Here is a 276,574-nt window from a genome sequence, read left to right as displayed (position 1 = left end):
GTAACTTTCTACCCCTCATTCTAGCTCTTTTCTCTGGGTCATGGAAGAGAAAAAAGACTGGACTAGATGTCTTCTAAATGTCTTACATCTCAGGCCTCAAAGCATGGAGGGTACCTCTGTTGTCTCACCCAAAGCCTCTGTGGGGCAGTTATCTGTGTTGTCTCTCATCCGGGATCTCCCACTGACCATTTTGTGCATGCCTATGTCCCTTTAAAATGAACACTTCTCCATGCAGTAGTCCAATGATCAGTGCCTTCTGAAATTCTGTTATTTTTTTAAATACTCTTAATTTTATCTACCAATAATGTACCTTGAATAACAAGATAGATAGATAAAGAAATAATATTTTAGCATAAATATTTCCTGATGAACATTTGGTGATTCCTAATGATCACAAATTAACAAACGGCAGAGATCATGATTTGACTCAACTTGAATTCCCCTATTTTCTTGAATTCCCCTATTCCTCCTTTTTAAAAAGAGATCATTTCCAATATTTTTTGTGCCTATTCCAGTCTGCATGAGTTTTTAATATCAAAGACACAATTCAATTATATCTTTAAGCTAATTTGGTCCACAGGGCCTAAATGCCTGAACTTTTGAAATGTCTGAATTCTCTGTCTTTTCTTCATCTGGGTTCTAATTCCTTCTTAATTAATTTTTCTAGCCCCTCCTGTTTTGAAGATAATATGAGAAGGGACTCTAATGTAAGGTGGATGGTAACATGCACTTGAGCCTCTTTCACTAACACCTGTCATCAAGCCCAGTGTCCTCATTAATCGCAACTTGTGACATCATACCCTAACACTCCTGCTCATCACACTTAAAGCTTGCCTGTTCACTCTTGGCTCGTATGTTGCTTACAGAATTGGAGGCAGGCAGATGAGGGATTTCTCTTTTCAATTCTACAAATCCACCTTCATCAGTAACCATTTCCTCCCTTCCTCCTGTTGTGTTAGAGGGCACGTCCCTCTGAGGGTGTTCTGTATCTCATTACCATCTACCCTTGCTAGGGCCTGATTGAACGAATTTTCTCCTCTGTCTTCTGAATACTAAACCTGTCTCTTTCTCTGGGGTTTTCCAGTTCCCATTCAAACATGCCTATCTTTTAAATTTCTTCCATTTCATATCCCCTTCCAGCTACAGCTGTATCTCTCTCCTCCCATTACACCTGAACGTCATAGAAGAACTAATTATTTCCACATCTTCACCTCCCACTTTCCCCTCAAACCACTTCAATTTCAATTTCTTAGGCATCCTCCCTCTCCCTGACTTTTGCATTGGTTCCTAATCCATTCATAACCCTCACATCCATTTCCTGCAGCCAGAATTTATTCATTGCATGCCCCAGGTTAAACCCATCAATGTCTTGCCATCGCTGTACAGGACAAACCGAGAATCATTAACTCGGACCCCAAAAGCCTGCCCACCCACCTAGCCACGCTTTATTCCTGCTTCTGCCCCTGCCATACCTGCATACCACAATTTCCTTCCCTTGTCCATGTTTTCCCTGGTTTCTGACTTTACTGTCTGCCCAGGGTTAGTCACTGAACTCCATGTCCTTCATTTGGGCTCCCAAATCATTCCTCCTCAATCATGACACTCAATACACATTTCTTTTTTGTTGCCTATTCCTTTTTTAAAAAGAGATTTATTAAGATCTAATTCATACACCATACAGTTCACTCAAATTATAGAGTTCAGTGGTTTTTAGTATAGTCACAGAGTCATGTGACCATCACCACAATATGATGGTGGGGAAATTTTGTCGCCATGAACAGAATCCCTAGGCTCATTCAGCTGTCACTCCCCAGCTGCGTCCCAGTCTCTCATCCTAGGCAACCACTGATCTCCTTTCTGCATCTATGGATCATAGATTATAGGATTATAAATATCCTATTCTGGATATTTCAGATAAACCAAATTATGAAATGTGTGATCCTTAGTGATTGGTGTTTTTATGTTTTCAGGTCCATCCATGGTCTAGCATGTATTAATATTTTATTTCTCTTTAGTACCAAATAATAATTCATTGTCACTCTACCATATTTTATTCACCTATCATTTGGTGGTCATTTAGGTTGTTTCTACTTTTTCACTATTGTTAATAATCCTATTATAAATGTTTGGGTACAAATTTTGGGGTTGACGTATGTGTTCAATTCATTTGGTTGTATGCTCAGGAATGGAATTGTGGGATTGTGTGGTAATTCCATGCATAACATTTTGAGGAACTGCTTTGCGAAGCAGCCGCACCATATTACATTGCCACCAGCAGGGTAGGAGTGTTCCAATTTTTCCACATCCTCCCCACACTTGTTATTTTTCATCTCTATATTATAACCATCCTGGAGGATGTGAAGTGATATCTCATGGTGGTTTTGATTTGCATTTTCCTAATGGAAAATGCTTATTGGTAAATGCTTATTCAGTGCTGGTTGGCCATTTGTGTATCTTCTTGATGGGAATGTGTACTCAAACCCTTTGTCCATTTTTAAATAGAGTTATTAATCTTTTTGCTATTGAGTTGTAAAGTTATTTTTATATCCTATTTACTTGTCCCTCATTGCATATGTCATTTGCAAAACTTGTCTCCCATTCTACAGGTTGTCTATATTAGTCAGGGTTCTCTAGAGGAACAGAATCACAGGAAATATAATTATGAAAATGTAATTTATTAGGTTGGCTTACTTGATCAGAAGCTGGATAGTCCACAATGGCTGTCTGCAAGCTAGAGAGCTGGAAGAACCAGCAGCTGCACAGTCCAAGAGGCCGAAGCCCCAGAACAAGAGGGGTCAATGGTGCTACCTTAGTCTGAGACCAAAGGCCTCTGGAAATTCCCTGGAGAATCACCAGCAGAGTCTGTTCTGGAAGAGTGAAGAAGCTAGAATCCGATATCCTCAGACAATCGCAGCAGCAATCAAGAACCCATTCAAGAAGAATTGAGCTTGCATCTACTGCTACTTCCTTGTTCTTTGTTTTATCCAAGCCATCATCCTATTGGATAGTGCTGCGCATTCTTAGAGAGAGTCTCCATTTCAGTTGGCTGTCCCACATGCCAATCATTCTTAGACATACCTTCACTGACACACCCAGAAACCTCTTAATCATCCACGTATCTTAATCCAATCAAGATGACAATTCAAATTAGCCATTACATTGTCTTTTCAGTTTTTTGATAATATCATTTGCAATAAGTGGGTTTTGGACTGATAAAATCTGACTTATTTTTTTTCTTTTCTCTTTTATACCATTGATGATATATCTAAGGAATCATTACCTAATGATTTTACACAAAGAATCTTATCATAAATATTTGCTTTTGGGCTGGGCTATATATAGCTCAGTGGTAAAGTGCTTACCTAATGCATGTGGTGCACTGGGTTTGATCCTCAGCACCACATAAAAATAAATAAATAAAATAAAGGTATTGTGTCCATCTACAAATAAAGAAAAAAATTAAAATAATCTGCTTCTGTTTTTCTTCCAAAAGTTTTACAGGTTAGGTCTTATCATTTAGGTCTTTGAACTATATTGAAGTATTTTTTTTAGTGTGTGAAGTAGGAGTCTATCTTCATTCTTTTGCATGTGGATATCCAGTTCTCCCAGTGCCACTTGTTGAACAGACTATTCTTCCTCCATTTTATTGTCTTGGCATCCTTTTCAAAACTAGCTTATTATCGTGTAAAGATTTATTTCTAGACTTCCAATTCTATTCCAGTGTCTGAGAGGTCTAGCCTTATGCTGCTGCCACACTGTGTTGATTACTATAGTTTTTGCAATAAGTTTGAAATAAAGAAAGGTGAGTTCTCAGGTTTATTTTGGCTATTTTCAGTGCCTTGCATTTACTAATAGATTTTAGGACAAGCTTGTCCATTTCTGCAAAAAAGAGACGGGAAGAGAAGGCAGCTGAGATTTTTATAGGGATCACTTTAAATGTATAGATTAATTTGGGAAATATGGTCATCTTCACAATATAATTGTTGATCCATGAATATGAATATGAGATGTCTCCATTTTTAAAAAAATCTTTAATTTCTCTTAAAAACATTTCACCATTTTCAGTGCAGAAATCCTACACTTTTGTTAAATTTATTCCTAAGCATTGTATTCTTTTTGATGCTACTGCAAATAGAACTATTTTCTTAATTTCATTTTCATATTGTTTATTGCTGGTGCATAGAAATAAATTTGATTTTTGTGTACTGATTTTATATTCTTTAACCTTACTAAACTCGTTTGTCGGTTCTAATAGTTTTTTTATGGGATTCTTTAAGATTTTACGTGTACAAAAATCATGTCATCTGCAAGTTGGAGGTAATTTTATTTCTTTCCTTTCCAATTTTGCATGACTTTTATTTCTTTTTCTTGCTTAATTGCCCTGGCTAGAACCTCTAGTATAATGCCAAGTAGAAGTAGAAAAACAGGCATCCTCTGCTCCTGATCTTGATAGAAGACACTCAGGATTTCACCACTCTGCGTGAGGTTAACTTGGGGTTTTAATAGCTATCATTTGTTCAGGGTTTTTATCGATGCCATTTGTCAGGTTGAGGAAGTCCCCTTGTGTTTGTAGCTGGCTGAGTTAATAGACTTTTAATTACCTGCTTGATCTCTGTGTTCCCTCCTGGATTGTGAACCTAGGTGTCTTGTTTTGTGAACCTCTCCTTAGCAAGAAGCAGGGAAATCACTCAGGAACCATTTCCCAAATGACTCAAGAAATCATTTGATCAGGTTTGTCTTCCTCTGTCTTATTCTCACCCTGACTTTTGTAAATATTATCTTACACCCAAGTTTCCTGCTATTTCAGACATTTCTCTATTTTCTTCTCCATAGGGGTCCTGGGGAGCACATAGTTTATATCATCTTGTTATCATCTCCAATACATCATGATCCTCATTCTCTTATAAAAGCTACTATCTGACCTATTTATCCCTCATCATTTGAAATCTGCCTTCCTGTGCCCAGGCCACCTTTGAACTCTGCACAACATTCCTCTGCTTTTCTACCTCCATGCCAAAGCTACTTTCTTCCAGGATTTCCATCACTCCCAGGATGGCAAAGAGATTTTCACTGTTGATGAGCATTTGGTCCAAAAAAGAATTCTATCTCTCTGCTTATTTGGTCCTCTGTGGAAAAAAAAAAAAAAGCATCAGAGGAATAAACCAAAGCTTGGTCATATTTACTAAATGAGCTCTTCCCAGAGATGGGGAAGAGCTCATTTAGTAAATATTATTTGGAACCCCATCACCAGTTTTTCTGGCTGGGTTATTTTCTACAAACTGTGTACGAGAAGCCTTTCACACACCCTAAGATTTACAGGGCAAGTTGGGTTGTGCTGCCATTGCAAGGATACTTGCTTTGCTCTCTTCCTGTCTCATCTTCAACCCATCTGCTCTCCTCTGAATTAATACCAACCAGGCTGAACTCTTCCTCCCTGCCCATAATATGTATTTCTTCTGAACAAAGTATAAGCCTCCATTGCCACATTGCAGGTAATACTTAGGTTTGAAAATATCAAGTTCATAATTTTAAAAATGCTAATTGTACATTGGTATGTACCCTTGGACATTTGAGACTATGCTGATCTTAATTGATTTCAAAGTCTAGAGGCTTAATGCATTGCAAATCACATCCTGCTGAGGTCTGTCTAGCGAATGTCATTTACATCCATGTTGATCTGTTGTCAATATGGCAGTAGAGTGCCTTATTCTAACAAAATTAGTGTTTGTAAGAATTTCCCACTGCCCAGAAGCAGTATCTAGAGGAAAGGGCCCCCATTCCTCCTAATGTGTATGAAAGTAGAAAATGGACAGCCGTGGCCTTGACCCTGCTGATTACCATCCACAGTCTTCTCCAGAGTGGGCCTGCTTCCATTCCAATAAATCCATCTCTCCCATCCTTCAGACCAAAGAAATTCCTTTTTTGGTACCAGCTAGACTTTGAGCTCAAGATTGGCATCATGGAGCAGATGAGACTGCCAGAGGTTGGGGTCACTCTCCTATGCAGGTTGTGTTGAGAGGAGTCTGGATTTGCCACTGTCAAGTCTAGAACCTGCTGGTTACTGGGCACCTACAAGGCCAGAGTGTTCAGGCTTCTGGAACTGCCTTTGAAGAGAAGTGGAACCAAGCACAAAAATCACACGTGCACTCCTGGGGCATTAGGAAGAGTTGGGATCCAGAAAATGGGGGATCCAACAGTAGAGAGAGGCAGGAAAGTCACAGACCTGAGCAAGAAAGCCGAGAGCGCCAAGGGCAGGAGGAGGGTGCGCTTGGGGAACAGCTGAACCAGTAGTTCATCAGGTTGCTTAATCATGGGATGAAGAGTGTTCAGCAGGGTTTTGAAATTCTGCTGGAGAGCCTTGGAAGAATTATTAGAATAATGACACACTACATAAAAAAAATGAGATAATTATTATCTCCTGGAAGAACAAAGAGTCACAGAGGAAAGGAAATGTGATCCAAGAGTATTTCTTCACTCAGCAGTGAACAGTACATACATAACTGTAATAAAATAAAAATTGAATATTGATTGGACAAAAAGTGAAATAAATATATTAGAAGAATGGAGGAAGAGAAGATTCAGACATGGAAGTGAGTTAGGAGCTCCCCAGCCCCATCTTTCATCATAAGAAGTCAATAGGCATTTAAAATTGACAAATCATGGAGTAACTGTGTGAGGGTGGTATTTAGAAATACAGAGGGAAGGATCAAAGAAGAGAGTTTGGGGAGAAGAATCTAGAGTAGGAATGGGACAGGAAATCAGTGGTTTTCCTTCTTGATCTGGAGTGCTATTTGAATTTTCAAATTATGGGCACTGAAATAAATTTTGATTACAAAGCAAGCAGACTAGCAAATAGGATGAGGGACAAGAGTTTCGGACTCAAGAGGAAGAAGAGGGAGACAGGGAAGAAGAGCTGAGGCTTTTTTACCCTATGGGCAGGGAAGTTGGTCAGTTATAGGCTCAGAAGAAATATCTATGCAAGAATGGCACTTTACTCTAAGCCACATGATCTGGAGAAAAGCCACTCCTTGGCCAAAGTCCACAGCCAGCAGACAGGAGCTCAGCCTGGACAGAGGGCTCTTGTTATAGCTGTCCCAGCCTCAGCCTTTCCAATTTACCCACAGGTGGGAGGAACATCTGTCCGAGACTCTGTCCAGGCTGCTGTAGGCCAGGTGGGCCATGACTTGCTTGGACTTAAGCTATAGGCAGGGCAAAGCAGGTGGAGAGTGCTCTGTAAGGGATTTTGAGAACTCGGGGATTTTCCCATCCATTGGGGGCACCTGGTGCGATGGAGCTCATCAGCCCTACAGCCCATGATACTTGTACTCCTCCTGCTGTCAGAGGGTTCAGAACAGCACCTATAGGCCTGGCCTCTGTGGTCACTCCAAGGAAGGAAAAATTTTTTTTACTTTCCCAGGGTCTTCTACTGGTAAGTATCCATGTCTTTCTCTTAGGACAAGCTCCTGGTGGTCACTCAAGAACCTGGCTCATTCCAAGGGGCTATGTCCCCATGGTGGTGATACATCTAAACCTGCCCCATGTGGGGAGTCACCTTCCAGGAGCCTGGGCTGGTTTTTGGTTGAATCAGGTCCCAGTAAGCCCAGGGTCACTTGGAAGTTCATTCCATCACTTTGAACCATCAGCCTGGACTCCATGGAGAATGAAACAGGATGTTTCCCACTGTGAGAAAGGAAGGCAGAAGTTGGCTCTTGGTCCCCTCCCATTATCAGGAACCATTTCTTGGAAGAGCCAGAGTAATCCAGTTTTCCCACTATGAGGGTGCTGTGGGTACCTGGGAGTGGTCCACCTGGTGGTGTTGAATAATCGCACTGGACACTGAGTCTCACAGCTAAAGAGCAAAATAAAACCCATGTTCCATAAAGTTCTCTCACTGGGCTAAAAGAAGAATCTTAGTTCTGTTTCAAAAGTACACTTGGGGAAGAGATGATCCAGGCTATGAGGAAGGTGCCTCACTCCTCATCCATGAAGTAATTCTTAGGTAATCCCCAAAAGATCGTGGCCCACAAACGAATAGAAGAAATTCAGAGAACAGCCAGGCCAGATCTCACTCAGGAGAATCTGCAGCTTGAAAGCTTTTTTCTGGAAGCATCTTCCTAGTGAGGAATCCTTCCAAAACAGTGTGTCACAAGTACAAGAAGGTGGAAAAACTCCTGAGCCTGGGTCTCTAACCAGACACCATCAGAGGTGGGGAGGGGTGGGAATGACGGCTCCATCATGCACACTCACTGCCAGGAACACGGTCAGGGTCATTGTTTGGAAGTGAATGCTTCCTGTGTACAAGTAACAAACATGGCCAGCTCACCTGCACCTGCAGGGACTGTTGCAGAATAGTCATGATTGTTTCAGATGGTTTGGCCACCTGCTTAAAGAGTCAACTCCTTCCTGCTTAGATTTCTAAATGGTCAGAAGGTCAGAACACATCAATGCATTTTGCATCCTGGTCCCAGCTTGGTGAGCTAGGACAGATGGTCATGGTTAAGAGCATGGAATTTGGAATAAGACAGGGCTAGAGTCTGAAGGTCCTACACCCTGGGCAACCAGAATGCTCTGTTACACAAGTTCTTCTTCAGGCAAAAAACCTCAGACCGCTGGGTCATTACAGGCTTTCCTACAAGAAAAGTCCAGAAAAATGAATGAGCCATTTCCTGCTGACTTGGAGATGACCCTTCCTTGGACATCCATGTAGAAAGTCCAGCACCCCTGCACACTTTTCTGCCCTAACCACATGTCACCCCAAACCCCTTCTAGCTGCTTGGGTCCTGGGAGTTAAGAAAGGACAGGCCAATTTTACAGGTCTCTTTCTATGCCCCTCTGCATTGGCTGGATTGGTGTCCACAGATGTGGGGCAGTTTCCTCCTTCACAGGACTTTGTTCAGGATCAGGATGTAATTTTCTCCCAATGGGATGTAAGGACAGAGGTTGCTGGACCAAATGGCTGAAAAGCTGACTATCAGAGTCTTGCTAGGGCTCCAGAGGGGTCAGAGAGGCTCCCAGGGCCATGGCTGAGGGAATCCAGAGCTTTATTCCAGTCTTCCAGGGAAAGGAAGCACCTTGGGCCTTAGGTCCAGCACAGGGCAGACCTTTGGCATGTCCCCAGGCTGCACCTTCCAAGGACTCCTCACATCCTTCAGCCAAGGTGGGCACAACAGACAGAGGACCTCAGATACCCCTGGTCTTGCCAGATTCTTACCTATAGATTTTGGAGCAGATTCCTTTGCCCCTTAAGATGAGGAGGTGGGCAAGTAGCACACTGACACCTGGACAGAGAATCAAATCGGCAGGCAGCCCTCCAGAAGCAAATAACAAGGCCTGGGAAGCAAACCTCACCAGTGGCTTGGACTCCCCAGAGCTTCTGCAGCTACAGCCACCCAGGGGGGAAAGTAAGATGCAGGGCTGTCCTTGCCCATTTCACAGATGAGATCCCTGACACCCTGTAAGGAAGTGACCACATCATTAGAAATGGCAGATACAAGATGGAAATTCAAGTTCCTGACTCAGTAACTATACCCTTTGAAGCAACTGGGCCTTAGGCTGACCCTGGGTGGAGGAGGAAAGAACCAGCCCATTTCCCAGGAGCTGATGATTACCCATGAGGATGGCATGCACCTGTGTGCACACACACAAAGACACACACACAGAGAGACACACACACACTGGGGAAGCTGAGTCCCAGAAAGCAGCTCCATGTGCATACCCAGTAGTTATGGAAAGGGCTGACTGACTTCAGCTTTGCTTCTCCCTAGATCAGAAATGGGCCCCTTTGTTCCCGCTTTGTTCTCAGCACCTCCAGGCCCAAAGGAGACACAGGCAGGATTCACAGTTGGAAATCCCAGGGGCTTGCACAAATGTGCTCCAACTCTTCCCTCCTCCTAACCCTCTCTATGAAGAGAGAATCCATGGAAGGCTTCAGATTGAGGCAACTAAATGTATTGGGGCAGTTTCCAACTTAAAGTGTTCAACTTTCCTATGTTTTTCAATTAAGAACCAAGACAATATAACTTATCCAAAAGTAAGCATTTAAAACTTTTAGTTCCATCTAATAATCCATTAGGAGCATGGGTGGGAATAAGAAAGAGGGAGAGAATACAGAATAAAGGAAGATAATGGGAGAGAGAACACAGAGTTTATCAGGCAGAGTCTAGTCAAGAAACTAGGAACCATTCAAAGTATTTCAAGAAGAAAGGGATTTAATACAGGGAATGAAATGTTTGCAAGCTCTTGGTTGGATAGAGAAGCAAAGGCCAGAAGGGTCACTACCAAATCCCAGGTTCATCATTAGCTTTCAGACAATTAAAAAGATTGTGCCACTACCATCCAAGCTAGGTAATACAGGGGACTGCCCAGCTACCAGTACCTTGCCAAAAAAAAAATAATTCTGCTGGAGCCCACATGTCTGCCCACCCTATGGGAGGCAGGATCATAAGGATTCTATCTTTTCATCTTCCAAATGCCACACTGAGATACTGATGTGACTCCATTTTTGAAAACAGCTTCTACCTCAAGGCCTGTCCAGAGGGAGGGGGCGTGACCCTAGTCATTGGAAAAACCCACAGAGCACTCCTAGGCACATACCCACCCTGTTGAGTTGTTTGTCTGCAAATAACAGGAGAGGTCTGTGGCCCCAGGTGACCCTGAGCCAGTTAGGCTAGGTGAGGACCCATAGCAACCCCTTAGCAACCACCAATCAGCATGAGACAGAGAAAATTCCTGGGATGCCAGATGACCCCCTAGTAGCCTGGGTGGTTGATAACGTGTTGGGAAACCATGTAGTTTAGCACATACACCCCTCACGGATTAAAACAATCAGTTCAAAGGAATCCCCCTTTTGTACTAACCAATCACCCCTACCCAACTTGTTCCCGCCAGTGAATGTGCTAATCAATGTTAAGAGTTGTTGTTTGGTTTTTCCACGGTGTGAAATGATTTGCTGTGTGATGTTGCGGCACATAGAGTATCCCCCCAAAACCTAAAAAATCTCACTGAACAAAGGACCGGGACTCATTCTTCGGGACCCCTGCATCGGAAACAGTTGCGGGTCCAGGCTGGAGCTTGCAATAAAGACTCTTGTGTGATTGCATCGGATTCGGCTCCTGGAGGTCTATTGGGGTTCCATGTATCTGGCATTACAACACAAGTGGATCTGGAATTCTCCTGGCAAGCTTAGTTCTCAGGCTTTCAGACCCTACAAGATAGGAGAGAAGGTAGAAGGGGGTATAAAGGTATATCGTTTCTTGTCACCAAGTCCAGTGACAAGAGACAATAAACAGCCAGCACAGAGAAAAAATAAAAGTGGAGAGGGAGAAGAAAAGACCCAGATGGAAAGAGCTGGAAGGAAGGTGGAATCTACACAGATAACAGGGAGACAGAGGAGGCATGGCAGGGAGCAATGTAGACAAGGATGGGAGAGACAGAGGGCAAGACAGAAAGCAAGGATTGAGAGGGAAGAAGAAGACTGACATCTGTGGGTGCTGGTGGGAGTCCTGGGGATAAAGCCCTGTCGTGTGCAATCCATGCCCAGTGGAAATGCAGACTTACCCAGTGTCGATCACGGTTAGCTCTTCCACTCTCAAACCTCTGATACTAGCATTCTCCTATCATATCAGGCTCAAGAATCACCTGAAATAACTGGTTACAAAATCTTCAGAGACTCTGATCCAGGAAGCAGGCCTGGGAATCTGTATTGGTGAAGCTCCCCAGGTTGAAGGCGGTCCTGAGTGACCTTTCAGGAATCACTGCTCTTGGTCTCCACTGATTTGACAATCCTCAGGGCCGCACAACCAGGGTAGCTAGAAATACATGGTTAATTCCAGCATGAGGCCCCATCGGAGGCCCCTGCCCCCACCCCAGCCAAGCTCTGCCACCTGGGAGAGCTTCAAATCCCCTCACACTACCCTCTGCTCACTCCTCCCCTTCCTTCTGGGTCTCAGAGAACCAGTATCCTGGCTGATTTTTTTCCCCTCTAAACAAGCTAATTAAGCAATAATCCTAGAAGAATCCATCACTCTGACAAGGTTGTTGATTAACCGTCCCCTGGCCAAGCCCAAAGTGCTTAATATCCCAGAAGAATGGTCAATAATGAGTGCAGCAGTGGCCTGGGGCTGTGCAAAGCAGGTATTGGCTGCATCTGAGAAGACAAGATCAGAATGGGTAATTGAGCCTGATTTTTGCCACCTGGTAGACAAAAGAAAGGAAGGTAGAGGGGCTTGAGGGGGCACCGACTGGGGCTTCTTCATCCAGAGTCTAGATCATTCTGTGTGAGACCACCAAATTCCCCCAAGAGGGCTTCTAAAGCTCTGAAAAACTCTGGACTAAGGAAGAAAGGCCGTGTGTAAAGCTGTTGGACGCACAAATGCTTCTCCAATTTTGCAGCAGTGTCATCTACATAGATGCTGAAATTTAAAAAGGGACAGACAGACAATAAGATGACTAACTTTGAGAGGTGAATTTCAAGTCCAGACTGACATATGTGTCTCTTTTCTATACTTAGAATATTATTCCAAACACCCCTCTATTCCCTAAAAAGACTTTTCTGCAGTGCTCCCAGAATCGCCTTGGGCCGAGCAGAATGTGGTGGAACACTGCCCCCTGGTGCTCACAGTTGTTGCAGCATCCAATCATCAGCTTTCCACAGGTTCCTGTTCACCCAGGTGTCCAGTGTGGGCAGTAACAGGAGGATCCTCAGCCAGCCTAGCCCAAGCATGCTCCATCTGAGCTGCCATGCCCATGGATTGGCCTTGTCATCGTTGTCTAAACTTATCTTACTTCTGCCATTTTGACCTTGGCAAACACTCTAGACCAAGAGGAGGAAAATGTCCCCAGCTATGATCCTCTGTCACCATGATGTTGTCCCTGATATGCCATGTCATCGTAGGTCTCTAAGAGTTTCCAATTCTGTTCAGCTACAAGGAAACAAAAACAGCATACAGTAAGTGCTCCATCAATGTTAAGAGCAGGAATGACTAAGCATACATAATGTGAAACCCAAGGCGGAGCAGACAGAGCCCTGGGCAAGGATTCCTGGCTGAAGGAAGGTCGGGTCCTGGTTCCTTCTCCACCCCAGTTGTGTGTCCTTGAGGAAATGGCCTTCTGGACCTCCTTCTCCAAAAATTAAGGGTCTGGACTCAAAGGTCCCCTCCATGTCACAAACCTGATGAGCCAGGTCTAAACAGATTCTAGTGGGTAATCATCATTGAGGGCAGCAGTCAATAGCCAAAAACAAAACAAAAAAAACCTCTAGTAATGTAGTAACTGCAGTTCTGCCTGAGGCCTACCCCTCTGGGCCAGTTAAGTCAAACGACCCTCACTTTCCTCAACCTGGGAAATGCTGCTCTGCCTGGGATGCTCATCACAATGGAACTAAAAACTTCCTCCACCTACCTGGAGTTGACCCTTAGCCAGCATTGGCACTGCCCTAGGTAGATCACGGTGAGACAGTGACACCTAGTGGCCATTCCCACTAATCACTGCCCAATCCAAGGGCTCAGCAGGTCTATACCCAGAAGCCCAGCACTTGCTATGTTCAATTGGCAACAATAACCCCCAGTTCGAGTAAGGCAGACCTAGCCTTGCAAGTACTTCTTTATCTGATCTTAGTCAGTTTCTTCGATTGGGGGTTTTGACCTGACTTAAATCCTTCCCTTTCAACTTCCTTGTTATCTGATCCCCTGCCAAGCTTATAATCAATAGCCGGGTCCCTCCCAGATAGGAAGGAGCAGCCCAGAACTGAGCACAGGGACTGGATTCCACTCATGCAGTCATGCACATATGTCTGTCCCACACCCACCTCCATGCAGCTGTGAGGCAGGACTACACAGCTAAGCCACTGGTTGCAGACGTTTGGAGCCAAAGCCTGCAACCAGCTGCCAGCTGTTGAGGTGGGGAAAGTAACAAGCCCACCAGGATAAGGTTGGTGGCCCTAACATTCTGTGGAGGGCAGGGAGCAGCATACTTGGCTTCGTCACCTGGGTGGCAGATTGCTGGGGTGCACATGGTTCATGTAGCACTAAAGAACAATGCAGATGGGTTCTTTTAAGCATACTTTAATGCTTCATTTATACCCCATAAATGCAAAGGGTGGAGAATGGACTTTGAGGTGAGGCTTCAGAACCTCCCCCTGGGCATGGACCCACCCCAATTGAACTGAGGCAAAGGTAGCTGAGCTTTTTTTCTCCTAGAATAATAGGAGAACAAGGGCTCCCTGCTACTTGATCATGTTCCTCATCAGCAATTTTTTGGCCCGAGTTTATTAGTCTTTCTCCAAGTATAATCTTTCAGTCCTGCATGATTTCTCTGGAAGATTTTGGTGCCCTTCAACCAGCAAACTGCAGAGATGCTGGATGAGGCCGGTGACTTCCTCACCCTTACCCTCCTGGCCTTCCTCTAGGCCACCACCAAGGGTACCGTGGTAACACTCAGGAACCCCCTGAAGAAGCAAGTCCTTTGCACAGCTTGGGAATGCCAATTCAGGAGTTTCCAGAGCTACCGGTGGCTTGTGGTAATTTTCCCCACCATTAATGATACATATTTTAAATCATTATGTAATCCTACTTTTTTGGAAGTGAGAGCAAGTGCAGCACCATTTTCAAACATCTACTAATATTAGAGTCCAGCCAGGAGACAAAGATCACACTTGAATAAGAATGTAAAAAGTTAAGAATTAGTAAAAGACAGTTAACTTCTAAAAAAAAAAAAAAAGACAAAAGAGTCCTCTGCGGAATACAGGATAGCCAAAGCAGTGCCGGCTGCCACCCCTAGGGACAAGGGAGATTACCCAGAGAAGTGGGTAATCTTACCACGGAGAACCTGGACAAGAGGCAGAACTGGTTACAGAGTGTAGCTACAGACTGTGGGACAGTAGCGCAGTTTACAGGACTCCAGTGGATTGGAGCTGGACCCCAGGAGGTCCCCTACTGGGTGCTGGAAACTGAAGAGAGCCCCCGTCCCCTCCCAGACCTACCAGGTACTGCCGGCAATCGCACTAAAGGCGGGAAAAGGCACCCTGGAGCCAGAGGGAGGAGCTCTTCCTCTGCGAGGCCTTGCAGTGTCTGTCTAGCGCCCTCTCCTGACGAATCTGAGCATTGCACCAGTTGTCCAAGGAGAAATGTTTACAGGCTCCAAACCCAGTTTTTTACAAAGTAAGGCAGAGAAGGACAGATGTGGAACTGAGAGGCAATAAATTGATAATAGGCACACCTACTCTATTCCAGGTCCTGTGTTATGAGTTTTGCATGCTTTCATCTTCTTTGAATTAGATATTAGCATTCCCATTTGCAAGTTGGGGAGACACTAGAAGCTAAGAGAAGCTAGAGTGTGCGACTAGTAAGTGGCTGAGCGGGAGTTTAATGTGACTCTGGCCTGTGTGTTTCTGCACCAAACCAACAGTGTCTCCCTCTCTCTAAAGGATTAAGGGCAGTAAGATTCCTTCAATCTTGAAGGATTAAAGACAGCAAGATATTTTTCTCCTCTCTTTAACCCCTTCCTTTACTGTTAAGTCACCTAATCTTTCCCAGCTCTGTTCTTGGACTGTCCTCCTTGGGGAGACAGACCGTGAGGCCCATGTCCTGTGCTGCTCTAGGGTGGTGACTCCCAAACCAGAGTCACTGGAGACTTGGTGAAAAGCATGTCCTGGACCCACCTCTGGAGATTCCCAGGTGGTGGATTTGGAGTTGGGGAAGGGGACCTGGAACCCGCATTTAATACACTCTCCAGAAGCCTTCAGTAGAGTCCAGGAGGAGTCCAGAGCACCCGCTCTGGGCTGGGTGTGGGCAGTGAGGGGCTGCCTGGCCATGGGTGGGAGGGGAAGAGGCCTGGCTAACAAACTCGCCACGGCCAGCACCCCGTGGACAGGTCAGTATTGATAGCTGGTTCCTAAAAGGAAAATCAAACAGGGCACATGGATTTGCTGTGTGGTTGATGAAGTCATAATGGCTCTAACAGACACAAAATTGATTTCTGTTTGTCAGACTGGGAAATTGGAGAACTGGGCCCCCTCACACACACCTCCTGACATTTTATCTGGCATGATTTCTGGACAGGAGGAATTTCAGAGGTAGAGCATGCCAGGGACCACCCCACCTGGCTCAGGAATCAGGGCTTCCAGCTCCTGAGCACCTATCCTGTGACAGGAAGTAGGCTTTATTCTCCAACCTCGAGCCTCTTCAAGGGTTAATACCACAAACATCAGAGGAGGACACTGAGGGTCTTGGCCAAGGTCGTGTGGATACACCCAGAGCCGGTCTCTTTTCACTGGCCCATGTGGCTATGAGACAAAAACCCAGCTTTTGGACGTGGCTATCTACCCAGGGGGGGGGGGCGCAGGCCAGTCCTGAAAGGGGCAGAGCATGTGTTGCCCTGGGACCTGGCAGGCCAGGGAGAGCTGGTGCGTCACAGTCCAGGAGGCCAGAGCTTGGCCAGTAGAGCCCAGAAGTATCCCAAGGATGAGGAGGAGATGCCCAGACCTTCCCAGACACCTGGGGATAGCCTGAGGGGGTCCACCCAGATGGTGCATTCATAAGGTCCAGTGATCCATTCCAACAGAAATTGTCATCCACCCATGTCACAAAGTCTGATGGATTTTCCTGCATCACTCTAGGAATGTCTCAAGTGCCAGCCTGTTCAGTCCTATGAACGCTTCTGTGTCATGCTGCCAATGAGTGCTGGGGAAAGCTGGAGAAAGCTCCGTGAGTGCCAGCCTCACTGAGGCTGTGGGAATGCAGTGGGAATGGAGCATCTGTGCCCTGCTGTGGGTCCCTCCAAGGTGGCAGCTCTGCCCAGCTTAGGCCCACTGCAGTGGCCAACTTGTGCCTGCCACAAGGTGGGTCCTCAGTAGGAAGCCATGTGGCAGGTCCCTCCACTCCCTGCTTTGTGAACTTGGCCTAACCCTCTGGGCCTTGCTGATCACCTCTGTTAAATGTGCACTAAAATGTGTCAAATCCTGTAAAGTGTCTAACACCCAGAGGGAACCACCGTGTAACTATGGACTTTGGGAGAAAATGAGGTATCAATGTCGTTCATTGATGATGTCAAAGGGGCCTCTCTGGTGGAGGATGCTGAGGGCAGGGGAGACTGGGGAGTCCATAGGAACTCTGCGCTTCCTGCTTATATTTGCTGTGAACCTAAAACTACTCTGAAAAATAGTCTGTTTTGAAGTGGGTGGGGTGGGGGGAGCTACTGCCTCTTAAGGTTGTTGTGAGAATTAAATGAGACAATATTATCAAAGGGTCAAGCACAGTCTTTGGCACCCCATGGGGCCCATGGCAGATAAATGAGGTTGTGTCACCCTGTTAAGAGCCAGGAGTCCTGACAGCAATGGGTGATGCTCACCTGCATCACGCTTCATCTCCCGCAGGTGGGGACAGGTACAAGAATCCAGCACCAGCCTGGGTCAAATGCCCCTGTGACTACTCAGGAGATGAGACAACAAATGCGGCCCTGGCTGAGTGGAGTACCAGAGCTAACAGAAGAAACAGAAAGGACCTGGCTATAGGGCAAAAGCACCAATCTGGCGGGGCCACTCTCCTGCTCAGAAGTCCTGCTTGGTCCCTGGTGACTTCATAGGGCACAAAGCCTTCCCTCCCTGGCTGGACCCTGCGCCATTCTGGGTAGCACTCAGCAGAGCCGACAGAGAACGACAGCCAGGTGTCTGGAGACCTGAGTTTCAGGTCTAATTCTGAGTGACATTGGAAGCATCTCTCAGCCCTGTGCCTCAGTTCCCCCAGACCCACCTCCTCCTGCCTCCCATCCCTGAAGATGTGGCCAAGTGCTGACCAGGACCCAGGCAATCTCTGAGGACCCTTCCTACTGTGGTATTGTTTGTTAAACAATGCAGTTCCAGTGCACGTCAAGAAATACAAAACACACAGAGCAGGAAGATGAAAGTGTCAGTGGTCCCTTAATCCTGGTTCCCACACTGGGTGCACTTCCCCCTCAACTTATCTTTTGAACTGCGTTTCTGTAGACTCTGTGTTCGGGAAGTGCTTGATACCTTCGGTGACAGCAGAGCTGGGCCCTCGTCCTCGGTGTGTGCTCACTGCAGGTCAGCCTCAAGTCTCTTTGTGGAAGGAAGTCAACGCGACGCTGGGCACATATGGATTCTTGTTGGACACTGCTTTTCATTTCCCTTCAGTCTCTCTCCACCACCACATGTGTTTCCCCTGCCAGGTGCTGCCCTAGTCCAGACCCTGCCCTGGTCCAGACCCTGCAAGAGAAACAGAACTTCCCTGGGGTGGCGCATGATGTGGAAGAGCAAGCAGAGCTTGGGTTCCAATTTAGCTTCATTATTTACTTTCTGTGTGACCTTGGGAAGTTACTCAGCATCTCTGAACCGTGTTAGGCTTTATCTATTTAGTGGAGACAATAAATCTCTACCTAATAGAGATGGTAAAGATTAAGCAAAATGACGCAAGCCATGTCTCTGTCCACATGAATAGCAGTCCTGCTTTATTTAATGAGCTACTAGGAATCTCCCCCTCAAGTGAGATAAGCCAGGTCAAGTGCTGGGCCAGTGCCCAGGTAAGAACTCCTCCTGTCTATTGTCATCCTGGTCTTTAGTGGTGTTCGCTCCCTTCCCTGTGACCTCCAGGTGGCAGCATGGGGCTGTGGAACCAGAGCCTTCTCAGGCTGTCACCTCGAATGGGCAAGCTGGCAGGGTCCGTGGGTGGCAAACCCACATGGCTATTCCCTGGACTCCTGCCGTGCTGGGAGAGTGGGGAGCATGTAACACAACCTGACTTTGGGTCTTTGGTCCTGCTGAGGGAGGGGCCTGGGAGGTGCACCCCAGTGGGGGAACTGCTGAGGAGAAGGAGAATCGAACTGAGGCTTCCAGGCTGCCAGCCAGGCACTTGCCACCGTGCTGGGGTCTCCTGGCAGGTTGCAGCACCCTCCCCTGGCTGGTGAGGAAATGAGACCCCAGGACGGAGGGAACGACCCCTAGAGCCCAGGCTCCTGGGAGCAGCCCATCAGCCAAGGCCTTGGCACTGTCTGGAAGGCAAGTGCCCCATGTCACCTTGTCCCTCTGCCTCACCCAGCAGGACTTCTTCCAATCCCCAGGTAATCCTGGCCAAGAGACAAAGGGATTTGTGGGAAACTTCCCCCAGATCCTCTGCTAATCCTCCCCTTTGACAATTCCTTCTGCAATTACATTTGCAGCTTGGTGGCCTTGAGTCATCTCACCCTAAGTGTTCCTGGGAAACTTCTGGGGCCATCACAGGGACAGACCTGTGGTGCCAATATGTCCTACTTCTGTCTTCTTTCCTTCCTCCAGTGAGTCCTGCTTTAAAGCAAGCCAGGGAGAAGTCTCCGGTCCCTGCCTTGTGGTCTCTGGACAGGGCACACTGGCCACTGGCTAAGCCCTCGTCCCCTCCACACACTGGCTCTCAGAGGGATGCTTGAGGTTAGGGCTTCAGCTTCCTTTCCTCTGAAATGGGGTCAAGATCGTCATTCCTGGAAGGGACGTTCTGAGGGTAAGAGACCTGCTGAGCTTAACTCAGCACTGCTGTGTGACAAGCAACGAGAGCAAGTCAGCTGCGAACAGCACCCGCCACCTGACCCCAAGAACCGCTGTGGCCCACCTCCCTCTCTTACCTCTGAAGCTGCACAGGGCCCGCAGCTCCTCAAGGCTGGGAGACACAGTGGTGGGGAAGCTCCTGGGCAGGGCCAGCGCTCGGTGAGCTGTGCAGGGTCTGGGCGCTCCCTGCATGCCGACAGTTCTGGCCAGGGAGCTGTGACCAGGCACTGAAGAGACCTGAGACTCAAGGTGCAGCTGCCTCTGGTGTGGGCCCAACCTCTTGAGAGACATGGGAGAACAGGGCCCAGGAGGCAGCTCTGGGGAGGTGCCATCCTGCATCCCGGGCAGGAACAGGCTCCCCAGCCTCAGCAGAACAGAGAGGAGGGCCCCAGGCAGTTCTCAGGCAGCTGGAAGGGGAGAGGCAGGGACTGGGCCAGCAGCTCCAGCAACTACAGAGAATTCTTCCATCTTTGAGGCACAGTTAGAGTGTTATTTTGTAACTCACAAGTCAAGGAGTTCCCACTGCCCCTAAGGGTTAGATCAAGTTGGCTCAAAACCCCTGTGGCAGGGAGTTCAGTTGCTCTCTGAGATTTATGCTGGACCCTGGCCTCCCGCCCCTGAGCTCTCCATCTCTGCTGGGGTTCTGCAGCTGTTCCCTCATCATTCCCAGATGTTGGCCCAATCACAGACTCCTGTCTCCGTTCTGGGTGCCTAAGCTACACCAAAAACCAAACCAAACTCACCCTCTTTGGGATAGACAGTCCCAGGCCTTCTCTGGGGTCATGCCCTGCTTAACTCAAAGACCAGAAACATGCCCCTAGTTAGCCAGAAGCAGTCTTCTTACAGAAAACATGAGTCTATCCTACCTGGCCACATGCAGGAGGCCAGTTCTACCACGCATCGGAGATGCCACCCGAGGGGACCTTTCCATGTTGGATGCCAAAGGCCAGGCTTCAAACTTTTCAGAAAAGTATCTTAATGAGTTACTGAAACCTTTCTCCTCTCAGCCCAGAACTCCTTCCCATTCTATTCACTGGATTTCTTCTATGGAGACTGACATCTAAGGAGCACAAGATACAGTAGGGGTCTTTATTCCTAATTAGCCATCAAAGTGATTCAAAACCATCTGGCATTTGATCAATAATTTTATAGATTTTTAAATGTAAAAGAAACATTTTGATTACAATCAAACATCATGCAGGAGCCGTAATAGATACAAAATAGTAAAAACAGAACTTCTGTTCTGAATCTGGAAGAGACAGAGGGATTGAGAACACCTAATCCTGGGCTGGTCTCCACTCCACACCCCACAGACACTCTAAGGCCCCTCTGAGCACTAGAGTCAGGGAAATAAAAATGTCTCTTTGCCCAATGTAAGGACATTCAGCTTAACTCCTACTAAGATAAATGCAAATTAAAACTGCACTGAGATACTATTTTTCCTTCTATCAGATTGGCAAAGATCCAAAAGTTGGGGAACATTCTGTTTTGGCAAAGGTATAGGAAACAGACAAACTTTTATGCATTTTAGGGGAGAATCTAAACTGGTGCAGCATCTGCAGAGGGAAATTTGGCAATGACTATAATGCAAATGTACATACCCTTAGGTCCAGGAGTTCCATGAGCAGGAACTTGTGCTTCAGATAATCTCTGCATGTGAGGGAAATGACATAGAGCTCTGTTGGTAAACAATGCCAGAGGAAGCAAACCAATGTAAATGTCCTTCGGGGAAGTGGTTAAGTAAATGGCATGTGGTTAAATAAACAGTTTGCCTACACAATGGACTACACAACCACCATTGATTGAAACTTCCTAATATTGATCAGGAAAGATCTTCAAAACATATATTACTTAGTTAAAGAAGTGGGGGAAGGGACAATCTGGGCATGGTGGCACATGCTTATAATCCCAGCTTCTTGGGAGGCTGAGGCAGGAAGATTGCAAGTTTGAAACCAGCCTGAGAAGGCCCTGTTTAAAAATAATAATAATAATGGGGCTGAGATTGTGGCTAAGTGGTAGAGCATTCGCCTAGCACGTGCGGAACCCGGATTTGATCCTCAGCACCACATAAAAATAAAGGCATTGTGTTATGTCCATCTACACCTAAAAAATAAATATTTTTTTAAAAAAATCAGGAAAGACTATGACAGTCAGTGGTAGAGTGCTTTGGAGGATTTGAGCATTTGAGAAGCCTTGGGTTCAATCCCCATTGTTTTTTAAAAAAAGCAATAGTACAACTTATACTACCATTTATGTTAAAAATTAGTGAGGAAAGAATATAGAGATATTTTGTTGAAGTTGCATAAAATATTCTGAAAAGGCTAACAAGAAACTAAGAACACTGGCTTCCTATGTAGATAACCAAGCGGTAGGGTAGTAGGGATGGAAGGAATATTCTTGACTGTTCACATGTTTGAATTTTGAGTCAGCCTATTCAAGCTTAAATTTAAAAATTTAAAAGTGTATAACAACAAAGAATAAAAAGTTATAGCATGAAATTAAAACTTAGATGCATGGGACTAGGGTTTTAGCTCAGCAGTAAAGTGCTTGCCTTGCACAGGTGAGGCCCTGGGTTCAATCCTCAGCACCACATTAAATAAATAAATAAATAGATAGATAGATAAATAAATAAACAAACAAATAAATAAATAAAATGAAGGTTGAATCTTAAAAAAAGTAAGAGATATATTAGTTTCCTACTTTAATGATACAGAGTGATTTGTTCTCTAAAATAATTCAAAAAATTAAATTGTAAGTTCTATTTTTAATGATTGCCTAATATTGCTCAAAAAAGTAAATTACTAGACTTTTTAACTCAAAAGGTTCTAGGATTTCTGCCTCCTGCTTAGGATATAGAAAAACCAGAGTATTGTTCCCGCTCTTTAAAAAGTCAAATTACCTTCAAAATGACATTTTTCTTCAACTCATAAGAGAACTGAGGTTACACGCAATAAGCTAATTCAAAATCTAAAAAGGGAAAAAAAGAAGGCTCCTCTGAGGAGAGACAGGACCTGGGTACCTGCTTACATGTTGGACTCTGCACACAATGGAAAGCATCAGCCTATTTAACAAATTGCTAAGAGCCACAGGTGGGGCCTGCATGATTATGTAAACCTGTGGGGGCTACACCCATAAGGGAAATCCACTCCCACTTGCAATCTCTTTTCCATGGACCACACTAAATGCTCACAGAAATAAGAGGAAGAGGCTGAGGGCCACACACAAACCTCTCTCCTAATTTGGGTTTGGGAGAGAGGAACACTGGTATAGGAAAAGCTAAAAATTCGGCAAAGACACTTCTCCCTAAATCCCTTTGGTTAGGGTGAGGGGACACTGGGAGAGAGACAGAAAACCCTGTTGTCTTTAAGACATAGAGAAAGACTCTTTGCAGCTGCAATAAAAGAAAAGTAAAAGCCCTCTTCCCCTAGGTAAGGAGCAAAAGTCCAAATAGACCAGTAGAGCCTCCTACAGACAAGGGAAGGACAGAATCACGGAAATACCCCACCCCAAGACACTGGGACACAGTGGTGCTTAAGATGGAAGCTGAAGTAGACCAGTGAGAATGTCCCTCATTCCTTCCCCAGTCCCAGTGTCCAGCTAAAATGTGTTGATTAACAAGGAATAAAAACACAAAAACCAAAAGCATGAGGAGTAATTTTCTTGAAGACATAGGCATGACCAGAATTCCTAAAGTTTCAAGTGCAACAACATTAAGAAAACCCCTCTGGAAAGTCAGCTACCACACAAAACACAAGATAAATTTAATGTCTATGGTGCACTAGGGGTAAAAATAGCAAGAAACCTCAAATGCAGCTCAACTCCTGACAAGATTGTTCAACCCTCCATGAAGACCCAGTAAAAGACAAGGCATGGCCATTTCCAGCCATAAATACCATTTACCTATATCTCTACTGTTCTACATAATACTTCCACCTTTCAACAACAACACAAGTATAAAACATCCAAAGAATCAAGAAAAAGCAACACACTATCAAAAGACAAGGCCATCAATGGAACTATATTTAAACATTATACAGATACTGAAATTGTCAGACAAGGGATTTAAAATAATTATAACTAATATGATTTTTATTTGTTCTTTTTAGATATACATGATAGTAGACTGTATATGGTATATTATACATACCTGGAGTATCACTTATTCTAATTAGGATCTCATTCTGGCAGTTATATATGATGTGGAGTTTCTCGGGGCATGTATTCATGTATGAACATAGAAAAGTTATTTATGGTTTATTCTACTATCTTTCCTTTTCCCATACCACCTCCCTTCCTTTTATTCTCCTTTTATTATCCTAATCCAATGAACTTCTATTCTTCCCTACTCACCCTTATTATGTGTTAACATCCACACACATATCAGAGAGAATGTTCAACCTTTGTTTTTTGGCATGACTAATATGTTAAAAGTTTTAATAAAAAAGTAGACAATATGTATGATCTAGAAGCTAATCCTGACAAGAAATAGAGAAGAAAAAAGTAGAAATGAAAAACAAAAAAGAAATGGAGAGTGCCATTGAAGAATTCACCAGTAGACTTGACAGCTGAGAAAAAGAAACAGTGAACATGAAAACATGAAGAAATGGCTCAAACCAAAACACAAAGTGAAAAATAGGACAAATTAAAAAAACTGTGGGAAATGTTAAACAGTCTAACATAGATGAAACTGAAATCCCTGAAGGTGAAAAGTTAGAACAAGCCAGGAGCAATATTCAAAACTATATTGGCTAGAATTTTAAAAATAATGATAACAGACCCCAAAACACAAATCCATTGATCTTAGAAAAGCAAGATAGCAAGGAATGAGAAGAGGAAGAGGAGGAAACTTAAACATGTCCTATTTAAGCAGCCAAAGTCCAAGAACAAAAAGAAAAGTTTGAAGGAGGCCACAAAAAAATAAAATTGAAACTGCAATGTACAGCAGACTTATTTTCAACAACTATGCAAGCCAGGAGATGATGGAAGATGTCTTTAAAGTGCTGAAAGGAATGTGGGAGACTCTTCACCAGAATTCTACTCTCTTTCAACATAAAGGACAAATAAAAAATGTTTTCAGAAAAAATAAAAACAGACAATCTATAGCCAGCAGACTAGCCCTCCAAGAAATGATAAAAGGTCTTCAGAAGAAAGAGTATAATAATAAACAGAAACTGGGATCTGCAAAAAGAAATAAAGAACACAGAATGGAGTACATGAAGGTAAAGTTTAAATTGCTGTAAAAACTATTGATTGAAACAGTAGCAATGTCTTATGTGATCAGAGCACAAATAAAATGGAAATAATTATATGAAATATAAATTTCCCAAATACATTGTACAAACTGAATTGTGACATCCCAAAATTGACATGTTGAAATCCCAAATACCCAGTACCTTAGAATGACACTATTTGGAGATAGGTTCTTTAAAGAGGTAATTAAATTTAAATGAGGCTATAAACATAGTGCCCTATTCCAGTGTGACTGGTGTCCTTTTAAGAAAAGAAGACACAACAAGGATGCACATACACAGTAAAAAGGCCATTGAGGACCCAGCATGGAGGCAGCCACATGAAAGCCCTTCTCAACCAAGGAGAGAGGCCTCAGGAAAAAAAAATGCCTGAAGATACCTTGACCTTGGACTTCTATCCTCTAGAGCAGCAAGAAAATGAATTACTGTTGGCTAAGCCACCCGGCCTGTGGTAATTTGTCATGGCAGACCTAGCACACCAACACACATGCCAGTTAAAAGACGCAATGGTCAGACTGGATATATTTAAAAGCTTTTATTATGTATCTTAATGTAAAGGCCTAGATAGGATGAAACTAAAATAATGGGGAAAGATGGATCATGCAGAAAATTGCATTGAAGTGACCACATTAATATCAGGCAAAATAAACTTAGATCAAGAAACTGCCAGTGACAGAGGAGGGCAAGGTACAGCAACGACAAGGTGATACACCCCAAAATACTATAATCTAAACATGGGTCCACCCCAAACGGGGGCTTCAAAATACATGAAGCCAAAACTGATAGAATGGAAAGTAAACATAGAAAACTGCAGCAGTCTGGCTGGGCACAATTCAAGAGCCACTTGTCAAAAGAAATTAACTTTATTTTTAGAACTACAAAAGCCAAACAAAACAGCTCCTCAGGAAAAAACCCTCAGAGCCCAACTGCCACCACCGGCTTCCCACAAGCCTCTCACCAACACAAGCCTCTCCACCTCCCAATATCCTCCTGCTCTTGAGGCCGATTGGCTGGGTCGCGTGGGCAGAGCCAAAGAAGTCCCCCAATGAGCAGCTCTGTGGAGGAGCCAATCAGCTAGATGTTGCTGGGGCCGCTGTGAGCCAATCATCAGCTGGCAGCTGGAAATTTGCTGGGGCCCCTTTGGCTGTGGCTCTCAACAGAAAACCCCACACTGTGCCAAGCAGCTGCAGTGGCCCCACGTAGAAAAGGATGCAGAAAATATCTAAGGACATGGAAGAACTGAAGACTAACTTCACCTAATTGTTGTTTATAGAACATTCCACCCAACAGCAGCAGGACGCTCATTCTTTTAAAGAGCACATGGAAAATCCACTAAAATAGACCCCATTCGTGGCTATTTAAAAACTCACAGGCTTAAAGGAATTTAATAGAAAGAATGTTCTCTGACCACAGCAAAATTGAACTAGAAATCAAAACCAGAAAGGTAGCTGGAAAATCTCCAAATATTTGGCAAATTTAAAATAACACTTCTAAATAACCCATGGGTTAAAGAGGAAGTAACAGGAAATTGAAAAATAATTTAAACTGAATGAAAATAAAAGCACAGTGTATCAAGCTTTATGGGATGCATTCATGTTGGTGCTTAGAGGGGGTGAATAGCATTAAATATTTATATTAGAAAAGAAGAAGAAAGGTGTAAAATAAATGACTGATCTTTTACCTTAGGAAACTAGAGTAGAAAATCAAATTAAACTCAAGGCATTCTCAAGGAAGGAAATAATAAAGGAAAGAGAAGAAAACAATGGAAATGGGGATAGAAACACAATAGAAAAAACTCAATGAGATGAAAAACTGGTTCTTTAAAAAAAATGAATAAAATCGATAAATACCCAAGCCAGACTGGAAAAGACCAAATGCTTGAAACAGTTATAAATTTTGCACAATGTTCAATACTGATATGGTGAAAATTACCAAATACTAATGAAAGACATCAAATAAATGGAGAGTTGGAAGTCCGAATGTTAAGATGTCAATTCACCCAAGATTGATCTGTAGGTTTGATTCAATTCCAATAAAACTATACATTTTTATAAACATTGACAAGGTGATGCAAAATTTATGTGGAAAAGTAAAGGATCTTGACAGCCAAAAGAATCCTTAAAAAAAAAAGTGAAGGAACCCATTCAGGTGTGGCGGCACATACCAATAATCTCAGCAGCACAGGAGGCTGAGGCAGGAGAATCTCAGGTTCAAAGCCAGCCTCAGTAACTTAACAAGGACCTAAGCAACTTAGCAAGACCCTGTCTCAAAATTAAAAAAAAAAAAAAAAACAGGCCTGGGATGTAGCTCAGCAGTTAAGTGTCTCTGGGCCAATCCTCTGCTGAAAGAAGAAGAAAGAGAAGAAGGAGAAGGAGAAGGAGAATCCATATCACCCGATTTGAAGACTTACTAGATTTGAAGACTTGTATAAGAACTGAACCTAATTGACATTTATACAATATTCCACCCAACAACAGCAGAATACTGTAATAATGTTAAAAAAACTATAGTAATAAGGTGAGTGGTTTTGGAGAAAAAAAAATATATGTGTGTGTGTGTGTGTGTGTGTGTGTGTGTGTATGTGTGTGTGTGTGTGTGTGTGTGTGTGTGTGTGTATCAGAATAGAGTTCAGAATAAATCCACACATACACAGTAAACTGAAGTTTTTAAAAAAAAAATACAAAAGTGATTCAACGTAATTTTGACAGTGATTTTATTCATAATCACCCCAAACTGGAAACAGCCCAAGTGTCCCTCACCTGTGGAACTGACAGAGTGCTGTGTTCATGAAAGACAAGCTCACCGTTGACATTGCAACATGGATGCCACTCAACAGCAGCACACTAAGTGACAAAAGCCACACTCCAAGGGGAAAACCAGCATGACTCCATTTACCCACCATTTGGGGGCTGGGTTTAGGGGACACGTGCAAAGGACACAGGAAAATTTTGGAGTCCTGGGTCCACGTCTGTCCCTTGATTGTGGCAATGGTCACCCAACTCTATTTATTCCTCAAATCTTGTATTCACTAAAAAGTGTGAAATACCCTGTATGTAAATTATACTTTATTTCCCATGAAACTGGGTTGGGGGGTCGGTGGTAGACCCATTCACTTATGTTCCAGAACCTTCTATGGCCATCACAGTACATAAGGAGCATAACCATGATTTCGATCTGTCTCTTAGATTTCAAGGCCCATGTTTTTTTCACAGTATCCCTCAGCTTTTTGTTGAAGGAAAATAAAGCGATGCTTGTGTTGTGCGTTACAGATTAGAAAGTACTTTCCAAAAGTGCTTTGGGATTTCTTGGCTCATTTGATCCTACAAAGCCCTGTGCGGTATTATTATAACCACCATAGAACAGATGAAGAAACTGAGGTTCAGAGAGGTTAAGTGAGCTGCCCATGGTCCCTTGGTTAGTCCATGACAGATGTGGATCTTATGCCTCTAGTGCTTGTTCCTGTGTCTCATAGCTATAAACCTTGGTATGCGCAGCATTGTCTTTGGGGACCCCCACACCTTCAGGACCTCCTCTCTTCACTGCCAGCATCTCCCGCCCTCAGGGCACGCTCCAGTATACCAGGCAGTCCTTCTCAAATTGAAACAAGCAGGTGAGCATTTGCACACTTACAACATACGCTACGTCATGTTCTCTTCTCTCTTCTCTGAGAGCTCTTGGAACTGTTCCCTGGAGAGCACAGCTTGGGTTCCCCTCTGAGACACCTCCTGCTAAGTTCTTTAGGTCCAGCTTCCCCTGCTTCTACCCAGGCCCACCCACCTTCCCTTATCAAGGCCAGTTCCCGGGTGTAGAGGACATCTCCGGCAGATGTCCTCTGGGTGTGTTTATCACTGCTCATCACCTTGGCTAAAACAGCTGATGGGAACAACTTCAAGGAAGAAAGGTGCATTTGGACTCCTGGTCTCAGTCCGTGGTCAGCTGGCTCCATCACTTTGGCCTGAAGTGAGAAGGAACATCATGGAGGAGGCAGGAGTGGCAAAGGAAAGCTGCTCAGCCTGTAGCCTCCAGGAAGTAGAGAGCAATGGTGGGTATCCAGGGACAGGCACTGTCCCCAAGGGCATGCCCCAGTGACCTACTTCCTTCCACCATGGCCTGATCTGCCTACAGTCAGGGCCCAATCACTTCCCCAAAGCCCCACCCCAGACACGGCTGCATGGGGGGCCTAGGCTTCAACACAGGAACTTTGGGGGGAAATTTCAGATGCAAACTATAACACAGGATCTCAAGTCTAGGCCCTTCCTTAGGAACATACACTCCTCCCTCTATTTTTCTCTCTCCCTCCAATTCTTGGATATCAGAACCTCGAATCTTTCCATGATTCCGCCAAAGAAGCCCAAGCAAAGTGTTCCCTTCCCTGATTCACCTCCTCGGGACTTGTGCAGCTCTGACAGTTCTGATATCCAGCCTGCAGTTAAAGTGCCTGTCACCCTTGAGGTGTTGGTGGTTGGTTACATATCTTCAAGGCAGAATCAAAGGTGTTCATCCTTGTCTCGGTTGGCCCTACTGTGTTTCCCAAGCTCGCCGTCTCCATCCATCCTAAATCTTGTTTTGGATCTCCCTTACCCCAGATCCCAGCTTTGGGTCACCTGCAAAGGAATCACCTCTTCTCTCTGAAATGTTACTGGAGCCAAAAAGGAAATTTCTCATTCTAATCTGATTCCCCTGGCCCCAGGCCTGGCAGATGGATCTCAAGATTCATCTTCCAAACTCCTTCACAGTGAGTGCGAGCTCAGTGAATTGGAAGCAAAAATTAAAGGCCCAATCCCACAGCTTCCTCTGTGACTCTTTTACCCTCCATTCCTCCTGACTATCTGCTTGTGTATCGTCTATCTCTTCATCTATCATCTGTCACCTACCATCTATCTATATTTATTCTTCCTATCTATCTTTCTATCCATCATGCAAGATAGGGGGGAACCAACCATAGAGAGTCACGGGATAGTAGATTTGGAAGCAAGTGCCCATCTTTATGTGTCCCTGTGGTTGTGTTTACACAGAAGAATAGTGTGAGAGACCAAAGAAGAGGCAGGAAGAAATGAATAAAAATGATATTTTTTTCCCTTGGTGGGAAAGAGCCAGAAATTACATCTGTTCAAAAATGTCCTGCCTCTCAGATAGATAACATCATCATGAGCACATGTGTCACTGGAGGATACTTTCAAAACAAATCCAGGAAGGGCCCCTTGAAGAAGCTGCTGGTGCTGGCGCCCTCCCCTTGCTCGGAAGCCCCGGGGCCCCACTCCCAGAGATGGTCAGGAAGAAGTGGAAAAAGGAGGCGGCCTAAGGCCCCTCCCTGGGCCTCCAGAGAGGGGAGAGGAGCAGGGCCAAGGGTGCTCCCCAGACAGGGCTGTGGCCAGAGGGTCTGGGTTGCAGATGTCTGCCCCACAGAGAAGAGCTGCAGAGGCCATCCCTCCTGGGATGGAGCAGTGCAGGCTCAGAACAAGGGGCTTCCCCACAGAGGTGCACTTACCTGGTGTGCTGGCTGGAAGCAGGCAAATGAGCTGAGATCAGATGACTCAATTCCAAGGGTTAACCTACAGTGCAGCACAGGCACCTGCCAGCCGGAATGCACTCCAGCCATTAACAGTGGGGAGGCACGTGGTCTTAGGGCTATGCACCAACTCAGCTCTGCCTAGACCAATACGCAGTTGGCCCTGCCACAGCCCAAAGGTATCGTCATGCCATTTTATGGATAGAGAGACTGAGGACAGGGGTGATTCAGTGACTCATCCAGGATCTCATGGTTGCTCATGGCAGAACTGGACTTTGTCTCTTCCAAATGCCCTGCTACTTCCCACCTCCCCAGTTCCCCCAGCAAGGCTAAGAAGTCCTACTGATGCCCCAGTCCGGCCCTGCCTGCTAGAAGGAGCCTCAGTCAGCTGTAGTCACAGGAGGGCAGCTCCTGGGCCCTAATCTCAGTGGGAACCAATAGCTGCCAGACAGACAGTCATACATCCTCCAGGAGGGAGCACATGCGGACTTTTCACAGCTGTGAGCTTCTCAGCTCCAGACCCAGGTAGAGCACCCTTCCAGGGCCTCAAGGTGAGGTTCAGCCCCTGTGCCTCCCACTCGGCTGCAGGGCTAGAACACTTCTCTTACCTGGCCAGGTAATGATGTCATCTTTTGGCGTGGGTGCTGAGCTCTGTTGAACAGCTATTAACATCTGTATTCATCTGCGCAAGCTGACACAGCAAAATACCATAAACTAGGTGGCTTAAACAACGGGAGTTGACTTCTTACTGTTCTGGAGGCTGGAGGTCCAAGATCAGGGGCTGGCCTCGTCAGTTTCCAGCCAGGTCCTTTTCCTGGCTCACAGTTAGTGGCCTTCTTGCTGTGTCTTCACATGGTCGAGAAACAGGAAGAAAGTTCTTTGGTGCCTCTTCTTAAAAGGATCAGGGCCCCACCCTTAGGGCCTCATGTAACCTGAATTACTCCCCTAGAGGCCCCATCTCCAGATACAGCCAGCTGAGAGTTAGGGTTTGGGCATCTGAATTTTATGGGAACACAAACCTTCAGTCTATATCTTTCGGAGTCAGATAGTCCTTGTTTCAGCCTCTTTCCCTGCCAGCCCTGTGATCTTGGGGAGATTCATGCCTCATTTATTAGTTTCCTGTTGGTGCTGAAATAAATTGCAACAAACAATGACTTATAACAACTTTATTATCTTGCAGTTCTGAGGTCTGTCACCCAAGCCAGTCTCACTATGGCAAAATTGAGGAGTCGGTAGGGCTATGCTCCAGGCCACCAGGGAGAATCCATTTCCTTGCCTTCTCCCACTTCTGGAAGCTGCCCACATTCCTTGGCCTGTGGCCCCACATGACTTCTGTGGCTGCATCTCCCTGACTCCCATCTCTGGCCACCCTCTTTTCAGGACCTTGTGATTCCACGGGGCCCACCTAGCTGATCCAGGGGAGTGTCCCCATCTCAAGATCCTAATGTGATCACCTCTGAGCTATTTCCTTTGTCATGAAAAGAAAGCCATCCACAGGTGCTGGAGAAGGGGAGATGGACCCCTTCTTTTGGGGGGTGACACTGTCCTGCCACCATGTCTCCATGTCCTCATTTATGAAATGGGGTTGATTGCTTTAGCCACAGCTCTGATGTTGCTAAAGGCACAGCACCAAACCTGGCAGAGGTGAAAATAAGCCATGGGAAGGTGGTTCCTGCCCTTCCCCCCTTCTGTGTTGAGTTCATCTGGGGTCACCAAGGCCCAGCTCTGGGCCTGGCTCTAAATGGGAACTCAAAGAATCCCTGCAGAAACACAGCACCTGCCGAGGACAGACGACCGACCTCCCAAATGCCAAGATGGGCTGTTTGCAAGTCTTCAGGCTTCTAGGCCGCAGAGGGGGGACTCTGAGTAGAAACGTGGCCCCGTATGTGCAGGGACATAGATGACAAGTTATTTTTGTTGGAAAAGCGGAACAAAAATCATTCCATCCACATTCCCAGCGTGGGAGCTGCTCTCCCAGGTCGCCTTTGGCAGAGACCCAAATCAACCATCAAGCCCCCCTGGAGAGAGCGGTGAGGCCCTCTGCCAGGGAGCAGGGCAGCCTGAGATCCAAGTCCCCAGAGAAGCTGTGCCTGCCTCACTGCCCGGACTCGGGAGGGTGATGTCACTGGGTGGCAGGGATACACCAGCAGCTGGTGAGTCCAGGAGCAGCGTTTGGGAGGCCCTGTTCTCTGGCCTTCTCCCTGCAGGCTCACAAAGTTGCCAAAGACCAATAACACCTTTACTATGGACCATGCAGAGTGCATGGTAGTACACAGCTGGTGCCTAATAAAGTCAGTAAACATTTTTTTTGGACACCCACTTTGAGCCTAGCTTTGGGGCAGGCACTGGGAGCGCAAAGAACAAGGCCAAGTCCCCATCTTCTTGGAGATCATGGTCCAGGGAGCGAGCCAGGCACACTCATACCACGTTTCTACCCAGAGCCATGCATGTCAGTGCAGAGAGGGACTGGGGACACAGAGCAAAGAGTAACAATCACTCTTAGGATACACAGCTGAGCTCCACAGAGAAGCAGGTGTTTGAGTTGGGCTTGAGAGTTGGGTAGGCCATCCTAGAGGAGCACAGGAAGAGCATGGGAGGAGGGGGGCAGCATGTGTAAAAGCCCCGGGACAGGAAGAATCTTGGTGTGTTAGGTGTGCTCACTGGGCGATGATGGCGGGAGCTCATGGGAAATGGAAGGGAGTCGTGAGAGAGGACTGGGAAGCTGGACAGTAGGAGGTGTGAAGATTCTAGGTAGGAAAAGTGTGTGGCCTGTCCTGCCTCTGTGGTCTCCCATGTTCAGGAGCCCATGGGGAATATTCCCTTCTCCCTGTAGCTTTGGCTCAAGGGGGAAAACAGGACCAGAGAGCTGGTGAGGGGCAACTTGAACTGTGGGAAGACAGAGGCTCTTTCAGCCCTCTTCCCTCTCTAGGGCTGCAGGAAGAACAGGCTCAGGCCACCCCCAGAGGGTCTGGGGATCTGGGTGAACAAGGGGCTTTATTTATAAAGAGCAACTGTGCAACACTCCAAAGGCCCCTCAGCTTCGTCACACCCCCTGGGGGCTCCAGCCTTGGCCAGTGGCTTTACTGGGCTCTGATGAGGCACCTCACCCGACTGAGCTCACCAGCTGCTTCAGGGCCTGCTGTCCTTCCTACCCTCCACTGGCCATGGCTCTCCAATTCCTCTCCTGCTCCCTGGGGCAGGAGGCTGTGTCTTTCAGTTTCAGGCTTATATCTGGGCAAGCTCAGAGCCTGGGTCAGCTCCAGGCTGAGCTGGCCACATCTGTTCTCAGAGGAAGTGAACCTTAGAAGCCATGGGAGAGAAGGTCTCAGAACTGGCCCTGATGGTGGGATGAGGGTGGGCCCCAGGGAAAAGAGCCATCAACAGGGAGGCAGGCCCCCAGCAGTCTTCTCTGCTACACCCCCCCACCCCCACTCCACCCCCAGCCTTGGGCCTGGAGAATTTACATTCTTAACCTCTGCCTTGGGCCCCAGACCCTCCTGATTTAGGTCTCAGTGTGGGGTGGGTGCAGATGGGAAGTGGACTTGGACTTCAGAGTTAGCCTCACTCCAGAGACTGGGTGGAGCCAGAGAACGTGGTCTACCACCGACTCCCAGAGGCAGTGAGCACCTGCCTGGTCTGGGGCAGGATTGAAGCCTGGGGTACCTGCTGAGGTTGGGTGGGAAGGAGCAGCAGGTCCCTGGAGATTGGTAAAGTGCAGAAAGAACATTCTGGAAGACGCCAGAAGGTGACTCCAAGCTGAGGCCAGGGGTGGGACTTCCTGTGTAGGAGACACGTGAAGCCAGGCTCAGATGGTAACACAGGAGCACAGGCTCACTCTGGTCGGGACACCTTGGGAGCGGCCCATTTCCGAGCATGGGCTTGGGTGGTGCTGAGGCAGGGATGGTATCAGGGTGAAAGTTCCCACAGGAGGAAGACTTGTCACTGTGCATGGGCAGGGGAAGGTGCAGCAGGGAGAGGTCGGGCAGGGTGACCATGTCTGCTTGTTGAGAGACACCAGACCAGAGCGGGAGCCACCACACTGGCTGGGGGGCTTGGCTGAGCTGTTAGGGGTGGGGTTGACAGGGACGAAGGAGCCCATCCAGCCTGACAGAGAAGACAAGGGGGGCTGGTGTTGGTTCAGCAAGATCCACAGGAACCTGGTGTTTTAGTCAGCTCTGCCCCTGCTGTGTCAAAAAGACACGACAAGAACAATTTTAGAGGAGGAAAAGTTTGTCTCTCACTGTTTCCGAGGTCTCAGTCCACAGAGGGCCAGTTCCATTGCTCTGGACCAAGGAGAGGCAGAGCATGGCAGAAGAGCATGGTGGAGGCAATCAGGTCTGGACATGACCACCAGGAAGCAGAGGGGGAGAAAGAGAGAGAGAGAGAGAGAGAGAGAGAGAGAGAGAGAGAGAGAGAGAGAGAGACTGAGACCCAGTTAATCACTATCTGAGGATTCATGCACTGATTAGGTTAAAACTCTCATAACCCAACCACTTCACATCTATACCTTCTTGCATTGTCTCTCACATGAGCTTTTGGGGGACACCTCATATCTAGACCATAACTCCTGGCTTTGGGCTCCTTCTTTAGGCAAGAAGGCAGTTGGCTGCTTGTCCTCTGAGGTCCCCTCCAGCTGGACCTTCTTGGTCCATCTGGGTTCATCCAGGCCCTGCATGTCTTCCAGCCTGAGCCAGGCGCTCACCAAACAGTCGGCACTTGAGAGGTGAGCGGGCCCCAGTGAGGGGTATCTGAGGAAGTGCCTAAGACTGCTGTTTCCTGAGAAGTAGGGGAGGCCCATGGAGCCTCCTTCTCCCCCAACCCCTCCACCGCGGGGGGCCAGAAGCACTGCCCCTCTCCTAGATTCTGTGGTGCTCTGTGAATGAGTCTGAAAACAAACATGGGAGGGGGAGAAAAAATAAGCTGCTTGTCCCCAAATAAGCTCTCCAAAGCCCCACCGGCCACTTCATCCGGTGCCGTTGTCACAGCAACCTTCTGTTATTTTGACAGGGAGACATGGCAGGCCTCTGCAGTCTCTCTTTTTCTCTCTCTTTTTATTAATATTTTTATTTGTTTTAATTAGTTATACATGACAGTAGAATGCATTTATGCACTTTGATGTATCACACGTAGACGGGATATAATTTCTCATTTTTCTGAGTGTACGTGTTGCAGAGTCAGATTGGTCATGCAGCAACATATATACATACAGTAATAATGTCTGTTTCATTCTACTATCTTTCCTATCCTCACATCCCCTCTCCTCCCCTCCCATCACTTCCCTCTACCTAATCTAAGGTAACGCTATTCTTCTCTAGTGCACCCTGCCATATTGCACATTAACATCCGCATATTAGAAAAAACATTCGGCCTTTGTTTTTTTGCGATTGGCTTATTTTGCTTAGCATGTTATTCTCCAACTCCATCCATTTACTGGCAAATGCCATAATCTCACTCTTCATTAAAGCTAAGTAATATTCCATTAAGTATATATATCACATTTTCTTTTTCCATTCATCTATTGAAGGACACCTGGGTTGGTTCCATAGTTTAGCTATTGTGAATTGAGCTGCTATAAACATTGATGTGGCTGAATTACTATAGTAAGCTGATTAAGTCCTTTGGGAATAAACCAAAGAGTGGGATAGCTGAATCAAATGGTGGTTCCATTCCAAGTTTTCTGAGGAATCTCCATACTGCTTTCCATAGTGGTTGCACCAATTTGCAGTCCCACCAACAATGAATGTATGTACTTTTTTCCACATATCCTTGCCAACATTTATTGTCACCTGTATTCTTGGTTTTTTTTTAAAAAAAAGAGAGAGAGAGAGAGAAAGAGAAATTTTAATATTTATTTATTTTTTTTTTAGTTTTCGGCAGACAACATCTTTGTTTGTATGTGGTGCTGAGGATCGAACCCGGGCAGCACGCATGCCAGGCGAGCGCGCTACTGCTTGAGCCACATCCCCAGCCCAATCACCTGTATTCTTGATGATTGCCATTCTGACAGGAGTGAGATGAAATCTTAGAGTAGTTTTGATTTTCATTTCCCTAATTATTAGAGATGTTGAACACTTTTTCATATATTTATTGATCAATTGTATTTCTTCTTCTGTGAAATGTCTTTTCAGTTCCTTAGCCCATTTAGTGATTGGGTTATTTGGGTTGTTAAGTTTTTTGAGTTCTTTATACATCCCCGAGATTAATGCTTTATTGGAGGTGCATGTGGTAAAGATTTTCTCCCAATCTATAGGCTCTCTCCTCATGTTATTGATTGTTTCCTTTGCTGAGAAGAAGCTTTTTAATTTGTGCAGTCTCTCTTGGAGGCTTAACTTGCAGCATGCAGGGAGGACAGGCAGGACCAGGAGTGCGCACTCTGATCTTGGGACAATGGGTGGACTTCCCTGGGCCTGGGATGGAAAAGCTGTAGAGTTGCTTTTGCTGGTAGAAGGACAGGCTCCAGAACAGAGACGTTTTGGTGAAAATTCAGTGAGAAAATATGTGGAGACCCATTCAACTTCTCTGATCACCAGGACTTAGAGCAGAGAATAAGAATTAAGGAGCCAGGCCACCAGGCTGCTGCTCCAGAAGAAAATGTTAACAAAGATCATGAGCAATAATAATTCAAGCAGCCAGCATGTTCTATGCTAATGGCTTTACATTTGGAACTGTGTGACCTGTGGATAGAATTTAAGGGCTCTATCAACTTGGAAGGGAAAATGTTTACATCCTTATCTTCACCTGCCTTCCACTGAAATTCAGTACTTCCTGCTCTTATAAATGCAGGCAACCAACCTCAGACACTCTGGCAGCACCTCTGATTTGTCACCAGTAGAAATGAAAGGTATTTTTCACAGCACAGCACACCCATAACAGGTCACTTACATCTGGTCTATCACTACTGCAGGATTGTTATGGTGGCTGCTAGACCTGTCACTAGATCTTGCTTCCTGGTTAACAAGCACCTGAGATTTGATACCACAAATTTGAAGTTTTACAAGATACTTTACAAGATACTTTTGATAGCTGTGTTTCAATGTAATGGTTTCCTTTATACTTCTCTACACTCTGCTTTATGCATTCTAAAATATTCCTTGAGGAGGGACTCACAAGTTTTATCTGAAAGAAGGACCTGCTTGCTTTACCTGTGTGATCCTGAACACTCCTCCCAACCAGCCAGTGTGGTGGGGCAGGGCTGGAAGGACCTAGGTAAGCCTGAAAACATTTGCAGGTACAAGTTCCTTTGTTCAAACAAAAAAGTGATTGGGCTGGGTGCCATCATGCACTCCTGTAATCCCAGCGGCCTGGGAGGCTGAGGCAGTAGGATTGTGAGTTCAAAGCCAGTATCAGCAAAAGTGAGGTGCTGGGTAACTCAGTGAGACCCTGTCTCTAAGTAAAATACAAAATAGGGCTGGGGATGTGGCTCAGTGATTGAGTGACCCTGAGTACAGTCCCCATTACCCCCTCCAAAAGTTATTGGTTAATCTCCACATGATATAAAGGTGAAGCTGCTCTAGTTGTGTTTGGGGGCAGGGGGTCTTTGGAGTTGCCTACGTCTCTACCCAGCCCTCCCAGTAAGATGCGGTCCCACCCAGCTTCCTCCTGGGAAGCTCCATGAACTTCCTAGGTTTCCACAGAGAACATTTGCAAACCATAGACCTACACCACCTCCTCAAAGACCAACATGTTGGTGGAGTGACTTCCCATACTGCCTTGGCCCCTGGGAAGTCCAAGATGCAAGGCCTTAGTCCTGACTCTGAGCAGATCTGAAGTGGGCACGTGGGGGGTGTCCTTTATGACCTCATAGTGAGGATTCCACGTCTTTGTCCAGGACAGAGAGGGCTTTCTCGCTCAGAGAGCTCTTCACCAGCAGCTCAGGAGCTAAAATCATGAGCCAGAGAGCTCTAGCTTCACATCTGACTCTACCACTTAGTGGCAGTGTGGCATGTAGCCTCTGTTTTCTTCTGTTAATGAGGAATAATAATCTTCTCCACCTTAAAAAAAAAAAGTTTTGTTTGAAGATTAAATTTTAAAAATTCATGGGAAGGGTTCAGCATGACTCCAAAGCTGCCACGGCCTGAGCCCTTTCTCTGGGAAACAGGTTTGTGCCAGGGGTCGCCTCCTCCCTCCACACACGACCTCTGCATCTTCCCCTGGGAGGTGACCCCACTGAAATCCTTTTCTTCTTCCCCTCCTTTTCAAACTTGTCCCTTGGCATTCTCCGAGTGTTTTGGTAGCAGCAGCATGGCTCACCCAGATGGCACACACTGTGGCTATATCTCATCACCTAATAATTAGCTTGACATTTCTAGAGGGCCTCGGGGGGCCTTGGGAAGATTCTGTCTCTACTTGAGAAGGTGCCGTGGTTTCACACCCGTGCCAGGCAAGACACAAGGGGAAGGGAATAGTGACCCCAAGGTCTGGCTTGTCCTCAGTGTCCTTAGTGTATTTATACAGAGGCAGGTTTACTGTGATACTGACAGTAACAATCTGCATGACAAATCAGTTAAGTTCTAAAGTCCCCCCTCAGTACCTGCTGCTTCATCCCCTCCTCTCTTCCTACAGATCACCCTGTTTCTAGTCTGGGCTGTAGCAACCCTCATCTAACCCAGGGCTTCTAAACCCACGGGCTGCAGGCATCATCTGAGTCCTATCACCTTGGCCCTCAGGGTAGTAGCCAGCCTAGGTGTGGGGAGGCTGGAGCCTGTGGACCAGGATTTTTCAGCCTTGAGAAGCCCCCATTGGGTGTTCCTACTAGGGAATTCAAATGTCATCATTTCTTATGTTACTTGTGTATAGAAAATTGGGGAAGCACCCATAAAGCAAGTACTCCCTTTTTGCCCACTCAGCCCAAACCTAGGCACTGGAGCCAGATCCATTTCCATGGAGTCCAACTATGACAGAGTAGCTCACTTTCAAAAAGGTGATCAGGATTCTGCATGACTTAAAAGTTACTTACAGCCACATCTGGCCACAAGGTCAGGTGAGAAGAACCCAGTGTCCTCACAGTGTGAGCCTGTAGGCTGAGACGTATGGAGAAAGCAGCCTTGGAGGATATGGGAGAGGGATCCTCTTGCTCCTCCTCCTGAGTGGTCGTTCTTACTCTCTGCAGCATGCAAACACCACACTGCACTTGTGGAGATTGCAGATTCCAGGGCCTCCTCTCCTGCCCCATCCCAGTGTGTTTGCAAGACTGCACTTTAGGAAGCATGCTGAGCGTGGATACAAGTATTTCCCAGACCTCACTTGGAGAAGCTGCGCTCTGATGACCTCAGCGAACTGTAGATTCCCCCCAGTTGGCCCCAAAGATGAAACACTAGCACATGGGCAGGAATTAGCTGTTAAAAGCTGTTCTTTGGCCTAAACCCTCAACTCAAACATATCACTTGGAAAAATTCTCTAAGAATAAGGGATCATTAAAATATGGCAAGTAGTTAAAAGGAAGACCATCTGGGCAAACCAAAGCAGCCTTGAGGAACCAAAATAAGTTACTCATACTCAAGAACATTCTCCCACAAAAGCAAACCACATGAAAAACAGAAAATTGACTCCTAAAGAAAAGGGAAAGTCTTGCAGTCATGGAAAGAAATTATTTATAATCTATGACCAAAGCAGCCCCTAGGGCAGACACACACAACAAACTGCTCTGTACAATGTGACAAGATGGAAAGTATATGGAAGACATCAGATATGCATGTAGCCAGATGCCACATGGCCAGGGGACAGACGCCTAAGCTCCTCTAGGAGACTTGTAGAGCGGAGTGAATGCTATCAATGGCACCATTATCAGCAGAGTGGATGATCCAAAGCTAGTCCTGTTGGGGCCTGTGCCTTCATTCAGCTGGATGGCCCACTGGTTATTGCCACCTTTTTTGATCCCCAGATGAAGCATGGTCTGGCCCCCAAGAATATGATGAAAGTATCAAACAAGTGACATTCATCATTAGACATCCTGACCAACTTGAATATAGAGATTGCCCCTCCCCCATCACTCTGTGGGGATGTCTGAGTCTCTCAGTTGGCAGACACTTGCCATCCCCTGCAGGCTGTAGCTGCCATTCACTCCGTCACCTCCTTTTGCCCACTGCATGAACCATTTCACCACAGTTTAAAACTCTGCCCAGAACGAGGAGCAGGGTGGAGAGTTCAGGAACTATTCTAAATGGACCCCAGGAGTGACTGAAGGGTTCTTGGGACAAAAATTGTGGTCTTTCCTCTATGCTCAGTGAACATGGGAGGAAGAGAAGATGGACCTGGAGAAAACAGATCCATCGTTTACCAGCACCTCATTAGGGCAGGTTCACCATGGAACGGGCACTCAGGGACACAGTTCTCCCAAAGGAAATGTGAGGCTTCATGACTCCCGTCGACTTGAGATCCCAGTGAACTGGATCAACAGCCACGATTCAGGAGGAGGCTGAGAACTTCCTGAGAACCAGCAGGAAGAAAGGGTTAGAAAAGAAACAGATCCTCAGCTTTAGCTAAGGCTCTGTTTTTAACTCAGATAAAATATCTAGCAAGGCAAGAAACACAGAGGTTTGAAAACGGCATCCGTTGTGAAGTGTGGTGACACACACCTTGGCCTAATGCAGGCATATCGATAAGTGTCTTGAGAACAGAAGACACGAATCATACAGGACTCCAGGGCCCAGGTAGCGCCAGCTGTCAAGTCCCAGAGGGTCCACATGGCCCCTAGGCCAGCAGCTGGAAGCAAGCATGACCAGCAGAATAAAGTCTGCTGTTCACAGACCTGAGAGCAAGCCCAGAGAAAGACCCCAGCCAGGTTCCCTCAAGGGCCAACCCCCTGAGTCACTGGGCTTTAATCCCCTCTGACCACAGGGTCCCCTAGGGACGAGCTCAGATGCAGGTGCTCACGAGGTCCCAGGAGGCAGTCTAGGAAGACAAAAAGGCAGGAAGCCAAACCGGTCATTGCACTTAGCAGAGAAGGGACGCCTGGGGTTACAAGTCACTCTAGGCTTTGACTTGGCCATGTACTCAGCTCTCCTTGACTCTGAAATCACTGATAACCAAAAGACCTGCAGTGATTTGGTGGGGTCTATCATGTGCCTGGCACTGTGCTGCTCCTAGGTAGGGACGGGAGTCATGGAACAGTCAATGCATAGAAGAGTGTATATTAAAAAGACACTTAATGTGTCATTATACACTGAGAAGAAAGTGGCCGTGTAAAAGTGCTATGGCCAGAAAGTGCTGAGCAAGGGTGCAGGGCTTCCTGGAGGAGGCGGGATTTGCCCCAGACTGTAGAACCCTGAAGGACTGGAACAGCTGGATGGAGTGAAGATTCCGTCACAATTCCTGACGCCTCAGAACTGAGTGTGACAATCTAATGCACTCAAGACAGCAGGGGGAAGGCGAGACGGTAACCCTTGCCGGGGTCATTACTAAATTCCAAAGTCACCGAGTTAGCTGGTGGTGGGATCAGATAAGCAAAGGCCGAGAGCTTTGGCAGCACTGCTGGGGGCTCCCCGCAGACCACATGGCATCACTGTCACATTACTGTCCTGCTGCGGCTGCAACAAGTTACTGCTACTCTAGTGGCTCTAAACAAGGCAAGTGCATCTGAGTCCTGATCGGAAGTCTCCCTGGGTCAGCAGGGCTGCGTGGCTCCTGGACAGTTCCCTTTCTTGCCTCTTCCACCTGCTGGGTGGCCACCTGGGCTCCTCCTCTCGTGGTCCCTTCCATCTCCAAAGTCAACCATGGCAGGCTGAGTCTTTCTCTCGTCACGTCACTGGGACCTTCTCTTCTGTCTCCACCTTCCACCTGAAAGGACCTGGGTTAGTCCATTGTTCAATACTACAATGAAATATGCAAGGCGGGCTGACTTCATCCAGGAGAGAGCTCTATTTAGCTCACAGTTCTGGAGATCTCAGGGCGCCTGACTCTGGTGAGGCCCTCATGGTGGGTGACTGCAGTGTGTGTGTGTGAGAGAGAGATAGAGATCATGTCACCCAAGAGGGGCCAGAGAACAACTCTGAGGTTGGGCTCAGGATTTCCTAACAACTGGCTCTTATGAGAACTCACCCTAAGAGACCAGCATTCCCTTTAGGCCCCTCTTAAAGGTGTCCCTTAGCAACCTTAACGCTGTCCACAACCTCAACTGGGTATAACACTTTGACATATTTTGGGTATTAGGATGTGGCTATATTTGAAGGGGGACATTATTCTGCCTAACACAGTTAGCAAGGTCTGAGGATAGAATCTATTTTAGTTAGCAATCTGTTGATTTGATTTATAATTTAAGTATTCATGGTTATGGTGTGCAGCCTCCATCTGTACTCTTGCCCCAGGCCCTCTCAATGTCATGGGTTTGGGTGGAGGTACCCAACCGGGGCCAGAGAGCAGAGCCTCAATGACCTCCCGTTAGGCTCTGCCTCTTGAAGTTTCCGTACCTAGAGGGTCTTCTGGAGTGAGTTCTTACAAGGGCTTGTCCCAAGGGGACTGTTGGTTGACCAGCTCTTGTTGGGGCAGAAATGCACTGAGCAATCATCTTTGGCCAGCACTCCCCCTCTGGACAGTCTCCAACGTGCCCCCAGCCCATGGGCCTCCAGAAGAATACCTCACCTTCTTCATCTGCTCTCGCTGTCAACCCAGTCCTCTGACTCCCAACGCTTTGCTGTCTCAATGATGTCATTCCTCCCAAAGAAGGTCCATTTTCATTTTCAGGTCTTCTTCTTCTTCTTCTGTTTTCTTCTTCTTTTACTTTTACATAAAAAGGGTGGAGGCAAGGGAAGAAACATCCTACTCATCCCAGCCCAGTAGTACAGACACATCAAAGGATGCCAAGCCCCCCCAGGAAACCAGAGCACAGCTTACATCATCCTGCAGCACATCACTAAGCAACTGTGGGATCAACATCTGTTTCCATGGAGATGTCACATCATTGCCATTCTCCAGGCAGAGCCGAGAAATGCTTCGGGAAGAATGAGTAAGCTGGGCTGTGCCAGAGAAAAACAAAACCTGGTGGCCATGAGTAAAGGAACGGTCATCAGAGTCAAGGGTGGATGAGAGAGACACTGGAATGAGGAAAAGAGGGGAATGGGTACTGCGCGCAGTCTAGCAGGGGACCAAAACTGAGGCACCAAGGACCCCACAATTCTGAGTTCCAAAACCCACTCACAAACTCAGGGTGAGGACTCCCCCAGGGCCCAGCACTCTGCCTGCCTTCCCACTAGCTCTGCCGGAAGAGGCCAGGGGAGGAAGGGGAAGCAGGCCTCCTGGCTAGGGGTGAAGGCTGCCTACCTACAGCCTGGTGAGGGGACTGAGACTCCCTTGTTTCTGGAGTGTCTGAAACAGGAGAGCCAGGACTTGTTCCCAGGCTGAGCTGGTTGTCCACTGAGCCACAGACCCCAACCAGGCCTGGAGCTGCTGCAGCAGCCACGCGGGAAGAGTAGCCCCAGAAACACTTATCTGATGTAGGTTCTCACCCACGTGGGAAAGAAGACGGTGCGTGGCAAACTCAGTTGACACTGGAGGTTATCCGGACCTTGGGACCAGTGCCTGCCTCTGTTTAGAGATTTTCGAGGTAAAGTCCTGGTGATGTGGCCTTTGCCACCAGGGTTCAAGCAGTAGTTCTGGATGGAGTGTTTCTGGGGGGAAGATGGGGTCCACCCTGTGAACCTAGCCCTCAGAGTCCACATGAGCACCATGGAAGGTCCCGGGTGTATGTAGAGGGTCACTGAGGTCAGTGTGGGCATGCACCACAGAGGCAGCTGGGACAAACATTGGAACTCCCAACTCAGAGGTGAATTTGTGGGTGTGCCCTGCTGTTAGGGCTGAGGGCGGCACAGCTGCCCTTTGGAGGGTTGGGACCCAGCTACAAAGTGGACAGTGGGGAGCTCTCCACAAGCCCCGGGAAACCTCCTGTGCCATCTGTGCTGACTACCACGTCATCAGTAGTACCAGCACTGGCCAGAACCCTCCAAACCCAGAATGAAGCCAGGGCCACCCCTTCCTTCATCACCCCCCGGGCAGGAGCTGATGAATGCCCATTACTTCTTTGTCTTTGTAGGGACCTTGACCAGTGGGGCTAGGGAACAAGTCTTAGGGCTGGGAGATTGGAATCTAGGGAGGATGTGGAAAAGAAAGTTCAAAGACAGACAGGGAGCAAAACAGAGGGTGCTGGAGCAGATCCCTCCAGCATTTCCAACCAGCCTGGCCGTGGACAGGCCACCTGCACAGCAGAGGGAGCCCAGCGCTGAATTCAGCTGCAGCAGGAAGTTTTCAAATAACAGAATTAAATTTTAAATACTCAGATGAGACTGCTCCAGTAAGAAAAGGGAGCAGGAGTTAGATATGGTGACACACTCCTGTAGTCCCTGCAATTTGAGAGTGTGGGGAGGCAGGAGGATGGCAAGTTTGAGGCCAGCTTGAGCAACTTAGTAAGACCCTGTCTCAAAATTTAAAAAAAAAAAAAGTGCACTGTGGCACAAGCCTGTAATCCCAGTGACTCAGGAGGCTGAGACAGGTGGATGGCAAGTTATCAGCAATTTCGTGAGATGCTCTCTCAAAATAAAAATTAAAAAGGGCTGAGGATGTGGCTTAGTGGTAAAGTGTCGCTGGGTTCAATCCCCAATACAAAAAGCAAGAATTAAAAAAAAATTTAAAAGGACTGGGGATGTAGCTCAGTGGTAGAGTACCCCTGGGTTCAATCCCCAGTACCAACAGAGAGAGAGAGAGAGAGAGAGAGAGAGAGAGAGAGAGAGAGAGAGAGAAGAAGAAGAAGAAGAAGAAGAAGAAGAAGAAGAAGAAGAAGAGGAGGAGGAGGAGGAGGAGGAGGAGGAGGAGGAGGAGGAGGAGGAGGAGGAGGAGGAGGAGGAGGAGGAGGAGGAGGAGGAGGAGGGGGGGGAGGGGGAGGGGGGAGGGGGAGGAGGAGGGAGCCAAAGGGTATAGAAAATGATGGCATCTTGCCCAGGTGTCATTGAGAGGAATCCAAGAAGGTTTTTTTACATTTTAAAGGGAAGGGGGAGAAGAAGAAAAGGAGAGGGTGAGGGAGTGAGGGAGAGGGAGAAAGAAAAGGAGACCACTGCATGTGGTCTCAATATGGACCATCTGGTCTTTGCAGAGAAAGTTTTGCCAGACCTATTTGTAGCCTGATAGGGGCTCGGGTACAACTAGGGAAAACATAACCGAATAAGTTTCACATTTTAAACTCTCCTCTGCCGCTTGCTTCTTGCACTCGGGATAGTGGTTTTAAGACTCCTTCATGCTGAGGAGGGGTAGCCCATAGATTTTCACTGCTGTAAATGAATATGACAATGTATCCATTTTCCTGGCAATGAACCCTTAGGTTGTTTCCATGTTTTCCCTATAATCCTGCTGGGAACATTCTTGTCCATGTCCCGTGGTGCCCATGAATAAAGTTTCTCCAGGATAAATACTTTCAAGTGGAATTTCTGGGTCAGAGAATATGTACGGCTCCAACTTGATAAAATATTATAAAAAATTAGTATCAATTTATGCTTCCACCGCTTTTTTTTTAAAGCCATCTTTCGTTCACCCCTCCACTTGGCTTTATAAGAATTTCACATTTTTGCTAATCTGATGATGCAAAAGAGTAACTCGTTAGGGTCTTAATCTGTAGCCATCTGAGCACAAAGAGGTCATGCTTGCAATTTGGGTTCTTTCTATTCATATCTTTTGTTCACTTGGGGGAGTTATTTTTTCTTAATTATTTGTGAAAACCCTTGGTATATTCTGCACATTAACTTCTCAGTTTTATGAATTGTAAATAAAACATGTGGCTTGTATTTTGCTTTGATTTTGGTGTGTTTTGAGCAAAAACAAACCTGTTCAATTTCAATGTGGTCAAAATTTTTAGTCTTTCTCTAAAATCTATGAAATCTGTGCCTTCTTGGTTTTTCTTTTTTGTTTTGTTTTTGGGTTTCTTTCTTTCTTTTCCCTTGTAGTTCTGGGGACCGAAGCTAGGGCCTCACCCATGCTAGACAAGCGCTCTACCCCTGAAATCTACACCCAGCCCTTTCTGGGTCTTATTTTAAAAATTTTGCTGTCTCAACTCAATAGAAATAGATAACACAGTTTTAAGTTCTGTTTTTCACATTTGAATTTTAATCCATTTGGAAGTTATTTTTTTGGTGTGGCAGGAAATAAACTTTATGTTTTTTTTCTCCATTCAGATAACCAAATATTTCTGTCCTTTGACACTGAGGTTGTAATGGCACTTCTGAAATAGATCAAGTTTTCACTTGACCATTGATCTAACCTGGTGCCAATCCCACCTTCTGCCATGACAGTACCTTCGTAAGTCTTGACATCTAGTCAGAATACCTCACCCAACCCTCTTCCAAGCTTTGTGGCAATTTTCAGTCTGTTGTTCATCCAATTAGATTCCACCATTGGTTTTCAGGTTCATGGAAAGCAGTGGGAATTTTATTAGGATTTCATTGGAAATATAGACGAACGAGCAGATAATTAGTATTGTTAGGATGTCGGCTTCTTCCACCCATAAGCATGGTCCATCTTTCTGTTTCTCGTGTCCTCTTTAGTACCTTTCAATCTTTTTTTTTTTTTTGATTCTTTCTTTTTTTTTTTTTCTTTTACTGGGACTTGAGCCCAGGGATGTTCTACCACTAAACTACATCCCAGTCCTTCATATTTTTTTAAATCTTGAGACGGGGTCCCATTCACTTGCCCAGGCTGGCCTTGAACTTGCCATTCTCCTCTTTCAGCCTCCCAAGAGGTTGTTGCACCACTGAACCCAGCTCAATAATTTTTTTTATTATATATGGATATATACGCATGCATGAACACATACACATCTTACACATCTTTATTTGCATTTTTAAATCATTATTAGAGTTTTATAGTTATCATTGGGCTCATCCTGACAAACCCACACACGTATGGAAATCAATTCCAGCCCATGATCCCCACCTCTCCGTTCCCTTTCCCCCTCCCCCTCCCATTCTCCTTCTCTCACAACTTTTGTTAGATTTATTTCCAAGTTAAAAAAGTATTTCTATTTTCTATGCCATTCATAAGAGAAAAACGGACAGTTGTCCAGCATGGTCTATAACCCTCTTCCAGAGTGAGAGGTGGTTACCTTGGGATGTGTGGTCCTGAGGGGACAGGAACAGAGAAGCAAGTGGGGCCTCCGGTTGGGCCCCTCCCCTGTCAACCAGATGGGTGCAGAGGACTCCACGGAGCAGGGGTGGGAGGAGAAGAGCCAGAGTCTTTGGTTATGTTGCACCACTGACTGGATTTTTACCCAAGTAATGCACTTCTTAGGTAAGGTTTGGGCTCTTTTAAAAATTGTCTTTTCTATTCAATGTTGCTGGTGAATTTTAAAAATACATAAATATTGTGTGTTATTCATATTTTTAATTAAGACAACACCCTAATGTGTCTAATAATTTCTGGTCTCAGATTTTATTGCAGAGTTGTATCATTTATAAAAGTGAGAACTTTGTTTCTTCCTTTCCACCCCTTGCTCTTTGATTTACTTTCTCATCTCACTGCCTTATCCAGGACTGGCTGTTCTCATCTCACCTCCAATCACAACAGAAATCCTTCTTCTGTGTCATCATTAATTATGAAGCTGGCTAGGGTTAGGCATGGATACCATGCTGAGTTAAGGAAGTTTCCCTCTCCCTGGCAGTCCATAATTTTTATTATAAATGAATCTGGAATCATAGCAAATGTTTTTTCTGCATCTATTGAAATAACAACAGATATTTTTTTCATCTGTTTGTGTAGTGAATTTTATTAACTCTCTAATATTAACTCATGTTTACAATCCTGGGCTAAACTTGTTCATGAAATATTCCTTTTTACACATTAATGAACTTCTTTATCAATATTCAATATTCTCTCTCCTTTTTTTTTTTTTTTTCTTTTTTGGTATTGGAGATTGAACCCGGGGCACTTAACCACTTACCACATCTCCAGCCTTTATTTTTTAAAATTTTGAGACAGGATCTTGTTAAATTGCTTAGGAATTCACTAAGTTGCTGAGGCTGACCTCAAACTTGTGATCCTCCTACCTCAGACTCCCAAGTCACTGGGATGGATTATATGTGTGCGCCACATTGTCTGGCTCTCTTCTTGTTTTGATGGCAAGTTTTGACAGCTTCATTAGATGAGTCAAGAAACTCACTTTATCTGCTTCTCATCTCAAGAACAGTTTGTATTCTACAAGGATAAATTTAGTCAGGTTTCAAATGGAGGAGGTGAGGGCATGAATACTCTATTAAGCTATCTGATGAGAAGTTTTTCTTACTTTTATTAGGTTATTATTTAATTTATTTAAAAGTATATTCAAATTTTATATTTCTCCTTGAGAAACAGTCTATTTGTACATTCTGTCATATTATCTACCTTATCTAAAATTCAATTCACTTAAAATTGTCCAATCTTTTAAAAATCTTATTACCTCTATAGAGTCCTTATTTTTTATATGTCTTTTTGAAGTCCTTATTCATTTTTTTGTTTCTTATCAAAATATAACAGAATTTTGTTCTTTCAAACAATCCAATGACTTTCATTTGAACTGTCAAGTTTGGTCCATTTACATTTAGTTAGATGATTGATGCATTCAAATTATTCTCTAGCCAAGACATGTTGTTTTCTGGATATACTTTTGTTTCATTTTATTTCATTTTTTCAGAGCTTTATTGAGACATAATTGACATACACACAAATTTAAACCATACAGTTTAAAAAGTTTGACAACATAGTGAACATACCCATCACTATCCACTATTCCTTATTCTCTTTTGTGATTTCTTCTTCTTGCCTTCCCCACCCACATCCTTGAGCAAACACTCATTTGATTTCTATCTCATTGGAATTTTCTAGAATTATATAAATGTAATCATAAAATATATATCCTATGTTGTTTAGGTTCTTTCATTTAGAATAATTATCCTGAGATTATTATATCCTCATTACTTTTTTATTGCTGAGTAGTATTTCATTGTATGAATATAATTTGTTTATCCATTCACCTGTACAATGGACATTATTTTTTATTGGTGCATTGCAATCATACACAATAATGGAGTTCATTGTGCCCTGATCATATGTGTGAATAATATAATTTGATCAATCTCATTCCCAAGTATCTTCTTTTTGCCTTCCCACTTCCCTACCCTTCATCTGCTTGCTATACTCTACAGATCTCCCTTCTATTATTTGTCTAATGGACATTTATTAACAGATATAAGTATTATGCACATTTGTGTACAAGTATTTGCTACAGACACGTTTTCATTTTTCTTTGCAAATATCTTAGAGTTCAATGGATGTATGTTAAACACATGTAGATATATGTTTTCACACAATAGATGTATGTTTAACATGTACAGATGTATGTTTAATATTTTAAGAATATATCTAGCGGGGCTGGGGATGTGGCTCAAGCGGTGGCATGCTCGCCTGGCATGCGTGCGGCCCGGGTTCGATCCTCAGCGCCACATACAGACAGAGATGTTGTGTCCGCTGAGAACTGAAAGAATAAATATTAAAAAAATTCTCTCTCTCTCTCTCTCTCTCTCTCTCTCTCTCTAAAAAAAAAAAAAAGAATATATCTAGCTGTTTTTCAACATGGTTGTGTTATTTTATATTCCCACAAGCAACGTATAAGAGTTCCACTTTCTTATGTAATTTTACCTAAACCTGGTATGGCCAGGCATTATTTTGACCTTTCCAACAGATATGCAATGGTTTTCCAACTGTAGTGGTTTTAATTTGCACTTACCCAGTGACTAGTGGTATTGAACACCTTTTCATGTGTTTATTGCCATCCATCTATCTACTTTGGTAAAATGTCATTCAAGTCTTATCCCAATTTTTAATTAAGGTTTTGTTTTCTTTATTGAGCTTTGAGAGTTCTTATATATTCTATATACAAGTTCTTTATCATATCTTTGCTTTGAAAATATTCTAATATGTGGCTCGTCTTTTTATTTGTTTAACAGTCTTTTGAAAAGCGGAGGTTTTAATTTTGATGAAGTTCAATTTATCAATTTTTCTCTTTTATTAGTTGCATTTTCAGTGTTATAGTTTTGAATGGCTTTGCCTAATCCAAACTCCTATGTTTTCTTTGAGAGACTACAGATTTAGGCATTATTTTTAGGGCTATGATTCATTTTGTGATAATTTGTAGATATGGTGTGAGGTGTGGATTGAAATTTGTTGTATACATAGACCTATTTCATTGTTCTAGTGCCATTGCAAAATAGAAACCTTATTCTCTATTTAATTTTCAATAGTTTCTATTGTTAAATCTTGAAGCAGTCACTCACAAGTTCTTAACCATAACCTTCCAACAGGTGCCCCACCGTACCCACCCCCCGTCTTTGTTTTTTTTTTGTACCAGGAATTGAACCCAGAGGTGCAGAACCACTGAGCCATATCCCCATGGCTTTTCAAATATTTTATATTGATACAGGGTCTCGTTAAGTTGCTGAGGCTGGTTTGGAACTCACGATCCTACTGCCTCAGCCTCCTGAGCTGCAGGGACCAACAATTTCTTTCTTTCTTTCTTTCTTTTTTTTTTTTTTAAGAAAACCTGGGAAAAGGCAGATGGCCACGGGCTTGAAATTTGGGTTATCCCCTACCACTGAAGAGTGGGCACAAAATCCCACTCACCAGACTCTTGTCTTTTACAAGAAAAACCTTAAGACATCAGAAGGACAGGAAACTAAAGGTTCAGGCACAAGCCACTGCCCCTGGATGAAGGTAGAAGCAAAAACCATTTGATGGCAGAGGAGGTGGGGAAACCCTACTCCCTGCCTCCTACTGGGAGCTGGCGAGAACCTGCTCAGTCCAGGAGTCACACTGATACCATACAGAGGTCTAATAGCACTGGGGCTGGAGGAAAGGTGAGTCAGGAAGCTCTCCCTGCCCAAGATGCCCCATAGGTGTGATGTGAGCTACAGATGCTACAAAAGGGATAAGCAAAGATAAGAAGGTCAAGTGCGTAGAGCCCAAGACTAGATCAGAGAAACCATGAACCCCACCTGCTCCTAACATAAGCCTCCTTCTGAGTAATGAGCAATAAACTGTCTATCTGGGCAAGAGAGACCTGAGGTGCAGGCCATTGGCCACCTGTGATTGGTTGCAGCTCAGCTGTTGTGATTGAGACTCAGATATTTGTTACTGGAACAAATGCACACTTAAATCAGTTTGCAGCCTGTTTGCAACTAAGTTAGGTGGCAGTTGGCTAGGTCAGAGCTCAAAGTACAGAAGCACCTTCAAGTTAAATTCAGCTTAACAGGGCTTAGAGAAATTGATGAGTAACTGGTAGAGCCAGGACTGTAGCCAGTCTTGTAAACCCAAGTCAAAAACCTTAACATGCCCACTGGCTCCTGTGTGCAGCCTCCTTAGCCAAAGACTGGGAGGTATAAGTTCTTCCTGGAGTCTGCAGAAAGGGAGATGGCCAGAAAAGGAGTTCCTGGATTTGTGGAGCCAATGAGTTCAATCGTTCATCATTACTGCCAAGGGCCCAGACTGACAGGATCCCTCCTCTTTATAGAGATCCCAGCCTGCCCACCAGATGATCCCGCACAGAGCAGACCTCGCCCCACAGCTCCCTGGCTCTGCTCAGCTCTGACCTTACCCTTCACTCAGCCTTGATAGCATCTTCTACCAGCCTGGAGCCCTAGCCGGCCCTAACCTCTGCCATTTCCTCTGCTCCAGCGTTCGATCCCAGCTGTCTATAATGCAGGTCCTGTCTCCTCAACACCTGATATGACACCCAAAAGATGGAACACAATGATGTCCCCAAGCCCAAGGGTGAGTCCACCCAACAAAGAGTGGACCCAGGGGGTGCAAAACCCAGGCCATACAGATGGATGCAAAATAGGCGGACTACGTGTTATTCAGTGGAAGGGAGTTTTGTCACTGTAAAAACAGAATCAGAGAGAGACATAAAGTGAAAATAAATTTTCCTATGATTTCTGATTCCTTTCCCCAGCCGGTCCTCAAGAAGCAAGGCTTTGATTAGGGTCCTGTATGTGCTTATTCTTCGAAAGTTATCCATACGTGAAATAGCTTATCTATGTATATAAATAGACACGCACACACACACTTGTACGACATATTACATTCTAACACCAAGCAGAGCCATTCATACTCTTACTCATGTGGCTATTTTAAATGGACTCAACGCTAAAGATACGATGAGCTAAACCAAGTCCAGCCCCTGTATCCACAGCATCCTGAACAGATGCAGATGGTCACCAAATAGCCACGTAAGATGTCACTAAAAGCTGAGATCCTGTGGGGAGATACGTGTACCTGTGGAGCCTCGCACGATGACAGCCATATCTGTCACTGTTTAAGTGACAGCTGCCAGCCAGCTACCCTAGACCTGGCCATGGATACCTTCCCTGCCAGTTTCGAATCTGCTTCCGATTAAGAGCCGGAGCTGTGACTCACTGTCCTCCCCCATCTGTTGAAGAGGCTCACATGACTCAGTTCCACCCACTCCACCCGTTCCCCCCCCCCCCCCGGGACAGCTTCATAGGAACAAGAGACAGAATTATTCCGTGTGACTCAGGCAGGGACAGGCAGCCTGGCGGGGTCTGGCCTGCACCCACCACCCCTGTGTGTGTGAGAAGGGGGAGGTATTGCTCCGGCCTCTCAGGTCACATCTTCTCAGGTGAAAAAGGATGTGCTGACAGAGGTACCCTAGTCAGTTCAGACTGCTAACAAAGGACCAGACTGGGTGGCTTAAAAGACACAGTCATTGCTCACAGTTCTCGGGGCTGGGAAGTTCTAGAGCAGGACAGATTCTGTGTCTGCAAGGAGCATCTTTAAAAAAAAAAAACAAAAAACAAAAACAATTGTAGCTGTAAATGGGCATAATGCTTTTATTTTATTTATTTTTATGTGGTGCTAAGGATCAAACTCGGCGCCTCACACATGCTAGGCAAGCACTCTGCCACTGAGCCACGGCCCCAGCCCTGCTAGGACCTTCTTTGTGCTTCATGGACAGTCTTCATAGACATGTGTCCTCACATGGCAGAAGAAGCAAGGAGCTCTTCCGTGCATCTCCTGTATGAGGGCGCTAATCCTTTTCGAAAGGGCTCCTCTTTCGTGACCTGATCACCCTCTCAGAGCTCCACTTTCTGCCTTCTACATACCCTTCCTTATGCAAGGATTCTTTCAGGAACCCCTCACTGGCCTCCCTGACTCCAGCCCTTAGACTTCTTAGCTCTTGAGATACTTTGCTAACCACAACCTGGTAGCAATTCTCAAACTCAAAGACCACAGAGGGCAGGGAGATGACAGAAGGGGAGCACCCCGGGGGGCCAGCTGATGAAAGGCCACAATTGGGAGTGGTGAGGAATAGGGAAGACTGAAGAATAATTGTCTTGTCTCAGGGCAGCCACCACCCAGCCTCAGCCAAGTACAGCTCTATGGGAATGAAGACCTCAAACTGCCGGCCTGCCAGATGGCTAAGAGATCCAAGAACCCAAGATCCAAGACCGCTGTCCTCCCTGCTAGTGGCCACAGCCACGCCAAGCTCCAGGACAGGGGTTCTCTGCCGTTCCCAAGGCCTGCCTTGCCTGTCACACTCCGTGCCCTTCTTTGCTGATGCCATTCCCTGTACTGCGCTGAATTCTCACTAGTGTATTCTGGCCAGATGCAACCACCTCCTCCTGCCCCCTACTCCAAGGAGCTGTCCCTTTGCCCTGAGTCTGATTTCTCTGTCCCTCCCCACTTTCGTGCCTCCTCTGCACGCTGTACCCCCATCCTAGTGCAAGATGCAGTGCAACCTGCTCATTCTGAGCCACGTGACTGCCCACATCTTCACATAGCTGAAGACAGAGAGTATGGACGCTGTTATCTGGTCACATAGCCTGCACGTAGCAGGTGCCCAGAGACGTTGCAGGAGTGTGCTAATTAGAATTAAGGCTCTCTCCACCATGTGGGGGTGTATGGGTGACTCGGTTCTTTCCAGGTCTTCTCAAGAGACTCTCAGCATCCTGGCTTCCGGGCCAGGAAACAAAAGCAAAACCCTCTTGCTCTGCAATGGATGTTGTGGAAACTGGTCATGAAACCCGTCCAGCTCCAAAAGAAGACACTGGAGAAAATCCGAGCTGCATCTCTAAGGCGTTGTACTCGGGGCGACATGCCCATTCAGGTTGCACAAAGATCACAACCATCCTCCAATTCCAAGCTGAAAGCAGCACCACTATCAGGACAGTTGGACATGTTTTATTGGAAATAGGGTTTTTCCATTTGTTTCTGGGCTCTGCCCCAGTAGGTTGATTCAATCATAAATGTGATGTTTGGGGGAAAAAAAGAATTGGAGAGTGGACTGATATACAGTACAGAGTGGGTCTGGGAACTTGGGGTGTCCATATCTTGGGCAACCTCTCTCGCTCTAGTTCCCCTGTTTGCACACCCAACTTCCCAGGGCCTCTGGCCCCCAGCCCCAACCCCATTTTCTGTGAGTGGAAGTGAGCACCGGGAGGAAGTTCTGAGTCTCTGCCTGAGCTCGGGCCTAATGCACTTCACAGGCTGCCATTAGCAACCTGGCCCACTTCTTGCTCTGCAGTCCCCCAGGTTTATGGCGACAGACATCTGTCTGGAAGCATGCCCTGCCAAAGTATTTGCAGCTACTCCCTGCCCTACGTATGCACCCGAAGTCCCGGTCCTTTTCGGCTGTTTCTGACTATTTGCTGTGGAAACGGTTGCCTTCGTGGCCCAACAGGGAGCAGGTGCACAAGGCCAGGGAGAGCGTGAGGGTTCATGAGAGTCGATGTGTCTGCTTCTCACTCTGACCCTGAGGAATGGGGACGGCAACGCAGCCAGCCCAGCCAAGGGACAATGCGAAGAGCAATAAAACACGGGCTGCTTTTCCTGGAGGTGTGAGCTGGGTGTGAAATGGACTCCAGATGTGGGCCTGAAAAGTCCCCTCAAGTTTAAAGCTGAGCTTTTCAGTCTCCCTGTGGAGAACCAGGGGATCTCTGAAGATGAGGTGGCTTTGTCTTTTTTCTTTGCATGAGGCTGGTCTCTCCGTCCCTACTGCCAGGTGTCGAAGTTGGGTTCTGGATGGTGCATATCATGTGGGCTTTGGCCATTTGGACATGAGCTTCTAGAAAAACACAGAACCATCCCACCTAGTCAGCGCCCCTGCAGGGCCCCCTTTCACCCTCTGTGGAGAGCATTTAGATGAGAAGGAGCAAGAGAAAAGGCTTGGTGGGCCCAGGGCAGCGCTGTAAAGGCCGGCAATCAATTCACCATTCATTATGGGTAGGAGCATGAATAGGCCAAGGAGGCTTCCGGAGGAGACAGACCCACCTGCTAGGAAATGCTCTCATTCCAAGTTTTTGTTCCAATCTGTCCTTCAACAAGCTATTGTTAAGCTCCAGTTACACGCAGAGCTCTGTAGGGTACAGGCAGTAAGCTCTGCGGGAGACCAAGGTGCCTGTCAGGAGTCCCCTGAGAAGGTCCTTGTAATCCTCTAGGGAGAGAAAATGCATAGAGTCATGGAGTGCTGTGGTCCTGAGAAAGCTGCTCAGGAAGGGAGCGAGCACTGGGCAGCCAGGGTCAGGGCGCCCTGAGAGTGGCAGACAGAGTGTGGAGACCCTGGGAGGCCATGTGTGGGTGAGCAGAGTGCGGGGGGAGGGGAGGTGGCAGAAGGTGGAGGGGCAGGGTTTGAGTCCACTAGAAAGGCCCTCTTTGGCCACATGAGTCTCCCTTTGCTGACGTGGAATCACAACCCTGTCAGGGGCTAATCAAGGACTCATATCCTGTAGGACAGCTTTGGAAGTCCCACTCTGCCAGGCTCTTGGGAGACTGGTAGGTCCCACTCCTTCTGCCCCAAGAGGAAGGCAGTTTTCCCTCTGGTCTCTATAGCTAAAGCCTCTGTGACCTCATTAACAGTCATGCTGTTTCTGCAGAGGGGTTGGGTATCTGGATTGTTCGAATACCCCTTCTGTTCAAGGTCAAGATCCTTCATGTGCAGTAAGAATTTGCCCAAGTTCCCCATGGTTAGGAATGTCTTCAGCTGTCTTCCTGCTCCTCCTCCTTCCCATGGTGAGTTCCTCATCTTCTGAGTACCCCTTCTCCAGAAATTGAGGGGCTGACTTGTGGGGAGTGGTGAAGGAACTCTTAATCCTGGCATTAGAGGATTTAATGACTGCTTTGAAGACTCTGCCACGAGTTTCCTAAGTCCTTGGAGGTTCATGTAAATTCAGCTCTCCTTTCAGTTCTCCCCTCGCCTCCTGTCAGAGGTTTTGGGGGTGGTTCAGCAGATCAGGCATTGCTTTGAACCAAGGCCATGCATCTAATGAGGAGCTACGAGGTTCCAACAGCATCCATATTCCCTTTGCTTACTAAGTGTCCCAGCACTGCTAATCAAGCTCTACCGGAAGAGAAGTCTCCTGGGTCCTGAACACAGCTGCTGGTTAGAGGAGGGCTGTACTCTACCAGCCTGGTTTCAAGCTAAGAATGCTATAGATCTCTGTTGCCCAATTGTGTGACCAACTGTATTCTTTTGTACAATGACTCAGTAGTAATGTTTAACCTCATGGTACATTCACATCTGAGGGACATTGGGCTTTTCAGCAACACCCTCAGAAAAGCAGGGTGACATGGGGTGTGGTCCCGTGTACCACTGTGTGGGTCTAAGATTCTGGGACTATCTGAAGCCACTAAGGTCGCTGTATGAGCCTAAGGTGTCATGGTCATCCTCAGCCATCCCTCTCCACCTTCCTGCTGTTTGCCTCTTCTTTGTCTCTTTTCACCATCTGGGGCTGAAAGTCAGTTGAACCAGGACCATAAATTAAAAGAACTGTAACCCCAGCCTGGTCCTTTGTGTGGAGTGACACCAAAGGATGATTGTCAAACAACTTGGGGATCCGGAATAAAAGGAGTCTGCAGAGCTTGGACTTCATTGACCAAGTGACAGTTTTACTGTGGATCATCCCTTTTGACTTTCCCCTCCCTTTTCTTTTCAGGGTCTTAGATCAGTAAGTCCACATCCACCCTGTCCAGCAATGCCTTTTATGATGCTTTTTCACTTCGACTCTTCCCCCAGCTCCCAGATAAGTGTTTATCACTAGGGCCCTAACTTTTCTAGTTTAGAAGGTACTGACTAAACCCGGTCTTGAAAATCAGGATTGGGTCCTGTTCCCCTGGTGATGAAGACTGAACACCCTAGAAATGCTGAAGCAAGAGAAAAAGTTTTCTTTAAAGGCTAGAGCGCGCGCGCACACACACACACACACACACACACAGAGTGGGGCAGGGAGACTCCTCCAGAGAGGAGAGTGTCCAGAGCTGGTGTCCCAGGGAGTGAGGATATCCTGCCCCTTTTATAGATTCTCGGTTTCCTTTCTTCTCATGTCCTCTCTTATCTGCTTTACATCTATTATTTTATCTCCTTGGACATGACCCTGAGCTGAGTATTATCATCTCCACTTTCCAGCTAAGAAAACTGAGGCTCAGGAGGGTTAAGCAGCCTTGAGCTCTGCCAAGCCCAAGCAAAGGGCCTTCGATGACCTTGGGGTGGGATCTAGATGGGCCTGTGCTCTCTCCCTGACACAAGGCTGCCAGCAGAGAAGTTCCAGCCACAGACCGTAATGACCTTGTGCCTCTGTTGAAGACGGGGACTCAGGCTGGAGTTTGACTGACCACATAGAGCAAAACTGTTTGTCCTGGAAGTTGAATGTGGGTAGTGGTCCAGGGAGTACGAGAAGGCGGGAAGCAGAGCCCTCCATGAGCTCGTCACGCAGGATCCCCAGGGTCAGGACCCAGAGGCAAGGGGGTTCTCTTCAGAGGAAGGAGAGTCCCAGCGCGATACACTCAGGTACCTGCCTCAGAGGGTGCAGTGGAGACCAGCTGTGGGTGCAAGGGCGGGGTCCAGGGCCCAAGGGCTCTGCTGCCAGCTTGGCCTTTGCCTGGGTCTGCACGGAGGAGCCCTGAGACAGAGCAGAGATGGGTCTGGAGGAGTGAACAGGAACAAGGCCTGTGAGGGAGAGAGGCTGGAGCAAGTCTGGCAGAGGGTGGAAGGATGAGGTGTGAGTGTTTCCTGTCATATGGCAACTAGAGGTGGATGCCTTATCCCAGCAGACCCCCTGAACCAACATGCTCATCTCCCCACTCCCGCTCTGAACCCCTCAGGGCATACAACACCGGAGCCACCACTTCATTTAAAATACTTGTGACAACTCTCCGGTATGCAGACAACATGCAATAGACATTTTCTGCTGTAACCTGCTGGCCCTGACTCTCCCACACCACTGCCACCACCAGTTGCTTTGCCTCAAGACTGGGCCACCCCCAGTTACCTCCATCCACACCCCAGCTGCAGCGGGCTCTCCACAAATTCTCCAGAATGAGTGACCAGCAGGCCTGAGTTGCTGATCAGATTGTGTTTACCCACGGGGCCTCCTCCAATCCTTTCCTACTGAGCAGAGGGACCTCACTTTGGAGTTGCCCAGTTCTACACGATTCTGCAACTAGTCTCCATCCATGACAGAATGACCTAAGACTCAAACCCAGGCATGGCTGGAAAGGCTCATGGATTTTCATTAGTTTTCTGTGAAGTTTGTCACAGGGCCCAGGCTCCACTCATGCCCACAGCAGGCATGTATCACACATAGGACAGTTGGGGACACACATCGGCCAGCATGCCTGTCTTCTGATCTGGTGCATTCTGGGAATGTCTGGCCCCAGTGGTGAGCCAAGAGGGGGTGCTCTTGGCTTCTGACACTGGCCAGCCCTGATTCTGGCCCTGGGCCTGGAGGGAAGGAATAGTGGGTAGAAGTTGCCCTTTGTCCGGCCCAACAACACCCCCATTTGGACATTTGCAGGCCCCACTCATGGTTCATATCCTTTGACCTTCTTTTCATCCAGCCAAGAAAGATGACGCACTGGCCCAAACTCTCCCCTTCCTTGCTATTTTTCCTCCTCGGCCTCAATAGGAAGATTGTGGGGATGTTTCCTGAAAAGTGAATGAACGGGCAGCACGTGGCTTGGATGAATGACATTCTCCTACAGTGGAAAAACTGATGACATCTCAGGCCACTGCCTGTTGAGTAAAGACAGGAAGGGAGTGAATGAGCAAACCACGTGGGCATCCAAGAAGAGGGCTCCCAGCAGAAGGACCGTCCCGTAGGGAGTCTCAAGACAGGTGTGCGCACTTCACACAGCCTCCCAGATGTTACCGCCATACAAAATGACCAGGGTACAGTTATCAAACATAGATACAAAAATAAGAACAAAAAATATAAAAAGAAAACAACAACAAAACAACCAAAAAGAACTTAAAAAACCACAGACACAATAATATTAGCTAACTTAAAGAGCATATTCACATTTTGCCAGCACCCAGGCCTGGATCCCAGTTTGTATTTATTTGTTATGTCTCAGCCTCCACAATTCTCACAAGTGCCTCAGTCTTTGTCTTTCTTGAACTGAACACTTAAGGAGCGCTGGCCAGTTGATTTGTAAAATGTCTCTCCATTTGGGATCCGGTGAACTTTTCTTGTGATTGGATGAAGGTTAAGGATTTTTGGCAAGGATGCTATACCCTTCTTGGGGGGTACATGATGACAATGTGTCCCAGTCTGGTGATGTTGACCTTGGGTACTTGGTTAAGGTGGTGTTTGCCAGACTTCTCTACTTTTCCCCATTGTAATAAAGAGCTCTCATGAGGAGACACTGTGAAACTATATCCATATTCTGTTTCTCATCATGTACTTTTAGTCATTACATTTAATGTCCATCTATGGGTTTTGCCTGCATCAGTTATTACTATGGTGTCTGATAAATGGTGATTTGCTATTTCCATCATTTCTTCTACATTTATTTATTTTTAATATTCCTTTTTAGATGTTGAGGGACCTTGATTTTACTCATTTATTTATATGCAGTGCTTAGAATTGAACCCAGTGCCTCACACATGCTAGGCAAGTGCTCTAACACTGAGCTACAACCCTAGCCCCTTCTACATTAATTAATTAATTAATTTTTTGATACTGGGGATTGAACTCAGGGGCACTCGACCTGTTTTGATTTTATTTAGAGACAGGGTCTCCCTAAGTTGCTTAGGGCCTTGCTTTTTGCAGAGGCTAGCTTTGAACTCGTGATTCTCCTGCCTCAGCCTCCTGAGCTGCTGGAATTTCAGGCATGTGCTACTGTGCCGGGCCCCTTCTACATTTATTAATAGGAATGCTGTTATAAGGAAGAGTGGTCCCTTCTCCCCCATTTATTTGTGTATTCAATTATTTATATTAGTAGGGACTTGTGGATATTTATTTCATTCTGTGGGTTATAATCACTTTCTATTTACTTTTATTTGGTTGCCCAAACTGTTCCGGCTTTGACATTTGGCTGTGCCTTTAGCTTGCGATTGGATGAAGGTTAAGGATTTTTGGCAAGAACGATGTGCCCTTCTCCTATGTCCTTTCAATGTCCCCCTGAGGAACTCTTTCAGACAATGAAGCCCAGGTCCACACTTTCATTCTGATGTGACTGCTCTAGGGCAGGGACCTGTCCTTCTAACACTGCACATCTCTGTTGTGAAGCTTGGTTGAGAGTGGCTCTGTGACATCAATTTATAGATGAGTTCACTAAGGCTTACTGAGGGAGGGAGGGGACTTGCTCAGAGTTACAACTGTTGGGTTTGGGAGCTCGGAAGATAGCCTGTCTCCTGGCTGCCAGGTCTGGCTCCCCCGAGTCCTCTCTTCCATAGCCCAGGCTGCCACAGCACACAGCAGAGAAAACGCACAATCCAGACAGTGGCTTCTATATCTGGTACTCTTGTTGGTCCCCAAGGCCATTTCAGGAGGCACATCAAGTCAACACTGTGTGGCTTATGTGCCCTGCCATCTGGTCAGGTGGGGCCTAGTAAAGTGTGTGTGTGCTCGTGTGGGCACACACATGTGTAGTATACCCACATACATATACATTTCAAGCATTTTTCACAGTAAGTAGTGATAGATATAACCCACATAAAGTTCTTTTTGGTCCTGAATAAGTTTTAAGAGTACAGAAAGGTCTCAGGACCAAAATGTTCTAGAATATAGTAGACTTTTCTAAAATATTCTGACCAAATGAGATTAACAATTAAAAAAAAAATAAAGGCCGGCCTTTACCACCTTCACATCCTCTGCACACTAGTGGAAAGTTGGGAAGTTTCCATCATCCCTATCCTACTGCACAGGCTGCCCCTGATCCTCCCTGGACCAGTTTCTGCCTGGGCTGCTTCATGCACGCGCCTCTCAGTGCCAGCAAAGCAGGCTCCTAATCTCTGATGACTCTCAGAAAAATAAACACAGGAGGACTTTCCCGGAATCCACATGGGCAAAGAGCAGTGCACTTCACACGTTGTGAGGATAATGGGTATTTCAAAAATAAACGTGACTATTTTATAAGTTTCTGAAAAATAATAGGGTATTTAAAATGACTGGTAATGACAGGAGGCTCTGAAGGACTGTGATGTAATTGCAACTGTCAAGTTGTCCCTGGAGCTCAGGGGTATCGGGTCAACTTCTAAGCCCTTCCTTGGCATCCCATGCTTCTCTGGCAGAAAGGGGCAACATATGAGCTATGTAAGGAGCCAGTGGCAGAAATCCAGAGCTCGAATGTTTTTTAGTTCAAACAGTGAGAAGGGGAAAAGAGCTTCTTGGGCCCCCGCTGTGTCTGGTGCAGAGATGAAGATCCAGTCCCTACCTTCAGGTGATGGGTCACCTGGAGGCAGAGAGAGAGAGGCCTTCAGGGCAGGCTGTGGGTCCCATGATGCTGGGCTGCACAGGGAGGGCATGTCTGGAAAGGAGGTGCCCAAAGCTCCGCAGAGACTTCTGCAGGCCACAGACTGGGAAAACCATTCCTCAGTGACGGCCTGCCTGTGCGAGGATCACCTGGGAGCTTGATTCCATTCTGGGGTGGGGTGGGGAAGGCTGGCTGTATGGATCCAGGGCTTAGGACCACAGTTTGAAGTCAGAATTTCCTGGGTCTCCTATAACCACCAGGAGGGACTGACTACCTTGGTTGTGGGGCCCAATGTGAAAGAAAAAGATGAGAGTCCTTGTTCAAAAACTACCACGAAGCTGAAGATGGTGCAGAGGCACATTGAAGCAAGTGTGGGGCCCTTCTCCAGGCAGGCCCTGTGAGGCTGACTGGGCTGCACTCCCCTGGAACTGGCCCTTGGTTTCTAGCCAGCAACTTCCTGAGAAGGCAGGGGCTCTCATCCCCAGTGATACCCTACCTAGAATCAGGGGTTAGCTCCTCTAGGCAAGTGACCTTCCAGTCATGTGCAGCCAGAAGAATGAAGTAACCTCCACAGGAGGCGGCTCTTTGCGTACCCACTCCTTCTCAGAACTATGGAGTTTCCTTAAAGCCCTGCACCCTCTGTCATCTGGCTTCAGGCCCAACTTCACATTTGTCCCTTGCACCCACACCTTGACAGTCCATCTGCTTCCCTGGCCTTCTCCCTGTATTCACCGGGTCCAACCAGGGAACCTGAGTTTTCTCCTCCATTCCCCGAAGGCTGCTGGTCCCTAAAGGGCATTTCCCAGTTGGTGTTCGGACCTTACAGAATGGGGCATTACAGAGAAGATGGATTCTCTCTCCTCCAGCCCATGGCATGGAAGCGTCCACTGCCAGGAAGGAGGAATATAAATGATCACAGGGAGCAGGCTCGATTCTCTTGTCACTTTACAACAGTCTCTGGATATTGTACTCCCAGCTACTGTCTTCAACACCATCCTAGTCCTGGGCAGTGGACAGGCGGTCACAGGGTTGATGCCCTCTACCCACCTGCAGGACAGGGAGACTCCAGCCACATCTGCACCCAAACATGGCACTGCAGCCAAGGTGAGGCTTTGGCATAGGGTGTCTTCTTTGATTTACCCTCTTCTGTCTGGTTGGCTGGATGTGGTGCTTCATTGCTTCATGAACAGTTTTGTTTATTTTGAAGAGAGGAGTGTATGTGTGTAAAGAGCAAAGAGTAAAGCTTGCCTATCTTTGCTTCTTCCCTGGTCAAGCCAGGAGCTCACATCTAGTAAGGAGTTAATAAATATTTACAATGAGTTAAATCAACTCATGAATCACTCAGGGCTTCCAGAACATCTAAGGCCAAATGCTCATTTTATACATGGGTGACCAGAGGCTTGAGGGTGGGAGCCTAAGTCTGAGGTCTGAGGTAGTAGATCAGGCAGGTTGGCTGCCCATCAGAATCCCTGGGGAGCTGGGGAAGCTCTGGTTCCCCAGGCTCAAGCCTGACCATTTAATCAGGGTATCCATGCCCCTCTCACCCCCAAGCAGGTATTAAAGCTCTGCAGGTGGCCATAGTGTGCCAGATTTGCCAGCCCTGACCTCAGGAAGAGCTGGAGGTAGAGGATGAGCCTGGGGCCAGGAACCATCTCCCTGATGCCCCATCCCTGTCCTTCCCCTATTGCAGGAACCAATGGGGAACTGGGCTGCCTGTGAGGTCACAACAAGGGGCGTCCAGGGAGAGTCTGGGAGATCCCATTGGTAGAAGAGAAGGGGGCACGTGGATGCCTGCTCAACTGCTGGTCTGCTTGACCCTGCTGAGGTGCTGGTCCTGTGGCTGGAAGGCTTAGGCAGTCTGAGGGACAGCAATCCACCCTGGGTAGGTCCCTGGGCTCCCAAAGGGTCCCGTGGACAGATAGGATGATCTTTCCCGACACACTGGCCACTCAGAAAGACTGCCTGGGTCAGGCTGACTGGCTACCCATATTGACCCATGAAGCCCTATACCAGTTGCTTCAGCAGTAGACTCACAATGACTTACTGTAAAGACTAAAGTCTTCGAGCCTCTGCCTCATTTAAGTGGAAATGGATTTCCAGTATCAGGCACTAAGGGGGCTCGTTGCTACTATTGGTTATTATTTCTGAGCATTTCCAATGGGGACAGCAAAAACTAGAAGAATATATATATTTTTTTAATTAAAGAGAAATACTTAGGATTATTGGGTTTTTACTTAATTGCTTTAATTTTATATTTATACATCTTTTCTTTTACACTGAAAATCTTAGTTCCTAGCAACATTATCATAATTACCCATACTCTTTATCTTATAGTAAATGCAATAGTTTCAGAAAATAAACTATAAACTGACAGCCAACAATATGATGACAAAAATTATTTAACTTTTTTTGGTAGTTCTTTTGCCTTTAGGCTATTCACTATTAGGGATATACATTATAGTTATCTGAAATAATTCCTTTCTGCATGATTAAGCTACAATATTGATATAGATTAATTTTCATTTTCCTTTTGATTTTTAGGAATTACATTTTCCCTTTTAATTTTATAATTCTGTAAAATATAAAGTTGGTTCCAAAGTCATGTGTAATATAAAGTCAGATATATTCAGAGAAGTCTAATTTCTATCCTAGACCTGTCAAACCTGTCCACCTCACCACCATATGTAATTGTTCTGGTCTGAACATTTGCTCATGTTTCCCTGGAATTCGCACCCCAGAGTGATGGTGTCAGGAGGTGGGGGCGTTGGGGAGGTTGTTAGGTCTTGTGGGTGCAGTCCTCAGGCAGGAGCCTGGAAGGCTTTCTGTAAATCATGCCCACCTACTCTAGCTCCGCTGGCAAGTTTAGGAAGTTTAATAGTTGTGGACATTTGTGGTCATTTGGCATTGATTCATGCTATTTGCAATGATGCCTGACTGTTCTCTTAAAATTCATCCTGCTCCCATCCTGTGGTCCAGAGAAATGAGCTCCAACTCTGGCACTAGAGGGTGGCAAGTAACCCAGGGATGGGTTCCACATCGCATTTCTAGGCAAATGAGTTTATATAATTTGTCAATGAAATGGGTCCTGCTGGAGATTAGTTGGGGTCTAAAGAGAGACCATGTTCTATTCTTTCCCTTGGCTCAAACAGAACGTAGGAGCCCTGGATGCCCCATGGTTCAGTCCTTGGGACCCGCATTCTTGGGGCTAGGTCTGCACTCTTTCGGCCCTGCATGCCCCTTTCCCAAACACCACCATGGGCTTCCCCCCATGAAACTCACAATGGAGAGCTCACCTGAGAACTCACGACAGAATGGGCATCACAGCTTTCAGTAGGCAGGACATATTTATACACTTGTTAAGTTTTAGCGTAAGATAATTGTACTGCTGAACAGTAAGGAGAGGAAGGGGAGCATGGAGTCCCACAGACCTTGAAGACTCATGTGTTGGAATGACTAAATTGTCCTGAGGAGAACCAGTATACTCTTTTTTAGCTTAGGCCACTTTTTCTTAATACCTGCCAAATGAAGAATCCAAAGAATCCTGAGCTACCAGTTCTTCCTGAACGCTATCCTTGGAAAGGCTGTAACAGCACAGGGAGACAAAGTGGCACCAGAACCTGTTGTTTCTGTTATGCCTGAGGAAATGGAGGCAGAACACACATGTAAACTCTATTTCACGTACACCACTTTATTCTGGATGTGGATCACAGATAACACGACTCACAAAACACACCAGTAGACATTAAAAACTAAGGCCATTCTGTGAGTTATTTTTAAAACTTGGTGTTTTTCACATAAGGATATTTTTAAAAAATGAATTACTAAAACCAAGATTCTCTTCTGAAATAAAAATTTTAGGGAGGGACAAGACAACTTTAGGGCCAGACCTCAACCAAAGCTCATCATGTGGCAGAACCACTTTCATCTTCTACAGCATGAAAACTACTGTAGGGCCACCACGCCTCAGCACTGAGTGCTCTTCCCCACATGTGACTGAGTGGTGTTACACTCAGTGACTGGTACTTACAGACCCTTTCCTCCCACTGGAAATGCACCTCCCACCTAAGAAATGCATTGCAGAATTCTTGGAATAAAAAAAAAAAGAAAGAAACCCAAACTAAGGCACTGAAAGCACATTATTTATATAAAAAAATGTAAACAATTTAACACCAACAGGCTCCTCCATTAGTCCTTACTGTAAGAGTGTCATTATTGGGGCCAGAGCGTGAAGTCCAGGGGAAACAGAACATGCCTGTCTCAAGACGTGGTCTTGGCCACTAATATCCCGTTCTTGATATGGTGCTATTGCAGTAATTCATTTCAAAATGACATTATATGAAAGCTGTTTTTTTTTTCTAACATGCATTTTGATGGCATAAGGAAGGATTATTGAAGTCTAAAATGATGGGCTCTTTTAACATTTATTTTTTAAGTTTTTCACTATATTCTCTAAATTTTGAAGCAAGTACTTTGGCTTGTTTCATAAAAGATATGTGGTGTAAGAACTCGTTACCCAGTTGATACCCCTTATATTTTAAGCACAGTGGTTCATATTGTAAATAGATCACACTTGCCATCCTTAGAACCTTTTAGAATGGTAAATTTGGCAATTGGACAAATACACTGCGAACATTTCAAAGTCACCTTCAAAGGACTGAGAGAACAGTGAGTAGAACTCATTGGAGGGGCAAGACTTGCAGCTGATCCGAGCCCACGGTGATGGTGGGAAGCGCGGCAGAAAAAACTCCCGGGGACTGTCACAATGACTGGTGCTGCGCTAATGCACGTGGTGTTTCAGTATCAACTTTAAATAGTTCTAAGCTCCAAATCATTAACTATAGTTCTTTAATTTTTTTAAATTAAAAAAGACTCAGGCTTTAAACACAGTTAAAAATGTGTAGATCAACATGAATTATTACAATGAAAAAAGACCTTCCTGTCATAAAATAGAAGACTCATTTTTTGGAGTTATTTCTAAATCTTAAAGCAAGTACAGTGTGGATTTTACAGATTTTAGTGCTTTGTAATTATGAATTTTGAGCACGTAAAATCAATTTTGTATTTTATCTTAAACACATTTACATGGTAGTTGTAACCTGACCAATAAATGTGCAGGAAAGGCAGGTGAGGGGGCTACGTTTCACCTGGGGTAGATAACACAGCTTATCATTTTTAACCCAGGACAAATGCAATCCTGATTATTAAACTATTTCTGTATTTAAATATGACCCAAAGAAGTCTTGGAGAAACTTAGAGACTTCTCTCATTAAGGAAAGGGAAAAAAGTTGTTTTTTGTTTAAAAAAAAAAAAAAAAACAAAAAAAACTCTTAAACCCCACAAAGGTAAATGGCTGGGCTGGAATATGTCATAATAACTAATTAGTTAGCTCCCTAAGGGATCAACAGCTGACCCCTCCATGGGACTGAAGCTAGGGTGCTCTATCACTGTGTCACACTCCCAGCCCTTTTATATTTTGAGACATGGCCTTGCGAAGTTGCCCAGGCTAGCCTTGAACTTGTCATCCTCCTGCCTCAGCCTCTGGAGCAGATGAGATTTCAGGCCAGCTTAGCTCAATAGCAGCTTTGAAGAAACAGTTAAGTGTGGGTTGGTGGTTTCGGTGAGCACTAGTTAATACTGTCTCAATAAATACGAAACGTCCACAGTGTTCTGCCCCAACCAGTGCTTTCTCATAGAATCTGTTCAGTAAGTTCAGCTCATGATGTGCTTACCTTTCATGGCAATGGATGACTGAACTGCTGGGTAGAAGTCACTGTCAAGCAAAAATGAGATGTCACTAAAGAGAAAAAAGGCATTCATGCCCCAAGAGTACATAAAGCAATAAGTAGCTCTGGAAGCTGGCTCACTGAGCAGTAGAGCTCACAGACTGGCCAACAGCTAAAGACTTTTAATAGGCTCATATTTTTGCAGCTCGACCATTATCCCTATTACCAGGCAAAAAAAAAAAAAAAAAAAAAAAAAGGAGGACAGAGCTCCAATGGGCTGGAACCTATGATGACATGCTCCTTTTGCCTCAGAAGGAGACAGTGCTTTGGGTTTGCTAGATTTTCCTCTGACTCCAAGTGTCAGAAATATTTAGATAAACAGTTGATCAAAAGTGGGTTTAAATATTACTATTGAAAGAGTAAATCTGGGACTAAAAAGAGAGACATTTCCCTGCTATCATTGAAAAGGATTCATTTGTGTTATCCTTGTATAAAATTTATCAAAGCTACCAGGCTTGAATAATTTAGGATAAACCATTACTGCCATGTCTGTATTTTTGTGGTTGTTTTAATGGCAGAAGCTAGATACCCATGCACATGTAGAAAACAATAACCTTCCTTTTTTGGTAGGTTTTAAAAAATGTTTCACAAGAAAGTTTCTGTCTACAATAACAGGATGTTCCTCTCAGCATGCCTCTAAGACAGCATGTGGCTGCATGCCTACCCCTTTTAACAGAAAAAGCTACACCTGCCAAGTTGTAAGGAAACCAGCACTAAGCATGCAAGATTGAGGATGAGTGAAGAACTGGAGCTAATTCCTAGCTTTTAAAATTCAAACTAAGGTTTCCAAGTGGAGAGTCTGTGGTTGCTCCCTGAGTCATGTGCAGGTGTGATTTTTCCATGTGAAGAAAGGGCACAGGTGGTCTTTTGATCGCTTGGTTAGCCCAAGATACTATGTGGAATGAGAGGATTCCTATGTTGATCATCTTGGGGATAAGGGAGGTATGTTTTCTGATCTTAAGGGAGGATGGGATGGGTTTGATTGGCATACAAAGGATGCAGACGGGGCCCAGGGATCGAGCCCAGGCACCACGTGCATGGCTGCATGGAGGAAGAGTGCTCACCTCCGGGGGTGAGCTGGGCAGTCAAGTATCAGTGCCTGTCGGGCCACACTACTCATGAGTTCCACACCTGCTTCTGGTCTGGTGAGTCTGTTGGGTTAGAAGATTGGGCCTTTCAGAGAACTTGTATATACCTTGTCTATCAATAGCCTGATGATTGTTTAATAAAAATATGGCCCAAGTTATGTCACAGCAATCGATCCCTGCTACATTTGCAGCATCAAGATTACATTCAGAGATTAAAAAAAAATTGTAGCAATATTTTCCCCACAAAATTAAGTGCAAAATATCTTTTAACAAATAATGATGATAGTAAGAAATATCTGACAATCATGCAAAATGCATCTCAGTTTACAAAGGCTTAGACATTTCCAAAATATCCCTTTAGGTTTTTACGTTGTGAGCCTGACCATCTTATTCATTTTTCTTTAAGTTTAAATGTGCCTGCTTGTGAAAAAGACGGTAACATGCAAGTTCAATGATTTCTAGTCCGCCAAATATTCTCTCTTGCAGCACAAAGATTACAATGGTGACTATAAAATACCACCGAACAGGGCTGTACAAATATATGAGCAGGCACATTGCAGGGCTGAAAAGGGTCCAGTACAGTATAGAGAGCAATTTGACCACAAGGACCCTGAGCTCAGACTTGCAAGGTGGAATTACATGCTGTTCAGTAAAATTGAAATTCTTCTCCCCCTGGTAGAAGGAACGCAGCCTCTCTTCCTTCTCCTCCCACCGCTTGTGGCACCAGAGCTGCAGGTCCTCCCTGGACATGGGGAGGGTGTCTACTGGATGTCGATGGACATGGAAGTGGATTTCCTTGGGGAAGTTGCCATGGAGGAGGTGCTTCTCTGTTTGAGGAATGTTGTGGGGATATGCCACAGTAATGTCATGGACAGCATCGAGGTTCTTACCTAGGTTTGGAAAAGATAAAAATATCTTTGTTTTAGCAGTGATCAATTGGTGTATAATGCTGACTCACAATGAAGAAACGAAACACTGGAAAACCAGGACAGAGTGAACCATGGTGAACAAACAGGGGCTATAAATATAATACTTGATTCAATATTTAATAGTTATTTTTAGCTTTTTTCTCCCCTGTTTGCTAATTATCACAAAGACTTTTAGAAATTATCTTCATTCCCAGAAATGGTAATCTGCCATTCTAGAATTAAATGGACAAGCACATCAGGTAGGATTTGAGATGGGAATTGAAGAGTACAGATTAGCCCCTTTACCCATAGGATTCACTATTTCAGTACCCCTTAATATCCTCTCCACATAAATACAAACTTTCTCACCTTTACCATGAAAGCTACTGCAAAAAAAAGTTCAGAATCAGACTTGAAAGTGGTCAGAAATGTATGAAAACTTCTATGTGATTTTTTAAGTTTTAAAAATACATCAACTTGAACTCCAAGTAAGACCCTGACCAGAGAGTCCATCTTCCTTAGCAATTTAATTTGCAGATGCTGGAAATGAAACAATGTGAATAGCAGCCTCATCTCCCTCAAGATGTCCTCAAAATACAAAGGGGGAGGGCTGCATTAAGCCTTGAGCAACCCCACTGGGAAGAAGGGGGACCTGGAAGGCAGAGCAGGGCCAGAGAGCACGGTAGGAAACAAGGCACTGAAAGTGGGCTGGAGGCAGGTGGCGCAGGCCCTCGGGTTATCATACTTCAGAATTTGAACACTCCAGGTGGTGGAGAAGCATCTTGAAAGTTGGAGGGTCTTGGGAGGTTCTAAACAGAGGGGGCAATGACAATACTGTATGGAGAGAGCAGGGGCAAGAGAGTAAAGATAGTAATTTGACAGCTGTTAACAATTCAGAAGGCCAGAACGAAGAGGAGGCAGTGGCCAAAGAAGAGACACATCCAAAAACATTACAAGGAACAACTGATATGATACAGCTGGAACTCGATGTGGCTGGATAAGGAGAGGAAGCAGGGAGGAGTGAACACACTTGTTTTTGTTTCAGGTACTGAGCAGATGGTGGGGCTTGAGACTAGAAGTGTCGGCGCAGGGTTGGATCTAAAGGGGCCACAAGGATATTTAATAATATGCTGTACTCGAGGCTCAGAGAAGATTAAGTGTTTTGCCCAAGGATACAGGGCATGTTGGTGCAAAGTCTCTGAAAATTGCTGTCCTCCTTATTCTGTTGTTAGCTGGAGACCTTTGATGAGACTTGGATTCCTTACCAGACCAGAGAGTACAAACAATACCAATTTGTGGGGACAGAAATCAGAATAGCAGTTGCCTATAGGAAGTGCCTGGAAGGAGCATAAGGAAGTTTTAGGGGTGACAAGGACTCTGGGGATTACACGGTGCTCACATTTGTCAGGATCACCAAACTGGACATTTAAGTTGTGTAATTTCACTCTATTTAAATTTACCCTCAATGCAATAATAACAAAGAAATGAAGCAACCCCCTCACTTCATTCCATATTAAACCCACTTGGTTGGATTCGCTTTTTAAAAACGGTTCTTCAAGTCTTCTATAAATGTTTGTCAGTCCCCATTACGTTGTGAATACTTTAGGACGAGGTTTCAATCTGGTTTCCTAACAGCCTTATAAAATAATCATCACTTAATAAGAGCTGGGTTATAAAAAATGAAAATGTCTCCATCAACAAGGCTTAGATTCAGAACTGGAGGGGCAGTCCCTTAGGAAAGCTGCACGCTGTTGACACGGGGTCTAAGGGGTACAGATGGAGGCTCATAGAGAAAGCTTTAGCAGTACTGTATCTAAAGAAAGACCAGGCCAGATGCAGAGGAGTGGGCCAGAGGCTGGAAGCCACAAGGTAAAGCTTTGTAACAGGGCTGTCAAAAGGAAATGCATTCACCATTTGAGAAAAGGCTGGTTTGCCCACAGGCCCGCTATGCTACTCTGGGAACTTACCTGCTATGGTGGATTGTCTGACAAACATCTAGAAAAAGCAGACCTGCTCTTCTACTGATGCTCTGAGCATGATATATCCCCTGGAATGGTAACTGTTTATTCATCTACATTGAAAAATCAAGCAATCTTTGGTCTATTTAGCCTTAATCACTATTATACTTTCTATGATAACAACAACAAAAAAAAAAAAACTGAAAAAAAAAAAAGAAGTCACTTCTCATACCAATTGGCCACATTCAGAGTTATATCCATTTTATTTACCTTCAAAACTTTCCTGCAACTAGTATTTCAGCTTCCACCATCTGCCAGACCCTTCTCCTCCATCAGGGACACTGGTCAAGATCAACACTGTTGCTCAGCCTTAACTGGTCTGCTTTTCCCATGTAGTCCCTTCTATCTTCCACTCAGTCACTCTACACCACTCTCACATTTAATCTTAGAATTGGAATAGGTTTCAATCTACTTTTAAAATAGTTTATATGTCTCAGTCTATCTCCTACAAACAGTTCTTAATGCTTATGGGTAAAATATAGTCATGTACAACTAAAAACTGGTATCAAAATGGTAAGACAAGTTTCTTGCTAGTTTTAGTAGAAACTAAACTGCTCCATATTCTCTTCTTTCCTCTTGACAACCTACATGGTGTATGTGGGGTGTTGTCCCTTGCATGTCTATGGGGTTATAATGTTCATAAGTAGCAAGTTTTAGATCATGAGAATACCACCAACAGGGACTATCCTTAGTGAGGAATGCTCAGTGAACAGTACGGAGGTCTGGGGCCTCTTGACTGAGTCACCTAATCTCTGCGTCTTTCATCTAGAAAACACCTCACTGGGTGGTTGTGAGGGTTAGATGAAATAATGTATATAAGCATGCATGGCAGGATCTGGTGCACAGTTAACACTCGGTGAAGGCCAGCCATTGCTATCACTGGACCATTAGGCTAACAGGCTGGGCTGTATCCACTGTGACCTGCCTGGTGACTAAGGGAAAAGCTACATTTAAGTCCCCTCTCTCTGTATCACTGTCCACATCACAGTTTCCCTGGGCCCCAAAGATACCAATTATGAATCTCCTGATTTAACCTTTCCACTCAGGCTAAATGTTCAAAGTACTATTTTGTAAAACTGAAGGTAGGGGAAAAAAAGAAAAGAAATTCCTCTGCTTCAAACATACTGCTTTTCCCCTTGAAATATATGATCTTAACTTCTTGCAATATCCAGCTCAAATGCCAAAAGTTCTAAGAGCTTTCTTTAAGTGATAAGGCCTAGGGTGGCCTTGCCCTCTGTGAGAAAGCACATGAGCTAACAAGCTTACTCCACACTCACTTGTCACTGTGCTAGTGGGAGAAGCCCAACTACCTTACAACAAGAGCCATGTCTTCTGTGTCTCCAGCACTAAAAAGGCTCCACAAATGTGTATCTGATCTACTAACTTTTTATCTGAAAATATGAGAGATCATTATGCTTTCTACACTGGATTACTAAGACAATTTGAGGGCCAGTGTAGAGTGAAGTCTTGCACAGTAGTTGGCATGCAGCAAGCTGTTGGTGTTAGCAACTATAGAAGCAGTCAGTTAATGAGACTGTCTTGCTCCACAGGTTCCCCCCGCCCCTCAATTTGAGTTCTATGAATTCTTGGTTCTGAAGGAATTACAAGAACTTGATACAGGGCATTCACCTTATAAAAGGGCAATATTCCAAAAGTTTCTTTTAAAATTTATAAATTTGGAATTACATCGTAACTCAACATAATTAAAATACTCATATGATAAGCAAAGTGCACGACATTATAACGTCAGCCACACAAAAGCCAATAAAGTGAAGGGGGAAGCTGGGTGGGGAGAAAGCAGCTATACCTTAACACTCATTTTCTTGTGCTGTAGCTTAAGCCTCCCTTAAGCATCATAGAAACTTAGAAATGTGTTAACTTCCAAGAAAAAGAGAAGGAAATGGAGAAAGGCTTTTACTCATGGAAGGAATTAGTTTATAATCATTAAACTTCAGACAGCACAAAGCCACAGCTACTCGGCACTGAGGGTTAGGGCCCAATCCTCTGCAGGCAGGAGAATGTACTCCATATCATCCTCTGTAATCGTACTTTCTGGCCCTTGACCCCTAGCCCAGCAGAGCCAGTACCACCACACAAGCGAGTTTCCTCCTGAAAGGAACAGGTAAAGGTCGGCATATCTAAGTAACAGTAATAAAACTGAAAGTCAAAAGTTGAGATGTGTCTATTTAGTTTATAATAGGGCTAATATATTATATATTAAGAAAATAAATTCCTACACTTACAAAGGATTTATACTGCTTTTATATCTTTTGGAAGGAAAAAACATTAGACTTAAAATATGCAAATTAAGATGGCTGCCATCAATAACAGCCATTTAAAAAGATCCCACTGCTTGTCAGACAATATACATGATGTGTCTAGATGCTCTTGATATCTACCAGCACGGGCTTAGGAAATGGACCTGTTCTATTTTGGATGCTGTATCTACTGGCAAGTTTCATATATCACTATTATTTTTTAAGCCAGCATTCAATTAGAATAGCCACACTCACTTGGAACCATGGTTGTTTCTTTTCATCCCTGGAAAAACAAAGCTCTTGCTTTATATTGCAAATCTTAATTTCAATCCCAGAATGAGACTGAGGGAAGTTTGAATACCTTACTCATGTTTAAGTAACCAATGGAAGTTTGAAGCTATGACTGACTTTTACTAATATCCAGAAAGGAGTGTCTCTATCATCAAGTTGAGCCCATGACTGTTAGAAGATCCATACCAGATATGAAAAGCTCACTGGAGTGGCAGTGAGCAAATCCCCACTCATGTCCATATTTAAAGTAAAAGACACGTAAGAGACTTTTGAAGACCCTAAATGCATTCTAGAATGAAGAAATCCTGATTTGCCTGCTAAAGCATCAGTTCCAAGTATTCAGCTCAATGACAGAATAATACAAATGGGAGTATTTTTTTTTTAACACAGTGATCTTTAAAAGAACTGGTAACAACTGAAAATTTTCTTTTCTTTCCTCATTTCATAACCAAATACACGTAGCATATACAAAAACATAATTTAGATTTCACTTTAACATCTGCTTTTAAAACATTTAAAATGTAAGTCTATTTCCTATTAACCAGTTCTAGGTCCATAAATTTAACTACATATATTATAATTTTTAGATAAAGCAGCTTGTCACCCAACATGCATTTGTGTTAAAATAAAATGCCGAGGGTTGCTGATTTTGTACACTGCTTTTCAGATTAAAAAAAAAAAAAATTACTCCAAGAAGACAGAAGTTGGATCTAGTAACTAAGCAATTATGGGCTGTGCCACTCTGTCACTGACATGCAATTGTATGTGGCTAATAACAAAGCACAACTAATCGGTACTAGTCACTACACTTGGCAGAACAGTCTGGAATGGAATGATTCCGACAGATTTAGACTAAAAATACCAACAAATGAGACACTTTTCAGCCTCAAAATGAAAGGGTGTGCGGGAACCACTTAAAATCAATTGGTATTAAGGCTCAAACAGTACCCTTTTCTTCGAGAATATACTATCGTTTCCTACTTGAAATAGGATAGATTTTTCCTTTAGCATAAGTTGAATACTTATGGGACAAGGGGTGGAGTTGGCAGATCCCTGTCCTACTCTTGTCAGCTCTGTGACCTTTCATGTTCACTGTAAGCCTATCTAAATGCAGACCCCAGACCTACTCTCACTTTGTGGGTTTGTAAAGAACAACTGGTAAGTTCTGTAAAGTGCTTAGAGAAGAGCAGGCACCCAGAACATGTGTGCACAGATTCTTCTTGTTGCTGTACTGTCACACTCCTCTGGGTGGATATCCACTTTTTGCACCTGGAGTGAATCATTAAGGTTAGTTGGTACCCTTACCTTCTTTCTCTACATTCCCTTATCCTTTGGGAGAAATACCAACTCTATTGCATGCATACCATGTTTTTTTTTTTTTCTTTCTTTCTTTCTGACAATTGGTCAAAGTATAGAGGTAAAGCTGTTTAGAGGACTGACCCTGGCACTAGGGATTAACCTTAATTTATCTTCTGGTATATATTTCAAAGCCTACTACCTAATTCCTTAGACATTTTAAGATAAGCATAGACTTTAAAACCTCCTGTAGCATTCAGAATAGAAGCTGGTGATCCCTGTGCTCTAGGGTCACTGATAGAATAAGAGCATTTGATATGCTTCACAATTTGACAACACAGGTACCTTCAGAGATCATCAAACACAGGATGTGGGCAACAGCATGCACTTACTGAGACCAGAGTTTGAAAATAAACAATGTCAAATTTAAATCACAGTCCTTGGAATTCTTCTAAACATAGCACAACTCTAAGTGTCCAATTATTAACAGTATTCATTTACCATGCCCTTTTTTCACTGATAATTTTGAAAATTTAAAACTATATGAAATCTAGGCTCAGTCAGAGTTAACCTCAAGACTCTTCAGTCTGAAATTTGAATAGAATATTTTTGATACACAAAATGCACTAAAAATACAAGTAAAAATAATTCTGCTACTACACTAAGCTTTGCAGCAAGTATTTATAAAACATTGAGCTCTCAGGGACCAGACAACATCTTGATACTTCAAGGACACCTTATAAATAATAGCAGCACAGCACTTTAGCTCCTTAGGGAGAGATACCATGTCTGTTGAGGGCTTGCTATGGTTTACTCTGTCATCCAGTCCACTCCTCTTCCAAGAAGCAAAAGCAAAACCTTTTGGGAACAGGCCTTACTTCATCATGGCAATGCCATTCCCTTTACTGATTCAGGAAGAGGTTCAATTCAGCACAATGAAATGTAAAGGGATGGGGGTGGGCTTCCTGGGGCTTCTGGAGAAATTACCTTACAAGAAAAAGCCACAAGAACAACATTCACAGAATGAAGCTGAAACCACTGAGGTCAGAATGGAGAGGTAGAGGTGCTCTGGTGCTTGCTGAGATGGTTGAGTACCAAAATCTAACCCAGCACCCTACTGCTAAACTTCTAGTTGTATAGGCAGCACTTGATTTCCTTACTACCTTCAGTCTGGTTGGACACAGGTTTTCTGCTGTTAAGTGTCCTGACTGATACAGTGGTCTATCAGCAGTAGGAATTAAACATCAACTCCAATTTAAAAGAAAAATGGCATTCTATTGTGAAGTAGGATTTCTATTTCCTTTAAGTGGTCTTTACATCTTACTGTTACCTGACAGCATGAAAATCTTTGAATTATACATAATGTAGGCTTCAGTATTTTTTCCAAAAATCAATATAAGAATTGAGGGAGTATTAATACATTTGAGATAACAGATTTATATGGACCCATATGTTTACCCAAAATATTTTAGAGGAGGTCATATCTCTATTTATTAAAAAAAGCTGATCACCTGATAGCAAGCATATTTAATTACATTTTGTAAAAGTTGAGATTTTATAATCCAAATTCTCACATCAAAATTCTATAAAAACAAAAATAATGATAAAAATATCCCCTTTAAAAACTTTTAGCTAACCCTTGGATAAGAGATTAAACTAAAAGGAAAATTAACCAAAAAGGAATAAAAAAGAGAAGCCAAGGGATACAGTAAAGGTCATACTCAAAGGAAAAATTTATGACTTTAGATGCTTTATATTAAAGAGGAAAAACTTCACCCTGAAAAAAATGTGCCAAAGGAAATATTAAGAGAAGATTACTAAAGATACAGAAGCAGTAATTAATAAAACTAAAAAATAGTGATGGAATAAACAAATGGAAAGTTAATTATTTAATAATAGTGAAACACTTTCATCCTATGAAAACTGATTAAAGAATAAGAGCATAAATAGGAAAATGGCAGACAGAAAAATAAATCGACCATAAATATAGAGGAGTTGAAAGGATAATGAGAATGTAGACTGACATATGGCAGATTTGCAGATTTGTATGTTGCATATACACAAACCACAGCAGATGATGCATGTGCAAACATGCTACATATAACACCACAGATTTTCTTCTAAGTATTTGTGTTCGTATAAAAATTATGTCAAGTATTAAATTTAGTCTATTTTCAGTAGAAATGTAAATTGTTTTCAGTGGATACTCAAACTACACTGTTTCTGTTGTGCAACAGGGACAAAGCACATAAATGCTAATTACAGAGGCAGGTCAACCTAGCAGCTATGCTCATTGCAATATCTTTCCTCAATTTCAGGGATTTTCATATATACATTACAAAGCAAAAATGGGTGCAATAAACAAACACCATAATGTGCTATGAAGGGAAAGGGCCAAGCAGACAACTTCCAAAATGTTCTAATTCCCAGGACCTAATAAGAATGAATGCCACTTCATCTTGTCCATCTGTGCATTATATTATTGATGATATGGACCTTTATAGCCTGTTCTTTCAAAAATTCATATGCTTGCTTTGTTTTCATCATTGTTACCATTCTTTACAAGAAAGGATGTGCTAAAATGATATTGAGAGAAAACAAAGTTCAATGTGAAAATGAGAACAGTAATAAAGCATACTCTACCTCACTGTTGGGCTCAACAAATTTGTTTAGATGCCAAAACCCCTGGACATGAATCAATAACAGATTAAAAGATTAGAAGGATCAGTACATACATAATCTACCAATCTTCTGGTCTTACAAATGAAAGAGAGAGAATGTTATTATAGTCTTTATGCTCTGATGTTAGGATTGAAGATGACTAATGATGCACTTGAACATTTCTCTACTGAGTACCCACTATGTATGATAATGCAGGCATTATTCACTCAACGCATATCTATAGATAATACATGTTATAGAGAATGTACGTGCCAGACACGGCTATAAACATATGGGGTACATTGGTGAACAAAAGACCCTGCCTTTGTGGAGCTTATCAGGGCACATAGTCATGTTTAAATACCATAACAACATCAGAAATATCAGCCTCTTAAGGCAGAAGTGTTAAGGTCTGTAAACAAGTAAAAAATAACACCTGGTATTTTGCCAGAGAAATGTTAGAGTTCGTAAACAAGTCTGGATGGTGCCTGGCAAAATGTCAGAGGGAGTGGTTTGAGAAGTAACAAAAGCGAGCCATTAAGTGTGGAGATTCCTTATTGGTTGATTGATGTATCTAGTTTATGCTAATTAAGATAAGCTGTGCAAAATGTATAAATAGCTCTGTTGCCCTACAATAAAGGGCTCCTATTCCTGCTGCATCAATCTACAGAAGTTATTCGTCACCCCCCCGGTTATTTTGCTGCAGCCGGGACTGCGGCACAGAAGAAGTGGAGCCACAGAGAAATTAAGTCACTTCCTCAAGATGTCAGCTATCAGTCAGTTCTGACTCTTGAAGCCTTCTATGAGGTTACTCTACTTTCTCACAGCTATATATGAAGACCAGACTGACTTGGTCTTATACCCAAGGACAGTGATCTTCTGCAAGTTAATCTCCCTGGGCCTCTGGTTCCCCATCTGCTAAATGGAAATAATGCTTCCCTTGGAGGGATAGAAAAAAACAAAAGAAGGTACCTTCAGCCAGTTGATAAAGGCAGTCTACTACATTCAGTAATCAATTCTGTACAATGAAGACTTTTTTATTTTAAGTTTCTTTTTATCTTCACTACATCATTTTTATCTTTTAAGTACATCATGAACATATTCTGATTAACAGAGTTTTGCTACAGTTTTATAGGAGTGTAAGCAAATTTCTTTCTGTGTGTTATCCACTCCTGGGCAATGCTTAGTTGACTGGTCTACAAAATCAGAAGGTAGGCCCTATCATCCACTTTGTGGTGGCCATCTAAGCTACTGCACTATGTCTAAATTACAATCTTTTAAATCTAGAAAATACATGGTAGTAATAGTATAGTTTAAATGTATAAAAATATGCCCCAAACCAAAGTCCAACATTACTACCCTACCATCTTTATAGTGGATGTGAATTTTCATATTAACAGAGAGTTCTCTGTAATTTCATTCTTTTCTCTTTGGAGAGGAAGAGTAAATTTGGTTAAGGATGGAGTATTTACTGAGGTGGGGCAAACTGGTTGTTGCCTTTAGCAGCAAGACAGTGAATGTCCTCGTCCCAGGTGAGTTTTGTCCTTTCCATGGCCTTGGTTTCTGCACTGGGAACCACACTAGATGTCAAGGCAGCTACCAAACTCTGTTAGGCTTGCACGACTCCTCAAATGACCCAGGAATTAAGTTACCTTGTTTTCTATCTCTCAGAAATCAGAATTCCCATTTGGTATGCTTGGTTTCAAGCATGAGGATTGAGGATCTTCCTAAACAAGATGCTTTTAACCACAAAGACCCTCTGGTCAATGGAAGGAATGCACAAGACACATGTCTGGACAGGACTATGCCTATTTTGAAGACTTTGTTTCCCATGGTTTTCCTCTACAACTATCTGTTCACACTATCCTCCCTCAAATGACTAAATTAAATATTCTGCCAGCAGTGGAGTTCATGTACTTTGTACTCCTTAAGAGAAACAGTCAGAATTCATTCCTCCTTTCCTTGTACTTTACAATATAGGACTCTATAAAACAAAAGGAAGTGGTGGTGGTAAAGAATACGAATCAATACAGGGACTATTTCAACCTTCAAACAGTGAATTCTCAAAGGTAGGCCTCTTGTATATCCAGTTCTTCATTGTGCAAAGGCTGCCACTACTGTGATAAGACATAATCTGATGGAACTCATATTTCTTTTCTACAAGGAAGATAAAGAATCGGGTTATGTATAGCTCAACTGTAGGACAAAAGTCCCTGGTTCTTCCAAGATGGTAAAAGAACAGTAGGCTATATTCTTCACACAGCTTATAGGGTGTCTTTTGAAGTTAAAGGAAAAAAAAAGACAGAGAGAACAAAAATGAAAAAGAAAATGGGTTTTATGAAGTTCAAAAAGATAAATTTCAAAGAACAGAGCAGTCCTACTAATTACACCACCATGCATCATTTGATACTTGTAGATAAAATGTTAGCTTCTCCTGCCTTTTTCTTCTTTTCCTCCTTCCCTCCCTTTCTTATCTGAAAGACAGATGCTAACATTATACCAAAATAAAATCCAGCCCAAATACTCTTAAGTCTTTTTAAACTATCAGAATATGAGACAGGTGTGTAGTTACTATTCACAGACTTACAATTCCTGGTTTGAATAGCTGTAGCTTACCCTATGCTCTTCAAGGCAGAAAAACTCTCCCACCCCACCTAGTCCTGCCCCATTCTGAGGGGTCTAATGACTCCTCAAAGGAGGGAACACTTTACGTAACAACATACTTTCTGGGTCTTTTATTCCTGTATTAGACAAGAAAGGACTCTTCTAAATATTTTCCAAACTTTAACAACTAGAAATTCCTAGCTGACCAACTTCTCAAAACAAATTCTTATGGAGAGGTGTGGGAGTTTGAAGCATAAGGACGAATTTATTTTCTAGTACACTAATGAGTTACATCAGAAAGCAGAGGTGAGGGCTGGTAATCTGGCCAATTTACTAGATAATTCTGCTATATTTGAGCAGAAGGGATAGAATCAGGGTTGGGGGATTACTCTGTTAAGTAATTTGAATATTAGAGGGCAGAACAGAATTTTTGGGGTGGGGAGCAAATATTCACTAGGAGACAAGGAGATGGGGAAAAGTACTTCAATCTAGGGGCTTAGTCCTCTGAATTGGCAAGTGTCTTAAGCTGGTTTGAGCTGCTATAAGAAATTACCATAGCTGGGGGACTGTGTTAGTCAGTTCTTTGTTACTGTGAACAGTATCTTTGTAACTATTTTGTGTGCCGCAGGCTGCTCACCGGCCAGGCGGGCGAGCTGGCTGAGCCCCGTTCCTGCCGCTGCTATCGCACAGCACTGCCTGCCGCACCCCTGCTGAGCGCTTCCCTGCTGGGCTGTCAGTGCACGCGGGCTTGCAATCTTGCAACCCGGTTGGGCACAAAAACACAAGCCAGTCAAACTGAGACAAAGTTTTATTTTGTGAGAGGCCGTGTGCTTCCCCTAACAAGTGGGTCCACCACGTGTGTTCTACCTGAGGGGGGGGGGCGCTCCACTTCCCCCGGAACACCCTCCTACCATCCTTTCCCAACCAATGGGAACTCTCCCATTACAAGAGTGACATGAGTAACTTGAGTCCTGAAACGGGCCCAGGTAAACAGCATGAGTCCAATTACCATATGAATGTGAATTGCTGGCTGGCAGTCACTAAACCCAAAGGTGCCTGTATCAATATTTTTGCTGTGGCTCCTAACATTTGTGTTGCTGTGAAATTTATTTTGGCTTATGGTTTCAGAGGTTTCAATCTGTGGTCGACTGGTTCCATTGTTCTTGGGCTGATGTGAGGCAAAACATAATGACAGAAGTGCCTGGTCTCCTGCTCAGCTTATAGCAGCAAGGAAGCAGAGTCAGAGACAGAAAGGGAGAAAGAAAGGGGCTAGAGAGAAGTTAAACTCTTCCAGGAACCCGCCCCCCCAGGCCCTGCCTCCCAGCTGTCAATGGTCAAAGCCCTCATGTAGTCTTCATTGCCTGAAAGTCCCCTTTCAACTTTACGTATTGGGGACCATGCTTTCAACACATTAACTTTTGGGGGACATTCCAGATCCAAATCATAACAATGACTTAACATTTTAACTCACATTTATTTCTTAAAGTTCTGGTAGCTAGAAAGTCCACTATCAATGTGCCAGCGGATCCAGTGTCTGGTGTACAGATGGCAAAGTTCTCATTGTATCTTCACAGGACAGAAACTCAAGAGCAATCTTCTCTCCCTCCCCACCCGCATATCTTTGCTTATAAGGGCACCAATGTCATTCATGAGGGCTCCACTTTCATGAATTAATTAGCTCCAAAGGCTCCTTGTCCTAATACCACCACATGGGTGATTTAGGCTTTAATATATGACATTTTAGGGGCAACCAACATTCAGTCCATAGCAGCATAAAACAGTCACTGGCATACTAACTGAGCTTCCTGTTTAAATTCCATCAGAAACACACGGACAGTCAACATCTGGATGAGTAGCTACCTATCCTGAAATTTAAGCTGGAGAAAAACAATATACTTGGGAGGAAAATAAGTATTTTTATTGTGTTGAATTGTGTCCTCACAAAATTTATGACCACTAGAACTTCTGAAGGTGAACTTATTTGGAAACAAGATCTTTGCAGATGACATAAAGAATGGAGATGAGATCATACTGGATACGGTATGCTCTAATCCCAATTAGGATGACCTTGAAGAGAAAGAAAAGGCAATACAGAGAGAGGTGGCCATGTGAAGGTAGAGGGAAAGGGAGTACGCAGAAACCAGTTGAAGAATCCTAGGAGCACCTGCAGCTGCAAAAGACAGGGAAAAATTTTCCCCGATAAACTTGGTGGGGGCGGGGGAATGGCCCTATTACTCCTTGATGCCACACTTTTGGACTCCAGAAGTGTAAGAAAATAAATTCCCTATTTAAGTAAGCACAGCATTTTTTAATGGCAGCCTATAAAACTAATGTAGCATACATCAGAAAATGATGAATGTTAAGGATTACCTTTTTGATAGTCTTGATTTTGGGAAGGAAATCTCTCCAAAAGTTTTACTATTAAATGGTACTTTCAGAAAAAAGAGCAGGATCACCTAATGATGAGTCATAGCTATATATGTACAAAATGGAGACTTATTTATTTTCTAAGTCTAAACAGGTGAATGGCAGGTTCCTATGAAAAATGTGAAGCTGTCACACTGTAGAGATTAGTTCCTTAGTTGAGGAAGAGAGGCAGTAGTTCTTAACTCCAGGCAATTCAGGAATCACATGGGAAACTGGTTGAAAATAAGAACTTCTGGGCTTCATTCCCAAAGATTCTTATTTAGTTTGTATGGCCAGAATCAAGGAATTTTAACAAGAACACCAGGAGATTATGATCTGATCTAGGGAGTGAGATTATGAACTGACATAGGGAGTTGGAAGGTCTCTCCAGGAAAAATACGGAGTTATTGGGATGGTTCAATGCAGAGTACGCCTTGGGGAGGTATGTTTAAAAGCTGGGCTTTAGAATCAGGTGGGTTCTTCACCTAATTTTACTCTTTGCTAATGCATGGTGTTGAAAACATACATAATGGGGGCTGGGGTTGTAGCTCAGCAGTAGAGTACTCGCCTAGCATGTGCAAGGTGCTGGGTTTGAGCCTCAGCACTACATTTAAAAAAAAAAAAAAGTAAAATAAGAGTTTTAAAAAAAAAGAAAACATACATAACCTCTGGATGAATTGAGATCATCTTTAGTAAATGATCAATGGATGTTACCTACTCAAATTATTTTAAAATTTATTTAAGGAGAAAACAATTTGATGCTCTAATTCACATGACAGTCAATTACTCAAGTATACAGTAACTAGCTGCCATAGGCTGTGTTCATATAGTGGGAGATCTATTCAGGGTATCAAGGAGGGTTTATTTCTACTTTGGGGTATGGGAGAGAGATGTGCTAGATATGATTTTGATAACTGTGGAACAGCAAGAGAGCACAAAATTACTGGAACTGATAAGAAAACAATTAAGCAAGAAAAAGGCAAAGATAAGCTTTGCTGATGTAGCAATTATGCCTAAAGATCCTAGTGTCTTCTTAAGTTTAGCACTGAAAATAATTTCTTACTGCACTTGGCATACCCAGCTTATTGATGCCAGAAGTATATATCCAGGCAAGTTTGAGGAGTGTGGCCTCCCTGACCTCTAATTCAGCCCAGTGTCTCAATCTTAGTTTCTTTAAATACTAGAAATGGAACAAAAAAAGAAAAAAGCATGACTTAAGTACCTTTTTTGTTGGTACCACAATACTTAGTAAAGTTTCATATTTGTAGAAACCTTGATTGATGGGGCAACAACAAGGGGACAGGAGAAGACATGAAAGTGAGAAAAGACTAGAGATACCTGATAGAGGTTTACTGACTAATGCTGGGGGTAGGGGTGTGGGGGCTGAATGCTAGACAGAGAGAGCTGTGGCCTGAGCGTGAGCCACGTAAGTACATTTACATTACCACCTTTTAGGCACCAGTATTCACTCAGCTGAGGTTACACTGGATTTTTTATTTTCTAGTATTTACAAGTAATATGTAAAGATATAAGGTTAATGTGTGATCAAAAACCAATGGTTCTTAACTCTTCTGCTATTCTTAGAAGCACTTGGGCAAAGATGTTCAACCAAGGATTATGTAGGAGGATATATTTAACAAATTAACCCAAGTTCCTGGGTGGAATATTCCTAGTCCCTTTAAAGCCACATATCTAAAATACGGTAAAGAGCCATATGTCTGCAATATGACAGCCTCTGTTAGCAGGCACCATATGGAAGGCTCCGATCATTAAAATAAGGTAAGATAAAAAGGGCAGAGATTGAAAAGGAAAAATGTTTCTATTCACAAATAATATGACAGACTGTAGAAAAACTTTGAGGCTCTACCAAAAAGCTATCAGAACTAAGTGGATTAACAGATTTAACAAGATTACAAAATAAAAGTTCAGGATAAAAAAATCAGTTTATTTCTTTAATTAGCAAAGAATGAACAATGAAATTTTAAAGAACACCATTTACAATGACAAATTTATGAAAAACTTGGTGAGAAATTTCACAAAATATGTGCAAGGCTGAAAACTACGAAACACTGCTGAGAGAAATCAAAAAACCTAAATAAATGAGAGATACAGTATTATCAACATGACATTTCTCTTCTAAACATAGACCAGTTTCTAATACGCTCCTAATACGCTTCTTTGTAGAAATTAAACTGATTCCTAAATTCTACCTAGGTATGCAAAGGAACTAGAATAAGAGCACTTTTAGAAGAGAACAAACCTGGAGACCTGAGATAAAGGTTTAATAATCACGACAACATGGTACTGGAGGAATGCCAGATGTACAGATCAACAGAATAAAAGAAAGTCCAAAAACACAACCACACTTACACAACCAAGTCACTTTAAAACAACTTGCCTGGGTAATTCAAAGGAGAAAAAAGGCTTTTCAACAAATGGTGTAAACTGTTTCACAAACAAAATTTTGATGCTTACCTCATACCATATGCAAAAATAAACTGGAAATGTATTTTAAATCTGACTTTGAAGGTTTAAAGGCATAACAAAGAAAAAAAAATCTTTGTGACCTAGGCTAGGCAATGATCTTACCTGGGACACTGAAAGCACAATCAATCAAGAAAAATCGAGAAACTGTACTTCATCAAAATTAAAAACTTCAACTCTTCGTAATACAGTATTAAGGAAATGAAAGGGCAAGTCACGGGCTGGGGTTGTGGCTCAGTGACAGAGTGCTCACCTAGCATGTATGGGGCCCTGGGTTCGATCTTTAGCACTACATAAAGCTAAATAAATAAAGGTTTTGTGTCCATCTACAACTAAAAAACATTTAAAAAAAAAGATAGGGAAAAGAGGACTTGTAAACAGTATATATTTTAAATGACTTGTATGTAAGATATATAAAGAACTCTAGTCACTCAATCATAAGGCAAACCATTTTCTAAAACAGAAAAAGACTGGAATTAACAAACAACCAAAGAATTATATGGAAGGCAAATAAGCCCAGGAATAGATATTTAAATTAACATCTTTAGTTATTACTAGGGAAATATAAATAAAAAACACATTCCTATTAACTAGAATGGCTAGAACCCATGGCAGGGAGGATGGTGAACAACTGGATCTCTCAAACATTCTTAATTGCAATGTCAGAGTACAGCCACTTCGAAAAACCAAGGTTTGGCAGTGACCCAGCAAGTGCTCACCTAGGTATGTACCCAAGAAAATATATGCCCACATAGATTCTTGTATGCAAGTATTTGGACAAATTTTGTATGCAGCATTCTAAAACCAGAAATAACCTAAATGTCTATTGGTCCACGAGTAGATAAACAAATATGGTATATTCCATATCACGGAATTCCATTCAGTAATAAAAAGGAATAAACTACTGATACATATAGCAAAATGAATGGTACTTATAAAAATTTAACAAGTGAAAGAAGACCTACTTACTATATAATTCAATTTATATAAAAACCTAGAAAGGCAAGTCAGAAAGCAGATCAGAGGTGACCAGGGTTCATAGGAGCTAAACTGCAGAGGGGCATATGAGAGAACTTTTGGAAGTGATGGAAATGTTCTATATTTTGACTATGGTGCTAGTCATGTGACTAAACATTTATCAAAACAGATCTAATTGTACTCTTAAAATGACTACATTTTACATCAAGTAAATTCTACCTCTAGAAACTCTTGTTTTTATAAGAGCTTTTCAAATATATGTCCTAAAAAACATTTAAAATGACTCAATATCACAAATTTGTAATATGTGCAATAGTCTAAATAGAATTTTATGAAAAGCTGCTTGGATTCTCATCAAACCAACATGTTAGAAAACAAAATTTTTAAAGTTTGAAAGAAAATCAAAATTTATTCACATGTACTATTTTAAACAATTTTTTGATATTACCATTTTATAGGAAATAGAACATTTTCCAATTCATTGAAGTAGGCATTAACTTACCCATAAGCATTGCATTACAATTTTGTAATATTTTTTTCTTTTTTTTTTTGTAATATTTTTTCCCTTTCCTGGCTAATGCATAATACAATTTCCTAATTAAGGGACAACCTGACATTTAAAAATTTAACTAAGAGCAACCTGACATTTAAAAATTTTAACCATCCTAATTTCTTTCAGGATCACAAATAATAATCTACCATAAACACTGCTTTCTAGAGAGGAAAAATGTTCAATCAACATACTTTCTGAAAGTTGCCAGTAATTCAGTTAAAATTGACAAAGAATATGGGGCTAAGGTTGTGGTTCAGTGGTAGAGTCCTTGTCTAGCACATGTGAGGCACTGGGTTCAATCCTCAGCACCACATATAAACAAACAAACAAACAAGCAAACAAATAAAATAAAGGTATTGTGTCCACCTACAACGAAAATTTTTTTTAAAAATTTCAAAGAATAAAAACAACAAGAAAAGTGAGAGACATGTGCCTGGAAATTGATATTTTAGAAGCCAATATCTCTGACTTATTATTAGATTACCACATTAGAAGCAGGGCTCTGTGCTTATCAAACAAGTCATACACACACACACACACACACACACACACACACACACACCCTGGTACACTTCAAAACCTTCTATAAATTCAGAGCAAATATTACAAGAACAATGTGCCATTTAATCCGATCAGTAGTTCAGAATTGGATGACTCTTTTTTTTTTTTTTGCTTTTAATTAATACAGTGATGCAGAAACTCGTAGCATGTTTGGGAACTGGTTAAACATATGCACTGCAACCTTCCTTGTCAAATATTCCCTCCATCACCACTCTGAACACAACAATCCTTTCACAGGCCACAGCAACTCAACAGCAACACTGCTTAACACTGCTCATCAGCTGTGTACATGGGTGTGTGTGACAGCTTATGCGGAAGATATCTATATGCAGCTTCTACTAATTTCTGCACAGTGGTGCCAAAGAGGCTGGGCTGGGTGGTGACCACTGCTCTCTCTATTGTATCTCCCCATTTCCAAACCAGGGAAGGGTCAGCTTAGCCCTTTATATAAGCTTATTGATCCACTGATTTGTACTCTGATGTGTGCCGATTTTAAAAATTCTAAACTGTTCAACTAGCCATAAGACATAACCAAAAAGTAATCTCATTTAATCCCCCTTTTTTTCTTTGTAGCACATAATTTACTTTTCCCAAATAAATTCTTTACTATAGATCTATAAGGCAAATAAGTCAAACTGAACTTGGATGTCCGTGCCTTTCATTTCCCACATTCACCTAATCCTTCTGACTGCTGAAGGTGTTCTGGTTTGCTGTTCTCCTTCCCCAGAAACTCATCTGAGCTTAATTGAACAGACACACATTTTGGTAAAAGTATTTAATTTCTTTTTCTTCAGTCTAGAAATGGAAGCTAGTGGGTGTCTTCAGTAAGGTCCTGACCAAAAGTCCTTAGCCAAAAGCAGGTCTTTAGTATCACACAGAGATCCTACCTATTCACTTACTTCCTTCTGTGCCCATCAGCCTAGATTTCAGTATTTCATGCCTTTGTTTTTCCTCTCAAACCTGCTATACTTCCTCATTACACCCCAACTTCACATTATTTTTCTGAGAAAGTAAATCATATGAAATTTCCACAAACTCTTACCACCCTATCTCACCCTTTGCTACTATGTCAGTTCATAGATTCTACCTTTTCTCTATATGGATGATCAGCCCACACTCCTACTTAGGCCAAACCCTCCACTCATGTGCTCTCTCTGCTCCCCTCATTGATTCAGTGATACTACTCCCCCAATTCCCCTTTGATCAATCCTTTCTGACTTGCCCAGCAACACGTTATAATGTCTTCTGTCATTCCCTCTTGACTCACATCTCCTTCCATCAATCACCCTCTTTGGTGCTCCTGATACAGCTATACTTCTTGAGCTGCCTGTACTCACCATTTTCAATCCTCTCCCATTATGCTCTTGGACCTGTGCCAATTAAGTTTAAGCCCTCACCACCCCATGCAAGCTGTTCTCATTGGTGACCTTCATTTGGTTACATGAAGGTAATCCAAGGACTCTCTCCCCTCTTGACTTCCTGGCCATGTGACTCTCTTCTGGCCACTCTAAAGTGTCTTTGTAGATTGCTTGGTTTCCTGATCTCTAAATATTGGAGAGCCTGTGGGCTTGGATCTTATTCTTCTCCATCCAGTCTCATTTCCTGGTTGATGTCTTCCAGTCTTACAGCATTATCTTCTTTTATTTCTACTAAGAAAGTAAGCACAAAAAAGGTAGACGTTTTTGTCTATTTTATTCACTAGTATATTCCCAGTGCTTCTTCAATGAGCTCAGTAAATAAATGTTTGAATAAACTGAATAAGCAGTAAAGGGGAAACTGAGCTTGGGAGAGAGCCTAAGAACAGAGCCTCTTCTAACAGCCAGCAGTAGAAAAGTACACAACAAGAGGCTGTGGTTGAAGGACAATTATGATTAATGATCCTCCAGACCATAGCAGAGAAGGCGGCCAGGAAAGTGTGCTTCTGCTGCCTGTGAGCATCAGACACTCTTTGTTAAGCCTCAGACACTCTGCAGTTCTGCCACTCCCTGTCTGAGCAATCACTGCTATATTACTGCTAAAGTGTTGGTGTTCTTACAAGCTGTCAGGCCACCTGAGATGAGAAAGTTTCAGATGATATATTGCAAAGTCAAGGTCACATGTGTATGGTGTAAATAGCAGGACATGGGATAACTTAGAACATCAAGATTATCTACAGGACACCACAGGCAGAGAGCTAGGGACCTAGTGAATGGGAAGAAACTTGGGCTGACTTGGTCTGTGCTTCCAGACGCGACTCCAGGACACCTTCATTCTCTAGGTCTGTACCCCACAAGCACGGTCTCTACCATACTATGGTCTTCAAACAGAATAGCACTCACAAGGCAGAGGAAAGCTCTGGAGAGAGGGAAAAGCCAGTAGCTCTTGGGACCACTAAGGGGTTCAACTAAAAATGGAGCCTCAGAAAGTGCTGGAGCTGGAGTGCGTCTTTCCCTCCCATGGTGCTCTACCTCACCCTGGGCTGAGGGGTGTGCTCTCTACCTTCTTCCACAGATACACACTGTCTCCCTCTCACACTTGCTCCTCCATGGTATTTCCTAAAACCATAGCTAACTTATAATTAGGACAAATCATTTGTTTCCTTCACAATAGGCTTTCTTTCTTGAAATCACATAAAAGGATGGTATTTTCAGGATTTATGGCTATAGTAAATTAGAGTATATGCTTTGGCTTTATGTGATTAATTCATATAGCTTTCACCCTATTCACACACAGACAGTAATACAAACTTTCTCATAGACTTATAATGGTAAGAAGGAAGAACTAAAAGGATGAAGAACAAAAATAAGAAAACTGCACAAAATGGTCAGAAGAAAAAAGCCTGAAGTGTAAGAGCAGGTGAAGAGACCAGACTTTAAAAAGTAAGGCAAGCATGCTGGGGCAAAGATGATTGAGATAAAAGTAAAAAAGATACTAACCAATTAAACTCAATATTTATTATCTATTAATGCTCAGCATTGAAAAATAAAAGTGGAAGGATAGAAAGGATGGGGAAGCAACAATGCTTAAGTCTTAAGTAGTTAAAACAAAACTAAAAATTCTGCACCAAGTTATATCCATGTCCACGGGACCCTTAATTCAGAATGTTTATGATTTGCCTGTTCCAAATAACAATGATAATAGAAAAGGCACATTATATGTGTTGAACCAACTAGCTGGAACGAAAATTGATTCCCAAACCCAAGAAACACAAGAACCTACTAACTCTAGGCTCCAGCATTTTAATATACATCAGAATCAGTGTGTTGTTTTCAATGCCAGCCTGTTTCAGTACTTGTGATACTTTTCAATTAGCAGAGTGATACAGATCTAGGCTTGTATGACTACACAAACTACAAGGTCTTAAATAGCAGAGAGACTCGTGAATATAAAAATGATCCTAATATTCCCAATCCTGTGGTGTTAAAATAATTTCTAACAAAATTTGATACATAAGTGGATAAATCATATTAAATTAAATCAGCCTGTACTTGGAAACTTATCTTAATCAGAAAGAGATTTAATGAAAAGCCTTAGCTTAGATGAATACTCTAATTATTACAGGCTAATATTTGTCCACAAGAAGAGAAGAGAATTTGTTTCAGGATTAGTCAGAGATCAGGAGAAGCCAGAGGCACCAATTCAATAATGGAATGCCTAATTAACTGATAATGAAATCTTAATTATAATATATTGCTTTGCCCTCCATGAGATTGATTTAGCACATTGCTTTTCACACACTTCATTAAGGAAACCTAAATAAAAGCAATTATTATAAATAAAGGGAAGAAAACAGAATTGGTAAATTAAATCTTTTTTTAAAAAATGTGGAGAAAGTCTAATGTAATAAATAAAAAGTCTAATGATCAGAAAAAGTCTTGCTGCAGAAGGTATGGCTATTCAAACTGTATATTTTCTGTACTCCCGGCTGCCCTTACATGCTTAAAATTATTCCAAGAAGGCATGCATTTATCTGATCAAAAGTACTGATGAGAACTTAATATTAAGTGCTGCCTAAATCATGGTTATGATGACAACTGCGGGTCCTAGGCTAAATACAGATACTGTGGGAGATTCAGATGTGGAAGCAATCCTTTCCTGTTGCAAGTTTATAATATAGTTGAAATACAAGACATAAACATGTGAAAAATTAAGTAAAAGCAAAGGAAATGAATAAAAGTTAACCCAAAAATTTAAGAGAAGTGAGTGTAAAAGAATATGAGCACTTCGAGTTCAGAGGAGGACAAGATTTTTGTGAGCAGGGATGCCTCAACATTCCTGCAAGCATGAAGACGATTCTGGCATAATTATGGCATAACTAGTTCCTTGAGATTTAGAAGAAACTTGGCCTTCAGTATGGGAAATACATGCTAAAGTATCAAATGGTTATGGAAAAACCAACAACAGGTGTCTCTTAAAGAAAAGAAGCTGGGTGCAGTGGCCCAGGCCTGTAATCCCAGAGGCTTCAGAGGCTGAAACAGGAGGATCCCAAGTTCAAAGCCAGCCTCAGCAACAGTGAGGCACTAAGCAACTCAGTGAGACTCTGTCTCTCAATAACATACAAAATAGGGCTGGGGATGTGGCTCAGTGTTGAGTGCCCCCGAGTTGAATCCCTGGCGCAGGGCCCCCCAAAGAAAGAATAAAGACAGAAAAGAGTTCAAAGCCAGCCCCATGCAGGGCCCCCCAAAGAAAGAATAAAGACAGAAAAGAGTTCAAAGCCAGCCCCACAGACATACAGAATTTAATAACACATCAACGAAGAATAACAGACTGTTTAGTACACAGTGCTGGGAGAAAAATAAAATCAAATATTCATCAATCAATGGAAAAAACTTCAGATTAATAAAAAATATAAATATATCTATATAATTAAAAGAAAGTAGAAACCAAGTATCAGGGAAGGCTTTCTTTAAAAAAAAAAGAACTTAAAAACTTCAAAAGCATAAGTTCTAAGGCAAAAAAGTTATTAAAATGATTAAGAATTTCTGTTCACTGAATATGTAATAAAACAACATATTTATAAAGTCTAAAACTGAATAAGGGATTAATTAGTATCTCTAACATAAGAACCACTTAATGCAAATCAAGAGTCACATAGTGTTGTGGTTTGGTTAGGAGTTGTCTCCTAAAACCTCTTGTGTTAATTCAGGGATATTCAGAGGTGAAATCATTAGATTAAGAGAGCTATAAACTAATCAGGTGGTAACTTAGGTAGGTAGGGAGTGGCTGAAGAAGGAGGGCCACTGGGGGCATTTCATTTTACCTAGGGTGCGTGTGCGTGTGCGTGTGCGCGCTCTCTCTCTCTCTCAGAGGAAACTCAGAAAATAACAGGAACATGAAAATCCTTTGTAATCAGACAAAAGAAAATTAAAACAACAAATTAAGTACTTTATACCTATTCAACTGGCAAGCAGTAGAAATTGGCAAGAAGTACGAGTAAGTGAGAGGGTACTGGTATCAGACTGTAAGTGTGACTTTAGAGGGAAATTGTCATTCTGTAGTACAATATTGAGCTGGTTGAATAAAGATAACCCCATCTTATCACCCAGTAATACACTCCTGGGCGGTGTCCTAAAAAAATTTCTCATATGGGCAAATAAAAAGGCACTGATAAGGATATGTACTATAATGCTTTTGTGATGGTGGTACCTGAGGCTTCCTGGATATCTCTTTAGGAACGCAAATAATGGGCCATGAAAGGGACACATCACAGCAGTTAGAAGCCAGGGATTAGTTGTATGCATGATAACACAAATATTATCTTTTTTTTTTTTTTTTTTTTTTGGTACTAGGAATTGACTTTAGGGACACTCAACCACTGAACCACATCCCAAGCCCTATTTTTATATTTTACTTAGAGACAGGGTCTCAATGAGTTGCCCAGCACCTTGCCATTGCTGAGGCTGGCTCTGAACTCACGATTCTCCTGCCTCAGCCTCCTGAGCAGCTGGGATTATAGGTGTGCACCTCCACGTCTGGCTAATGTATCTTTTTTTTTTTTTTTTTTTTTTTGGCTAATGTATCTTAAAAGCAAAATGCTAACTGAAAAAGCAAGAAACATAATGTGATGTAACAATCTTACTTGTATAAATTTAAAAAATATAAATATAAGGCAAAACAAAACTTTTATAGGAACACAAAGAGGCAAAAAGATACATATTAAATATATCAGAATGATTACCTATGGAAGGAAGAAGAAATAAAGTAGAGGGAAAAAACAGATTAAGGAAAAAACAATTAAAAAAAAACAAAAGAGGGAGAGAAACCTTGTCCTAGGGCAATGATAATGTCCTGCAAACTGAGGAGCATGATTAACTCAATCCTCTGAATCTGAGGTCTTTGTTAAGTAATTAAAAGTATTTGTCAATAATTAATGGACACCAGATACACATCATGTCCTTCTAAATAATAGCCTCCCTCCACCCCACCCTAATCTTTAAATTAGATTCCCTATCTCCTAATAGCATATTTTGGAGGCAAGGAGAATAGTTAAGTTTTTGAAGTAGGATTTAAATGTCAGCTACCCACTGACAAAGAACACTGTAATTTAAATACATATCATGGGATAAAGTGGGAAGAGAAGATGGTTTGTTTTGGCCAGTAAAACTGAGCTGGAGTACTACAAATTCTGAGCAGGAGGTTATTTAGAACTCTTTGGTTTTTTATGTGCTTTACTTTAGTTTTGGGTTGTAGGTCAAATGACAGCCATCAACTATTTTTAACACAGGAGTGCCTGTGCTGTGACCTCAGCTCCCCTTGTTTCTCACATATGAACCTATTATTTTATCCCAAAGTCACCTAGACTCTAAGGTTTGATGATATGATACTAGTGGCATCTTTCTGTAAATTCCAGTTATTTTATGTGGACTTCCTCATGGCATTTACCATTTTTCTAGTTTATTATCAAACTATTTCTTGGATTAGATTATATACTCCTAAAGAGCAGGCTGTACAGTTTCTCATCTGTGTGTTCTTTGAACTTATTACTTATACAAATACCTGTCAGAGGAATGATTCTTCTGTATTATAAAGACTAAGAAAAAAGAAGAAACACAGTAAAGCCAAAGAGTATGTTGGGCACCTTCTTGTATTCTTTTATACAATATTCACAGTCATGCTATGAATATGAAGCCAGTCTTAAGACTTGAGACTCAGCTTGAATAATTTGTCCACAAGCTATAGTTAATCAGTGAAAAGGTGTCAGTTTCGACCTAAACCCATCTGATTATAAATGACTGGGGTTGGGGTCAAAAATTTAATAAAGGGACAAAGTTCAGAATTTCTAATTTTTAATTTAAATTGGTGGTGAGACAGATTAAATGATCTTTTTGATGAAATTTTGTGTTAGCTGAATAAAAAGACTAAATTTAGAAACTAGGCTTCCTGTCCCCTGCCTTTCTTGGCTCTTTTCACAACAAAAAAGAACTGAAATGAAGGCCCTAAAATTGTGTTTTGGTGTTTTCAATAAATACAACTTTTAAAAGTTAAAACCCTAGAAATATACAATTGGTCTTCACATTATCTTTTAAGAAAATTCTCTAAAAATGTTAGGTTTGGCAGCAAAAAAATTTTAGATAACTTAAGTATCTAGTTTTTAAAAAAACATTTAATTTTTTTATTCTAATTTGCTTTAATGCATTACAATTCTTATTGATTTTATTATACTGCGAATCTAAGTGGAATTCTTTCCATTTCTGAAATATATTACAAATTCAATTAATCAACATTTACCCACAGCAGAAAAAACATGCTATTCTAAATGAGAATGAATTCAATGAAAAAGGACTGGGCATTACCATGTGGTTCCGAATTAGAAAAGTTTTCTATGACTCTTTTAGGTATGATTATTATTTAATTCTACTTGAAAGAATTATGGGATATGAATTTTTAAATGATTTCTTCACTGATCTGTAATAAGTGAGAAATGATATTATCTATCAAATTCCTAGGGATATTAGGTTATCATTCATTCCAGTGAAAAGACATTGCTTGGATTAAATTTGCCACTTAATATAAATAAACTTACTTTTAGTTAAATATCTGTTATACTCAGCCTGAGTGAGAACACTAATGGCTTATTATAAGTGAGCAGGATGACCATATAAACTTGTGATCCACTTATCTCTTTCTATAGTGAATGGTGTTCTGTTTACCCACCATTCTCATGAAAATCTATCAGTTATTCTTGGGGCAACATCTCCTTTCTCTATACAGAAAGAGAAACACTCTATAGTTCATTTACAGTGGGCTCAGCTAGAGTACCGGCATGACTTCAAGTCTTTTTGACTTGACTCTCTTCACATCTCTACAGTTGCAGTCTCTGACTTTCTTAACCATGGGGGTGTAAGTGTGTGTGGTGGGAGGATACATCCCACACTGAGGCAGTTAGAAAAAACAACTTTATAACAAAAGTACATTCAACAAGACTCACATTGAAACACTAGATTGCATTTAAAACAAAGGCTACACTTCAATTTTGGTGTACCTAGAAAAAAACAGCTCAGTCATTCTAAGCTATTTGTTTCATGTACTACAGTGCCATAGGTGATTTAGATGCTCATTGGGGTGGGAATGATCCTGACTTATACTTCAAGGTCAAAGCCAGTTTCATACAAAGTGTCTTCTGTTCCAGGAGTCCCTACAAAGAGGTCATTTTTGATCCTCTTAGTGTTTAGAATGGTTGAAAAGAAGTCAGAGAACCAGCTCCAGACCCCTAAGAATACAACTAAATGAAAACTAACATTTGAAACTGCCAAGAGTTCTTAGAGGCCTTTGGAATTCATCATTGAATCACATGGAATTAGAAAGCTTTAATCTCATTTGTTAAATTGCTTTTAAAAACTCACCAGTTCATTCATTTTACTGGATTATAAGGTACCTCAAGAGTGATATCTGAGAATTATAATACCTTTGTATGCCATACAGCACTTAGTTCAATGCTGGTTTACTATAGACATTCACTAAGTATCTGGTCCTAAATGGCTTGATGAAGATATCCTGACCTTAGAAGTATCAATAAGAAAAATATGTCTTAAAACAGTGACTCTAATCCTGGTATTCATGACTTATGTCCCAGTCACCTGGGACAATCAGTAGTAATGGTATTAAATTAGCCAGACAATTACATATTTCCTTTCTTTTTGTATTGGGAATAAAAGTCCAGTTGTACTTAATTCTCAGTCACATACCTGAGGAAAGAGCTACAGCATCCACATAATCAGGAAACAGAGTGGGATGATATGTGTTAAATTTTTTTTTTTTACAGGCCATTTATAGCCAACAAGCAGCTAACAGGACCGAGGCAGTAATCTGGCCCATCTGTCATCATGAGCATGGAATAATTTTAGGGTCTTCTGGAATTATATTCATTTTAGTAATTTCAAATAATTTAGAAATTCTTTACCAAATTAATCCCCATCCCCCATGCCAAAGGAAAAGCAACATCAATAGTGGCTGTAGTAGAAATTGAGGGTACCTGACTGAGGGCTACTTGTGATTACACTGGGTCACTATTAATGGGAATAGATTCCTTGGATATCCTTGGGCAGAGAAAAACCAAATTTGCCTAGAATGAGATTTTGGCATTCATAAAAATGAGATTAACTATTATATTTTCTACATTTTATCTTTGTGAACCACTTCCAGAACGCCTCTAACTTGAAAGTACTGTTAGAATGGTGGCACTATTAAAGAGAAATGGAGAAGCCTGTGAGGAAGTGTAGAGTTTGGCATTACACATATTCTGTTTGAAATGATAGACAATACCTAAAATATCACTCATCCAACTCACTTATTAAAAACAGAGGTCAGACCTCAGGAGACAGTCTAGTCAGAAGCATGCCTCTGAGAATTCCGAGCAAGCATGTCATAGTATGATAGTATGCCCTAAGGAAGAGACAAAGGGAGAGGAGAAGAGCCAGAAGCAGAGGATGGAACTTTGGGGCATAATTTTTACATAGGAGACTAGAAAAATAAAGGAAGCCAGTCAAGGAGGCATAAAATGAGAAAACAGTTAAAAAGAACATCAGCATATGGAAAGATACTGGCAAATGCGTGAAAAGTAAAGCCCAAGTATTCAGGCATGCTAGAACGTTTTTATCTGGGTTTTCTGGAGTCAACCATTCTGATCCCCTTGGGAGCACAAACTGGGACAACCCTTGTTTCTAAAAGAAGAGCAATCGCTTCTTGGTTGCCTCTTTTGATTAAACTTTCTTTGGGGAAAATCAGTCAGAACTCAAGATTTTGGGGAGTAAAAATGCAAACCTGGTATTTAAGTTACTGATCAACACACAAAGGCAATTTAGAGGACCTCACATGACATAAGAGATTTTGCTTCTTCATTCCTCTAGCCAACATACACTTCACTAACTGATGACTGCACCTTCTTCTTTACAGGTGCTGCTGCTTCACAGCTGCAGGGAGAAGGGATATATATTTCACTCTTAGACATGGGAATTATGTCACTGATGAGGCAAACAGTGTTGAGAACTTTTAAATTAATTTTGTTAGGCTAAAGTTGCCTAACATGTCTAAATAGATATTTGAACTTTTAAACTATTAAACCAATTCCTAAGAATATCAATATGGGGTGAAAAATCTGGAGAGTAAAAATACAACAGGCGAATTGGTCTGCTTTAGAATAAATCTGCATATAGTGTCTTGCAGTGATACATTTTACAAAGGGAATTAGAGCTGTGAAATTAACATTTTAATGAAGCAGACAGACTACTGCATCAAGACTACTCACTGATTGCAGCTTCCAGGTGGCCTAATGAGATGAAAATGAAGTTTATACCTTCAGCTAGTCTAAGCTAGGGCTGTTTGGAGATTATGGTTGAATTTGAATTAGAAAATACTGCTGTGTGCAAACATAGTTAAGCTAGAAAGGAGTCTTTGCAAACTTTGGCACTGTAAATGCTTCATTTAAAATATGCAAGACAATACACATTCATACCATTGCTCTGACTTTCCCCTGAAGCACTATACTAAAACCCATGGGAAGTCACTGCATTTTGGGAAACATTAAAAGGGCTTTATCAGAATGATTCCTCTTAATTGTTACAGGTTCATGGAATTTAAGAATTAAAAGGGAGCTTTTAGGTCATTTGGTGCAACCTCCCACTAGATGCCTAGAGGTGTCTTTTTCATTGCTGGTAGCTCTGATTTGTAGAAATGCTCTCATTACCTAGAAAATTGGAGGCTGAAATCTGTCCCCCTGGGACTCCTAGTCTTCAAAATTTTTTCTTCTGAAAGCAAATAGTGTGATACTAATTTCTGTGCATAACAGTAAATCAAACGTGCAATGCAGTGTCAGCTAAATATAGCCCATAGGCCAATTCCACCTGTGTTTGTAGAGCTTGTGAACTAAGAATGGATTTCATATTTCTTAAGTGACTGAAAAAATAAAAACAATAATTTTGTGATACTGAAATTCAAGTTCCTCTTTCCACAAGCAAAAATTTTATTGAGACACTGACCTACTCATTCATTTGCAAGACAACATAGTTAAATAATGCTCATAGGCTTGCACAGCCTGTAGTCTTTACTAAACTGGCCGGCCCTCTATTGAAAAACGGGGGGGGGGGGGGGGGGGGGGGGAGAGATAGTAGGGGATAAGAAAGGTAGCAGAATACAACAGTCATTAATATGGTATTATGTAAAAATGTGGATGTGTAACCGATGTGATTCTGCAACTTGTATGTGGGGTAAAAAATGGGAGTTCATAACCCACTTGAATCAAATGTATGGAAGATGATATGTCATGAGCTTTGTAATGTTTTGAACAACCAATAAAAAATAAAGAAAGAAAAAAAAGAAAAAGCTTGCCAGCCCAATTCAAAGAAAACTGTCAAATCTTCTCTTTTTTCCTAAGTTACAGTTCTAAAGAGCACAGAAAAGATTTCCAGACTACCGAATGTACTCCCATCTGCCCTTGTCCCTTCCAAGTTGCTCAAGCACGGAGAGGGATTTGAGTGGTCACACTGTGGAAGTCCAGAAATAACAAACATCACTTCTACTCTATGGCCAGAAGCAGTGGGTGAGTAACTAGGCACATGTGCTTCTATGTCCCTAGGAAGGAGCAAAGAATCATCCTTTGTGGCCCCCAAATAATTACACCTTAATACTTGCTAAGGTCAACATTTGGTGTTTGTTCACAGTGAAACTGAGTAGCAGCATTACCTTTCTTTCTTGTCCTACTAATCATTTTCCCTGGAGTAGTAATTACCTCATTTTTCTCTTTGCGAAATTTTCTAGAGAACTGCCACTTGTTCATCCTCAGATTCTCTGCTAGAAGTATGAATTTCCTTTCCATTTATTCAAACACATCAGCTAATCTATCAGTTTCACCTTGGATATCTCCTTGAAAGCCTACTCAGCCCAAGACTGTGAGCTGAACTATGATGCACCAGGCTGGCTGCATGGCTGTTATCCTGGGTCTTCCTCACCATAGCCATTCTGGAGATCACCTTCCTGTGCTGTTTTCCTTGTTTCCTCAATCATTTATCTTTGTTTGTTTGTTTATTTCTTGTTAGAATACATCCTTTAGTAGTTACCTGAGAAAGGTGCAAGGGAGGTAAATTTGATTTGTTCTTGAAAAGGTGAAAAATGCCTATTCTGTCCAAAAACTTGTTTGAGAATTTGAGCATGTTTACAATTCTTAGTTAAAGCCCACTTTTCTTCAAAAAAAAAAAAAAAAAGGGCTTGTTCTACTCTTTCTACAGCATTGTCTTGGACAACATGATGCTATTCTAATTTTTTATCTTTTGAGTGTTAATTATTTCTCCCCTGTAGGAGTTTTAAGGGTCTTTGTTTTGTTGCTAGTATTCTGAAGTTTAACAGTAGTTTTGAAGTTAGAACTTTCTCTTTAATTATATTGTGCCTCTATCTGGAAACTCAACTTTTTTGTTGTTTTCTTTTAAATTTTCTGATCATTTCTTTTACAATTTTTTTTGGTAAGTTATTCCCTGTGTAAAAGGCTTCAACATGCAGGAAACAACTTTCTGAGATTTTTCCACTGTGCCAAGTACTGTTTCTTATATAAGGTTCTCATTATTTTGCGTAATACATCAATACTAAGTTTCATATGTGTATTTATTTCATTGAAGCAGCACAATAAGCATGCTAGGTGAAGTTTTACTATTAGTACTTACCAATGAACTGTTAAATAACTGCTCAAAGTCACATAGCACATGCCATGGAATTAGGATTCTAGCTCAATTCTTTCAATTCTAAAGTTCATGCTGTAAATTATTAGGTTTTACTGGTACAAAGAAAGCTCTACAATCCCATCCCTAATCTTATCTTTCTCTAAACTTTTATATACTTAATTTAAAAACAAGAGATGAGAATCCAGGGTTGATTTCATACTGAAATAGCATGAGTGCAAAAGCACCACTAAAGGATCAATATGCTGTCAAAGAACTGCCCAAGTAGTTGAGCACGATGCTTAAGCTTTCCACCACCAGCATCACTCCTTTATTTCACAGAACAAAAATAAAAGCTGATTCTGAATGTACATCATATATAGAAAGGGGGATAATAAAATAAAATGAGACATTAGAGAGAAACAATCGACTAATCAGTTTGTGAAAAGCTCTTAAAAGAAATGACACACGGTTTTGGACAAGGACAGCATCTACAGATGCCATTCCTAAGGCTGGTGCGTCCAGGTAGAAATCTAAGATGGCCAATGAACAGCAGAATCTCAGTCAATGACTGAAAGGGTAGGTGGTGGATGGCCCCTCTGAAAAGCACCTCACCAGTCTTCATGAAAGAATTTTTCAAGATTCTCTTTAGCTAAGTTAAAATACTTTGGAACTAGCAGTCTAATGCAGAAGGAAATGAACTGTTAACTTCTGAGTAACATGCATTTTCCAAATTGCTGGTAAGATCTAGGTAAGGCGCACAATAGTAAAACGTGCCTGTGGTTTTAAAAGCTCAGCAATCTATTCTGCTGCATAGTTAGATACAAACATAAGCTTTCTCAAACACTTATCTGAGGTAGGCATGGTGGTGCATGCCTGGAATCCTAGCGGTTCAGGAGGCTAAGGTAGGAGGATTGAGAGTTCAAAGCTAGCCTCAGCAATTTAGCAAGTCCCTAAGCAACTTAATGAGGCTCTGTCTCAAAATAAAATTTAAAAAGTGCTGGGGATGTGGCTCAGGAGTTAACGACCTCTGGGTTCAATCCCTGGTACAAAAACAAACAAACAAAAAATCCAAAAACACAAAACACACTTATCTGCCCATAATTTGCCACTGTTGAAAGCCCCACAGATATTCCATTTTGTTTATTTGATTAAATCTAACTGCTATAGCCCACCACCTAAAGTCCCTTTGAGAAAAAAACTTGGGGAAAATAAAAAATCCAAGTCTTCTACTAGAAAATGGAGTTTCTCAACTGCCCTTCCCCACCTTACTTATATTCAACTGGAGGTTGGTCCCAAATCTGACTTATTTTAGACTTTGCTCTATTCCTTTTTTTCTCAATTTTAAAACTTACATGGTGTAACAACCATTTTACATTTATATAATAGGCCTGTCCATTATACTATTTATAATGAACTTATATACATATTTATATCAGTTTGTTGTTATGTCTCTGGCGCTATATTAAAAAAAACACAAAACCTTGCCAAATAACTTTAATGTTTTGATGTACATGTATTATTTCTTACATCTGTTAACCTTGAGATCTGAGGCTTGCATTGCTGACTGTAATAAAGGAGTCTGTGCTAAACTAGTCATATTCATGTGAACACTAAATATATTTGTTTTGGGGAAGTTAACTGGCCCACATGGGATTAAACCCACAATCTTGGTGTTATTGGTCCTTAACCAAAACAAATAATACACTGAAGGAAAGTTAGCGTTCTGCTTTGGTTGTTTTACCACTTCAATAATTATGTTCACTGACAGAGCAACTTAGTGTTGAAAAATTGCCCAGAAATATTACAACAGCTCTTGGCATGTAGCAAAAATAGTTGAAAAATGATAATATACCATATTCAAACTTAGTATCCCAAAATTCAGGCTCTATTGGAAAATTATGCAGACCTATTATTTGAAACCCATGGTATAAATATCACCATGATATAAATAAACTCTTCTAACATATTATTTTTAAATGTACCCATTAAGTTCAGCAAAAGCTCAAAGTGGCCAGACATTGAAGGATACTGGTTAAGGATAAAATAGGAAAGAATGAGTGAGAATAGCATTGCAAGCCAGGGCAAATGTTCCAGCTGGGAATGTACATAATGTGTTCAGGAGGCACTGAGAATCCAAGCTAAGGAGAATGGAGATAAGGTGGAAACATCTTTGTAGCTCAAGTTTAGAGCTTGGCAGATAACTACACTCAAGACAGTGATCTGAACAAATGACTAAAGCCTAAGAGAAGGAAACTTATGGGTCTACTTAAAAAAATCAAGAAAAAGAAAGGCTTAAGAGGAAGACAAGAAATGGAAAACCAGACGAGGAAAATGGTCAGGAGGGCTGCTGTACACTGTAATAATATCATGGAGCAGTCTCTAGAAAGAAAGAGATAAGGGAACAGAGTTCCAGGATTAAAAAAAATGGGTGTGTACCAGACAACACAGTGAAAACAGACTCCCTTTAAGTTTCAGGGGACAAAGGATACATACTCAATAACTTATTCACAAAAAGGCTCTGATTAAAATTAATCTTTAAAGAACATATCAGAAAACCAGCCCAATTGGAGGGGACAGCCTTTAGAATCAGGAATTTATGGGGGGAAAATATTTTACATTTTTTTATGCTTGATTTGAAATATTTACTTAAGGATTATATAACAATTTTCTAATTTGGCCTAAATTCTTCAGAAACATTCAATAAAATCTGCTTCATTGCTTTGCCTAGAGAAGTATTAATTATTCAGTGTTTCATTTCAATTAACATGGAATTCCTGAGAGAAAAACAGCAAGAAAATAAAGATCACAATTTCATACCCTGTGCTGAGAAATAAAACACTTTTCTATGTAATGGTTAATTCAAGAGTAGAGTAGTAACTGTCCATTTTGGTGTAAATGCCCTGGAACTTTGGTTCTGGAAATGTGTGTTTATTCACATGTGCAAGTTATATTAAAGAAATCTTAATTAAATAAGGCTAAATGAAACAGCAACATACCTTGATACAAATAAAGAAAACAAGTCAATAAAGGCATCATCACAAAAAAGCTCTAATTAGGGGTCACATTCAACTTATCAATTATCTAAAAGGAACAGATATGTGATAAAAGTCAGGAGTAAAATGCTTAGAGCAGATTCCAGGTGGTGAGTGGGAGGGTGTTCACTGTAAACTTTAAATTTTGCTGTGTGTTTGAAATTTTTCATAGCAAAATGTTGAAAAAAAAAACATAAATGAATATATAGGACTCTTTGAATACAGAGAAAACATATTCTAGCATTAAAAATTTACAAAACTTATTTTTCTCTTTGTTATTAGAATAACATACAAACACCCCATCAGCTCAAAAAACAAAAACAAAAATAAATAAATAAACAAATAAAATAAATTAAAAAGTCAAATAGCAACATAGTTATAATGAAAATAAAACAGGCCTAAGTTTTAAGGCTCTAAGTTTTAAGGCTCTAAGTTTTGAGGCTCTATAAACAAAATTGTGAAACTATAAAAACTTTAAATTTATATTTCTTATGTATTGTTTGTTTTGAAAATGTATGGGTAGGGTAAAATTAATTGAGAAGTAATGAAATGACAAAAATTCTAGAACTAGAATTTTAAAGGTTCTGATGAAACCTGTTAGGACATGATCTTCTAAAACAATGTCACAACAAATGTTTTCTGCATTGTGAAAAAAATCACAGTGACACACAGGGAGCCAAGTGTGGCAGGGATTTCCTAGTGGCACTGCTTATGCCTCAGGCAAGAGAAAGTGGAGAAAGCCAGTACAATTTAACTACAGAGATCTGAATATGTGTATCACTGCCTAATCCACTGATTAAAAGCCCAAAGCGAATACTATATTAGGTAAGAAGAATAAATTACATTTTCTTGAAATTTGCTTCTTGTAAAATTTTCTAATTCCCCAACTGAACAGATGCTTGGATCAATGCCACATAAAATTTAAGAATAAGCCATTTTGTCAGTACCTTAGTCCATTTGGGTTGCTGTTACAAATTACCATTTGGAACCAACCTAGATGCCTGGCAGTAGATGAACGAATAAAGAAAATGTGGTATATATACACAATGGAATATTACTCAGCAATAAAATAGAATACCATCATGACATTTTCAGGTAAACAGATGGAGTTAGAGAATATAATGCTAAGTGAAGTTAGCCAATCACAAAAAAACAAATGCCAAATGTTTTCTCTGATATAAGGTGCCTCAGTCTGGCTGGGCACAAAATCACGAGCCACTCACAGCCTTGTAGATTCAAATAGCAATTCTTTATTCCCGAACTCACACCGGCACTCTACACACGTTCTGGGCAAAATCCACGTTCTAGGCAAAATTCACAAACTCCAACAGGCTTTGAATCCCAAATACTTTCTGAATCCCGCGAGAACTCAAGGGGAACTCAAGGAGCAGGCGGGTGCTTGAGGCAGCAGGATATGCCCTATTCCCAGCAGGGTACACCTTAAACCTGGAACCGCCCTAAATCCAAGGAGCGGGATACTCCCTAATCCCAGCAGGATACACCCTAAACCTGGATCCGCCCTGGTCCTTGAGTAAGGTCACTTTACTCAAGCATACATGCAATGTCACTGCAAATGACCTGGGTCCAAAGGCAAGCCCATTTCCACAATGGAGAGTCCTTCCTCTAAGCAACATGGAGTAGGCTGACAAAGAAATTGCCATGCGTCATTCCTACTTGGCAATGGCTCTCAGCAATAAGGAGGCTGATTCATAGTAGGGTTGAGAGGGGGAGCATGGGAAGATTAGTCGAACTCTAGATAGGTCAAAGGGGAAGGGAAAGGGGCAAGGGTGTAAAAAAGATGGTGGAACGAGATGGACATCATTACCCTAAGAACATGTATGAAGACACGAATGGTGTGAACAGACTTTGGATACAACCAGACATATGAAAAATTGTGCTCTATATGTGTAATATGAATTGTAATGCATTCTGCTCTCATATATAACAAATTAGAATAAAAAATAAAATTAAAAAAACAATAACAAAACAACCAAAAAAAAAGTTTTTATGTTTGATTAAGTTCATTTTGTCTTAACTTATTTAGAAAACTGGAAGTAGCACTGGGGATCTACTGTTCGTTAACCCACATGACCTAAAAGAATTTAAGTAGTCAGAAAGGTAGATAAAGAGATGATGGACAGGCAGGTAGACTGATATGCAATTAAATATAATACTAATGAAAATATACAAAATATATTTCACCTCTATGAATTGTTTTATCTTGTCCAACTTTCTTATATAAAACCAACTCCATTTGCATATAAATGGTAAAATATGCTTCTGTTTTCAAATAACAAATAGGTCTACCAGACAAAACTTATGAGAAATGTAGAATGTCATACTAAAATATTTGATTCTGCTATATAGAATGATAGAAAGGCCAAATCAAGCAACAATGAAACAAAACTCAGCATAAATAGTAAGCCTTTTTTTCCTAATGATATTCAGACTATCTCATTATTTAGTCCCATCTCACAAAAACTGGATTTTCAACTATTGAGAACACTTTTAGAAAATACCAGCCTTAAAAGATACATTTATGAGAATCCTTACAGAGAAAATTAATCATTAGTCAATGGTTTATTATAAATATTGAATATTGGTTTTGAAGAGCTCTATAGAACCCATGATTCCTAGGTCAGAGTACACTAATATCACCAAAAAAAAAAAAAAACTGGATTGGATTTTAAATTTTGAAAGTCCTAACTAAGATAACTGTATAGCACTTAACAGTGGCATAGGGAATTGAAGAGCTCTTTACCTGGGTTAATTGGGATAGAACTATTTTGCAACCACACTTTTTCAAGAAGGCCATTTTATGTTGTTTCAAGGTCAGTTTGTTAAAGCAAAGTGCTAGCAGCAGGTTGGTAAATAACAGATCCTATTGAAGCTTTTCATAAATAGGTGACTTTTATTATTTTTTTGCAAGCAATGTATTAACTGAATATATTTAAACTGATGCTACTCCGATGTACATAATAGATTAAATAATATTCCAGCAATTAAATCACACTGTTACTTTACTAAAGCAAGCTCCTTCTTCATAAATGAAATAATGATACATTTCAGTCCAATTCTAAAAACAACAAAGTTCATTTCAAGTTGAGAAAGTTATATTAACAGTGCTTTACAATACATGAATCTAACTATCAGGAAAGAGAAATAATGCTTCCTTATCAAATTGATTTTTAATATTTCTTTCTACATCCAAGTTTGAGTTCATTTCTTTGATGCTCCATTACTGTCATACTAAAGGAAGTGCTGGAATACAGTAAAGAGACTGGAGGGAACAAAAGTACATAATATCTATTTATTCATATTTGTGGACTGCTTAGTAGGTACTAAGACCTGTGTTAGGAGCTGGGATCACAAAGATAAACAACAACTCTCATGTCATTAGCAGTCTTTTAGGAAACACAAGTATATAAATAAATATAGCACTGTGTGATAAGGACATCTATGTAAAAACTATAGAGGATACAGGGACATTCAAAGGAAGAAAAGAAAAACTATGGTGGAGGGGGATCGATGCAAGGAACTTTCTAAGAAGAGCAGCAGCCAGGTCCAGTTTCCATGTGCACAGGTATTCAAAGCAAAGAAAGTCGAAATAGTGTGGTGTGTTATTAATTGCTCATGTCTGTCTGTCCTAGTAGCCCGTGGGCTCTGTTACTAGGTGAGATAGGTTCATCAACTTTTGTATTTTCAAGGCCTTACACAGCAGGTGCTTGAAAAAACTTTGGATAGGATTGATTATGTCCTTTATCAGTTTCTGTAACATTCCAAATATAACATATGAATATAAAACAGTTTTTAACACTTACAGACAAAGATAACCTACAGTTTAAAAACGAAGGAAATATACAATTTTATTTAATGTCATAAAAATAGCTCCAAAAGCCCTCTTTAATTTGTTTGCCTTAAAGGGTACAACATAGATTCTACTTTGTAAGGTCAAAACTAAACTCAAAGCTCAGCAGTTGAAAGCTGTATTAGAACAGATAATTAGTAAAAATTATGATGTATGTAGTAATGACTATGACATGGCCCAGTACTGAGCTAAGCTCTTCACACAGATGTCATTTGTTCCTGACAAAAATCCTGTGAGGCAAGTGTCTTCATTTTATAGATATGATAGATACAGTTTAGCAAGGTGATCATCACACTCTAGTTTGAAAAGTAACAATATTTTTTTCTTCAAAAGCTGTAACATTTACACTCCCAAGTTCAGTTATATGAACTGTTTTCACAATGCCCTAAACTGTGAAGGTAGCATTCATTTATCAACTGAAGGTCAAATGTAAAGCAAATGATCTCAGTTATCCTATTTTACTTCTATGTTGAAGAACTGAAAAGAAAGGACATTTCTTAGAACATTAAAAACATCTAGCAATTTTGATGTTACAAACATAGTGTGTTTCATTGGTGATATTTATACAAGAAGGCATATCAGCCTTGGTTGGGCACTCCCTTCCTGTTTTTTAGTACTTACTGTTTTTCTTGTTTTAATATGACATTTGACACCTTTGAATCTTGTTTTATCCGTGTAAAATGAAACTGATCTGACTCTTCTGCATGCATGCTCAAGTATCCAAGTTTTCTATGTATATTTAATATATTTCCATGTCACTACCTGCTAGTAGATATTTAGTTCCTGAAACAACTTCTGAGTTTCAAGCAGTGGAACATAAGATGATCTGTTTTAATGTCAAGTTTCCATTCCCAAGTAAATATGTAATGTGCTTATTCATTCCCTCCTCCATATAAAGCCTTGCTTCATTACTCCCAGAATATATGTCAGGCTTCCTTTCAAATAAAATTAAGTAATAAATAGGCTTACTGCCTGTTGGTAGGGAATATCAAATCTTTTATTCTTTCTAATTCATTTGTCACCTCCTAGAAATCAAACGATTTCCTTGCCACCTATAAGTTGTTCTAACTAAGAAACAACAAAGCAACTACCCTGTTTCAAGTCTAGAAAGAAAACTATTAAAACCTCTAGTTAAAAGTATTTTAAGGTCAATGATTAAAGTTCAAAGTAAATGGCCAGCAAAAAAAATATATTTTAAGTGATATTTCAAGCCACATCTTCTTCATGCACAAATGTTCTGGAATTGCTAGTTTATTTGGATAAAGTCTTATGCAAAGGGTTCCAGAACTCTATAGACATGGCAGGTTCCAAAAATCTCTAGATCAAGTCTAAGAGTAGAATGATTATATAATGTACCAGAAAGACTACAACTAAGGCACATGTCCCTGAACTTGCTTTGTGCATGAAGAGTCTTAGTCATCACCTTTCTTTCAAAACAAAAGCATCCCATAAAGGACAACATAAGTGAAATACAGAAGGCAAAAACAATTTGAATCACCTCTTAGATACTGGGTTTTGTTACAAGGGATGCTTTTCAACCATGAGGTGAATGGCAAAAAAGAATCCTGCCTGTTATTAAATGTTTGTCAATGACTTTAAATGGGACACAAAAGCTTTAAGAGCAATAGCAGACTGAAAGGGAATCACAAAATTCCTGGGTAAAGGTTCATCCCTCATAGTGGGGTATGGTAATATGCTTTGAATAATGAAGATAAAATAGACACAATCACAAATAAAAGCTAGCTGTTTATACACACATTTCTTTGTTTTAAAAGGAGACACCCAGTGTATTACAGAAATTCAAACCACTCCAATAATACTAGGGTTTAAAGAAAACACACCTCATCAAGTTGCAGTTTAGAATGAGATGAGCAGAAGACAACATCTTAATCAGCTGTCTGTCTAATTTAAATCCCCCGTAGATAAGTGTTTCTTTAGACAATGGCCACAATGCATTGTCCCTTTTTTCATCAACATGGCACCCTTCAGTCATTCTGCTGACTTAAAGGAACACACTCTGGTTGTAACCCCATCCTCAATTCCTACAGCTGAAAGTAAATAAAACCAAGTTCAGCATCCACATCTGTTTCAGGGCACTTACAATGCATCCCAGAGAAACTGCTTTGATTGTGTTACACATACCAAATCCCTAGAGATGATATTTTGTTCTCAATAAAATAAATGTGCAACAGTATTTCAACTGAAAAGACATCATAGTTTTAAAAGTATTACTGAAGCCCACTGCCATGAAAGAGCTATGGCAGAGGAAGTCCAAAATGAATCTAACTGGCTTAATATCTGATGAACTGCTGAAGAGTTAACCAAATGACCAATTTGCAGCATTTATAAAATGTATTGTTTACCAAAATTCTATCAAGTTTGTAGCAGTTCTTATTGGAAATATTAAAAAAAAAACTTCTGAAAACTTCTGCAGTTTTACTTCACTGGATTTCAATGGGTCCTTATTAACTTGCTATTACTAGACAAAAGTGAGACAGAGAGAAAAGAGATGGCTAAGTAAGCAGAAAACCTCAGGTCTCAAGAATCCTGAAGTCCTGCCTCCCAAAAGCTCTAAGAGTATCTGCAATCTAAATTCTTATCTACTCTCCTCACTCCTATTAGATGTATGGAACAAGCCTCAGAAGAGAATGTTTGAAGGCCCTGACACAGGAGTATAAACTGGTATTAAAAAAAAAAAAAAGAGGCTGGGGCGGGGGGGAGCGGTGTAAGGTGCTTTCCTTGGAAGAGAAGGCCTGAGTCCTAGAGACGGAGAAGATTCTAACTGAAAGCTGAATGACTGCTTACCATGAGGAACTTGGACTTGATCCTCAGGAACTGGCAAACTTCTACCAGAAGGCCAGAGCCCATGAGACAGAAATACTTGGTGAACACCTGAAGAGAAGACTGAGGTTCAGTTAGGCTACGGTAAGACATGATGTTTGGTAGTAGTAAGATAATTTTGCCTGTCTCTTTAGACTAGAAGGCTAGAGTACTTGGAACAGCCAAAACAACATAAAGACTGGACAATTATCTTTTAATTATTGATCATGGATAAAAACCAAATTGTTATACTTCTAATGAACTCCAACTATTTTTATCTAAAGGAAGAGCTATTCTAAAAAAAAAAAAAAAAGGTTTACTATAGAACTGGAAAAGAGAGTCCTAAAGTTCATTTGGAAGAATAAAAAACCAGAATAGCCAAAACAATTCTAAACCAAAAAAACAATGCTGGAGGTCACAATGCCTGACTTCAAATTATACTACAGAGAGGTAGTAACAGAAATTGCAATGTACTGGCATAAAGACAAACACATAGACTAATGGTATAGAATAGAAGATAGAGACAAACCCATGCATCTACGGTCACGGGATCATTTACCAAAGTGCCAAAAAAAAATACATTAGAGAAGACATAGCTTAATTAACAAATCGTGCTGGGAAAACTGGGTACTCATATGTACAAGAATGAAACTATATCCTTATCTCTCATTCTACATTAAAAATCAACTCAAAATGGAATCAAAGACATAGGAATTAGACCAGAAACTATGCAACTCCTAGAAGAAAATGTAGGGTCAATACTCCGCCACATAGGCACAGGCAATGACTTTCTCAATCGGACTTTGAAAGCTCAGGAAATAAGTTCATAAATGGGATGACATCAAAACAAAAAACTTCTGCACAGCAAAGGAAACAATTAATGTAAAGAGAGAGCCTACAGAATAAAAGAAAATCTTTGCTAGCTAGTCCTCTGGCAGAAGACTAATATCCAGTACATATAGGAAACTAAAAAAACATAACATCAAAAAACAACTCACTGGTACAATGGCAAATGAATGAAACAGACTCTTCTCTATAGAAGTACAAATGGTCAATAAATACATGAAAAAAAATATTCAACATCTTTGGTAGTTAGGGAAATGTAAACCAAAACTACACTGAGATTTCATCTCATTCCAGTTAGAATGGCAGCAATTGAGAATACAAAGAATAAAGAACACTGGAGAGAGTGTGGAGAAAAAGGAAGTTCCACTATTGTTGGAACTGAAGATTTGTACAGCTACTATGAAAATCAGTATGGAGGTTCTTCCAAAGATTAGAAATGGAACCACCATGTGACCTAGATATACCACTCATCAGTATTTATCTGAAAGAAATAAAGTTAGCATACTGTAATAATACATACATACCCATCAGAATAATTCACAACAGTTAATCTTTAGAACTAGCCTAGGTGTACGTCAATGGATGAATGCATAAAGAAAATATGGTATGTATACACAATTGAGTTTTATTCAGGCATAAAGAAGAATGAAATTATGTCATTTTCAGGAAAATAAATGGAACTTGAGACCAGTAATGTTAAATGAAATAAGGCAAACTCAGAAAGTCAAAGGTTGTATGTAGTTTTCTCTATGTGGAAACTAAAGAAGAAAAAGGAAAAGCAAGGTGGTGGGGGTGGATCTCATAAAAATTGAAGGGAGGTCAGGAGAGAAAAGGGAACAGGGAGAAGGAGGGGAAGGAAAGGGTAAGTACTGGGGAATGATCTGGCCAAATTACATTGTTATATTGTATGCATGTAAGAGTCTGTAACAATGAATCATACCATTATGTATAATTATAACCCACGAATAAGAATATGGGGGGAAAAAAAGGTTTACTGTAAACAACTGAGCTCTTCATATGTAGATATTGTTAGGGAAGCGAGGAAATGGAAAAGATGCAAGTTTTTCTTTATTCTTTTGTACCAACTTAATTTTTTATACTATTTAGTTTCCATTGTCTATTATTACTTTGTCATCTTATTCTCTTTGAAAAATCAAGTTAAAGAACAACTATTTTTATAAATATAAAATCTTATAATATTACAAAAGAACTTCTTAGACTTCAGAACCTCAAAGATTAACTTGATACATCAAAGCCTGTATTCAGATCTTGGGATTTTAAATTCAGTGCAGCTAATTTGTATTTAGTTTCCCTAGAGTGCTTTTCTATTTCTGAGAAATTTTACAAGAACAACAAAGTTACTAAAAATAGTCTCTCTGAAATTACAACAACCACATGAGAAAGATGTTACATTCTGTAGCCTCAGCATCATAAAAAAAGCCTTAGCATTTTTAAATAACCATGAATTGCCTAGAAGTTTCATAAACAAAGAACCAAAGATTCCTGAAATCTCAGAAAATTGCCAAATCTTACAATTGGAAGACATCTCTTAGAAGTTTTCTGGTTCTACTCTCTTCACCAATTCTCCTTAAATTGATAACAGAGCAGAGAACATTATTAGAGAAAGGGACTGCCTATAGGGATCAAGTGTTAGAGAAAAATTAAGAAGGGACAAGGTCTCGGGTTTGTAACAAGGTGGTCATGTGAGAGACTGCTGAGGCTCAGTGGAATCTAAGAGATGGAATGCTGACTACAGAGGGATTAGGATGTGGTAACAGACAGCTGACAGCTCTTCCAAGACATCTGTGTCTGAAGGGACGAAAGGTAGAATACAAGATGGAGTAGGAAGGGATGGTACATAGGGCTAAAAAAGTTCATGTGGGGCTAGGGTTGTGGCTTAGTGGTACAGTGCTCGCTAGCATGCACAAGGCACTGGGTTCGATCCTCAGCACCACATAATTGTAAAATAAAGACATTGTGTCCATCTAAAACTAAAAAAATAAATAAAATAAATAGTCTTAGGACTCTCAAAACAAACTCTAAAAAAAGTTCATGTACTTGCATGTTTTTAAAAAAATCTTTTAAAAGACTGAAGACATTTAAACAACATTAAATACTGAAGATAAAGTGTCATCAGTTAAGGTAGAGCTTAAAATACATTAAAGGTATAAAGGGTACTGGAGTGTTGAAGGTGGGCAGGAGATGCCTGAAAATGCTACTTGGAGAAAAGCTGCCTAAGGAAAGAAAAGAATGGTCGGACAGCACCAGGGTGCTATTGAGATGAGCAGCTGTACTGGGTTAAATGGTGACACCTCAAAATTTGTGTCCACTGTAACCTCAAAATGTGATGTTATGTGGAAATAGAGATTTTTGCAGATGTGATTTTGCTGCTCCTCCTGCATCCTCAGGAATGATGAGTTTATGCAGGATTGGGATGGGCCCTAAATCCAGTATAAGTTATAATCTTTAAAGAAGTCCAGGCACAGTGGCACACACCTATAATTCCAGTGACTTGGGAGGCTGAGGCAGGAGGACTGCAAATCTCAGCAATTAAGCAAGACCTCAGCAATTTAGCAACACCCTATCTCAAACTAAAAATAAAAATAAAAATACTGAGGATGTAATTTCGTGTAAAGTGTCCCTTCGTTCAATCCTCAGTATTTTAAAATTAATAAATGTTTTATATTATCTCTTTCTTATGGGGAGAAAAGGAGAGACACAGAGACAGACAAAGGCAGAAGACCAGATGTAGATGGACAAGAAGACTGCCATAGATTGTTGACAACCACTAGAAGCTAGTAGAGACAAAAAAGGACTCCTCCTAGAACTTTCAGGGGGAACAAGGATCTACTGATCCCTTAATTCAAGTGTTCAGCTTCCAGACTATTTGTAAATTTATGTTACTCTGAGCAATCCAGTCTGTGGTAATTTGTTACAGCAATCCTAGAAAACTAACACAGCAACCAAGAATTTACTTTGGCTGTAATCTGCATGATTTGGGGGATTTTCTCTAGCAGGAACTCAAAGCAGGAGCCAGTGCAAGTATATAAAACATAGGCAGCTGGCAAGACCCAGAACTGCACCTCTGCCAAATGTGTGCCACTCAAGGGCAACAAGCAAGAGTGTGGTTGAAAGGATGCACCAGAGAGTATAAATGCAAAGATGGCAAAAAAGTAAAGGCAGAAAAAGTTAATGGGCAGAGAAAAATATAGAGGCATTAAAGGAAGAAATATCTGAATGCAAGGAAAGAATTGTCAGAAGGGGAGTAACTTATTGACAGCTAACAGAAATTATGGTTAGAGAGTAATATGTTTCAATTTAATGTTTAACAGGGGGAACAATTCCAGAAGGCAAAATCCAAAGTAGGAAGCAGCATGAATAATAAGATCCAAAAACTGGGCTGAATAGGTTATCATGGAAAAGAAATTACCTAAGACGATGGTGAGCTGAGCTAGTTTCTAAGTCTATCCTCTTCAGTGACATGAAGACTGAGGCAGAGAATGTAATAAAGCATTGACTGATGTCTGAGAGGTATCAGAATTGCTGCATTTGAATAGCAAACAGGTTAAAAAATAAATAAAACAAAGTCAGGATTTTTTTTTTTTCCCAAACTCCCAGGGTAGATAAATTAGAGGTGAGTTAAGATCATTACAAGGTAGTGAGTTGTGAGTTATGAAAAAATGAACAGCTTTCACTTGAAAACAACAGGGAAGAAAGAAGCACAGGGCCAGGAGATAGCTATATTTTAACAAAGATGATAAAGCAGACAGGATGGTCAACACAAAGGTAGCTGCTTGAAAAGTGAGCCCATCACTCTGATGACCATGATTATTTTTTATTTATCCTATGTTTACCTCATAGCAATTATAACTTGGCTAACAAAAAGTCATTCTAATATCTAAAATTTACCTTTATTTGTGTCCCTTAAGACTATATAGAGTTTTCTGAAATATGGTAATAGATCCTTATTACTACAGTTACCTTTTTCCTTTGGCAAACTTGTCCAATCTTCCAAATTGCAGGTAGCAAATAATATTGTTGGGAAGCTCACTGATGCTTCATGATGTGCTTGAGAACATAAAACCTTTATGTTATAGTCTAGAGTATAGTCTGTTCTTATGGATTCTAATCATTATAGCAGTCTGATAACCCTAAAGAAGATAAAAGTTGGACTAACTGCCATCATGGCAAGTTTTTTCTTCCTAAGTTGCACTAGCAACTACAACCAAATTTTGCTATTCAGAAAATACACTATCCAATTATGCATAGACAATGAGCTAGAAAAGATTATAGCAAGAAAGCCAGGGAACCCTCCAGGATACTGTCAGGTATGATCACATGCCGTTAAGCTGTGCATTATACAATGCAGTAATATTCTTTAACCTTCTTTAAGAGTCTGACATCTGTATCTACCATATCTACATATCATATTTTGAAATGGATTCAATAAATCTACAAGAAACTCCCCTTAATATTAAAGCCATTCTAAATGTGAATGGGCTGGGTTGGTACCTATAATCCCAGCAACTAAGGAGGCTGAGGCAGGAGGATTTTGAATTCAAAGCCAGCCTCAGCAACTCAGTGAGACTGACTCTTAGGTAAAATATTTTAAAAAGGGCTGGGGATGTGTTTGAGTGGGTAAGCCCCTCCAGATTCAATCCAAGGGAAAGAGAAGGAAAAGGAAAAGGAAAGGGAATCAGCTAGGCAGAATAGTTATGAACAAGAATGGGAACAACAAGGCTTTCAGCTACATGTATTGAGGACAAAGAAAAAAGGAAACACAAGCAGGGTAGCCAATAGGCTTCAGAGTGTAGAGAACAGATGTTCATATATGCAACTGCAACACAAACTAGAGTGTCTTTGCAGAAGAACAAGAACTGCTACAGGAATTTAGGGAAGAGATTTTTTTCTAGCTGACAAAATCAGAGCAAGCTTCCTAGAAGAGATGGCCATCTTTTCTCATCTTCTTGCATATTCCAAACATTTCTATTCAATAATTTCAGCACAAAATGAAACAAACAACAAATCAAAACAAAGCTAAAATTCTGAGTGGTTATCCAAATAAAACATGATATATAGACTAATACTTAGGAACCTGAAAAATCCCACTGGGTAACTATTTAACAGTGTTAGCAGAGACAATCACAGAAATGATGGCAACTGGGCCTTTCACATTTCTACTTTTCTCCATGTTTTATTCACTTCATTTGATAATACACTGGCCTACTCTAGATTATTTCAGCAGAAAGATCTGGAAATTGAGAGTTTTATCTGCTCCAACCACCATTCCCCAATATTCTAACAACATTTTGCCAGAAAGTGCACTGGGGGTGAGGTGGGAAAATCTGGATACAGTATTAGCATTAGTGAAATGAAGAAAAACACCTGAGTATGTGATTTGGGGCTTGGGATAGAAAAATGGCACTCAGAATAACTGGTACTGTGGTAATACAGAAGGCTGTATTCAGATGGCATGTCAACGAAACAAAGAAACCTATCATATTGAAGTTCACAGAAATGAAATTTGAATTATAACTGCTAGCTGTATTTTTATATCCAAAAGGAGCACTAAAAGCCCCTGAGAAACTTCTGGTTTAGCTCCTCAAATAAATGTAGATATTTAGATAAACAAACTTCTGTAATAAGATACAAATACCAAGCTTTATTTTGACAATGAACTACAACATTCTTCTAATTAATAACCAATAAATATCTAGTTACATCTCTTGATAATTATGCTTATTTCAAATTTGTATGGGCCACAACTTTCAATAAAAAACATCAAAGAGCTAATTGAGTATGAAGTAAAATAAACTGATTCACAGGGAAAGAAAATAGTGTGCAGAATACAAAGATCTAAATCACTAAAAATTCTGAAGTCACAAAAGAGAATGACCTTTAGGAGAACAGCCGTCTGCTTCAAGTTGTGGAAATGTTACAAGCTACTTGCTGATGGGCACAGGCTGCATAAAATGAAGAACTGTCAGGCATTCTCCATCATACTTTGCAAATCTAGCATCCCTATTTTCTGTAATTGCTCCCTCTTTGATATTTCCTCTCCTAGCTAAACCTTGTAAGGCCAACTGCACAAGATGCTGAAGTTAGTACACAAAGTTCCTTCAACACAGTACAATGAGTCACCGAGCAAGAAATAAACTAAAAGAATTAAAGAAAGCTTAACAGGAAGAAATTTTAAAAAGGAATCTTCGGGTTTATGGTACATTATGGCATTAGTATCCTAACTATTAGAAAAGACCAAGGGAAAAGCTGTATAATAAGCAAAGTTGGTCACAAAAGAGACCATGCTTGGAATGGGCCCCTAATGGTTAAGAAAAATAAGTTAAATACTCAATATCTTGAGCCACCAACTTAAAATAATCACCTACAAATATATTTTACTCTATTGTGAAAAGGAAGTTATGTATATAAGATAATATTCTCCAAGTTAATACCTATGGGTTATTAGCCTGGTAAAGAATTCTGACCAACTTTACTTTCCTATAATTTGGTTTCTTATATAACTTAGTTGTAAGGAGTTTGGATCATTTATTATCATTTTCTTCATTCAGTATTTATTGAACAACTTAATACCACTGTTCTAGGAAGGGCTGAAACTTGGTGTGGATGAGTAGGTGAGGAGAGAGAGGAAATGGGGCAGGAGAAGCAACAGATAGACCCATATTTATTCTTGCCCCAAAGTGACTTAAAATCTAGTAAAGAAGAGGTTATATTTGTAAATAATGTGACTTAAGAATGTTCAACTGTTGTAGAAAACTAGAAGGGGACTGACAGAACTCCTAGCTAAAGCAATCAAGAGCTGATCTTATGAGTGGGACACATAAGAGGGAAATCTGATGGCTAAAAGAAAAGGAGTACTGCTGTGGGTAAGCCAGTGTGAGCAAAGTGACATCACCCCTATAAGAAAGGTAGAATTCAGACTGGGTCTGGAGCCTGAGATTAGAGTTTGGCAGTGTTTTTGCTTGATTTGGGTCAGCTTCCTTTTCTCATTTTATACAACTATTCCAAACTCTTATGAATCACCTCTATCACCTACCTACCTCTCCATCATTATCAGATTAACCTCTGATATGAAAGAGAAATCAGAGCTTTCCAGCAAAGCATCCTTTTCTTTCTTGCCATATAAACCAAAAATATCTATGAACTAAAAAATCTATTCAGGCTTAACCTAGCCTTCTGCCTTAGAAAACTGAGGAATCCTCTTAATTTTATTTCCATTCTTATATATTCCTAATTTCTTGAAAATAGACCCACCACTAAACCTTTCACCTTCAGCTTTTCCTCTATTAAATCATCTTATTCTTTAAAAATACTACATTCCTCTGTTCATCCTTGATGTGGTTTCTCCTCCTGTTGACTATTAGCACACATCTTTATCAGTAAACTCCTTGTAGGAACCATCTAAACTATCTCCACCTACATCAATCTTCATTCCACTTCAAATCTGGATTCTGTCATTCCCATTCCTATGAAATTATTCTCTAAGGTCACCAAAAATATGGTAGTTGCTGTACCCAATGGACTCTCCCCAGATATTATGTCCATAGATGTTATTGGTTCCTAAAATCCAGAAGAACTGTTGATATGATAGAAAATGTATATCCACATAGATTTAATGTAGATGCATTAAAATCTGTGATTATTCAATCTTGCAAAGAGGTCAACTACTGCTGAAAAAGGTTGATTCATATCAAATAAATGCTTGTAGATATAAAATTATGAACACTACAGCCATATAGAGAGAAGGAAAGCTTTTTTTTTAAAGTCTCAAAATCATTTGTAAAGATATAAATAAGACATTTCTTCGATGATTCTTTCCTAGGAAACATCTTTGTAATTTGGATGAATCATATTCTATTCCTACCATATGCCATCATACAGTCTGTAAATACCTCACTTGTGGTTCAAAGAGATGTAAAAAACATGAAGTGTAATTACTTTTACTGAGTCTCCCTTTAAACAGAACATAATTAATGCAGAAATCTCAAAATAAGATACTATTTTGGGATAACTATAATGATGACAAAGCCAAGAGATCTTATTTTATCTGAGGATAAGTAGTAAACTCCTTAGGAAAATAATAAACTCTTATAAAATACTGAGAAGGGAACAATTTACTCACCAGTCTTTGAGAATGCATAAAGCCCTAAGTACCACCTTCACAACTCCCACTATTTCTGATCCCTTTTTGTTTTCCAATTTGTTAGAGTTGAGACTTTCTGAACAACTAAGACTAACTTTCTAACTTAGCTCTCATTGCTTAATAAAATGAATGCCGGGCTCCAACCAAGCCAGTCTCCATAGTGAGATAACTAACCCTAACTGTAACCCTAACTGTATTCTTTTGATTTCTTTACCAATTCAAATCCTACCATTCCTCAGGACCTAATTCAAAACCCAGTTCCCTGGACTCCCCAATCTGCTAGCTACCATGGCCTTTCTCTGCTGGGTACTTGTGTGTTGTTCCTGTGGCACTGTATCACAGATTTTCCAAATGTGTGCACAGGGATGTGTTCATCACAAATTTTAATTCTGCTGCTGTCACCAGCATGCGTTGATCACAAGATATTAACTATTAAGACATAGATCCTACCTAAGATTTAGATTGTAATTATTTATAATAGACATTTTCTTTAGAATATTTAAATGGATATATTTTTAAAATATTTTTTGCAGCAGTGGGGATTGAATCCAAGGTCTCCTGAATGCTACACAAGTACTCTACCTCTACATCCCCAGTCCTAAATATATATACTTTAATTCAATTTTAAAGATAATATGCAGGATAAGCTTTTTACATATCTCTTTGCCTAAACTATTTACCAACTCAGTCTAAACAGAAGTCCCAGTATTTCCTAATTACTTCAGTTCTTACCAATATCCATTTCTGAAATATTATAATATGAACCTTTATTAAGGATGATTTAATGACACTGGAGTGGATATAGTCTACCTGAATTACTAAAGAAATTAAATTGAAACAGCACAGTAAAGATGTCTTTTACTGATCAGAAAGGTTGTTAATAATTTCTATAAGCAAAATTAACTGTTAAACTATTTGGAAATCTCCTTTGGATTTAACATTATGAACCTATTGTGTTTGTTAAAACATTGTTCTGGATGAAAACAAGTACAGCTTATGAGCTTATGACCCAGAAAAGAATGTTCAATTCCTTATCAAGCACTATGAAATAAAGATTCTAAGTTATTTCCATATACTCACACCAAGAATAGTATGAAGTTCTTCTGAGTGGAAGTATACGTAGTCAAGTTGGTAAGATCTTCTTTAACAATGTCATCTAAGAACAGTTCACAAAAATAGGAAAGCTCTATTGTCCAGCTTTGAGAATGCTGGTTAACAGTTCTGCTCCCCAAGAGAAAAGATAACTGCCTAGAAAAGAGCTCAGTGTTATTGTAAATCACCAAGAAATGAATGCAATGAGGAAAATACAGGAAGGCCCCTGTGCCTTGACTTCTAAGAAGGTCAGTTCTAAGGTTTATGTTTGACTAAAGCAGCTTTCCTTAACTTCAATAATAACATGCCTTCCCTTCAAGCCCTATGTACACATACTTATTCCCTGGTGTTGGCACTTTGGTCCACATTTCACTTATTTTATCTTCTGCCAAAAGGCTATTTAAAATTCTATGAGGGAAAAAGGAAAGATATAAGTCATAAATAAACTACAAATGTAAGATTTTTAAACTTTGGTACGAGAGTCTCAAATGTTCTGCCAGTTTATACAAGGAACCCCAAACTACTTTCTGACTACTTTTAATGCAAAATTAATCCAAAGAATAGGGAGTTTTTGAAGTGAAGTTCACTTTGAAGAAACTGGATACTATAGACAAAAACAAAGAACTCTCCACACAAATTTCTCTCATTTAATACCAAAAATAGTTGTAAATAATTAGTAGTATGGCATCCTCATACTACCAAAGGCTAGTTTTTCAAAAGGCCACAAACATTCATGTTCTGTAGGTTATTTTAAAATGTTAAATATGGTGAGTAATAAATAGTAAGAAATCACATATGGATATTTCTCAATTATACTCAGAGATGTTACAGAAAAGTAATTTAGCCATCACAGTCAGGCATGAACAACAAAGACAACGGTTATGGTCAAAGACAAGGGAACAATACAAATATGTAGCTTGCTGTCAAGAGATTTAAGAAAGTCATTGTCTTCAGATAAAATATTATAATGAAGAGGAACCAATACATTGTAGATTACTGTTTGTTAAGTTTTTTATAAAAATCAAATGAGACGACTATAACTGGGAAAAATACTTTCTAAAACAAAGATTGAGAAGCAATTATGTGGACTGGGCCTGTGGAGGCTGCGGCTGAAAGGCAGTGTCTGTGAAAGTGTCGGGGCTATCCTTCCATCTCTTACTTCCAGAAACAACCTGTGCAAAGAGTGGCAGCTCATGACAAGGAAGGAACTGAGGCCTGGATGGGACTCAGTTGATGCAAAGGAAGGAATTGTGCGTCCTATATAAGGGCAGAAATTGCTCCATTTATGGAGCGTTAAGCTTCCTTCAATCTCTTTTCCCCCATTGCCTCCTTTTATCTTTTTGTGTTGTGAGGAAATAGAAGGTGGCCTTGATTCACTCACTCATTCCAGAAGGAATTTTCAGATTCCTGCCTGTGCCAGGCACTGTGCTACATAATCAATACATAAGGCTCTTGCTAAGTTGCTAAGGCTGGCTTCAAACTTGTGATCCTCTTGTGTCAGCCTCCTGGGACTCAGAGATTACAGTGCTGCAAGCTAGGCGAACCTGCAACCCACGGGCGGGTCAGGTCCAGCAACCTGCCGAGTGAGAGAACAGCTACGCGCGCCTGCAGGGAACGCGGACAGGACCCACAAGTAGGACAGGGCTGGCGGCTTGCTGAAGGGCAGGCCTGCCCCTCCCCCAGTGTCTGCAAGGTAGGCGGGACCCTGACCACCGGCGGATGGGCCGAGCGGCCTGCTGAGGGGTGGAACTGGCCCCTCCCCCAGTGCCTGCAAGCTAAGCGAACCTTCGACCCATCAGGAGGTTAGGCCCAGCAACCTGCAGAGTGACAGAGGTGCCCCTCGTGCCTGCTGGGTAGGCGGACCTTTGACCGACCAGCAGAGCAGACCTAGGGCCTGCCAGCGTAGTAGACGGATCACACCAATTGGAGGAGGATCAGAGCCACTACCTGCCCTGCAAGGTGATCTTTCAACCATACAAGAGCAATATAAATAAATAGAGGGAAAATTTCAAAAACACAACATTTTCTCCAAGCAGAAAGAAACGCCAGCAGTATGAAAAGACAAGGAAAGAAAGGACCACAGGCAATGCAGGTCAACTCAACGTTAGAAGAGGTAATAGGTGCAACAGATGAAATGTCAGATAGAGAGCTCAGGACATACATGCTTCAGATGATCTGGAGTCTCAAGGAAGACATGAGACAGCAAAATCAGATAATGAAAGATCACATCGACAAACAAATCCAGGAAGTAAAAGATCAATTTCACAGGGAGATAGAGGTAATAAGAAACAAACAAATAGAAATCCTAGAAATGCAGGAAACAATAAACCAACTTAAAAACTCAATTGAGAATACTACCAGCAGAGTAGATCACCTAGAAGAGAGAACATCAGACAATGAAGACAAAGTATTTCAACTGGAAAAGAACATAGACAGCTCAGCAAGTCTGCTAAGAAACCATGAGCAGAACATCCAAGAATTATGGGACAATATCAAAAGACCAAATTTAAGAGTCATTGGGATACAGGAAGGCACAGAGCTCCATACCAAACGAATAAACAGTCTATTCAGTGAAATAATACGAGAAAACTTCCCAGACTTGAAGAATGAGACAGAATCCCAAATCCTAGAAGCCTACAGGACGCCGAATGTGCAAAATCATAAAAGATCCACACCTAGACACATTATAATGAAGATGTCCAACATACAGAATAAGGAGAGAATTTTAAAAGCTGCAAGAGAAAGAAAGCAGATTACATTTAGGGGTAAACCAATCAGGATAACAGCTGATCTCTCAACACAGACTCTGAAAGCTAGAAGATCCTGGAATAACATATTTCAAACACTGAAAGAAAATGGGTTCCAACCAAGAATCGTGTATCTGGCGAAATTAAGCTTTAGGATAGAAGATGAAATTAAAACCTTCCACGATAAACAAAAGTTAAAAGAATTCGCAGCTAGAAAACCATCTCTTCAAAAAATCCTTGGCAAAACATTACAGGAAGAGGAAATGGAAAATAACATTGAAAACCAACAATGGGAGGTAGGACAGTAAAGGGGGGAAAGTAGTCAAAGAGGATAACAAATCAGGTTTAGTAACATCAATAAACAAATATGGATAGAAGAACAAACCATATCTCAATAATAACCCTAAATGTTAATGGCTTAAACTCACCAATTAAGAGACACAGGCTAGTAGAATGGATCACAAAACAAGACCCAACAATATGCTGCCTACAGGAGAGGCATCTGATAGGAAAAGATACTCATAGACTGAAGGTGAAATGTTGGGAAAAATCATACCACTCATACGGACTGCGGAAACAAGCAGGAGTGTCCATACTCATATCCAATAAAATAGATTTCAAGCCAAAGTTAATCAAAAGGGATAAAGAAGGACACTTCATACTGCTCAAGGGAACCATACACCAACAAGACATAACAATCATAAATATATATGCCCCAAATAATGGTGCAGCTGTGTTCATCAAGCAAACTCTTCTCAAGTTCAAGAGTCTAATAGACCACCATACAATAATCATGGGAGACTTCAACTCACCTCTCTCACCACTCGACAGATCTACCAAACAAAAGTTAAATAAGGAAACTATAGAACTCAACAACACAATCAACAACCTAGACTTAATTGACATATATAGACTATACTACCCAACATCAAGTAGTTACACTTTTTTCTCAGCAGCACAAGGAACCTTCTCAAAAATAGACCATATATTATGTCACAGGGCAACTCTTAGAAAATATAAAGGGGTAGAGATAATACCATGCATCTTATCTGATCATAATGGAATGAAACTGAAAATCAATGATAAAAGAAGGAAGGAAAAGTCAAGCATCACTTGGAGAATGAGCAATAGGTTGCTGAATGATCAATGGGTTTTAGAAGACATCAAGGAGGAAATTAAAAACTTCCTAGAGTCAAATGAAAACACAGACACAACATATCGGAATCTATGGGACACATGGAAAGCAGTTCTAAGAGAAAAATTCATTGCTTGGAGTTCATTCCTCAAAAAAAGAAAAAACCAACAAATAAATGATCTCATACTTCATCTCAAAATCCTAGAAAAAGAAGAGCAAAACAATAGCAAAAGAAGTAGAAGGCAAGAAATAATTAAAATTAGAGCTGAAATTAATGAAATTGAAACAAAAGAAACAATTGAAAAAATTGACAAAACTAAAAGTTGGTTCTTTGAAAAAATAAATAAAATTGACAGACCGTTAGCCATGCTAACGAAGAGAAGAAGAGAGAGAACCCAAATTACTAGCATACGGGATGAAAAAGGCAATATCACAACAGACACTTCAGAAATACAGAAGATAATCAGAAATTATTTTGAATCCTTATACTCCAATAAAATAGAAGATAGTGAAGGCATAGATAAATTCCTTAAGTCTTATGATCTGCCCAGATTGAGTCAGGAGGATATAGACAACCTAAACAGACCAATAACAATAGAGGAAATAGAAGAAACCATCAAAACATTACCAACTAAGAAAAGCCTAGGACTGGATGGGTATACAGCAGAGTTTTACAAAACCTTTAAAGAGGAACTAACACCAATACTTTTCAAGCTATTTCAGGAAATAGAAAAAGAGGGAGAACTTCCAAATTCATTCTATGAAGCCAACATCACCCTGATTCCGAAACCAGACAAAGACACTTCAAAGAAAGAAAACTACAGACCAATATCTCTAATGAACCTTGACGCAAAAATCCTCAATAAAATTCTGGCGAATCGGATTCAAATACATATCAAAAAAATTATACACCATGATCAAGTAGGATTCATCCATGGGATGCAAGGCTGGTTCAATATACGGAAATCAATAAATGTTATTCACCACATCAATAGACTTAAAAATAAGAACCATATGATCATCTCGATAGATGCAGAAAAAGCATTCGACAAAGTACAGCATCCCTTTATGTTCAAAACTCTAGAAAAATTAGGGATAACAGGATCATACCTCAACATTGTAAAAGCAATCTATGATAAGCCACAGGCCAGCATCATTCTGAATGGAGAAAAATTGAAGGCATTCCCTCTAAGATCTGGTACAAGACAGGGATGCCCTCTCTCACCACTTCTGTTCAACATAGTCCTCGAAACACTGGCCAGAGCAATTAGACAGACGAAAGAAATTAAAGGCATAAAAATAGGAAAAGAAGAACTTAAATTATCACTATTTGCAGATGATATGATTCTATACCTAGCAGACCCAAAAGGGTCTACAAAGAAGCTATTAGAGCTAATAAATGAATTCAGCAAAGTGGCAGGATATAAGATCAACACGCATAAATCAAAGGCATTCCTGTATACCAGCGACAAACCCTCTGAAACGGAAATGAGGACAACTACTCCATTCACAATATCCCCCCCCAAAAATAAAATACTTGGGAATCAACCTAACAAAAGAGGTGAAAAATTTATACAATGAAAATTACAGAACCCTAAAGAAAGATATAGAAGAAGACCTTAGAAGATGGAAAAATATACCCTGCTCATGGATAGGCAGAACTAACATCATCAAAATGGCGATATTACCAAAAGTTCTCTATAAGTTCAATGCAATGCCAATCAAAATCCCAACAGCATTTCTTGTAGAAATAGATAAAAAAATCATGAAATTCATATGGAATAATAAAAGACCCAGAATAGCAAAAACAATACTAAGCAGGAAGTGTGAATCAGGCGGTATAGCGATACCAGACTTCAAACTATACTGCAGAGCAATAGTTACAAAAACAGCATGGTACTGGTACCAAAACAGGCGGGTGGACCAATGGTACAGAATAGAGGACACAGTAACCAATCCACAAAACTACAACTATCTTATATTTGATAAAGGGGCTAAAAGCATGCAATGGAGGAAGGATAGCATCTTCAACAAATGGTGCTGGGAAAACTGGAAATTCATCTGCATCAAAATGAATCTGAATCCCTATCTCTCGCCATACACAAAAGTTAACTCAAAATGGATCAAGGAGCTTGATATTAAATCAGAGACACTGCATCTGATAGAAGAAAAAGTTGGCTATGATCTACATACTGTGGGATCGGGCTCCAAATTCCTCAATAGGACACCCATAGCGCAAGAGTTAACAACTAGAATCAACAAATGGGACTTACTCAAACTAAAAAGTTTTTTCTCAGCAAAAGAAACAATAAGAGAGATAAACAGGGAGCCTACATCCTGGGAACAAATCTTTACCCCACACACTTCAGATAGAGCCCTAATAACCAGAATATATAAAGAACTCAAAAAATTAGACAATAAGATAACAAATAACCCAATCAATAAATGGGCAAAGGACCTGAACAGACACTTCTCAGAGGAGGACATACAATCAATCAATAAGTACATGAAAAAATGCTCACCATCGCTAGCAGTCAGAGAAATGCAAATCAAAACCACCCTAAGATACCATCTCAGTCCAGTAAGATTGGCAGCCATTAGGAAGTCAAACAACAATAAGTGCTGGAGAGGATGCGGGGAAAAGGGCACTCTTGTTCATTGCTGGTGGGACTGCAAATTGGTGCAGCCAATTTGGAAAGCAGTATGGAGATTTCTTGGAAAGCTGGGAATGGAACCACCATTTGACCCAGCTATTCCCCTTCTAGGTCTATTCCCCAAAGACCTAATAAGAGCATGCTACAGGGACACTGCTACATCGATGTTTATAGCAGCACAATTCACGATAGCAAGATTGTGGAATCAGCCTAGATGCCCTTCAATAGATGAATGGATAAAAAAAATGTGGCATTTATATACTATGGAATATTATTCTGCATTAAAAAATGACAAAATCATAGAATTTGGAGGGAAATGGATGGCATTAGAGCAGATTATGCTAAGTGAAGCTAGCCAATCTTTAAAAAACAAATACCAAATGACTCCTTTGATATAAGGGGAGGAAACAAGGACAGGGTAGGGACGAAGAGCTTGAGATGAAGATTTACATTAACAGGGTTGAGAGGTGGGAGGGAAAGGAAGTGAGAAGGGAAACTGCATGGAAATGGAAGGCGATCCTCAGGGTTATAGAAAATGACATATAAGAGGAAAGGAGGGGTAAGACAAGATAATACAAATGGAAGAAATGATTTACAGTAGAAGGGGTAGAGAGAGAAAAAGGGAGGGGAGGGGAGGGGGGATAGTAGAGAATAGGACAGACAGCAGAATACATCAGACACTAGAAAGGCAATTTGTCAATCAATGGAAGGGTAACTGATGTGATACAGCAATCTGTATACGGGGTAAAATTGGGAGTTCATAACCCACTTGAATCAAACTTTGAAATATGATGTATTAAGAACTATGTAATGTTTTGAATGACCAACAATTAAAAAAAGAGAAGCAATTATGTATTAGTGGTTTTATTATTTTTAAATTCCCTCTCAATAACTATTCCCCATTTAAAGAGATGAGTGAACCATAATAAATTTTTTGACTAAGTTATTAATTATTGCAAAATAAAACACAATACATTCTGTATTTTGTGCATATGCACTTACTGACAGATTCTCAGAGTCAGTAGTTACCAAACTAGAAAATCCATGGAATTGACTGCACATGGTCAGATGGAATCCTGTGTGTGGCTTTCCTCTCCCACACTTCATTAGGTGAAGGCAGATGAATAGGATACTTATATTCTTTCAACACTTCACATTATATGTAACATGGAAGAGCCAGTTTTTGATAATTGCACCAAGAGCAGTGTACTCAGCCCAGATTCTATGACAAAGCCAGTTTGAGTGCTTTCTCGGTCAGATAGTAGGCATTGGAAGCTATGTGACCTACACACACACACTCTCTCTCTCACACACACACACCTTTTTACATCTTATAGTAATATATAAGTAAAATAATCTTGTATAACATATAAAAATAATCTAATCAGAATTGAAGAGAGAAAATAATGTTATAAGCAGATAATTTTCAACATTAATAAGTAAGCAATTTCTGTATTTACTTTCATGTTTTTGTGGGACTGTTTTGGGGCTTTTTGTTTTGTTTTTTGGTACTGGAGATTGAACCCAGGGGCACTCAACCGCTGAGCCAATCAACAGCCCTTTTCCTATTTTATTTAGAGAGAAGGTCTCCTTGAGTTGGTTAGGGCCTCTCTCATTCAACAGCAAAGGCTGGCTTTGAACTTGAGATCCTACTGCCTCAGGCTCTTGAACCACTGGGATTACAGGCATGTACCACTGCACCCACCTTTGTGGGACTGTTTTTTTGATCAGAATTTATTTTTTTAAAAGTGAATGCGATGAACTTGGTTTATATACACACATGCACACATACACACACAGCAGCAAGATTTAGTATTGTTTTAATATTACTTTTCAGTACTCAAAATAACTAGAAAAAAATGAAGAAAGAATATTTTGAATAAGGAAGAAGAAAAATCTAAAAAGTGCAAAGAGAAAAGATGCAATCTTTATAAATAGTAAAACATGTCCAGAATAAAGGAGAAAGAAGGTAAATCTTTTTTGGACAAACCCAAAAAAGAAATATGACATGTTCATAATGAAATTATACACTATACAAAACCAAAAGGCAGGCATATGGTCCTGTTAAGATGAATTTCTGGATTCAAGAGTCCACAGGATTTACAGTCAGGCCAAAATCTCACCTTTACTGAGAATTCGACTTTCATATTAACAGGAAGCTAAATTATATTGTTACATACATTTTGTGTACTCAGCTGAAAACCTCTTATGTATTTTATTTCAAACAATTTTCCAAAGACAAATACTTAGTATGCATCTGCCACACAGTTGCCACCACTGTGACAGCCTAGCCACTGGAATCCTCTGCTACTGTTTCTTATTTCTCAATTTTGCTTTCAGAGGGAAACTGAGTGAACATTTGAGTGTATGTAACAATATTCTTTATGGTCAGAGAACAGTCTGCAGAAGTCATCACTCAAAGGCAATTCTAGAAATTTTACTTACAGAAGCTTCTTCCATAATTCTGAACATTAAAATAAATATATTTTGTAAATGTCACAGTTATAGGCATTTTTCAGGGTGCTACTTTAAGAAAATAATGTGAACATTAAAACAGAACACCAACATTTAGGTATAGGACAAACTTTAATGAGTAAAATTCAGTAAGTGTGTAATTTTCCCTCATCTATAAAAATAATCATCTAATAACAGAACATAATATTTGGGGAAGTTTTTTATTAATAGTGCCATAAGACATTCAGTCATTGTAATCCAGACATATCTTTTACAATGGTGGGCATTTATTATGGCTGGCTGGCATTAGAAAAATAGTACAAGACCCCCAGGACAGAATTTTTCTCATGCTGAAGTAAAGTGATACAGAGTATCATCTCAAAATCTGAAACTCACTGGGTAGAAATACTAAACCATGGAAATAGTCATTTAGAACCACATTTATATATTTGTTTCTATATGATCAAATGCCAAGACCTTATTAAATTATAAATGTTTATGTATTTTTCTTCTAATAGTATACAAAATCTAAAAAGGAAAAAGAATTCACCCTTTTTATCTCTCAGCAGTTAAAAAAGAGGAGTATCTTAAGATAGCAGTGACTGTCTGCATCTGCCTCAGGTGGTCCTCTGGTACTGCCATAAATCTCATTTCTGTTGCAATCAAGAAGCTGCACAGAAATTAACATCTGCCAAATATCTGATTTCTGGAATGAAGTGGGTAGGGACACTGCTAATTACATGTATGTTTGAGATACCCTGAAATGATCATCCATGAAAATTTGCACAAAAATTGTAAGTTTAATAAGTGCCTATGACAATCTTGTCACATTAGGGACTCAGATATAAAAATTAAATAAGATATGATATCTTGAAGAAGCTAACTAAAGAGAGGGAAATAACAATGGTTACAAGAACATGAAAAAAGTGATTAAGACAAATGCAAAAGTATGATGAGAACAGGAAGGAACTCCAATAACAGAGATCAGGACACTGAAGCAGTAAAGGCTTGGACTGTTTGAAAGACTAATAGGAAGTAGACATATTATACTAGTGACAGTTTAGAAGGAACAGCATGAAAAAAGAAAGTCCCACAAAGCAAACCCAGCCTAGCAAAAAAGGGGGATATGGTATCACAACAAAAAACAAGACCAAAAGGTCAGGACCAGGTTTAGACCAGAATCTGGTTTAAGCAAAGTATTTATTATGTGCAAGGCACCAGTTTGGTATGAATGTGCCAGGATATACTAGACCCTGTGCTGAAGAGTGAAGATTGAAAAAAATAAAACAAAAAACAGTCAACAAAATAGACTTGATTCTTATGGTCAGGAAACACAGTTAATGGACAACATAGACGACTACACAAGTGATAACACAGTAGAAAAAAATATATATATATACAGCAGATATAATAGGAAAGCATTTATACAGGGAACATAAAGCAAGGGACCCAAATCAAGCCACAGATGGTTGGGAAGGCTTCCCAAAGGTTGTTACATCAGGTGAAATCCACAGACTGAGTAGGAGGAGTAAGGCTACAGTGAAGAAAGTTCAGAGTAGGGTCACCCTGGGAAAGGAAAACAGTTCAATAAGGATAGAATAGATCATGCAGTTGGGAGATATGGCCAGAGAGGTAAGCAAGCACCAGGTCAGAGAGAGCTGGTAAACCACTTTAAAGAAAGTAGATTTTTAACCTTGGAGCACTGTGAAACCCAGGATTGGGTAAGGCAAGTCCAGACCTAGCAAATCAGCTGAGCAGCAATAATGATGATTGATAGGAGATAAGACAGATGCCTGGATTAAGATGCCAGTAAAATAGAAAAGATTAATTTCAGAAATATCTAAGAAGTAAAATCAAAAGGCCTTGTTTGGGATTTCACTGCATGGGAGAAGGGCAGAGAGAGGTGAGCCAAAAATGAATTCCAGGTTTCTGGCTTAAGCAACTGAGTCATGAACCATAGTGGTTGAGACAATGACTCTACAGCCGAACTCACAGCTCTGTCACTTAGCTGGGAAAACCTGGACTAGTTATTCAACTTCTTTGCCCCTCAGTTTCCTCATGCACACAGTGGAGATGATAGTAATACCTCCTCCCAGAATTAATGACTGAATTCATATGAACCATATAAGTACTGAGGGTTAGCAATTATTATCATCAGCACCATGACATATGACATACAGGTAGAAATATTGTCTCAAAGAAAATGACAAGTTCAATTTTAGACGTATTGAAGTGAAGTGTCTGCAGAACCTCCAAGTAGCAAAGGGTACATAATGGCTTTGACCTAAAAAGGGACTTTTGGATATAGGTTTTAGAGTTAGGGGTCATGAGCACAGGGCCTAAGCAGAATGTGTAGAATGAGAACAAAGAAACCTGGATAACCTTATGACAAACAGAGACATTCAATGAAGAAATGGATAAAAAGAACCTGCAAAGGAATCTGAGACCAGAGAAGTAGGAGAAAGTATGAAGAGCCAAAGGGAAGAGCATTTACCAAGAAGAATCAACAATGCCAAATGCTGCTAAGAGGGTAAAGAAAATAAAAGAGAAAAAGTGTTCATTAGATTTTGAAATAAAATATTTGCCCTTAAAGATATAGGTGAGATGGCCTTTGCTGTCCTTTTGGAAGGTGAAGTAAAATGTAGTAACACAGTTATTAATAAAGGTCTACTTGCTGAGTCCTATTAGAGAGGAAAAGGAAAACGGGGAATGAACTTTTAGAAGATCCTTATATTTGGAGGGCAAAGAAGAAAGCAAAGCACCCCAGGTTTTAATCTGGACAGACATAACCTGAGGCAAATGTAAAAAGCATAAGTAAGGCACAGTCAGAAATGGTCAGTTAATTCAAATAGATTGGTTCACACTGCATGAAAGAGCATTCTGAGTGGTAAAATTTAAAAAGCAGATTGAAACAATGTTTAAAGTTGTGATGAATGAACATGGAAGGACACAAATATTTAAATATCTTAAGTACCTCCCTATTCTTAAAGTTTCAGCTCATATGCCACCTTTTAAGCGTCACCTCTTCAGGTAAAGATAGGCTCTCTTTTTTCATGTCCTCAAAATACTTTCCAGTTTCATTTCTTAGGACACAGCATTATAACTTTTCTAAACCCTACAATTCTTAAGGAAATATGAATTCAAGAACAATTTCTAAACAAATGTATACATAATTATATTGGAATGGTATTTTATGAAGGCTGGCTGTTATCAGTGTCTAAAATGGATTAGTAAAGAAGAAACCAGAGACCAATTAGACAGGAAGGCTTGGGGCCAGGAAGGGAGTATAGGAAAGTGGGATGTCTACAAGAGATGGCTCTAAAGCAATCATGATAGAATTTGGAGGTTGAAAAAAATAATAAAATAAAAATAATATTTTTTTGTTTTTTTACTTTTTTTGGTTGGTGGTACTGAGGATTAAACCCAGGGGCATTCACCACTGAGCTATAGCCCCAGTCCTTTTGGTATTTTTTATTTTGCAACAGAGTGTTCCCTAAGTTGTTGAGTTAGCCTCAAACTTGCCATCCTCTTGCCTCCTGAGTTGGCCACTATGGGCCACCATGCCCAACTCAAAGTAAGAAAATAAATATTTTTTAACTCAGTAACTTTACTTGGAAATTCATCCTAAGAAAACATTCAGATTTTTGCATACTTTGGTATTATTTATAAGAGTAGACAATTGGAATTTTAATTTTAACTTTGAACAGAGCCTAGTTAAACAGTAATGTGATAGAGTACCACATATATGCCTTTTTAAAAAACAGTTTTTATAATAAAAATAATACTATCTCTTTTTCACAGAAAGTGAGTCAGTGTTCAGAAAATCAAATCACAAAAGCTAGTTTTTAGACTTAATGACTAAAAGAAAAAAAAAGGGGGAAACCATAACTTGAAAGACAATGTTGTCATTTTTGTTGTTGTTTATACTCTAGTAGAAATATAAAGCAAGTCAAGAACAAGAAAAGTCAGGGTACTTAAACATTCCACAATTGCTATTATAGAAACAACCTATTTGCATAATGTTGCATAATTGGTATTATATTTGAAGATAAGTGTGTTTTCCAAGTGTTCTCTAAGGATGAGGGAAATGGATAAGTAATTGGTAAATGTAGGAATCAGAAAAACTAAAGGTTACAATAAAGGAAATCCTTTATGTATTTTTCCACTTAAACAAAACTCACATACAGCCAAGGAGATCACAGAGAAATTTTGGAAAAGGAGGGAAAAACCTACAAAGAAGATGTTTTTATAATATTTGGAACAGAAAAACTATAAACTTATTAATTACAGTTCAAAGAACATGGACCTTAGCATCAAACAGACCTGACTTTAATTTATGGTACCCTTATTCAGTAGCTATAAGGCCCAGGGCAAGCTGCTAAAGGGAGCTAGTTTGATCAGGTGTAGCATAGGGCAAGCTACTGCCTAGCTTGGTTGGGAGAATTAAGTGATATGGATGAGAGTGGCTGGTGAGCAGAGAATAGTTATGAGCTTAGGATGCTACACTCAGGGTGATTCAGCAGGTCTGAGCCTGGATATTTTTGCAAGCCTCCATGGTTGATTCTACTGCATGGGCAAGGTAAAAAACATGGGTATGATTCAATCCTTAGTACATGGTAGGTACTTGATAAAGGTTAGATGGTATTTTTTTTTTAAAGGTGGTCATGCTTCTTTTCATTAAATACAGTGAAAAGATCTGTCCTAAATGAGCAGCTCAGATTTTTTGCTACTAGAGGTGGGGGAGGATAAAATGAAAAGAGAAAACAAAAGAATTGCCACTCAAGCTAAAGTATAGCACCTGAAGACATGACATGGAGAGACCCCAAAGATTTCTAACATGTGGTTATATATAATTCTGCTGAGCAAATTTGAATAATTTCTGCTTCATGTATGTATCTCCAAGTCACTTGAGTGACCTATGTACTTACCAACTAGTCAGTATTTTGTTGTACTTTATTTATCACCATCAATAGACAGAAGTTTTTTTCCTTGTACAATGACCTCAAAAGAAAGTCAACTGCTAATCTACAAAGATATTTGCAAATTTCAGGAACTGGAAAAGGTCTCAGAAAATATCCTAGCAAATGTCAAAGGTCTATTGTACAATAACATTTTTTTTAAATATAAGGGAAAGTTCTTGTATTTCATAAATGGTTTCTAGCAATAAAAAGCCACATGAAAAGGTCAGAGTACATGGTATACAAGGCACCCCATATTTCAGTAGTTTGTCAGTCTGCCTTTCTTCCTTGTCCTCTACCACAGGCTGGCTATTAGGAAGGGTAACTGACTTGCAGTCCGGAGACAGGCTCACAGATTGAAACAAATGAAATGTGAGCCACACAGTGATGGCCTCTGCTGGCCTCCTAGACAAAGTCACTACAGACAATAAACAGACTGGATTGTCAGCAGATAGCTGTGAACTAAGCAAAAAGTCCAAGAAGTTAAAATGATATGACAATGCTGATGAACACTGGCTATCTACGACTGGTCTACTGCTCTTGCTTTCAGTTTTCTCAGTGCAAATGAGAACAATTGTAGAACAAAATGATTTCATCTGGAAACACACAAACTAAAGTTGTGACTGTATGGGGTATTAAATTTTTTTATATTAATGACTCCAAACAACCTTCTTAAAATATTGTCTCTTGCTTTACAACTGGTCTTTAGCTCTATTGGGTTGATTTTCTTCCTAGGTGACTGCTCAGGTCCATACAGGTCCTGAGTCTGTGCCCTTTCTTGTACTCTTTCTTAGCCATCCTTGTTTTCTCAGCCTGTCCAAATCACATGTACTCTCTAATGTCCAAGGGAAATTCAGCTTCTTTCAGAAGCCTTACCTGAACATTTCAGTAGTACACAATCTCTCTTTATTAAATACTCTTATAATTATTTGGCATAATATCTATGTACTATACACAAAATATAGCATTTAACTATACCATGTGATACACATGGGAGCATCTAAAAATAATATAATTCTTATCTACCCATGAATGCTGTAATATCTTAAAGACAAAGTTATCTCAAATAAGACATACTATGAAACAAATGTCCCACACTCATAGCTACTCTAGCCTAATTTCATGTTGTTTCAAATGCACACACTTGTGCCGCCCAATGGTGAAAGTAATTATTGCATGATTACAACTCAGTAATTGGCTTACAAAATGTACAACAAAATCAAATAGAGTGAGCCAAATGATTACTTATTTGAAATAAAACACTTAAGATATTATTGTTAAACATGATAAAGCACCAGAGATGATGACAAATGTAAATAATTTTTGGTGTTATGACAACTACATTATAAATTTGTTATACAAGCAGAAAAAAAAAAATCTTCTTCAGATGAACCCTTTCCTCTAAGTCAGCATCTTACTTTTGAGTTTGGTTTATTCCAGCAGTGAGAAAAAAATTACACAATCACATACTGAAAGACTCTGTGATTAGGTACACATGAAATAAATCACCCATAACAGATGCCTATCAGTATATACAAAATGCTCTGCAAAGAGCATGCTAGAATATTATATTGTCTTACTTTTCAGATAAAATTTTTTAATTATTACATACAAATAATATTGACTGAGTCCCTTATGTATAGGACCTTCCACAGAAGGTTATGATCTAGCAGGATTATAAAGCAAGTACACAAATGGTGGCAATCAAGGTACTAAAGGTAAACTTGCTGCAATTATTATTATCAAAACAACATATTTGTGTGATTTTACCTAACTGGTGCTATATTTAAGATAAGTATGCTTTCCAAGTATTCTCTATCTTGGTAACTTTTCTTGCTTTACATTATTAGATCTATATTCTAATAACTTTGATGAGATACTTCACCTCAGTTTCTGCTTTGGTTTTGTATTACAAGTGACAACTATAATGTAGGGTTGTTATGAGAATTAATTGAATTTAGACGTAAAAAACACCTACCATAATGCCTGGTATTTATTAAATGCTAAAATAATGTTAGCTACAATTACTATTTTAACAATAATCAATATTTCTTTTTGCATTTCTAGCTGAAATAAATGGAGTCATCTAAATTGCCATCTTGTTTTCTAGCTGAAGCAAAAGGGATCATCTGTATCTGTCTGTCTCTCTCTTTTTACTAATATATGCTGGGTGGGTAAGGGTGAGGATTAGAACTAGTTCTGACAGGAAAAATTACTGATTGTGGTTATTAGTTAGTGCTTTGAGTAATGACTAAGCAATACACATTTCCTAAGTGTGTAGCAAAGTTATGAATCAGTTTGCTTTTAAAACATTTCCAAGGTTTCAGAAGAGGGCTTTATGAATATATTCTTACCCATTATAAAATAATTTCTCATTATTATTAATGTATCCTGCCTACATTTAGGAAGATCTTTTTTGGCAAAAAGATGTGCTCCAAAGTCAAACACTGTTAACAGAGCCATCTAGTAGATGAATGTGTTACATGATGTCAGAATTTTTTTTTTAAAGCATTAAATATAGAAACCATATTGGTGACCAAAAAGAATGAGTCCAAATTAGACGCTACAGTAAATGATACCACATAGGAAAAGAGGGAAAAGAGACAGAGAAAGGAAGGAAAGAAGTATCACCAGCGTAGGGTCTTGGTACCATTTTGCCTATTCCACAGGGATGATGAATTATATCCTTCATGACCTTCAATGGATTGATGGGCTCCCTATTCACAGATAATGTGATCCCAAGCTCACGTGTCCATGCCACATGTGTGTAAACACACAATTTAAAAACAAGCCAAACTAACAGGGACAACACTCTTGATGTACCATTTCCATGTGATTTTGGACTGGCAGTGTGTGTATAAATTTCTTTAAAATCATGAGTGCTTAGTTGTTGAAAAGCTTCAACTGAACAGGCTATGGTTCATATCTTAAAGCACATTAGACACTAAAGGAACAAAGGGAAAGAAGTAAGAACTTTGTAATTTTACTTATATAATAGTTAAAGACTTTCCATATTAGGCACAGGCAGTTCTATGACAGTGTAGCAATTACCAGGTGAAGTTAACTATGTGTCACAGATGTCAACATTATACAATGTAAAGACCTATATATAAAGCATATAAAGTTTAGCAATTTTGCCACTTTATTAAAAAAAAAAGAGATGAGTGCTTACCTTCTCTTAGACGCTCTACCACAAAAGTAAAGCCGGTAGTTCTGGGATGTAAGACATATTCATATTTCTGAAGTCCATTTTTTTCAGCAAAATCATTACTTCGAGCTTTGCTGTTTTCTAAACAAAACAACGGACCATTAGAAACCATCAAATAAAGGGTAACAAATAGTGAGGTAAGGAAAGAAGTGCAGAATTTCCTTGATAAAAATGGCAAGTATTATTCTGTAATTACTGAACACAGAATACTAAGAAGATACAAACATTTTAGATAGGCCATTACAAAGATTCTTGACTAATTTAATGGATTTTTAAAACTTTTTATAACACGGTATCAATAGTTTTTTTTTACATGAAAGTTTCCTGAAATCTATATTCAAATCTTTTAAATGCTTTAGAAGACTTCATAAAAGCCAATATGCAATGAAAACTGAAATAAAACACTAATAAATGAAAACTTTAATAAAATAATCCTTATGTAATTATAGCAAGTACTAAAATTTTTTTAAAAATGCTAATAAGACTTAAAAACCTAACAAAATATAAGGATCTAGCTATCTAAAAGAAACAACTAGCAATCATATATATCAGATTAACATTTTTTTAACCCAATAATTTAGGCCTTCAATGAAAAGTAAAATATCTGCCTTGCTCAGGCAAAGGACAGGCTAATATTACTAACCAAAACCACTCCATAACAGAATGGGCACATGATTAGCACATCATGTACAAACATCTGAAGATGGTTTGGCTGAATATAGTTACAGAGTAGAGTGTATGTTCCAATTGTTGGTGAAACCTTCTTTTTCCATTCCATGAGGTAACTTGCAAGTTCCAAGAAGAACCAAACCCATTATTCAGCAAATACATTTGGTAAAAGTAAAGTGTTCAGAAATTTGGCCTCGACTTTTGGGAGCGATCACAAAATACTTTCTGAAGACAGCAGATGGTAGAATCTGCAATCCTCAGCTACACTCTACAAATTTCATATCTACATAAATACAACTTTTCCTAGGAGTAAATTTACTAAGCTGTCCAAACCTCCAGAAACCACAGATGCATTCTATAATACTAAAATATTCAAAGAATACTCTTATAGGAGGTATTACATCATGGTACAATAAAAAAAAATGGAATCCAATACCCACATATTTCAAGCAAATAAAAAGGAAAGGTCCTAAATATGTAAAGTAAAAAGCTGTTTACATTAGTTTTTGAATTCTGTGGGCATGGGGCTACAAACAGTATTTCTGTTGCAAGTAGATGGCAGACCTTATATGGAATCAGGAATCCCAGAGACAACATAAATATGAACAGTAACTACTTGTTAGTTTGCTCTTCCAATTTGTCAAAGACTGGGGATTCTGAAGACAAAAACTGAATTCTCAATTAATGTGCATACAAGTACAAATAGTTCTAAAATGTACAGTCACAACACGGGAAAGTAGAAACAGAAAGAGAGAGATTAGATGCAGATTTTCCTTTTGACCCTACTTTACCTACCCATCCCCAGACTCTGTTCTTATTAGTAATTACACTAACATCCTACTTTCTGACCACAACCTTCTATCAACTCACTCCCTGAAACTCCTCCACTATAGCACTCCTTCCACCCACAGGACTGCAGGCCACTCTCTCCTTCTCAAATCAGCCAGGCATGTCCCCACCTCAGGTCTATGCAGCTTTTCTTCCCCTTTCCCACAGGGCTTCTCACCTACCATACAGATGCATGGTTTTCAAATTTAGTCCCTACACAAGAAAGAGTAGAGATGCCTGCCCTAAATACCTTATATCCAATGGCATCCTGCCTTCTTCTGTTGTTCTCTCCTTGTCTGGCCTTATTTTTCTGAACAGCACCTATGACAACCAGACCTACTTTTTGTAACTTACTTATCTCTTCCCTCATATTAACTTCATGAAAGAAGGAACTCTGTTTTGTACATAAAGATCCAGAAACATATATATCTATTAAATGAAGATGTTTTATATACAAGGGTGTTAAATTGTATATAAAATTGTAACTGTGTTAAAGTCTGGAAGCTTTCCTTTCCAAATCAGGGAACTGGAACTCTAAAGTACAATATTCCAATTGTGATATTTAATTTTATGTGTCAACGTGACTAAGCCACTGTACCCAGGTACTTGGTCAAACATTATTCCAGATTTTTTTAAGATATATTAATATCTAAATCTGTAGACTGAGTAAAGCAGACTATCTTCTACCATGTGGGAAGGCCTCATCTAAATTAACTGAAAGCCTTAACAGGAAAAGATAGTGTGCCCTCCCCTTCTCCACAAGGAAGAAGGACTTCTGCCTCCAGGCAGCCTTTGGATTCAATCTGAAACTCTTCCCTGGAGCTCCAACCTGAGGATGGGCCAAGCCTTCATCAATGCAAAAGCCACTTCCTTAAAATAAACCTTAATCTCTTTCTCCCTATTGGTATACTGTTTCTATTTCTCTGGAGAATACCAATATGTCAATATAATATAAAACTACTCAACCTTTTCAAAGAATATATAATGATGTGAATATTACAATATAACATGAAGGGAAAAAGAATGAAGTATGATCTTAGTTTTCCAATTTTGTTTAAGATTATATATGTATGGATATACATATACACATTGACACCTATGTATGTGTGTATCTGTAACCAATGACCCAAAAGAAATGGACCAAATTAGAATAGTCTTTACTTATGTATGAGCTGTGAAATTATAAGAATTTTTGTGAAGCCTTCTGTTTCTGAACTTTCCAAAACTAACATATATTATGTATTTCTAATACATAGTATTAAAAAAAAGCTAAACAATAATACATGGAGATAGAATGCATGCAAGGTCATATTTAAATGCACTAATTTGGAAAAGTACAAGCAAATTGAATTCAAAATTTAAAGAAAATTATAAAATGTTCTCTTTATAATTAAAAATTCAAATTGAAAGTTAACTGGTAACCAAAAACACTTTTTTTCAATTTTCCAAATTGAAAATATTTTCTTAGCCCTTTTCAAATCATTTTTTTCTAACTCATATAATTCTGCAACAAAACAAAACAAAACACCAGACCCCACTTTTTATTTCATTAGGGCAAACTGCCTGGCTTTTGTAATTTGGCCTTAAGATGTAAATGCCATTTTAACTTATAAAAATATATGCAGTGGAGGAGCTGGGGTTGTGGCTCAGTGGAAAAGCTCTTGCCTTGCATGCATGAGGCACAGCAATCAATCCTCAGCACCACATAAAAATAAACAAAGATATTGTGTCCATCTACAACTAAAACAAAACAACTTTTAAAAAATATGAAATAGGAAACACACTGGACTCCAAACGCCTGCGACTAGATGTAAAGTTCATCACCTATAAAAGAAACCTGAGAAAAAATATAAAATGAAAAACATTTTGAATATATTTTATAGATTCTAAAGGTCTAATGTATGGAATATGTTAACACTAATATATGGAACATGTACCAGAGGAGCAGCAACATATGAACTTTTTCCCATTAGTGTTATATTTATCATTATATTATTTTTATTGTTATTATAAAGTTCCAAAACTGACGTTCTTTAGTGTACATTTTGTCATTCACAAAAATAAATCAGGATGTAATTCGGTCAACTGTTTTCTATACTCCATCAAACGAAACTGACATTTCAATATCCAAGGTTAGGCTTCATACATTCTAAGTCTTATAAAATTTAAATTGGCTATCTTTCCAGTTTAATTTCTAAAGGTAGTTTGGCACTGGAAATCAATTAACTTAAAACCTACAATGGATCTATTTTCAAGCTTAAGCAACAGGTAGCCAATATTAGCCTTCATATTATCCCCTTTGATCCTGATTTTAAAATTTTAACCATAAAATCAAACAGATGTTACACAATAAGCATGTATTTTAGAGACTGTCCTAGTAATAAGTATTTCCATGGTTCATTTAGCTCAGCTCCATCTGTAATAGATAAGTCAAAGATCTCTTTCTTGCTATCTTTGGTAACTATTTCCCCAAAATACCTTAGTTTCCCTTATCAGCGTCAGTTGTGGCTCAGTCAATCCTCACTTACTTAAATATTTCTATAAATTTTATTTTTTATTATGAACTCTTTTTGGGTAATTTGTTCCATAAATTATTATGTCCATGTTTTGAATTAATATTTACTTGACTTGTTCTCTTTTTTAAGCTCTAAGGGTTGCCCTTCTTTGTTTAGTACATGTTCTTCCTTTCCATACTATTTGTTATTTTTTTAGACTTCCATCTACTCTGCTTTTGTCTGTTTTCCCTCATGCGGCACACATTCATCTACTGGATCCTTTAAATGTGCTGCTGTGTCTTTCCTGAAAGATACCTTTAAGGTATTAAAGTTAAATTCTGCTCTTTCAAGTCCAAGGATTCTCTAGAACTGCTTCCTATGGAAGCTATGCCCTCTTCGCATCATTCCTCCCAGTGTTCAACCAGGATAGTTCCATTTTTATCCATCTTACATTCTGGACTGCAAAAGAAGGTTTCATCTGTAAAAATGACCTGGGGTTTAAATAAGTGTTGTAGAAAACACTAAGTTAGTAACTATGATAGACTGTAAAGTTTTGTTTTGTTTTGTTGTACTGGGGATTGAACCCAGGGGTGCTTTACCACTGAGCTATATCTCCAGCCTATTTATTTATTTAATTTTGAGACAGGGTCTTGCTAAATTGCTTAGGGCCTTGATAATTTGCTTAGGGTCTTACTAAGTTGCTGAAGTTGGATCTGAACTTGCGATTCTCTTGCTTTAGCCTTCTGAGCCACTGGGATTATAGGTGTGCACCATTGTGCGTGGCCAGAGTATACAATATTTTGTTTTTAATATTTTTGATATCTGGGAAGATAGAAAGTTCTAAACATGTCCTCCTGTTTTCCCTCTATAACTCAATGATGGTTGTTTTTTGTTTGTTTGTTTTGTTTTGTTTTGTTTTTAAGGAAGAGATAATGTCTTTCCTGCCTACAAGAGGAATAAGGTTTAAATATCAAAAGAAAGGTAATTAAGTTAACTTAAATCAACAACAATTGAAATTAGTTACTATCAGATTCTTTTCTGATAAGGAAGGCATTGAAAGCAAAAAGAGTTTAAAGGATAAATAAATACCTTGAAAGCAGACAAGAGAATATATAGAACAGAAGGCGGGACAAACTTCACCAAAAATATGATTAAAAATTTGCTTACATAAAGATAAAGCGTTGAAATATTAAAATATATTCTGGGGCTAAAATGTAAAGTTCTAGGATAGCAGTTGTGAATAACAACAATCACTTGGGCTTGCCTATAATAAATTCCATGAGCTGGAATCCTGGATCCTATAAATTAAATAGTGTCTAGGGCCTGACGTCCTATTGATTAAATGAGTGACCTTGGGGGTGATCTAGTAACCTTGTTGGTATTCAGTTACTTCATCCAAGGAATAAGAAGTTTTAACTAGATGCTTTAAAATTCTGTGATACAAACCCAGGCTGTCTTACCTGTGAGATCAGTCCCTTCTGGGAATATGAGGAGCTGAAGTGGTTCATGGATATCACAAAAATAATCAATCATGTCTTCAAAATGGTTCTTGTCATCCTTCCACTTCCTATGAATAAAGATATAGGCAGCAGCCTGCATGGCCCAACCTGGAATAAATTTAATGAACATTTGCGCAGTTTCATTACCAATATCTACATATTATTACATATAACCTTTCAAGTTTTTAATTTTAGTATAAATTATTTACTATCATAATAACCAACACTGATATGCCATAAACTCAGCACTAATTTTGGGTTACATAATAAAAGATAAACCAGAATATATTTTTAAGAGGGTTTAAAGGTTATCTTGGAATTTGCAAAATTCTCAAAAATCTCTTTTCAAGTCCAAACTAGCTATTAAAATATCAAGGCAATAAATTTCCCTGATATTTATCACTAACTCATCCAAGATTTTAAGAATCCTAACAAAACAGACATTATAACCAAGCTATCTACAAAAGATAAAAGAATGTGTTATAAGGTTTACAAAGCAGTAAACAAAGAACTGTTGCCAGGTCATTTATTGTATTCTCTTGAATATTTACTTTCTTGTATTACTCAATCTCTAAATGCAATTGCTATTTTCAATGGTAGTCACTTTATTTAAAAGAAAAGGGGAATTGTGCAATGACTAGTAACATGTTGGCTGGAGCATATACTGTGGTCATGCTGCCTTTCTCCAGGGCAAATGCGCCTTGCTGATGAAAAGGCAGCCCTAGATCAGCCTTATTTCAGATGACCACCTAGCTCTCCCATGCCATGGAGACTGGAACTACTATGGGAGATGCCAGGCTCAAGGTGACTTATCTATAGTCTGGGTAATAGCCCACATGGAAAACTTGGGCCACACACAATAACTACCTAGGTCAACCCAATGTTCTTTCTGTCAGAAATTTCACCTAGGACCACAGGGAATTGAGTTCATTTCAACAATCATATTTCTTATTCTCAAGATTTACAATTATTTCTTTTTCATATTAGCCAATTTTTATGAGTTCACATGATTATAATAAAAGTAATGTTTACTGTGTGCCTGGTGCTATTCTATGTATTAGTTAATTTTCAAAATTAGTTTGTAAATTAGGTAAATTATTATCCCTATTTTGGTTGAGGAAACTGAGGCACATTGAGACCCAAACAACTAGTTAGTGGTAAAACCAGGTTTCAAACACAGGCTGTCTGGCCCCACAGCTAAAGTTTTAAATAATTATAGACTATATACTAAACAGTCTCTATGCAATATATACCTAGATTCCTCTAAGGATATTAATTACACATAATTTAAATTATTCTTAGAAAATCATTTATTACTCAGAGATTAGACTTTTTCATTTTATTTTAGTACAAAACTCATTCTCTTTAAAACCTTTTATTCATCTCAAATGTCTACTAATTTGGTTCTGTTTTCATATTTATGAAGGCTGTCCTATGCTGAGTTGACAGGTGGAATGCAGTTCTCCCTTTCATGTAAGAAAAAGTCCCCCTTAGGGAAAGAGAATGGTAGCAGTATCCATGAGGTTTTGCTGTAACACTTTTCTCGTATTCTGTAGGGTCCTGGAATTCCAGAATAGACATAACATGGCTAAATTCAACCTCTTGAATCTCTCCTCTGAAGAGTGAGATTCTTCCCCATGGAGCCTGTGCTATCTCATGTTCATTTACATATTACTGATGTTTTTGAATCTTTTTTTACTTCCTTTAGCTTAAATTTTTTCTCTCCTTTTTTTCCATAAAAGTCACAGGAACAACTTGTAAGTTTTTTCCCTCTCCTTTTACTGACACGAGTGCATATTTTATGCATGTTTAAAGCAACAGATAACTCATATTTTTTGACCTGTTGAGATCCTCAAAATTTATGATGTTTATTTTATACTTTTATGAGCTAATTAATGACAATGCAAGTTATAAAATCTGGAATTCGGCTATATAACTTGTCTTTTTCATACTTTTTCCACTGTAGGACATACTGTCTTTATGCTGAATTTTTCTCCAGGCAAGGGCTGGGCACCTGGCAAATTTATAAAGAGAATCTGTGGATACTGGCATAGCTCTATGGCCACCATCTTTCTGAAATCCCATTTATAGTATCAGCACTGCATTCCCACAGCAGATGTGAGTAATCCCTGAGCATTTTCCATTGTCCAAACCTAGTCCATAATTTTAGAACCAAAATTTATTTGACTTATTCCCTTTTACCAGACTTTAAAGTTGGCTACAAAGATCTATTTACTTGAATGTGTATTACATTATTCATTCTTTCTCAATATAAAGTAAGTCTATTCACTCCCCGCCCCCCAAAACAGTTAAGGGAATCACAAAAACATCACTACTCTCCTAGTGCTCTAAACACTGAATCTCAAAGATAGGTGCTAATTTATCACCACTGTTTACATATTCATAATGTATGGTATGGGCTATTATCTATTGTGGGATTATGAATATGACACAGGAGGCAAAAAGTCCTGTGGAAGAGATAGTTATTCCCTTCAACAGTATTTTCAATTCTGAATAGATAGGGGTGTGATCAAAGAAATACTACCTGTATTAAATGAGAATTAAAAGTACTATGAACAGATGCAAATTTTATGTGAAAATATTATATCACAAAGATCATGAGAAAACACTTCATTTACTGAGTGTGTACTTATATGTAACCAAAAGCAGTTATACAAACAAACCCAGAAATTAATTAATGAGTAAAGTTCTCAAATCTGCAATTTCTATCAGGTTATCATATGCTATTTAGACAAAGTTAGAGAAGCTGTATTGTCCCTTAACTCACATTACAAATTAGGTAATGCTCTCTATATACTTCTTCTAAAATGAATAATTTCCATAAAGGTCTGGCTCTTAAAAACATTGAGTGAAAGTGAACAATTAACTTTATGACCTTGTCCTATAATAATTCTGTTGTAGTATGCCTGTATTATTAGGTCTCAAATGTGCCTATGCTGAAAATACAAGATAGAAAGCAAAATATGATAAAGCAATTAAATACTATTCAAAGCAAACTTAATTCTAAACATAATTTCAAACTTTAAAAACCACAAAATGGAGAAAAATGGATAAAAACACTACAAATTTCACTCCACTCCACAAAGAAAGATTATCAACACCAAGAGAACCTATGATCAGAGACATCTCTGTAGCAAATATCATGTGTTGGGCAGAAATAACTAAACCTCCTCAAGATGTCCATACCCTAATTCCTTGAACTGTGAATATTAGATTACATGGCAAAAGGGAATTGAGGTTGTCAATCAACTGAATTTAGGATAGGGAGATTATCCTAGATTATTCTAGTGACTCAAAGTAATCACAAGGGTCCTTAAAAGTGGAAGAGAGCCAGTGTATGGTGGTACATACCAGTAAACATAGATACTCAGGAGCTGAGGCAACAGGATCACAAGTTTGAGGCCAGCCTGGGCAACTTGGTGAGATCCTCTCTCAAAAATAAAAAATTTTAAAAAGGGCCAGGTATGTACTGAGTGGTAGAGTGCTTGACTAGTATAGGTAAGACCCTGGGTTCAATTCCCAGCACTACCATAAATGAATGAATGAATGAATAAATAAATAAATAAATAAATAAATAAATAAATTTTTTAAAGTGGAAGAGAGAGACCAAAGAAGACTCAATATTTGAGTGACAGAATGTGTGACAAGGACTCAACCAACTCTTGTTGTCTTTGAAAATGGTGGAAGGGGCTAAAAACCCAAGGATCCCAAGGGCTATGGAAGCTAGAAGAGGCAAGAAAACAGACCCTACACAGGGCCTATAGAAAGGAACCAGGCTTGCCAATGCCTGGTTCCATTTAGCCCAACAGAACCCAAAATAAAATTCTGACTCCAGAACTTATAAGACTCATTTTATTTGTGCATTTCCATTAAATACAAAGCAAGTATAAAAACTCTAAAGTTCATACCAAATTCTTTTACTGCTTTCTCCTAAATTTATCCTGTTACAAAAGCATACCTTTTAGAAAATTTCAGAATGTAACTACTACTTCAAGGAAAAGAATTCCTTAATTTTCAGCAGAATTGAGGACAATGAAAGTCCTATAGGCCTCCTAGCTCACTCTTGGGATGCCTTGCAGTCTGGAGGAATGTGTATCTCACTGGGATGTTAACAATAACACATATCAACAGGATAGTCAATTTAGGTAGCCAATTGTATTAACTTCAGCAATGATTGAATGGATAACCTTAAAGCCTAGTTATTTCTCCCATCAAGGAAAATGTCAATTTCTATGTAGCTCAGGGCTTATACTGTGTTCAAAAGCTAACATATTCAAAGCAAAAGCTTCAATTCAGTTACTAAGATCTCAACACCATCTCCCTAAATTATTTAATTTTCAGTGTGATCCTAGAAAGAATCCTGGTATACCATCTGGCACATAAGTTACTAAATTAATTGAATTTAACCTTTCTTTTCATGCTATCTTCTTGCTACAACCCTACTCTCAAAGATCAAAACCCATCTCAGCCAAGCAACTCTGGCAAATGATACTAAAAAAAATTTAACAATTACAAAAACTTATTTTTCAATTACCAGTACAAATTCTAAGATGAAATGATCTGTTTATGTGTCCAAATATAAGCAAAGATGTGTGTACATCTTCTAGGCAACAGAACTAGAATGTATCTAATAAGCTCTGTCTACTATACTTCACTTGATAGTTTTCATAAAAATCTTGATTCATGATAAGCATTTAATAAAATTCATTCCATGAGTCAACCAGTCAATGAGTATTTTTCTTCACAATTTGGTGAAACAAGGGAAAGCAGTGACACAGAATGCTTGTGGCTATAAATAACAGAACAGCAACCTAAAAGTCTAGATTTAAATAATCTGGGTTTAAATTCCTCACATACAACAAAGTCTGGCCCCAGTGTTGATTCAGTACTCAGTACCTCATTTTTTACCTGCCACCCTTCTGAGGCCCTCCCTTCCAGATCCACAGGTTATAGAAGCACCAAGAATCACAGCTCTCATAATAATATAAATGCAGAACAAGCAGCACAATCCCATCAAACTCTTCTCTCTTATTGAGGAGGAAGATCTTTCCCAGAGCCTCCCAAAAGCCTCCCTCTGTCCCTTTGATGAGACTGGCTCAAACAATCATCCCTGCTAACAAGAGGCTAGGACAGCCAGTATTAGGACCTTCATCCTCTGTGATAGTATGTGCACACCAGAAAGGTTTGTTGTTGAAATGAGTCAAACAACATCTTTGGTCTTTAGTTGTTTAAAAATAAATGGAACAACACAGAGAAGAAGGCTGGCCATGAAACTCTGACTTAGATACAACAGAAGTCATAATTCATCAATTCACTAAAGAAGGGAAGGCCAACAGAAAGTTTGCTGTGAAAGTAACAACTTTAGTTTTTACTATAGTATAGAATAAATAGCCAGGAATCTTCAACTGGAAGAGTCACAGATGGAGCTTCTAGTATACTGGCAGTAAGTGCTTCCAGGAGGGCCGAGTTACTTTGGGTGAGGAGGCACATATATCTTCTCCAGGTGATGAAACTTGCAACAGTGAAGTGTTCCTGGTACTGAGTCTTTTGGCAAGTCTTTTCCAATTTACAAACATATTCATCTTATTCTTCTGAGTTATGAGGCAGGGGAATAGCAGGAAATTTTGTTAAACTAAAAGGAGAGTCCACCAAACTAGATGAAGTCAAAGACAGTCATGGCTTTGTTGCAACTTTAGTGAAAGTCCATTTCAAATAGGAAGAAGCTAGGTGGGAAAGGGAGTATTTTTCTTTTAAAGGGGATAAAATTTGGCATTATAAACATCTTAAACAGAAAAACATCCATCCTTTGTGTTTATAATAGTAAAATCAAGATGACTTTAGTAAGTTTAGTTATTCTTAAAACTATATACATGAGCAATGACATCTTAACATAAATTTATACAGTTGTGTCTCATATAGTAATGTTTGGGTCAACAATACACCACATATATAATGGTGGGTTTTATAAATCATATTGCCTAGTGACTTTGTAGCCATCTTAGTTTGCATAATTTTGTGCCACGTTTACACACCAACAAAATCAGCTAATGACACATTTATCAGAACATATTCTCATCATTAAGTAATACATGAGTGTACTTTACTAACATTTGTAAATGAATTCATGAAATTTAGATAAAACTGAAAATATAAACACTTAAATCATTGCTTTCCTACCCACGTACAACCCCTGCCCTGCAGCACTGTCAGGTTTAATAGCACTATGCATTGTATTCATGTTTCTACAATGTGTTGATCAGATATACAACAGATTTTAACTGAGTTGTTCTTATTCATCATCTTTTCAAAGAAAAATGCATATAAAATTACCAAAGGCACTTAAAATAAATTCTAGTCATTTTTTAAAGTAATTTTGACAAAAAAAAAAATTTAACATTCTGGCAGATAGTTTATATTTTGGGATGGTGAATTTAATGAACTGCCTCCTACACAGTTTTGATTACTCTGTGAAAGCAGACCACCACAGGAACTCCTGTTCCACTCATAAGTCTTTGCACATCCTAAAAAGTGAGAGTGAATAAAAAGCACTCATTCATCAGAATGGCCAAGCTCCTTCTGCAGACTTTTCTCTGGTTTCATTCAGAACCATCTAGATACATTACAATCTATGATATTCCTAGATCTCAACATTATATTCAGCTTTAGAATCCCAGAATTTACTTTAATTTGAACTCATGAGGTCAGATCAGTAAAATGTTTAGTTTAGTACACGACTTATTCAGTTTTTAAATCATTATCTCTATATATTTACTCTTATTTTTATGCTTTCTAAAAGCCTTCAACTGTTCTGCCACTCAAGTGTGATTAATTAATGATCCAGAGAAACCAAGAAGCCAAGAGTTGAATGGGCACAAAAAGCACACTCATTTCTTGGTATAAAATCACCAAGAAAATGGATTTTAATGACACTTTTAAGTTTAATATTTGATTTCACGAGTTATTATTAAGTGGCCATAAAGTTAGCTGGAAACAACAATCTATTTGCACTCCATTAGCAACAGGACAATTTTTTAAAAATATATTTTTAGTTTTGATGAACCTTTATTATATTTTATTTATACATGGTGCTGGGAATAGAACCCAGTGCCTCACACATGCTAGGCAAGCACTCTACCACTGAGCTACAACCCTAGGCCCTCTATAGGACATTTTTTTCTTTCTTTTTTTTTTTTTAAATCACACACATAGACACTTTATTAATTTTTTCTACAAGAGACAATTAACATCAAACTTTTAACAGAAATGTCAGGTCATTGGAGAGGCCAAACAGATTCCAGGAAGAAAGATGAAAAATTTAAACTTAAATAAAAGGCACTAGGATACCACCTAAAACCCACCACCAAAGTGGAAGTAGGCTAAGGAAGGTTAAGCTACAGAAAAATATCTAATGTTAATGTTAGCAATTACACAGCAGGAAGCAAGTCTGTGTTCTAGAAGACTATGATACAATGACTGTTTGGGCCCAAGAGGATATTTGGCCAGGAAAAGGTCAAAATGGCTGAAGTTGAAAGCCACAGAAAGGAATAGGTACAAAGGGAATACAAGCTATATGGTCAAGCGGATGACAATGAATCAGGCTTCTTCCTCCCAAGAAACATTTGCTGCACTGTGCTACCCTCTCCCCCCTCAGAATCCCAACCAACAGTTTTTTCAGGCTGAGTTGCCTGCTCCTCCCTTAACAGGGTGCTTGCTCAGGAGAATAGGTTTGGGGGTTGCCCAGGGCTCTTGTTCTTAATTTAGCATAGATCTTGGAGAACTTGTCACACATGGGCTGCTTTGTTGCTAGTAGTTCTGACAAAGAAAAATCCCCAAAACATTCACATGCAAAATCTGAGCTTCCCCAACCATCTATGCTGTTGCCTTATTCAACACCCTCAGAAGCTGAACTCTAGTTAAAGCTGCAAGGTTCACAAAATCATTAAGGAAGCCAGGTCTACCTCTTTGTCTACAGGACCTTTTTTTCTTAAAATCTAATTTTATAAATCTTAACAAAATCTAAATAGTAATTTATCAAAAATTCCTTATAATTTGACCTAGAACCTAAATACAATGATTTCTTTCCTTGCTTATTATGTAAATCTGTTACTTTGATTCCTAAGGAAAAGGACTTTTAAATTTCTTATTATTTTTCAAATTTCTTCACTTATTTACCTATTCTCCAGCCTGGCACTACAGACGTAATATTATTTCCATTTGTAAATTAACTAACTAGACCAAATAATTATATTCTAGGCATTTGGCAAACAAACATGTACTTGAAAAACAATTAAGAATAGCAATCTTAAGTACTCCCTAAAATCAAATTGTCAGTAGGCAAGGTCTCTTAGAGTTTGAAGCAGGATAAAATCACAAATTATCAATGGCCTAAATCTCACACAGCCTTAATCAGGATACAGCCAACCACTAAAATGCACCCAGTTTTCCTTTTCTTCAACTTTTTTTCACTCCTTAACTCTCATTTGCATCATGCAAATTTTGTTTGCTGCCTACACTTATGTCTTTCTTCATTTAATTTGTGTTTGCTTGGTTTAGAGGTTCTAAAATCCTTTTTTCTCTAATCCAACATCTGTTCTCATTAATAGTTTCCATTTTCATGAAATCCTATCAAGTCTACAAATAGTTAAGAACCCACAATGTGTAAGATACTCTAAGGACTTTATAACTCATGTGGGAAAACTAAGTAGGCAAATGGGAAAGTTAAGAATGAAATGCTTAAATAGGAAATGAAGAATTTTTCTCTTATCTTGAAGGAGGAAAAGTTTGCAATAATAAAAATGACTACCCTAAACAAAGAAAATGGACAACAGGTAGAAAAAGAGTATTTGCAACATGCCAGAGACAAAAATATATTTTTTTTACTCAGAACTTGTATAATCCAACAGAATAAAGACGAAGATTCCCAAAGAAAAATGTCCAACCTCACTTATAATAAAATAAATCAGTATAAATCCACATTGAAATACCTTTTCTATCCAAGTATAACTTGGATATAAAGTGTAACTTGGATAAAGACCATGGATTTCACAGCACTATGTTGGTGACAGTGTAATAAAAGTCTTATAATGAGGACAAGTTAAAACACTGTGTATCCCAAAGAAACTTTAAGCAGCCATTTAAAGACAAGTCAATTAGAGATGTATTGACATAGAATAATCTCCAAGATATTTTACTAAATATTAAAATAAATAAAAGGTGAATACCAATGTATATATTTTGTTTCGTTCATTTTTGTTTAAAAAAAAAAACAAAGTTGGCTGTAGCAAAAGAATCTGCTTATATATGTGTGGAATATCTCTGAAAACAACTGGTAAACAACTGCTTTGGAGAAGGAAACGGAGTGACTACAAGGTAGGGATTACCAAGAAATTCACTTTATACTATGTACTATGTACCTGTTATGTGTAATACACACAAAGTAAAAATTTAAAAGTTAAGCATACTATTTAAAATTAAATCTTTCCTGTGTCTTTGATTCTGGAACCAGACACACCTGGTTTCAAAATTATTTCCATCCTATAGTATCTATGTGCAACAGGCAAGTTATTCAATTTTCTCCAATTGCATTTTCTTTAACAATGATACTATGTTGTAGCATGCAGTTGTGATTTTTCAATAACATAAGGTACCTAAGTTCCTGGCATAGTATTTGGCAGAGTCCCATGTAACAAATTATTAGACTCTTCTTCACTTTTCTTCCATTGAATTGCCTCATTTTCTAAACTCTGAGATAGATCAAGACAAAGGAGTATAAACTATTCATTCATAAAGAGAAGAAGTCTTAAAACTTTTAGTGGATAGTTCACTTTAGCATGACCCCATGGGAATCTATAGGTTTTTTTGTTTGTTTGTTTATGTGATTTTATAATATATGATCCTAAATAAATTAAATGTAGACTAGACAAGCCTATTAAAACGGCATATATGAAACTGAAAGAGAACATTTAATGGTTCCCAGACTCTGCCTAAACATGTTTGGTAAAGCTAATTTTAGAATAGGAGATAAATTTTCTATATTTAAATTTGAATCAAATTGATACCTATCTGAGAATGTGGATTTTAAATATACTGTTAAATGTTGATAGAACTTTTGAACCTTTGACATTTTATGATAATGAGATCATGTTATTTACATCCAAAATTCAATGATCTTTCATATGCAGATTTTAAAATTTCATTTTACCAAATGACCTCTAGTCTAATTTGCTTTCTTAGAACCCAAACAGCCCAGACCCTGTATAATATAAATACAAAGTTTTCAAGAGAAGGTAGTGAGGATTTGTGGAAGCAAAAGCCAGAGACAGCCCTGTGATCTTAGCTGTACCAGTCCGGAGTGGCAATTCTGCCTGCTTGAGCTGGGAGTGAGGTCTTATTTAAATGCCATGGAATCTCATTGCTCCTAACAAATCTTAGTAAATTTTCCAAAGAAATGTGTCTACATTTGCTATTTATATTTCAGACAATTTCTAGAGAATGACTGATATATCAGAATTTCACTAGAGAGCAGTCTCTGGAGCTTTTCCTACTATAATGCTGGAAGCATACAATTCTTTTTATTTCATATATATCTTATAGACATAGCCTGATGGTAATTTTAGGCACTATTTTAAAATAATTTTGTACATCTGACAGTGACCCATCACAAGAGGTCAGGGATGGAATTTTCTCCTTGTGGTGTGTTGAAGCTCAAAGAGTTTTGGACTTTGGTTGGGCATGGTGGTACATATCTACAATTCTAGTGGCTAGGGAGGCTGAGGCAGGAAGACCACAAGTTCAAAGTCAGGCTCAGCAATTTAGTGAGATCCTGTCTCAAAATAAAAAATAAAAAGGACTGGGATGTGGCTCAGTGGTTAAGTGCCCCTGGATTCAAACCCTAGTACCAAAAAAGTTTTAGACTTTGAAGAATTTCAAATTTCAGATTAGGAATGCTCAACCTGACATATGTTAGATCTTTAACCATCTTCCATTTCAATTACTTCTCCCTGATAAATGTATTCTCTCTTTTTCTTGCTTTCCAGCAATAAAGTATTAAATTTTATTTTATTCTACCTCTTCTTGGGTACCTCATAAAATTTTATTCTTCATTTCTAATATGATTTTCTTTTTGGTCTATTTTTTCAATTCAACTAACTCCCATTATATATCTTGTTTCTCATCCCATTACTATTCTTTGCGTTTCTCAAAGTGTTTTTATCCCTAATCTCAAATGCATGCTTAATAATATGTAATTCAGCGGAGAGTACTGTGCTGCAGTATTATTTTTTTTCCAGTTCTGTTCTCTATTTAGAAGTTTCATATATGGATACGAAAGTCTTTTGTTTATTGCTTCTTTTGTGGGTTTACTTCTGCAGTGGAGAAGTGAAGGGGAAGTTACTCCTTGGTTCTCTTACATCTTGCAGGATCCTTAATTTATTTCACTCCTTGTTTTCCTCCACTGCCCTTCTTTTAAGGGGAGCTGCCTCTTCTTCAACAAATCTGATTCTCCCTCAGAAGCAATGTGTCTTGGAGGCTGCCACTTTAGGTCCCACTGTCTTTAAAATTATTTTCCTTTATTTTGTGCTGTGAACTTCTTTGTCGGACTTGTGTTTAGTATTTTGGTATTTAGTATTAGGCTCTGTCTTTCTAGGGATGACTAGCTTATGTTTCTGAGTAGTTCATGCCTCTCTACTCCTAAGCCTTCTCTCTTCACCCTTAGTACCCATAGTGGGAGGATGGAAGGAAATCTTGTGGGATTCGTTTCTCTACTTACAACAATTGGGAACTTACTTTTCTTATTTTAAACTTATTTTTCTCTGACTCCCAGATATGTGAAATAGATGAGTAGTATATGGTTTATTTCTCCTGCTTGGTGACTTGATGACTGGTTTTGAAAGTGAAGAAAATCAAGTAACTGCCATGAATTGCCAAAAAAACTTTTATAAGAAGACTTTTTACGTAGTCTCTTTTTGTTAGACACACAACTGTGACTTTTTCATTTTCTTCTTCATTTTTAGTCAATACTCTCAGATTTTGATAGTTGTGTTTTTCTGTCTGATTGGCTGACTTCATACATACTGGCATGATGTTATTCTTAATATCCTGCTACTATATTTCATGTAGAATTAAGAGTGGTACATAAGACATCATCGTTCTAGTTGCTGGCAATATGTGCCTCCTCTTTTCTTTCTTGATCTGTCCTTTCAGAAATATGCCAGTTTTTAAAATACTGAGATTCTTGATATACATTTTCCATCAAAAGTTGATGACTACACTCCCTCTCTAGACTCTTTGAGGGCTATCAATGTGACACTCTGTGAATTCTAAGGCTAGGTCATAAAAAGTCTTACAGCTTTCTACTGGTTCTCTAGGATTGCTACGATACAAAGAGAAGCCAATTGCCAAGTAAGAAACCTGCTTACCCTGAGATTATTATCTTGGAAAAATGGCAAAGAGAAACACTAAATTACAAGCATGAAGGCAATTAAAACACAAATATACTTATTACATCAATCACAAACCCTCTTACTGGTTTATCCTGAGGTCAATGCCTCCCCTTTGACGTTGGCAATTATACATCATTTCAAAATACTTATTGATAGACAGATGGTTTAAAGGGTGAATAGTTCAAGTAAGAAATGTTACACAAGGAAAACATAGAAATATACATATAATAGATGAGGCTGTATAGTGAACACTTCATATACCTATGTGTCAATAACTGCTTTAAGTAATATGTTTATAGTCTGTTTCCTACCCCAATTTCACATTAAGAAAGGGGGCAATACAATGCTAAAATATTCCTATTTCTGCAATGCACAAGAAACATATTATATTCCTACCCATTTAAAGTAAACATCTCTAGGAGCCTGAATGTTATAATATACAAACACAATAAGAAGACCAAAAAGAAAGAAACAAAATAAAAAACTATGAATTAGGGACTAGGACAATTCAGAAAATACCAGCACCTACAATAATGCTTGGAACCAATAGGTCTTCAATTAATATTTATTAGATGAATTGTACATGAATCAGTTGATTTCAAATATCTTATCAGCATAGACCAGTTTCTGGCCTAAGTCATAAGCATGACACACAGTAAAAAGATACCCAACTATTATTTATATCCTTCCAAATGTTGGTCCTCAAAAACTACATTCACTCCCTTGAAAATAGTTTATTTCCTCTTTCAGAGTAAGATATTTCAAACCCAATCAATAAATGGGCAAAGGAACTGAACAGGTACTTCACAGAAAAAGAAATACAAATGGTCAAATATATATGAAAATTGTTTAACACCTCTAGCAATTAGAGAAATACAAATTAAAAATACACTGAGATTTCATCTCATTCCAGTTAAAACGGCAATTATCAAGAATATAAGTAACAATAAATGTTTGCAAGGATGTGGAGAAAAGGTATGCTCATACATTGCAGGTGGGACTGCAAATTGGTGAGATTACTCTGGAAAGCAATATGGAGTTTCCTCAAAAAACTAGGAATGGAACCATTTGACCCAGTTATCTCACTCCTCACTATATATCCAAAGGATTTAAAATCGGTGTACTGTAGTGACAGCCACATCAACATTTACAGCAGATCAATTCACAACAGCTAAGTTTTGGAGCCAACCTAGGTACCCTTCAACAGATGAATGGATAAAGAAAATGTGGTATATATACACAATGGAGTATTGCTCAGCATAAATACGAATGACTATGACAACTGCAATAAATGGATGGATCTAGAGACAATCGTGCTAAGCAGAATAAAGCAGTCCCAAAAAGCCAAAGTTCGAATGTTTTCTCTAATAAGTGGATGCTAACCCACAATAAGGGGGTTGGGGAGGAGAAGAACAGAAGTTCTATAGATTAGCCAATGGAGAATGAAGGGTAGGGAGTGGAGAGAGGAAAAGGAAAGCAGAATGAATCAGACATCATTTTCCTATGTACATGTATGAAAACATCAGTGAATCCTACTATCATGTACATCAAAAGAATGGGGTCCTAACTAGAATAAGATACATTCCATGCTTATTTAATTATATCAAAATGTACTCCACTATCATGTATAACTAAAAATAATAAATAAATGGATAAGTAAAATATTGCAAATAAACCCAAATAATTGAAGTAAAAAAAGAAAAAGATACTTCAAAAAGTGAATACAGTCACCTGGCATAACAACTCTATTAGGGAAAAAAAAAACCTGGGGTTATTTTTGTCCTGGTGAGCAAAAAAATACAAATGGCTTTAATAGTGAGTTTATCTTACTAAGTTATAGATTTACAGTGGGTATACACATGTACAATGAGTGTACCACTTAAAATAATATGTGAATAACCTACCAAATCCAGGAACACTTTTGAGACTGGCTTTGAGACAAATTTTCTCCAATCGGAGGTAGCTGTATCTAATCAAACAATTCCACAGGAACATCCAGTCCATTCTCGTCCGGTGGTTCATGATAATAACACTTCTTTCTCCAGGTACAAATGCATCACCTGTTATAACCACTTTTACACCAAACATGGTCTCCAACAATGCCTAAAAAAAAGAAATACTGATATGTATACCAATTTAAAATTGTAATTTTTCCATAGATAAGTTTTATCATGTCCAATAAGTATATCTTATGATTTCTTATTAAAGTGTTTTTCATGATTTTTTATTCTATAATAAATAGGTGGGGACGGAACTGGGGGTAGGGTTTAAATCTAGAAGAATGAAAATATAAAGTCCTATTTCTAAGTGCTACGCATTTAAATTTCTAGCAATTTCCTAGTTTAAAAAAAAAAGGTAACTGTCCTTGAAATCTTCAAGATATAGATTAAGCTAAAAAAAAAAAAAAGAATCCAAAAAATGACAGATTCCATTGTGTAATTTCTTAAGGATATATAATATTATTACATATTTCTTCCTAGGAAGGACAGTCAACAAATCTTAACACTAGATATAGAGCTGAAGAAACAGAAAATTAAACTTTTCATTTTATACTTTTCTGCACAATGACCTTTTCTTAATCAGAAATACATCTGTTTAATTTTCACAATACATAAAGAATAAAGTAATTATGTCTAAAAATGCTACTGCCCTAGTACCTGCAATAGTTCCTGGCATACAGTAGACACTCAAATATTTGCTAAAATTGTTCAATTCACTTTTTAAATGGCCATGAATAAAATACATATGAAATATTTAAAAGAAAAACATATTACAGATGAGTTATTTCAAGTAAATAACAGATAATAAGAAAAATTATTATTGATTTTAATCTTTTTTTCGCTTTTTTGAGATTGGGTCTCACTATGTTGTCTAGGTTCATCTCTAAATCCTGGGCTCAAGTGATCCTGCCACCCTAGCCTCCCAGTAGCTAGGAGTACTGATGTGTGCCACCATGTCCAGCTCAATCTCTTATTAAAATTTCGAATTATTTATATGTTACAAATGTAAATAATGTTAGAAATCTGAGAAAGTTTTTCCAACGCAGATAAAAGGTAAAATCAAAAGTTCACATAGGCAGATATCACAATGACCTTTTCAAAGTACACCAAGTAAGCAAACTAAGGTATAGTTAAGCAAGATGGATGCATTGGTGATCACCTGTAATCCTAGCTACTTGTGAGGCAGAGGCAGAAAAATCATAAGTTCAGGCCAGCCTGGGTAACTTAGCAAGACTCTGTCTCATTAAAATTAAACAAAATAAAACCAGGCTAGGAATGCACTTCAATGGTAGAGACCTTGCCAAGAAAGAAAAAAAAAAAAAAGAAAGACAATAAACATGGAAGACACAAATATGTTGAAGGAAGCAAGACAAAAAAAATCATATATAATAAATATCTATTTATAAGACTTCCTTAAAAAGTAGGATATTTTAGAGCAAAATACATAGACAATAAAAATTACAAAGAACAATAAGGAAACAACTATTTCAAAAGTCATTTTAGAGGCTACTTCTACCCAAAAAGAAGGGCATTTTAACTAGGAGCCCAGGTAATCTGCTGGTAGGCAGGCAACGTACTCTAATACTTGACCTGGTTTATAGTTACAATTAAAATTATTTAACATTAACATGTGCAATTGTGTTTTATTAACTTTCCAGTATGTTTGTAATATTCCACAATAAAAAGTACTTTGTGATACAACAAAATAAGACTTCAAAAGAGAAGGAATAGGATCAAGGCAGGGGGAAGGTAAAAATAATATTAGCTAAAAAAAATACTAAAAAAAATAAGAAGTTAGAAATGTTTTACATCCCTATGGTTCTAAGAGTCAGAATGTCAACATCATGACAGAGGAAAACAAGATCATTTGGTTTAAACCTAACTCTGGATATCCTACAGGAGCCTGGTTAAGTTACTTTCCCAGGGCTGAGATTCACTCTAGGGCACAGATATTTAAATTGGCACCTATCATTTCCTAGAAGGGCAGCCTCCAACAGGTCAATACACACACAACCTTCTTGAAGTTGTGTACAAAGATATGTGAGTATGTACACAGGTACCTTGCTATTTGAATGCCTGCTATTTTCATCAAACTCCAAGTATCTATAATGACTCAAATAATTATCACTTTTACTCCAGAAAGTCTCCAGGAAGTTAAGTCACTATATGGAAGACTTCATGATGAAGAAGAACATGGCAGGGTCCGCCAGACTTGGGCCCACAGCAAGAAAATTTTTTTTTCTACTTGTGAGTACAAAGGGCCATCAACTTTTAATACACATCACTGAACTGCAGGTCTTGGCCCACACTGTTTTGTGTGAAGTCATTATGCAAGGTTAATCTGGCCTAATTCTACTCTACTTCCCAAATATGATATACTTTTCAGTCTTTCCAAAGAATTGAAATGCAAAAGGTCCTTTACTTAATTGGTAGAAAGAGGAAGTATAAATTCTGTGTTGCACTACTGAAAAGAACTAAATATCTTAAGCCTATACACCCCAAATTCAACTCTAAACCCTTATGCACAATTTCTAACATAAGCCTCTCATGGATCCCAAACAATCTTCCTTTCATTATGAAAAACGTCAAAATAAAAAACCCAAGACTATTTATAGAGGAGTGTCTCATACAGCATTCTCTTACTCGACACACAGCACTCTATCAGAATATGACTGAAAGTTATATATAGCCTTTTATGAAGCTTGGCTCTCAAGCTCACATTAATCATTTTTATTACTAAACAAGACATATCTAGTCAGTATTACTTACAGCTCCTGCAAAAGCAGAAAACAAATATACTACACAGAATTAAAGTTGTAATGTTTGTAAAGAACTCCAGAATTCAAATAATCCAGATTAAAAGACTGGAAAAGAAGACAATAACCTCAAACTTTCTCGTGGTTGTTTTATTTCTAATGAGGAAGAAGAAGGCAATTTCAGCAGTAAGAAACTAGTATCAATCTTTCAAATTTTTATAATGTTTTATTTCTTAGGAATAACAAGTCTCATAACGTTTGCCTAATTGATTACAAGACTTCTCCTAGCATTACATATATAGAAGCAATTTCTGAGGACCTTTTATGTAGCACTACTTACTACCTTCAAATGTATGTAAACACAAAGATGCAAGTACCTCTCATAATCAAAAGAATACTTTGCCATTATGATCCTTGCTGTCATTTATCATTCCAATGGATCTTTAGTCTGAGATAAGAACAATTCCATAGGGCTACACTTCTTCTCTCCAAGTTTACTTTGGCTTTTTAGATTCAACTAAGGCCCAGCTAGCTGAATTCCTAGCTAGTATTTAAGGTCTTGGAATCCCAAATGTGAAGTAGCCACTTTCTTAACAGTGTAGACATAAATCATATTCAACAACCTGTTTTTATTGAACATTTGTTCTTTTTTTTTTTTTTAATTGGTCGTTCATAACATTACATAGTTCTTAATACATCATATTACACAGTTTGATTCACGTGGATTATGAACTCCCCCTTTTACCCCATATACAAATTGCTGTATCATATCAGTTTCCCTTCCATTGCTTGACATATTGCCTTTCTAGTGTCTGATGTATTCTGCTGTCTGTCCTATTCTCTACTATCCCCCCTCCCCTCCCCTCCCCTCCCCTCCCCTTTTCTTTCTCTACCCCTTCTACTGAAAATCATTTCTTCCATTTGTATTATCTTGTCTTGCCCCTCCTTTCCTCTTATATGACATTTTGTATAACCCTGAGGATCGCCTTCCATTTCCATGCAATTTCCCTTCTCACTCCCTTTCCCTCCCACCTCTCATCCCTGTTTAATGTAAATCTTCTTCTCAAGCTCTTCGTCCCTACCCTGTCCTTGTTTACTCCCCTTATATCAAAGGAGTCATTTGGTATTTGTTTTTTAAAGATTGACTAGCTTCACTTAGCATAATCTGCTCTAATGCCATCCATTTTCCTCCAAATTCTATGATTTTGTCATTTTATAATGCAGAATAATATTCCATAGTATATAAATGCCACATTTTTTTTATCCATTCATCTATTGAAGGGCATCTAGGCTGGTTCCACAGTCTTGTTATCGTGAATTGAGCTGCTATGAACATCGATGTAGCAGTGTCCCTGTAGCATGCTCTTGTTAGGGCTTTAGGGAATAGACCGAGAAGGGGAATAGCTGGGTCGAATGGTGGTTCCATTCCCAGCTTTCCGAGAAATCTCCATACTGCTTTCCAAATTGGCTGCACCAATTTGCAGTCCCACCAGCAATGAACAAGAGTGCCCTTTTCCCCACATCCTCTCCAGCACTTATTGTTGTTTGACTTCCTAATGGCTGCCAGTCTTACTGGAGTGAGATGGTATCTTAGGGTAGTTTTGATTTGCATTTCTCTGACTGCTAGCGATGGTGAGCATTTTTTCATGTACTTGTTGATTGATTGTATGTCCTCCTCTGAGAAGTGTCTGTTCAGGTCCTTGGCCCATTTATTGATTGGGTTATTTGTTATCTTATTGTCTAATTTTTTGAGTTCTTTGTATATTCTGGTTATTAGGGCTCTATCTGAAGTGTGTGGAGTAAAGATTTGTTCCCAGGATGTAGGCTCCCTGTTTATCTCTCTTATTGTTTCTTTTGCTGAGAAAAAACTTTTTAGTTTGAGTAAGTCCCATTTGTTGATTCTATTTGTTAACTCTAGCGCTATGGGTGTCCTATTGAGGAATTTGGAGCCCGACCCCACAGCATGTAGGTCGTAGCCAACTTTTTCTTCTATCAGATGCCATGTCTCTGATTTAATATCAAGCTCCTTGATCCATTTTGAGTTAACTTTTGTGCACGGCGAGAGATAGGGATTCAGATTCATTTTGGTGCAAATGGATTTCCAGTTTTCCCAGCACCATTTGTTGAAGATGCTATCTTTCCTCCATTGCATGCTTTTAGCCCCTTTATCAAAAATAAGATAGTTGTAGTTTTGTGGATTGGTTACTGTGTCCTCAATTCTGTACCATTGGTCCACCCGCCTGTTTTGGTACCAGTACCATGCTGTTTTTCTTACTATTGCTCTGTAGTATAGTTTGAAGTCTGGTATCCCTATACCGCCTGATTCACACTTCCTGCTTAGTATTGTTTTTGCTATTCTGGGTCTTTTATTATTCCATATGAATTTCATGATTCTTTTATCGATTTCTACAAGATATGCTGTTGGGATTTTGATTGGCATTGCATTGAACTTATAGAGAACTTTTGGTAATATCGCCATTTTGATGATGTTAGTTCTGCCTATCCATGAGCAGGGTATATTTTTCCATCTTCTAAGGTCTTCTTCTATGTCTTTCTTTAGGGTTCTGTAATTTTCATTGTATAAATCTTTCACCTCTTTTGTTAGGTTGATTCCCAAGTATTTTATTTTTTGGGGGGATATTGTGAATGGAGTAGTTGTCCTCATTTCCGTTTCGGAGGATTTGTCGCTGATATACAGGAATGCCTTTGATTTATGCGTGTTGATCTTATATCCTGCCACTTTGCTGAATTCATTTATTAGCTCTAATAGCTTCTTTGTAGACCCTTTTGGGTCTGCTAGGTATAGAATCATATCATCTGCAAATAGTGATAATTTAAGTTCTTCTTTTCCTATTTTTATGCCTTTAATTTCTTTCGTCTGTCTAATTGCTCTGGCCAGTGTTTCGAGGACTATGTTGAACAGAAGTGGTGAGAGAGGGCATCCCTGTCTTGTACCAGATCTTAGAGGGAATGCCTTCAATTTTTCTCCATTCAGAATGATGCTGGCCTGTGGCTTATCATAGATTGCTTTTACAATGTTGAGGTATGATCCTGTTATCCCTAATATTTCTAGAGTTTTGAACATAAAGGGATGCTGTACTTTGTCGAAAGCTTTTTCTGCATCTATCGAGATGATCATATGGTTCTTATTTTTAAGTCTATTGATGTGGTGGATAACATTTATTGATTTCCGTATATTGAACCAACCTTGCATACCAGGTATGAATCCTACTTGATCATGGTGTATAATTTTTTTGATATGTATTTGAATCCGTTTCGCCAGAATTTTATTGAGGATTTTTGCATCAAGGTTCATTAGAGATATTGGTCTGTAGTTTTCTTTCTTTGAAGTGTCTTTGTCTGGTTTCGGAATCAGGGTGATGTTGGCCTCGTAGAATGAATTTGGAAGTTCTCCCTCTTTTTCTATTTCCTGAAATAGCTTGAAAAGTATTGGTGTTAGTTCCTCTTTAAAGGTTTTGTAAAACTCTGCTGTATACCCATCCGGTCCTGGGCTTTTCTTAGTTGGTAGTCTTTTGATGGTTTCTTCTATTTCCTCTATTGTTATTGGTCTGTTTAGGTTGTCTATATCCTCCTGGCTCAATCTGGGCAGATCATAAGACTCAAGGAATTTATCTATGCCTTCACTATCTTCTATTTTATTGGAATATAAGGATTCAAAGTACTTTCTTATTATCTTCTGTATTTCTGAAGTGTCTGTTGTGATATTGCCTTTTTCATCCCGTATGCTAGTAATTTGGGTTCTCTCTCTTCTTCTCTTCGTTAGCATGGCTAAGGGTCTGTCAATTTTATTTATTTTTTCAAAGAACCAGCTTTTAGTTTTGTCAATTTTTTCAATTGTTTCTTTTGTTTCAATTTCATTAATTTCAGCTCTGATTTTAATTATTTCTTGCCTTCTACTTCTTTTGCTGTTGTTTTGCTCTTCTTTTTCTAGGATTTTGAGATGAAGTATGAGATCATTTATTTGTTGGTTTTTTCTTTTTTTGAGGAATGAACTCCAAGCAATGAATTTTCCTCTTAGAACTGCTTTCAATGTGTCCCAAAGATTCCGATATGTTGTGTCTGTTTTCATTTAACTCTAGGAAGTTTTTAATTTCCTCCTTGATGTCTTCTAATACCCATTGATCACTCAGCAACCTATTGTTCATTCTCCAGGTGATGCTTGATTTTTCCTTTCTTCTTTTATCATTGATTTTCAGTTTCATTCCATTAAGATCAGACAAGATGCATGGTATTATCTCTACCTCTTTGTATTGTCTAAGAGTTGCCCTGTGACATAGTATATGGTCTATTTTTGAGAAGGTTCCATGTGCTGCTGAGAAAAAAGTGTAGCAACTTGATGTTGGGTGGTATAGTCTATATATGTCAATTAAGTCTAGGTTGTTAATTGTGTTATTGAGTTCTATAGTTTCCTTATTTAACTTTTGTTTGGAAGATCTGTCCAGTGGTGAGAGAGGTGTGTTGAAGTCTCCCATGATTATTGTATGGTGGTCTATTAGACTCTTGAACTTGAGAAGAGTTTGCTTGATGAACACGGCTGCACCATTATTTGGGGCATATATATTTATGATTGTTATGTCTTGTTGGTGTATGGTTCCCTTGAGCAGTATGAAGTGTCCTTCTTTATCCCTTTTGATTAGCTTTGGCTTGAAATCTACTTTATTAGATATGAGTATGGACACTCCTGCTTGTTTCCGTGGTCCATATGAGTGATATGATTTTTCCCAACCTTTCACCTTCAGTCTATGTACATCTTTTCCTATCAGATGCCTCTCCTGTAGACAGCATATTGTTGGGTCTTGTTTTGTGATCCATTCTACTAGCCTGTGTCTCTTAATTGGTGAGTTTAAGCCATTAACATTTAGGGTTATTATTGAGATATGGTTTGTTCTTCTATCCATATTTGTTTATTGATGTTACTAAACCTGATTTGTTATCCTCTTTGACTACTTTCCCCCTTTACTGTCCAACCTCCCATTGTTGGTTATCAATGTTATTTTCCATTTCCTCTTCCTGTAATGTTTTGCCAAGGATTTTTTGAAGAGATGGTTTTCTAGCTGCGAATTCTTTTAACTTTTGTTTATCATGGAAGGTTTTAATTTCATCTTCTAACCTGAAGCTTAATTTCGCCGGATACACGATTCTTGGTTGGAATCCATTTTCTTTAAGCGTTTGAAATATGTTATTCCAGGATCTTCTAGCTTTTAGAGTCTGTGTTGAGAGATCAGCTGTTATCCTGATTGGTTTACCCCTAAATGTAATCTGCTTCCTTTCCCTTGTAGCTTTTAAAATTCTCTCCTTATTCTGTATGTTGGACATCTTCATTATAATGTGTCTAGGTGTGGATCTCTTATGATTTTGCACATTCGGCGTCCTGTAGGCTTCTAGGATTTGGGATTCTGTCTCATTCTTCAAGTCTGGGAAGTTTTCTTGTATTATTTCACTGAATAGATTGCTTAATCCTTTGGTTTGGAGCTCTGTGCCTTCCTGTATCCCAATGACTCTTAAGTTTGGTCTTTTGATATTATCCCATAGCTCTTGAATGTGCTGCTCATGGTTTCTTAGTAGACTTGCTGAGCTATCTATGTTCTTTTCAAGTTGAAATACTCTGTCTTCATTGTCTGATGTTCTATCTTCTAAGTGATCCACTCTGCTGGTAGTATTCTCAATTGAGTTTTTAAGTTGGTTTATTGTTTCCTGCATTTCTAGTATTTCTATTTGTTTGTTTTTTATTACCTCTATCTCCCTGTGAAATTGATCTTTTACTTCCTGGATTTGTTTGTCGATGTGATCTTTCATTGTCTGATTTTGCTGTCTCATGTCTTCCTTGAGACTCCAGATCATCTGAAGCATGTATGTCCTGAGCTCTCTATCTGACATTCCATCTGTTGCAGCTATTACCTCTTCTAAAGTTGAGTTGACCTGCATTGCCTGTGGTCCTTTCTTTCCTTGTCGTTGCATACCACTGGCGTTTCTTTCTGCTTGGTGAAATTGTTGTGTCTTTGATATTTCCCCTCTATTTATTTATATTGCTCTTGTATAGTTGGAAAATCACTCTTGCAGGGCAGGTAGTGGTTGTGATCCTCCTCCAATTAGTGTGAACCATCTACCATGCTGGCAGGCCCTAGGTCTGCTTTGCTGGTCGGTCAAAGTTCCACCTACTCAGCAGGCGCCAGGGGCACCTGTGTCACTCCGTAGGTTGCTGGGCCTAACCTCCCGATGGGTTGCAGGTTCGCCTCGTTTGCAGGCTCTGGGGGAGGGGCCGGTTCCGCCCCTCAGCAGGCTTTGGGCCCGCTCTGCTGTTGTTCACAGTCCCCCAACTACCTGCAGACACTGGGGGAGGGGACGGGCCTAGCCCTCGGCCGTCCACTGGACCTGTCCTAGTGGGTCCGGTCCGCGTTCCCTGCAGGCGCGTGTATCTGCTGTCACTTGGCTGGTTGCTGGGCCTGACCCGCCCGCCCGTGGCTTGCAGGTTCGCCTCGCTTGCAGCCACTGGGGGAGGGGCCGGTTCTGCCCCTCAGCAGGCTTTGGGCCCGCTCTGCTGTTGTTCACAGTCCCCCGCCTACCTGCAGACACTGGGGGAGGGGACGGGCCTTGCCCTCAGCTGTCCACCGGACCTGTCCTAGTGGGTCCGGTCTGCGTTCCCCGCAGGCGCGTGTATCTGCTGTCTCTTGGCTGGTTGCTGGGCCTGACCCGCCCGCCCGTGGCTTGCAGGTTCCAACATTTGTTCTTTCTAGCAGTGGAATTCTATCAGCAGGCTGTGAAGAGACCTGTGCCCTGCAGAAAGTTAGGAAATGACCTCTAAATTCCTTATTCATGATTTATGATAAAGAAACTGAATGAACCCCAAGTGATTTTCATAGTCCTCATACTTAGCTAACAATCAAACTGTTGTTAAGACACAGAATATTCAGAAGTAAAAAATTATCTGGGCACAAGCAGAATTTGACCCTGATAGTATTGAGTATGTTAAGCAGAACTGTTCAAAATTGAAATAAGCAAAGACATGTATTCTCCACTATAGAAATGTTCAAAGAAAGACTGAATATTCACTATGTAGATTGACCTAGAGGGGACTCTAATAGACAAAGGTAGGTTATACTAGGTGACCTCTAAATCATCTAACTCTAAGATTCTAGAGGGTTTTATTGTTATACCTCATTTAATACAGAAAATGTGCTCCTTAGAAACAGAAAGGAAAAATCTTACCAACAAAATTATTTTAACATATAATGGAAGCTTATAAAAGAGAAGATCATTCTGGAATTTTTTCTGTGAAGCAATAAGTACATTTACTTTATTTTTAATGGAAAATTATTTTTAAATGTTTGGAATTGTTTTAAGAAAACATACCTGTGTGGGAGAAAAAACTGCATTTTATGTTAAATTCATTCTGAGTTAAAAAATGTGCTTAAAAGAAAAACTCCTTTAGCACCTTGTAAAAGTATGAAATAAAAGGTGATAAAAGACACAGTTGTCAGTTTTTCTCCATTTTTTCAAGAGATGTTCACTAATTTTAAACTGTTACATCAATTAGTCTGTACCACAGCTCTAAGGGATTTGACTTCCATAAATTTCTTAACTAAAAGATTCTCTCTGCCTGATATGCTATGACTAATCAAGTAAAAAGTTGGGTAATATAAGTTTTTCAAATACATACCAATGTTTCCCCCTAGTACTAGGGATTGAACCCACGGTCACTTTACCACTGAGCCATATCCCCAGCCCTTTTTATTTTTTATTTTGAGACAGGGTCTTAATTGTGTCATGCCTCGCTAAATTGCTGAGGCTGGCCTCAAACTGTGATTCTCCTGACTCAGGGTCCATACTCACTGGGATTAGAGGCATGTGCCACCGTGCCCAGCAAAATATGTACCAATTTAATAGTATAGTGATAGTGAATGCTACCTATGTGTTAAGTTCTCAACTCAGCTGATAAGACAAAAGTCAGGAATAGCTCAATATATCATCAAAAATCTCTTTAGAAAGGTGCCTCATAAGAACTCAGCATACTATATAGTTCAGTCCAGCTCAGCTATTATCTTCCCAGTTGAATCAGTCTACTATTTCTCCAGCTGACCACCAGATGAAGTGATGATTTGCAGGCTGCTGTACACATGTCTACCTTTAGCTGGGCATGGTGGATCATTCCTATAATTCCAGAAACTTGGGGGACTAAGGGAGGAAGATCTCAAAGTTAAAAAATAAAGGCAACCACGGATATAGCTCAATAGCAGTGACCTTGAGTTCAATCCCCAATACATCATCATCATCATCTTCTTCTTCATAATAACAAATCTATCTTTAAACATAAGAATAATACTCAACCAACAACTACTCATATGTCCCATGTCATCTCCCTTGAAATAGGGAATATTCCCTCTCTTCTTATTTGCTTTTCCTTTAACCATCTTAGTGCATTTAACTATAGTTATATGCACATATGATGCAATTCTGCTCTGACAATAATGCTATAAGAAGTAATAGGAGAAGCAGCTATCATAAAATTTGTCCAGTAATTTTTTTCTATTAAAAAAAAACAGCATTTAAATGTTTTAATTGTGTACAGCACTGTCCAAGGAAAAAAAGACATCTCCCAGATTGTAGTAAAGCTTTTAGCTGCTCTCACTAATGCAGTTAATCAAAGGAGTTATGTACAACTTGCTATGTAAAAGGTATGTTATTCACTCGTCTAGAAGGATGGTAGCTGGCTCTTGGGTTCTTCCCTTCCCTACTTCCTACAGAGTGGGGCAAAGAAGTGGCAGTGACCTAAGCTCGACTATGTAGAAGAGAAATCATATCAGGCTGAAGGCCAGAATAGGTGAAATACTAAGAAAGAAAGAATCTGAATCCTTGGACAATGTCAGGGAGCAGACTCTTCTGACCTGGAGTTACCCATGAATATAATCCAACTTTTTTTTTATAATCTATTATATTAAATATTCTTTGAAACAGAGGTTTAGGTTAATCTCTAAAACATAACAGAGTAGCAAATATTTACTGTATAGTTACCAGATGCCAGGCATTATATTTAAAAGGCTACATATTTACTATCTCAGTCATCACAAAAAACTCTGAGCTAGTTGGGTTAATATCCCTTTTTAAAGAAATGAAACAGAAACTCAGGAAAAAAATCTCCTTTAGCACCTTGTAAAAGTATGAAATAAAAGGTGATAAAAGTCAAGTTCAAATGATTAGAAGATGCTAGCAAATATGTGTTCCCTAAAAAAGTCAGACTGACAGGACACTCCAAAGCATTATAATTGTAATCAATTAGAATGTGGTAACTACAAAAATTTCTCAAAACTCTCAAAATTTTTACAAAAAGATTGGAACAAAAAAAATGCAATTCATAATCAAATGATTATATACTGTGTAAAACTGATGACATTAGAAAAATGAAGTATAGTAGCAATACAGGACTACCTCCAAATGCTTTAGAATTGTCTATACAGCACTAATGGGGAATAGAACTCAGAGATAATCTATTCCAATTTCTTATTTTATAGATTTTGAAACAAAAACTGAAAAGTTAAGTAAATGAAGAATCAAATTATCCAATAAGACATGTCTCTGGTTTTATAATAACTATAAAGATAATTATTAATGTGCTTATTTTACTTAATATAATATGGAAAAACATGATCTAGAAGGGCACTGAATCACTGAAGGGCCTCAGTTCCATGGCAATTGGTGTGGGTTTGTTCGTAGTAAGAAGAGTCATGATGCTCTCTATTCATTCATTGCCAAAGTGGCCTTAATATCATCCAATCCATAAAATCGAAATAGAAAATATCAACAGGACAAACCACTGGTGTCATGCACTTGCTTTGAAATCCATCTTCAGGTCAAGGAGTTGAAGTAAGCTAAAGTAATAGAATAAAATGAGTATCTTATAATCAAATGGTATGTTTGAGAGCTGGAATAAAAAGACTGGACTTCATGTCTTTAAAGTAGATTTTTAAATGCAACTTAAAATTCATGTCCTGGAAAGTCAACTTTTGTTTCTAATAAAGATAAAAGTCTTAAGAGAAAGAAGAGAAGGAAGAGAAGGAAGAGAAGGAAGAGAAGGAAGAGGAAGAGGAAGTGGAAGTGGAGGAGGAGGAGGAGGAGGAGGAGGAGGAGGAGGAGGAGGAGGAGGAGGAGGAGGAGGAGGAAGAAGAAGAAGAAGAAGAAGAAGAAGAAGAAGAAGAAGAAGAAGAAGAAGAAGAAGTCTTTCAGTTAAATGAAAGCCAGAAAATAAATTAGTTGACCTATTTAAATCTACTTAAGAAACAGTGGATGAATATTCAGAAATCCCACCAACTACTTTTGCAATCCACAAAAGTTAAAACACAAAAGATCATTCTATTAAGAAAAGGGGGAGGTGGAAATTCTGCAAGAATAAGGAGGATGGCTTCTGCTTCCAGCTCTGACAGAGTAAAGGCACTACACTTATCATCCAGATGATTAGAGGAAAATATGGTCAAAGTGAATAATTAGGTGAGGAATCTCAAGAAAGTAACAGGACCAATAAAGGACCCAATATAAATTCCAAAACTTAAAAGCATAGTATTTTAAATAAAAATCTAGTAGATGAACAAAACAACCAACTTGAGATGACAGAAGAATCACTGAACTTGAAACCAGATCAAGAGATTAAATATAAAAAATAGATATGAGGCACTGGAGTCATAGCCCAGTCATAGTAGAGCACTTGCCTAGCATGTATAAGGGTACTGGGAGTACCCTTTGCTGGTTCTGGGTTTGATTCTCAGCACCACATATAAATAAATAAGGATTCACTGAAAACTATATAGATGTGAGGAAAAGAAAAGGGAAAACATAAGTCTTGGTGACATGTGTGACAATATAAGCAATCTAACAAACATGTAATTATCACCCAGGAAGGGGAGGACAGAGAAGACATGGAGTAGAAAAATATGTGAAGAAATAATGATCCAAAATTTCTCGATTTAGAGTAAGACAACCAACCAACAACATAGAGAAATATAAGACCAATGAAACATATACAACAATTTAAGTAAAATTACAGGTGGACACATCATGATTAAATTGCTGAAAACCAAAAAGAAAAAGATTTGTTAAAAGTGGCCAGAGAAAAATGACATTATATAAAGGAAGCAAAAATATACAGACAATACCTGATTTATCAGAGGGCCGTGTCCTCATAAACCTATCATATGTTGAAAATGCACTAAATTCACCAAAACTACTGACTCTCACAGCTTAGAGGCACAATTCACTACAGAGTATCAGTTTGTTTACTCTTGATATCACATAGCTAACTGCAAACCATGGTTCACTGCTGCTGCCTAGAATCACCAAGAATATCATACTTTATATCACTACCTCAGCAAAAGATCAAAATTCAAAATCTGCTATAGGTTTCTACTGAATGTGTACTGCTTTCAAAATTGAAAACTCTGCTAGGGCAAGTAGCCACACCTTTTGGGGCCTTGCCTGTACAATTGCTAGCCTCTTGTGAAAGGGCACATACATGCACCCTGTGGAATCTGAGGACCTGTTTAATCATTCAGGTCATTCTGCCCTTTTTGGCCTGGCACTACTAGAGGAAGCTCACATAGCAGCTAAATGATCCTTGGAGCAGCTCATGAACACATGCACAGCACTGGAGACATGATATGTCCCCCTGTTAATTTATACAGGAAGGTGGTAGACCCCCTTCTGGAACGTGAGGAGGGGACTGGGAGTACCCTTTGCTGGTTCTGGGTAAGCCACCCACATTCCCAGGATGAATTTTTTCCACAGCCCACCCACACACAGGAGGGTGGATTTATGTCCTTATATGGTTTGCCTCCTTACAAGGTAACATTGGTTCCATTTCACCTTTTCTTCTCCCAACCTTGCTCATTTATAGCTATCTACCTATGCTAACAAAAGAAAAAATTACAAATGTAATTAGGAAATATCTTAGGGGCTGCAGATGTGGCTCAGTGGTAGAATTATTGCCTCAAATGTATAATGTCCTGGGTTTGGTCCTTAGCATGAAAGCAAGCAGGCAAGAAAGCAAGGATGTAAGGAAGACCAAACAATAAAGAAAATACCGCATGGAAATCTGTGAGATGCAGCTGATACACTACTTAGACAGAAAATGTATATCTTTAAAATTGACACTAGAAAAGAAAAACAATTATATTAAGCTTCCATTTTAATAAGCTAAAAATAAATTAAAAAGCAAGTTAGACTAAAGAAAGGAAATCAATGAAATAACACAAAAAAAAAACAACAGAAAAATAAAGCCAAAGTTGGTTCTTTGAGAAATTAACTTCTGACAAATTTCTGTAAGGATGTCTAAGTAAACAGAAGGAATTATCAAAACCTGAAATAAATAAGGGGATATAACTATAGAACCTACAGATATTAAAAGGAACTAACTAAAATGAACAATTTCCTACTTGTCTCACCAAAATTTTTGAAACAAGAAAGAGAAGATCTGATTAGGCCAACATCTGCTAAAGATAGTAAATTCATTATCAAAATTCTTTCTACAAAGAAAATCAGTTAGACAGTAATTCAATGAGACATAAGGGTGAAAAGAAAATAATTTACACACTTTCAAAAACAGGAAGAGTAAACACTGCACAGCTCATATCATGAAATCAGCATAAATTTTCATACCAACTTGAAACTTTATGTTTATCCATTCATCTAACAAATACTATTAATATGTACCATGTTCCAGGTAATTAAGCAACCTGTCTTTGGCTTCTTTAGCAAGAGAAATTTTTCTGTGACTATTTCTTGCAAATTTCTCTCTTCCATTATAAGTGAACCACTCAATTACTTACACTAATTTACTAGTTTATCAGTTTCTCAGATATTTTTTTGCTCAAATCAGGTATTCCCTAGCTTGAAAGAACTTAAAACTTTCTTCTTCTGGAAACCCTCATGAGGCACCATGAACTTCTTTAAACTACAGACTGCTAAGGCTCCATGTGATTCTTACAGGTCCTTGAAGGTTTTCTATCACATAAAGCCCTAAAATTAGGATTTAATCTCCGCTCTACTTAAATAATTTGCTTATACACGTGACCTTGGGCAAATAACTTAATTCCTCAAAGTTCCTAATTCCTTTTCTGTAAAATGGGGGTAACGGTAGCACCTGAAACAAGGCCATCCTCTTTAAGCACCTGGCATGTCAACAGCTGTTATCATAATCACCCCTGGATTTTTACTTTGATTTTTTTTTCCTTTTAACAAAACCCTCTAATAATTTTCTTTATATTTGAGTTAAATATACAACCATACTATGGTTATTTATTATCTACCAGCATATTAGCATTCCTATCTTTGTGCCTGCAGGACAAATTTAAGTATAGAAAATAGGAAAAGAGGGAAGAGGAAGGAGGGACAGGACTGCTTACAGTTTAGCAGAATAACAATTCGTAAAACATATGTAAATAAAAATTTATATATATATTTTTTTAAATATATGAATAAAAAGATAAATAACTTGTAACAAGGGATGAGTGTACTTTATAACATTATTCACCATAGGATTAATCTTTAAAACATGAAGAGTACACTGTAAATGATTTATTAACATTCAATTTACAGGAAACTTTTTTACTTACTCCATCAAGGTAGGAAATCATACCAACCGCTGTTTCTGGAAATATTTCCCAATCAACCTCCACCTGAGGGGTCTATATCATTAGTATAACTTTCCTTTCTACAAACATCACATGGGCAGACAGTCTGCCTGCATCCTGGGGGGAAATAGGCAACTAAATTAAAAGAAAAAAAAGTAAAAAAGATCATTCCCCTTCTTGTTTTCTTTTCCAGGTGTTATACCCATCGCCTTTCTACCAAGACAGATCAATTAACTCAGCAACATTAAGTTCCAGCTGTTGCTCAGGAAAAACAAGGAACAGAACACTCTGAATATTAAAGGGAAAGGCAGCAACCCATACCTCCCTCAATTTGGAGAAAAGGTTCTGCTAATTAGCAGTAACAGAAAGGATTGAAGCTATTTCCCAGTCCCAGAGAAGCAAAAGTGTGAACTGGAATCCCACAGAAAGTTATCAGCTCTGGATCAGAGGGAGATGTGCTCACAGCAGTGTGTGTGACCGTACTCAGAATACCTGTGTGTTCTGAGACTCTACTGCCCATTTGTATGCACAGTGACCATACAAATGCTGTTAACCCAGTATGATAGATAAGAAATCACCTTACTCCTAAATTTTGTGTATTCCTAATTCTGCTATTATTGGGAAGAAGTGAATCAATCAGATCAATATCACAAGTTTGAGAGAAAAAGTGTGGTATATGAATCTTAATTTATAGAGTACAAAGTAGCATACAAAATAAGCATAGAAATTCTCCATCCATACTTTTAAGATTTGTGCATTCTACTATAAGTAAAATACACTTCAAAGATGGAAAATAAAATATAAAATTAATAAAGAATATGGAAAAAAAGCTCTTAATTTTTAATATGGTTCTTAATTAGGTGTTTTATTTTAAGGACATGAATTAATTTTATTCACTCCAGTTTTTATATTTTCCCTTTTTTAAAGTTTAGCATGTCTCATATAATATGAAGGACTTATGCTTCTTCTACAATTCAATGCTGACTCTAATAAAAATTAAATCAATGGGTTGGCTCCTCTGGTCTAAGTGGATAGCCTCTTTCTGTGGAGTAACTTACCACAGGTAGCGTGAGCCAGGTGGCCACAAGGCGGTTGTTGATCCAGCGATACCAGGATGGGTTTACAAACATCAAGGGTAAAAAGGGACCCAGCATGAAAATGCTTCCAAAAAAACTTCCCCAAAACAGAAGGAGTATAAAGTAAATCCCTTTCCATGACACCATGATTCTGAAAAACATAAAAAAAAAGACATTTTGTTACTATACATTTAACTACTCAAATTCTATATCAGCATGATGCACATAATAATTTTTAATTACAGGGCTATTGAGAGGTTCTGATAAAGGATATAAGAGCCTGAATTTCATAGAGATGACCCTCCAATACATTCTACATGTCTAACAACCACTAGTACATTAGGAATTGATACTCTTAATAGTATATGCCTGATTCCAGAACAAAATTGTCTAGTTAAGGAGCCTTTTTTATCGATTAGTACTGGGTGTAAAGTGGTATGCTATCGTCTCTGGGATATTATCTAACACAAAATCTTAAAATATTCCAGAGCTTTTGGTTACCCAGAAGTAGAAATACTGAACAAAGAAGTGCAGAATAGCTTCCTAAGGTCAGGAAACCTAAAAGCAATAATTTTTTAATTTTTTTTTAATCTAGGAATTATCCTTCTTACATTAGATTATAAAATAATACCTTTGGACACTAGGTATTAAACTGGATCTTTATGAGCTGCAGGAGTAAGGAGAAGTCAAGATTCTTCAATAAACTATTTACCAAAGGATTACTTTAAGGGATCCTCATAACTAGAACATAATGTGGATATTATAAAACAAATGGTTAGAAACACTATTTAAAATGAAAAATCAAACACTTTTGATTTTATAATCTAAACTACCTTAGAGTAAAAATATTTTTTGCTAAAGGATAACAAAAGTGTCAGAAATATTAGAGTTATGGAAACAACAATGGCCTCAAAATTCATGTGTTTAAAAAGGTATCAAGATCCCAGAAATTTTTAAAAAGAATCACAGCAGGAAACAAATAAAATTTCAAATGTCATGGTGCTTTTTAAAAATGTCAAATAACAAAACAGGTCAAATACCCGTTACCAACACAGAATCAAGTTTATCTGGGTTCCAAGCGTATTTTAAAATCTCTACCAATACCTGACAGTGTGTATACAAAATCCTTCAAAGTACAAACAGAACAAATATCTATTAAGAATTGCTTTTATAACCTTCAGATCTGAACTTTTCAGAAGTGAGGTGAGGGAGTAATGGTGAAGAAAAAGATTGCTGGGAAATGGGGCCAAACAACTCCAGCTCACCCAGGGCTTGAAGAGGTCTATGTTCTAGTACATCCTACACTTCCTGTTTTCTGAGTCTCAGGTCCTTTTCCTGGCACTAAAAGAAACTATAAACAGCTCCTCCCCAATCTTCAATTTAACTTAATCCCTTTGTATGGGAAAGAAAAAACAAAAACTTTTAAATTCAGTATTTTCAACACCTGTCTTCCCCTAACAACAACCATAATCATATTCCTGTAATACTTCTACTATTTGAAAAATCCCTATCTTTTTCTATCTGCTGGTTTTTTCCTGCCAATCAGCCAACAGCAAGCTTTCTGTCTAACACTGGCTCCTCCCATCCCTGCAGCAACACTTCACACTGTGTCCAAACAAGACTGCTTCTGTATCAAAGAAAGGCTCTGGTCTGCGTCTTCCTCAATTATCAATTGATTTGATGTGATTTAAAAAAAAATCAAAGGAATTTAGCTATCTACTGAAATCTTTTCATTGTATAATGATAAAGCTGCAGCCCAAGAGAATATGGCTTTCCTAAATCCACACAGTTAATAACAACCAATCTTTTCTGCCTACTGCTTCTTCCATTACATCATGCTACCTCCTAAGAAGCCAAAATTCCAAGATCCATGTTAATCTTTCAGCATGTATTTTTTTTTGGGGGGGGGGGGGTGTTTACTGGGACTTGAACTCAGGGACACTCAACCACTGAGCCACATCCCCAGTCCTATTTTGTATTTTATTTAGAGACAAGGTCTCACCGAGTTCCTTAGCACCTTGCTTTTGCTAAGGCTGGCTTTGAACTCTATGGATCCTCCTGCCTCAGCTTCCTGAGCCACTGGGATTACATGTGTGCACCACTGCAACCACCATAAGCATGTGTTTAAATGTAGGTTTAAAAGATGTAAAGCGATGTGTCATATGAATATACTGGGATTATTCAAACCAAATCTAATCTAAAATTATTTCTGTATCCTTCTCCTATTTCTTTCCCAAGATTTCAATCATTTGTTCATTTTCAAAGATCAGTAAACATACAGAGATCCATACTGTGCGCCAGGCACTGTGCTAGTAATCTGGGGATGGAACAATGAATACGAGAAATATTGCCACAGCGTTCACAAATCTAATGCGTGAGCTCCCACTCCGGCTTATGAGCTACCACTTGGCTCTGCATTTAACCTAGCTCTTTTCTGTATCTTCTTCCAAGCCTCAAGGGTTTGATGGGTTAACTGGGTTAAGAATTAGCTGCAAATATTTGGAATAGCTGAAATTTTAAAAAACAGAAACAACTGAAAATGCCAACTGCTGTCAGGGATGTGAAGCAACCGGAATTCACATACATTGCTGGTGTGAATATGAAATGGTATAGTAATCCTGGAAAATAGTTTGGCAGTTTTTTAAAATGTTAAACCTATACTTACCACAAAAGCCAGAAAATCCACTACTGAATAACCAGGAAAAATTAAAAATTATTTGCAGAAAGTTCTACATAATTATTTATAGAAGCATTAGTCATAATTGCCAGAAACTGGAAATAACCCAACCATCAGCCAGAGGTGAGTGAATAAACACACTAGGAAATCCATATAATGAAATATTACTCAGCAGTAAAGATAAAATTCCCATACAGGCAGCATTTTAAGTTAATCTCAGATGCAATGTACTGAGTAAAAGCAGCCAGATTCAAAAAATAATTATTTTACTGGACAATCTGGACAAAGAAACCCACAGGGGAGGGAAATAGATCAGTGGTTGGTAAAGGTTAGGGTTGGAAAGATAGTTTGACTATTAAGGGACAGCACAAGGGGAGTCTGGGGAATTAAGGAAGCTGCTGGATTTCCTGATTGCAGCAGTGGTTATAAAAGACTAGACACTGGTGGAAAACTCAACAAAGTACTTTTTGTTTTGGTGCTGGGGTTGAACTGGGGGCCTCGTGCATGCTAATTTCATTGTCTACCACTAAGTTACACTCCCAATCCATCTATACATTTTAAAGTGAATTATGACTAATGCTGCTATAAATAATTATGTAGAACTTTATGCTCTTATGATTGAGGAATTCTATACTTCTGGATTACTTTAATTACAATACTCTAAAATATATCTAGCTTTCAAAATACTCTGGCACTAGTTTATATATTTGATATTCATAGATTTAATAGTCACAACATATATAAGGACACCAAGACACAAAGATGTTAAGTAACTTGCTCAGAGTCACACAGCTAGTAAATGGCTAAGACTGGGATCTGACTTCAAGTAATTTGATGTGAGAAGTCCCCACTCAGTCAGCTACACTATTTGTTTCTCAAGAATATATTGCTTTTGTAATCAAACTCATATTTTAAAAAATAACATGATAACGATGTTAAAATCTAAACCCAAATTTTATTACCTATGCAAAAATTATTCTGAATTTTAGAAACTCACAGGAATTTGGTATGGAAGCATAATGTATCCCTAGAATATAACATACAACATACACAAGGAGCAGCTGAAATGGAATTATCAGTTTCTGATGATGAAAAAGTATGGCTAAATAACTAGTAATAAAATATGTGATCTTTTAAACTCTTTTAAAATAAAAGATAAAGGCCATACCACTGAAAAATAATTGCACAATGCCATTTAACATCATTTTTTACTCATTCTTTGTATAAAACTGATATACTCTTTTTTGAAAAACCCCTGGGAAAAAATAAACATAGATTTAGAATGACATATGCATTTTACTGCCAAAAACAGATACAAAGGAAACATGCTGAAAAACTATGTCTACTTCAAGTTAAAGCCAACAACCTTTCTCCAAATAACCTCTTTTCCTTTAGAGAATTAACGCAATGTTCACTTACCTCACGAATTCATAACACCTTTTGGGGAGGGGTAATGGGGACTAAACCTAGGAGTACTGTACCAGTCCCTTTTTATTATTTTATTTTTTATTTTGAAACACGGTCTCGCTGCATTGATGAGGCTGGCCTCAAATTTGTAATCCTCCTGCTTCAGCCTATTCCACTAACTCACAATGTGAATCTGATTGCCCATGGTATCAAACCATGTGTATTCAAACAGTTGCCACATCAGATAAAAGGCAAAAACAGCATATGAATCAAGACATGGCCCACTTAGGCTTCTTACTCAGTTGCATATGTTATAACTGGAGTATGACAGTATGGGAGGATACTCCCTGGCAGAGCCTAATGGAATCCACTAGGATACGTAGACTTCTCTGCTCAGGTAGGAGCCATATTTTACTTCATAGACTCCTTACTTTATTCATGTAACAAGTCAAGTGTTAACAACTAGTTTTACTCTCAGTGTGCTAGGGAAACTAAGTGCACAAATGAACGAAAGCAATTTAATATATGTTGTAATAGAGGCAGAACAAGTTATGCAACTGGGGTTAAGGGAAAGGGAAGGGATTCAAGAAGGCCTACACCCTTGGTGGATGAGAGAGAGGAGTGGGAATAGAAAAAATATTCCACAGTAAAAAGACAAAAACAAACAAAAAAGGTAGGATCACAGAAATGAAACAGTAAGCTTACATACAGAACTGCTCATTAAATATTACTGAGGTCTACAGGTCTATGGAACACATTCATGAGCTACAAGAAACCACTAGGGCATGGGCCTTTGGGATAAAGTTGTACACAACCTGTTCAGTATTGCCAAGAATAACACATTTAGTATGTTAGTAGAGGTAAGGAAAAAACTAAGGCATATGCCTCATGTTTTAAGATAAGCTGTTAAAAGTGACATCATATACATAAGCATGGACTGGTATACAGATTGGTTTTAAAAGTCTTCTCTGGACTTTGAAACAGACACGGAATGGATCTGTTGACAAAAATGCTGGACTGAGAGATTTTGGTATCAAAGAGGTCTGTGAGCCAGGACATACATAGACCTCAACAGAAGCTCTAACATTCAAATGCAAGATGATCAGGACCACACTACTAAACCTGGACACCTCATCTGTAAAGTAAAGAGGGATACCGGGGAAAAAATTCTAAGGCCTCTACTAATGTTACCAACAGAAACAGAAACAGAAATTCTGAGTATCGGTTACCTTTTGGGCACCTAATATTTCCCTTGCATTTTATAGAGCGATCTTGGCATTTACACATTTGATACTTACACATTCAACTATTTACGAATAATCAAAAGGTCCAAGAAATGGAAGAAATCTGTAATTTTGCTGAAATTCAAAGCTGAATTATGAATAGTGCAAGGCCCATGTAAAAAAAAAAATCATTTTAGTAGTAATGACTCTGGCCAACTGTCCAGCATCCTAATCTTAAGGGGCCTTTATTGTATTCTATCTACTTGGCCACCATTCCTTGGGGAAAGTAAAGTGCTATAGTAGGCTTATAAATTTGAGGTTTCAAAAGGACCCTGCTACATTTCTTAAAGTCAAGTATGTTCTAAAATTCTCCTTTAATCCAAACAAAAGCTTCAAACCTAAAGTATTGATTATATCAGTGGTGGTTATGGGTGAAGAAATGGAGTATCTGGTCCTCTTAACTCCAAGTCCTCAATGCTATTTATAATGATCGGTCAAATAAAGAACATTCCCAGATCAGAACTAGGAACAGTAACGGATTTTAAGGTCCAACAGAAAATAATGAGTAAAAAGTATATGATGAATTTAAAATATTGTACCCACAAAACCAAACACATTATGCTAGTTACATTTCTTGTAGGAAAATTAAAATTAACTTTGCTCAATTATATGTGTATATAACTTAAATACAAGTATAGTTAAATAGATTATTGTATATTTAATATAGTTATTATTATTAAATATTAATATAAATATAAACTCAGGTTAGATTCAACAAATTTTCTCCTAAAACACCCTAAATCATCCTTGGTATATGATATGCTCACCAGTAATCAGTGATACATAAAATTAAAATGAGGTACAATTTTCCTGCTATTTGATTACAAAAAATAAAAATACTTATAACATTTAACATTACCAAGGCTATAGTACAAAGGTCTTTTTCTATTCTGTTATTAAAATTGTACCTTAGTGCCGGCTTTTAGATAAGTGATGAGGTAGAATTTGTCAAAACACAAATGACAAATTTAATTAACAATTATGTTTCAAGATCTCTACCATGCAGAAACACTCACAGAAGTGCATAAAAGACATGGGGTTATTCACTGAAGTATAATTTGTAATACTGAACAGTGAGAGATAACAAAGCCTACCAATAAGGAAAATAGATTGTTCTTTTTTATGGTACTTTTATATAATGGAATACCCAATCATTCACGAGAATAAGGTAACTCCTATTGTCTGGTATGGAAGAATGTCTCTGATACGTTATTCAATAAATAAATAAAACCAATTACAAACTAATATGGATACATGATCTTGTTTTTGTCTTATTAACCCAAGGTCTTTAAAAAATGTATACATTTGTATATTTGTATATGTGAGTACCTGTGTTTCTAGGTAAATGTTTTTAAAAGTTTGATTTTAATAGGGGATATATAAACCCAAGATTACTCTATAAAGAGGATGCCTAGAAATAAAATCCTTTCTTCAATCTCCTTCTATCTTTTTATCTCCTTCAAGGGCTCCCCTTTGGATTTGTCCAACTGGAAATCGAGACTAGCGTTGCCACTGGTCAGATTCCTGGGACAAATAGCAGATCCAGAGGGCAAACAGGAACAGAGTTAACCAAATACAGAGTTAACCAAAATAAGGTTACAAAACACTACCTATAACATCATTACTATTTTTATATACATGCACATTGAAGAGCAGTGTAGCTGGGTTGTAATGTTACATTACGGTTTATTTTTAGATATTTTTGCTTAAATGTATTTCTTGACAAGAAATACATACAAGTGAATGTAAATAAGATAAATAGGCACACTGACACACTCCCAGCAACACAGGAGGATGAGGCAGGATGATTGCAAATCCAAGGTCAGCCTCAGCAACTTAGTGACACTATTTCAAAAATAAAATAAAAAAGAGAATATAAATCAGTGGTAATACACCCCTGGGTTCGGTACTGCCAAAAAAAAAAAAAAAGACAATAGGAATTTTTTAAAAGCTGGAAAGCAGGAAGCCAAGTGTTGACCACTTGGTAGACCTGAAAAGGCATATGTAAGACCACAGAAGAAAACGCTAAAAACACAAGCTGGCAGCATCAGGTACATCTGAACACAAATGGGGATGTATGTGGGTTTAACAAAATGAGAGGGATTCGGTGAAAACTGAGAAGCACATGGATTCCTAGATCCCTTTCTTTCCCTGACCCCAGAATAAATCTGGAAGTTTATTCCCTACAGAAGGTAGAAGGGTGTCTTGCACACTTGAAGGCATTACTACAAACTCTCAGAGGGAGTAAGGGACCATAACCATACTGAATCCTGAATGCAGACACTTCAGATGCCTGGTAACGAGAATATTTTAATCTTAGTTAGCAACAATAGAACTTTCTGCAATAAAAGAAATGTTCAATAGCTCTATTGTCCATGATACTAACCACTATTTACATGTAGCTGATAAGTAATTCAAAATGTACTTAGTACAAATGAGGAACTGAAGTTCTAAATTAATTTTACTTAAACTGAAATAGCCACACATGGATAGTGGCTACCTGTATTGAACACTCAGCTCTAGGCAGAAAATGAACACACTTATCTGGGGATCTGACCAGACTATGAGGAAAGATGAAAATATAAAAACACTGGGAGATTCTGTAATAAACAGTCTACTTAAATCACTCCACAGAGAGGCCAAAATCCATAAGTCTCCCCTATACCCAAGTTTCTGGTTGGCTTGTTAAGGCACCCATATTTTATCAGGAGCAGATAAAAAGGAATCTGAGGAAACACTTAAATAAGATAAACAGAAAATGGGAGACTTAAAGGAAACAAACTACTCTATGACCAAAAAAAAAAAAAAAAAACTTCAAAGAAGACTATCTTTAACATTTTTAGGAAGAAATACTCCATCCAGGAAACCAGAATAGCCTTTCTTATGAGAAAAGTAACTAAAACAAAGAAAGGAAATATTCAGAAACAAAAGAGCAACTGGAAGTTTAAAATAGGCAAAAATGTTTACCAAAATGTTAAAACTTTGTAACTGCTAGAAAATAAAGCTGAGAAACTCCCCTATAAAATGTCAAGCAAAAAGTAGAAAGAATTTATGAGGCTAAGATAGGAGCTCCCCTTCACCAATAATACCAGGTCTAAAAAGAGAGTAGTGAGAAACAGGAGAGAAGGAAATCCCCCAGAATTGGAGACAATGGTATTCCACATTAACAAGCCTACTGAAAGTGGGACAATGGATGAGAGTAGACACACTCAAGGCACAGTACTGTGCTGACAACAGGGGCAACTTTTTTGTCTTCCACCAAACTGCTAGAGGTAAAAATAGCTGACAGGCAATGAACCAAAAATTAAACTGCCTTTAACTGTTGGACTTCCAGAGGAGCTGATGATACTCATTTTATCTGTCATAAGTACTCTGCCTTGACCTACCCCTGAGGGATAGATGGAGGGCATGGTAAATTCAGAAGCAAAAAGCCGACTCTTCCTGCACAGCCAATACCTGCAGAGTCCTGACTGTAGTGAGGCCTGTTTTCCAGGACTCACTCACGCATGAACTTGCGCACTACCTTCCCCAAGCAGAGGATCCAGTCCACTTTGAATAGTGAAGGCAGATGATCACCCTGAGACTCTGCACCTCTGAGGCCCTTCCACTAATGGTGGCAGTGTCAAGCTGTCAGAGTATGCTTATGTCTACATCTTCGCGCCCCCCCCCCACCTTTCTTGTTCCCCAGTTTTTTATTTTGAGTTGAGACAGGGGATTCACTAAGATGCTAAGGATCTTGCTAAATTGCTGAGGTTGGCCTTAAATTTGTGATCCTCCTGCCTCAGCTTCTGGAATCACTGGGATTACAGGTATACACCACCACACCTGGCTTGGGTGATAAAATCTTAAAAGAAAAATAATGTAATGATTAGCATAAAAGGTTATTTGTCATAGGGGCATAAATCGAGCCTGTAAGGTACTGGCAGTGTTCTATTTCTTTTTTTTTTTTATTTTTATTTTTTTTATTGCTGGTCGTTCAAAACATTACGTACTTCTTAATACATCATATTTCACAATTTGATTCAAGTGCGTTATGAACTCCCAATTTTAACCCGTATACAGATTGCTGTATCACATCAGTTACCCTTCCATTGATTGACAAATTGCCTTTCTAGTGTCTGATGTATTCTGCTGTCTGTCCTATTCTCTACTATCCTCCCTCCCCTCCCCTCCCCTCCCCTTTTCTCTCTCTACCCCTTCTACTGTAAATCATTTCTTCCATTTGTATTATCTTGTCTTACCCCTCCTTTCCTCTTATATGACATTTTGTATAACCCCGAGGATCGCCTTCCATTTCCATGCAATTTCCCTTCTCACTCCCTTTCCCTCCCACCTCTCATCCCTGTTTAATGTAAATCTTCTTCTCAAGCTCTTCGTCCCTACCCTGTCCTTGTTTACTCCCCTTATATCAAAGGGGTCATTTGGTATTTGTTTTTTAAAGATTGACTAGCTTCACTTAGCATAATCTGCTCTAATGCCATCCATTTCCCTCCAAATTCTATGATTTTGTCATTTTTTAATGCAGAGTAATACTCCATTGTGTATAAATGCCACATTTTTTTTATCCATTCATCTATTGAAGGGCATCTAGGCTGATTCCACAATCTTGCTATCGTGAATTGTGCTGCTATGAACATCGATGTAGCAGTGTCCCTGTAGCATGCTCTTATTAGGTCTTTAGGGAATAGACCAAGAAGGGGAATAGCTGGGTCAAATGGTGGTTCCATTCCCAGCTTTCCGAGAAATCTCCATACTGCTTTCCAAATTGGCTGCACCAATTTGCAGTCCCACCAGCAATGAACAAGAGTGCCCTTTTCCCCGCATCCTCTCCAGCACTTATTGTTGTTTGACTTCCTAATGGCTGCCAATCTTACTGGAGTGAGATGGTATCTTAGGGTGGTTTTGATTTGCATTTCTCTGACTGCTAGCGATGGTGAGCATTTTTTCATGTACTTATTGATTGATTGCATGTCCTCCTCTGAGAAGTGTCTCTTCAGGTCCTTGGCCCATTTATTGATTGGGTTATTTGTAATCTTATTGTCTAATTTTTTGAGTTCTTTGTATATTCTGGTTATTAGGGCTCTATCTGAAGTGTGTGGAGTAAAGATTTGTTCCCAGGATGTAGGTTCCCTGTTTATCTCTCTTATTGTTTCTTTTGCTGAGAAAAAACTTTTTAGTTTGAGTAAGTCCCATTTGTTGATTCTAGTTGTTAACTCTTGCGCTATGGGTGTCCTATTGAGGAATTTGGAGCCCGATCCCACAGTATGTAGATTATAACCAACTTTTTTTTCTATCAGATGCCGTGTCTCTGATTTAATATCAAGCTCCTTGATCCATTTTGAGTTAACTTTTGTGTATGGCGAGAGATAGGGATTCAGCTTCTTTTTGATGCAAATGGATTTCCAGTTTTCCCAGCACCATTTGTTGAAGATGCTATCCTTCCTCCATTGCATGCTTTTAGCCCCTTTATCAAATATAAGATAGTTGTAGTTTTGTGGATTGGTTACTGTGTCCTCTATTCTGTACCATTGGTCCACCCGCCTGTTTTGGTACCAGTACCATGCTGTTTTTGTAACTATTGCTCTGCAGTATAGTTTGAAGTCTGGTATCGCTATACCGCCTGATTCACACTTCCTGATTAGTATTGTTTTTGCTATTCTGGGTCTTTTATTATTCCATATGAATTTCATGATTCTTTTATCTATTTCTACAAGAAATGCTGTTGGGATTTTGATTGGCATTGCATTGAACTTATAGAGAACTTTTGGTAATATCGCCATTTTGATGATGTTGGTTCTGCCTATCCATGAGCAGGGTATATTTTTCCATCTTCTAAGGTCTTCTTCTATATCTTTCTTTAATGTTCTGTAATTTTCATTGTATAAATCTTTCACCTCTTTTGTTAGGTTGATTCCCAAGTATTTTATTTTGGGGGGGATATTGTGAACGCAGTAGTTTTCCTCATTTCCGTTTCACATGATTTGTCGCTGATATACAGGAATGCCTTTGATTTATGCGTGTTGATCTTATATCCTGCCACTTTGCTGAATTCATTTATTAGCTCTAATAGCTTCTTTGTAGACCCTTTTGGGTCTGCTAGGTATAGAATCATATCATCTGCAAATAGTGATAATTTAAGTTCTTCTTTTCCTATTTTTATGCCTTTAATTTCTTTCGTCTAATTGCTCTGGCCAGTGTTTCGAGGACTATGTTGAACAGAAGTGGTGAGAGAGGGCATCCCTGTCTTGTACCAGATCTTAGAGGGAATGCCTTCAATTTTTCTCCATTCAGAATGATGCTGGCCTGTGGCTTATCATAGATTGCTTTTACAATGTTGAGGTATGATCCTGTTATCCCTAATTTTTCTAGAGTTTTGAACATAAAGGGATGCTGTACTTTGTCGAATGCTTTTTCTGCATCTATCGAGATGATCATATGGTTCTTATTTTTAAGTCTATTGATGTGGTGAATAACATTTATTGATTTCCGTATATTGAACCAGCCTTGCATCCCATGGATGAATCCTACTTGATCATGGTGTATAATTTTTTTGATATGTATTTGAATCCGATTCGCCAGAATTTTATTGAGGATTTTTGCGTCAAGGTTCATTAGAGATATTGGTCTGTAGTTTTCTTTCTTTGAAGTGTCTTTGTCTGGTTTCGGAATCAGGGTGATGTTGGCCTCGTAGAATGAATTTGGAAGTTCTCCCTCTTTTTCTATTTCCTGAAATAGCTTGAAAAGTATTGGTGTTAGTTCCTCTTTAAAGGTTTTGTAAAACTCTGCTGTATACCCATCCGGTCCTGGGCTTTTTTTAGTTGGTAGTCTTTTGATGGTTTCTTCTATTTCCTCTATTGTTATTGGTCTGTTTAGGTTGTCAATATCCTCCTGACTCAATCTGGGCAGATCATAAGACTTAAGGAATTTATCTATGCCTTCACTATCTTCTATTTTATTGGAGTATACGGATTCAAAATAATTTCTGATTATCTTCTGTATTTCTGAAGTGACTGTTGTGATATTGCGTTTTTCATCCCGTATGCTAGTAATTTGGGTTCTCTCTCTTCTTCTCTTCGTTAGCATGGCTAAGGGTCTGTCAATTTTATTTATTTTTTCAAAGAACCAGCTTTAAGTTTTGTCAATTTTTTCAATTGTTTCTTTTGTTTCAATTTCATTAATTTCAGCTCTGATTTTAATTATTTCTTGCCTTCTACTTCTTTTGCTGTTGTTTTGCTCTTCTTTTTCTAGGATTTTGAGATGAAGTATGAGATCATTTATTTATTGGTTTTTTCTTTTTTTTGAGGAATGAACTCCAAGCAATGAATTTTCCTCTTAGAACTGCTTTCAATGTGTCCCATAGATTCCGATATGTTGTGTCTGTGTTTTCATTTAACTCTAGGAAGTTTTTAATTTCCTCCTTAATGTCTTCTAAAACCCATTGATCACTCAGCAACCTATTGTTCATTCTCCAAGTGATGCTTGATTTTTCCTTCCTTCTTTTATCATTGATTTTCAGTTTCATTCCATTATGATCAGATAAGATGCATGGTATTATCTCTACCCCTTTATATTTTCTAAGAGTTGCCCTGTGACATAATATATGGTCTATTTTTGAGAAGGTTCCATGTGCTGCTGAGAAAAAAGTGTAACTACTTGATGTTGGGTGGTATAGTCTATATATGTCAATTAAGTCTAGGTTGTTAATTGTGTTATTGAGTTCTATAGTTTCCTTATTTAACTTTTGTTTGGAAGATCTGTCCAGTGGTGAGAGAGGTGTGTTGAAGTCTCCCATGATGATTGTATGGTGGTCTATTAGACTCTTGAACTTGAGAAGAGTTTGCTTGATGAACACAGCTGCACCATTATTTGGGGCATATATATTTATGATTGTTATGTCTTGTTGGTGTATGGTTCCCTTGAGCAGTATGAAGTGTCCTTCTTTGTCCCTTTTGATTAACTTTGGCTTGAAATCTATTTTATTAGATATGAGTATGGACACTCCTGCTTGTTTCCGCAGTCCATATGAGTATGATTTTTCCCAGCCTTTCACCTTCAGTCTATGAATATCTTTTCCTATCAGATGCGTCTCCTGTAGACAGCATATTGTTGGGTCTTGTTTTGTGATCCATTCTACTAGCCTGTGTCTCTTGATTGGTGAGTTTAAGCCATTAACATTTAGGGTTATTATTGAGATATGGTTTGTTCTTCTATCCATATTTGTTTATTGATGTTACTAACCCTGATTTCTTATCCTCTTTGACTACTTTCCCCCCTTTACTGTCCTATCTCCCATTGTTGGTTTTCAATGTTATTTTCCATTTCCTCTTCCTGTAATGTTTTGCCAAGGATTTTTTGAAGAGATGGTTTTCTAGCTGCGAATTCTTTTAACTTTTGTTTATCGTGGAAGGTTTTAATTTCATCTTCTATCCTAAAGCTTAATTTCGCCAGATACACGATTCTTGGTTGGAACCCATTTTCTTTCAGTGTTTGAAATATGTTATTCCAGGATCTTCTAGCTTTCAGAGTCTGTGTTGAGAGATCAGCTGTTATCCTGATTGGTTTACCCCTAAATGTAATCTGCTTTCTTTCTCTTGCAGCTTTTAAAATTCTTTCCTTATTCTGTATGTTGGACATTTTCATTATAATGTGTCTAGGTGTGGATCTCTTATGATTTTGCACATTCGGCTTCCTGTAGGCTTCTAGGATTTGGGATTCTGTCTCATTCTTCAAGTCTGGGAAGTTTTCTTGTATTATTTCACTAAATAGACTTTTTATTCCTTTGGTTTGGAGCTCTGTGCCTTCCTGTATCCCAATGACTCTTAAATTTGGTCTTTTGATATTGTCCCATAATTCTTGGATGTTCTGCTCATGGTTTCTTAGCAGACTTGCTGAGCTGTCTATGTTCTTTTCCAGTTGAAATACTTTGTCTTCATTGTCTGATGTTCTCTCTTCTAAGTGATCTACTCTGCTGGTAGTATTCTCAATTGAGTTTTTAAGTTGGTTTATTGTTTCCTGCATTTCTAGAATTTCTATTTGTTTGTTTTTTATTACCTCTATCTCCCTGTGAAATTGATCTTTTACTTCCTGGATTTGTTTGTCAATGTGATCTTTCATTGTCTGATTTTGCTGTCTCATGTCTTCCTTGAGACTCCAGATCATCTGAAGCATATAAATCCTGAACTCTTTATCTGACATTCCATCTGTTGCAGCTATTACCTCTTCTAAAGTTGAGTTGACCTGCATTGCCTGTGGTCCTTTCTTTCCTTGTCTTTTCATACTACTTGCGTTTCTTTCTGCTTGGTGCAACTGTTGTGTTTTTGAAATTTACCCCCTATTTATTTATGTTGCTCTTGTATAGTTGGGAATTCTCTCTTGCAGGGCGGGTATTGGCTGTGCTCCTCCTCTAATTATGGTGGTCTGTCTACCCCGCTGATGGGTTGCAGGTCTGCCCCCGCTGGGGGCACGGGTGGCGGCTTTGCTCTGCCCCCACTCCAATTGTGGTAACGTAACTACCACGCCCTGGGGTCGTTGGTCCTGATCTGGATGTGGGTGGCGGCTCTGCTGGGCCCCCACTCCAATTGGTGTGACGAGTCTACCGCGCTGGCAGACCTCTAGGCCGGTGGGTCGCAGTTCTGCACAGCCCCCACTCCCAATGGGGGTACCTGACTACCTCTCCAACGGGTCGCTGAGCCCCCTCTGGACCCGGGCGGCAACCCTGCTACACCCCCACTCCAACCAGTGTGACGCGACTCCCTCGGTGTTACGTGTCCACCACGCTGGCAAGCTACCTGGCATTTCTTGCCAGTTGGCGTCAGGTCTGCCTGCCCTACTTGCTCAGATGGCAGTTCTGCACAGCCCCTACTCCAAATGAGGTTACTTGGCTACCGCGCCGCGGAGTCGCTGGTCCTATTCTAGGCGTGGGCCGCTACTCTCTTCAGCCCCAGCTGCATTTTGGGTGTCATGGTACCACGCCGGCGGGTCACTTGGCCTGCTCTGGGCGCAGGTGAAAGCTCCACTCTGCCCCTACAGCACCCCGCCGGACCCTGATTGAGAAGCAGTCACCGCCGGTTCCCTAGCGTTGGGCCAAAGCAGCTTAGGTAGCCGGAACCCCGCCTCTCCGATCCCGATACACTCTCCGCTGGGAGCTGGCTCCAGCGAGCGACCCCCACGGGTTCCCCAGCCCCAGGCCAAAACTTTTCTGGGAGTCAGAACCCAGTCGCCCCAAGCTCAGTGCAGGCTCCACTTGGAGCTGGCCTCCACCGGCAGTCTCCGCAGTTTCCTCAGACCTGGGCCAGGTTAGCCCCGGGAACCAGAATCCAGCTGCTCAGTGCCCGGCGCACACCTTGCCCGGCACGCGCCTCTAGGAGTATTCTCCACAAGAACCCCAGTCCCGAGCCTGAGCAAGAAATCTGTCTGCTAGACGCAGGCAAATACCAGCCTGAAATCACCTGTTCCGTAGTTGAATGGGCTGAGATCAGTAGAACACGGGGATGATTACATCATCTCTCCGAAATGGCGGCTGCTGTCCTCCACTGTGGTCCGACCGGTGTCTGGAACCAAACTGGGCCGCTTCTCTCCTCTTTTTCAAAGCCGGAACTCAGCACTAAGGGCTCCGATGTACCACTGGCTGGAGCCCCCCGCCCCCGATCCGTATCGCTGTTCCCCCCCTCCGGCACCCTGCTGCTCCCCGGCGCGCCACAGACTCCAGCCGCGGGGCGATCGCCTGTCAGGCTATGCGACCCTCCGTGCGGAGAAATGGAGCTCTCAGAGCCGAACTTCGCACGATGGAAATCTGTCCACTAGATTCTGGAGCACCTCAATTTCACTGGAACTTCCCAAAGATAGCCTTCAGCCGTTTTGCATCATCTTTCTCCCACTTAGTGACACGGCGCCCCGGGGTGATGCACTCCCTTCGCCGCCATCTTAGAATCCTCCAGTGTTCTATTTCTTAAGGATGGTGGTTACTTGTGTGTTCAACAACAATGATTCTTAGACTACCAATAGCCAATCTGCACACATACATTATAACATACTCTCTTCTAATTATATGTTACTTTAATAACAACAAAAAATGTTTTTAGTTTTCACTACCCTTGGCAAAAACAAGGATCAGAGCTCTCACTTTTTTCATTCAAGTTCTTCTATACATTACTCTACTTTTAAGAATAAACATGTATTTTGTGTCTAAAAAACATTTTAATTATAAAAATTTTAAGAACATCAATTAAACTATGATAAGATTATTTATTTGTTACAATCCCTAATCAAGTACTCTATTACCAAAAGCAATCCTTTGGAGCATATTAAGAAAAATACATTGGACAAGATGACTCTAAAATAAATGACATGTTGATCTTGATTCTAATGCAAAATCAAATACATAAAATAAAAATTGTGAATACTAATGTCAATTACTACATATATGCATGTATAATAATAGTCATTATTGAAAAATGATCACTTAGCAATAAAAATTAAAATGTTTTAACAGTTAAAACAATCATGGCCTGATTATGGAGATGTTCCTACAATCTGTGTTCATTATTTAAATAGTTGAAGACAGATGCTCTTTATGTGCTACTTTTCTTGTTAGCTTCACACACAGACAAATCACATTTAGTTTTTTCACACACATAAGTGAGATATTTATGAGCTGATTAATTTCTTTCCAATCCACATATGTATACTAATTTGCACAACGCCATTCTGATGAACACATCTATATTTTCTTTATAACTGCTATTTAAGAGCTTATAGAAGCCTGTCTGTACATCCCACAAGGATCTGTATAATTTTTTTCAGAACTTCGTAACAGAAACACATCTGTCTTGCCGGATGAAATGGTATGTTTCTTTGTCCCTCCAGTGAGAACAATATTTGTTTTCCTCTCAAGTCTCTAAGGACAAAAGGCTCATACCTAAATTTAACTTTTGATTCTAGAAACAAAGAGTAAGGTTATTATCTCTTTTTCCTCTTACAATATTTTATTATCACATATGCCTTTTATTATAAGCCTCTTTAAATTCCTTTAGGAACCAAACTATTAATTTAAAATAAATTATATAGAATGCCACCATTTTTATCTTATTTATCTTTAATTATTAATTTAAAAAAAAAATCAAGCCTCTATTAAAGTATGATATTGGAAAAATACTAGAAATTTTTATTTAAAAATGTATGTTAAGCTCAGCATGGTGGCCCGTAATTCCAGTGACTCTGGAGGTTGGAAGCAGGAGAAGCTCAAGTTCGAGGGCATTTTCAGCCACTTACTAAAACCCCTGTCTCAAAATTTTAAGATATATAGATAGATAGATAGATAAATGGACTAGCAATGTAGCTCAGTGGTAGAGCACACCTGGGTTCAATTACCAGTACCTTCCAAAAAATTTTATGTCAAAAATATTCTAAAGACAAAAAAAGTTACTCCTTTTATGAGCAAAACATTAGAAGAAACAAGTAAAAAAAAATAGTAAAAAAGAACTTAAAACACTTTTCTGTATCAATTAAGCATTGGGCTAGGGATGTGGCTCAAGCGGTAGCACACTCGCCTGGCATGTGCGGGGCACTGGGTTCAATCCTCAGCACCACATAAAAAATAAAGATGTTGAGTCCACCGAAAAAAAACTAAAAAATAAATATTAAATTTTTAATATTAAAAGTAAATATTAAATTCTCAATCTCCTTTTTAAAAAAAGCATTCATAAGGTGGGCAGAGGAAGATGAAAGGCTAATATAATTTATTATGGCATCTTTTCCTGTTTGGAAAAAATTCAGAGACAATATAACAGGAAAGGGATAAATGTTATCATTACTTTCTTCCTAAAGCAGCCCAAGAGAATACTATTTTCCCAAGTACAAAAATAAGGTAAGATAAGAGAACAGCATGTATTTTAGAGAGGTCTGAGAAGAAATCAAATCACAATTTACAAAGTGTGGTAAAACATAACAGGACAATTAAAGAGCAGAATGGGGCCAAACTTCAGTTACATGTACCCAAAATGAAGTAAAGGACTTTTGCCTATTAATGGATTTTAGTCAATAAGCCTTTAACTCCCTGGGAGGAAGGCCATTGAGAGGTCTGATCTAGATAATGGTGGCTCAAGTTATGTCAAAATTACATTGTGTATCTCTTATTATCTATTTATTGATATTTGGTGAGAGAAGAAATCATATACAACTACGTGAGATTTATCTACATTCTTGGTATACACAAATATTATATCTATATAAATATTTATTGTTCTCTAAACTCTGATGTAATTCTTTTACTTAAAATGTATTCAAAAGTTAGTACACAGAAAGGAGAAAGTATGTACTGTATAATTCTATTTATCTAAAGTTCCAAAACAGGGCTGGGGTGCGGCTCAAGCAGTAGCGAGCTCGCCTGGCATGCGTGCAGCCTGGGTTCGATCCTCAGCACCACATATAAACAAAGATGTTGTGTCTGCCGAAAAAACTAAAAAATAAATATTAAAATTCTCTCTCTCTCTCTCTCTCTCAATCAATCAATCAATCAATAAAGTTCCAAAACAGATAAATGTCTTCATAATGTTACAAGCACAAATAATGTTATCCTGGGGAGTTATGGAGCAGGTATAGAAACTAGGCACAAGGAGCCTTCTAAGATTTTGGTAATGCTCTGTTTCTTGATCTGCTGTTGGTTACACTGAGGGTATTCACTTTATGAAAATTCTTTGAATTGTACACTTGTAATTTGTGTACTTGCATGTATATTTCAAAATTAACCAAAAAGTCATTGTGTATGTACATATATTTAATGATATTTATAAAAATAGTCATATATATACATATATACATACACACAAATGTTTAGGGTTTGTTTGTTTGTTTTTATGGTCCTGGGAATTGAACCCATGGGAATTCAACCACTGAACTATATCCCCGATCTTTTCCTTTTATTTTGAGACAGGGTCTCACTAAATTTTCCAAGCTGGCTTTGAACTTATAATCTTCCTGCATTGGCTTCCAGAATGGCTAGGATTATAGTTATGTGTCACCTCACCTGGTAGTTAAATATTTTATAAATAATCCAGTTAGGTATATGTAACTTACAAAAAGAAAATATAAATGGTCAATAAACCTAAAAAGAAAAACATTTTAAGTCAATGTAAATTAAAACAACAAATCACCTCAGAAGACTGGCAAAAGTGGCTTGTTCTGCCTTTGATGTTCTGGGAATTGCTGGTGTCCTTGCTTTCACAGCTGGAGGGAGTATAAAGTGATTTAGCCACTTCAGAGGGCAAACTAATATAAGAAGCTTTTATAATTTTGAATATACCTACCATCACAAATTCTTTCTTGGTAGCTAGCCCAGAGAAATACTCAACTACACATGGAAAAATGTTTCATTGTAGCACTGTCCAACAGAAAAATTAGAACCATCAATGCTATAGGGGAATAATTAAGTAAACTGTGGTGAATCCAACACTAAGGGACACTACGTAGCAGCTGGGCAGGATGGGATCAACATGTATTTTCTAAAATGGAAGCTCTCCAAGTATTGCTCACAGAAAAAGAATATGATACCACTTTTGGAAGGAAGGAACCATGCTCCCCCAAACTCTTGAAACTATGTGGTTAATAAAAATAAACAAACATAGATGAGCATGGTAGTACACACCTATAGTCCCAGCTACTTGGGGGCTGAGGCAGAAGGATCCCTTGAACATTGGAGTTCTAAGCTGGCCTAGGCAACAAAATGAGACTCTGTCTCTAAAAACAAATATAAATGTCCAGAAATCTATCTACAAGGATCACTGCCTGCAGTAAGTATGGTCACCTCTATGGGACAGGGCAGGATATAATTGGGGATGGTGGTTCAAGGGACTAGAACCCCCCACCCCAATTAAAATGTTTTTCTTTTTTTTTTTTTACTTTTTCAGTAAAAAGAAAAGAAGTTACAGGGAAAAGTATACACACAGCCAAAATAAGTCACTTTCCAGTAATCCCTATGTTTCCATGATCCTATAGTCAAAGCAAAAATTATTAAGATAGAAATAACCTGTACCTCTTAGCCAAATGATTGTTCACCATACTCCAAGCTTGAATTTTTACAAAGTAAAACCCACTAAAGACATTAACGGAAACAGGAATGATAGAGTCTCTCTTTATTTTATCATTAAAACTATACTGACACTCCAATAATCCTGGGTCTAACAAAAGTCTCTCAAAACCATCACCCAATTTACCTAATAGCATTTATCTCCATTCACTTGAAGTTGAAGCTGTTTTGTTTTTCCCTTCATGAGACATGAAGCTAGCCAGTCAAATGTATAATTAAAGAACTAAGGGCTGGGGATGTGGCTTAAGCGGTAGCACGCTCGCCTGGCATGCATGCGGCCCGGGTTCGATCCTCAGCACCACATACCAACAAAGATGTTGTGTCCGCCGAGAACTAAAAAATAAATATTAAAAGAATTCTCTCTCTCTCTCTCTCTCTCTCTCTCTCTCACTCTCTCTTTAAAAAAAAAAGAACTAAGTGACTGATGCAGACATAAAGGCTGTCCAAGCAATCAAGGAGTATACTGAAACTAAATCCATCCATACAAAATGTTGCCCCATGAATATATAAATAAAGGTCTTTTATGGATAAATAAAACTAGCAGACAAAAGTTGTTTAAGAAGTTGCACAAGATAAAATGGACATTTCTTATTACATCCCTGTTTCCTGATCATTAAAAACTCACACATGCACCATCAAATAATAACATCTTTAGGCAAGAAACCAGGCAACACAATACAGGGTGTCTGTGCACTCCTATGGCACATCTAGGCGAGGAAGAGAAGAACAAACTTAAAGGTGGCAGTAAGGGAGAAAGGAAGAAAGAAAGGAAAGCACACACTATAGGCCAAATTCATGAAAAATTTAGGAAATGTGATAGTTTGCAAAATCTTAGAAGTTTAGAGCTAGAATAAAATCACTACATTTTAAACATTTTTTTGGTCTCAACATGTAATTCTCTCAGTCCATCAGTGAAGAAACTGAGGAAAGAAAAGGTTGAGGGACCTAGTTTGTGTTCACACTGGCACAGCCAACTGCTACAGCATCTCCTGTGACCTCTAAGGATCCCAGAAGGCTAAGTCACTGAGAAGGAATTAAGACTAGAGGAAGGAAAGTTCAGCTAAGACAGAAGGCATGAAGAAGCAGACCTCATGACAGTATTTTTTAAGGTACCCATTGTAAGGTGACTAGTTAGTCAGGAAGTTATTCCAAAGTCCAAGGGTCTTTATTAGGTTTTATCAATCTCCAAATTATTTCAAACAATATGAATTATAAATAGCAAGATTTTTTTAATGAAATGTTACCAATATTTTTCTGCATAAACAGCAAGAACACTACATTTCAATAATTTCCTGTTACTAAACAACATTTCCCTATAAGACATTACAGTTAAAACCAAATACACTTAAACTAAGAACAGTACCATATGAAACCATTTCAGGAAGGCAGATTAGGGATAACAGTTAATACTTCCTAGATGTTATTTAAGTGACTACCTTCCTTTTCCAAGGATTACAGTCCTCAAAATGTTACTAAAATCCTAGATAGAATATACCCAAACGAAATAAAAACATGTTCACATAAAAGTATGTAAATGAATGCTCATAGCAGCACTATTAATAATAGTCAAAATGTGGAAAAACCCAAATATGTTTCATTTATTAAACAGATAAACAAAAGTTGTATAGCTATCCATAGATAATACAAAACAAGAAAAGGAATGAAGTACTGATACATGCTACAACATAGATGGATTTTGAAAAAACAATGATAAGTGAAAAGAAGTCAGTCAAGAATGTCCACATGTTATAGGATTTCATTTATATGAAATGTCCAGAACAGGACAGGCTACAGATCAGTGGTTCCCTAAGGCTGGGGGAAGGGGGATGCGGGGAATGAGAAACCACTACCAATGAGCACAAAGTTTTGTTGAAGCTGTTTTAAAAATGTTCTAAAATTAGACAGTAGTGATAGCTGAACAATTCTGTGAATAGTCTAAAACCCAGTGACCTATATACTTTACAACTGTACAAACTGTATAAATTATATATTAAAACAAAAAATTCATTAGCCAGGAGGTTACCAACACATGAATAACTGATTTTACCCAGAAGTCATGAATGCTGAAGGAAAGAGAATTACAGTAATAACTACCACCTTAGAAACTGAGAATAAGAAAATATGCAAGGGAAGCCAGAGAACAAAGGAGAGCCAGAAACTAAATAGAAAGAAATCACTGAAGAAATAAAAGACTAGTTAGACATTCACTGAGATGTTACCAATAGCTGTCCCTGTATAGTGACTATGGTTGACATTTTCCCCCCTACCTTCCCTTTATTTTTCAAAATGTATGAAAAGAGTACTTTTTTTATATAACAACAAAATCCCAACAATATTTAATAGAAAATGTTAGAAGCCAGTATTTCTTATATTAAGAGGGTAGATAGAGCCCATCACTAAGAGTAGGTTTAATCACTAATGAGAAGTATAAAATTTGAATTATATAATATTAAGGACACTGATCCTTTTCATAAATAAGGATTGATATTCAAATATCAATCTTTTTTTCCAAAATAAGATTACTGGCATTTGACTGGAATATATAAAACATCACTGTTTCCAAGGGAGCATCTAACAAATGATGAGACTAGTCTAGCGGCAGAATGCTTTCCTTCATGAAATTAAAATATTTCATATTATAAATCTTCAAAACAACACAAACTTCCCACATTATTTCTAAGATCCATAGGTATGTTATTACAGTTAATGAAAGATTTGTTTGTTACAGATTAATATAAACTGAATGAACATACCAACATTTTATCAAGTAAAACAAAGACAATTATTGCTCATGGTACTTATTCTTTTAACAGATATAAGCAAAATGAAGAAAATACTTAAATCAGGTTCTTAAAATCTATTGTGTTTTTATTTTTAAAGAGAGAGAGAGAGAGAGAGAGAGAGAGAGAGAGAGAGAGAGAGAGAATTTTTTTAATATTTATTTTTTTAGTTCTCGGCCGGGCACAATATCTTTGTTTGTATGTGGTGCTGAGGATCGAACCCGGGCCGCACGCATGCCAGGTGAGCGCACTACCGCTTGAGCCACATCCCCAGCCCTAGACAGGGCAGAGGGATTGGAGGGGAAGGGACTGGGCATGGGGTTATTAATGATGATGAAATATGATGATCATTATTAAAATCTATTCTTAACATGGCACAAGGTAGATAACCCCTAGATGTATTTGAGGGTTTGGTCCCCTAGAATTAATTGTAATGCTAAGTTATGTACATCTACTTTCCTGAAACAAGAAGGCCTTTTATCAGAGGGGTCTGTAACTCAAGAGTTAATATACTGTTTCTTCCAGGCATGACAGCACACACCTCTAATCCCAGCTACTGGGAAGGCTGAGACAGGAGGGAGCATAAATTTAAGACCACTGGGTCAGCTTAGTGAGACCCTGTCTCAGAATTAAATAAAGAGGGGTGTGCTGGAGATGTAGCTCAGTGCAGGACAGGGGTGGGAGATACAGAAACTACTGCTTTAGAAAAACAATTCAACAGCAGCCTAAAATAGTCTTCTGGAGTCATTTTTAAAACTCTCAAGAAACTACTGTGTAATTTTTATTCATGAAACAGATTTATCAACTTAATAATTAATAAGTATCAACTTAATGAGGTAGAACCAAAGACAAATAATATACAGTCACCATTCTAGATAATAACTATAAGTTATAAAATTAAAAACCCAAAACATAATGAAGAAAAGGTAGAAATGAGTGATCTGTTACTTAAAAAATTACAGAATACATTATTACATTGTGTTTTATCTGAGATTTCATAATTATTATTTAATACCTCATAAAGGAAATCAAACAATTTTTAATTCAAAACACTTTCTTCTGGCTTATTATGAAAGATTGTGATTGGGTTTCACTTCTTGTACAAAAGTGTATTTTGTTCAAATAAGAGGGTTAATATCTGAAACATCTGCTTTGCTATTAAAACATTACTTCTGTGATCCATTTTTTCCATAGACTAGCAAAAATCAAAATAAATAACAGATGGAGACTGACCCTAGAACTCTCTTCATGTATTTTAAAATATTTCATGTAGCATGTTCTTACCATTAACAAATAAAAACATAAATGGAGAAATTAACATGAATGCCAATAAAAATAATTCGTTTGGTAACAAAAGCTCATGATGCCTTAATAAAAAGGCAGCTGATATTCATAAGATTTTTTAAAAATTCTTTATAAGATCTACGAACCTAAGTATGTTATTTGATGAAGCAAAGAAGGCAGTTTTCAGAATAGTAGGATGTAAGCATTAAAATATTATGAGAGACATCTCCGAAAATTCAATTTAAAAAGCACACTGCCTATAAAATCATCTATCATAGAAATTCATAGTTCAAAGAGGCATTAGAGATAGTGGTTTGAAAATCTTTTGGGCCATGGAATCCTTTCTTCAATAATTCCACCATGAAGACTCATAAAACAAATAAAAACATCAGATTTAATTCAGAACTGCCCCTTTACACTAGACCTTACTCCTCATATCTGCCCGACCTCTCCTCATTAGGGGGTGTTAACATCATTTAAAATAGCAGCCTAGGCAAAGCCTTGGCATCCTAGATGAGTTAATACAGATCCTGGATTCCCTGCTAATAGTTTCTTTTCCTTTCCTTTCTATTAAGACAATCTCTTGATAGTTTGTTTACTTATAGAATCTTAATTTAAAGTTGGTCACAAAGGCTTTTTCTGCATCTATTGAGATAATCATGTGATTCTTGTCTTTAAGTCTATTGATGTGATAAATTACGTTTATTAATTTCCAGTATGTTGAATCAACCTTGCATTCCTGGTATGAATCCCACTTTATCGTTGTGCACTATCTTTTTAATGTTTTTGTATGCAATTTGCTAGTATCTAGGTTAAGAATTTTTGCATCTATGTTCATCAGGGATATTGGTCTGAAATTTTCTTTCCTTGATATGTCTTTGTTTGGTTTTGGTATAAGGGTGATACTAGTTTCATAGAAAGAGTTTGGAAGGGTTCCTTCCTTTTCTATTTCATGGAATAATTTGAGGAGGATTGGTGATAATTCTTTGAAGGTCTGATAGAACTCTGATGAGAATATGCCTGGTCCTGGGCTTTTCTTTCTTGTAGGCTTTTGATGGCATCTTCAATTTCAAATTACTTGAAACTGATCTGTTTAAATTTTCTAATTCAGTTTGGGTAGGTCATATGTCTTTCAAAATTTGTGAATGTCTACATGGACATCATTATCCAAAGTACATGTATGAAGACTTGAACTGGGTGTCAACATACTTTATATATAAACTGAGATATGAAAAAATATGGTATATATGTATAATAAGAATTGTAATGCAAAAAAAAACAAAGTACATGTATAAAGGCATGAATTGGCATGAACATATTCTATATACGAAGATATGAAAAATTGTATTCTATATGTGTAGTAAGAATTGTAATGCATTCCACTGTCATGTATTTAAAAAAGTAAAATCAATTAAACTAAAAAAAGAAGACTTCATATTTGATTAGATTTTTATTTTATTCAAAATTGTTTTTTAATTATTGTCTGTATTTCAGCAGTATTCATTGTGATATTTCCTTTTTTAATTCGAATTTTAGTACTTCAAAGTTTTCTCCCTCTCTTCATTAGTTTGGCTAAGGGTTTTATCAATTTTATTAACTTTTTTTTTTTTTAAGAGAGAGTAAGAGAGGAGAGAGAGTGAGAGAGAGAGAATTTTTAATATTTATTTTTTAGTTCTCGGTGGACACAACATCTTTGTTGGTATGTGGTGCTGAGGCTCGAACCCGCGCCGCATGCATGCCAGGCGAGCGCGCTACCGCTTGAGCCACATCCCCAGCCCAACTTTTTGTGTTCTCAATTTCTTGGATTCTTTTGTTTCAATTTCAACTTTGATTTTAAATTATTTCCTGTCTTCTACTGCTTTTGGTGTTGATTTATTCTTCTATTTCCAGGATTTTGAGATGTAATGTTGGGTTATTTATTTATTGACTTACTATTCTTTTAAGGAATGAACTCAATGGAATGAACTTTCTTCTTAACACTGTCTTAGCATCCATTTATGCTCAAAACACACACAAAAAAATTAGGTCAGTAGGAACATACCTCACATTGTAAAAACTGTATATGCTAAATCCCAGGCAAACATGATTCTAAATGAAGAAAAACTGAAAGATTCCCTCTAAAACCTGGAACAAGACAGGGATGCCATTTTTCACCATTTCTACTCAACATAGTCCTGGAAACTCTAGCAAGAACAATTAGAATTAAAATATTAAAGGGATTCAAATAGGAAAAGAAGAACTCAAACTATCTCTATTTGTCAATGACATGATTCAATATTTAGAAGACCCAAGAACTCATCAATGAATTCAGCAAAATAGCAGGATATAAAATTAATCACCATAAATCAATTCCATTTCTATATATCAGTGATGAATCAACTGAAAGAGAAATTAGGAAAACTATTCCATTCATAATACCCTCAGAAGAAAAAAAAATATTGGGGAATCAATCTAACAAGAGGTGAAACACCTCTACAATGAAAACTACAGACCACTAAAGAAAATTTTTGATGAAGACCTTAGAAGATGGAAAGACCTCCCATGCTCTTGGACAGGCAGAGTTAATATTGTCAAAATACCATACAACCAAAAAGCATTATACAAATACACTAATACAATTCCTATTAAAGTCCAAAATGACATTCTTCATAGAACTAGAAAAAAGCAATCATAAATTCTTTTGGAAAAATAAGAAACTCAGAATAGACAAAACAATTCTTAGCAAGAAGAGTGAAGCAGGAGGCATCACAATACCAGACCTTAAAACATACTACAGAGCCACAGTAACAAAAATGGCATAGTATTGGCATCAAAACAGACACGTAGACCAATGGTATAGAATAGAAGACAGGAAGACAAACTCACATAAATACAGTTATCTCATACTAAAAAGGGCCAAAAACATTCACTGGAGAAAGGACAGCCTATTCAACAAATGGTGCTGGGAAAATTGAAAATTTGCATGTAACAAAATGAAATTAAACTCAAAGTAGTAAAGCATGCCTGGATTTAATTCACAGTTTTAGAGAAAAAAATTGGAAAGTTTTGTTTTTGATTTGGCTTTTATTTGAGTGATTCCTCGGGGCTGAGCAGGGAGAGACGAGAACTGGACAGAGGACAGTATGTGTGATATCTCCTGTCCCTGAGGTGGGTAGGTCTTTGTTAGGTCCAAGGAATTGAAATAAGATCCAGATTAGAGTTTTTATTATAATATACCAACTGCAGAGTGTTACAATAAGAACACATTCTCTCTATAGCCCTGTAGAGGGAGGATACTAGTTTTTTTAGTTAACCCTAGTCTACTGTATTTGCATATCACACATTACATACAATGTATAAATCACTCTCCTTTGACTCTTGCAGCAACCTAAAGGTAAAAATATCACAGAAAGATGGGAACTTTACAGATGAAAAAATGAGTTTGCACACAAGGTCACAAAGCCAGAAAGTAAGAGTCCCAGAGTTAACATGTGAAGGTATAGGACATCCTCCAGGGTTACCACACAAGTCTCTGCACGTCCATCAACCACCACTAGCCTAAAAAAGACCCTAAGAAACTGCATGAACTGAGAGTCTGTGTGCCAGGGCAGTCAGGCTGAGGGCACAGGTGCTGGTACCATCTTGAAGACTTCCCTTGGCCCTCATATTCATCAGAGTAGCCCCAACATCTAATCTACAGCTAGAGACAAGGTATAACTGCCTCTTTTAAAAGAAAATTGTTTTCATATAAATTTTAGAAAAACCATGACACAAAAGTTTTGTGCCTACTGACTGCTCAGAGTAGTTCTCTAGGATTCAAGCTCTGCCAATAACCATGGGTGTGTGATGCCAAGAACAGAATCCCAAGCCATTCCACATGCCTCCTCTACCCTTTCACCTTAACTTTCTTTACCAAAGAAATGAAAAGGTTTGGTCTAAATCAGTGGCTCTCAAAGGGACAGCATTACCCACTGGAAACATATTATGGCTTTTTCTTCTTCATCTTTTTTCCTTTTAGCATAATCATACCCTGCATTGTATTTTTTAATTATTTTCCTTTTATTTCTCCATATTTCAGTTAGAAAGTCTACACTAAGTTAGAAAATATTGACTCATTTTAATTATGGGGCAAAAAATTTCATTAATTAGGAATTTCACTTCAGGATTCTTCAGGAGAACATTGGAAATATTTATTATAAAAGGGGGACTTTGGGTTACACAGAATTAAGAACAGAATAGATGATTTCAAAGCTTCCTTCCAATTCTTTTAACTAATTCTATGAATATTCTGAACACTAATAATGAGACAAAGAATACTGCTAAAGACGGTCTACATGAGAATTTGTGGGCAAGAATAAAAAATTCAAAATCTGATTCTGCACTTGATTAAATAATTGAATTTGTAGAAAAGCAATTATATTCTATTGTCTCAGATGCTATATATCAGAACATTGTGTGGTTTATTTTTAAGAAAAGAATCAAAATATCAAAAAGAAAACCAATCTTACAGTAAGGGCTTTTAAGTTCAAAAGGAAGCCCTGGAGTTGGCAAAGAGTCACCCCAATCATCAAATCCCAAAATGACATTTATGAAATGGTCATAATATGAAATAAACACTAAGATAAAATGAACTAGATTTAGTGTAGGCCTTACTCTAAAAGAGACCAACTAAGATTCACCTGCCAAAAGAATCCAGCGAAGATTTACCTACCGACATAATATTATATATGAAACTGTTTTTTAAGTACCTGTTTCCTCTAAATGCTAAGCACTTCCAACATTATCCTACTGATATTTCCCATATTTTATCTTATTTGACAAATACTTTAAGATATTCATCTGATTTGACAGTCCCCATTAATCCAGTCCATGAAGGAAGAAATGGAAAACAGACCAGTGGTTGCTGAGGGACAGGGAGAAGATGCATCTATAAAAGAATAGCACAAGGGAATTTTCTGGAGTGAAGGAACTGTTCCATATGGTGACTATGGGTTACAAAAATCCATATATATCCGCACATTCACAGGTATACACCAAAAGACAAGTCAGCTGCATTCCTGAATAGCATGATTTAAACATGCCTGAAACAGAATATTTCTCCCAGACTTTATTTTCATTCAATGACAGAGAGTATACTTTCAATTCATAAAATGAAATGACCTTGGGAGAACATCATATCCTTTGCTACTTCAGTTTTTAATACAGATTCCAATGAAACATTATAAATTATCTTTTTAAATATATTAATAGACTATGTTGGTATATTAATATTAAAAAAATAAGTTACTATAACAAAGTTGGAAAAATATATGAAAGTTTCTACTTTCCAGATTTGTTTATAAGAGCCAATACATGAAACTCTACATTAAGTAATTTATTAAGTCCCCACTCAGTAAGTAAACAGAAAATTTACTAAGTATTGATCTCCATAATACGCTAGATATTACTGTGTTCTTTTTAAACTGTCTTATTTCATTAAGCAATTTACCATGCCCAGAAAGAAGGTATCTTTCCAATTTTACAAAGAAAAAACACAGAGTTCAGCAAGTTAAGCAAGTAGCCCACTGGTGCTGGAATAAAGTAGTGAAACCAAGAAAGCCAGATCTTAAAATAAGAGAGAATTATTGTGTGCCCAGTAAATAAAAATATATAAATAATAAATAATAAATTCACAACATGATAAAATTTTAAATGAAATTAACAGTCAATGCAAAAATCATGATTTTTCATTTCTACAAACAGACCAGTATCAAGTATTAGGTAGGTGATATAAAATGCTTCTAACCAGGAAGTCTAAGATAATGCTAGCAAACCAGTTTCATGAACTAGATTTAACTAGCAATGAAGAAAGTAAGCTCTTCAGTATTTCATACTACCAAGAACTGAAAACATCTAGGATTTTAAGCCAATAACATAACTTATTAGTGATGTTCACCTAATAAGCAGTAATTCAAGGGTAAAGTATCTGTGATATTATGGTATATATTTTTTAGGTTTCACCCATGGTTCCTAGCTCATAACTAACTCCCTCCTGAATTCAGGAGTATCTCTCTTCCTCAAATCAAGTCTCAGAAGTCTAATTGTGCCCCAACCTACTGCCTTGAAATTGGCCATAAAGAAATTCTCTGACCTACCATTATCCACAGTAGGTCAGAGGAGCCTCCTCTTTTCAAAGGAAGAATGAACACTGCAGCAAGAAGACATGAATCTGAATTAAGAAGACTTGCTGGGTTTCATGTCTATGAAACGAAGTCTGCACAAAAATTCCAAAAGACAGGGTTCAAAGAGCTTCTGGACACCTGAATAACTGGAGGTTCCTGAAGGATGGTACATCCTAAGAGAGCATGAAAACTCCATACCGCTTCCACATACCTCACCCTATACACCTCTGCATCTGTATCCTTTATGATACCCTTTATAATAAAACAAGTTAACTGAATCCAAGGAGAGAGTTGTAGGAATCCCAATTTGTAGCTGCTTGGTCATAAGCACAGGTAAAACAACTTAGAGCTTGCACCTGGCATTTGAAGTGGGGATGCTGGGTTTACATTAAGTCTTAAAGACTGAACCCTCAACTTGTGGGATCTGAGGCTGTGGGGTTTACATTAAGTCTTAAAGACTGAGTACTCAACCTGTAGGATCTGATGCTATCTCCAGATACAGAGTGTTACAAATGTAGATTAGAAGACATCCAGTTGGTGCCTGCTACCAGACTGCTTGCTTGCTTGCTTGCTTGCTTGCTAGTGGAGAGAAATTCCCACACCTTTTGGGGTCACAGAAGTCTTCTGTTGAGAGTTGTAGTGTGAAAACAGAAGGGGAAAAAAAAAAAGATTTTCTGATACCGGTATCTCTCTGTAACTTTAAATTTCTTAAGGAATCTAAATTCCTACTCCTAGAACTCAAGGTGTTTCAGGGTCTTGAGTAGGTGGAATTTCCAACCTAACAGCTTCCTAACACTTTAAACAACTGAAGTCTTCCTGTGTCCAAGTTCAACTAATATCTCCTCATGTCTAAGCATTTGCTCATATACCCACTCCACTCCACCTAAGGAAAGTCAAGGCACCCTACAAGACCAGCTTGATTCTCAGCCTCTACTGTAACCCTTCCCATAGTACTAGTTCAAATCAGTTTCCTTCTTTCCCTGGAACTCCTGTAAGACTTATTTTCCATTCATCGTTATTGTATTGAGTTGATATCTAACCCACTGTTTTTTCCTGTGTCTTATTTTTTTTAGGACAAGGACCTGTGTCATCTACTGTTTCAACCACAGCATCTCACACCTAATGGATAGCCAGAAAATAAATAAAAATGTGTGTGTGTATACACATTTATATATATTTTTACACATGCCCATAGATGAAAATAATTAACAAGGTAACATTGTTTTTAAATTTTGGTGTGCATTTCACACTTACAACATTATATATATATATATATATATATATATATATATATATATATATATATACACACACACACACACACACAAAATATATAGAGACACACACATATATATACATATATAAACATATGTATTTAAGTTTTATGTTACAAATTACTTTAAGATGATACTTAAATACATGAATATGGTATATATATAATATAAATATCAAATACATGCTCAATCCAGGCACAGCATTAGTCCCAACTTCCCCACCCCCATTTTTTAAAAATTAAAGCCTAAATGATAGTTTATAGGCACAGAAAATCCAATGGCACATTCCTCTATTTCCTTTTGCTACCTCTCATTTAAATTACAAAAAGTTTATTTGTTAATATTTGGCCATATACATTTCTCCCTGAAAGTCTAGGCATACCTTCTACAACATTCAAAATTTTCAGAATACCACCACAATGCAATTAACAAGCTGAAATTGAGGCATAAATGGCCTAACCAATAAGCACTCACCATAAACAAAAAGTATTCACTCTGAGAAAATGAAGAATAAATCTATAAATATAAATATAAGCTAGTACTAAGGCCATCTCCTAAGCTAAAAAAAAACAAAAGTCCAATAGGTTATCCATGCACACACTACTACTGTGCATAATCATTAAGATTTAAAAAAATAGATAAAATCATGAGGTCACCTAGTTTAAAGAAGCAGTACAACACAATGGTTAGCAGCACAGGCTCTAGAGCCAAACTAAATAGACTTGAACTAACTCCATTACTAACTATATTACGTTAAAAGCAAGTAACTTAACCTCACTATGGCTCCATCAGTAATAACAGCATTTACCTTAAAGGTTATTATTAGTATTAAGAAAACTAACATATGTAAAGCGCTTAAAAGAATGTTTCACATATGGTAAACATTCAATAACTATATTACTCACACAGCACAAATCAAGTTATTGTTTTCAATTAATTAATCAAATATATACTTCATCCATGGTCAAATAGGAGGCACTATGTTTACAGATATACTTAGCTTTATTAGATATACACTGTTTCCTATTTTATTAGATTAGTTCCTTGCCCATAAGAATCACTCCTTCTCTCTCTCATTTAGGACTCTCTACAACAGCACTATCTAGGGGAAATATAACATGATTTCAAATCTAATAGCCACATTTAAAAAGAATAAAGAATATATTTAACCCAATATATGTAAAATATTATAATTTCAAAATGTAAAATGATAAAAATAATAATTAACAGGATTACACTGTTTTCATATTAAGTTTTCAAAATTTGGTGTATATTTTACACTTACAACATATCTCAATTTCTACTAGCCACATCATAAATGCTTACTGTTTAAACTACATGTTTAAACCTATAAAATCTTCATACTGTGTTAAAATATTTTTGTTCACAAGAAGTATCAAGAATAATTTCATTATAATTTATGATTTTAAAATCTTAGATTTCTCCAACAGAATGCACTTTTAGGGCCTAGTTTCTTGAAGCTCTTTATTTCATAAAGAACCCCAGAGAGGTAACCTAAACTTATCATCAGTAGGGGTTCTGGGAGACTCCTATGATGAAATTTATTCCTCTTCAACATCAAGACAGCCCCTACATTAGCTGAGCCTGTGGTCAGACTGTTCAGGACTGAATCCCAGTTCAACCACTTAATAAGTGAAACTTCCAAACTGTTTCCTTTTCAGTTGGAAAAATAGGAGTGATAATAGCATTACCTACAAATCAAGGGGATGTCGTGAAGTCTGATGAGTTGATATATATAAAGCATTTGGAACAGCAATTGGTGCCTAATACATGTATTTTACAAATATTGGTAATTATTAGTTATTAAAAGCAAATTGACACAGCTATATTAAGATGCATCTGTTTGGATTTAGACACAAATACTTCATCTTATATGTAAGATTACATCCAGCTTTTTGCAATATGTTTTAAAAATAATGTGGATTGCTTGTGTACAAGCAGCCCAAGCTCTGACTGGCTCTCTTCAGGCCAGGCTGAAGCCACGGGGCACTCTCTGACCTCTGCCTTAAACAGACTTCTGATCAAAATTACCCTTCCCTTCCTCAACTAGCAGAAAGAGCAGGTTCTTGACCATTGCATCTTGCCTATGTGGTAAGAAGTTGTGAAGCAGCACTACTTCTACTTGAAATGGAAATTCGTCCCTTTCTTCCTCATTAGGTCAAGGAAGATAAAGAAGATAAAACTAAATTTGCTTTTGTTTTACTCAGACCATGGGAGTTGTATTCTCTGCAAAAGGGAGAAAATGACTACCAGAACCACCTCTAAAATAAAAATCTAATCAGGAGTGGTGGTGCACTCCTGTAATCTCAGTAGCTGGGGAGGCTAAGACAGGGGGATCTCGAGTTCAAAGCCAGCCTCAATAAAAAGCATGGCACTAAGCAACTCAGTGAGACCCTGTCTCTAATTAGAAAATTAAAAAAAAAAAAAAAATGGCCTGGGATGTGGCTCAGTGGTCTAGTGCCCCTGAGTTCAGTACCAGTGATAGATAGATAGATAGATAAATTAGATAGATAGATAGATAGATAGATAATAAACAAACAAAAAAAAACAAGAATAAAATAATAAAAAATCTGTTTTTAACCAGATTAAGACACTTGCCAAAGTCACAGAGTAATGTAGTAGCAGAGATAGAACTAGATCTATAGTCTAAGTGTTCTTGACTCCACAGCAGGGTAAGATCATTTGATAACATATCATAAGTACAAGACTGGTCCAGTGACAAATTTGATTACAGATGGAGAAAAACCAATTTGATTTTTACTCAATAAAATATAAATTTAGTGTCAATAATCTTAAACAGAGTAACAGGCTCTAAAGAATTGCTTAGGGTCAAGGAGAAATTGCCTTTAATGAGCTTCATTTGTTAATTCCTTAAGGAAAAACAGTAATGGTACTAGAAGAAGACAGAAGACAGAATTCAAGATTGCTGAGAACCTAATATAATCCTTGCACTGACTGCTACATAACTCTGGACCCTAAAACCCTTTCTAGCTCTAAAATTCTTGGTATCTAGATAAAGGAATCTAAACCCACAAAGCCAAAATGTGCGGGATCTAGGTACAAAAGACTTAAGGGATGCTAAAAATCACTACTACCAAAGGAAAAAAAGATAATATCTAGGAGTCAGAATCTGAAAAGGCAGGATCCATAGAGATATCTTAAAACAGCCAAGTTGTTTTGTATATAATCATTAAAAAAGAAAACAGCAAGCATAATTCCAAGGTCACTGCTATCAGGCAACTACATGTTAGTGAGGGATGTGGCTGCAGAGTCAGCAAAATCTCAGTCCCAAATTAGTCATTACTGAGCATGAAGCCAACATTATCTTTTCCCCCCAAGTTACAAATGGATAAGAATCCAGTGTTAGTTTAGCAGCAAGCTATAGACTACACATACTTGACCAGATTTTAACAGTGGAGAATATAAAAATTTACCAAGTACTCTGATACACATTTACTAATATTCATAATGACTAATGTGTTTCACAATCCAGGCCTAAATGGGACATAATTCATGTGATTTTTCTGTAGTACTACTTATATAGCCACAATTCTAATGAGAGCAATAGGAAAAAAGTGTTTTCCATGAAGGTGATGCTAAAGACCTCTAAAGCCTTGATGGTTTCCTTTTAAACAGGTTTACTGATATATGATTCAAAGACCATAAAACCTATTCATTTAAAGTGTCTAATTCAATGGTATGACTTTTGTTGCAGAGTAGTACAAACATCCCAAAGTTGATATAGAGCACTCGCATCCTTCACCTTAGTGTGGGAATGCTTGTAGTCACTCTATCTCAGAAGTTCTTTCTCTAGGCAGCCACAAGGTTTTTTACTCACCTGGTTTAGGTCTTGGCCCAAAAGTCACTTTCTCAGAAAGGTCTTCCCTGGCCAGGTGCGGTGGTATACTCCTATAATCCCAGTTACTCAAGAGGCTAAGGCAGAAGAATTATGAGTTTGAGAACAGCATGGACAACCTGAGAGACTGTCTTAAAATATAAAATTTTTTAAAAAATGGTTAGGGATGTAACTCAGTGGCAGAACACCCCTATGCTCCAATCCAAAGTATCACACACAAAAAAATAAAAATAAAAAATGTTAAAAGCATTCCCTGAATGTGATGTAAAAATGGTAACACCAACATGTATCACACACTTCCAGCACCATCCACATGGCCTGTTGCCCTTCCACCCACTGCTCCACCTTATTTCTCCAGACAGTGATCACATTCAACATTTCAAATGCTTTATTTATTTTCTATAAACTCCCAAAAGGCAAAGCTTTTTGTCTGTTTTATTCAATACTATACTACCCCGATACCCCCCCCATCACATCACTCTTGTAAAAGCTTAGTATCTGTGGAAAGGAGGAAGGAGGAAGGCAGAAAAAGGTGGCTTCACTATTACAAAGGACACTGTCTTCAATTTACCTTTTAAATTATGAAGTTTCTATAACTTTTCATCTTTATATAAGAAAGCCAAACCAGAAAAATTAAAACAAATGAAGTTAACCAAGTTTGAACCACTGCAGACATCTATGCTTTAAAGATTTGTTTCCAATTTTTCATTCCTTCCATCTCCACAGTGTTTTAGTTTTGTTCCATCATTCAAAGGCCCACTGTCTATGTGAGAAAGGCAAGCTACATGCATACTGTCTTTTATTTCTGCCATTTTAGTTTTTTAAAAAGTGAATAGCAAATACTATGTCATATCATATAATTGTGAAAAAATGATAATCTAAAAAAGGAAAATGGTAAAAAAACTACCTGCTAAAAGAAACTATGTTAACTAAAGTAAGCGTAACTAAGATAATGGCTAACACACTACTTTACTTTTTGCATATGTTGATATTCATAGGGTGGTGAAGATGGCATAGGTTCACAGGACAACTCTCCACCCTCTGACCTTCAATATATGATTAAAATAAAATAAGTCAAAACTTAACAACAATATTCCATAAAAGTGAGACGGCAAGTCTGGCTACATTTTGGGAAATACTAAGAGAAGATAAAGTTGGTTAGGTCAATGGTTTCCAAATACTAAGCTGAAGATCATTTCCCAACTTATATCAAAATTTTTACTAGTCCACAATGAAATGAGAAAAATAAATACAAGTTTTTAACTTGTTAATAATGCTAAATTATTATATTATACATTTATAATCCAATTCTTCTATTATTTACATGTAACATCATAAAAAATATTTTTAAATGTGTCAGTTAAGGCTGTTAGCCATTTTTTCTAAGATAATGTCCTTTCCTGAATACTAATGAATTCAGTATTTATCCCATAGGCAATAGGAATTTATTTTTACTCTCAAATTTATTATATATTTTTAATGCCTTAATATTTTTTAACAAGGCTGTATTGCTTTAGAAATTAGAAAAGACATTCCTAAATAATCATAAGGATTTAAATATAACAAAAGTTGCTTGAGGCCAGGCACGATGGCACGTGCCTGTAATCCCAGTGGCTGGGGAGGCTGAGGTAGGAGGAAAGCAATTTCAAAGCCAGCCTCAAGAACATAGTGAGACCCTGTCTCTAAATAAAATATTAAAAGGGCTGGGAATGTGACTAAGTGGTTAAGTGCCCCCTGGGTTCAAGCCCCTGCACCAAAACCAAACAAACAAAATACCTTGAAGAGTGGACAAGAAGGCTTACTAGCCCATGCATATAAACTATACTCAATATATATATGCTTAAAAAACTAAAGAAATTAAATGAATCTAAAATCAAGCCCTCATATAAACATGTAACATATATAACAAAACCAAAAGGGGGAGTTTAAGGAGGCAGTTAACAAGCTTAAAAACAATCTGCTCTAGCAGTAATTCAAAAGTTCCTTTTCTAAAATACTATAACCTAAAAATGGCACAATACTCTATTTTTCTAATTACTTGCTATTGGTTGCTCTAGCAGTAATTCAAAAGTTCCTTTTCTAAAATACTATAACCTAAAAATGGCACAATACTCTATTTTTCTAATTACTTGCTATTGGTTAAAAAAGCAATGAAGAAAAGCTTTTTACTAGAAAAATTCAATGTCATCTTCCAAAAAGATGAGATTAAAAATAAGAATTTTATTTGCAATATAGAAGTGTTAAATTTGAACACTAAAAAAAACTGAAAAGGAAGTATTCATTGGTCAATGGAAATATGAGTTTATTAAAGTCAAAAAGCTAATTCTTTGCTCTAGTTAAACCACAGCTCTATAAGAAAATCAATTCTTCCATCTTTCTCCCTATGAACCAATAATGGCAAACACTTTCGAAAAAGATGGCATTGCACAGCACACCTCCTTACCAGTGGAGAGAAAGAAAGCTGTCAGAAAAATTAAAACAGCTCAAACTTCATTTCTGTAGTGTTTGGAACTTCAATAAGTTCCAAACATTGTGTAAATGTTAGCCATACATCTTTCCAGTCAGTTTAGAATTATTCAGTTATGGGAGACCAAACCAAATGAAGCCAACCATGCATGGAAAACATCTGCTGATAATTTCTACAGTTAATGGTTTCCAATAGTAGTATATATCTCTTATCATAATGCTTTCCATGGAACAACTTCAAGTATTCATTGGTGAAAGATCAGATTGAAGCTAAGTGGAATTATTATCAAAAACCACTACTACCACATAGCAATCTGCTAATATTTGGATAATTACTCAGGTTCTAAACTCTTTGCTTAAATTAGAGTTACTGTTTATAAAAAATTACACACACACACACACACCACTACCACAGTAAAATATTTGAAAAGTTATTTCTACAAATAAAGAATTTCAGGGCACTGAAAATTAACCACACATTTGGAAAAATGAAATCATATTTGATAAATAGTTCAATTCAGTTATTTGAAAATAAAATTACTTTTTTAAAAGAATGTCTGGCCAATATGATACTAAATACTATATTCTCCTAAAAATGTGCACATAGTTATGCACTTTTATCATACCAGTTCTATTCGTATTAAAATTTAACGGCTAAGATTTACAGAATGGACAACCAAACTTTAGCTTTCTCCTAAGCTTAAAAATCAGAACTGAATTAGGGATTTTATTCTAGACAACAGTTCCTATAATGCTTTTCTAGTGCTATTTTCTTAAAATTACAATAGAATAAAGCTGGTTAATGGCACAATCAATATGTATGGAGATGGGGGTTTTATTTTGGTTTTTCTTATGCAGTCTTTATTTGTTCTTTTTAGATATACATGACAATACAGTGTATTTTGACATTATACATATATGGATCCCCTTCTTGTGGTTGTGGTTGTACATGTGGCAGCTCAATTCACAATACTGTTTTAAGTCCTTTAGGTATATGCTGAGGAGTGGGATAACTGGGTCAAACGGTGGTTCTATTCCAAGTTTTCTGAGGAAACTCCATACTGCTTTCCAGAGTGCAGCAATTTGCAGTCCCAACAGCAATGTAAGAGTATGTCCTTTTTCCCACATTCTCGCCAACACTTATTGTTACCTGTATTCTTGATAATTGCTGTTCTGACTGGAGTGAGATGAAATATCAGTGTAGTTTTAACTTGCATTTCTCTGCTAGAGATGTTGAATTTTTTTCATATATTTGTGGACCATTCATATTTCTTCTTCTATGAAGCTCCTATTTGGTTCCTTTGCCCATTTATTGATTAGGTGGCAAGAAGTAAAATCAAGAATCAATAAAAAGGACTGTATCAAACTTCTTCACAGCAATGGAAACAATCAAGAATGTGAAAAGAGAACCTACAGAATGAGGAGATAATCTTTACCACCTGCACCTCAAATACAGCATTAATCTCTAGGATATACACAGATATGCAATCTTTTTTAAAAAAACTAATGCTGCACTGTGATTTAAATGACTGTCCTCCAAAGGTGCATAAGTAAAAGCTTAGTTCCCAAGGTGACAGCAAGAGAAGGTACTCTAGACCTTTAAGAGGTAAGGGTGGCCTTGTGAGAGATCCTTAGGTCACTGAGGCCGGGCCCTTGAAAGAAGATCATGGGATCCCAGGTTCTTGGTCTCAAACTGTTCTTGGCTCAAGATGTTAAGTATTTTGTTCCACCATGGGCTCCCACCAGGATATTCTAGCATCACCAGAGGTCCAAACAAATGGGACCACCCAATCTTAGAACCATGAATCAAAACAAGCTTCCCTTTCCTTTATAAGTAGCCTATCTTGGGTTTTTCATTATAGTGATACAAAGCTGCCTGAAAAAAAGCTATCACTATCACTGTTTGATAGAATTTATTGAGCATTTACTATGCCAGACACTTTACTAAAGCACTTTAGCTTGCATTACCTCATCAAATCCTCACAGCAGCCCTTTGGAGGTAGGTATGCTATATCCCAATTTTAAAGACAAACTGAGATCCAGTAAGGTTAAATAACCCGAGTCACAAAATGTGGCAGGTTACATTTTCCAATGATGATAATAAAACATCTCCTGTTTCACATTCTTTTTCTTAAAAAATGTTTTTGTTTTGAAACAGTTTTAGATTTCCAAAACAACTGTGATAATACAGAATTCTCATAAAACACATAACCAGTTTCACTTTTATTAACATTTCAACATTAGTATGTTTGTCGCAACTACTATTATTAACAATATTAATACATTTTTATTAACTAAACTCTGTGTTTTACTTACATTTCCTTCATTTCCCTCTAAGGCCCTTCTGTGGCAGGGCCCATCAGAATATCACATTATATTTACATCATCATCTCCCTTTAGGGTTCTCTTAGCTATGACAATACAGTGTATTCCTTGTTTTTGATGACCTGAGAAACTGAAAAGCTGAGACTTAACCTTACATGTGTCTCACTCTAGAGAGGGTACTTCTTAATCACAGTCCTAAATAACTTCCTGCAACCCAAACCGCTTGTCCTTGAATTTTGAAAAGGTCTATGTGTTGCTCAGTTCAGTGAGCTGAACTTGCAGACGTAAACATCTAGAAAGAAGATCCTACAAGCAATACTTTTCCAGTAACTGTCTTATTTCACAGTGTATTTAAAAGGATATGTGAATGAGCTGCCATGGTATTTAACACCATGTGACTCCAAAATATGTGACTTCTAAATAAAAGTAAAATCATTCCCAGGGATGGGATCAAGCAAGCTATGGATTAATTTATTTTTAAATAGCAATACATCCTTTCCACAGTTATGGAAACACATTAAACTAGAACGCTTTTTCAGAGTAAATTCAAATAATTCCTGTGTGCTTTCATTTAATGGCAAGAATGCTTATAAAATATTATTAGATTTATTATACACATTTTAGGATTAAGTTTTAGCCAGTGTGAATTATAATATGCTTGGAAAAAAGTCTAACCTACACTGATTAAAATTCTATTTATAAAGGAAAAATCTAAACCACAGAAACAGTGCTTAGTTTAGAACAAGAACATGTACATAACTGCCAAATGCAATCCCTATTTAGATGTCGTACTGAAACACTGTAATTACAAAAAAACCAAAATGAATTTCTAAGTGTTTCAAGATGAAACAGTCTGTGCATAATTTTCAAGGCTTATAATTATTTTCCTGGAAAGGTAAATACTCCAGGTTTTAATTCATTATATTACTAACACTAAAAGTTAATACAGGTTGAACATTCAGTTTTACTCTAAAATAGAAGCCAGCTATAAATTCAAAAGCTCTTAAGTTAACAGACTCTAACCAAAGAAAAATTATCAGGAGTCAAAGGTCAATGCAACTTCCTACAGCCATTTATGGATAATGGAAACCACTAGGCTTACTGAATGGGTTTTAGATTCCTCACATAAGTCAATATAGCAAAGTTATCTATCTAAAATGACTGCCCTGAGAAACGCATCGCAACTACAGTCTCTACTTCCTCAATTCCCATTTCCTCTTCACTACAGTCCAATTTTTGTTTCTGCCATTCCACTTAAAACACTGTCATAAAAAATCCATTTTCATGTTGCCACATCCAGTGGCCACTGCTCTGTCCTCATCTTACTCTACCACTTGGCAGTATTGTACACACGTGGCCACTCTCTCTTTGAAAGGATAGCCTCTCTTGAAATATTATGACACACTCTCTCCAGGTTTCTCCCCTCTTCTTCTGGTTCACATGGTTGGCTCTTCCTCCTCCAAAGGACCTCAAAATGCTGAGGCTTCCTACCACTCAGACTTTGGTGGTCTTCTATCACTTTTCTTCTCCTTCCTTCCTCTATGGTATCTTCTCAAGGATCCTTCCAATGACAACCAACACAATATTGTCCTCTGACCTCCAGACTTGACAGATTCATCATACTTCAGTAATGAGTGAATAATAGTTCTATCAAACCTAACACAACCACGATAAATGTCCTTGATTATTCCCCCCTCCAGGTTTCATTGTCACCATTTTTTCTCCATCTCAGGATATGATAGCAACATTCACCTAGATGCTCTACCAAGAAACCTAGAGTCAACTTTCATTCTTCCCCTTCCCTCATTCCCAAAACTCAAGAAAATCTGCAAGGGGCTTGTCAACTATATTGCCAATATAGATCCTAAGTCCAATGTTACCCAATGTCACCAACTTTGTCAAAACAATCATCTTTTGCCTATACTACTTCTGATTTCCTCTCTTTCATTCTTGGCCAAACAACACTCTCAGTTCTTTCCCCACATTAAGGAGAAAGAATCTTAAAATGTCAATCTGATTCTATCATTTCATAGTTCAGAAGTCTTCAAAGGCTTTTCCCTGTACCCAGGGAAAAACTCATATTCCCACCAAAATCTCCAGATCTTGCATGAGTTGTTGCCCACCTCTTGTCCAAGTGCACAGTCTACCTTGCACCTGTTCTCCAGCAGGTCACGTGCTCCCTCAAGGATGTATGCAAATTGTCAAGGATGCCTGAAAAGGTCTTCTCAGAAATTTGCTCCTTTTCAGGCATCAACTTAATGCCAACTGCCTAAAGAAGACTTTAATAAGACTGACCACTACTTACAGGAAATTCCCCTCATTAGTTACTCCAGGCCTCAATCCTGACTTCTTTGTTTACAGTTTTATTATACCTTGCAGCTATTTTATTCATTTGTCTGGCTTTTGTTTTCTACCTATGACCCCCTCTAGAATTATAGATCTGCAGTTCTATGATTGTAAGGGTATCAATCAATCCAAACTCAGAAAGTGCAAAAGTAAAAAAGACTTTACCTGGACTTTTGGAATTGCAATCCAAGAGACAGGTTCAGGCAGCTCCAAATTGGTATCCTGAGGAAGGCAGGAAAAGTGGGAGTTTACAGAGGATATTGAATGTTAAGAAGGAATAGGGGCTATATGACCAATAAAAGATGATAAATTAATAGACAGAATGGAAAAGTCCACAAATAATAATCTCTTGATATGAATTTTGAGCCTTGGGTTTTGAAGTTATTCTACAAGCAACTAAAATTCACATTCTAGGCAGCAGTTGGCGATTTCCCTAAGTCCTGCCTCCTAATGGTCTAACAAATCCACTGTGAAAAGCTCTTTTAATACTACTTTCATTGAAATTTTCCTTTTTTTCACAACAGCTTTACTGATATCTTTGCTATCACATCCTTAGCATAAGACTCAGAACACTTGGAAAAAGCTCTATTTCTACTTGTTGAAAGGCTTACTGTAAAAAGGGGAGGAATGGTCAGATTAAAAAAAAAAGAATTTGAAAGCATACATAAACAAATGTGATTGTTTAAAATGTCTTTCATTTATCAGACCCTTTACTACTTCTGAATTTACGTGGTGTCCTCTCTATGTGAGAGTAAACAATACAACAAATATAAAAGTATAACAAAAATAACGTCATCTAACATTCAAAGAGTATTTTCTGTAGCTTCCAATGTGCTTTTAAATTTTTACCTCAACTCATTTTATTTCTATTTTACAGATACCATCGCTAAGGTTCAGAGGTGGAGGAGTTGCTTAAAACCACAGATTTTTAGTGGTATTGCTGAGGTTCACACTTAATTCTGGTTTCCAAACCAGTCAGTCTTTTCTTGTTTCTTTCATTTTTGTGTGGTTGGTGCACACTTTTAGTGTTTTTGAAACTGAATTACACAGTGAAATATACAAATCCTAGATATGTAGCTTGATGAATTTTTACAAAGTAAATATACCCAGATCAAGTTAGAGCACTACCTACAACATGGGAGCCTCCTTCAAGAGTGCCCTTTCCAATCATGACTACCCCCCATGGAAATCACAATTCTGACTTCTATGACCACCATTGGTCTTAACCTGTTTCGAATCTTATCTAAATGAATTTTATTATACTCTATAACAATAATGCCATTATGAACATTCTTGATTTTTCAAAGGAAGAAACGCAGGACCAGAAAGGGAAAAATGACTTAAAGAAATCCAGCAACTGAACAATCCACCTAGATCCCAAGAACTCCTGATTTCTTCTTTATTATATAAAACAAGTCTCAGAAAGTCTGAGTCTTAACATAAAGGTTTTAAAAATTCTTGCATAATATAAAATCAAATATTAAGTCTTAAGTTACAAATACTATGCCAAATAATAATGATATCATTGAGCCTTTGGGTACAATTTGGTTTTTGGCTACCAAAGTTACTTAATTAAAAACTTTTAAAATAAATTAAATTTCCCCTAGCTTGTACTATTCAGTGAGACTCTGATGCTTAGAAATATTTTTATAATATGATTCTATGGATACATGACTAATTTATAGTCAAATAAAATTGATTCCCAGATTAAAAACTAGAATGCCAGAGTTGGTATTCTATCAAAATACAGAAACAACATGAGCAGGTAATATTCCAAAACTTTGTAATTTAAGCCAACTGTTTGGAATTCAGGATGCATTTTCTCATAGAAACTATATGACACGTAGTAATCAGGCTACAAAGGCCAGCTTTCCTCAAATGTACCTGAAAATAGTGCTAATAACATAGTTTTTAACCACTATGAATAAAAACCTAGCTTGGAATTGTGTTTACAAAACTATCTCCTAACACCATAATCTTGTGTTAATTCTCACAAACTAGAGAAGGCACCTTCATATCTCCCTGTCTTTTCTCTTTTCTTTCAAAAGCTTCTTTATGTTTGTTTTGTTTTGTTTTAATCCTTTCTCAACACTTCACTTTATGTTCCCAGATCCTGACCAAAGATTTCTGACCACAACTTATTCCTTAATTCCTGTCCATTAAATAACCCTTTGACATCTGGGAGAGGAGATACAGAAACAAGAAAAACAAAGAGGGGGAGAATAATCGTAAAATCACAATAAATGTTTAAAAGTTGCTCTGTTTTCACCAAAAGGTACATAGGGTCAAATTGGGGGGGGGGGGGGTGCCCAATGAAGAGGATCATAAATGATTCTGAAAGCCCCAAAAAAAAGTCACAAATGCCTTCAAAGAATTCTTGGGCAGAGGAATGACCCATTGTTCCTCTAGATCTCATAGAATACATATTTTAAATGAAGTAATGTAAGAAAGTAAGATTGTCCTTTTGTTAAGTAATTTTTTTGAGAGAGAGAGAGAGAATTTTTTAATATTTATTTTTTAGTTTTTGGTGGACACAACATCTTTATTGTATTTTTATGTGGTGCTGAGGATTGAACCCGGGCCGCACGCATGCCAGGCGAGTGCGCTACCACTTGAGCCATATCCCCAGCCCTTGTTAAGTAATTCTTAAAAAGCACAGGCTGAGAATTAAAATGAACTGCAATATTTAGATATAAATTATTAAACCATCACTTCTCATTTACAAGAAACCCCAAAATTAAGTGTAGCAATATTAAAACAATATATACAAAAGTTATTTGCACTAACTTGACAGATAACTAAACCACCAAAGAACTATCAACTTGTAAACAATACAAATGCTTTACCTACTGTGTTACTCAGGTTTCAGTGGCTCTGACAAAATACCTGACATGAACATAAACTACTTTAACAGAGCTATGACAACAAAAATGGCATGGTACTGGCACCAAAATAGACTTGTAGACCAATGGTACAGAATTGAGGACAGAGACAGACCACATAAATATGGTTATCTCATACTAGACAAGGATGCCAAAAACATTCACTGGAGAAAAAATAGCCTATTCAACAAAAGTGTTGGCAAAACTGGAAATCCACATGTAGTAAAATGAAATTAAACCTCTATCTCTCACCCTGCTCAAAAATCAACTCAGTGGATGGAAAACTTAGGCACTAGAACAGAGACCCTGCACCTAATAGAAGAAAAAATAGGCCCAAATCTTCACCATGTCGGCCTAGGATCTGACTTCCTTAAAAGACTCTTAAAGTGCAAGAAGTAAAATCAAGAAGCAATAAATGGGATGGATTAAAATTAAAAAGCTTCTTCTCAGCAAAAGAAATACTAATGTGAGGAAAGAGCCTACAGATTGGAAGGAAATCTTTACCACATGCACCTCCAATAAAGCATTAATCTCTAAGATATATAAAGAACTCAAAAAACTTAACAACAAAAACAAACAAACAAATAATCCCATCAATAAATGGGCTAAGAAATTGAACAGACACTTCACAGAAGAAGAAATACAAGTGATCAACAAATATACGAAAAAGTGTTCAACATCTCTAGCAATTAGCGAAATGCACATCAAAACTACTAAGATTTCATCTCATTCCTGTTTGAATGGCAATAATTAAGAATACAGGCAACAATACATGTTGGTGAGGATGTGGTGAAAAAGGTACACTCATATATTGCTGGTGGGACTGCAAATTGGTATAACCACTCTGGAAAGCAGTATGGAGATTCCTCAGAAAATTGGGACTGGAACCACCATTTGACCCAGCTATCCCACTCCTTGGTTTATACACAAAGGACTTAAAATCAGCATACTATAGTGACGCAGCCACATCATTGTTTATATCAGCTCAATTCACAATAGCTAGACTATGGAACCAACCTAGGTGTCCTTCAATAAATGAATAGATAAAGAAAATGTGGTGCATATATATATTCAATGGAATATTACCCAGCTTTAAAGAAGAGTGAAATTACGGCATTTGCCAGTAAATGGTTGGAGTTGAAGAATATCATGATAAGCGAAATAAGCCAATCCTACAAAACCAAAGGCCAAATGCTTTCTCTAATATGCAGATGCTAATTCCCTGAGGGCACTAGGGAAGAATGGTGTTACCTTAGATAAGGTAGAGGGAAGTGATGGGAGGGGAGGGAGGAGGAGGGTATGTGGGGATAGGAATGATGAAACAAGACATTATTACTGTATATACATATGTGACTACATGACCAATATGATTCTATAACATGTACACTCGGAAAAATGAGAAATTATATCCCATCTATGTATGATATATCAAAGTGCATAAATGCATTCTACTGTCATGTATTAACTAATTAAAACAAATTAAAAAAAATTTTTTTAAAGATTTATTTTGGCTTCAGTCCATGGTCAGCTAACTCCATTGCTTTTAGACCTGTGATGAGGAAGAACATCATGACAGGGAAGATATGGAAAAGAGACCAGGGCCAAGTTATATCTTCCAAGGACATGCTCCCACTCCCAGTGACCTACTTCCTCCAAATAGTTCCCACCTCCTAAATAACTCACCATCTCCCAACAGTGCTACCAGGTGGAGACCAAACCTTCAACATGAGCCTTTGGTGGGTACTCCAGATCCAATCTATAATACCCACCCTTGATTATTTTACATAAGTTGATTCTGGTTCTACCATTTACTGTGTAAATGTAGGCAAAAGCATTTAACCTCTCTGGGTCTCAATTCTGCACTAATAACACAGGACTTAAAAAAAAAAAAAAACAATACCTACTTAAGGATTACTACAAGAGTTAACATAACAAGGCAGCTTCAGGAACAGAGTAAGTGTTCAATAAAGATTAGTGACTATTTTCTCCACACTGATGCATAGTTTACTTGACGACACATCCATGATTTACACTACCTCTTAAACCTTCACAACTCCTAGGACAGTGCAGAATACCAGGTAAATGCTCAATATTTATTGGCTGAGGACTAATGATCTATATGGGATCTAGAATCTTGAAGCAGAAAGAGATTTTAGTAGTCATCTGGAACAGTTTCACTTAATTCAACAATAAGACTCATCGGGGATTATCAAATCTTTGCTTAAACATGTCCATGGCCAAAAAATTGCCATCTCAACAAAGAATGATTCTAAATTACTAAAATATTCTTTTTGAAGACAATTACTGCCTCTTAAAAAGTGCTTCTGAAAGGCTAAATTCACTAGATGGTATCATGTGTCAGGAGCAGTCATCAGAAATAAATATTAAAAGGAAAGGATAATTCAACATTTTTTTCTGACTTAGAGATATTGTGCCTAGTTGTATAAAATGTATGTTAACTTAAAATTATTCAATTTAATATATATTAAAATGTTTGGGAAGAATTAAAATGAAGATTCCAACAAGTTAGGTCATAAAATACCAATACTCTATTTAAGTGACCTGGTGTACAGGTAAGTAATACAAATTATTATAAAATTTGGGTTCTTTCCAAACCTACCACATAGCTTCCCAATAATGTTATGCAATTTTAACATTTTTGTAAAAGAAAAACATACAAAGCAAGATTCCTTGAAGCCAGATTCCAAGCCAACACCAGCTAGCAAAAGCAAAACAAAAAACAGACACTGTTACAAAGAAAAAATTATCAGTTTCTATAAGACTAGCAAGGAAAATCCAAACCTGGAGTTATGTGTAATCAATTACTTAAATTATTTAAAAATGTCCATTCATAAAAAAGGTAATGGTACAACTATAAAAGTTCATCAGGTTTCAAGACAGATCAGAAGAACTGTACTCAAATAACCTCTAACTTCCACTCATTGCAATTCACAGTAACAGAGAAAAATATGACAGAAAACCAGGCACCATTTATAAGTCTACTCATCTACTTTATCAGATTCCATTCTACAAGAGATATTTAACTCCCAGCATTGCAGGTAACACATTCTAACCTGTAAGGTAGAAGATTGAATTGACTTCCCGGCCTCTCCCCACTCTTCCTTCCCTCAAAATAGTTTGGTCTCCGTGTGCAATCCATTTCAACATTCCTTCACTCCCCATAAATTTGTGGGTTATCTTACTTTTTCTCTGACCTAGTTATACCATTTGTCTAATTCCCTGATTGAGTAAAATAAATCTTTAACATACGCTGATAACTGCCTAAGTTGTTATATTTAACACACTAGAGAACTTTCTATTTGTAAGACAGTTTGGTAACTGGACACAAACACAAAACGATTCTCCAAAGAGTGAATGTGAATTGAACTGGAAAGGTCCATCCATCTTCCAATGTAAATTAATAAACAGGCCTTTGGCTTTTGGGGAGCAAAAAAACCCCAAACCAATCCCTTGGTTGGTGTGAATTAAGTCCTGAGGAATGAATGAAGTGAAGAAATCATTTCAAAATCTGCAAAGTTGATTTTCAAATTGCAGACAATGGTGAATACAATGAATTCTAGGGACCACAATTCACTGCCCACATCTTCACTGTACATTTAAGATTCTCTTTAACAGTTAAACCAACTGAGGAAAACAATCCGATAGCACAATCACTTCAGAAGACAAAAACATAAGTTTGGTAAAGTTCTTAAATTTTCCTATTCTTTCAGTGTTCACCTATCCATCCACAAAAATAGGTACATTTTTACTCCACCCAACACAAAAATCTTTGTCTAGTTTCATAAAGTAATAAGAGCATAACTATGAATAAATAGAAGTAAAGTGATTAAGAAATGTGTTGATAACAGAGTCAAAGAGGATGTTCTGGATGCTGATGACCCAAAACAGAAGAACTACATGATATCTAAACCCATCAAGATCTATTCTATCTGAATTCTTTATCCCAAAGACTAACCTAAAAGAAAAATCATAATTGACTTAAATTCCTTTCACTTACAAGTGGTACACAACCTGCCCTCCTTGTTCAGAACAATCTCGTGAAACATATATAAATATATATGCAAATGCATATAGATATAAGGACATCTCTCCTACTAAAGATATATATAGCATATCTGTCTACAACATTTTAGACATATATAACTATCTACATATATACATAATGAATAATCAAAAATATCCAGTTCAATAAAATTATTTTCCAAGATGGAAACCTGATTTCCACTGACAAGTGAGGTCATGAATATACTGTACACAAATATCAACTATGTTCTAAGGTAATAAATCATTTAATTTTTTTAAATGCCAGAAAGGATGGAGAAAGGCATAGTTATGATTTTTTAAATACAAAAATAATTCTAAACAACACAATAATACATAGCTAATCTTTTCTTTATCTCTATGACTTTAAATAAAAGTCTTATTTCTTGTACTTGCTAAATATAGCACAAAGATTTCATTACAAATTTAGGCATAAGGAAGACTAGGAAGATGTAAAATGAGGAAAATTTTTCTCATAGAACTCAAGGCTTTTTTTCTAAAAATATTTAGGAGGGGTTGGGCATGTAGTCCAAGTGACAGAGTACTGAATAGCATATGTGAGGCCCTATGTTTGATCCTCAGCATCATGAATAAACAAATAAATAAATATTTAGGAAAACTGAAAATCCCTAAAATGAATATTAAAGGTAATCTCATCTTCCTCCCAAAAAGAAAAAAAAAGAAATAGAAAAATGGAAGAAAGAAAAGTTCTAAGACATAGCCTATCAGAGATACTTTGCATAAAACCTACTTAAATGTCATTAAAATATCACCAAAAAAATCAAGTAATGGGACAGTTTACCGAGTGCAAGAACAATGTGCATTCTGACTCTAGGGGACACTTCCTAAAGTTTCTATTTTTCTAAGCAATTGCTAATGCTATTAGCTAGTAACCATGATCCTTTCATTCAATGTAAGCCAGAAAAACTTGTCAATGCTTATAAACACTAACCTCGAATCAACACAGAAATAAACAGATGAAAAAACTTAAAAGTCTTAATATGACTATGATTTGCTACTATTTTATTAAGGGGTTTTTGCATTTAATCTCATCAGGGCTGCTGACATACAGTTTTCTTTCTCTGATCTGTCCTTATCTTATTTTTATATGAGGGTGATATGGGCTTCTTAGAATAATTAAAAGTGTTCCATTGCCTTTTATTTCATGGGATAATTTGAGGAGCACAGGCACTGGTTCCTCTTTAAATATCAGGTAGAATTCTGGTGAGAATTCCTCTGGTCCTGGGCTTTTCTTTGTTGGAAGTTTTGTTTGTTTGTTTTTATTACTGTTTCTATCTCATTGCTAATTAGTGGTCTCTTTAGGTTCTCTACATCCTCTTTATTCAATTTGGGCCGATCAAATGTTATCTAGAAATGTACCCATTTCTTCTAGGTTTTCCAATATATTGCAGTATAAATTTTTAATAGTTCCCTCCTATTGATCCTCTGGATGTCTACAAAGTCTGATTTTTCATCTCTGATTTTATTAATTTGGGTCTTATTTCTTAATTTCCTGGTTAATTTGTCTAAGGGCTTATATCAATCTTGCTTATCTTTTCAAAGACTCAATTCTTCATTTCACTGATCCTCTGCATTTTTAAATTCTCAATTTCTCTGATTTCAGCTCTGATTTTAATTATTTCATTCATTCTACTGATTTTGGAATTGGATTATTCTTGTTTTTTAAGGATCTTGAGATACATCATTGGGCTGTTTGTTTTTTTCTTATGTAGTCACTCATAACTATAAACTTTCCTATTAGAACAGCCTTCAAAGTGTCTCAGAGGTTTCTGATACATTGTATCACTATTCTTCTTTGATTCTAGGAATTTTTCAATTTCTCCCCCTGATTTCTTCTACCACCCATTCACCATTCAAATCATTCAAAAGTGTACTGTTCAATCTCCATGTGGCAAGAGAGGTATGTTGAAATCACCCACTATTATTGTACTGAGGGTCTATCTGAGGCTTTGAGTAGTGTCTTCTTTATGTTATTAGAATATAAACATTTAGTATCATATCTTCTTGATGTGTTTTTCCCTTTACCCATTTGAAATGACCTTCTTTCTCTCTTCTGATCAATTTTGGCTTGAAGTCTGTTTTATCAAGTATGAGAGTAGCTACTATTGCTGTTGTCAGGCTCCATTTGCATGGTACATCAATTTCATCCTTTCACTTTCAGCCAGTATCTGTCTTTGCCTGTAAAGTGAGCCTCCTGCAAACAACATATGGTTGGGTTCTTGTTTTTAATCCATTCAGCCAATCAATGGCTTTTAATTGGAGATTTGAGACCAGTTACATTCAACATTATTACAGAGAGATGTTTATTAATCCCTGCCATTTTGATTTATTTCTAATGTTTAACAAGGGACTGTTTGGTTTCTCTTCAGTTTAGCTTCCTTTCAAATAGGATTTGTCCATTTGTGAGCTCTGGGGTTTGTTTTTTATTTCTTCTGTGTTAAGTATTTAAGCATTAGTATTGGCTTAGTAGGCCTGAATTCATTTCATTTCTGCTTTATCTTGGAAGGTTTTATTTCTTATCCAATTTTGATGGCTAGCTTTGCTGTATATGGCAAACTTGGTTGATAGTTATTTTCTTTCAGAGCTTGGAACACAACATTCTAAGTCCACCTGGATTTTAGAGTTTGTACTAAGAAATTACAAGTCATTCTGATTGGTTTGCTTCTAAATGTGAGCTGATGTTTTTCTCTGGAGGCTTTTATAAGCCTATCCTTGTTCTGTATATTAGGCATGTTAATTATAATATGTTTGTAGAGAACTTCTCTTGATCATATTTGGGGTTCTGAATGCATCCTGAACCTCAATGCTCACATCATTTTCAAGATCTGAAAATTTTTCTGTTATTATTTCCCTAAAGATTTTAGACATGCCATTAGCCTGTGTCTCATAACCCTCTTCAAATCCAATAATTTTTAAATTTGTTATTTTAATGTTATCTCAGAGTTCATCATGGTTATTTTCTTTTCTTTCATACTGTCTGAATGTTCAAGGCTAGCCCTCTTGTTTTCCAGCTCTGAGATCTGCCTTTAGCATGGTCTGCTCTATTAGAGAGACTTGCAACTGAACATTTTATTTGATGTATTGTGTCTTTCATTTCCAAAATATCTGTTTGGTTCATTTTCAATATCTCTATCTCCTTATTGATCTTCTCATTCTCATCTTATACTGACCTCATTAATTCATTCAGTTGTTTTTCCATGTTCTCTTGGAATTCCTTGATCATTTTGATAATCATTCTTTTGAATTCTTTATCTGATATTTCATTCACTGCAATATCTTTGGAATAGGTTGATGGCTAATTACAAACTTTGGAAGGCCTAGTGTTACCTTATTTTTTCATATTTCTTGTATTCCTGGGTTGGGCTTTTATGCATCTGCTGGGATGGATTTCTCTTCCACTCTTCTGTGTGGGCCTTTTTAGGGCTCAACCTTCTCTTACCAAAGTGTCATTAAAGTAATCTAGATTGAAACCCCTTGTAGGTGTGTTATTCACAGGCTTTCTGTTAATTCTCTCTGTTTTTGCTGAAGGGATGGATGTCTACGAGTGGTGCTTGTTCATTAGTTTGGGTTTTTTTTTTCTCTTCTGTTTTTAATATTAAAGTATTGCTAAGGGTTGAGTGTGGTTAATTTATATGTGGACCAAAATGAACTGTCACTTTACTGGGTTTAGTTCAGTGCAGTATCTCCACCCTGTGAACATGCAGCCTCCCTGAAGATTCCCAGCACCTCACAGAAATGGAGGAAATAGCACAACTGAAGCAAAAAACATACAACATTAAAATAAATACCCAGTGCCTCCTATGATATCTACAACACTAATTATCACACAAATAGGAATTGTGGGGTCAGCAATTGCCAACAGCAAAACAATAAATAGCTATGACCTAGATCTGGCATTAAACAAACAGCAGGTGTTAATTATGTCACCCACAATACTAATAATTGCCAACAACATGAACAGTGGGGCAGGAGTTATATGAACCAAATAGTTCTACAAGATGGTAATAATACAGTTCATTAAGAGAAAAGAAAATGTGACAGAACAGTAAAAGACAATTTAGAATGTTCAAAATGTGAAGAGGGAACAGAAGAGAGACAGAAGTGAAGGCTATAAAACAAGTGGACCAAAAGTAGAAAAAAAAAAAAAAGGGAGAAAAAGAGAAAACAATAAATTATGGCTGTTAACAGAAGAAAGGAGGGAAAGAGAAATAAAACCAAAGCAAAACAAATAAAAAATAACCCCAACCTCAAAAGACAAGGAAAACTATTATCAAAAAATGCTAAAAGTGAGAGTAAAACAAAACAAGTATGTATATATACATATACACAAACCAGTCAGCACAGCAAGAATACACACACACACACACACACACACACACACAGGAAAAAACCTGATTCTTAATGAAAAATGAAAGAATAATCACCACTGAGGTAATCAAAACTGTCAACAAGGATAATGGTCACTGTCAATACCCAACTGTATTTCTTTCCATTTTTTCCCAGGCTATGTACCACTAAGGCTGTCAGCAGGTGGGAAGAAGTTTGTTATTTGTTAATCACTTCCCCCTTTTTTGTTGCTCACTCAGCTGTAGCTATAGTAGCCTAAAACTAAATCTGGTTAAAATAGCTCTCAGATTTCCTTCTCATCAGTGTAAGGTAGGACAGGATGGTAAGTACTATCAATTGAAGTTTTATACAGACAGACCAGATCCATGCATTCCCAGGAAGGGGCTACTGCAGAGTTCCATAAGGGAAGTTCCAGTGGTTGGGGTTCAGGTCTAATCAGGCCTTAGGGAACTTGTTGGGTAGTATCAACACACCCCTAAGGCCAGGTATAGATGCTGATTTCTACTGGGAGTCTAGATCTCAGGAGACTTATAAAGAATCCCACTGACTGAGCAGGGGAACAAATCTTCCAGGTCTCACACACTCTGCTTCCCAAGCTTAGTCCTAAGTGTTTTAATACTCAGCTGCTAGCTCCTGATACTCTCCAGCTGGTCACATGACTCAAAGGGAAAGCAAGTTAAACTCCTCTCCATATTTCTGACTTAACTCCCCTTGATTACAGTCTTCTCCCTTCCTGTTTCACTCAGATTCTGCTAGGTATACCATAGGGTACATGGTAGGTACTTGCTGGAATAGCATGATAATGTTTGCTTCAATCTCCCAGGTCCCACAGCAGCAAGCTGTAGCATGGCCTCCCCAACATGGCTCCCACCTCAGCTCTCTGCTTGCCAGCTGAGAAACAGAGCACTTTTCCAACACCACTTCACTGTGCAGTCTCTGGATCAGCTAACTTCAAGCTGTTTCTGACCTACAGGTTATCCCATGCCAAATTTGTCCATTGTTTCTCTCTGTATTTTCCCTCTCCTCTGTGATAAAAGTGCTGCAGCCGCTGTCACACCGGCTGGACTCCAATGTACTCTTTTCTGTTGTTTGTTCAATGCATCTGATCATGAGACTCTAAGAGATTCTGGCTGTCTGGTGCTGAATTTCAATGAATTCCCTTTCTCACCCACGTCACTGAGAAGCAGAACTTCCGAAGACTGAATCCTGAGGCACAGAGAAAGTGCAAAAATAGCCTTCCTCTAATCTACCATCTTGAATGAATCCCGAGTTTGGTTCTTTGTAGAAATTCACAAAGTCCTAAAAATTCTAACAAATTAATTCTCAAATAGAAAACGTAGAATTGGGAGAGCAGATTCATCATGATTTATATTTTTAAAAAGACAATAAAATTAACAAACTTGCCAGCAAACTGCAAAAAATACAACTTTTCTAAATAACTACAGGGGTATATACATGACTGCTTCATTAAAAATACAAGAAGTTAAATAACAATAAAAAATTCAAAATTTTTCAATTGTACCATTTTGCTATATTTTAAATCTAGAACATCCCCCAAAAGCTCATGTGCTAAAAGCTTGGTCCTAAAGTTGACACTGTTGAAAGGTTAGGGAAAGTTGAAGTAGTAGGGCCTAGTGGGAGATTTTAGGTCACTGGGAATGTATCACCAAAGTGGACTGCAGGAATCCTGACTTGTTCCTTTGTCTCAGGTGTAAGATGAAGCACTTCCCATGATGTGCTGTCCTGCACATCATTGGGGTCAATCAGTCATAGACTAAAACTTCCAAATCTGCAAACTAAAATAAACCTTTCCACTTTTTAAGTTGATTATCTAAGACATTTTATTGTAGTAACAGATAGTTAACATACCATTCATTATCATCTAATACTGTTGAAAAAATATAAAATTTATAAAGCATGGAGAAAGCTTTAACAATATGCTATATATTTAAAATCCTTTGCATTGACTTTTTTAAAAAATTCTATCACACACCTTCATTACCAAAAGAAATAAACAGACTTTATTATCTTCAATTCAAAAGTAAATCTCAGCTGGGGATGTAGCTCAGTGGTATAGCACTTGCCTAGCATGCATGAGGCCCTGAGTTTATTCCCCTGCATGGAAAAAAAAAAAAAAATTAAAAAGAAAAAATAAAAATTAATCTCAAAGAATATAAGTGATTCTAAATTATTAACTTTTCAGGTTTTAAAAAATAGTCAAAATATTTCTTCACCAACTTTACAAATACTATTGATATTAACTTCTCATTTTTATTTTAAAACATCATGTTTAAACTGTTATTCAACATGAGAGCTAGTAAGTGATGATCAATAGATCAAACCGAAGAGTAGCCAAAAAGAGTAGCTAAGAGTCAAGTGTTATTAATGATAACCAACATAAGGGTAAATAAAGGGGAGTCAGCTAATCTTCCCCTCCCCTTAGGGTGTACCCTATGGCTATAATAACAAATTTCTTGGTGGCTTGTCTTGACAGTCTTAGAAGCTAGAAGTCTGAAATCAGTATTACTGGACCTAAATCAAAGTGTCAGGACAGGCTATACTACTTCTAAATGCTCCAGGGACAAATCTCTCTCTTGCCTCTTCCAGTTGCCAAAATTCCTCAATGTGTGACAATATCAATTCAACATCTGCTTCATGGTCATACTCGTTTCCTCCTCTGTTTGTGTACAATCTCTTCTTATATCAGTCATATAAGGAGTTATATGACTGATTTCAGGGGACCACTCACACAATCCAGAAGAAACTCACCACTTCACTTTTTTATTATGTAAGGTAACATTTCACAGGTTCTAAAGAACAGAACTTGGAGCTCTTTTGTAGGGCTATTTTCCAGCAACACTGGGTGTCTCCTTAAAAGCCAAATAGGCCAAATATTTTGGTCAAGAACTAGACAATTTCAGTCTCCAGATTTTATGATAATCATGTTAATAAGCATTCTTCCCTGGGCACTCTAAACAAATCCCTGTGAAATAAATCTCATGCTATGTAAATCAATTTTCTCTCAAGAATTTACAAGAGTTTTGTCTGTTTTAGTAAATAAAAGGAGTGAAACTGGGCTCAAATTTTGGAAGTTTCTCCTGAACTATCCACAGGTATACAGACGATAATCATATTCAAAAGAGTTTTTTCTCTCTTTGATAGTAGTAAGGAGTGGGATTTTTTTGTTGGCAAGATTTCTTACATCAACATACTTTATAGAGTTAAGTAATACTAAACTATGTTTCTAAAGAAATTAGAAACAAATTATTTCCCTCAGGCAGAAAATTTTATTTTTATCCTCTAAATTTTTCCAGATAATTTCTTTTTTTTTTTCCCCAAGGTCTACAAGCCCTTGAATCTTCTCCAGAATCAAGCAGTTTTCACTCTATGAAATCAAAATAAATTTCAGATGAATTAGAGTTACATGTAATATATGAAAACACTAAGTTAGAATAAAATATAGGGGCTGGGGATGTGGCTCAAGCAGTAGCGTGCTTGCCTGGCATGCGTGCAGCCCGGGTTCAATCCTCAGCACCACATACAAAGATGTTGTGTCCGCCAAAAACTAAACAATAAATATTTTAAAAAATTCTCTCTCTCTCTCTCTCTCTCTCTCTCAAAAAAAAAAGAATAAAATATAATTACAGGAAAATTTGGCAAAATATTACAACAGTCACATATGTAAAAGTACACACACACAAAAACCAAATAAAGGCAATATGATATATTTTCAACTACTACTTTTCTGTATCCGACCATGATAGTATCTAGAAAAAGTGAGACTATAGAGAAACGAGAACTCAAGCATATTGTTAGTAAGAGCATGAACCAACAGAACTCTTTCAGAAGGGAAACTGGTAAAGCTGGTAAATTTTAAAATGCATATATATTTTTATTCATAATTCAATAAGTCATTTTAATATTTTATTCTACAGAAGCACTCATAAAATTAAGAAAAATATGTGTATAAATTAAATGTGTAAAAACAAAGTGGGGATACAGCACAGTGGTAGAGCACTTGCCTAGCACATGTAAAAAGCCCAGGGTTCCATCTGCAACATGGCAAGTAAAACTACTCTTCAGATTTCATCTCACTCCAGTCAGAATGGCAGCTATTATGAATATGAACAACAATAAGTGTTGGCAAGTATGTGGGAGAAAAGGCACCCTCATACATTGCTGGTGGAACTGCAAATTGGTGCAGTCAATCTGGAACGCAGTATGGGGATTCCTTGGAAAACCAGGAATGGAACCAACATTTGATCCAGCTATCCCTCTCCTCCGGCTATACTCAAAGGACTTAAAAACAGCATTTACTACAGGGACACAGCCACATCAATGTTTATAGCAGCACAATTCACAATAGCTAAACTATGGAACCAACCTAGATGTCCTTCAGTGGATGAAAGGATTAAAAAAGTGGCATATATATACAATGGAATATTACTCAGCAAAAAAAGAGAATAAAATCATCATAATACTTTTGCTGTGGCTCCTAGCAGATGGAGTTGGAGAATATAATGCTAAGTGAAGTTAGTCAATCCCAAAAAATCAAATGTTGAATGTTTTCTTTGATGTAAGGAGGATGATTCATAGTGGGGTAAGGAGGGTGAGCATGGGGGTAATAGACAAACTCTAGATAGAGCAGAGAGGTGGGAGGGGAAGGGAGAGAACATGGTGTTAGAAATGATGGTGGAATGTGATGGACATCATTATCCAAAGTACATGTATGAAAACATGAATTGGTGTGAATATGCTTTATATACAGAGATATGAAAAATTGTGCTCTATATGTGTAATAAATTGTAATGCATTCTGCTGTCATACATAAATTTTAAAAAATTAATAAAAAAATAATTTTTTTTTAGAGAGAGAGAGAATTTTTTAATATTTATTTTTTAGTTTTCGGTGGACACAACATCTTTGTTTGTATGTGGTGCTGAGGATCGAACCTGGGCTGCATGCATGCCAGGCGAGCGCGCTACCACTTGAGCCATATCCCCAGCCCCAAAATAAAAAAAATTTAAAAGCTCATTGAAACACTATTTGTATATAAAATCAGAAATAGTACAAATGTCCAACAATAGAGAAATTGCTAAACTATGCTATAACAAAGAAATATTTTATGTTCAATTGAAAAGTGAAGTATATAAGCTATCATTTAGAAAGCTACCCATGATACATGAAGTGAAAAAAAAAAACAAATTACAAATAGTTAGTAAATGATTCTGGTTTTGCTTACAGAAGAAAATATCAAAAACTCACTCTGTTTATGTATTAACAGAAACCAAGTTTTCAAAAGCCATCTTATTATAATGGAAAATCCTAACATAATAGTAAGTGAAAGAAGTAGATTATAAAATTGTCTATGTAATTTAAAAGTATATATAAATAAAGGATATCAATTATCTCTGAGTACTGTGATTGTTGATCTGTTTTTAGATATTTCTTTTCTAAAACATACAAATGTTGTTATATAACAATCAAATCAATTTAAAAAAAAAAGGTTTTTGTTGTTTTTAAAAAAACATAGGCCCAAAAGACCAACAAATTGTTTTACTTTTGAGAGTCAGAAGAAACTCTAACCCTACAAAATGCCAAGAAAATGGATACAGAACAATGATATGAGTTCATGTACAAGGAAGACTTTAAAAAAAAAAAAACTAAAAATATTTTTGAACTTTTATAATTTAAAATTTTTGCATTGATGGTGGAAAGAGACCCTCATCGTTATACAAAATACATTTATATATATATAAAATACATGTAAGATGTGAGTTTTAAAAAGAAAAAAAAAGAATAGTGTTACCTTAGATTAGGTAGAAAGAAGTGATGGGAGGAGAGGGGAGGGGAGGGGATGGGGAGATAGGAAGGACAGTAGAATGAAACAGACATTATTATTACTGTGTGTATATATGTGACTGCATGACCAATATGATTCTGCAACCTGTATACTCAGAAAAATGAGAAATTATATCCCATCTGATTCAGATGTATGATATGTCAAGGTCATTGTACTGTCATGTGTAACTAATTAAAACAAATTAAAAAAATTTTTAATTAAAAATAAAAATAAATAAAATAAAATCTCCCATGAATGCAGCAGAAAAAAAACTAAAATTATTTTTGAACTTTTACAATTTAAAATTTTCTTTGGTCAGCTTATGCAACACATAAAAACATGAATCAATCATATTTGTAGCTTGCTTTTAAGTAAAATGTGAATTAACCAACATGACCACCTACGTTGGCCTAAAAATAGCTGTTCGTTCATTTCAAACGAAGAGTTAGCATAAATTCAATAAGTGAAAACCATATGTAACAGCTTTTTAAAACCTGTCTGGAGGGAGGGAGTAGACTAGACCCTAGCTCCAGGAAAGAGTCCTTCCAGATATTCAGTGCCATGGACACTACCCTTTTAGTACATGGCGAATAATCCTCTCCATTCCTTTTCATTCATGCTCTTTCTGACCAGAAGGATTCTCCCCCTGACTACAATTCTCAAAATCCTAGAGATAAAATAGAAGAAATAAAGAGATAGGTAGAAATAAGACACAAAAGAAGGACAGAGAAATATAACTTTAAGTTCTGCATACTTCTCCAGGCCTGTCATACCCCAAGCCAGTCTCTTTCCCAGGTATGTCACTCCCAAATTTCTGGGAAATCTGTAATTCTTAAGTGTTACCCTAAATGCACCATTTATAAAAATTACCTCTGCAATGTTAATTAGCCCACCAATAAATAGATCAAGAGAGATATGACATTTTTAAGAAAGCTATAATTTAAAGAACTTTCCAATATTATCTACTGATCAGATACTGGAGATCATGTCAACCTGAGGTTTCTGAAAACAATAACATTTTCATAAACTTCTCCATGACCATCCTTCATCAAGTTTCCTCAAAAGAGCCTGAAAATTCCAAGTGAGATGGCACACAATCCCCCTTGAATGTGTATTCCTTGCTTTCCTAAATAAATCTCTGCTTCTACTAGTGCATGCTAAAATTCTATCCCATCACATATGCCAAGGGACACATTTGTCCTAAGTAGAGATTCCCCTTCTCCAGGAACTCCTCGAATCCTCTTCCATTAACATCTCTTCTTAGGTGACACTACCATTTCTTTGAAAGCCAACCTCAAATACACCTGAAATCTGCTACATGAAGATGTTCCTCTTTTGAACTCTATAGACATTTAAATAACTGAATTACTCACTTTATTTGCATATTCTATATGTATAGTGACATTCTTTTCCTGATAATTTACAAGGAATTGGAACACACATGTTCATCTCCACCATAATTTCCTGGAAATACAAATGAAGAAAATTATCCAAAAGACTAGAGCAGTATTACTAGTTTAGGCCTACAGGACTTTGGTGGGCCTTGAATGTGATCTAAGGAGTTTGAGTTTTATCCTACAATGAGAGAGAAAAACTGAAAGTTTCTAAGCACAAAAAGGGGGAAATAAAAGTTTAATTTAGAAAAAGTAGGCTATAATTGCCAGATTAGAGAAGGGTAGTAACATCTACAGCAAAAAAAGGTAGCTGGCTCAGCATAAAGGGTTAAGAAAAGGGCTTTAACATCAGAATACACAGAGTTCTGCAACACTTCCTAGTTCTGTAATCCTGGGCCAATTTTCCCTAACTATACATTAAGATTGATAAACCAGACCTTACTTCACTGTAGTATTATGTGAAATAACGAATGCAGCACTATCCACAATGCCTGGAAGAGGGTAAACACATTGCACTCTGACACCAATTCTCAACACCAACTAGGTGTCCTACAATTCAATTCTGATACTCACCTAGAAATAGAATCAAATCCCACAAGTTAAAGAGCAAGGTCTCTATCAAAACTGCCCTTAATTCAGATGTTTCTACACTCTCTACACTTATGTCTGCCTTGGCTGCAAATTCACGTTTCCCAAAAATCTTTCTTCAGGTTCAATAATTTGCTATATTAACTGATAGAAACCAGTAAAAGCACTATACTTAGACACAGTTTTATTATAAAGGATACAACTTAGCAACAACCATTGGGGCAAAGGTGTAGGGGAGAGAGGAGGAGGGACAAAAACTTCCATGTTCCAGGTAACAACTGCCTAGCACATTAATAAATTCACCACTGTTGCAGGCTGTTTATGTTGGGTTTCATAACTTAAACATGATTGGTATGATCACTGGCCACATGACAGGAATCAAGATCCAGTCCCTCCACCCTCCTCAGAGATTAGGAGGTAGGGTTGAAAGCTCTGTTTAATTTGATCTTTCTGATATGGACACTCTGTTCACGCAAACTATCTTTAAAAGCCCACCCAAAATCACCTCATTAGCATAAATGCATGTGTGGTTAAAATAGACTAATTATGTACTCGGAAAATTCCAAGGGTTTCTGAAACTCACTATTGGGGACCAGGGTCAAAGATCAGATATATTCTTTTTTTTTTTTTTTTTTTTTTTTTGGAAACCAGCTCAAATTTAATTGTTACATTTTAAAATTGTACAAGTATTTTGACCACTACCCTCCCAGCCCATATTTAGTCTCTTAAAATGACAGAAAAACATCACTGATCACAGGTTTAATGAGTTTAATAAGTTTACCCGTTTAGTTCCTATTTGCAGCACCCAATATTCCTTTGAAATACCAGTAAGACCCAGCAGTGACCAACAGTAAATTTCCACCTTCCAGAGTTGAAAAGTTCAGTTTCTCTGAGCATTTCTGTGTTACAGTGGCACTTGTCCAGAACTGGTACCTCCCCATAGCTGGGGAGCTTTAAATGTACCAGTGAAAAAAGTTTTTTCCCCTTCAAGGGGAAGGAAAAAAAAAAGATTACTCCTTAAAACCCAGCCAATCTGGCTGTGAGGTCTTTCATTCTGTCCCATCTCTTCAGGCTCTTTTTTTTTTTTTTTTTGCTTTGCTTCTTTTTCTTTTACTTTTTTGCAGTAGAGCAAGAGAGACCAAAACCTAACCTAAGACACAAGAAACAAGACAGTGATGGCTATAAAGGGAGTAAACAATATGATAATCACATACACAATAAATGGAAGCTATTATTTTAGAAACCAACTAGCAGATTACTGAAATAATATGAGTACAAAGATAAGGGGGTAAAACATGCAGGAGCAACAGAAAACTAGGCTGGGGGGCAGGCGTCAAAATTATCTATGAAGGTTCAGCCTGGACAACTAAATAGAAACAATCATACCCTGGCAGGACACTGAATATGAGATTAACAATGAATTTAGTGTTAGCCACATTGAGGCTGAAGGTTGACAGTCAGCAATTTCAGATGGATATTGGTCACACGGAATGATGAGCTTGGAGATGTGAGAGGACAGGATCAGAATCAGTCTCCATATAGATTAGATCCCTATCTCCTCCTCCAAAAAACTCTAAAGAGGAGGATATCACCTAATGGTATCACTTAAGTTGGTACATGCCCTGTAACAATCCAATAAAAGCAAGTAAATACATGCAGCAGGAAATGTAAGGGTTGAACTGAGAACATTTCCCATTTAATATTTTGAATTTTAAACAAATTGATTCATTCATATTCTTTCTCTCTCTCTCTCTCTCTCTCTCTCTCTCTCTCTCTCTCTCTCTCACCAAAGATTGAACCCAGGAGTACCTAACCACTGAGCCACATCCCCAGCAGTCTTAGTTTTTATTTTAAGACAAGTTCTAAGGTGCTTAGGGACTAAGTTGCTGAGGCTAACCTTGAACTTGTGATCCTCCTGCCTAGGCCTCCCAAATTGCTGGGATTATAGGTGCGTACCACCATGCCCAATGGTATCTAATTCTTAAAGACTCAAAAGGAATCACATGATCAAGGGCCAAACAGAAATGCTGGGTTTTGTTGAAAATAAAACAGCGTATTTCTATCCCATCAATAGGAACTTACCATACATCTAACAGATAAATATTTACTTTTCAATGAAAAGGTTATAGATATGGAGCAAGCATAGAATACAACATAAACAGGATCAGCTATGGTCAATTCAAAAAGCTTTTTGTCCAGATACATGAAGCAAAATAAAAACCTCAAGTATGGAAACCATGTCAGACTTACCCCAAGCTTTTACAGTCCTGCTTTTAGAAAATGTTTGGAAGGTAGAATCTGCCTTGCTAATAGTTCATAGGTTCAGAAGCATCATAGCTTATTTTTCTCTGAAATGTACAAATAATTTCATCCTTTTGTTGCCAGCTTCTGGGAGTCCCAACTTGGTTTTTCAGAAGCTATAAATAAAATAAATGGGAGAAAACAGAAAGCATAGTCAGTACACTAAGCCAGTCAGATGGTTCATGGTATGTGGGTTATAAATGGATCCATAGAACTGAAACACTCAAGTACTATAGACTGAACCAATGAACCAGTAACCCAGGAAGATGGGGTACAATGCTGGTCCCTAGCGTTCAGGATGGGAATGCCAAAAAAGTGAAGTGAGAGTTCAATATGTATCCCATCTTTATAGGCTCCAGGGAGGGAACCAAAATATTTTGGGCTAACTCATTGGAGTGCTTCTCCCTGCCAGCAACACCCCTAGAAAGAACAGTAAGGCAAAATCTAAACCTAGATTCCAACCAGAGAAGGAATGGATAAGGGAAGTTTCCTTCCCTACACTCCTCTTAACTCATAAAGGAGATAAAAGAAAAATTCTGAGATGCCCTAAATTTAATTATGAGGGTTGGAGGATGGAGACAGGAAGAGAAAAAGGCTATGTAATATTTTCATTTCATATGTTAGAATCTTAACTTAATCACATTACATACAAACTCAATGACTGTTATCCCCAACCTATCTAGAAGACCTTCTCCTATGGACTACCCTCCTATCCTAAAGCTTCACCGTCTTGCATAATCACACTCCTCTTTATCTATAGCCAAGGTAGTTTCAATGTAAACAATTTATGCTGTCCTTCTCCAATTTTTCCTTATTAAAAAAATTCTTTGTTCTGGTTGGACATATTTCCAACTGCTATCTAGCCCTGCTACTGGCAATTACTGGAACTTATCCCAGGACCTGGTCCTTTTTCTGGCTAATGGATGAACAAATCCTTTTACATCAGAGATGCCTCAGTCTAGCTGAACACAGGGTTCTTTAAGTTTCAAAGATGACAAGAGGGACCCAAAGACTTTTCTAAAGAAAGACACAGGCATAAAAGACACTCTCCCCACTTCCTACATCCTGATTGTAACACCAAATTATAAGGATCATTTTATTCTGCATAAAACTTAACAATTTTAGTGGACAGACTGTTGGTTTTACCTACAGTAGTACTAATTTCTTTGTATCAATATGCATGTTTCTCAGTTTTAAATAAAGGTATGTATCTTTAGGATTTACAGAGTAGATTTTACATTAGGCTTATTTTCAAAATTCTAGCATTGTAGTAGTTAAGCCCTTAGCTTGAACCACCCCCATTCACATAGATTCACAGCAGGCCAAGCTCTTCCCTTGGATCACTGCTAACTTCCTCATGCTCTAAGAATTTCCTCTTCTAACACAACCAATTCAACACTTTTTTTTTTCAATAGTGTTGGAGATTGAACCAAGGGCCTTGCAAATGCTAGTCAAGCACTCTACCACTGAGCTACATCCTCAGCTCCCAATTCACCAGTTCTACTCCACTCTTACACACCATTACCCTCTCCTTCCACCCCCCCCAAACACTCCCAGTAAAATATCTTTAATTAGTGAGGGTCAGAGGGAAAGGACAATTCAAGGCATCTTTGAGTTACCTTTCCAATTCCTCCCTCTTTTTTAGGCACCCCAAGTCCCTGCTCACCCAAAACTGCCCTTGAATCTCTCAAGAAGTTATTCCTAGGTTGAACAAAATTCAGCCCTTTCTGGTTCCTACTCCCTGAGGAGCATGCCAAATCTATCCAAGTACTCAGCAGTTCTAAAGCCTTCCATCTTTTAAGACCCTCTCTTCGTATTTTTAAAGCCAAAAGATTGTAGTAATTCTCTTAAGCCACATTTCCAGCTTCATGCTTCTTCCCAGTGCAAAGCCAGGAGAGCAGGGTCTTCTCATCCATATTTACTGAACTGAATTACTAGACTGCTGTTCCAACTGTTTACCATTTCAAACCCAACACTGTCTTCTCAGAGTAGCAAGGTTACTACATAATAAAAATGCCCTCCCCTCCTAAGGCAACTATTGTCAATTACTTCATTCTTTCCGATTACTGTCAATAAACCTTATGAACTAAAAACCAAGTGAAAACCTCACACACACACAAACTCACTCTCTCTCTCTCTCTCTCTCTCTCTCTCTCTCTCTCTCTATTAAGATTAAGAAGCTAAGTTTCAAGAAGGTAAAAGTAGTTGCCCACATCCTTTGCATAACAATTTTTTAAAAGTTCTTAGGATGTATGAGGTTCTGTGAGAAATATGTTACTTGCAAAATCTATTTTAATCCTTGCAAAAGTATGGAAAGAAAATAGAACTGTAATCCCTTTTTATAGTGAGTAAATACACTTAAGTTAAAAAAAAATAAAATTTCTGGCTCCCACTACAAGACTAGTAAGTGATACAGCTGCGATTCAAGCCCAGTCAGACCATATTCAGAGTTCAAGCTGTTAAAGGATAACTAAAACAAACAAACAAAATAATGTGTTTCTCATACAAACATAAAAATAAATGGCTTCGATTGATTTATTAAGTAACTGGGGAACAAATAAGATTTTCCAACTGGTTCAAAAAAGAATCAGAAGAGCAAACACATACATAGCCAATGGAGAATACTGAAATAAATTAGCTTAAAACATACAAAACTGGCTTCTTCCAAATTAGAGCGAAAGAAACCAACTGTACTTCCAACCAATGAGATTCCTTTGCACATCTAAGGACAAGAACAATTTACGTTGCCATCCATATTTTACAACTTAAAAAACTATGAAATAAATCCAAAGCAATGAAAGCTACAGATCCCAGAGAATCTGAGAACCAGGAAAACAGTTCTAAGTAGCACTTAGGTTTCTGCTGGAGGTACTTAGGAATCCTTTTGTTTCATTTCAGACTTTCTCAAGTTTTCCTTATACAGATCTTAAACACTCTGCATAATGTCTTTTCTCTTCTTTTAGATAAAGATCCACAGCTTCAAGATCTCTGACAAGGGGCTGAGGTACGCATAGATCAGCGGTAGAGCACAAAAGTTTTGAGGTCCTGAGTTTGACTCCCAGTACTGCAAAACAAAACAAAACAAAAAAGATCTCTGACAAGCACTAGAAAAAAAATAGTTACTTCTCTCCATAAAACCCATCTTTCACAAACACATACTAAGCGAGAAATTTAATTTATTGTGAATTTATATCTACATGCAGAAATAAATTAGGTCACAGGATGGTCAAGCCTCTTAAGAGATCAAAAACTAAAGAGGGTTTGATTTTAATGAACAATGATTGGAGAAACAGAATTACTGTCTGAAGAATGAAACACAGTTAAATTGTTATTTTAAAATAACCAACCCAAAACAACTTAGTGTCTTTCTAATCAATTAAGCGTCTTAACTTTTACCCTATGGTTTCTTCAATAAAAAGGCAATTTCCACTTTCAACAAGATCGAGCAGATGGACCTTTTCCTACTGCTCTAGGTAACTACAATGAAAAGAGTGGCGGCAATCATACATAAAACAAACATGAGAAGACTGAAGGAGAGAGAAGGCAGACCAGCCAGGGACTTGGGACCCATGGAACAACACTTCGGTGGGTTCCCTGGTTTTCTTTTTACGTCATATACCACAAAGAGCTGAAGAAGCCAGGAATGCAGAAAGGTAAATGGGGGAAGACAAAAGACCACTTTGGTTCTCTTAAGCCAAAGGACTATGAAAAGAGCAACACAGCAAGACAGAAAACTTTCAGGTAATAAACTGAATTCCAGTCCAAGAAAAAAGTTAAAGAAAAAATCTGTGGCCACCCACGCCAGGCTATAAGGTGCCCTAACTTCGCTTCCAATTTTCTCCAATCCCTGCCCCTGCCATAAAGTGACTGTGGAAACCACCTGCAGGGTCTGTATTTCTATCCATCCCACTGGAGTGGTTCAGAGGAGGCCTAAGCTTTCACCCCTGCCCAGGAGTAACAAGGTCATCCCCTCCCAGTGGTGTCAGCAAAGGCCACATACAGGACAGTAATGAGACAGGGTTGAATCAGTGGAGGTCTAAAGAGGAGCTGAAAATCCCATCCCTACCACCAAGAAGTCCTGCTTTTTGTTAGTGGACCAACTCCTCAAAAGCACAACATAACACAAATTACCCAAAATTAAATAGATAATTTGAATAGCCGTTAACTATTAAGGAAACTGAACTTATAATTTAAAAGTTTCAAAAAAAAAAATCTGGCCCAGATCACTTCATCAGAGAATTTTATCAAATGTTTAAAGGAGAATTAAAGCCAACTCTACGTAATCTCTCTTAGGAAACAAAAGCTGAATTGGAAGCACTTCTCTATCCATTTTATGAAGTTTGTATTATCCTGATACAAAAAAACAGAAAAAGACTATGCAAAAGAAAAATATCTACAGACCATTACCTGAAGATAGACACAAAAATACTCAACAAAGTATTAAAAGAATTCAACAGTATATTAAAAACTGAATTTAATCAGGGATACAAAGCTGGTTCATTCAAACACCAATCTAATCCACCCAAGGGGAAAAAAAAAATCACATAATCATACCAATTGACACAGAAAAATGATTTTTAAAAAGTCATTACTTACTCATAAGAACAACTCTCAGAAAATACTGAAATAACGAGGAACTTTCTCAAGTAGATAATGAGCATTTGCAATCTACAGCAAACATTATTACATTCAGTGATAAAAGACCAAATGCATAATGCACCCACACACACACTACCAGGAATAAGGTAAACAAGTTCATTCTTACCACTCTAATTCACTATTAGAAGTTCCAGCTAATGCAAGAAGGCAAGAAAAGGAAGTAAGTCATACATAAATGAAGGGTCCCTGTCTGCAGATGACATGATGGTTCACACAGACATACTAAAGAAATTTACCCTGAAAATCTCCTAGAACTAAGTTAGTTCAGCAAGGTTACAGGTACAAGATAAACACTAAAAAATCAACTTTATTTTCACATGAAAAAAAAAAACCTAGAGTGGGAGAAAAAATTTTGCAAATCCTATCTATGGTAATGGACTTATATCTAGAACACTGTAAATGGAGAACTCCTATAACTCAATAATAAAAAGGCAAATAATCCAATTAAAAATGGGTAAGGAATTTGAATAACATATCTACAAAGAAAAGGTAAAAATGTAAACAAGCATATGAAAACATGCTTGACATAATTTACCATCAGGCAAATCAAAACCACAAAGAGGTATCACCATACATCCACCAGGATGATATAACTTCTCCAGAATGGCTCTGATCAAAAAGACAGATAATAACAAGTGTTTGGGGAGAACCTTTAGGCAATGCTGCTAGGATAGTAAAATCATACAGCCACTCTGGAGAACACTCTGGTAGTTCCTCAAAAGGTTAAACATAGTTACCCAATGACCCAACTACCCACTCCTAGATATATACACAAGAATGAAAACTTACAATTATATAAAACTTATACATGAATGTTCATGGGAGCATTATGCTTTTTTATAATTTTTTTTTGTAGAGACAGAGAAAGAGAGAGAATCTTTTTTGTAGATGGACACAACACAATGCCTTTTTTTTTTAATGTGGTGCTGAGAATCGAACCCAGGTTCCGCCTGTGCTAGGTGAGCACTCTACCGCTGAGCCAGAATCCCAGCCCTATGGAAGCATTATTCTTAACAGCCAATATGTGGAAACAACTCAAATGTCCATCAACTCATAGTGCCAAACCATCTTCCTGCCTCAGCCTCCCAATAAATAAAATGTGCCCTATCTATATAATAAATTATATGGTCACAAAAAAGAATTAAGTACTGTTACACATGATACCACATAGAAGAACCCTGAAAACACCATGCTAAGTAAAAGACACAGTGGAGAAGACACCACATATTATATGATTCCACTTAGAAGAAATGTCAGAATAGGTACACACAGAGAGGTGGAGCAGACTGGGGTTGCCTAGGGCAAAGGAGAGTCTGGAGGAGGGAGGACTAAGAATTAGGTGTCACTTCTAATGAATGTGAGGGTTTGCGGGAAAATAAAAATGTTTTAAAATTGATTTTGATAATTATACAACTCAATGAATATACTAAAATCATTGACAGATCTCCAAATGGCTACTTATAGAAATTGACAAACTGATTCTAAAATTTCTGTGGATTTGCAGGAACTCAGAATATACAAGACAATGTTGAAAATGAAGAACAAAGTAGGACAGGTACTTTCTGTTTTCAAAACTTCCTACCAAACAATGGCAATCAAGATGGTTGGTATTGGGCTGGGGTTGTGGCTCAGCGGTACAGCAGTCGCCTAGCATGTTTGAGGCCCTCAGTTGGATCCTCAGCACCACATATAAACATATAAAATAAAGGCATTATGTCCACCTACAACTAAAAAAAAAAAAAAAAAAAATTAAAACAAAAAAGATAGTTGGTATTGTCATAAGGATAGATGCATCAATGGAATAGAAGTGAGATTTCAGAAATACATCCATGAGTCTTTATGCAAATACCACATAGTTCAACAGTTGCACGCCTGGATATTTATCTCAGAGAAGTAGTACACTGTCACACAAAGACCTGTACCCAAATGTTCAAAGCATATTTATTCCTAACAGCCAAACACTAGAAATAATTCAGATGTCCTTCAATGGGTATTTCCATATGAAGGAATATTAAGGATACTGAGGAATATTAAGGACGAAAAAAAGAACAAACTATTGATTCATGTAATAACTTTAATTCCAGGAAATTATGTTAAGTGAAAAACACCAATTCCCAAGAATTGTATACTGTATAAACTCCATTTATATAACATTCTTCTAATGACAAAAATGTAGATTAGACTATTTTAATCTATAATTATAGATTCATGTTTACCAGGTCAGGGAAAGGAAGGCTGTAACTAAAAAAAGGGCACAATAAAAAATCCTGTGACAAAATTCTTCTGTATCTTAGCTGTATCAATGTCAATGTCCTGGTTGTAATTACCACTGAGAAAAACTGGGCAAAGGGGTCATGGCATCTCTTTGTACTATTTCTTACAACTGCATGGGACTCTACAATGATCTCAAAATAAGCCTTAGAAAAGGAGAGAGAGAGAGAGGGAGAGAGAGAGAGAGAGAGAGAGAGAGAGAGAGAGAGAGAGAGAGACACCCTAAACTCTACAGTTTGACAAATCCAGGTAAACAGAACATTACTATTTCTTTTTTTTTCTTCTTCTTCTTTTATTTCATTTTTTATTTGAGATGGGGTCTTGCTATGTTGCCAAGGTTGGTCTCCAACTCATGGTGCCAAAGTATCTTCCTGCCTCAGCCTCCCAAGTGCTGGGTCTATAGGCTAAGGCCACTGCACCAAGATCTGATTATTACTATTTTCTAAAAGGAGATGGGTAGGAGGAAGAGAAAAGGGGAAAAGAGAGAGGAGGAGGGGAGAAGGAAAGGGTATAGGAGGACAGGGAAAAACAGAAGGGGTGAGATTTTCAAACATTGTGATTTTAGGAAATTATCAAGTTTCTCTATCTGTAAAGCATAGATTAATATCCAATTCAGTGATAGGCTGAATAACTCAAAATATATCCACACCCCAATCCCTGAACGACATAATTGTTACTTATGTATTGGGGGGAGAAACTTATTTATATAAGTAATAACTATTTTGCAATGGGGGATTATTTTGAAATTATCAGGGTGGGCCCTAAATACAATTCACATAAAGTACATCCTTTTAAGAGGAAGGCAAAGGGAGACTTGACTGCAGACAGAGGGGAGAAAGGGAATGTCACCATAGAGGCAGAGGCTGCATCGATGCAGCCATAAACCAAGGAATGCCAGTTGTCACCAGAGCCTAGAAGAGGTCAGGAGTGACTCTCCTCTAGAGCCTCTGGAGGAGGCAAGGCCCTCCTATACTTCAATCTCAGTTGATTGATACTGATTTCAAAATTTCTTATCTCCAGAACTCTGACTAAATAAATTTCTGTTGTTTTAAGCCACTAGTTTTGTGGTAATTTATTATTGCAGCCATAGGAAACTAATATAAATATCTACCCATCTCCTAGAAATGCTGGGAAAAGTAAATAAGTATGTATGGAAAAGGCCCCTGAGGAGTCTACAGTACAACTGGGAAAATCAGACACAATTTTGGAGTCATTAATTCAAAATAAGAATACAATAGCTCAAATTTTTTAACAGCTAAAAAATTCTAGATTATTTTATATATATATATATATATATATATATATATATATATATATATATATATATATATATATATCTTTGGGAATACTCATACCTAATGTAAACTCAGTTCTCTGAAGATCAGCCACTCAACAGACAAGAACTATTTATCACAGTAGCAAAAAATAAGAGTCAATCTTGATTAACTCTGACTTCTAATATATTTCTTCTCTGAAGGAAAGAGAAGCTCAATTGAACTGGTTTCATGCCTACCATAAATTCAACAAAATGAGGTCATTCTGGCACTGACTGGACTACTATAGATTATTTCAATTCTCCTTTTCTTCACACTTATTCTTACAAAACAAAGCAAACATAATTCTTCCTTTACTTTAATCAATCAGTTTTAATGAACAACCACATTTTTAAAAAAATATTTATTTATTTAAGTTTTTGGTGGACACAACATCTTTGTTTGTATGTGGTGCTGAGAATCGAACCCGGGCCACACGCATAGCCAGGTGAGCGCGCTACCGCTTGAGCCACATCCCCAGCCCCCGAACAACCACATTTAAAATACAATTTAAGCCCACCACCTCTGACCAGAGGCTAGACAGGAACCGCTGCGCCCCACCTCCTTGGGAGCTAGGAACCACAGCGCCTGCACAAAGAAGAACACCACGCCTGGGAGGACAGGAATGCCACACTGTGGGTCCCTATCCACCAACCTGTGGCTACACCCAAACCACCTCCATCTTTGGACACTGCAGCCATAGCCACAGCCCTTATCACGTGTAATCTCCACCATGGGACAATGGACAGGGCCAGAGGCAGCTGCCCACTGGAGCACCACACACCACAGTATGCCATCACTGAACAGGCCACCCAACGCATCATACAGCCCATCCTTCCAGACACATCTCTGAAAGCAGTTACCTCCATCTTGGGATACCTCCACTGCTATCTTGAGTTACCTCCACTGCCACCTCCACCACCTTTAGTTGGGGCAGATTCCATCTTGGGACACTAACTGAGACCTGGAAGTCCAACAACAAGCTACCTACAGTCTTGATGCCACTGCCACCACCAACTAGGGCTGTGGCCGCTTCCATCTAGGGGCAACAACCAGGACCTGGAAGACCATCACCAAGGTCCCTGTGGGCCCATTTGCACCAGAGTATCCCTACTAGATGTGCTGACAGTCACAATCCTATTGTGGAGGGGACAGGGAATCTTGCATGAGGTTGCCTCTTTTTTTTTCTTTTATCTTCTCCTGCTAAACAACCAACTTCTTTTGATTCCCCTTTCACTTATCCTATAATCTAATACCTCTATATTCTTACATCCTACCTCATCAACATCACATCCTACCCCACCCCTTCTCTTCCCAACCACCACTAGAAACTGTAAACCCTTATGCAAACCTACTGGCTATATGGTAGAAGATAATCGTACTTGTCTTGTAATGGCAAAATTGTCAGTATCTAAATAGAAGCTAATTGATTTATGGCTGCGTATTAGTTGCACTGGGTGCTATAAACATTGATGTCCCCCTTAAAGGTGAGGTATTTGTAACCTGCAGGGTCACTACAAGATTATAGGGTAAAAACTACAATACTGCAAGACAGGAAGACACATAGACAACATGAAAATACAACAGAGGAAAATGCCCCAAACAAACCAAGATACTTTAATAATAGAATCCATTGACAGCTCAGTAGATGAAACAACAGAGAAGGTGTTCAGAATGTACATAATTAAAATGATCTGGGAATCAAAGAATGAGCTAAGAGAGCAAATACAGGCAAAAACTGACCACTCCAACAAAGACATAAGACAGCAAATATAGGCAGCAAAGATTAATTCAAGAAAGGGATAGAGATTTTGAAAAATAATCCAAATAGAAATCCTTGAAATGAAGGAAACAATAAACCAAATTAAAAAAAAAAATAGAAAGCATCACCAACAGACTAAATCACTTGGAAGACAGAACCTCAGACAACGAAGACAAAATAAACAATCTTAAAAATAAAGTTGACCACACAGTGAAAATGGTAAGAAACCATGAATAGAACATCCAAGAATTATGAGATAACATCAAAAGACCAAATCTGGGCTGGGGATGTGGATCAAGCGTTAGCGCGCTGGTCTGGCATGCGTGCGGCCCAGGTTCGATCCTCAGCACCACATACCAACAAAGATGTTGTGTCCGCCGAGAACTAAAAAAAAAATAAATAAATAAATATTTAAAAAAAAAAAAGACCAAATCTAAGATTTATTGGGATAGAGGAAGGAACAGAGTTTTAAACCAAAGGAATGCACAATCTCTTCAATGAAATAATATCAGAAAAATTCCCAAACATAAAGAATGAATTGGAAAATCAAATACAAGAAGCTTACAAATGTAAATCAAATACAAGAAGCTTACAAATGTACAAAACTACAACAGATCTACACCAAGGCACATTATAATGAAAATGACTAGCATACAGAATAAGGATAAAATTTTAAAGGCCACAAGAGAGAAGAATCAGATTATGTATAGGGGAGACCAATTCAGATCTCAGCAGATTTTTCAGCCCAGTCCCTTAAGGAAAGGAGATCCTGGAACAACATATACCAAGCACTAAAAGAAAATGGATGCCAATCAAGAATCTAATATCCAGCAAAATTAAACTTCAGAGTTAATGATGAAATAAAAAACCTTCCATGATAAAACAAAAGTTAAAGAATTTACAGCAAGAAAGCCTGCACTAACAGAACACTCTTAGCAAATATTCCATAAGGAGGAAATGAAAAAGAATAATGAAATTCTGCAAAGGGAGGGAACTACACTAAAGGAAAAGCCAATCAAGTCAAGTTAAAAACCAAAAATAAACCAGAATGACTGGGAATGCAAAACATATTTCAATAATGGCCTAAACTCATCAATTAAAAAACATAGACTGCCAGATTGAATTTTTTTAAAAAAAGACCCAACAATACGCATCCTTCAAGAGACTCATCTCACAGGAAAAACATCCACAGACTGAAGGTGAAAGGATGGGGAAAAAACTTATCACTCACATGGATCGCATAAACCAGCAGGGGTTTCCATCCTCATATCAGATAAAGTAGACTTCAAACCAAAGTTAGTGAAAAGGGATAAAGGACATTTCACACTACTCAAGGGAATCATACCTCAACAAGATATAAATATCTATGCCCCAAACAATGAAGCATCTATGTATATCAAACCAACCCTTCTCAGCTGCAAGAATCAAATAGACCACAACACAATAATACTGGGTGACTTCAGCATACCTCTCTCACCACTGAATAGATCTTCCAAACAAAAACTAAACAAAGAAACTACAGAATTCAATAAAACAATTATTTAGACTTAACAGATGTACATAGAATATTCCACCCATCAACAAGCAAATACATTTTTTCTCAGCAGCACATGGATCCTTCTCCAAAAAAGACCACGTTATGTCACAAAGCAAGTCTTAGCAAATATAAAAAAACAGAGATATTACCCTGCATTCTATCTGACCATAATGAAATGAAATTAGATATGAATGATAAAACAAAAAATAAAAGCTACTCCAACACCTGGAAACTAAATAATATGCTACTCATCAGGGAGGAGATAAAAAAATTCTTAGAGGTAAGTGAAAACTCTGATATTATGTATCAAAATCTCTGGGATACTATGAAGGCAGTGCTAAGAGGAAAGTTTATTGCATTAAACTCATTCATTAAAAGAAGAAAAGTCAGCAAATAAATGACTTAACATTTTATCGAAAAGCCCAAGGAAAGTAAGAACAAACCAACACCTGGTAGAAGACAGGAAATAATTAAAATCAGGGCTGAAATCAATAAAATTGAATCAAAAGAATTCAAAACATTGACAAAACAAAAAGCTAGTTCTTTGAAAAAAATAAATAAAACTGACAAACCCTCAGCCACCCTAATAAAAAGAGGGAGAAAGAAAACTCAAATTACTAAAATTCATGATGAAAAAGGAAATATCACAACAGACACTACTGAAATACAAAAGACAATTAGAAACTATCTTGAAAATTTATACTCCAGTAAAATAACATTGAAGACACCAATAAATTTCTAGAGGCAACTGGTCTACCCAAACTGAACCAAGAGGACATATGCAATTGAAACAGATCAATTTCAACAAGGAAATAGAAGACGCCATCAAAAGCCTACCAACTAAGAAAAGCTCAGGACCAGACGAATTCTCAGCCCAGATATACAAGACCTGCAAAGAATAATTAATACCAATACTCCTCAAATTATTCCATGAAATAGAAAAGGAGGAAACCTTTCCAAACTTATTCTATGAGCATAGTATCATCCTGATATTAAAACCAGACAGATATAAATCAAGGAAAGAAATTTCAGACCAATATCCCTGATGAACATAGATGGAAAAATTCTCAATAAAATTCTAGCAAGTTGCATACAAAAACATATTTAAAAATTAGTGAAACATGATCAAGTGGTGTTCATCCCAGGGATGCAAGGATGGTTCAACATATAGAAATCAATAAATGTAATTCATCACATCAAAAGACCTAAAGATAAGAATCATATAATTATATCAATATATGCACAGAAAGCATTTGACAAAATGCACGCTTTTATGTTCAAAACACCAGAAAAACAAGGGATAGTAGGAACATACCTCAACATTATAAAAGATATCTATGCTAAACCCAAGGCCAACATCATTCTAAATGGAGAAAAACTGTTTCCAGTTTTTCTGGAAAACATTCCCTCTAAACACTGGAACAAGCCAGGGATGCCTTCTTTCACCACTTCTATTCAGCATAGTCCTTGAAAGTCCAGCCAAAGCAATTAGATGAAAGAAATTAAAGGGATATGAATAGGAAAAGAATCTAAACTACCACTATTTGCTGAAGACATGATTCTATACTTAGAGAATCCAAAAAAATTCCACGAGAAAACTTCTAGAATTAAAAAATGAATTCAACAATGTAGCAGGATATAAGATCAATATCCATAAATCAAATGCATTTCTATACATCAAGTGATGAATCCTCTAAAAGAGAAATTCGGAAAACTATCCCATTCACAATAGACTCGAAAAAAAATAAAATATTTCGGAATCAATTTAACAAAACAGGTAAAAGACCCCTACAATGAAAACTACAGAATACTAAAGAAAAAAAACTGAAGAAGACCTTAGAAGATGGAAAGATCTCCCCTCTTCTGAGATAGGCAGAATTAATATTGTCAAAATGGCCACACCACCCAAAGTGCTTATCAGATTCAATGCAATTCCAATTAAAATCCCAACATCATTCCTTATTGATATATAAAAAACAATCATGAAATTTATTTGAAAAAAATAAGAGACCCAGAATAGCCAAGCAATCCTTAGCAAGAAGAGTGAGGCAGGTGGCATCACTATACCAGACCTTAAACTATACTACAAAGCTATAGTAACAAAAATGGCATGGTATTGGCACCAAAATAGACACATAGACCAATGATACAGAATAGAGACAAACCCACATAAAGTTATCTCATATGAGACAAAGGTGCCAAAAACACACACTGGAGAAAAGATAGCCTCTTCAACAAATGATGCTGGGAAAACTGGAAATCCATATGATACAAAATGAAGCTAAACTCCTCTCACCATGCACAAAACTCAACTCAAAGTGGATCAAGGACCTACGAATTAGACCAGAGACCTGCGCCTAAAAGAAGAAAAAGTAGGCCCAAATCTTCACCATGTTGGCTTAGGGTCTGACTTCCTTAACAAAACTCATACTATAACACAAGAAATAAAATCAAGAATCAATAAATGGGATTGATTCAAACTAAAAAAAGCTTCTTCTCAGCAAAAGGAACAATCAATGAGGTGAAGAGAGAGCCTACATTTGGGGAGCAAATTTTTGCCACACAACACACATCAGATACAGCACTAATCTCATGGATATATAAAGAACTCAAAAAACTTAACACCAAAAAAACAAACAACCCAATCAATAAAGGGGCCAAGGAGCTGAACAGACACTTCTCAGAAGAAGATATACAATCAATTAACATGTTCAACATCCCTAGCAATTAAAGAAGCATAAATCAAAACTACTCTAAGATTTCATCTCACTCCAGTCAGAATAGCAGTTATCAAGAATACAAACAACAATAAGTGTTGGCAAGGATGTGGGGGGGGGGGGAAAGCACACTCATACACTGCTGGTGGAACTCCAAATTGGTGCAGCCAATCTGGAAAGCAGTATGGAGATTCCTTAGAAAACTTGGAATGGAACCACCATTTGATCCAGCTATCCCACTCCTTGGTCTATACCCAAAGGACTCAAAAACAGCATACTATAGTGATGCAGCCACATCAATGTTCATAGCAGCATAATTCACATTAGCCAAACTGTGTAATCAACCTAGATGCCTATCAATAAATAAATGAATGGATAAAGAAACTGTGGTAAATATACACACAATGGAATATTACTCAGCAATAAAAGACAATAAAATTGTGGCATTTGCATGTAAATGGATGGAGTTGGAGAATATAATGCTGAGTAAGCCAATACCAAAAACCCAGAGGCCGAATGTTTTCTCTGATAAGTGGATGCTAATCCTTAATGGGGTGTAGGGGGCATGGTATGAGTGAAGGAAGTTTGGATAGGGCAAAGGGGAAGGAGGGACATGGGGGTAGGTAAGGTGGTGAAAGGAGACGGACATCATTACCCTAGGTACATGTATGATTGCATGAATGATGTGACCCTACTTTGGGTACAACCAGAGAGGTCAAAACTTGTGCTCTGTTTGTGTATGATGAATCGAAGAACATTCTGTTGTCATATATAACAAACACATTAACATTTATTAGAACAAATAAATAAAATTATATATATTAAAAATAAAAATTAAATACAACTTAAGTTTAAATTTAACTTAAATCTGTAGTTATATTATATTAACTATTATTGTAGTTACAAGTATATTATCCCAGTAATTCATGCTCTCTAGTCTGAGCAATATATCATAAAATATCATTATGTTTCTTCTTATAAACCTGGTAATATATTTTTACTGAATTCCACAGTGACATAATGGAGAATGCAAGAGTATTAAAAAGAAGTGTAAAAACACATATGACAACACATGAAAGGGGAAACAGCAAAAAAGGATGTCTCATTTAAAATTACCACATGGGACTGGGGTTCTAGCTCAGTGGTAGAGCACCTGCCTAGCACATGTGAGGCACTGGGAAGGAAGGAAGGAAGGAAGGAAGGGAGGGAGGGAGGGAGGGAGGGAGGGAGGGAGGGAGGAAGGAAGGAAGGAAGGAAGGAAGGAAGGAAGGAAGGAAGGAAGGAAGGAAGAATAAAGGTATCATGTCCATCTACAACTAAAAAAAAAATTAAGTTTTCTTCTTAAAACAACAACAAAAATCCTACCACGTCATTGACAGAATCAGCAAATCAACCACAAAGTTAATGTCCAGCAAGAATATTCAAAAATTCAAAAGACACACTCTTATTCAAAGTATCCTTAAATACAGTATATTTTAAATTTATATTGCTTTAAAACAAGCATGAAAGCTTATCAGTTAAGAGCACAGCCTCTGAAACTAGAACATTTAGGTCTGAATTTATGTCATTTAATCTCTTTGGGTCTCAGATTCTTCAAAAAGAAAAGTATAATGTATTTATGGTAAGGTACACAAATAGTAGAATGTACAACTTAAATTTTTACATAGTCATATGCCTATCCCAAGACACAGAATATTTTCCAACGTCCTAGAAGATTTCCTCCTGCCCCTTCTCAGTCATTCTCCACCACCCTGAAGTAACTATTATTCTGACTTATATCATCAGGAAGTAGTTGTTGTTTCTGAACTTCATTTAATGGAATCATGCACTATGCAATCTTATGTCTGCCTTAAGACTATGAGATCTCACCATGTTGATGTGTGTTTTTGTAGTTTATTCTCTTTTGATTGCTTTTTAATGATTCCTTTTATATCACAATTTATTAATCCATTCTGTTGATGAGCATTCAGATTGTATCCAATTTGGGGTTATTCTGAATAAAGACATATGAACATTCTTTCATGCACTTTTTCTAAACACATGCATTCATTTCTCCTGGATATACCTAGAAATAGAATGACTAGATTATGGGTAAGAGTGGACACAGCTACAGTTTTTCAAAGTGACTGTACCATTTTACACTCCAACCAACACTATCTATGTGATCCAGTCAATCTACATCCATGCCAACATTAGCACTGACCATCTTTTAATTTTAGCTAATCTGGAAGGCATATGAATATCTCATTATTGTTTAATTTATATTTCCCTGTTGACTAATAATGTTGAGTATCTTTTTATATGCATGCTGGCCATATAGAAAGTACCCTTCAAGTTTCATTTTCTAATTAAATTATTTTTCTTACTAATTTTACCAATAAATAAACATACATATTCTGAGTATAAGGCCTTGGTCAGATATATGAATTGCAAATTTCTTCTTCCAGTCTGTATTTTGTTCTTCATTCTTTTAACTGTGACTTTTAGATGGAGGGAAGTTATCAGTTTTAATGAAATGTCAAGACAAATTTATCATTCATTTTTACAGTCACTGCTTTCTGAGTCCTTTCAAAAATATCTATCTACTCTACTCACTTACTCCTTGATTTATGCTTATGGTTTGAGAAGTTCTCCACCATACTCGCAATTCATGAAATACTGCATCTTTGAAAGGCTTGTGTTTTCATCTTGCTGTCGATTTGCAGTGCATTCATATTATGTTGTTTGGTGCTGGATAACTATCATTATAAATGTTGGGTGATCCACTTTATAAACTAGAGAATTCATCAGTGATTACTTCCATATTAAAATCACTTCTGTACAAATATTAAGAACCTAATGTAAATTTTAAAATTCTAAAGCCCATTATCACAGCTTTTTTCCCCAAACATACCTTAAATAATTCTTCCTTTCCCTTTGAACCCAATCATGAAGAAGCCCTGCTGTATCCTTTTCCTTAAATTAATGAAAAACAAATTTCCAATTTCCAACCATATAGTTACAAAACAAACTTATTTACTCTTGCCTCTACTGACCCAGCAGGTGTTCCGCCTCCTCTACCTTGGACCTCTTCACACCTAATCCATTTTATATTCTGCTTTCAAAACACGTGGAATTTGAACTCTGCTCTGCCACAGCTGATGACCTGGTTCACTCCCTCATCAACTCATCTGGAGTATGAAACTGGCCTTAACTGGTCTCTGTCTTACATTCTGTCTTTCACCCTGTCATAAATCACCTCTCAAGAATATAATTTTGATCATGTTACTCATCTAATAAAATCCTTCTTCAGTCCTTACTGCCCACAGAATAAAGTCTCTTAAAGTTTCTCTTAGCTGAGAATTCCAACCTAGCTTCTCTCCCAGCAATACCTACAACACTGTCATATGACCCTCATAGGACCTCCCATTCATGCTGGCTTCGCATTGCTTCCACCAACTACCAGAGCCCTTTCTTCTGTATCCTCCAGTCAGTTCCCTTCCTCTCTTGGCCAGGTCCATCCCAGCAGAAGCAACCATTCCCTTTTATGTGTACCCACCACAGCTATATTTGAGTTCTCAGCACAATGTATTAGTTAATCATTTATTTGTTCATCTCATTCACTAGTCTTCAAATTTCTGGACTTCAGTTTTTCCTTGAACTCTTCAAAATAAGATCAGGAATTAATCTTTAAATCCCAAAGTCTTGGCAAGATTACTATAGAAAGGTTCAAAGAAAGAATGAATGGCCCTAAGTCACTTTAATTTGTGATTTTTATTCCTATAAAGATTAGAAAAATTAGCAGTGAACCTTCCTAAAACAATTTTTTAAAGTACTCAGCAAGTTTTTCTTTCAAAGAATTTTCTTTTTCCAGTACTAGGAATTGAACCTAGGGCCTCATGCATGCTAGGCAAATGCTCTACCATTTAGTTACAACCCCAGTCCTTTTTATTTTATTTTCAGACTTTGTTGTCAAGTTACCCAGACAGGCCTAGAACCTGTAATCCTCCTGCCTCACCCTCCAGAGTAGCCAGGATAATGAGTGCAAGCCATCATGTCTAGCTCTTTCAAAAATTTCATCAAAATTCAAATATTAATTATTGACATGTGTTTCCTAGTAGAAATAGTCACAACTCTTTGTTTTAAACTACCTTTTAAATTAATAACATCAAAAGTAGGATGAATATACCACTTAAGCAAAGTAAGTAACTATAGTCATCACAGATCACTACTAGATGCCAACAGTATGAATCAGTTATTATTTAACAACTAAAAGATCACAATGATTCCCTTGAAATCAATTACAGTACAAATCTGTTCACATATTTCCCCTTAACACATAAATCTGTATATAAACAGACAACAGGCATACAGTTTACAAACATAAGCTTAAACATAATGACAATAGTAGTTATACACGTTGGTACAAAATTACTGAATTTCAATGTGTCTCACTTTTCTTGTCTGTAAAACAAAGATGATAACTTCATAATGCTGCTAGCTGAGAGCATGTAATAAGGCCCTCGACACAGTGCATGGCCAGTAAGTGCATAATAATAAATATCAACCCTAATCACTGTACTTTTTAACTTTTTAAAAAATCCTTTTACATACACTCTCTTTTTCCTCCTTCACAACAGCACAATGAAATTATCTAGGCAAAAAAATGCTATTGCCATTTCAGAGATAGGGCATCCAACATAGTAGTTACAAGATCGCCCTAAAATACTTCAAGGCATAGTTTGAACATAATCACACATAATTTCAACCCCAAAACAAACTGACCAAATCTCCAAAATCCATTTGGAAGAGTCTTTGGGGATTCCCCATTATTTCCTTCTGGTGGTCAGCAGCAACCGTTTTCAGTCCTGTAGGGATAGATGATTCCCACAATTTGCTCAAGTTGAAAGGTAGAAGCAGCCTCACTTTCACAGTGCCTGACTCACACAAAGTGCTAGGTGCTTCCTCAATTACAGAACTCCACAAAAATCAAGCCTGTCACCAAACACGAAAAATCACTTAATTATGCTTTATCTGTCTATCTGTCACATCAAAGTACAACATAAAACTTGGGGGGAAAAAAAGCAATTTTCTTTCACTAACTCGAAAATATACAATTTTTCATAAAGGACTTTGATCAAACAGTTTTTAAAACCCAACTAGTTATACTTCATGACACATTTCTTTGCCCAAATAAGTGAGGAATATTTATAATGTTTATAATGTTTCATCTTAGCAATATTTTAAACAACACTTAAGTATTTTGAGTTTAAACTGAAATTCACTCCCCAATCTTATCCACATAAAGCAATTCAGTGCCTATATGAATACAGTAATGAACTTCAAAGGCAGATGCAATGCTGCAAGGAAACACACCCCAAACCCAGGGACCCAGGGACCCAGGGACCCAGCAGAAAGCGGATGGCTCTACAACTACAAGTAAGAGCCTTATCTTTCTATCTCTTCAACAGGCAGTTAAATGCAAAGAAGCCTCCTAAAGATCAGGCTTTGGCATCAGCCTCTAGCAAAGCCTACCTTTACCTTCGCGGCACTGCCACGCTGGCAGCTACGACTCACACCTCTTTATGCAAAACAGCTGCAGCCCCTGCCCTCGACATCTCCCGCTCAAGTCTGGCACGTGGCTGCCATTTGCGACATTTTGGCTCAGGATATTTTAACAGGGGCATGCTCGGGGTGTGGTCAGGACAGTGCAGCTCCCAGAACCCCCGAGGTCTGGGCGGGAAGGTCCCAAGCTCCGTCCAGAGCACCCACGGGGCACCCAACCCTGCCTGCCCCTCGGCCACCTCGCCCTCGCCGCCCTGACTCGCGAGGCCCCTCGGCTGCTAAGGCCTCCGCCACCTTCTGCGAATCGCTCGCCCGAGTCTCCTCAAACCTGAGAGGGTGAAACCTCCCCGCAAGCTGGAACCCCAATTCCCGGCGGAGTGACCATCACCTGGGCCGCAGCCCGGGGGAGGCCCGCAGCTCGCGGGGAGGAGCCGTGGTTGCGCCTCCTCCTCCCGCAACTCGGAGATCCCCAGGTCGCCGCCATTTTACCCGCATCCTATCCCCCACCTGGCAATTCTGGCCGCCCACCTGTGACTGGCAGGGAATGCCGTGCCACGCCGCAGGGGGCACGTGGACAGGCCGGAGATTCCTGAGGGGTCAAACCTAGGGGCAGAACCCGCCGCTAATTCATCCCGAAGCGAGGAGGTACCCGGCCGTCGCCCTAGTAATGCGTCCTGCCAGGATCCATCCTGATTGGCTGCGGGAGCCCTGACGCAACGGCGTCCCCGGCTGCGTGGGAAGCCCGGGTCTCCGGCGCCCCGCCCCTGCCCCGCGGCCGGGGAAGCACCCTGGGCGAGTGTCCCTGAGGGTTCCTTTAAAGGGGCCTCATATATATTTCATGCTCTGACCTGCGCGGAGAGGGTGCAGAAAATCATGGGTGCAGAGGCGAGAAACCAAATTGGAAATTCAGCGGAGGTCTCTGCCCAAGGGAACCTAATGGCTCCTCCAAACCCGGGAGTTGCAGAATGGAAAACACATCTGGCAGATTAAATTACAAACTGTATTTTTTTCCCTGAAGTCAAAAGGTAAATCAGTAGATGAAACCAGTTTCAGAATCCATGTTCTTGATGGTGCATGACTCTTGCTGACACGCACGTTTGCCCATCCCTAGCTCCACTTTCCCTCCTCAGAGGACCCTGGGCTTAGGGCACACCACTCTTAAAAGGTCTTTATCCCTTTCTACTGTGTTATGTGTGTCCCCACACCTACTCAGCTCCTGAATGATAGGGACTGGGTAAACCTCGTTTGTGCCTCCACTGCACAGGCTTCCTGAATTAAAATCTTAAAAATAAACATGGCCACATAGGTTACACACAGCCATTCGCCAGTCATTCATGTATGTTTATACGTTTTATTAATTTATTCAACAAGGCACAGAGAACAGTGAATATTTTAAAAAGTACAAGGTCCCTTCCCTCTCAGAATTCACTAGTGTAATAGTAATGAACATCTAGTTTGGGGGTACATAGCTTCAGTGTAGCTAATATTCCCCCAAACACCCTGTGAATCTAGGGTTCCTGTGTTTCCTAAATCAGCTTCATATCTTTCCTAATTTTGTTCAAAACATTTAAATATTTAATATATGTTAAAATTGTGTTAGAAAATTAAAAAAAGAAGAAGAGGAAACACCACTACAAAAGCCAACGCTACCAATTATCCTTAGGACGTTAGTCCTCATTTTTATCTTTGAAATAAGATGGCTGGAATAAAAGATCTTTAAGGTTTTGTTTTGGTTTTCTTTTTTTTATTATTTTCTTCTTCCTTTTTTTTTTTTTTATTTAATTTGGCATAGTCGTGCTGCAGAACTTTAGAGGGCTGCACTTGGACTCTTCTATTTGTTTTTGTTCCTGTTTTATGGCCCTTCCTAGCACTTGCCAGATCTTCCACTTAGCCTTTCCTCTACTGCAGATATCTCTGGGCTGGTGAGATGTGCCAAGCGAGATGTGGCAAACAACATGGCTGAAGAGGCAGTGCTACTGAGCTCTTTCTTGATCTGAGACCTACTCAAAACTAGCCACTCGAGTATCAACAGCTGAGTATTGCCAAGCTCAAAATATGCTCTTAAACCTGAAGACATCTCCCAAGTATTATGCTTCATTCTTAGTGGTTAGAGGTATAAGGTGCAGTAACTTGATATTTTTGTAGAAAATGTCCTGACATGCCCTAGACTACTGTCCACTTTACCACCCAAATAAGGTCTTGTACTTTAGATAATAGCATTGTACCAAGATGATTTTGTTTTGATGTGTGTTCTATGCTTATACAAGATGTTAACAGAGATAAAATGTACACAAAAAAATCTCTGGAATCCTTCTGTGTCTCTCCTAAGTCTAAATTTGTTTCAGTTTTTTAAAAATAATAATTGTCAGCTAAAACATGTCATCCATGTAGCAAACTCTTAAATTTTGTGAGGTGTACCTACCGTCTGCAATATGTCTCATCAGGGCACCCAGAGTACTTGCATTTTTTGTTCATCAAATCTGACTAGCACGAGATTTCAATATGGTAGAACAATGTGATGGCAGATGGTCCAGGTCTCTTCAGAATATGTTATGACAGAAAACAGGAAAAAGAACATAGCCCTGCAGCAAGGCTATAAAAGTAGAATGCTGTGTGTCCCAGGTGAATATTAGTTTCCCCTGGATGTGATATTGTTTTTGTTTACTGTCTTAATTGGGAGCTGGTGAGAAGGGAAGGTGGTTATAGGGACTTCCACTTGACCTTTTCTAATAAAATAGCTCTTACTCTACAAGTTAAGGACTAATATAAGGGTTCTGTCAACAGCTAAGTATTCCATTCCAATTATACATTCAGGAACTGGAGAAATGACCAGTAGGTTGATAACAAGACCCGTAGATCCACTGAGACAGACCTGGGTGAAGACTCCATTTATTGTCTGAATCCAATATCACCGTATTCTAATTGGGAACAAGGGAAGGAACAGTTTAAGAAATGGGGAGGAAGTAGGATGCTTCTTAGGACCCCTAAGTAACCCCATCACCTTATATATCCAACATCCCTCAAAAGATCAGGATATTGCTCTTTCTTATGATTTTCCAAAGAAATAATCATAAATTGCTTAGGAGAAGGACTGAAGAAATTTGTGTGTACTTGCTATGATATTCTGGGATCTTTCTCATGAATACCAGTTTCTCCTTCAGTCTGTGTATTGTCCATCTGAGAACAGGATCAGGTTTTAAAATTGGATAATGGATTATGATTTTCCATTGAAGTGATGTCTGACCTCAGCCTGCTACTCATTCCTTGACCTCTTTAGATTGTATATTAAGCAATACCCTTTCTATCTGCCCATATATCTTGTCCCTAGAAATACCACATTCTATCAGTCATTCCCATAAGGTCAGGTCAGGCCCCCTGGCTGCCACTTTGACATTGCTATCCATTATGGTAATTAGGTTGTCTGTTGGTCTCACAATTATCTCTAATATTCTGGGATCCTGTCATCCCTGCATCTACTAAGGGTTCCTGTTCTATAAGAGCACCTTCTACCCTCAGTTCTGGCCTACAGAGGACAAACCCCAACAATTAGCATGCTTACTTCTCTAATTTTTTTTAATCCCTACATCTACATTCTACCAGGAGAGTTTTGACATCTCTACATATGTGGCCATTTGTTCTGCCCAGCTTCTCAGAACCATCTCAGAAGCATGTTAGAATTGGCTCTCAGAGCTCTGTCATGTATTAAGTACTATGCCATGGAAGTGTGCCTCTGACTGGTTAAATTTCCCTAAACCACTTTATATTCAGCTCCTCCTTAATCCAACACCCTCAGGATGCACACCCAGGCATCGCCCCTCAGCTGTAAGCAAGGTCCTGTAGTGTCTCTGGCTGACAATACTTTTTCTCCCTTAATAGTCACAGAAATCTCCCAGTTAGGTAGAGAAGAGATTTGGCTCACAATAGGACCCTATGTACTTTTCATGTAAGGATGCTCTCTGTCTTCCAACAGAGAGGCCCTCTTGGATCTGAGGGTTCAAGGTTCTCAAGTCTACCCTGATAGCCCAACCTGTCTCAAGATTCTCCTCCTTCCCTGTCAAGGTCTTAACTTTGACATCAATAGTCAGCCTGCTCTGAAATTCTGCCTCTCTTCTAGCTAAGACCTTTTCCTAGTTGTCAGCTGACTGCAGGTGATGAGACTCTCTTTAAATGCTGCTCAAGAGCCCTTTGGACCCTCCTGTGTTGCTTACTTAGCAATAGCCACTTATCTCCACAGACCTTACAGCAGGCAATTTCTCCAAACCTCTCAGTCACCAAAGACTATACCAGCGAGGGCACCCCATTTTGTTTCTAGAAGGAGATCCAGAGGAGAACCCACTCAGCCAGGGTGGGTTCTTGAGAATTTCAGGATGTGTCAGAGGCAAGGCACAAGCAAAGATTTATTTAAGGACAGCAAGGTTTATACACCCAAAAGTAGTGTATGGGTGTCCCTCACTTCTCAGAGAGAAGAAGACAGTGACATGCTCAGGGTTGAAATTTCTGATCATATATATATGATTTTTCCAGGGGAAAAAAATGTGCAGGCTCTCAGGCAAACTTCTTTGTAAATCAAGTCCCATGACAATCATTCTATATCTGAGGTTTAGAATGTTTCTCTTTGGTCAAATAGTCTAGTCATAAATCACATGTGGGTATAAGTCTTGGAATCTGGTGACATTTAAATCAATTGTGTTTTTGTTCCAGTTGATCTGGTACAAGCATATGCTGAAGGTGTTGTTCATCTAGTAAAAGGACAGGCATGGCTGGTCATGCTTATTGATCCGAATCTCCATCTACTTATCTCCACTTAGTCTCTCCACAAGAACCCACCTGTCTCACTTTCACTTGCAGCATTCCCTGGTTTGACAAAGGTTATGTGCCACAGCCTAGCAGTGACTAGCAATACTCCAGTAACTAGCAATGGGGTGGGTTCTGCCATCCTGCCACCCAGTGATCCATCTTCAGAATCCCACCATCCTTACAGTCGGCTTCACAGGACCAACTTCCTGAGGGATGGGAGATGGGAGGTTTCCAAAAATGGAGGCTGAAGCTGGCATCCTTGTGTGATGATTTTTTTTTTTAACAGTGCTCTCAAGAGAAAGGGAGGGGCAGTGAAAGAAGCAGAATGTGGGCGTGAGTGAGAAAAGTTAAGTGTGGCTGTGATCTCAGCTGGAGACTTCAACCCAGTCCCATGAGGAGCGCTGGAGCACTGGAGCACTAGAACACGAATTACCCCACAGGGTGGCTCAACCTTGAGGCAGGGGATTGATTTTCTTCTATTACATTTCAGTATCCATCAGATATCAACTATAGGCTACCTGGGGGGTAGGGGGTGTGCACAACAATTGAGTGAGGCAACCCACACTTGGTTGAGCAGAATCCTCCAGAAAAAGAGGGATATCTGTGAGCCATTTAGCAGCCAAAGCTCATTCGGCAGCCAAAGGATGGTGCTGGGATAGTGGATGCTAAGCTCTTTGAAAGAATCCACATGTGACTGCATGTGCCCAGAACCTCTGAAAAAGACTTCAACAGAGACCATTGCCATGGTAGCTTCTGGGTGGATGTATTAGATACCAGTAAACTTGCACATGGCTATATTCCATTTCATACTCCTGGAATTTTGGCCGGGTGTATGCATTACCTTCTTCATTTTGAGGAAGAAAAATTAAAAGCCCCTTTTTATGTTCCTATAAGCATAAGAGATGATATTAATCTACTGTACTGCCTAGAGGATAATTTCCTTCCAGTTTCTGAATCCTTCCTGACTCCTACAACAGAATATCACAACCAATGAACTGCTCAACCTAATGGGCCATTGATTTAATAACAGGACACTCTCTGCAAGGCTCAAGGAGACTCTGCAACAAGCAGGAAAACCCAAATCCTGGTTCTTGTACTTTTGTTGTTATTCGGGTACACTATATGCCCACGTAATTGCTTCCTCTGCTTCAAAATGTGATAGTAATACGGTAAGATACTTGCTCAGTAATGAACCTTGGAGAAGAGCCAGGAAAGCTGCTGCTAACAAGATTGAAACCACTCTGTCTGGTTGTAATGAGTAGAAGAATAGCAGCCCCATGGTGACAGAGGCCACAGAGGCTTAACCTGAGGCCTAGAACCACCCATTTCTCCTAGCCCCCAGTTCCCCGGTTAGTCTCTGTGACTAAGATGTAGCATAAACTATATCAGTGGTTAATTAATTCTCAGTGAGATTCGGGATTCAAATTGGACTTTGAAATCACAGGTTTTTGATTTCCTGAGAAGTAAGCCTTGCCTCTGGTAGTTCAGGAGTCTCAGGGACAGGATGAAATGTCTTGGAAGAAGTGACAAATTTATGCTAACACAATCAGTGGTGGAATCTAATTTTGATTGTAATCTCTTTGCTCTACCCCCCGCTTCCACTCCCTGCTTTATGCTGACTCACCCAGGTCCTGTATCTGTGGCAGGGCTCAGCCATGGGGTGGCACTGGCAGGAATCTGCAGGGTGAGAGGGGACAGAGGTCAAGGTGATCATTTGAATGGCTCTCTCCCTGCCGGACTGCAGGGTGACAGAGGCTTTATACTCCACCTGATGTCACAGCCCCTTATCTACTGCTCTGCTTTTACTAAATTCTGGAACCCATTCCTCCTTGTCCCTCAGGCAAGGCCTGAGGGTGCTTCAGCATCCTCCATTAATTTCCTTTAAATCTGACTGTATCTGTCTGTATCTTCCTGCTCCCTGTCCCCCAACCCTGTCTTCTTTTTGTGTTACTGGGGATCAAACTGATTGTACTTTTCAAAGTTCCCTTTCAATTATTCTTTCCATGACAAAGGTACTGTTTGTTTCTTGATTGATATATCGATGAACCAAAATTTCACTTAGGCTTAAAAGATAAAAAATGCTAGAAAGTAAATTTAGAACCCTGGTGACAAGCCACTCAGCCAGACAGACACACATAAACATCTCTCCTACTGCTGCTCCGTGCAAACCTCTGTGTCAATAAGGAATGCCTCAAAAGACAAATAACGTCAAACTCTACTAACATTGGCTGGTATTCTAAAAGTGTATGGTAATTTAGGCTTAAAAGAAAAACATGTTGGAAATTTATTTATATCATTTGTGTTCTATAACTGTACTTATTATCAATAAGTTATGTAAAGTTCCATGTTACTTTTTACACTGAGATACAATTTAAATGTATTTTTAAGTCAATAAGAGCCTGATCTGGGTAAAGGTTTTATTGTAAAACACAAAAGTACTTTGCTACTTTTCTACAAAAGGTTAAAAGTTTTCAGCCTTTCTTTAATTCATGTTTTAGATGTGATATTATATTGTGTTAGCTAATATTCATATAAATTTGAGCAACAATTTCTATAGATGTCTAAAAAAGCAAAGATCAGCTTCAGAACTATAGTATTTAAGACTTATGATGAGCCCCGCCTTACTTGAGATAAGGCTCTATGTCCCATCTCATGTGAAAGTGACTATGGAAGAAGTAGGCCAGATTTCAGTGCATTTAAGGTTGTGTCCAAAAGTTGGTTTTTGTCACGATTGCCAGGACCTCAAACAGGGGATTATAATGTATAACTCTGCCAGAATTCAAGGTAGCTATTACATAAACTAAATATGTTTTTATCCTAGTTAGTTTTGTTTTGTAGTTTGCTTTTAGATGGTCTAAAGATTGCCTGTTAATGTTTTAAAGAGGTACTGCTTTAAGAACTCACAACCTGGGTTAACTTAAGATAAGGAGTTATCACCTACAGGATAGAGAGATAGGTACTAAAGCCCAGTACTCAGTATAAGGCTGTTGAAGTTTATTTGCTAGATGTTTAAGATTAAGTTTTAAAATTAAAGTTAAATTAAAGGGCCAAGAAAACCAATATTTGGCTCTTGCCCTCTGAGTCAGTCTGAATCAGGGATAGGGGACTTCTCCAAAGGGCTTTGCAACTCTAGGCCACATAACCTCCTGATCAGGGAGATTAATGAGACCAGTGGAGGACAGAAAGCCAATCAGTGCATTTGCTGTGGAGAGGAGGGTCGTCAGAAAAGGGAGACATCCCTGATGCTTCCGAGGGAAGCCACGTGGTCAAGCAAGGCCTGGACCCATCCTAGCGCAAATGGCACTAGCAGAACTGAGAAGCTGCTGTGAAGTTCCCGAGGACTCCCAGGAGAAATTCAGCTGACTATTAACAATAGATGGAAACAAAGTCAGTTTGACTTGCTTCATCTTAAACACTTAGCAAAGACAGTCAAAGCCAAAGCACAGCTGTTCCTGGACATCTTAAATAATAATAATAGTTAAATGTAACTTCCATAAATAAGTAGACTGGAGGCTGCAAAAGAGACTCTTAGGTAGGAATGCCTGATAACTATCAAAAGGGGACTCCAAACTGCTTGCCCCAACATCGCCCCTTTTGTCAGCCTGAAGAAGCCAGAAAGATCTTCGCCCCCTTTCCTTACAGCAGTAAGGAGCTCCCCAAATTAGAGGGGGGGAATGAAGCCAGATTTAAAGTTAGGCAGTCAGTGTAGTTAGGTAAATCAGGTCTAATATCGAGTGAAATCTTAAATGGAGGCCATGCTGGGAATGACTGGGGAAAACACAGGACAATGGATATAAGACTCTATCCATGATAAAGAAAAAGGGGGGAATGAAAGACCCTAGCCCAGTTAGCCCAGTTACCTAAGGCCAAGATATGAAATCAAGATACCGGGCTTGTCACAAACAGGCTCAGGCGCCGGATGTGCTTTCCATATAACCGGTTGAGAAAGGACAGAGCACCCACATCCTGAGGCATGAATGAATAAACAGGAACAGATAAGCAGGAACAGAAAGAATAGAATGCAGACCTGTGGTTTTTGGAATGCAGACCTGTACCCCCTAGGTGGCCTATATGCTAGATTTAAACAAACCAATAAGAAACCTGTTGCTTCCCGCGCGTGCGAAACCTGCCCCAAACCCTATAAAAATCTCTGTATCCCCAAGCCCGGTGTGCCAGTTCACCAAAGCTCCGGCTGAGGTTCTGCTGGACACCCGCAGGCGCCTGTGTCTCAATAAACCACCTCGTGCTTTTGCAGCCAGTGTTTCGTGTGATTCTCCTTGGACAGGGAAACGGGGGTCTTTCATTAACGGGGTGTTTTTCACTGCTGCTCCGTGCAAACCTCTGTGTCAATAAGGAATGCCTCAAAAGACAAATAACGTCAAACTCTACTAACATTGGCTTAAACTACAAGGACAGTTATAGTTACTTAACTCAAAGTATACAAATAGGCAGTCTTGTTATGCTCGAATTCGGGACCCCAAAAAGACCACCAGAGACCAAGATCCATGAAAGCAGCAAAGAGGTGTTTATTGCACGCTAGCTCCGTCCTCTGTGTACACACAGCAACTGATGACGCTGAGAGCAGTTTTATACACTCTTTCGGGAAGGTAGGGACTTCACATACATCATAGCATCTCTTAGCAAATCACCAATCACTGCGGGGGTGGGGGGGGGTGGGGGGTGGATCTTTATTAGTACATTCACTGGCAGGAACAAGTTGGGTAAGGGGGATTGTTTGAACTGATTGGTTTAAACCAGGAGGGGAGTACATGCTGAACTACATGGTTCCCAACATGTTATCAACCACCATAAACTACTGGGAGGGTCATCTGGCATCCCAGGTATTTTCCCTGTCTCATGCTGATTGGTGGTTGCTAGGGGGTTGCTATGGGTCCCCACCTAGCCTGACTGAGTCAGGGACACCTGGCACAACAGATCTCTCCTGTTATTTGTAGATAAACAATTCAGCAGGGTGGATATATGCCTGGTGTGCTCTGTGGGTCTTTCCAAGGACAAAGGTCACGCCCCCCCCTTCCTTGGACAGGCTTTGCTCTGAGGTAGAGGCTGGTTTTTCAGTCTCAGAATTGGTTCTGTAACTCAAGAATGACACATAGGACTCAGGCTCTTTCTATCCTTCTGTTCTGCCTTTATCTGAAGGAGTGTGGGCAAACAAGCATCTGCCTTTCTAGACTCTAGTGGGAGATAGCAAAAAAAGGGGGGAGGAATAACAATTGAGTAGTCATCCAACAGTGTCTCTCCCATCCAGTGCCAAGGGTGTCAACCCAATTTTTGCTCTCTGTGAATTCCTTATGCTGTCTTCCACTGGAAATGTCTGTTCCCTTTGCCCTGTTGTTTCTCTAAATAGTAATGACTTTTAAAGCCCTATTCCAGTCTCTTCAACATGTATTTGCAACCCTCATTGAATCATCTCTGATGACCTTGTGATCTGTCTGGGATGGCCATCTAGAAACCTGGCCATCTAGAAATCCTTTCTTATGTTCTGGATTCTTGATGCTCTGGCTTCTGGGGTTTGGCTGACTGAGGAAGGGTAGGGTTAATTAAATCCTAGAGATAGCAAGCAACTCTCCCAGGAGTGTGCAAATCAGTTGATCCAGACCCCACTCCCAATCTGGGTCTTAAACCATCAGGCCAAAAATTTCTTGCCCAAACCACCCAGGGCCAAGTAGCAGACAATTCAGAAGAGGCTCTACGCCCTAGAATCTTCAGGAATTACCCAAACTAGGCAATCCTAAGCCTGTTTGCTCTGTCTTGCCCATTCTTTCCCAGGAGAAATCACAGTAAACATTTTTGCCCATTTTTTCCTTCTGCTACTTCGGCCTCTAGACCAACCTTGGTGTTTCCTCCTGTGGATCCCATACATCATGCTGGCCTCTTCCCTCTTGGCAACTGTGAATAACAAACTACTTCTCCCAAGGCAGCTGTTTTCTGATCTGTTGGCCTTAGCATGCCTGAATAAGAATTTAAAACAAGCCCCTTCTCCATAATCTGCTTTCCATGGCTGGTTTCTACTGTGTGACTTCTCTACCCAGGTCCTGGCCTACAGTTGGCTGTATCTTACCCTCCTTCCATAGAATCAAGTCATATCCGTCATTTTCCCACCAGACCATCTAGAAAACAAGTATTTCCCTGGTAACATGGGCCACCTCCAGAAGTGTAAGTTAAGTTATGCTAAAGATCACCTCCATGCAGGACTGAGAAGGAAATAAGGGGGATCGTAGGAAAAGAACTGCATCTGCTACAAACTAATTTAATTATAGCCCCAGAAATAATATCTTCATTTTACACCTATAAAATTGAGGCTCCATGTATTCCTTTCCTTTTGCCACTGTAACAAATTTACCATAAATTAGTGACTTCTAACTACATTGATTCATCATCATCTTACAGCTCCAGAGATCAGAAGCCCCAACTCAGTTTTATTGGGCTGACAGCATGATGGAGGCTGCTCTGGTCCCTTCTGGATGTTCTGAGAATTCATTTCCTTCCCCTTTTCAGTTCCTAGTGGTTCTCTCCATGATTTGTTTTGTTAACGTACATCTCTGCAATCTCTGCTTTTAATGTCACACCCCCTTCAAATGACCCTCTGCTTCCCCCTTATAAGGACACTTGTGATTAAATCAAGCCTCACTGGACAATCCAGGATAATCTTATCATCACAAAATTCTTAATTTAATGGTGATTGCAAAAGTCTTTTTGTGACTTAAGGCAACACTCATAAGTTATAGAAATTAGGACCTGGATATTTTTGAGGGCCAATCAAAATGACTGCAGGGCTGCATTCCTTTTAGAGGGTCCAGGGAAGATTCTGTTTCCTCATTTTCCAGCTTCAACCTAAATTCCTTGTGGCTCCTGCCTACAGCTTCAAAGTCAGCAGTTACACTTCAGATTTCACACTGAAAATTGCAACCCTCACCTCCATCATTACAGCTCTTGTCCAACTCTGATCCTACTGCCTCCCCCTTTCCCTTCTATAGTGGTGCTCAAAATAACCCAGGAAAATCTCATCCAAAAGGTCACTTTTGCTCTGTAACATATTCACAAGCAGGGAAGATGAAGAACATGGACATGGGGTGGGAGGGGGCGCAATATGTTTACCTGCCACTCCCAGACAGAAGGCAGTTCAGGGTTTGCTGGGGATAAGAGTACCAGGAGTAGACAGAGAGACCTAAAAGGAGCAGAATAAAATTTGGGGTGTTGTGATTATTGTGATTGGATGAGGGCTTCACGGATTTCATATTTTGACATGTGTCAAAACTTAAATTGTATACTACAAATAGTGCAGTGTGTTGTATGTCCACTATTCTTCCATAAAGTTGTTAAAAAAAAAAAAACTATAGAGGGTTGCAGGGAAGAATCCTGAAGCCCAGAAACTTCGGTCAAGTCACAGAACTAGGTAGTGGTATAGCTAAGATGTGTACTCAGACCTGTCTTCTGATATTGAAGTCTGTCCCTGGGATGGAGTGTCCTGCCCTTTAGCCTCTCTTCTGTAAAATCAAGCTAATACTTTCCTCTTAGTGCTGTGAGTACATGATACATACTGAATAAATGGTAATTTCCTTCCTTTTCCATTCTGAGGACTGGTGATGTACCAGCATTTCTGAGACTCCCAGAGCTTATTCTGTCTTACAAAAGCTGAGAATCACTGCTTTCTGAGAGAAAGGGAGAGGGAGACGGAGAAGGAGAGGGACAGGAAGAAAAAGTGTGTGTGGGGGGGGTGTAGCTGAGAAAAATACCAAGTGGAATCAACAAAGTAATCAAAAGACTTTGCTTTCAGGGATTCTCTGATCTAAATGTCCCTTGCTCTAAAGTACAGAGCAACATACAGCATCAGAGATAAATGTGTTGTTTTCAGAAATCTAGCTTGGTTCATTTTGTTGCCTAGTGATGAGAGGTGATTCCTAAGAAGAAATAAGAGGAGGTAAGCATGTGGGAGCTGCCCCAGAGTTACAAACTAGGAGATGGACAATGATTGCTGTACCCAAGGTCACAAAGCCCTGTGGACTGAAGTGCCATGTTTGGACCCATGGTGGTAAAACAAAACAGAATGGTACTCCTAACTGGTCAAGACACTCTAGTCTGTTTCCAGGGTTTACTCAAAAGAAGAAAATATCACCAGATACAGTGGCACATACCCATAATCCCAGCTAATGGCAAGGCTAAGGCAGGAAGATCACAAGCTCAAGGCCAGTCTGGGCAATGTAGCGAGACCCTGTCTCAAAATAAAATTTAAAAAGCTCTAGGGATGTATCTCAGTGGTAAAAACGACCCTAGGTTCAATCCCCAGTACCAGGAAAAAAGAAGGAAAAAGAGAAGAAGAAAAAGAAGTCATTTATGTGTTTTTATCATTTGTCATTTGTTTATTCATGCATTTAGATGGCAGTATCTTCTATTCCTGGATCAGTTGAAAATATCTGGGGAAAAGGTCCTTGTTTCCAGTTTCCCCTTGGAATTCTCCACGGGATCTTATATACCATGACTGTCCTATGCTCATTGGGGCTGCCCTAGGTTTCTGAGTCAATTTGTTGAATTCACCTTGGATTCATTCCCTATTTCTTGACCTATGAGTCTGTCCAAGGCCATGCATGCCAGATGATCATAGGCAGCTTACATTGGTCACATCAATTAGGTTAGGGATATATGGGAATAAATAACTCTAGGGTATGATGAGAAAGAAAAGAAAAAATAGCAGATGTCTCAATCCTCTGTTTGCACCATGAAACTCTCCAGCTCATAGACCTGCAGGCAAGCTACCCATATAAAGTGAATTTATGATTTACAATCATGGTTTTATAAATGGTAAGTATAATAGAGCCAGATGTGATGGAGTTGCAATTCCACTTACCAACTCTATGATCAATGCAAATTTCTTTCACTTCCTCAAGCCTCAGTTTTCTCATCTGAAAAATGAACAAATAGTTTCTGCCTAGAGAGCTATTACGAGGTACTAGCTATTGGAAGTGTTTAGATACTTAGCAGATGGAAGCTGCCGTCTCTTCCTTTCACCCCTTTCCTTGTCCATCTCTATCTAATTGGGCTTATGAATTTGCTCCAGTTAAACTGCCTCAGGGGAAATGAAAATATGAATGTCAATCAACCTGCAAAGTGCTTGGACACTATGATCCATGAAGAAATATTAGTCTTCAAAAATACTATGAGAGTAGGCAGTTGTGGCCTGTAGCCATATTTTGGCACTGAATCATGTCCTGTTTTGTATTGTTCTCTAATTGTTTCAAGTCATTTCCCCTCTCTGAGATTTAATTTCCTAGCTAGTTACAACGTGCACTTGGATAGGATCCTCTTTGAGCTCCATCTAGTTCTCTTCTTTTCTACCCATATCTTGCTATTTGCATAATAAAAACTCAGAATATGGTAATGACAGTGGAGAGCTAAGCCAAGCACTTATACACAGAGCAAGTTCTTCTTTACAGCATGAGATCACAGCATGGATCAAGGCCTCTGGCTGCTGCCAGATAGATATACTGGATCTTCCTATTACAAAGTCATCATCCATGACACTCAACTCAATTCTACCCCTAGGAAAGCAGGGAGTTCAAGATCACAGCAGTCCTACTAGATTCAGTCAATTCCCGGATATTTGCAGCTTCTGCTGCTTCCCAAAGGGGAGCTACAATCGTCATGCTTTGTGCTTACTCTCTAGAACTATGATTTTAAACTTTAGCTACACATTAGAATCACCCAGGGAGCTTTCAAAACAGCAGAGTTCATGATTGTATTGGTTTGGGATGGGGTCTGGGCAATGGTATTTTTTAAAAGCTCCCCAGGCAATTTTAAATGCATTCAAAATTGAGAATCATTGATCTAGGCCAGATACTAATGTATAATTACAAAGGTACACACCTGATTTCTTGAACCCCCTGGATTTCAAATGTTAGAGGAATAAAAATGAAGGAAAGAACAAATAAATACGAGATAGTATGATAGAAAGATTATTGGATAAAAGATCAGAAAACCATATTCCTAGTCCTAGCCCAATTACTATGTAAATACTAGCAATTGTTTTCTCTAAGCCTCAATGTACTCTCCTGTGAATGGGGGATAATATTACTTGCTTTATCCTACTCTCCAAATTGTTGTGAACATAGTGCATGGTAAAATACTTTACTTAGTAGGGCTGGGGATATAACTCAGTGATTAGCTGCTTGCTTAGCATGGGTAAGGCACTGGGTTCTAAAAAGAAAAAAGAAAAGAATAAAATGCTTTGCATATTTGCATATTCTGTAATTTTAAGAAATTGTTAAACGTAACAGTCATCTGAGCCAACTGGTTTTGCTAGAAAACCTGGAAAAATATGCACTGATGCAGAAACTGATGCATGGAGACTAGATGAAGGGACCTGGGGGGAGGCAGACTCCCCACTGTAGTTGTTTTGTTCCTGTTCTTGTTTTAGCCCAGCAAGACTACTCTTCTTGGAGATAGCTATAGAGTGAGCATTTATGTCTCTTCAAAATTCACATGTTGAAACATAGTCTCCAATGTGATAGTGTTTGGAGGTGGGGTTTGGGGGGATGTAATTAGATCATGAGGGTAGAGACCTCATGAGTGACATTAATGCCTTTATAAAAAAGATCCCTACTCCCTTCCATCCTGGGAAGTCACAGCAGAAGCCACCATCTATGAGCCAAGAGCCCTTACCAGACCTGTCTATGCCAGTACTTTGATTATGTGCTCCCCAGGCTCCAAGACTGTGAGCAAGAAGTTTATTATTTAGAGGCTGCATGGTCTCTAGTATCCTGTTAGAGCAGCTCCAATGGATTAAAGCTGGGATCCTGAAGTCATGCAGACCAAGCAGCATCCCCTGCTCTGCCAGGAAGCCTTGAATAGCAGCTGCTACCAGGGCCCCTCCTTGGTTGCCATTGCTCCCATCTGCCTGCTTTTCAGCACAATGCTGGCCCAAAGTAGGTGCTCAGTGGGTTTATGCACTGGATTTCTGGTTCCAAAAGCTTTCTGTAGCTTTCAGATGCGCCTCTGTCTTTTTTGTTTGGCAACTCTCTGGGCTGCCCATCTGAAGACTTTGATATAATTTCTAACACAGGAAGTGTATCTCCTGGCTCCTCAGCCTGTATGTACCCTATGGCCACCTGTGAGATTCTCCCCACTCCATCCCCAGAAATACAACCCTCCCCCACTAGCCAGACCAGTCCTTGGCCCTTCATGAAGGGATATGTGGAATTCAGACAAAACATATGGTGTTTGCCCAGCATCTTGCTATTTTTATTTATGTTTTTAAATAACTTGTTTTTCTTATTATTACAAAACAGCACATGTTTGAAAAAATTTGGAAAAGCCAGGCAAGCAAAAAATGAAGTACAAATCGTTCAAAAATCCCTCACTCTTAAGAAAATCACCGTTTAATGTTCCTAGTAACACACACACACACACACACACACATCTTTAGAAAAACAGGTCAAACTCTACTTAGTGATTTGTAACCTGCCTTTTCACTTAACCATGTCTCACTGCCTTAAATGGTCATCTTGTACTATTATGTGCACTATTATTTATCTCCACTCCATGTGTCCACTTCGGCTGCCATTAATTCCTTACTGTTTTTACAAATTGAGCAATATAAATTACAACAGACTAAATCAATTAGCAATGTGAAGGACTTTTCCAGCTCACTGGTGCAGTGGGAATCTGTCCTTTGACCAGTGGTGACTGCTCAGAAACAAACCCTACATTTTATAAAATGTTTGTTTCATCAAGAGCTCCAGGGCTCAGGCTGTAACAGAAACAAAGAGTTTATGAAGCAGCCATACCCTTAAAACAGCTACAGTTTCTATGAAACTGGAAAATTCCACTGCCACAGCCAATGTCAACAGCACAGGCAAGAAAGGAATGTAGAAATTCAAAGGAAGGGAAGAATTTGATTAACAGAGACTATGGGGTAACTGGCAAAATGCTACGAACATTACCTGCTTCCAGAATTGGGGTCCACAAATCAGAGAACAGGCATTTGCCTTCCTCGAAGAGAGTAAGGTCATTGGTATGTAATGAATGCTTGCAGAGAAAATAAAGTTAGTGTAGTTGTGGCAGTATCATATCTGGCTAACAGCATCCCAGGTAGCCCCCCAGCTCTGCCTTGGGGATTGTCTTGCAATGCTTCTTGGGCAAGTGCTCAAATATCAACATCCAGGGCCAACAGAGATTCCTGTTGATGC

At 38.8% G+C, this 276,574-nt stretch overlaps 1 protein-coding gene across 7 annotated transcripts; it reads right to left on the bottom strand.

Annotated features, from left to right (window-relative positions):
* Positions 1–64,291: 64,291 nt before the first annotated feature.
* Lclat1 (lysocardiolipin acyltransferase 1) lies at positions 64,292–260,252 on the bottom strand. 7 transcript variants are annotated; one of them, XR_013342297.1, is made up of 10 exons: positions 260,106–260,252; positions 239,724–239,890; positions 218,503–218,559; positions 211,183–211,277; positions 175,379–175,547; positions 157,835–158,033; positions 143,431–143,577; positions 137,943–138,059; positions 68,838–69,751; positions 64,292–67,760 (listed from the first exon to the last, which is right to left on the bottom strand). XR_013342297.1 is itself a non-coding variant. In XM_026408752.2 (9 exons), the coding sequence occupies exons 5-9, from the start codon at positions 175,541–175,543 to the stop codon at positions 69,249–69,251; spliced, it is 1,131 nt and encodes a 376-aa protein (XP_026264537.1). In that variant the 5' UTR covers positions 175,544–175,547; positions 211,183–211,277; positions 218,503–218,559; positions 239,724–239,890; positions 260,106–260,252; the 3' UTR covers positions 64,292–69,248. The 7 variants fall into 7 exon arrangements, 6 of the variants coding, with proteins under 6 accessions (XP_026264537.1, XP_077648062.1, XP_026264619.1 ...); XM_026408752.2 differs by having other exon boundaries at positions 64,292–69,751; XM_077791936.1 differs by lacking the exon at positions 260,106–260,252 and adding an exon at positions 259,548–259,631 and having other exon boundaries at positions 64,292–69,751.
* Between the last annotated feature and the right edge of the window lie 16,322 nt (positions 260,253–276,574).

The sequence above is a fragment of the Urocitellus parryii genome, chromosome 12 (genome assembly GCF_045843805.1).
Source record: "Urocitellus parryii isolate mUroPar1 chromosome 12, mUroPar1.hap1, whole genome shotgun sequence".
Taxonomy (NCBI): domain Eukaryota; kingdom Metazoa; phylum Chordata; class Mammalia; order Rodentia; family Sciuridae; genus Urocitellus; species Urocitellus parryii.
This window is presented reverse-complemented; position numbering and strand designations above follow the sequence as displayed.

What these genes read in the sequence shown, in the direction of transcription:
- Lclat1 (XM_026408752.2), bottom strand. Translation starts at nt 175,543, where the DNA reads ATGGTGTCATGGAAAGGGATTTACTTTATACTCCTTCTGTTTTGGGGA. An exon ending in CCTGGCTCACGCTACCTGTG is followed by an intron (nt 158,034 to 175,378) that starts GTAAGTTACTCC and finishes TCTTTTTTTTAG; the next exon opens with GCATTGTTGGAGACCATGTT. An exon ending in GGTAGAGCGTCTAAGAGAAG is followed by an intron (nt 69,752 to 137,942) that starts GTAAGCACTCAT and finishes TTCCAAACCTAG; the next exon opens with GTAAGAACCTCGATGCTGTC.